General features: G+C 44.5%; 1 protein-coding gene across 3 annotated transcripts; it reads left to right on the top strand.

The window, feature by feature from the left end:
- Positions 1-88462: 88462 nt before the first annotated feature.
- Positions 88463-262835, top strand: ADGRF5 (adhesion G protein-coupled receptor F5). 3 transcript variants are annotated; one of them, XM_044289293.1, is made up of 21 exons: positions 88463-88555; positions 206367-206492; positions 213303-213375; positions 225929-226078; positions 228167-228331; positions 228866-228969; positions 229897-229955; positions 230815-230954; positions 232623-232826; positions 233499-233696; positions 234325-234480; positions 234889-235089; positions 237600-237830; positions 241072-241218; positions 243146-243327; positions 245307-245483; positions 252456-253814; positions 255009-255050; positions 255968-256027; positions 258055-258121; positions 259541-262835. In XM_044289293.1, exons 2-21 carry the CDS (start codon positions 206388-206390, stop codon positions 259612-259614), a joined length of 3894 nt encoding a protein of 1297 aa, XP_044145228.1. In that variant the 5' UTR covers positions 88463-88555; positions 206367-206387; the 3' UTR covers positions 259615-262835. The 3 variants fall into 3 exon arrangements, with proteins under 3 accessions (XP_044145228.1, XP_044145226.1, XP_044145227.1); XM_044289291.1 differs by having other exon boundaries at positions 234883-235089; XM_044289292.1 differs by lacking the exon at positions 88463-88555 and adding an exon at positions 194726-194889 and having other exon boundaries at positions 234883-235089.
- Positions 262836-288358: the final 25523 nt, after the last annotated feature.

Genomic DNA, 288358 nt, shown 5'->3' with positions numbered 1-288358 from the left:
AGACCAAGCTCCGTCTTGAAAGTCAAACAGGGAATGTTTTATTGAGGGCTACCCGCCCATTTTTATGCAGGTCCCCATCTGGTGGACACGCCCCTAGGGGCCCAGAATGGAGACTGTGACACAGGACAGACATGCAGCACTACAGAGACAATACATCCCCACAATGCATTATGGTTTTCTCCTCTCTGCCCTGGCGACACCCGAGGAATAATCCAATTATCTCCCAAGACAGAGGGAAATCACCAATACACATGTGGGGACAACAGAACAGACATCACCATTTAAACATACAATGTCACAACCCTTTTCAATACACAGACATTTAGCGTCCCACAATGGCACGAATTAGACCAGGAGTTCAAGTTGGTTCAAGTCCTTTGTGAACAATGAGGCCATTGGGTGGCCATCCGTTCAGTAGTTCCAATCGGTATGTGGGGAAACACACGAACAGGGGCATATGGACAGGAAATCGAGCGAAATTAAGGCAAACAGACGAACCAGCAATATAGGTCTATACAGATGGATCTGTCACACGGCTCCCCCCTTGTGGGACACTCCGGCAGACCCGGCTTGACCCTTTAGCGGGTCAACTTGGGGATGACCGGACTAGGAGGTAGCAAGAACGTCGGTTTGCCGGGACAATCCATCTGCATTTCCATTCTGCTTACCGGGTCGGTAGCTGATGGTGAAGTTATACGGTTGTAAAGCCAAACTCCACCGCAGCAGTCTCCCATTGTCTCCTGAGACCCGGTTAAGCCAGACAAGGGGATTGTGGTCCGTCACAAGGGAAAATTCCTGTCCATACAAATAAGGGCTTAACTTTTTCAATGCCCAGACCAGGGCCAAGCATTCCTTCTCCACTGCCGCATAACTCACTTCTCGGGGTAACAGCTTTCTACTGAGATATGCGACAGGGTGCTCTCCTCCATCTTCCCCGACCTGGCTCAGCACAGCCCCCAGTCCATACATGGAAGCATCTGTATGGACGAGAAAACGTTTGTTAGGGACTGGGGCAGCCAGGACAGGGGCATTTACAAGAGCCTGTTTGAGTGCTTGAAACGCAGCTTCACAAGCCGGAGACCACAGGACCTGTATGTACTGGATCCGCCTCATGTAGTATACCCCAAAATTCCTCCTGCTCAAGACAGTGAGCGGAGGGCTGGGGTGGCTGCTGATTTCCGCCGGCTGGTTTTCTCCACGACTGCGCTGGGTTGGTTTTGTTCAATGGGCACTCCGGTCTCTTGTGCCCCAGCTGTTTGCACCCATAGCACCGGATAGGCTGAGAGTAATCCCGGGCGTTGAACCGAGCTGGCTGAACATAATTGTTCGCTGGTGGTATTGTGGGGGTGCGTTGCGCTGTGGGGTGATACACAGTAGTGGTTGGAGGTGCTGCCGGTTTGTACTCCACTCGGGTAGGGACCTTGGCTGCTCTCTGGTCTAGCCTTCGTGCATCTGTGTATTCATCGGCCAGACGAGCAGCTTCAGGTAAGGTAGCGGGTTTGCGGTCCCTAACCCACTCTCTGACTCCTGCAGGTAACCGATCAAAGCAGTGCTCCAACAAAAATACTTGCAGTACCTCTTCCCCAGTTACCGCTTGGCACCCTGCCATCCAGTGGGCTGCGGTGCGGTGTACCCTGCATGCCCACTCTACATAAGAATCGCCAGCCTGCTTGTTAGTGTCCCGGAATCGCCGCCGATACGCCTCAGGGGTGACAGCGTATCTGGCCAAAAGGGCATCTTTTACTGCCCGGTAACTTGTAAGTTCCTCCTCTGGGATGGCCCGAAAAGCCTCACTGGCCCGGCCGGATAATTTCCCAGAGAGGATAGTGACCCATTCCTCTGCGGGTACCTGGTGTAAGGCACACTGCCTTTCAAAATCGGCCAGGAACCCGTCAATCTCTCCCTCCGCTTCCACAAAATGTCTAAATGCAGCAAAAGGTACCTTTCTCCTTCCATTGTTATTATGGGGTACCTCTGCTGCTGCAGCTCCTCTTCCCTGTAGCGCCTGTTGTGCTGCTACTGCTGCTTGCACCTGGACCACAATATCTGCTGCAGGGTTGGGGCCAAGGTGTGCCAGCCTTATCTGGACTGCCCGGTTAAATTGTACCTCCTCGGGTGTTAAATCCAGTATGCCAAGCACATTAGCTCTCTCCGTTCCCTGTGCTGCATCCATCTCCAATAATATAGAAATAATCTCTCTCTTCTTGAGATTACTCGCTGATCGTCCTCTGCGTTCCAATATATCTTTAAGGGTAGCACGCCTTAATTCCTCATACTGCATTTCCACCCTGGGATTTGTAGCTGGCCTTCTGGGCGGTAGGATTCATCCCGTTGCTTGCCACCAATTGTTACGACACTCACCGCCAGGTAGATGACGCCGCTGGTTAGTAAATAAGCCCCTTTCTCCAGGAATGCAGTTTTTAATCCAGCCGATCATCAAACCCCCGAATGGAGCATACGAACGTGGCAACTCCCGATCAGCAATTCAGTCGAACTCCTTCCACAGCTAGCAATATACGAAAGCGCTGTCCCAATAATAAATCCCTCCATAAACGAGACCAAGCTCCGTCTTGAAAGTCAAACAGGGAATGTTTTATTGAGGGCTACCCGCCCATTTTTATGCAGGTCCCCATCTGGTGGACACGCCCCTAGGGGCCCAGAATGGGGACTGTAACACAGGACAGACATGCAGCACTACAGAGACAATACATCCCCACAATGCATTATGGTTTTCTCCTCTCTGCCCTGGCGACACCCGAGAAATAATCCAATTATCTCCCAAGACAGAGGGAAATCACCAATACACATGTGGGGACAACAGAACAGACATCACCATTTAAACATACAATGTCACAACCCTTTTCAATACACAGACATTTAGCGTCCCACAATGGCACGATTTAGACCAGGAGTTCAAGTTGGTTCAAGTCCTTTGTGAACAATGAGGCCATTGGGTGGCCATCCGTTCAGTAATTCCAATCGGTATGTGGGGAAACACACGAACAGGGGCATATGGACAGGAAATCGAGCGAAATTAAGGCAAACAGACGAACCAGCAATATAGGTCTATACAGATGGATCTGTCACACCCTCCAGGTCTGGGGTATTGCAAGGAGCCCTTAATATCTAAGCATCTTACGGTTAAACCTTTTGAGGGGTGCCATAAAAGATTTCACGGAGGGTGATGCGGGGTCCCAGAGCTTTTTGCTTATGTGGACATACAATATGTGAAAGGAGCTTGCAGGCAAGACCATATATTGTTTTCATACATGGCCGATGCTACCACTGGCTTTCCTTTAAGAGTAATGGATGGTCTGGTTTTATCTATGGCCTACAGGAGGTTGCGGTACATTGTCAATTACCGTGACTTTACACTTGCAGTCTCACCGGGGCTCAGCTGTATAGACATTGTTGTCCTGCAGCCAGGCAATGGACTGACAATAGTCCCTGTTTTATCTCACGGTAACACTCAGCGGTCACACCCATGGCTGCCTGCTGCTTTCACAGTACAATAAAGATGTCCTCCATACAATGTTATGACTGAGGGCAGAAATCTACAACTACACAGCCATTTCCAGTAAGCATTGGCCGCGATCTGACGTAGAAATAACAGTCTTATTTATTAAATATTTGTGTAAGATATCACCACCATTATCATTAATATTTATATGAAGGAGTCAGGAGCTCTGCATTTTATGGCCAAATCATAAAACTGTGCTACTAGATTATGAGGAAGAACAATGTTAATAACGTCAATAAAAAATTATCAGGTGGCTGCTTTTATAATCTGCAGGCACCATATGTTCTAGGAGGAGTCACTTGTAGAGACGTGTACTTGTGGATCGTAGACTAAATAACTGCTGCTTCTAAAACCAGCAGAATAATGTAATGTATTAAAATTGGCATGGACTCGCGGGACAGGGACGTAATATTACCACTTTACAAAGCTTTGGTGCAGCCTCATTTGGAATATGTAGTTCTGTTATGAACACCTGTTCACAGAAAGGGTGCCCTGGAGCTAGAAAATGTACAAAGAAGAGCGACTAACCTGTTTTTAAAAATTACATTTATCTAGAGACATCTAAGGTGGGATATGATTAACCTGTATCTGCATAAAAATGGCTTCTAAGAGGGTTGAAATTATGTGCTTCCTCTATGTTGGCTGTGGGCTACTATCTGACCCTATTATGGTGGTCACTGCACCTAAGGTGAATGACCTGTTATGTAATAGCATACACCAGTAATGTACGTGTCATGTTGCATATGTGCATGCCATTATAGGTACATGCACTTAAGTGCACCGTGCAACTTGCATCCATGCTGATATATCATGTTTCCCTCAGGGCCCACCCTGGACTTTTGGGATCTCCTGTCTGGTGGTGGCTGGAGAGCCCTTGATGTTTGGTAGATGAGTAGTAGGTTGCAAAACAGGAGGGCAACAGTCAGAGGCCAGCGGATGGATGGTGGAGGAAATAACCAGGCCCGTTTGGTTAGAATCAATAAAGTCTCTCTTTACTCAGTAGATGATGGGAGTGGTAGTACAAATACAAATGTAGTGTCCCACTAGGTAAATGTGGGCACTACACAAGGGTCAATTGGGCCACGTTGTTCTCCACCTCCTGTGGAACAGTGGCAGTGTATTTAACAGTCCATTTTAATGTATTTCCATATGCTTTTATGTGTATTCTTCCCTGTGACTTGTGTAGCAGGCCTATTGGGGTGTAGTTCATCATCCTAGACACTAGAGGGAGCTAGGGAACCCCTAGTATATATATTTAGGCCCAGACAGGGAGGGGTCAGTCTGTGTAGTCAGGAGTCTGTGGAGAGACAGAAGTGAGAGGGCACCAGCCAGAGACAAGCTGAGGGCCTCCTCCTGACATGCACCTGGACAGTCCAGGCTTCTAGTTGCCACCAGGAGGCTAGGGGAAGGAGTCTAGCCTGCCTGAAGTTCTTGAGCCTGAATTAGCTCAGAAGATTCACCCCAGGAGAAGGGTTTGCCTCCTGGGAGAAACCAGAGTTCCCACAGAGCAAAGAGCAGAGCAGAAGAGTATTCCAGTTAGACAAGTAAGCTGAAGGGCAGAAGGATCATTAACCTAAAGCAAGGGATATATACCTGAGGAAGTTTGTTACCAAGGATAAAGCCAGCATTAGGGCATACGGGCCTTGGGATTGAGACAGCCAGGAGTTCTGAGGAATAGTGCACAGGATTTCTAAGGAAGAGTGCAGCCTGGTCTGTGAGTGTTGTTCTTACCCTCTGAGTATCTTGAAAAGAACATTGCACCTGCCATTATTGTGTAAGCCTGCTTATAACTGCTGCTGCCAAGTGGAACTGAACTTAAACTGTACAAAGTTACCTGTTTCAGTAAAGAAAGTTTGGTTTACCACAACATTGTGTTCCTCACTTATTACTACTATAAATCGGTGTGCCACCGTTACAGGCACTGGTGTCACGAATCTTGAAGGGACCTTGCCCTAGGCACATTAAACTGCAACATCCAGGGCACCTCATCCACCATCAGGCCTGGTCCCTAAATACAGAGAGTGCCCCAGAGGACCCCTGTGTCAGCCTCTCCATCACTGCTGTACGCCTGCCTAGGGTCTCCCTACAAACTGTGAGTAACCCTAGTTTGCCCATTAACCGTGACCTCACATCGCAATACCCCGCAGGTCTGCGTACCGCACAAGCAGCAGTCACAGTTCTCAGGTATTGCACAGAGTAGACTTTTTCCAAAGGCTGTATATAGAAGGAGGCAATGATGGTGGTAGTCCTCCCTGAGTCTCTCTCTATAGATAGAGTTATGCAATTCCGTTCTCTTTAGCACTTTCTGCAATTCCCAGTCTGCAAGGGGCAATCCTTAGATCCTTCAGGCAAGTTCATCTCAAAAGCGTGGTGGGCACCAGAATCAATTAACCCTTTTTACATGCAGTGAAGTCTATTTCCATAAGCATGCATTTACCTTACTCTCTCGATCCAAGTATGGTCTTTAAATGGTTCTTAACCTTCTGTTTATATTCAATACTTCCTTGTGTCTGAGAGTAATCCTTAGCAAAGTCGCTTTCTGGAAGATGTCCACTATCAGGAATAGTGTTTTCCTGGATAAGGCTTATTTAGCAGAGCCTACCCAGGTAGTTATTGTCTCTTGTCTGTTCAACAGCAGACTCTCTACTAACTAACAAAGGGGTGGGGCTAGCTAATCTCCCAGCAACCTAGCTAAGACTGACAGTACTATCACCCTCCTATATATCACTTTTTGGGAATCTTAGTGCTCAAATATAATTTCAGTAAACATTTTAAAGGTGGTAAACTGGGTCACTGCACAAACACCAGAATATTTACTCACGGTATGCACTTAATGTAATCATTCTTGCACCTTCTTATATAACGTAATTCCTAAATGTCAAAAATGTTTTTCAAGATTGTCACTGTTTTCAAGATCTCTGCTTGCTCCCTTTCAATAGGACCCTTTATTGTTTGTTTGCAGTGTACTGTATATAAATCAGGTGCCCTGTTCATTACCACTCTGATAACTGTACTGTAACGAGCCATGCCCCTCAGTGCCCATCACATGACCAGGGCAGATTATTAGCAACTGTCAGAAATGAAGGTTTCTATTGAATGACAGCAAGCAGAGATCTTGAAAACTGTGATAAATTGGTATATCTATATAAAATGATATGGTCTTTTATTATACAATAATAATCTTTACTTGCTGAAACTGTAATACCCTTTAAGGGGAAAAAACAGCACGAGCAAAGAGCATAAGGTAAAGAGTCCAGGACACTTGGATTTCTAAGGTGTCTTGCTGCTCTGAGGTTGGATGTCTCACATGGCAGGTACAGCATGTTCTTTTCTGCAGCACCCGTAACGAAGGGTGGAGCGCACATTTCTTATCCAGCAGGTAATGTCCCTTTGAGGGCAATAAACCTTTGTGAGTGCGGAGACCCCCCTTAATTGCAGAAACACATGCACATCAATTGTGTAAGGACAGATGTTATCTGGTGACCCTGCCGGAGCACTGCACTGACCGCTGGCTGCTATGTGAGGTGTATCCCTGCCAGTAATGGCTCCTGGCCACAAATAATATTTATCTTCCTGCCTAAACTCCTGCAGCCACAACAGATATCGCATCCTACTGTAGGTCAATGGAGTCTTATCTACGGAGTGATTGAGCGACATTAGACTGCAGTGATTCTCAGAGTTGGATGTATTTGAACTTTTTACATTTTTGTATATTCTTAGAAGGTCCAGATATCAGTGCTGAGCTATTTCTTCATATAGCTTTATAGGGGTACAGATACGGAGCTGCAAATTCCCTGCATAACTAATAATATTCTGTCTGCCTGCAGCCACCACTAGGGGGAGCTCACTGCATACTGGTGTAGTATTGAGTATAATGCATATAAGGGTCAGAATGCATTTAATCCCTTCAGACCTTGCGATTTTTCATTTTTGCGTTTTCGTTTTTTACTTCCTGCCTTCCAGGAGCTTTTTTTATACGGGACAAGTTGTACTTTCTAGTGGCATAATTTGATATTGCATATGATGCAGTAGGAAGCTAAGAAAAAAATAATCCAAATGGGTTGGAATTGTAAAAAGAAAATGCAATTCCACCACCGTTTTATGGGTTTCGTTTTTATGACGTTCCCTATGCAGTAAATCTGACTTCAGGTCAGTAAGATTTTAATACTTAAAAAAGTTAAAAACTGATTTTTTCTTTGCATCGCCGTACTCTAACCTCCATAACTTTTTTATAGCTACATCTACGGAGCTGAGTAAGGATACTTTCACATCTGTGTTTCTAATTCCGTTACCTTGATCCGGTAGAAGGTCAGAAAAATAAAATAGAACGCATCAGGTTTCATCTGAATTGATTTTCAGTTAGGCTGAAATTGTGTAGGGATGCATCAGGTTGCATCCGTTCTAGCAGAAATCCGTATTCTGACCGGACAATAAATCGCAACTTGCCAGTAGTTTTGTGTCCGTCTGAAAATTCCGGATTCCAAACGGAAATGATGGATCCAACAATAGTTCGAATGAATGTCTATAGATGCCAGATCCGTTTTTAATGCACCCGGTATTGCTGGATTTGGTATTTTTAATTTTTATTAATGCACATGTACGGGGTCCATTTTCTTGTAGGCTTCAGCCTCTAGTGACAGGATGATGATCACACGTACAATAAATATACCGCTCCCCATCCGGCCATTTTGTTGTTTCAAAGGTGGAAGAAACACCTACCGTAGCTGTGACTCCCCAAAGGTAAAACATGATATTAATATTCATGCTATTATGAAAAACCTCTCTTTGTTTACATGTATATCTATCTGTCTATATCTATCTATCTATCTATCTATCGATCTATCTATCTATCCGGATAGATAGGGAGATCACTTTTTTATTTTATTTTTTATACTCGTTTTATTGAAGAATAACAAGTAAGACAAGTTACATCAAGACAGTGCAGGGGTAAATCCCACTCAGGGGATACATTTGACATCATGATAAATCACGAGAGTTTTACATCAGACCTGTAGAAGAATCCATTCACAGATAAATATGAGGAAATATCAGAGGTAATGAGGCATAAGCCAGAGTCCGGGTTCACGCAGCAGGCATATGGATAACATCAGCCACAGAATACATGCATGCATTGTGTACTGTTAAAGGAGATGAATACCACTCCCCCCACACCTTGTGAAACTTTTGTGGGCATTTTCTGTGAATAAATACAATTTTCTTCATACTCACAGCGTGATTAACAAGTGATTTCCATTGACCCAGTGTGGGTGTTCGGTCAGAGCAATGGCTTTTCTAGCAAAGAATAGAGTCTCACTCAAGAATACCCTGTGATGATGCCCCCAGGTTTCTTAATTTAATATTCCCAAAACACAGACTTTAGGGCAGAACGGTACTGCAGTGGGTGTAAGCCGGGTGGGCTCCCCAGAATACAGCGAAGTCACAGACAAGGAAAGCGACACTGACACCAGCTTACTATGCAAGAACAGAAACAGAAACGAGTGATAACATAAGAACAATACAAACATGCATAGAAAATGCTATATCCCCGGACCCACAGTCAACGTCCCTGCCCACTGGACAAGCCTAGCCGATGGCGGACACAGCAGAGCCTGCAAGTCGTGCTGTGCCGCTACAGAGGACACCCCTAGCCGATGGCAAACGCAGCAGAGCCTGCAAGTCAATAACTGCGCTGCAGTCCAGTACAGTACAGTACAGCCTAGCAAAACGATCTACTCCTAACTAACTAATGCTAGGCCTAGGCTAGTCTCTGTATCTTCAGGCGCCACACAATATAACAATCAGTAACCAGGTGTACTGACCTGCGTCCGTTCTGTGCCCGAGGATGCAGCCTACCAGGGATGGCCACCAACCTCTTAGCAACCGTGCGGCCTTGCTTGATGATGAGGCCTTCTGTCCACACACTGAGCTGGTCTTCCTGGGACAACCTCTCTTTCAGAAGAGCTGGATTCAGTCAGGGTATAACAGCTACTCTCCTTCTGAGTGTCTATTAACTGCCAGACATCTGCAAGCCAGGATGGAATCGGATTCAGTCTCTCACAGCACAATCCTTCCACCACCATGCCAGATCAACAACTTCCTGGTTCACTCACAGGCAGCAGCATGAGTCATCATCTGTTTTACATATTCAAATCTCAGAGTGTGCTGGCTGTAGCTGCAAAACAGTGGCCTCTAGTGCCCAGAATGCCAAATGACAGTTTAAATACAGACATTATGCAGAAATAGCTGTTTCACAATCTCACATGCCACCCCACTAGAAGTTGTCACCCTCGGCAACGCTCCCCATACAAACTCATCATGAGCATAGCGCTGGGGAGGCACACCAGCATTGGGCCTCGCTGAACTTATCAGATTGGGGGTTTCAGAAATACTGGGGACATCAGGCCTATTTGACAAGAGAGGAGCTGTTGATTGCTCAGCATTGCATCTGGGTGGCAAACCTGCCACGGCCGGAACCTCTGTAGACACTTGAGCAGGGACGGCCCACCATTCCTCCTCTTCCTTGTCTGAGGGACTTTCCTCCATACCCTGAGCATGAGGAGGCACCCCCTCTACGTACACCGGCTCATCAAAATTGCAACGTCTCAACATATTACGGTGTAAGTTCCGTGAGGGTCCCCCTGTCCCTACTGGCTCTACCTCATAGACCAGAATAGCAGGGTCTACCCTTCTCTTCACCGTGTATGGAACTGCCTCCCACCATCCATCCAACTTTCCTGACGGCCGTTTGGCTTTGACCATCACCCGATCACCAGGGACATATCCATCTTTCTGCACTGGTCTTGGGTTAGGGTGTACTACCTGTCCCAGGCGCTCCCCCACAACCTTGTGTACCGCTCTCAGCCGGCGGCGGTGCTCCTGCACCCTTGCGGTGGTGCTTCTTGGTGGGGGCTCCATCGGGTTACGCATGTGGAGATCTTCAATCTCCCGTCCGGTTCGTCCAAACATGAGCATATGTGGAGAGTATCCGGTGATACTGTGTACTCTATTATTATAGGCCCACATCAACTCAGGTAGGTATGCGGGCCACTGGGCTTTTTGACTGTCTTCCAGAGTCCGCAGCATCTGAAGCAAGGTGCGATTGAAGAGTTTGCACGCCCCGTTTCCTTGTGGGTGATATGGAGTGGTTTGGGAGCATTCAATCCCATACAGTTGGTACAGTTCATTCATTAGAGTACCCTGAAAGCATGCTCCTTGGTCAGAATGTATCCTCCGTGGACACCCGAACACCTGTATAAAGTGTTTACAGACAGCTTCGGCGGCCGACTCTGCGGTTTGGTCTCTGGTGGGCACAGCCACCGCATACTTAGTAAAGTGATCTGTCATAACTAGACAGTACGAGTGTCCCGAGGTAGAATATCCGATCTGTACATAATCGATCATCAGAAGTTCTAGGGGCGCTGAGGTACGGATGGTCTGCACAGAAGCCCGCTGTTCAGTACTCTTGCTCAACCCACAGGATCCACACTTAAGACATGCCGCGGCAAACATGTCGGCCAGATCTGGACAGTACGTTGGAGCCACTTGAGCGTTTTGTCGCTCCCGAAATGAGCTCCCTTTTCATGAGCTTCTCTGGCGGCCTCCGGTCCCAACGACATGGGAATGACAATCTGTTGCCGGTACTGCAGCTCTGACTGTAAGTATATGATCCGGTACAGGAGGCCCTGGGTAATTGTCAGCTTGTCCCACTGCCTTAACAACTTCTGACCCTCTGGGGTCAGGAGGGCTCGTTCTTCTGGCCGAGGCCAGATATTGCTCCGAACTCATTCTTAAACCTTCCACATATCCCGGAAGCTATCCTGGACTCTCTCCCAATCAGTCAACGTTTTCCCCAGCACCAGCGTCATTCCAGATGCCACCCCACTTTAATGTGCCACATCCGGGAACAGAGGTAAGCGACCAAGTTCAGGAGTTTCAGTATCCTCTAACTCCTCATCGGCTCTCTGAGTCGACTGTCCTACTGGAACTCGAGAGAGTGCATTGGCGTTGCCGTTCTCCCTACCGAACCGGAACTTGATGCGGTATTGGTACTTAGAGAGACGGGCCAACCATCTTTGCTCGAGTGCGCCGAGCTTGGCATTCTCCAGGTGTGCCAACGGGTTGTTGTCTGTCATCACGGTCACTTCTGCACCATTTAGATATTCTGCAAACCTTTCGGTCATGGCCCACACCAGTGCCAGTAGTTCCATTTTAAAGGAGCTATAGTTATCAGGGTTGAGTTCTGACTCTCTTAGGGACCGGCTCCCATAGGTGATGACTTTCCCCCATCCATCCTGGACTTGGGACAAGACGGCCCCCAGACCATGTAGGTTTCCATTAGTATACAGCAGGAATGGGGTATCAAACCGTGCGTAAGCCAGGATTGGGGCAATGGTCAGCGCCTCTTTCACCGCTTCAAAGGCCTCTTGTTGCTGGGGCCCCCAAATGATGGGACGTTTCTTTGGGCCCCCAGTTGTGCCTCTTAGCAACTCGTTTAACGGGCCCACCAGATGAGCGAATTTGGGTATAAACCTCCTGTAGTAGCAGGCCAGTCCCACGAACGTCCGTACCTCCCATAGCGTACTTGGCCGGGGCCACTTCTGAACGGCCTCCACCTTGCTGAGGGCCAGATTTCCCCCTCCTGGGTAACCACATGTCCTAAGTACTCTATCTGCTGTTGGAACAGCTGGCATTTCTTTGGCTTGATCTTGAGCCCATGGTCTCGTAGCCGTCCCAAGACTTGTCGCAGCTTCTGGAGGTGATCTTCAAAGGAGGCCCCAAACACTACTATGTCATCCAGGTATATCAATACTGATTCGAAGTTGAGCTCCCCCAGACAGTGTTCCATCAATCGCTGGAATGTACGCGAAGCATTGGAGAGGCCGAAGGGCATCCGGTTGAACTCGTAGAGTCCCATAGGTAGAATGAAGGACGTCTTGGCTTTGTCCTTCTTGGCCACCGGCACCTGCCAGTACCCACTAGCCAAGTCAAGAGTTGAGAAGAACTTAGCTTGGCTTTGGGCTTATAATGACTCTTCAAAAACACAGAAATATAGTGGCAAATCTGGAGGAGCTGCTCAACCCCTAACACTGTAGCGTGTTTTTCATTGGGGGAGCAGCCCCACCGCATGTGGACCGCAGCAAACGACTATCCCCAGCAAAAAAAATTTGCATACGGTGGAGGATGTCGGCGCGGTCCACATGCACCACAAGGGCATCCTACACAAAACGGAGCATTGTGCGGATGAAAATATAATCATATAAATCACAGAAGAAATGCACCAAACGGATTTTTTGCTGGGGATAGTCGTTTGCTGCGGTCCACATGCGGTGGGGCTGCTCCCCCAATGAAAAACACGCTACAGTGTTAGGGGTTGAGCAGCTCCTCCAGATTTGCCACTATATTTCTGTGTTTTTGTCTTGTTTTATATGTAGTGTATGTGCCTTTACCTGGCATTCAAACACTCTCCTTTGCACCTGGTAAACTCCATCACATGGTCTGATATGGGTGTGGCTCACAGTCTGGCTTTGTTCACATTGCACTAGTTGTCCTGCTAGGCGGTTGTGTGGAAGCTTGGCTGTGAGCTGGATTACATCACCTTCAGACCTTGTTCACACCATAGGTAGCTTAGTGGTAGGACCCCTTGCCATGCTGAGAACCGTGACGTGGTGCATGATGGGCTCCGATATCTTCCTGACAGGAATATATTGGCAAAAGTCTCAGCTTTTAATATCTGCATTTATGACTAGCCAGTATAGTCAGTGGCATATCCGTTTGGTGCATTTCTTCTGTGATTTATATAATTATATTTTCATCCGCACAATGCTCCGTTTTGTGTAGGATGCCCTTGTGGTGCATGTGGACCGCGCCAACATCCTCCACCGTATGCAAAAATTTTTTTGCTGGGTATAGTCGTTTGCTGTGGTCCACATGCGGTGGGGCTGCTCCCCCAATGAAAAACACGCTACAGTGTTAGGGGTTGAGCAGCTCCTCCAGATTTGCCACTATATTTCTGTGTTTTTGTCTTGTTTTATATGTAGTGTATGTGCCTTTACCTGGCATTCAAACACTCTCCTTTGCACCTGGTAAACTCCATCACATGGTCTGATATGGGTGTGGCTCACAGTCTGGCTTTGTTCACATTGCACTAGTTGTCCTGCTAGGCGGTTGTGTGGAAGCTTGGCTGTGAGCTGGATTACATCACCTTCAGACCTTGTTCACACCATAGGTAGCTTAGTGGTAGGACCCCTTGCCATGCTGAGAACCGTGACGTGGTGCATGATGGGCTCCGATATCTTCCTGACAGGAATATATTGGCAAACGTCTCAGCTTTTAATATCTGCATTTATGACTAGCCAGTATAGTCAGTGGCATATCCGTTTGGTGCATTTCTTCTGTGATTTATAATGACTCTTCAATCCGTGGAAGGGGGTAGGCATCCCGGACAGTCTGAGCATTCAGCTTCCGATAATCCACGCAGAACCGGAGACTCCCATTTTTCTTCCGCACCAAGACTACCGGAGCAGCCCACGGACTTTGACTTTCCTGGATCACCCGGTTCTCCAACATGCTGGCCACCATATCTTTCACCTCCTGATACATCTTAGGTGGGATCTGCCGGTAGCGTTCCCTGATCGGCGCAGCATCACCGGTTGGGATTTCATGTTCGATGGCAGTAGCACACCCAAAGTCCTCATCATGTCTTGAGAAGGCCTCCTGAAATTCCCAGATGGTGTCTTCCAGCAGCTTTTGTTCCCCCGGGGTCAGGGTTCTGCAGTCCATCCCCATACGGGCCATGATCACTCGATCGTTCCACTCCGCTGTCGGGGTTTCCCTTGAATGGACCTCCACAGCATAGGTCCAGGATGATCTCCTATCCGGATGCAGCGTAAAGCTCCGTCGTCGAGCGATACCCCCTACGGACACATAAACTTTGGCCAGCAGGGTGTTTGCAGGGACGGTTAACTCGCAGTCCTCAACATTACAGCAGCATATAGGCACACATCCGTCTTTCACAACGGCAAGGGCCTGGGCTACCAGTGGGCGAATCTGCGTTTCTTCTTGATAAGCGGGCTCGTCCAGACCCCACTGGCAGCATCACTATTCGCTCCTGTCGAGGTGGGATCTTCAACGGAGTCCTCCGTAGCACCCTCACGTCTCCAATGGCCCGTCTGGACAGGTTACTCTTTTGAAGGCTACAGCTCCTCACCAGTCCCTCAGAGTTCTTTATTCTAATGACCGGGGGGGACAAACTATTACTGCGTACAATGTGAGCAAGCAGTTTACCCGCCTGATTACCCGACTCAAAGGATTGCTGTTTTAAAAAGAATAATTTATGCTCCCTCTTTTCCTTGAGATGCATCATGTAGAGCCTACCCTTAAGCATCCAATCCTGCCTATTCACCTCAGAGGGACTAGACCTGAATGAGTTATCTGCCTCCTTGCAATTAGCATGTAGCTCCAACTCTTTGCGTGCAGAGTCTCTTTTGATATAGGAGATGGATGACTTGAGACACCCTCTCAAGTAAGCTTTCAATGTCTCCCAGAGTAGCAATTCATCCGTCATCCCATCCTGCACCTCCAGAAAGAGCTGAAGCTGATCAGGAATTCTATCATTCGTGGTCATAAGGGACAACTAGAATGGATGAACGCGCGTCTTGACACTCTGTTTGACACTATCCTGAAGTCTAATTAGAGCAAAAACCGGTGCATGATCCGAGGGCCCTTGTGATCCATAACTAATATCTTTGAGATCTGTGTATACTGCGGCGCTGCCCAGAAGATAGTCAATACATTAGACCAAAGAAGGTTCAGCTAAAACATTCAAGGTCTGGGCTCCTGATGTTTTGTCCCTGGCCCCAAATGTACTGCCTGCCAGATAGATCCATCTGTATTGCCCCCCTCAGGATGGTAATACAATTGAATCTAATGCAGGGCAAGACCCGAAGGACCTGTGATGACATCACAATCATATGATCAGTGCTAAAGGCAGTGGTTGAGAAGCACCTGCGATGATGTCACCATCATGTGACCAGTGCAGGAGAAAAAGTCCTGGCGAAGAAGCTGTGGTGGGGTCTGCTACATGAGGAGAGGTAAGTGAAGGACTTCTTAGTCCTTGATTGGTAGTACCAGATGAGCCACTTCTAAGACACATTTAATAGGCTCTTTGCTATGCAAACCAACTGCACTCAAAAAGCCCACTATGCCTGTAATTTCTGGAAATCTTTTTCGAAAAAGAGATAATTTTGTTACAATGACAACACAGTAGCCCACAGATATGGCAAATTACCAATACAATGACCACAAATGAGGGACATCCGGTCAGATTTATTTCAGGCTGCGGACAGCAGACCCCACAGCTTGAAGACTTTATTTTTCTTGCATAGCTAATTTAAGCGAGGAAATCTACTAATTATATATTCTTCTGGGAAAACAATTGCTGCGGCTTGGACATGGTAAGAATAGATGTATGAGAAACTTACTAGTGGTATTATCTGTCCTCATGTCCTTTTGGTCATGGAAGTATATAGAGATGATGTCGATTTCAGTGGAGATGAAAGTAAATGGCTCTAAGACAATTGCACAAATATAGATCATTGTAAGGGATGTCAAATGATCTTTATAGTAAAGAATACAAGAAAAAGTCCATCGATGGTCCCAGCCTACACAGAAAGAGAAAAATGGAACAGTTACCCATTACAACAGAGTGCAGCAATCTTCTTGGTTTGTATGGACAAAGTACCCTCTCATCCCGGTGCCATTTTTGATTGAAGGAATTTGATAGGTAATCAATGTCTGATTGGTGGGGTGTCCAAGTCTGGCACCCCCCCATTGATCAGCTGTTTGAAGAGGTCACAGTGCTTTGGTGAGGGTTACACTGTGCTCCCAAGCATAGTGCCATACAATGTTTAGTGGCTGTGCTTAGTATTGCAGCCCCGGCCCATTGACTTGAATGGGATTGAGCTACGCATACGCCATGTGACAAAATGAAAGTGACGTCACTGACCTAGGCAGACCGCTGATCTGCAGGCAGTTGCACCCCCACGATCAGATGTTTATTATCTATCCTGTGGATAAGTCATCAAATTCTACTCCCGTAAAACCCCTTTATTCTACACTAAGTCATACATTGGAGTTAAATTTTGTCACAAATATGGAATATATGATATTTGAGGACCATAGAGACAACTAAGCAGATACTATAGGGCTCATAGACCAATAGGGCCCAGTCTTGGTTGGACCTATTCCCTTTTCAATTGGGTGGTGAGAACCTATGTAGAATTGCCACATTGTTAGCTAATATCAGTGGTGCAGTATTGGCCCGAGAGTTTTGGAAAGCCCCAGGAGGGGTAATTCTTTCCAGTGTGGCAAAGCTCTGCACCATAGAGTGGGTCCAGTTTGACGTTTTTATGGTACTGATAACACCTGCAAAATGAAAATATCAAATTTATAAAAGATAAGCACTAATTTTTGAGCGAGGTATTGCTGTATATGTATCCATGTAACCACCCTTTTCTTCCTCTCTTGGTAGTAGTTCGGTTGGTCCTGCCTTCTGCCAGGAGGTAACGTTCCAGAAAAAAAAATAGAAAGGAGCGGATGCACACTGCAGAGCTCCTGCTTCTGTGAAGGATTCCCCATAGAGAACAACAAGACACGCCCTTAAAGGGAACCTGTCACCGGGATTTTGGGTATAGAGCTGAGGACATGGGTTGCTAGATGGCTGCTAGCACATCCGCAATATCCAGTCCCCATAGCTCTGTGTGCTTTTATTGTGTAAAAAAATCGATTTGATACATATGCAAATTAACCTGAGATGAGTCCTGTCCCTGACTCCTCTCACATACAGGACTCATCTCAGGTTAATTTGCATATGTATCAAATATATTTTTTTCCATATTAAAAGCACACAGAGCTATGGGGACTGGGTATTGCGGATGTGCTAGTGGCCATCTAGCAACCCATGTCCTCAGCTCTATATACAAATTCCCGGTGACAGGTTCCCTTTAAGTAAATCCTTGAGAAGTCAGACAGCAGATTGAATAGCTAACACCTGCATCAAAGACACTGGTGGAAGGTGAGGGACTTCAGCTAAGACACACATCACCCAAACTACCACTAGACCAGTTACAGCTAAAGTCTGGACCTGACAGTGGACACCTACACCCACAAGGGTGAAATTGCAGCCATCCAACCTACCTCCATATTCTTTACTGGAACCAAAAATTGCGCTGGGAATCCGCTTCAATTGAATGGGCCTGCAGTTATACTTAAAAACCTTCATACTTACCTGCTGGAGCTTCTGACGATGCAGTTCACCTTCCTGCAAGGGAATTAGCAACCTTTAGAATGTCTGGTGTTTTTATGCGAGGGCCATCGTTGTGATGTCAAGGAATGCTGTGATGTCATGGAATGCTATGATGTCATGTGCCTATCTGCTGTCTTTTAAATTTTGGAAAACCCCTTTAATTGCCTCCTAGGCTCATTATATATCTATCTATCTGCAATGGGTGCCTCCCCCTAGGGCCCTTTATATATAAACACGTCCCAGGTGTAGGAAATGCTGAGTGGTATAGTGTGGCCTAAAATGTCCCTTTTATGTGTGTCACAGTGCTCCTACCTGTATACTGCTGAACCCCAGGCTTTGGCTCTGAAGCAATAAATAGGGGGAATAATTGAGGGATTGGAAGAAAAATTAAGTCCAGACCTTGAGATGAAGTTGAACAGCAGCTTTACTTGAATAAACGTTCTCAAACACGGTTTACAGACGTTTTCTTGGTCCCAGCAGGCTTTAGCATTAAAACTGGCAGGCAAACTCGACACTGCTACATCTGTTTCTCTCTGGCTCTGCTGTACTGACTTTGCTTCTTCTTGTACGCTGCACTTCTTCTCTCTGTAGTCTGACTCTTAAGTTATGCCAGGGAACTATGGGGCTTTAAGCTGTGGCCTCCATGGCCAGCAGAGCTTAGGGTGCTCTGGCTGGTGTGGGCACGTCCAGCAGAGACGTGCCCTGCACACCTTCCCCAAGCAGGGGGTAAGCTAGAACTGACTAGAAACTGGGACCCACCCTTCCTGCAGGAAGTAGGACTCGCCCACTTCTCAACAGAGGGGGTTAGAATAGAATTAAAAGCTCCATTCTACCTAACTGTATCTCTGCCATGTTTGCTGCCACCTGCTGGTGAGCCAGGCACATTACATTAAATAAACAGTTGCATACAATATTAGGAATGCACAGTGTGGTGAACCTGAAATAGATGCATAAGTTGACATGAGGTTAGACCATAAAAGATAGTAGCTTGGTGTGGAAGTGGTAACACCACAATTCATTAGCAAGACACCCACCTATAATGCTTCACTTACAGTTCTGATCTTCTCATATGGTGAGCTAATTGGCAACCTCAGGCTCTTGGGCCTGGCTGCAACCACAATCATTGGATCCCCTGGATGCAGGAGGAAAGCGTGGTAATTTACCTACTGGCAGGCACAACTAAACTACCACACCTTACCTGTTATTACCCTAAAAAAGAGAACCACTGTATGGGTGTGCGGTTGGGGCTAGCCTGCGGTGCAGCTTACAAACTTACAAAGCTCTACAGAATTCCCCCTCCCATAACTGGTTTTGTAGCATGTGCTTGAGTATTCCTCCTAAGCAAAATCTAGCCTGGCATGAGTTTCTGGGAAGTTTATCAGCTCTCCAGTGTGAAATGTCCCTTTAACCACTTCACATCCGCCCATAGGATATAAACATCGTGCAGCTGCTAAGCGGGTTGCCCTCTGTCAGTGACAGCAGGGAACCACAAGGAGAAGGCAGGGGCAGTTCCCAGGTGTCCCTGCCTTGTAGATCGCTGTATACACAGCACTCTCCTAGCACTGTGTATACAGAGCTATGCACTTCCTGTCCCGGCCCGGTGGTCATGTGACCGCCGGGGCTGGGAAAGTGCAGGAGCTGTCGGGTCTTTCACAGACCTCGATCAGCCCTGCACTGAGGCTGTACAGCGTTGTACAGGGGGGGCTGTATTTCCCCTGTAACTGGGGCTACTATGTCAGCCCCAGTTACAGGAGAAATCAATAGCGGGGAAAAAAAATGAAGTGAAATGTCCCCCAGAGGTTTTTTATGACCTTATGGGGGACACAAAGTGTTAAAAAAAAAAAAGGTTTCACAAACACAAAGTGTTAAAAAAAAAAAAGGTTTCACAAAAATAAAATAGACATATTTGGTATTGCCTGTCCGATAAACACCATAAAAAAATAAAAATAAAAAGTGTAGAAAAAATAATTTTGTCACAAAAAGTGCAACATCAAGTGATCAAAAAGCCGTATGTCTCACAAAATTGTACAAATAAAACCGTCACCTCATCCCACAAAAAATGAGCCACTACATAAGATAATCGCTTTTAAAAAAAAAAACTATAGCTCTCAGAACATGGAGACATTAAAACATAATTTTTTGTTTCAAAAATGCTATTATTGTTTTAAAGTGAAATAAAAAAAAGTATACATATTAGGTATTGCCGCGTTTGTAACAACCCGCTCTATAAAAATATCACATGACCTAACCCCTCAGATGAACACCGTAAAAAAAAAAACTGTGCCAAAAAAAGCTATTTTTTGTCATCTTACATCACAAAAATTGCAACACCAAGCGATCAAAAAGGCGTAGGCCCCCTAAAATAGTACCATTCAAACCGTCACCTCATCCCGCAAAAAATAGCTAAGACAATCGGTCAAAATATAAAAAAAACTATGACTCTCAGACAATGGAGACACTAAAATACAGTATGTTTTTTTTTTTTGCTTCAGAACTGTGTTAAAGTGCAAAAAAATAAAATAAATTATATACATATTAGGTATTTCTGCATCTTTAAAAACCAGCTCTATAAAAATATCACATGATTTAACCCCTCAGGTGAACACCGTAAAAAAATAAAAATAAAAACAGTGCCAAAAAAGCCATCACATAACATCACATAAAGTGCAACACCAAGCAATGAAAAAGGCATATGCCTCCCAAAATATTACTGTCACCACCAGACATCTGAGAAACTCTGACAGATGCCTTTCAGAACCTCCTCCTTGAGCTTCCTTTGTTTTGCTTTCGGTTCCTCATCTCGTTAGCCTCTCTCAGCTGTCATGTAGTTGTACTGATTGCATCCCTTTAAATTCCTCCCCATAGTGCATCAGTGTGCGGTTTATATTTCTTCCTGGAGTGTGTGTGCATGCTGATCCTACTTCCCAGTCTTCTACAAGATAAGTGTTGTGCATTCATTTGTGTTTTTCTGTTTGCTGGAACCCAGGTGACCCTGACTCCCTCCGTATCTAGTGTAGGGAGCCGGTGGTCGTGTCCCCTCACTATTATAGGGTGTTCAGGTGTTATACAGTCGAGGTACGAGGAAATGCGATCATCTACCATTGGGATTTTCGCATAGGCTGAGCAGTTAGGGAGAGTGCCAGGTCTGATGTAGGGGTCTCCCTTTTTGTTCCTTAGTTTTGGATCCAGTGAGTCGTATATTCATTTTGTGTTGTCTTGTTTCCTGTACACCTTCCGTGACATTATAAACCGCCAAAACCATCTCAAGCATGGATCCGGTTTCACTTTTGACTGAACGCTTCCAGGGTCTTTCATTGGAGGTAGCTGATCTCCGTAAGACTCTTTCTCAGTTTCAAGTGACCGGTTCAGCTTGCGCTCATGGAGTTTGTTCTGAGCCTAAGGTCTCGCTCCCGGATACGTTCTCCGGGGGTAGTGAGAATTTTGTGCGTTTTAGAGAGGCTTGCAAACTCCATTTTCGCCTTCTTCCCCATTCCTCTGGTGATGAGGAACGGAGGGTGGGGATCATTATATCGCTGCTCAGGGGTAACGCTCAGTCATGGGCCTTTTCGCTGCCGGTGGGGGCACGGCCCCTCAGTTCAGTGGATGAATTCTTTTTAGCCCTGGGTCAGATATATGATGATCCGGATCGTATTGCTTTGGCTGAGTCTAGACTACGTCTGTTATGCCAGGGTAAACAATCCGCAGAGATATACTGCTCAGAATTTCGGAGACGGGCAGCTGATACTGGTTGGAATGATGCTGCACTCCGAAGTCAATTTTGCCATGGTCTTTCAGAGGGATTGAAAAATGCATTTGCCTTTCATGAGAGGCCTACTTCCTTGGACTCTGCTATGTCTCGTATTGACAGGCGTCTTAGAGAGAGAGGAGAGATCACTCCTTCCTGTCATACTCAATCCCAGGACAGTGCAGCGGTCTCTTTCTGTGCGCAGGGGTCTCAGTCGCTGTCAACCCCTTCTGAGCAGGAGCCCATGCAGCCGGGGTTGATTGCCTCTGACAATAGAAGATTCAGCCCGCATGGGAAGGTTTGTTTTTGTTGTGGAGGTATAAATCATTTGGCAAATGTTTGTCCTTTAAAAATGTTCCATCTGTTACCATTGGCAGGGTTGAGGCGGAAATTGAAGGTTTTCCGTTTGCTTGTAGTTCACGTTTTGTCCTGCCTGCCAGGGTGGCGCTAGAGAGCAAGAACATTTTTTGTGAGATTTTTGTAGATAGTGGAGCAGCTGTCAATCTCATTGATAATCAATTTGCGATAACTCATGGTTTCCAGGTGTGCACTTTGGGAAAGGATATTCCTGTTTTTGCTATTGATTCCGCTCCACTTTCTCAGAAATCATTAAAGGGCATAGTTCACAATATCCGTTTAATTGTGAGTGATGCTCATGTTGAGGATGTGTCATGTTTCGTCCTTAGCGGATTGCCTACTCCTCTAGTGTTGGGGCTACCCTGGCTCACTAAACATAACCCCACCATTGATTGGCAAGCGAGGCAAATAAATGGTTGGAGTGACTTTTGCAGAGAGAATTGCCTCACGACATCTGTTTCTGAGGTTTCTACTAAGACTGTACCATCCTTTCTCTCTGAATTTTCGGATGTCTTCTCTGAGAGTGGAGTTCAGGATTTGCCCCCGCACAGGGAGTACGATTGCCCTATTAATCTCATCCCAGGCGCCAAGCTGCCTAAATCTCGTTTATACAATCTCTCCCAACCTGAAAGGGTCGCTATGCGTGCTTATATCTCTGAGAGTCTGAGAAAAGGACACATACGACCCTCGAAGTCACCTGTTGCCACTGTTTTTTTCTTTGTTAAGAAAAAAGATAGTTCTTTAAGACCTTGTCTGGATTTCAGGGAGCTGAACAGTATCACAATTCGTGACCCTTATCCGCTTCCTCTGATCCCGGACCTGTTTAACCAGATTGTTGGGGCTAAAGTTTTTTCCAAATTAGATCTAAGAGGGGCATACAACCTGGTCAGGGTCAGAGAAGGAGACGAATGGAAGAGGGCCTTCAATACCCCTGAGGGCCATTTTGAGAATTTAGTTATGCCTTTTGGTTTGATGAATGCTCCAGCAGTTTTTCAGCATTTTGTGAACAGCATTTTTTATCATTTAATGGGGAAATTTGAATTAGTGTATTTGGATGACATTTGATTTTTTCTCCTGATTTCAAAACTCATAAGGAACACTTACGTCAGGTCTTGCTCATCCGGCGGGAGAATAAATTGTACGCGAAACTGGAAAAATGTGTGTTTGCGGTTCCAGAAATTCAATTTCTGGGGTTTCTTCTCTCCGCTTCTGGTTTTCGCATGGACCCCGAGAAGGTCCGCGCTGTGCTTGAGTGGGAGCTTCCTGAGAATCAGAAGGCGCTGATGCGTTTTTTGGGCTTTGCCAATTATTACAGGAAGTTTATTTTGAATTATTCCTCTGTTGTTAAACCACTCACTGATATGACCAGAAAGGGGGTAGATTTTTCTTCCTGGTCGGTAGAGGCGCTTAAGGCCTTTTCTAATATCAAGGAGAGTTTTGCTTCCGCTCCCATCTTGGTACAGCCTGATATTTCTCTACCCTTCATAGTTGAGGTTGATGCTTCTGAGGTGGGTGTGGGTGCGGTATTGTCTCAGGGTTCCTCTCCTGCCAAATGGCGACCGTGTGCCTTTTTCTCGAAGAAACTCTCCTCTGCAGAGAGAAATTACGATGTGGGAGATAGGGAGTTGTTGGCCATCAAGTTGGCTTTTGAGGAATGGCGCCATTGGTTAGAGGGAGCCAGACACCCTATTACCGTGTTTACTGACCATAAAAATCTAGCCTACTTGGAGTCAGCCAAGCGTCTGAACCCGAGACAGGCCAGATGGTCTTTGTTCTTTTCAAGGTTTAATTTTGTTGTCACGTTCCGCCCTGGGGTTAAGAATGTGAAGGCAGATGCCCTGTCACGTTGTTTTCCGGGAGGTGGGAATTTTGAAGACCCGGGTCCCATTTTGGCTGAAGGTGTGGTGGTCTCTGCTCTTTATCCTGAATTGGAGGCAGAGGTGCAGGTAGCCCAGTCAGAGGCTCCTGATCTTTGTCCTCCTGGGAGGTTGTTTGTGCCTCTCGCTTTAAGACACAAGATTTTTAAGGAACACCACGATACGGTCCTTGCTGGGCACCCGGGGGCAAGAGCCACAGTGGATCTCATCGCTCGGAGATTCTGGTGGCCTGCGCTTTGTAAGTCGGTTGAGGGTTTTGTGGCAGCCTGCGAGACTTGCACTCGTGCCAAAGTCCCTCATTCACAGCCATCAGGTCCTCTCCTTCCCTTACCCATTCCTTCCCGTCCTTGGACACATCTGTCCATGGACTTCATAACGGACCTGCCTCGTTCCTCGGGGAAGACTGTGATTCTGGTGGTGGTGGACTGTTTTAGCAAAATGGTGCATTTCATCCCTTTTCCTGGCTTGCCCAATGCTAAGACGCTGGCGCAGGCATTTATTGATCACATTGTCAAATTGCATGGTATTCCTTCAGACATAGTCTCTGATAGGGGCACGCAGTTTGTTTCCAGATTCTGGAAGGCTTTCTGTTCTCGCTTGGGGGTTCGGTTGTCATTCTCTTCTGCTTTCCACCCGCAGTCGAATGGCCAGACAGAGCGCGTCAATCAGAATCTGGAGACATATCTGCGCTGTTTTGTGGCGGAGAATCAGGAGGATTGGTGTTCTTTTTTGTCCCTTGCTGAGTTTGTTTTAAATAACCGTCGTCAGGAGTCCTCTGATAAGTCACCATTTTTTGGTGCATATGGGTTTCATCCGCAGTTTGGGACATTCTCGGGAGAGGGGTCTTCTGGTTTACCTGATGAAGACAGATTCTCCTCGTCTTTGTCATCTATTTGGCAAAAGATTCAGGATAATCTAAAGAGCATGAGTGAGAGATATAAGCGTGTGGCGGATAAGAGACGTGTGCCTGGTCCGGACCTGAATGTTGGTGATCTGGTGTGGTTGTCTACTAAGAATATCAAATTGAAGGTTCCCTCCTGGAAGTTGGGTCCTAAGTTTATTGGGCCTTACAAAATCTTGTCTGTCATCAATCCTGTTGCCTACCGTCTTGATCTTCCTCAGACTTGGAAGATCCATAATGTTTTTCATAAGTCCTTATTAAAACCTTATGTCCAACCCATTGTACCCTCGTCTTTGCCTCTTCCTCCGATTATGGTTGATGGTAATCTTGAATTTCAGGTCTCTAGGATTGTGGATTCTCGTGTTGTCCGCGGTTCTCTCCAGTACCTCGTTCATTGGGAGGGTTATGGTCCTGAGGAGAGGATGTGGGTCCCAGTGACGGACATTAAGGCCACTCGTCTCATCAGGGCTTTCCATAGGTCTCATCCTGAGAAGGTGGGCTCTGAGTGTCAGGAGTCCACTCGTAGAAGGAGGGGTACTGTCACCACCAGACATCTGAGAAGCTCTGACAGATGTCTTTCAGAACCTCCTCCTTGAGCTTCCTTTGTTTTGCTTTCAGTTCCTCATCTCGTTAGCCTCTCTCAGCTGTCATGTAGTTTTACTGATTGTATCCCTTTAAGTTCCTCCCCATAGTGCATCAGTGTGCGGTTTATATTTCTTCCTGGAGTGTGTGTGCATGCTGATCCTACTTCCCAGTCTTCTACAAGATAAGTGTTGTGCATTCATTTGTGTTTTTCTGTTTGCTGGAACCCAGGTGACCCTGACTCCCTCCGTATCTAGTGTAGGGAGCCGGTGGTCGTGTCCCCTCACTATTATAGGGTGTTCAGGTGTTATACAGTCGAGGTACGAGGATATGCGATCATCTGCCATTGGGATTTTCACATAGGCTGAGCAGTCAGGGAGAGTGCCAGGTCTGATGCAGGGGTCTCCCTTTTTGTTCCTTAGTTTTGGATCCAGTGAGTCGTATATTCATTTTGTGTTGTCTTGTTTCCTGTACACCTTCCGTGACAATTACCAATCAAACAGTCACCTCATCCAGCAAAAAATTAGACCCTAATTAAGACAATTGGTCAAAAAATAAAAAAGCTCTCTGACTATGGAGACACTAAAACATCATTTTGTTTATTTCAAAAATGCTATTATTGTGTAAAACTTAAATAAATAAGAAAAAGTATACATATTAGGTATTTCCATGTCTGTAACAACCTGCTTTATAAAAATGTCACATGATCCAACCCCTCAGGTGAACGCTGTAAAAATAAATAAATAAAAACTGTGCTAAAACAACCAATTTGTAATAATGAATTATCAAAAAATCATATATACACCCAAAAATGATACCAATAAACACGTCAACTCTTCCTGCAAAAACGAGCCCCTGCACAAGACGATTGGCAGAAAAATAAAAAAAATATGGCGTTCAGAAAATGGAGGCACAAAAAAATATATTTTTTTCAAAAATGCTTTATTATGTAAAACTGAAACAAACAAATAAACAAAGAAAAGAGACATATTTGATAACATTGCGTCTGTAACAACCTGCTCTATAAAAATAGCACATGATCTACCCTGTCAGATGAATGTTGTAAAAAATAAAGAGTGCCAAAACAGCCATTTTTTTGTTACCTTGCCTCACAAAAAACATTATATAGAGCAATTAAAAATCATATGTACCCCAAAATAGTACCAATAAAACTGGCACCTTATCCCCTTGTTTCCAAAATGGGGTAATTTCTTGGGAGTTTCTACTGTAAGGGTGCATCAGGGGGGCTTCAAATGGAACATGGCATCTAAAAACCCATCCAGCAAAATCTGCCCTTACATCAGTTTACGACCACATGTGGGGTGTTTATGTAAACTGCAGAATAAGGATAATACATTTTCAGTTATGTTTGGCTGTTAACCCTCGATGTGTTAAATAATTTTTTTTATTAAAATGGAAAATCTGCTAAAAAAGTGAAATTTAGAAATGTCATCTTTCCTTTCATTCTTGTGGAACACCTAAAGGGTTAACAAAGTTTGTAAAATCAGTTTTGAATACCTTGAGGGGTGTAGTTTCTAAAATAGGGCCATTTACGGGTGTTTTCTATTATGTAAACCCCACAAAGTGACTTCAGACCTGAACTGGTCCTTAAAAAGTGGGTTTTGGAAATTTTCTTAAAAATTTTAAGATTTGCTTCTAAACTTCTAAGCCTTCTAACGTCCCCAAAAAAGAAAATGTCATTTACAAAACAACACAACATGAAGTAGACATATGGGAAATGTAAAGTAATAACTATTTTAGGAGGAATCACTGTCTGTTTTAAAAGCAGAGAAATCAAAATTTAGAAAATTGCAAATTTTTCAAATTTTTTTGTACATTTTGTATTATATTTATAAATAAAAATAAAATATTTTGACTCAAATTTACCAGTGTCATGAAGTACAATATGTGACGAGAAAACAATCTCAGAATGGCTTGGAAAAGTAAAAGCGTTTCTAAAGTTAATACCACATAAAGTGACATATGTCAGATTAGCAAAATTAGGCATTGGTCAGGAATGGGGCAAATGGCCCGGATGTGAAGTGGTTAAATTATGGAGTCCTTGCAATGAATTATAGCAACACTTGTGGCCTGACACAAACAGAGACCCTATCTAACTAACTACAGGCCTGGTCTCAGTCTCTAGGCGCCAACGTTGTAATGAGGTGCGTGCACAATCTTTCCGACCCGGGTTTGCTCTGCCTCCACTGGTGACTCTGAACAGAACAAATGCCTCTCCAACAAGCATGCGGTCCTGCAGTGTATGTAGCTTTGCTCCTCAGCTCTCATCAGCGTTCCTAGAAGCAATCCTAGGACGATCAGCTTCACTTAGCTGCAGCTCTGGTCGCTGAGGGATGCTCTCACACCTGGATGCCATTGGATCGTCTGCTGACACAGTTCCTCAGTCTTAGCTCCCTCTAAAATGGCTGCTTCCTTTCTCTTCCTCTCCAGGCTCTGTGTAACTCCACCTCTCATGAATATGGAAATATATGCAGTATGTAGCTGTGCTTAGAAAACAGCGGCATCTTGTGGCCAAACAGCAGAATGTCAGTCTAGATCATTTAATTTAATCTACACAAAAAGTGTTCAGACAAGCAGAGCTGTTACCCCATCTGACAAATGCACAATAAGATCTTTTACTGGGATGGTGCTAAACTCAACATGCATTTCTATGAAGCCTTCATATTCGGGAGGACCTGTATAATTTCAAATGCATTGCTGAATTTATGTCCCAGTCCCAGACTTGGCCATCTTTTTGGTATTATGGAATGCTCTGATCACATATAATAAACCACAGTTGTCTAAGAATAATTTGCTCAAAATATATGTAACTATCTCTGAGGAGCCAGTGTAGAAGATAGGAGTAGTAGTGGACCTGATAAAGTGTTGTGTCACAGTGTACTCCATGACCTTACAGCAGTGTCTGTAGATGCTGATGTAACAGTTCACACTGCTGTCTGGAATCTCAAAGCTCTGGGGTAATACACATATCATCTTTATTTTTTCTACTTCAGCATTGTGAGAAAGTTGGGGCTGACTCTAGTGGTTTGGTCCATCCCGGAACCTGGTTGCGACTTACAATATTCACAATGTACAAAGTGGTCAATAAAACAATTGTTAAGAGTAAAATGATGAAAAAAGGACAAAAATAAACGCTGAATCCTGAAGCTACAACGTATCATATGCTCACTAGACACCAAGCTAAACAATGACAAAGATAAAGATGGCTACAGTACGGATATATAAAAAGAGTGCAGCAGGAGACAACCCAGATATACAAAGATATAGGGACTGGGAGCATCCTGAGGGTACAGTCCAATAAATTTGACTGGAGTCCACCACAATTTTAAAGTTCATAGTACATAAGTATATTGGCACAAACTTGCTCCAATATGGGTAGTGATCCAGAAGTGAATACTATCATGTCGGTAAGTAGTGCTATGACTCATTAAACAGTAACTAACCTTGTAATTACGTTTTTGGTAAAATGTCCTAAATGCCCTAATAATACTTTTTGTAATATACTTTATTAATGCATTTTGAATTATTAATAGTGTTTTTCCTCCCTAAAGCGCACCCTTTCCTGCGCGCTTTAAATCCACTTTTCTTTACACCGCTGACTTGTAGACACGTGTATCCAGGTGTCCAGAGGCATGTCACAATCTAATTTTATATGACTACCAAACATATATAAGTACATAAGAATATAAGTACAGAATATACATTCAATGAGAAGAGGAATGGCTAGTAGCTGCTCAGAGATTAGTAATCTGGATTAAAATGCCCCCTGTAGTGCCAGTACACATAATGCGCACTTGCCCATATATATAATGCCCCCTGTAGTGCTCCAGCCTGTAGTATAATCCACCCCCCACCCTCCGTAGTGCCCCCCTCCCTTGTAGTGGCTCGCCTGTATTATAATACACCACCTGTAGTGCTTCATGTATTATAATTCTCCCTGTCAGGGACGTATATAGAATTCATTGGGCCCCATAACAAGAATCTGAATTGGGTCAAGATGCCCTGCCCCTACCACTACCCACCCTAGCCCCTTCTACTAGCTACCCTGGCTACACTGAAACAGAATACCGGAATCTGATCGCAAGTGTGCACCTAGCCTTACCTGATGAACAGTGCCCGCTACCTTTTATATAGTCTGCAATCCTTCCCCCATGCACTTAGCCAGCTGCTGCTTATTCTATAGTATGCCATACCCCCCCCCCCCCACCATGAACTGTGCCTGCTGCTGCTTCACCTCACTCCCCCTAATGCTGACTTACTTTTTGTGCTGCTGAGTGCAGTCAGGGTCTGGGGTAGATCTTCACAGCACTGGACTAGTGGCACTGCTGGATCAATTCAGGTCTTTACTGGGCAGTCAGGTCACAGTATGATGCGTGCTGGTAGAGGTACAGGGCCGGGGCAAGGTATTTTGGGGCACCGGGCAGATTAGGCAAATGTCCACTTTATAGAAATAACTAGCAGAAGGACCCGGCTTCGCACGGGTATATTTAATCTATTTCATTTAATGTTTGTGTGTTGTTAAAAGATATTGACAGTATCCACAATAACAGTGACATCTACAGTACCCCGTGCAGTAAGCCGGATTGGACTAATACACACTGGCGCAATAATAAGTGCTGACTGGGTCAGGTGTAGGTATAGTTAATAGTTTTTGTTGCAATTGCAGTGTGCGCAGGCTATAGTCTCAGGGCCCTTTAAGTTGTTGCAACTCATGTACCTACTCTCCTAGTCTCCTACCTTGGTACGGCTGGACTCCTGGATCCTGGCTCACTTGCAATAAATTGAGTGTTGCTAGTAGGAGTAATTGAGGAATGAAAGAGATCCAGACTTGAGATATAATTCAACTCGTCTTTACTGAATGCAGCATAAATCCATACGAGTTACAGCAATAGTCTTGGGCCCCAGCAGGTATTGGCAATATGTGGCAGGGATCAATATCTCTTCTGCTTCTTATCATATGCCTGGAGAATATGGCAGGTATCTATCTTCTGCTCTGTCTATCTTCTGCTTGGTGTGGGCCTGACTAGCTGAGGAGGAATTTGGCCTCTCCTGGTCTCTGGATATGTACTCACAGCTATGTTCACAGGGAATGCTCTTCCTGGAGGACTGGAGGTGGCTGCTTGCTTGTCAACCAACTGAGGCTGATGGCTCAGGCTGGCAATGTTCTCTGGTCTCAACCGAGACAGGATCCTAGTTTGGGATCCCTAGAACTCGGAGCTCCTACTAACACAACCTTCCACAAGCTGGGGTGGCGGGTACCCTAACTAGAACTTCCTTCTCCTCCCCATGAGACAGGACATGGGACCGGCCCACTTCTGCTCACAGAGGGCGAGCTAAACTGGAATGTACTATTCCAGTTTAGAAACACTAAACTATCTCAGATCCTGCTGAACATTGCTGCCACCTGCTGGTGTACATAGAAAACTACAGCAAATATATAAAACAGGCCTAGAAAATGCACATTTGTGAGGAATATTACATAAAATCACATTAGATGACAATGCATATGTTACCAACAAATAGTAGCGGGGAAAAAGAGTTTAGTAACATAACTCTGGGATGTCACACCCCGCCCCTTCAACAGTGACCTCCACAGCGGCCTGCCCCTTAACAGTAACATCCACAGCGCCATCCCCTTTAACAGTGACCTCCAAAGCAGCCACCCCTTTATTAGTGACCTTCACAGTACCCCGTCTTGTTAACAGTGATTTCCACAATAACCCGCCCCCTTAACAGTGATCTGTACAGAGCCATGTTCCCTTAAAATGTGACCTCCACAACACCCCGCCCCTTAACAGTGACCTCTACAGCACCCGCCCCTTAACACTGACCTCCATAGCGGACCGCCCCCCCATAACTGTGACCGCCACAGTTCCATGTCCCCTTAACAGAGACCTCCATTACACCCGCTCCCCTTCACAGCATCCTGCCCCCTTATCAGTGACCTCCACAGCAGCCCGCCCCTTAACAGTGACCTCCACAGCAGCCCGCCCCTTAACAGTGACCTCCACAGAAGCCCGCCCCTTGAACAGTGACCTCCACAGCGGCCGCCTCTTTATTAGTGACCTCCACAGTACCCCATTTCCTTAGCAGTGATTTCCACAACACCCTGTCCCCTTAACAGTGGCCTCTACAGAAATCTGCCTCTTAATACTGACCTCCATAGCAGACCATCCGCTTAACTGTGACCTCCACAGCAGCCTGCCCCTAGGGTTGCCAGAGGTCCGGTTTTAGGAAGGACAGTCCAGCTTTCAGACTCCCTGTCCTCCATCCGGCGCAGGACCTGGATGGACACAGGGACAGTGGCGACTCTAGGAACAATATATAGGGGGGGCACAAAGATACCACAGTCAAAAATGGGGGGGCAAAAACAAAATAAGTATATAGAAATAAGATTACAAAATACGAGAGAGTTGCGGTCTGCAGGGATACAGTTATAATAAAGCAATTTACTTACAGAAGAAGCTATTCAGTCGTCTGCTGTGCCGTCCTCTGCTTGCTTCCACGGATTCTTTCCCCTTCTTTCTGTCTCTCGTCAGTGCACAGGCGCACTGTTATGGTGGATCTGTGGAAGACACACTGTTATGGGGGATCTGTGGATGACACATTATGCCTCTCATTAGCCCTCATTATGCCTCTCATCACTCCCATATCAGCCCTTATGCCTCATTAGCCCCCATTATAAGCCCTTATGCCTCATTAGCCCCCATTATTCTTCTTATTAGCCCCATTAGCCCCCATTATGCCTCATTAGCCCACATTATGCCTCATTAGCCCACATTATGCCTCTAATTAGCCCCCATTATGCCTCTTATTAGCCCCCATATGCCTCCAATTAGCTCCATATGCCTCCAATTAGCCCCCATATGCCTTCAATTAGCCCCCATATGCCTCCTATTAGCCCCCATATGCCTCCTATTAGCCCCCAATTAGCCCCCATATGCCTCCAATTAACCCCATATGCCTCCAATTAGCCCCATAGACCCCATATGCCTCCAATTAGCCCCCATATGCCTCCAATTAGCCCCCATATGCCTCCTATTAGCCCCCAATTAGCCCCTATATGCCTCCAATTAGCCCCTATATGCCTCCAATTAGCCCCCATATGCCTCCTATTAGCCCCCATATGCCTCCAATTAACCCCATATGCCTCCAATTAGCCCCCATATGCCTCCAATTAGCCCCCAATTAGCCCCCATATGCCTCCTATTAGCCCCCAATTAGCCCCCATATGCCTCAAATTAACCCCATATGCCTCCAATTAGCCCCATAGACCCCATATGCCTCCAATTAGCCCCCATATGCCTCCAATTAGCCCCCATATGCCTCCAATTAGCCCCATATGCCTCCAATTAGCCCCCAATTAGCCCCCATATGCCTCCAATTAGCCCCATAGACCCCATATGCCTCCAATTAGCCCCCATATGCCTCCAATTAGCCCCCATATGCCTCCAATTAGCCCCCATATGCCTCCTATTAGCCCCATATGCCTCCTATTAGCCCCATATGCCTCCAATTAGCCCCATATGCCTCCTATTAGCCCCCAAATATGCCTCCAATTAGCCCCATATGCCTCCTATTAGCCCCCAAATATGCCTCCAATTAGCCCCCAAATATGCCTCCAAATGCCCCCATATGCCTCCAATTAGCCCCCAAATATGCCTCCAATTAGCACCCAAATATGCCTCCAATTAGCCCCATATGCCTCCAAATGCCCCCATATGCCTCCTATTAGCCCCATATGCCTCCTATTAGCCCCCATAATGCCCCCAGCAGCCACATTTTTTATAAAATAAAATAAAAAAACACTTACCTCTCCTGCTCCTGGACGGACGCCGCCTGCCATTTTCTCCCTCCTCAGTCGACTGTGCTCTAAACTGGCGCGCACAGCGTGAGGTCACAGAGCGACCTCACGCTGTGCGCAGCCCTGCACAGCCGACAGCCGAGGACCAGGAAGTGGTGAGTACAGAGCGTTCACCACTTCCTGGTCCTTCTGTACTAATGAGCGCTTCCATAATGGAAGCGCTCATTAGTATTCACTCGGGGGAATCAGCGGGGGGCACCTGGGGAGGCAAGGAGCAACATAGGGGGGGCAATTGCCCCCCCTCGCCCCCCTCTAGCGACGCCACTACACAGGGATGTTCTTTTGACCATCTCACTCTCAGGCAGCAGCACTGTGCTGTATGAGCATGAGCTGCAGGGAGAAAGTCACCCTCCCCCCCACCCTTGCAGCTGACAGAAGTTGATTTTTACCTTAATTTGTTCATTAACTGTCGGCTGCGGAGTGGGAGGGGCGTGGCTTAGCGGGACCTGTGGTCGGGGTTTTTAAGTCCGTATTTCGAGGGTGGCCTGAATGGCCACTCTACCTGCTCCTGAACTGAGACCTCCACAGCACTCCGCTCCCTTAACAGTGTCATCCACAGCGCCCTGCCCCTTTAAAGCTGACCTGCAGCAGTGAAGAAAAATGGCTGGGTTGTTATGGAAACCTAGTGTAAAACTGTGTGTATGTGGAGACTAAGGGCCTGCGAGCTTCTATTGGCTGATAAGGGACATGTGACCAGGCTTCTATTGGCTAATGTATTTTTTGGGGAATATCTTACACAAGGATGTTCTTTTGAACAGCTCACTCTCAGACAGCAGCACAGTGTTGTCTGAGTGTGAGCTGCAGGGAGAAAGTCACCCTCCCTCCCACCCCTGCAGCTGACAGAAGATGATTTTTACCTTCATTTTTTCAATCCCTGTTAGCTGCGTAGTGGGAGGCGGCATGGCCTAACCAGATCGGGCGCGTGGTTTAGCGGGGCCTGGGGTGGAGTTTTTAAGTCCATCTTTTGAGGGTGGCCTGAATAGCCACCCTACCTGCCCCCTGAACTGTGATCTCCATAGCACTCCACTCCCTTAACAGTGTCATCCATAGCGCCCTGCCCCTTTAAAGCTGACCCGCAACAGTGAAGAAAAATGGCTAGGTTGTTATGGAAACCTGGAGTAAAACTGTGTGTATGTGGAGACTAAGGGCCTGAGAGCTTCTATTGGCTGATAAGGGCCATGTGACCGTGTGTATGGCAGTTGGGATATGAAGAGAAAGGCTTGTATTGGCTAATGCAGGAAATTTTTGGGGAATATCTCAGGAACGGTACGTCCTCGAGAGCTGTGATCCCCACAAGATTTCTTTCCAGGTAGCAAGGGATGTGTATACCAAGTTTCGTTGAAATCCATGGTTATGTTTTTGAGTGATCGCGGAACATACATACACACATACATATATACACACATACATACATACAGTATATACGTCCTTCTTGATATATATATATATATACATATATATATATATAGATTATAAGATACCCTACTTGCTAATTTAATAGATTTTGAAAACATTTTTACAAGATATAGAATAATATAGTATTCAATCCAGTCACAACTGCTGAAGAACCTCCTAACACACACTTCAGCTGCTGCAGAACATCATAATATACATCTCAGCTGCTGCAGAACCTCCTAACACACCTCAGCTGCTGCAGAACCTCATAATTTAAAAGAAAAATCACAGGAAAAAATGTACTAACACAATAGATGCAAACATTATATATGGACTAAGCCCTCATTCTGATATAATAAAATCTGAGACTCTCAGGCAATACTGTATATTTTGACCAAAACACATCTATGCCCACCTACCAGCGCCAAGGTGGTCTCAGTCAGGCAGGACCTACTCTAAACCTTTCTATGCCGTTGTGCATCTACATTCAGGAGAGCAGACCCTGCACATATAGTGTGCTGCATACCTCAGCTGCTGCAGAATCTTATAATACACACTTCACCTGCTCCAGAATCTCATAATGCACACCTCAGCTGCTGCAGAACCTCCAAATACACATATTAGCTGCGGCAGATCCTCATAATACACACCTCAGCTGCTGAAGAACCTCACAACACACACCTCAGCTGCTGCAGAACCTCATAATTCACACCTCAGCTGCTGAAGAACCTCATAATACACACCTCAGCTGCTGAAGAACCTCACAACACACACCTCACCTGCTTCAGAACATGATAATCTGATGCTCCAGAACACATTCCATCTCTTAATCTCACCTTGTCCCCAACCTCACCACAGTGTTTATACCTACCCTAACCCATCTCTTCAACCTATCACTAGCCAGTGATATCTTTCCCTCCTATTTTAAAGATGCTAACATCACACCATCCTCAAAAAGCCTTCCCTTGTCCTATCTTCTTTGTCTAGCTATCCCCCCATATCACTACCATATGCTTCAAAGCTACTTGAACAACATGTCCATCTTGAACTGTCCTCCCACCTTTCTTCCTGCTCCCTCTTTCACCGGTGACAATGTGGTCTCTGACCCCACCACTTGACTGAGACTGCCCTTACCAAAGTCATCAATGACATGCTAACTGCCAAATCCAAACAACATTACTCTGTCCTCCTCCTTCTTGACCTATTTTCTGCCTTTGTCACAGATGACCTTCTGTTACAAACTCTCTTGGCGTCACAGACCTGGCCCTCTCCTGGATCACCTCAAACCTCAGACTGGAAATTTAGGGGGTCATTTTCTATAAGAAATTCACCTATGTGCGACTTTTCCCCACTCACACCAGGTCTAAAAAAGGGGTTGTGGCATGGGCGGGGAAGGAGACAGGCTGGCGGGCCCATCTCATTTATCATTTTCCCCTGTTTTAGGTGTAGAAAATGCTCTAAATTTAAGTCAGCAGGAAGCTGTCTTACATTTAGACCAGCAGCGGATACACCAAAATTATGTAGAGGCTGTCACCAAGGGTTATTAAGACCGGCGTCTAAAATGCTGAGCTTAATAAATGAACCCCTTAGTATCTCCCACTCGCAAACCACCTCCTTATCTCTTCCCTTCTGTGTTGTTGTCCCTCAAAGCTCTGTCCTAGGACCCCTGCTCTTCTCTTTGGCCTGGGAAAACTCATAGTGCCATGGCTTTCAGTATCACTTCTTATGCTGACAACACGCAAATGTACCTCTCTGGTCCAGATGTCACCTCCGTACTATCCAGAATCCTACAATGCTTATATTCTACACCCATCTTCTTGTCCTCTCATTTTCTAAGATTTCACATGGATAAAACTGAATTTATTATCTTTCCCCCATCTCATTCAGCCCTCCCTCCCAACCCACCTATCTATCACTGTCAATGGCTACACACTCTTCCCAGTCAACCAAGTCCGCTGCCTTTGGGTAACCTTTGTATCTGCTATGTCCTTCAAACCGCTCATCCAAGCCCTTTCAATCTCCTGCTGAATCCAGCTCACAAATATGTCTCAGAACCACATATTCCTCAACCCAGAGTCTGCAAAAATGCTTTTATGTGACCTCATTACCTCCCGCCTAGACTACTGTAACATCCTCGGCTGTGGCCTCCCATCTACAACCAACACACTCCTCCAATCTATCTTCAACTCTGCCAGCTGGCTAATCCAGTGTGAGGACAGAGTTGGAAATTATTAGGGCAGTCAGTGTGGGGAATATTACTGGGGCAGTCAGCGCGGAGGACATTACTGGGGGGCAGGCAGCATAGGGAATTGTACTGTGACAGTGTGGGGAACATTGCTGAGGACAGTGTGAGGACAGTATGGGGGACATGATTAGGGGCAGTCAGTGTGGCAGTCAGTGTGCCTGCAGCATTTTGGTATTCGTCTGATAAAGCTGAGCCAAACGGATCCGTCTTGACACACAATGTAAGTCAATGGGGACCGATCCGTTTTCACTGACACAATCTGGTATAATAGAAAACAGATCCGTCCTCCATTGACTTTCAATGGTGTTCAAGACGGATCCGTCTTGGCTATGTTAAAGATAATACAAACAGATCCATTCTGAACGGATGCAGACGGTTGTATTATCTGAACGGATCCGTCATGGCACAAAACGCAAGTGTGAAAGTAGCCTTAGACTTCAGCCAAGGGGTAAATCGCTGAACGGGGCTCTTAAGCTATATTGTTTATGTGGTGGCCTTTCTTGCTTGAGAGATATGACAGAGAGAACTCTGAACCTCATTCTTAAAAATGCTCTGAATCAACTTTTTTAGGACAGAGTAAAGTAGTAGCACCCAAGAGTTCATCATGTTCACCTGGCGAATCTAAATTTCCTTTGTATATCATGGAATTGCTGTATAAAGAAAGGTTTGGAGGGTGTCGCGAGATTTTTGGAAAAAGTACAATATTTGATATAGATAATTGAGCAAACTCTGTTACAGAGAACATTTCTACCATCAGGTGGAAACGTCATTTCATGCTTGGCAATGTTCTCCATTTTCAGTAGCACATGTCTAGCCTGGACAGTACACAGGAGTCTGGCCACACCTATCCTTTTTCTTTGCTAAGCTGAATTCATGACACATCGTAACTTCTAGTGGTCTGGCAGGGGACACTCTCATACAGCCTACTTTCCCAGGCAATTCCTGCAGCACCCTCTGAATTTGGCACAGGGTTCTCAGCAAGGCTTCCTATGGGGGTTTCAGGCTCAGGATATGCTACTACAAACTCACAGTCCATTCATCAGTCCAAATCACTGGAACATAAATCCATTGCACCTTCCACCACTACTAATCCTTTCTCGCTCAACCTTTGATCCTATACAGAAATGTCCATCACTTCTACAGTGGGGATCTGGATACAGTTAGCTGACGTGAGGCACATCCAAGTTGTTCTTCCTTCACATAGCAAGGATTGAAAATGGGTTTCAAAGACAGACTTGGGCCCTTCTGTCTACTAGAAAGAATAGGTCTACTCCATTACACTTGGCCACATCCACCATTCTCCCAACAAGTCCTTTTCTTCTAACAAGAGACATATTCATACATTCACTTGTGTTTTGCCCCTCAACTGCAGGCCATTCTGGTTACCAGTGGTCGGGGTCTTCTATTAGTGGATGCGGGACTGCATGGGCAGTTCCAGCAAGAAGGCCCTCATGACCACACTCCATGCACCTTCTTCTACTTGGCCAGTCTCTCCCTTCAGTCTGCCATCCAGTAGCTTGATGTCTTGACAATGTTGCAAGAAGACCAAAAAATGTATGCGCACCCCCTTACTCACCAGCATTGTATTTAAGTCCTGCCCACAGCCGGAACACCCAAACCAACCCAGGGACACCCAATTATAGGTAGGAGTTACATAAGCACTGACAATATTCGCATAGGACAGCACAAATTTTCTAGCACTGTCTCTCAAAATTAGGGACAGCCCCCGCAAATGCAGGACTGTTGGCAACTATGCACCCTTTTTATCAAGCCAATGGACTTTAAAAGAAGCAGTGAACCCCAGTAATAGATGAATGGTTCCTGCTCTGTTACTTATGTCTTCACTATGAGTCTAAGAGCAGGTCTTATCTCCATTTCCTGCGGAGTTGACTACAATATGCTGTTCCCTGTTATCAGCTCACTAGTCAGTTCCCTTTAGGCATAAGAGATACTGACTAGTGAGATGACCGTCAGGAAATCCGGGATAGTGTCTTCCCCATGATCATTAATTCTTATGTCTCTCAAACAACCTCCAGAAACATTTATATCCATGATTGTTAAGGGTACCGTCAGCTCTTGAGATTCAATTTCTCACCATCATCAAGATCTCTTATGCTGAATATTGCCACGTAAGAGCTATAAATCTATCAGAGAAGAGATCTGCACTCTGTTTAGCTCCTACAAGTTTCTCCAGACCATTCCTCTTTAACCTATGTGTCTCCAAGTACTGCAAACACTACAACTCTTAGCTCTTAGGACATGCTGGGAGTTGTAGGTTGAGGAGACACAGATTAGACACCACTATCTAAAGGCCTCATTACATGAGTAGATAATTTAGTAAACCAAGTGAAGAACAAGTTCATATTTGAGTCGTTAACATTCAACCGGCCCTTTAGATGCAGAGGGTATTGTTTAAAAATTTGTGAGTGTGATCGTGGAAAAGATCGTTTGTCAGGCAAACACCCATTCTGTGGAATGTTCTGTGCTATCTTTTGAGTTCTTATGCACACGACCAAAATTTTTGTCTGCATCAGATCTTCACTTTTTGCAGATCACATGTCCGTATTCATATGTCCGTTCCCCAGCTCTGCAAAAACATACAACAAGTCCTATTCTTATCTGTATTGTGGAAAAGACACGTCTACAATAGTGCGGGACCTGCAGAACAGGGAAGTGCAGGGCTCACATGCTGGATCCGTGTTTTGCAGTCCACAGTCGTGTGCATGAAGCCTTACGTAATTCTGGACAGCGAATGATGATTTTGGTGTCTACATCACTAAACGACAGATCATAGCAATCATCGATTGTCGCTCCATCGTTCAGTGCTTTTACACTACTCAATAATTGATCGCTTTCGCTCAATTCTATGATTTTTTAAACGATTATCTACTCTTATAAAGGGGCCTTTAGACTGATTCACTGGAACAGAGGAATGTAGTCTCTGTATACAAGTACAGTATTCTTCTATTCCCTGGAAGCAAACAGAGATATATTAAAAAGGTGAGAAAATGAAATGCTAATATTTATGCTTTTTAAGAAATCTTATCCCTCAATTAATACTTATCGGCAGATTTTTGTTCAGTTAGACCCTGAGGAGCCGGTGCAGAGGATGCAATGGTTAGCGGCCCTGATGAGATGTTGTATCACAGTGTACTCCCTCAGGCCGTTGCTTTCTGGTCATTTGAAGAAGCAGGGAAGAAGTAAACCTATAACAGTTTATTTTACTAAGTACAACTTATAACTTCAGGTACATTCAATAGCAGCTGATTCTAAGTGCAATTTTCTGGTACCAGCAAGGAATATTGAGGCAGGTTGGATGGCTGTAAGTGTAGATGTCAACTGTCAGATCCAGACATTAGCTTTAACTGGTGTAGTGTTTATTCTGGGTGATGGGTGTCTCAGCCATAGTCCCTCACCTCACAGCAGTTTCTTTGATGCAAGGATAGATTTTAGCTGTTGGTCCTTCTAGAGAATCCTTCTTAGGAGCAGGAGCTCAGATGTGTGCCTCCACTATTTTCTAAGGCTGTTTTCGAACTCCTCCTCCTGGCAGGAAACAGGACGAGCCACCTCCTACCATGGGGAGGAACAGGGTGGTTAGCCCGTTTCTTTTCCAACCATTGCCATCCACATCCCTAACTGATAGTTACAACCAAACATAAAAAAAATAGTACAATACTTATTTCAGTGGCTCTACCATCCCAAATTCACAGACACTCACTTTAAAAGTAACAATAAGGAAAAACAATTGGTTTGAAGGGCACTCAAATATCTGGCGTCGCAAGGAAACATCTGATATATGGATGCCTAAAGTTATTACTCAATACATATATACGGCAAAATCAGTGTACACTTCAAATTATTTAAAAGAAGAAAAATCGCAAAAAAAATATGTAAAGAATATAAAAATCGCAAACAAAAGATAAAAAAGTAAAAGCAAAAAACAAAAATATATCAACAATATCAATAAATTGGCAATAAAATAAAAGAAGAATAATAGAAGAAGACGAAGAATTCATACGCACATTGATATGGCGTCAGAATTTGTATAGCATTTTTAAAAACAATGATTTACATAGAAAAAAACATATAAAGAAATGAGACACAAAAAGAAAAAAAAATGAGAAAAAAGAAATTAGAAAAAGAAAATAAGGATATATGCAGTCATAGACAAAAAGAAAATAAGGATATATGCAGTCATAGACATATAACATACAGTTCATAAATGATGTTGAAATATGAAATAATATGTATTTTAAGAAATATCTAATATGTTATTCATATTCTTATTTGGGTGATTCTGCACACTATAGAGTATTACACATTCTAATATACATGTGGTGGACCTTTTGGTATACATAAACTAACTATAACGGAAAAAACGCATCAATAACGCACTAAAAACGCATGTGAGATATTTTGATGTACCTGTTGTGAATAAATGTATCTGCTATGGTCTTTAGAAACACGCTATCTTAATTTACCTTTAAAAGGATTTAGAAAGATGCTTGCTGCCTACCACTGAAGAAGGAGCACAAGGCTCCGAAACGCGTTTTGTGTGAAAAGAACAGGCAGCACGCATGAGAGCGGTTGCAAACAATCTAAAAACGATTGAACTTTACATAATTCCTTATAGCAAGCGGAGCTCTCCGAATCCACCACTGATCAGCTGGTATTTCAACGGCCGAATAGACCAGCAGCTCCCTAGCACGTGGGGCGCCACATGTGATGCCGAAAGAACCAAGTCAATATAGCTCAGCGGCCGCAGTGATGCGTCTCCATCTCGGATGCAGAGTCACTTGGCCTTATAGGAAGACTAGCTGAAGTACCCGGAATCGCTCGGGTGTATTTAAAGGGAACCTGTCATCTCTACGATGCTACCCTCCCTGAGCGTTTCTAAATGTTCATTGCGTTACCCTAAATATATAAATTACACTTTTAATTTCATTCGCAGACGAATTCAATAAGTATTATGCATTTTTGTACTTCCTGCCTTTTATGCAAATTAACATAAAAGAGTCATATCTTAATTGTGTGACCAGAGAAGAGACATATTTTCAAGCTCTGACTCATCTCAGGTTAATTTGCATATGTATCAAATCGATTTTTTTACACAATAAAAGCACACAGAGCTATGGGGACTAAGTATTGCGGATGTGCTAGCGGCCATCTAGCAACCCATGTCCTCAGCTCTATACCCAAAATCCCGGTGACAGGTTCCCTTTAATCTATTTAATTTAATGTTTGTGTGTGTCGTTAAAAGATATCAACAGTATCCACTATAAGGCTACTTTCACACTAGCGTTCGGGCGGATCCGTTCTGAACGGATCCGCTCATATTAATGCAGACGGAGGCTCCGTTCAGTACGGATCCGTCTGCATTAATAACTTTAAAAAAATTCGCAAGTGCGCAAGTGCGAAAGTAGCCTGCGCGGATCCGTTCAGACTTTCAATGTAAAGTCAATGGGGGACGGATCCGCTTGAAGATTGAGCCACATTGTGGCATCTTCAAACGGATCCGTCCCCATTGACTTACATTGTAAGTCTGGACGGATCCGCACGCCTCCGCACGGCCAGGCGGACACCCGAACGCTGCAAGCAGCGTTCAGCTGTCCGCCTGTCCGTGCGGAGGCGAGCGGAGCGGAGGCTGAACGCCGCCAGACTGATGCAGTCTGAGCGGATCAGCCTCCATTCAGACTGCATCAGGGCTGGACAGCTGCGTTCGGGTCCGCTCGTGAGCTCCTTCAAACGGAGCTCACGAACGGAAACCCGAACGCTAGTGTGAAAGTAGCCTTACAGTGACATCTACAGTACCCGGCCTCAAAACAGTGACCTCCACAGCCCCCCACCCCTTAACACTGACCCCCCTCCCACAGTGCCCCGTCCCTTAAAATTGGACCTCCACAGCGGCCCACCCCTTAACTTTGACCTTTACAGAAGCCTTCCCCTTTAACAGTGACTTTCACAGCATACCACCCCCTTGACAGTGACCTCCACAGGGGCCCGGCTCTTAACAGTGTCCTTTACTGGATCGGGGGCGTGTCCTTTTGACCAGCTCACTATAAGACAGCAGCACTGTACTGTCTGAGTGTGAGCTGCAAGGAGAAAGTCACCCTCCCTCCCACCTCTGCAGCTGACAAAAGTAGATTTTTACCTTCATTTTTTCAATCCCTGTCGGCAGAGGAGTGGAGGGGGTGTGGCCTAACCAGATCGAGGCGTGGTTTAGCGGGACCTAGAAGTTGATTTTTAACTTCATTTTTTTAATCTCGGTCGGCTGAGGAGTGGGAGGGGTCATGCCCTAACTGAATCAGGGGTGTGTCCTTTTGAACAACTCACTATAAGACAGCAGCACTGTGCTGTATGAGCGTGACCTGCAGGGAGAAAGTCACCCTCCCTCCCACCCCTGCAGATGACAGAAGTTGATTTTTACCTTCATTTTTTCAATCCCCGTCGGCTCAGGAGTGGGAGGGCCATGGCCCAACTGGATCAGAGGCATAGTTTAGCGGGACCTGGGGGCAGGGTTTTAAGTCTTTTGAGGGTGGACACATTGTGGCAGGGGGCGTGTCTTTGCTCCTTCCTGCAAGAGTGACGCCCCTCTGGGCACCTTACTGGCTCATTTGCATACCAAATAAACTGGATTTTCAGAGGATAAAAACATCTATTGCTGGAACAAAGACACGTCTTGAAAAAAGGTACTAAGTGCTATTAGGCCATGGCTTTACTTCAATAGCAATTATCCTGGTGACAGATTTCTTTTAAAGCTCTCCTACAGCAGTGAAGATAAATGGCTGGGTTGTTATGGAAACTTGGAGTAAAACTGTGTATGTGGAGACTGCAGAACCTGTGAGCTTCTATTGGCTGATAATGGTCATGTGACCAAGCTTCTATTGACTAATTAATTTTTTGAAAATATCTGAGGAACGTCCTAGAGAGCTAAGACCTGGTCTCAAACCTTCCCGGACACCTGATGTACCTGTGTGCCAAATTTCGTGATTGTGAATGCAACGGTGCGGATTCCTTTAGCGGACATACTCACATACACTCAGCTTTATATATTAGATTGGTAATGTAACAGCGCATTTATGTTACACTAACCATTATTGACAATCAGAGATTGTAACATTTAACGCTTAACATTGAAAGACTAACCATAACAGTAATCTGTGTTCATACAAAAGGACATCAATTACTTTTGATACAGCATTGAAACACAGACGGTGGTTTAATTGAGAAACACACAAGGGGAACTGTGCAAAACATACTGGATATATTAACATATCAGCCGGCCAATTATATGCAATAATACTAGTGTTGATCGAGCATCAAAATGCTCGGGCCGAACACTTCGGGATGCTCGGGGGCTCTACCGAGCACCCAAGCACAATAAAAGTCAATGGGAGAACCTGAGCATTAAACCAGGCAGCCCCTGCTCTGAAGAAGTGAGTGTCACCGCCAGTTCTGTGAGAAGGTCTGACAGACGTTTTTCTCTACCTCTTGTATGACGTTCTTTGTTTTGGTTTCACTTTGTCATCTCCTTTCCTTCTGCCAGGTGTCACTTATTTAGACTAATCGTCTTCCTTTATATTCCCTCCCATACTGCCTCACTTTGCGGTTTATACTAGTTCCTGGATGAAGTGTTCACTGCTGGAGGCTGCTGCTGCTTTTTGCTCAGATAATTATTTTCTTTTATTGTTTTTCCTTGCTGGCTTGATTCTAGGTGACCCTGACTCCGTCCGTATTAAGTGCAGGGAGCCGGTGCTCGTGTCCCCTCACTATTATAGGGTTTTCAGGTGTCACACAGTCTTAGGTACGTGGGCATGCAATCGTCTACCATTGAGACCTTTGCATGTGCATAGCAGTCAGGGAGAGCTCTTAAGGTTTTAAAGGGCTCACCTATATCCTCCTTAGTTTGGGATCAAGCCAGTTAATCGTTTATTTATAAGTTCTAGCTATCTTCAACTTCGCCCGTGACAGTGAGGGGGGTCTGGTTAATAGGAAAATGTCAGAAATTGATGGAAACACCACCAAAATTGTTTGGGAACAGCATGGGGAGGATGTCTGGATGCATCTTAGACTCCCAGGTCGCTGCTGGGAACAATGTTGTCTAAGTAGTACGCCACTTTTACAGACTGACAATAATACGCCCAAAACTGAAGAATAAAATTGATTTTAGCGAAAAAATTGTTAGGAAACATTCTTTCCTGGATATTTTCTTGTATATAAAGTGCAAGTGCTGCCAAAACTTACAAGCAAGAGGCACTCCGATACAACCTGTATATCACATGAAGGAGGACCACATTCACATTGTGGTATAATTGTTCATGTACTGGGACTCCTATACTAATAAAGCCTATGCACTAAGGGCTGCCAAAAATTACAAGGAACCGGCACTACAATACACCCTTTGTTACACATAAAGGAGGGCATCATACACAGCCTTGAAAAATTATGATTGATGGCCTGCTGGTGACCCTCAAAAACATTTGGAGCAAGGGCCTGCTGATCTGACTATCTAAAATATTAGGAGCGAGGGCCTACTGCCGCTTTAGTGACTCTAGATAACCTGGGGCCGATCACACATCCTCGTGACGATGACAATCCGTTCGGATGTCTGGCCTATCAACTTTTGATGTTATTGTCAGCGCAAACAATGGTGACTATGGGTAACAGGGAATCAGCGTTCGATTCCGAAGAGGTAGCCTGAGAAACAGCTACGGCTACCATATCTAAGAAAGGCAGCATGCACGCAAATTACCTATTAGGTATAATTAGGTGAGGACCTGCAGGTGATCTGACCCTGTAAAAGATTTTAGGTGTGGGCCTGAAGGTGAGCTAACCCTGTAAAAGATTTTAGGTGCGGACCTGCTGGTGAGCTGACCCTGTAAAAATTTTTATGCAAGGGCCTGCTGGTGAGCTGAACCTGTAAAAAATTATATGCGAGGGCCTGCTGGTGAGCTGACCCTGTAGAAGATTTTAGGTGCGGACCTGCTGGTGAGCTGACCCTCTAAAAGGATGTAGGTGAGAGCCTGCAGGTGAGCTGACCCTCTAAAATATTATATGTGAGGGCCTTCAGGTGAGCTGACCCTGTAAAAGATTTTAGGTGCGGGCCTGCTGGTGAGCTGACCCTCTAAAATGTTGTAGGTGAGGGCCTGCAGGAGAGCTGACCCTCTAAAGAGCTGACCCTCTAAAAAATTATATGTGAGGGCCTGCTGGTGAGCTGACCCTGTAAAACATTATATGCGAGGGCCTGCTGGTGAGCTGACCCTCTAAAAAATTATATGTGAGGGCCTGCTGGTGAGCTGACCCTGTAAAACATTATATGCGAGGGCCTGCTGGTGAGCTGACCCTGTAAAACATTATATGTGAGGGCCTGCTGGTGAGCTGACCCTCTAAAAAATTATATGCTAGAGTCTGCTGGTAAGCTGACCCTCTAAAAAATGATATGTGATTGGGCAGACTAGATGGGCCAAATGGTTCTTATCTGCCGACACATTCTATGTTTTCTTGCTAGTGAGCTTACCCTCTAAAATGTTGTAGGTGAGGGCCTGCAGGTGAGCTGACCCTCTAAAACATTATATGCGAGGGCCTTCAGGTGAGCTGACCATGTAAAAGATTTGAGGTACGGGCCTGCTGGTAAGCTGACCCTGTAAAAGATTTTAGGTGCGGGCCTGCTGGTGAGCTGACCCTGTAGAAGATTTTAGGTGCGGGCCTGCTGGTTAGCTGACGCTGTAAAAGATTTTAGGTGTGGGCCTGCTGGTGAGCTTACCCTCTAAAACATTATATGCGAGGGACTTCAGGTGAGCTGACCCTGTAATAGATTGTAGGTGAAGTCCTGCTGGTGAGCTGACCCTGTAGAACATTATATGCGAGAGACTGCTGGTGAGCTGACCCTCTAAAACATGATATGCGAGGGACTTCAGGTGAGCTGACCCTGTAATAGATTGTAGGTGAAGTCCTGCTGGTGAGCTGACCCTGTAAAACATTATATGCGAGGGCATGCTGGTGAGCTGACCCTCTAAAAAATTATATGTGAGGGCCTGCTAGTGAGCTGACCCTTTAAAAAAATTATATGCGAGGGCCTGCAGCTTAGCTGACCCTGTAAAACATTATATGCGAAGGGCATATATGCGAGGGCATTATATGCGACCAATAAGCATGTGTTGGTATGATGGAAGAGGAGAAGGAGGATGAGAAAAGGAAGATTCAACCATATACCCTTTTTGTGGTGGAAGGGGTGCATGGGAATACAGTGTATTCAGTACTTTATAAACAGCACATTTAAAGTGCCTTTATGTTCAGCAGCTTTTCTATGGTGGAGCCGAGAAGTCAGGGTCAATCCAGGCCTTGTTCATTTATAGGAGTCAACCTGTCAGCATTTTCAGTTGACCAGCGGATACGCTTATCTGTTATAATGCCACCAGCAGCACTAAATACCCACTCAGACAAAACGCTGGCGGCAGGGCAGGGCAGGCCAGCACCTTCAAGGCGTAGAGTGCAAGTTCATGCCACGTGTCCAGCTTGTCGTCAGCAGGAGGTTCACTCTTAATCTCCTCATCCTCTTCCTCCTCTTTTGCCCACCCACGCAGAACAGATGGAATTTGTGCAGCATACGGGTAGGCTACCCGACACTGCTAGATTTGAGTGTGTAGTTCCCTTTAAGCCAGTCAGGCCGGTTACCGGCAATCCTTATAACAGCCAGCAGAGGGAGCCCCCAGTTCAGTATAAATAGGCTAGGGCCTAGCTCAGAAGGGTAGAAGTTTCCAGACTGAGTACAGAGAGGGTTCCCCTCCTGAGTCCTTATGCATAGAAGTCAGAAGGGCATAGCTAAACAGCCTGAAGACAAAGAATACCACAGAGGCCGATCAGATAAAGCAAGAGGTACTCAAGACAACAGAGGAGGTACTGTATAAAGACAGCTTCAAGGGTACGCCAGCTATAGGGCATTAGACCTTGGAGAGAAAGTCACATGTAGCAGGACCAGTCAGGAATAGTGTGCAAACCGCCTGTACTGCATCTCCTGTAATCAACACTCTGTATAATGCCTTGCTAAGACCGGCCATTCTGTACTCCCAAGAACCAGCTGTATCCACTGATATTCAGTAAAAGTTCCAGTTTCTGTTGGCTATCCTATGCTTGCTTCATTCTTCTACAATACCATACACGGCGTGTCACCGTTTAATTGACACTGGCGTCACGAACTGTTAAATACCTGCCTGTTCCAGTATTTGCCCCAATTGAAGACGACAGTGGATCCCAGGTTAGTGGTCAATCTGCACTACAAAGCCCAGCATACACTACTGACCCCCTGGGACACTGCATCGCTCTTTTTGGCGTCACGAACAGGATCCGCATACTTCTACAGTGCAGAGAAGTGTGAACTGTGTGCTTTAACTATTCCACCACCGTATTACAAAGACTGTACCCTTTATTTCCAAGCCGGTGGATTGAAATTGTGCCTGGGAGGAATCAGAGACGCTGTACTGTGTTGCGCTACCCCCAGAGAGAAAATCGTACTTGTGGACTGTGATTTATTGGACTTTGCAACACCCTGCTTGCTGTCAGGGAATCGTGATCAAGATGGCCACCGGCCGCCTGGAGTAAAGTTTCCCGCGCTGCTGAGGACCTCCGTGGGCGGATCCCTTCAAAGACACAGAGAATCCCGCCCTCTTCATCATCGCACCGCCGCGGCCCTGCTTTTCCTGCGTCAGCAACGTCACCGCGTACACAGGACGTCCGGAGTCTCACGAGATTTGGCCTGCGCGAACCCGGCGATACCGGTAAGAACTTGTATCCGGAGGGAAGGGGATTGTTCCGGCCCCTTTAGTCACCAGCAGCCACCTCGTAATAAGTTAACATGTCAGATCCGGGAGTTGCCGAGCGGCCGGACCCGGGAGAGCTTGCGGCTCCTAATCATCCTATAGCCCCCAGCATGATGCCCTTTACCATGCCTTACTATTTTGGGGCCCCATGGTTTCCCCGCTATAACGGAGAGGCCCATACCCTAAGGGACTTTAAGGAAAAGTTGCTGGCCTTATTCAAACTATACCCCATAAATGCCGATCAGCAAATGGAAATCTTGCTAGCGCAACTGGAGGGGGCTGCCCGCAGAGAGGTATTATCCTGGCCTGCTGCGGAACGGAGTACTCTAGAGCAGATATTCACCCGCCTCAGGGCCACTTTTGAAACGAGGACTGCCTCAGAGATAAAGATGCACTTCTTTGGCAAGAAACAGAGGCCCGGTGAGTCCCTCCGTGACTATGCCCTATCACTTCAGGAGGCTTTGGGGGCTGTAATTCAGATAGATCCCAAGGAAGCTGATAACCAGGATCAGACCCTGAGGGAACAATTTATTACTGGAGTGGCTAGTGAGCAAATAAGGACCCAATTAAAGATGCTGTCCGCCCAACACCCTAACAGTACCTTTCTGGACTTTAAAGAACTGGCTATAAAAATTCTGGGGTCAGCAGTATCTACAGAGTTGAACACCCCACCTGAGTTATCAGCCTGCAAGTCAAAACCGTTTATCATTAACCGAGCTGAGGCCGGGCAAGCTGTTCAGGCTACAGCTACCGATACTATCGCCATGCTGACAGAGCAAGTAAATCACCTCACAAAAAGCCTAGAGAGAGTGTGCAGAAAAATGGAGGAATGGGAAAAACCTATGATGTCAGAAGAGGAGTTCCTGTCACCCTCTAAGCCGTTCCCACCTCCATATCAAGAGACTCACCCCAGGGATCCTGGGAGGCGCAATAGGGGTCGCAAGCGGCCCGTGTGTGCATACTGCAAAAAGATGGGACACACAGAATCCACTTGCTGGCAGTTAAACGGGCAACCCCTGAGGCTGAGGACCACCCCTCGGGAGGTAGAACACTAGGTCCAAAAGATCCAAATTGGATGCCACGGTATGTAGGATCCCATCCTAAAATCAATGTGGAGATTAACGGGGTCCCCTTTGAAGCCCTATTAGATACTGGGTCTCAGGTCACTACTATTCAGCTGCCCGCCTTTGAAAGATTCTGGGACACCAACCAATTGACCCAGCCGCCTGAATCCTGGGTAGAGATTGTCGCCAGCAATGGCAAACCGGTAAAGATCCATGGATACTGGGAACCCACCCTGCAGGTGGGAGAAGTAACCTTGCCTCAACAGGGGGTGATAGTAGTACAGGCTGGCGACAGAGGAGGACATCCTGTCATTCTAGGCACCAATGTCTTCAAAAACTGTTATGCAGAAATACTTGCCGTATTACACCAGACTCTGCCCACCGCTTCCTCTGCATCCAAGAGGGTGATTCAAAAGACTATCACTGTGTTAAGTGCCCAGCAGAGGTTTGCTAACGGGAAAGGAGAAATTTGTACTGCCAGGATTCGTGATAATAAGCCTGTGACTTTGCCTCCTAATTCCCAAACTCTCTTATGGTGTCGTGCTGTCCTGGGAGTCCAAGGCCAAGATTATCCAGCCCTGGTGGAACCAATCCAGATGGAGAACTACCCTTACGTGAGAGCTGCCAAGTGCCTGGTGAACGTCTCCCAAGGTAAAGTACCTGTCCGTCTGATTAACCTGAGTGATCATCCTGTTGCGCTTACTAAGCATGACCCTGTTGCCCAGCTTTCTCAGGTGTTCTTCCAAGACATCATCCGTCTTCCAGTGACAGAAAAGCCGCCAGCTGTAGTCAGCGGATGTCCGCCGGTGCCCCAGTCACAAGTGCCCTGGTGGGAAGAGCTCCATGTCGGGGACGAGACTACCCCCCAACGTCAACAAGAGGGGATACTACAGCTTGTCAAAGAGCACCACCAGGCCTTCAGTAAACATGCTACTGATTATGGAGAGGTTAGTGCCATACAACACACCATACCTACTGGCTCTCATCCTCCTATCAAGGAGAGATACAGACCCTTACCGCCTACTTCCTATCAGACTGTAAAGGAAATGATCCAAGAGATGAAAGACTCTAATGTAATCCGGGACAGTCGTAGCCCGTGGGCGGCACCCCTGGTCCTTGTAAAGAAGAAGGATGGTGGTATCCGTTTCTGCGTGGACTATAGAAAAATTAATCAAATAACCCACAAAGACGCGTACCCACTGCCCCGCATTGAGGAGTCACTAACTGCTCTGGGCTCCGCTGCCTATTTCTCCACGTTGGACTTGACCAGTGGCTACTGGCAAGTACCCATGGCCCCGGCAGATAGGGAAAAGACGGCTTTCACCACTCCCATGGGCCTGTTCGAATTCAATTGTATGCCGTTCGGGTTATGTAATGCCCCAGGAACTTTCCAGAGACTAATGGAACGGTGCTTGGGTCACAAAAACTTTGAAACAGTGCTGCTGTATCTAGATGACGTCATTGTGTACTCAAAAACATATGAAGACCATCTGAAACACTTAGCAGAGGTATTTGAAATCCTTATCAAATATGGCCTGAAGGTAAAGCCATCCAAGTGCCACTTGCTCAAACCTGCGGTAAAATACCTGGGGCATGTGGTAAGCGGAGAGGGCATACAACCTGACCCTGATAAGTTAGCGGCTGTCCGTAACTGGCCGGTCCCCACTACCGTCAAAGAGGTGAGGGGTTTCCTTGGTTTTGCCGGCTACTATAGACGTTTTATCCCCCATTTTGCTCAAATAGCCGATCCTATCCAGGAACTCTTGAGGGGGCAGCCCAAGAAAAGTCCTAGAACTCCAGTGCCCATTGAGTGGAATGAAGAAAGAGAGATAGCGTTCCAGTTGTTAAAAAAAAAACTGACTGAGCCTCCCGTGTTAGGTTATCCAGACTACAGCAAGCCCTTCCATCTGTATACTGATGCTAGCAAGCGAGGCCTGGGGGCTGTGTTAGCCCAGATCCAAGAGGGAAAAGAAAGAGTGATAGCTTATGCAAGCCGCTCCTTGAAAGGAGCTGAGAAAAATGACCAGAATTATAGTTCCTTCAAACTAGAGTTCCTGGCATTAGTGTGGGCAGTGACGGAAAAATTCAAAGATTATCTAGCCGCTACCCCCTTCATTGCATTCACTGATAATAACCCTCTGGCACATCTAAATACAGCTAAATTGGGGGCTTTGGAGCAAAGATGGGCCTCTCGCCTCGCCAACTATGATTTCTCTGTAAAATATCGTGCTGGACGTACTAATGACAATGCTGATGCTTTATCCAGGCTTCCCACAGAGACAGCTCCTGATGATGTGCGAGATGCTTGGGAAGAGGTAGAAATGCCGGCCTTCTACCATAAATTTGCTCAACAGGATCAGGCTCGGGCTACCAGTAACAGAGCTGCAGTTCCTTCACCCTCCAGTAGGCCTGAACTCAAAGAAGAAAGGTGGGTGAAACTTTAGTCTGAAAGTAGAGTGCTGGGTGAATTGTTGGACTTCATCACCAGTGGCAGAACCCCTGAGAGGATTCGGCGTAAGAGTACAGATCCTGAGCTCATCAAACTGTGGAGACAGCGCCATCAGCTCTTCATACAAAAGGGCCTGTTGCTGCGGAGAAGCCTAGACCCAGTGTCCAACGAGAGGGTGCATCAGATTCTCATACCCCGACGAGATGCAGGTATGGTGTTGGAGATGTACCACAATCAATCCGGTCACTTTGGGGTCCAAAAGACTGAGGCAAATATCCGCCAGCGGTTTTACTGGGTGGGCATGCGAGAAGACATGGAGAAGTGGTGTCGAGAGTGTGTAGCCTGTACCTTGAAACGAGGTGAACACCATGATCAGAGGGCACCACTGAGACCCATTGTAAGTACTCGTCCTCTTGAACTTGTCGCCATCGACCATGTGAAGCTGGAACCTAGTCGCTCAGGGTATGTGTACGCTATGACTATTATTGACCATTTCACTAAGTTTGTTGTAGCGGTGCCTGTGAGAGACCAGACGGCCAAGACTACAGCCGAACTGTTCTGGAAACACTTCCTCCTGCCCTACGGTTGTCCAGAAAAGATCCTCACCGATCAAGGTCCTGCTTTTGAGTCCCATCTGTTCCATGAACTGTGCCGCCTGCACAACTGTAAGAAGATCCGGACGACGGCCTACCATCCGCAAGGTAATGGATTGTGTGAAAAAATGAATCAGACCTTGATAGAGATGCTGAGGACCGTGCCTCCTGAAACCAGGGGAGATTGGCCTAATCTGTTGCCACAGCTCATGTTCACATACAATCATACCATACACTGTTCCACCGGGTATACCCCCTTCTATTTGATGTTTGGGCGCCAAGGGTTATTGCCTGCTGACCACTCCTTGGACGTACTCGTACCTGATTGCATCAACCCATTACCTAATACCGACTGGGTTGCTGAACACCAAAGGCGATTGAATACGGCCCAAGCTATTGTTCAGGAACGTATGGACTATGCTAGAGACCGGCAGCAGAGAGACTATGACCAAGCAGCCCATGCAGAACCCTTGACAATAGGGGCTGTGGTATGGTTAAAAAATAACCGCCGCACCAGTAAACTGGACAGTAAATGGGAACAAAGTCCCTATGTTGTCACTGCAATCCCAAATGTTGGAACTCACACTTATGAGATCACCCGGGAAGGCAGGGGATCCCAAATTGTACACCGAAACCGGTTAAAGCTCTGCCTGACACCAGAACCCAGTGCCGAGAGTTCTATCTCTGAACCCCCTGTGTCAGAGTCATCAATACGGCCCGAGGATCCTATGCAGGCTGTCCGGGATCTAAGGTATGACGCTGATCCCATGCATTGGCTTCTGACACCATGGTTGAACTTGTTGGTGCCCGCTCCGGCACCTACTGTACCTTCACTTCCAGAAGAGCCGGTTCAAGATGCCCCGGGTCCAGCTCCCCCTCTAGTGGATCCTGTTGTTCCTGTTGTTCCAGTTGTTCCTGACCAAGGTCTCACGGATGGAGATCCTCCTGTTGCTCCTCTCTCTTCTACCTCGTTGCTAAGGGAAGAGGAGACCCCTGTGTTGAGAAGGTCCACCCGGATAACCAGGGGACGTCCGCCAGTCCATTTAGGAGACTTTGACTATGCTGGTGGTGTCTCCCCCCGAACAGTTGTTAATAGAAATAGCCTGCTTGACGTTTGTACGCAAGAATGGACTCCTCCACGTGAGCCCTTGCCTGTTCTATACCCACGGGGAAACCCTGTGTAGTTCCTTATTATACTTCAGTCAAGGAAAAAATAGACTAACCTGGTTCACCTTAAGTCCGCTGTGCCAGGTCAGCGGCCGTGTCTAAGAAGAAAGAAGACGCCCCTTTTTCTTGCGTCATTTATTGCAAATGTTATATTTTTGTGTGAAATAGTTGTTTATTATATTTATAATGCAATGTTTAAATTATGCAGCAGCTTATGTTGGTTCAGGCATGTGTGTGAGTACGAGGCCTTACTCACGTTAAAGTCTGGGGGTGTGCAGCATACGGGTAGGCTACCCGACACTGCTAGATTTGAGTGTGTAGTTCCCTTTAAGCCAGTCAGGCCGGTTACCGGCAATCCTTATAACAGCCAGCAGAGGGAGCCCCCAGTTCAGTATAAATAGGCTAGGGCCTAGCTCAGAAGGGTAGAAGTTTCCAGACTGAGTACAGAGAGGGTTCCCCTCCTGAGTCCTTATGCATAGAAGTCAGAAGGGCATAGCTAAACAGCCTGAAGACAAAGAATACCACAGAGGCCGATCAGATAAAGCAAGAGGTACTCAAGACAACAGAGGAGGTACTGTATAAAGACAGCTTCAAGGGTACGCCAGCTATAGGGCATTAGACCTTGGAGAGAAAGTCACATGTAGCAGGACCAGTCAGGAATAGTGTGCAAACCGCCTGTACTGCATCTCCTGTAATCAACACTCTGTATAATGCCTTGCTAAGACCGGCCATTCTGTACTCCCAAGAACCAGCTGTATCCACTGATATTCAGTAAAAGTTCCAGTTTTTGTTGGCTATCCTATGCTTGCTTCATTCTTCTACAATACCATACACGGCGTGTCACCGTTTAATTGACACTGGCGTCACGAACTGTTAAATACCTGTCCTGTTCCAGTATTTGCCCCAATTGAAGACGACAGTGGATCCCAGGTTAGTGGTCAATCTGCACTACAAAGCCCAGCATACACTACTGACCCCCTGGGACACTGCATTAAACTTCGATGGGTACTACCCTCTGTAGCGGAGGCAACCGTCTTCTGCTCCTCCTCCTCCTCTTCATCGCCCAATTCGCGCAAGGAAGACTAACTGAGGGTGGACTGGCTATCACCCTGTGTAATGTCCTCCCTCTATTTCCACCTCTTCCACATGCAAAGCGTTGTCCTTAATTGTGAGCAGCGAGCGTTTGAGTAGACACAGAAGTGGGATGGTTACGCTGATAATAGCGTTATCGACGCTCACCATCTGTGTTGATTCCTCAAAGTTTCTTAAAACTTCACAGAGGTCCGACATCCATGCCCACTCCGTGCTTTTGAATAGCGGAAGCTGACTGGAAAGGCACAAGACCATGTTGCAGCTGGTATTCCACTACTGCCCTCTGCTACTCACAAAGCCTGGCCAACATGTGGAATGTGGAGTTCCAACAGGTGGTGGCGGAAACCCTGATCGACGTAGGGCACGCAATCCTTGGCGTCGGTAGCGCCTGTACCATCCCAGGGTACGACTCGCTCCCGGCCTCCACAACAGTCACCCAAGTGTGCCGTAAGGTAAAAGTAGCGTCTCTGGCCGAATGTACTTATCCATGTGTCCGTGGTTAAGTGGACCTTCCTAGTAACTGCGTTGGTCAGGGCACGTGTGATGTTACAGGACACATGTTGGTGTAAGACGGGCATGGCACACCTTGAAAAATAGTGGCGGTTGGGGACTGCGTAACGCGGGACGGCCGCCGACATTAGGCTGTGGAAGGCCTCAGTATCCGCAAGCCTAAATGGCATCATTTCCAGGGCCAGTAATTTGGAAAGCTGTGCATTTAGTGCTATGGCCTGTGGGTGGGTGGCTGGGTATTTGCGCTTGCGTTCAAAGGTCTGGGGTAAGGACACGGAAGTGGATGTGGTCACTGATGGTGCTTGCGAAGGTCCAGGTGCAGGGCAGGAGGCATCTGGGCATGCGCCTTTGTAGTGTCCCACTATGTAACTGTGGGCACTACTCAAGGGTCAATTGGGTCACGTTGTTCCCCACCTCTTGTGGGACATGGTCATGGTATTTTGTATTGAATTTTTATGTATGTTGTCATATTATCCCCTGTGTACCAGGCCTGTTAGGGGTGTAGTCCCTCCTCCTAGGCAGTAGAGGGAGCTAGGGAACCCCCTAGTATATATAGTCAGGTCCAGTCCAGGAGAGGGCGTGTGGTTAGAAGCCAGTGTTGACTTTAGCTAGAGAGCAGCTGAAGATCAGCTTCTAACATGCAGCTAGATAGCCCAGGTATCTAGCTTGCATCCAGGGGAAGAAGTTGCCTCCTGAAGATACCTAGCACCTTGAAAAGTACAGAGCAGAGCCACTTTTATCCAGCCAAGTAGAAAGCTGAAGGGCAGAAGGATATTTACAGCAAGAGGATTTATACCAGAGGAAGGTTTCCCTACCCAAGGATAAAGCCAGCTATAGGGCATACGGGCCTTGGAGAAAGCCAGACAGGATCTGAAGAAAGTACAGCCTGATCTGTGAGTGTTATTCCCTCTGAGTATCTTGCAAGAACTTTGCCTGTCATTTATGTGAAGCCTGCCTGTTATCAAAGTCCCTGCATATGGAACTAACTGAAGCCTGTATATAGTAAAAAGGAGTTCTGGTTCACTACAACTGTGTGTACCTCAATTATTCCTACAATAAATCGGTGTGCCACCGTTACTGGCACTGGCGTCACGAACTATAAGGGATCTTGCCACCGGCATACTAAACCTACAACACCCAGGGCACCTCACCTACCACCAGGCCTGGTCCCTATACCCAGAGAGTGCCCCAGCGGATCTATGTGCCAGCCTCTCCATCACTGCTGCAGGGTATATTAACCCCTTAAGAACACAGCCTTATTTCACCTTAAGGACCAGGCCATTTTTTGCAAATCTGACCAGTGTCACTTTAAGTGGTGATAACTTTAAAACACTTTGACTTATCCAGGCCATTCTGAGATTTTTTTTTCCGTCACATATTGTACTTCATGAGACTGGTAAAATGAAGTGAAAAAATTATTATTTTTTGCATAATAAACTAATTTACAAAAAATTTGAAAAAATGTGCAAATTTCAAAGTTTCAGTTTCTCTACTTCTGTAATACATAGTAATACCCCCAAAACTTGTGATGACTTTACATTCCCCATATGTCTACTTCATGTTTGAATTATTTTGGGAATGAAATTAAATTTTTGGGGGATGTTACAAGGCTTAGAAGTTTAGAAGCAAATCTTGAAATTTTTCAGAAATTTACAAAAACCCAATTTTTAGGGACCACTACAGCTCTGAAGTAGAAACCACCCAAAAATGACCCCATTCTATAAACTAAACCCCTCAAGGTATTCAAAACTGATTTGACAAACTTCGTTAACCCTTTAGGTGTTGCACAAGAGTTATTGGCAAATGGGGATAAAATTTGAGAATTTCATTTTTTTGCCTAATTTTCCATTTTAACCCATTTTTTCCACTAACAAAGCAAGGGTTAACTGCCAAACAAGACTGTATCTTTATTGCCCTGACTCTGCCGTTTACAGAAACACCCAATATGTGGCCGTAAACTACTGTACGGCCACACAGCGGGGCATAGAGTGAAAGGTGCGTCGTTTGGTTTTTGGAAGCCAGATTTTGCTGGACTGTTTTTTTGACACCATGTCCCATTTGAAGCCCCCTGATGCACCCCTAGAGTAGAAACTCCATAAAAGTGACCTATCTAAGAAACTACACCCCTCAAGGTATTCAAAACTGATTTTAAAAACGTCGTTAACCCTTCAGGTGTTGCACAAGATTTAATGTAAAATAGAGATACAATTTAAAAATTTCACTTTTTTGGCAGATTTTCCATTTTAATATTTTTTTTCCAGTTACAAAGCAAGGGTTAACAGCCAAACAAAACTCATTATTTATGGCCCTGATTCTGTAGTTTACAGAAACACCCCATATGTGATCGTAAAAAGCTGTACGGGCACACGGCAGGGCACAGAAGGAAAGGAATGCCATATGGTTTTTGGAAGGCAGATTTTGCTGGACTGGTTTTTTTGAAACCATGTTCCATTTTAAGCCCCCCTGATGCACCCCTAGAGTAGAAACTCCAGAAAAGTGACCCCATTTTAGAAACTACGGGATAGGGTGGCAGTTTTGTTGGTACTAGTTTAGGGTACATATGATTTTTGGTTGCTCTATATTACACTTTTTGTGGTTGCAAGGTAACAAGAAATAGCTTTTTTGGCACCGTTTTTTTTTTTTGTTATTTACAACATTCATCTGACAGGTTAGATCATGTGGTAATTTCATAGAGCAGGTTGTTACGGACACGGCGATACCTAATATGTATACAATTTTTTTAATTTATGTAAGTTTTACCCAATGATTTCATTTTTAAAACAAAAAAAAAGTTTTAGTGTCCCAATAGTCTAAGAGCCATAGTTTTTTCAGTTTTTGGGCGATTATCTTAAGTAGGGTCTCATTTTTTTGCAGGATGAGATAATGGTTTGATTGGCACTATTTTGGGGTGCATATGACTTTTTGATCGCTTGCTATTACACTTTTTGTGACGTAAGATGACAAAAAATGGCTTTTTTTACACCGTTTTTATTTTTATTTTATTACGGTGGTCATCTGAGGGGTTAGGTCATATGATATTTTTATAGAGCCGGTCGATACGGACACGGCGATACCTAAAATGCATACTTTTTTAAATTTATGTAAGTTTTACACAATGATTTCATTTTTGAAACAAAAAAAATGATGTTTTAGTGTTTCCATAGTATAAGAGCCATAGTTTTTTCAGTTTTTGGGCGATTATCTTAAGTAGGGTCTCATTTTTTGCGGGATGAGATGACGGTTTGATTGTTCCAATTTTGGCATACATGCGACTTTTTTGATCACTTTTATTACCTTTTTGGGGGAAGTAAGGTGGGCAAAATTTCAATTTCATCATAGTTTTTTATTTTTTATTTTTATGGCGTTCACCGTTTGGGTAAAGTAACATGACCGTTTTATAGATCAGGTTGTTACGGACGCGGCAATACCAAACATGTGTAGGGAATTTTATTTTTTTTTCATTTTTAATCAGTGATAAATGTGTGTTTTGATTTTTTTTTTACTTTGTTTTTCACTTTTTTTCACTTTTTTTTTACCCAGACCCACTTGGTTCTTGAAGATCCAGTGGGTCTGATGTCTGTATAATACAGTACTGTACTCTATATAGGGTACTGCACTGTATTTTACTTACACTGAACAGATCTATGCCTTCAGCACAGATCTGTTCAGCACCATGGACAGCAGGACGCCTGAGAAGGCGTCCTGTTGCCATGGGAACCTTCCCCGTCTGCCACAACTTCGCAGACGGGGAAGGGTGAGGACGGGGCTTCGGGGGGCTGTCTGGGGGCTCTCTCCCTCTCCCATCGGGGGGCTGCAAAGGCACAGCAGCCCCCCGATCGGAGAGGGAGGGAGCCCCCTGAGCTGTTAACCTTTTCCATACTGCGGTCCGTACGGACCGCTGTATGGAAAGGGTTAAACGGCTGACATCGCATCACCGATGTCAGCCGTTTATACCAGGGTGTCAGCAATGTGCTGACACCCTGGTATAACCACTGTACACCAACGATAATTCAAGGCGGGCGGGGGATCGCGATCCCGCCTGCCGCACCGCCCGCCTCCCGCACCGCCCGCACCGCTCATTCAGAGGTGCAGGGGGGTTGATAAATCTATATTTTCACCACACTAAAGTTTCTGATCGCCGCGGTCAGGGACCGCGGGGATCAGAAACGGCAGAAATCGCAACAAACCGCAGGTTTGAATTGACCTGCGGTTTGTTGCGATCGCGGACATGGGGGGGTCACGGGACCCCCCTGCGCATTTAGCCGAGGTGCCTGCTCAATGATTTGAGCAGGCACCTTGTTCCGATCACAGCCGGCCGGGCGGCAGTGATTGGAACAACACATGACGTACCGGTACGTCATGTGTCCTTAAGGGGTTAAAAACCGTGAGTACCAATAGCAACCCTCGGTCTGTTAACTGTCCCCTGTGACCTCACAATCGCTCACCCTGCAGGACTGGCGTATCGCACCTTCGACAGGGGATTGGCCAGCACATGACATAGGGAAAGAGGAGGCAGTGGTGTGACCCGCAGACACAGATTGCGGACCCAGGCGTTCGTCTCACTTATTACGGTGCTTGGATGCCATGTGGCGGATCATGCTGGTGGTGGTGAGGTTGCTAGTGTTCACACCCTGGCTCATTTTCGTATGGCACAGGTTGCAAACTACTATTCTTTTGTCATCCGCTCTTTCCTTAAAAAAGCGCCATACTGCGGAACATCTACCCCTTGGCAAGGGGGATTTACGCAAGGGGGTGCTCCGTAGAATAGTTGAGGGCCTGTTTGGTGTGGCCTGCCTTCTCCCTTTTGCCATCCCAATGCCTCTTCCAGCCTGTTGCGGTGCTACAGATCCCTCCCCCTCTGTACTGCTGTCCTCGCTCGGCTTTCCACCTTCCCAAGTTGGGTCAGTGACCTCATTGTCCACCACCTCCTCTTCCACTTCCTCACTCTGATTATCCTCCTGATTTGTTCATCTAACCACAACCTCAGTGATTGACAAATGTGTCTCATCCTCTTCATCAACCTCTTGAGCAGCATTGGCAACTGTGTCTCATCATCATCCACCTCATTAAACACTAATTGCCGTTCCCCACCGTCATGTTCTTGTGACTGTGGATGCTCAAGAGGTTGGAAATCAGGACACAATATCTTATGTCCCTCTTAAAGCGTGCTTGGCGAGGGGGCCAAATCAAGTAATGGCGATGAAAAGAGGTCCCCTGAATATCCGAGTGTGGGATTACTTGTTTGGCCAGACTGTACATGGTGGGAGGAAGGAGGATAGGGTGAGGATTGTGTACTGTTGACTAGACTCCTGGCTACTGAGACTGGACTTGGTGGAAGACAGGGTGGTGCTTAACCGACTTGAAGCATTATCTGATGCACCACCTGGTCACACTGGTCTGACTTTAAGAGTGGTGTCCTGCACCACCCTGCAAACTGGGACATGAAGCTAGGTATCGTGGATGAGTGTGTTTCTTGTGCTCTGACAGCAGGAACAGTTCAATGAGCCCAGGGCCACGGCCTCTGCGTGCACCATGAGCATCACGGCCACTTTCCTGTCCCTTACTGCTCGCCTTTTTCATTTTAAATGTGATACAGTTGCAAGAAAAAGTATGTGAACCCTTTGGAATGATATGGATTTCTGCACAAATTGGTCATAAAATGTGATCTGATCTTCATCAAGTCACAACAAAAGACAATCACAGTCTGCTTAAAGGGAACCTGTCATGTGGATATTTGATTATAATCTAATTATATACAATCATTAACTACTTAAAAGTACCTTAGATGTATTCACTTACTGGTGTGACAGATGGTTCCCTCATAATATACACACAAAAATGCCACATGCTGCATGCTAATGAGCTGATTTGAGTCCAGCATGATGTAATTGAGTCCAGCGTATATTTAATTCAGAGCTATAGCCACTCCCCTGCCCACCTGCTGCTGATCCATATGGAAAAAAACTGTCACTCAACAGCAGGTGGGCGGGGAGAGTAAGGAGCTCATAAATATTCATGACTTATCATTATCAGCTGGAGCTTTTCAATACAAGATGTTGGCAGATTGACTGGGTCAATTAAAGAAAGTGACCAAGCATTTTGCTAAGAGAGTCACTTATTTATGTTGCCCTTAGTTAGGACACCATAAAACTGGTGACAGGTTCCCTTTAAACTAATAGCACACAAAGAATTAAATGTTACCATGTTTTTATTGAACTCACCATGTAAATATTCACAGTGCAGGTGGAAAAAGTACTTGAACTAATTGGAGTGAGTGTCAACCAACTGGAGTCCAGTCAATAAGATGAGATTGGAGGTGTTGGTTACAGCTGTCCTGCCCTATAAAAAACACACACCAGTTCTGGGTTTGCTTTTCACAAGAAGCTTTGCCTGATTTGAATGATGCCTCGCACAAAAGAGCTCTCAAAAGACCTACGATTAAAAATTGTTGACTTGCATAAAGCTGGAAAGGGTTATAAAAGTATCTCCAAAAGCCTTGCTGTTCCTCAGTCCACGGTAAGACAAATTGTCGAGAAATGGAGTGGCCGTCCTGTAAAGATGACTGCAAGAGCACAGCGCAGACTGATCAATGAGGTGAAGAAGAATCCTAGAGTGTCAGCTAAAGACTTACAAAAGTCTCTGGCATATGCTAACATCCCTGTTAGAGAATCTACGATACATAAAACACTAAACAAGGATGGATTTCATGGGAGGATACCACAGAGGAAGCCACTGCTGTCCCAAAAAAACATTGCTGCACGTTTACAGTTTGCACAAGAGCACCTGGATGTTCCACAGCAGTATTGGCAAAATATTCTGTGGACAGATGAAACCAAAGTTGAGTTGTTTGGAAGAAACACACAACACTATGTGTGGAGAAAAAGAGGCACAGCACACCAACATCAAAACCTCATCCCAACTGTGAAGTATGGTGGTGGGGGCATCATGGTTTGGGGCTGCTTTGCTGCGTCAGGGCCTGGACGGATTGCTATCATCTAAGTAAAAATGAATTCCCAAGTTTATCAAGACATTTTGCAGGAGAACTTTAAGGCCATCTGTCCACCAGCAGAAGCGCAACAGAAGATAGGTGTTGCAACAGGACAACGACCCAAGGCATAAAAGTAAATCAACAACAGAATGGCTTAAACAGAAGAAAATACGCCTTCTGGAATGGCCCAGTCAGAGTCCTGACCTCAACCCAATTGAGATGCTGTGGCATGACCTCAAGAAAGCGATTCACACCAGACATCCCAAGAATATTGCTGAACTGAAACAGTTCTGTAAAGAGGAATGGTGAAGAATTACTCCTGACCGTTGTGCACGTGTGATCTGCAACTACAGGAAACGTTTGGTTGAAGTTATTGCTGCCAAAGGAGGTTCAACCAGTTATTAAATCCAAGGGTTCACATACTTTTTCCACCTCCACTGTGAATGTTTACATGGTGTGTTCAATAAAACATGGTAACATTTAATTCTTTGTGTGTTATTAGGTTAAGCAGATTGTGATTGTCTATTGTTGTGACTTAGATGAAGATCAGATCACATTTTATGACCAATTTGTGCAGAAATCCATATCATTACAAAGGGTTCACATACTTTTTCTTGCAACTTGTATATGCTTGAAAGTATCTCACACGTACAATAGAGTAGGATTTGGAAGTGTATGCGCAAATTTTTTACAAAGGTATTTGTTATTAGGAAACGTTATACAGGACAGGGGCCACAGGTAATGTCACTTTTTGCAGTGTCTACGGAAAAAGGTACACTGGATGTCACTGATATTTTAGGGATGCACACACTTTAAACAGGAGATGTGGCGCGGATAATTTAACTGTTCGCAGCGGACACCGTCTACAGAAAAAGAACACTGGATGCCACTGATATATTAGGGATGCGCACACTTTAAAAAGGAAATGTAGCGTGGATAATTTAACTGCCCGCAGTGGACACCGTCTACGGAAAAAGTGCACTGGATGTCACTGATATTTTAGAGATGTGCACACTTTAAACAGGAAATGTGGCGCATGACCAGAAGGGGCACTATGCGCATGCGCAATGGGGAGTATTGGTCCCGGAGTATAACAGTCCACGCAAGCGCAGTTGGGTTGCAGAATCGCAATGATTATACAAGTGCCTAGACATGCGCACTAAGAGCAAATATTCTGAATCTGTATAAACAGTGAACGCAAGCGCAATAGTGTAACCAATGCACATTGGATAAGAGACCAGTGGGAGGCACCAAAAGATAAGAGCCTCCTATGAGATGGATACAGATAGGCTGAACAGGCAATTCAGCAACAAAACAGTTACACATTAGCTGATGGAATCGTGACGCTGGCAGGGAGGTTTTATAAGCCCGGTTCCGCCCCCTTCACAGCTCACTGCCCAAACCCCTGAAGACGCCAAGTGCTTGGTGAAACATGTCGGGAGGCAGAGTGTGAGATTTACATTTTAGACAGCCAGTGTACTGCAAAAGCAATAGTTTTGTAACATCCTGAAGTATGTCACTAAACTTCTGTCACCCTGCTTCATAATATGTTAAGTGTATATTATTTTCATCTTGTGTAGTCTTACTCTGCATTTTCCATTAGATGTATTTTCTATGCCTGTTTTATATTATTGCTGTAATTTTCCATGTACACCAGCAGGTGGCAACAATGTGTAAGCAGCCCATGGTTAGTTAGTATATCTAGGCTGGAATAGTCCATTTCCGTCTGGGCTCCCCTGTGTGAGCAGAAGTGGGATGTTCCTATGTCCTGTCTCATGAGGAGGAGAAGGAAGTGCAGTCAGTGTACCAGCCACCCCCTGCTGGGGTAGGTTGTGTTAGTAGGAGCTCCCAGAACCAGGGATCCCAACCCTGGATCCCACCTCGGCTGAGGCAAGGATCCATCTTCCCAGCTTGAGCTATCAGCCTCAGCTGGTCTCAAGAGAAGCAGCCACCTCCAGCCTCCAGGAAGAAGCATACCCTGTGAGCCAAGCTGTGAGTACTTATCCCAAGTCCAGGAGAAGCCAAATTCCTCCTCAGCTAGTCAGGCCCATTATAAGCAGACTACAGACATAGCAGAAGACAGATACCTGCCAGATCTACTAGGCATATGACAAGATGCAGAATAGATAAATTCCTGCCACATATTGCCAATACCTGCTGGGATCCAAGACTAAAGCTGTAACTTGTATGGATTTAAAGCTGCCATTCAGTAAAGACAAGTTGGATCATATTACCTGTTTGGATCTCATTTACTGCTAAGTTCCTCAATTACTCCTATTAACAACACTCATTTTATTGTAAGTGAGCCAGGATCCAGGCGTCCAGCCGTACCAAAGTAGGAGACACCGTTGACACTACCATATCTGCTATACAGAGACATTATTCCCCTCTGGCATTCCTCACCTGGTACGTGAGTTATAACATCTTAAAGGGCCCTGCTACAGTACCTGCGCAAGCTGCAATTGGCATCACAAACTATTACATATAAATACTGACCCACTGCATAGCTGACCCACTTTATTGGTGTCCTGCTCATTGCATTAAGTGGCGTCACGAACAGGATCGGATTGGATTGTGTGCCACCCCTGTGAACAGGATCGGATTGAATTGTGTGTCCATCCCTAACAACTGAACCGGATCTAATTGTGTGCAAAAACGGACTTAAATCGCATGTTTCACAGTATCATAATAAGGGCTGAATATTGTGCAAAGAAAATTGTTGAAAATGGGCTTTCTTACTTTTATTGCTGGACCAGAAAAAGCCGCATTGTACACATCGGCACTACGAGGGTTAATCGGCCATGTTTCCCCCATGGCGCAGCAGCTCATCCAGGATTTCCAAGATGGCGAAGATTTCGAATACACACCCCCTCAGGAGCGCGAAAATGAATTATACGCCCCCCAGAAGCGGGAAAATACAGTAACTCCCCCTCAAAGGCGCGAATATAGCAAATACGCTCCTTTAGGAGCGGGAAAAATAGAGACTGCCCACTGTGAACCTCCTACTGTGGACCGAGGAGATAAAGACTCCTCCCTCTGGGTTACGCCCCGAGAACTTGTCGTCTACCGGATGAGAGAAGTCACCCAGATGGCGTCCATCAAGCCAAAATGGAATCAAATGGTGATCGGAGGCGAGCCTGTATATGAGGAGCACGCCCCGGGGATCCAAGTCTCCCAGATTGCAAAGAAGACTGGGCCCTCTGTATTTTCTACCATGCCGGAGGCTGTGGATTCCTCCCTAAGCAAGAAAGCCTCACCACCTACCTTGGACAGTATCCCGGAGGTCACAGAAAAGGCTGCCTACGAAGTCCCGGTTCCTACTTCAAAGAGCCCGGACCTGATCGAGTTCCCGGAGGCTGTGGATCCCTCCGCCTCGTCCAGTGCCCCCGCGGAAGAAGACGTGCCTGTCGGAATGGAGATCGACGTTGAGCCAGCACCCGCGGAGGACGTCGCTGACGTCGCTACCACAGCCAACAACCAGTCTGCGGCGCAGATGAAAATGGCGCCCCCAGATCGTGACCAGGAGACACCGGAACCGGACGCCCGGCCGCGACAACAGGTAGGAGCTGCCGCGCTCCCTGAGGCCCAGGCCCGGTCTGTGTCCCTCCGCCACGTCCAGAAACCCCAGCACCTGCCATCAGCCTTAGGCCAGCAAAGCCACAGCCACCTACTGGTGCGGCGGAGGCGGCTGGTGATTCCACTCCACCGCCCAGCTATGAGAAGTTGCAGAGCCTTAACCCTGCTTTCACCCAGACTGTCTGGGAATATAAATCAGCGGTCGAGGAGTGGGTGAAGCAGGTGATTGACGACCCCCAGCCAGGGGATCCTAAGTTAACTAGAAGAACCGGGACCATACTGTGGTTCTCTGTGGAACGGCGTGTAGGGTTCCTGCAGGACAACTACTCGGGCACCGAGGTGTTTGTGGGCCGACGGTCTGTGAAGAGACACTATCTGCCTCAGGCCCGGCATAATTTGTATAGTGGGGACCAGGTCGAGTACACCCCCATGCGGTCCATGCAAGGACTCTTTGCCGCCGGAGTCACATTATTAGACAAACCACTCTCCCCTGCCGTCACCCCAGAGACCTGGCAGGAGGATCCAGGCTCTGCGGGCAGGACCAGATGCCTTCAGGAAGCTCCAGATGGCCGTCTACAGTTTAAAGAAACGGTCCAACCAGCACCTGCTCCTTTAATTCCAGACCTGTCACCGCCACCAACCCTGAGAGTGGGACAGATTAATAATAGCGTGCTAACCTTCAACCCTAAGGTCCAGCCATGCTTCATGCCACTGTACATGCTTCCCTGGAAGAAGTCTAAACCATCCCCTCCAGCTCTCCCTGAGCCCCTGCAGCCAGAAGTTCTGCCATCTTCTACAAACCGGATTCCAAAAAAGTTGGGACACTATACAAATCGTGAATAAAAACTGAATGCAATGATGTGGAGGTGCCAACTTCTAATATTTTATTCAGAATAGAACATAAATCACGGAACAAAAGTTTAAACTGAGAAAATGTACCATTTTAAGGGAAAAATATGTTGAATCAGAATTTCATGGTGTCAACAAATCCCCAAAAAGTTGGGACAAGGCCATTTTCACCACTGTGTGGCATCTCCCCTTCTTCTTACAACACTCAACAGATTTCTGGGGACCGAGGAGACCAGTTTCTCAAGTTTAGAAATAGGAATGCTCTCCCATTCTTGTCTAATACAGGCCTCTAACTGTTCAATCGTCTTGGGCCTTCTTTGTTGCACCTTCCTCTTTAGATTGCGCCAAATGTTCTCTATAGGTGAAAGATCTGGACTGCAGACTGGCCATTTCAGTACCCGGATCCTTCTCCTACGCAGCCATCATGTTGTGATTGATGCAGAATGTGGTCTGGCATTATCTTGTTGAAAAATGCAGGGTCTTCCCTGAAAGAGATGACGTCTGGATGGGAGCAGATGTTGTTCTAGAACCTGAATATATTTTTCTGCATTGATGGTGCCTTTCCAGACATGCAAGCTGCCCATGCCACACGCACTCATGCAACCCCATACCATCAGAGATGCAGGCTTCTGAACTGAGCGTTGATAACAACTTGGGTTGTCCTTGTTCTCTTTGGTCCGGATGACATGGCGTCCCACATTTCCAAAAAGAACTTTGAATCGTGACTCGTCTGACCACAGAACAGTCTTCCATTTTGCCACACTCCATTTTAAATGATCCCTGGCCCAGTGAAAACGCCTGAGCTTGTGGATCTTGCTTAGAAATGGCTTCTTCTTTGCACTGTAGAGTTTCAGCTGGCAACGGCGGATGGCACGGTGGATTGTGTACACGGACAATGGTTTCTGGAAGTATTCCTGAGCCCATTCTTTGATTTCCTTTACAGTAGCATTCCTGTTTGTGGTGCAGTGTCGTTTAAGGGCCCGGAGATCACGGGCATCTAGTATGGTTTTACCGCCTTGACCCTTACGCACAGAGATTGTTCCAGATTCTCTGAATCTTCGGATGATGTTATGCTCAGTTGATGATGATAGATGCAAAGTCTTTGCAATTTTTCGCTGGGTAACACCTTTCTGATATTGCTCCACTATCTGTCTGCGCAACATTGTGGGAATTGGTGATCCTCTACCCATCTTGGCTTCTGAGAGACACTGCCACTCTGAGAAGCTCTTTTTATACCCAATCATGTTGCCAATTGACCTAATTAGTGTTAATTGGTCTTCCAGCTCTTCGTTATGCTCAAATTTACTTTTTCCAGCCTCTTATTGCTACTTGTCCCAACTTTTTTGGGATTTGTTGACACCGTGAAAATTTGAATCAACTGATTTTTCCTTTAAAATGATACATTTACTCGGATTAAACGTTTGATCTGTCATCTACGTTCTATTACAAATAAAATATTGACATTTGCCATCTCCACATCATTGCATTCAGTTTTTATTCACAATTTGTTTAGTGTCCCAACTTTTTTGGAATCCGGTTTGTACACCGGCTGTGGATTCCGGGCTACAGCGTGTTACAGCAGCATTTACCAGGCTGTCAGCACAGCCAATCCCTACAGCCACTGGTAGAGGGCAGTGGCGCACCACTACTAATGCCACCCTAAGCTACCAACAGAGGCTGGAACATCCTCTTATGCATTTTAGCAGCTCCAGCAGTGATGAGGAGCTGGACACCTACCTGTAAGGTGTCCCCCATAAAGAAAATAAAAAATCTTCAGTGACATTTTGGGAGCCACTCCATGGACTGCTATCTGACGGGTGAGGACCTGTTGGCAGAGTTGTGTGTTTTAACCGTTTTTGTTCCAGGTTGCCTGTTTTAGTCCTCATCCAGATGGTCATGCTCAGTTAGGACTCCCCCCATCAGCACATAACCCCCCTCATGTCTAAGTTAACCGTTTTATCCCCTTTCTCAGGTTACTTGATAGCTTTTGTGGCTCTTATGACATTTTAACTCTTTGGATTACAATTTAATCCTTTGCCCTGTGGATTGCAAGGAACGTTTTATCAGTTTCTAGAGGATTCTACAACTTTCAGCACTTTCAGGAAACAGGACTCAAGTTATTGTTGAGCCTCACCTGACATTGACACTTGCGCTATTTTATATAAAATGTTTTATTGCAACGTAAAAGTTTGCACCCAAAGTAAGTACTCAAACGTGATACCTGAGCTCTTTGTGATTTTCATGCTATGTAATAATTTTGCACTATCGTACCAGTTTACTATGTACTACAGTTTGGTAACGTTCAAGACAACATGCCCATTGTGTGTATTCTCTCTCTAGGTGCCGCAATGTGATTTTATGCACTGATTGTCATGATTGCACTTAACCATTGCACTTAACAAAAATTGTAGCAACTTACTTAAAGTGTGCCTTTTTGCAGCTCTTGTTCTCTCCCCCCTTATACGGATTGTCTACATAGGGACGTTGAAAACTAATGGCCTACACCCGGTGTTATATACCCATAGGTACCCAGGGTAGGACCAAGTGGTAATTCCAGACAGATCCAGTTACTTCACAGGTACCCCTGCTGCTTCGGGAATCATTAGAAGCCCTAGGCTGCTCCTTCCCGCTTGTTAAATGTTTTGGATTGTTACCATCCGGAGGTGTCTCATTTCCAGGAACGCACAGGATTAAAGACCCTTCTCCTGTGACATTGCCAGAAGACACGGAGACGATAAATACCTCCCCATCTGAGCCTTTTGCCTAAGGTATGGTACCTATAACCTTAGAGCCACAATTTAGCTACCCCATAGTCACCATAGTGATCGTGCTATAAGCCAAATTTCTCAGACTTTGGTGCAGGTAAGGGAATACAGGATAAAGCCACCCTTCCATTTGCCAGTATTTCATTACACAATGGTGGGATTACGAAGTAAAGACACCCCCATGCTTTCTTTGATGTCTATAGAGCTCAGGACATACAAAGTCAGTTAGTGATGTTTGCTTTGTGCAGTATTAGGTTACCTGGTTATACCAAGAGAAGGAAACTGTGTGTTGGACACCTTACTCTAGCGGGCAGGAACCTCGAGGAAACTGTTATATGTTTTGTCTATGTATGTCATTTTATGTATATTCATGCAGCACTTTGAATTTTATTGGGTACCCAGAGCTGATTCCTCCACCCTCTTAGCATACGCCGAGGACGGCTTTACTTAAAGTAAGCGGGTATGTAACATCCTGAAGTATGTTACTAAACTTCTGTCACCCTGCTTCATAATATGTTAAGTGTATATTATTATCATCTTGTGTAGTCTTACAAATAACGTGTGTCAATCTAGAGACAATCACTGGTCCTAGTGACCAATTGTAAATAATCTGATATTTTAGGGATGCACACACTTTAAAAAGGAAATGTGGCGCGGATAATGTAACTGTCCGCAGCGGACACTGTCTACTGAAAAAGTTCACTGGATGTCACTGATATTTTAGGGATGCGCACACTTTACACAGGAGATGTGGTGCAAATAATTTAACTGTCCGCAGCGGCCTATTACACAGTATTTAGGGCAGGATGCGCTAAAAATATATATTGCTGCTGTCACACACAATAGTCCTTAAAATAGAAGATCTGGGGTAGTGCATTTGCCGGACCGTACTGGAATTACAAAAGAGCCCTGCCACACAAACCTCAACAGCCCATAAAATAGTGGTGTGCAGTGCAAGCGATGGTGAATTTTGCTTTACTTGTCCATGCCCCTATGTAAACCATCAGTACAAAAAAGAAATAAAAATGCCTAATCACATGGTCAGGGACATAAATTACCCTCCCTAATAGCAACATGTCCCATTTTGAAGCTCAAAATACCTCCCCTGCAGAGTTTTACACCAGTGTGCATTCCAAAATACCTCTCCAGCTTTGCAATACAGGTCCTTCTCAAAAAATAAGCATATTGTGATAAAGTTCATTATTTTCTGTAATGTTCTGATAAACATTAGACTTTCATATATTTTAGATTCATTACACACAACTGAAGTAGTTCAAGCCTTTTATTGTTTTAATATTGATGATTTTGGCATACAGCTCATGAAAACCCAAAATTCCTATCTAAAAAAATTAGCATATTTCATCCGACCAATAAAAGAAAAGTGTTTTTAATACAAAAAAAGTCAACCTTCAAATAATTATGTTCAGTTATGCACTCAATACTTGGTCGGGAATCCTTTTGCAGAAATGACTGCTTCAATGCGGCGTGGCATGGAGGCAATCAGCCTGTGGCACTGCTGAGGTGTTATGGAGGCCCAGGATGCTTCGATAGCGGTCTTAAGCTCATCCAGAGTGTTGGGTCTTGCGTCTCTCAACTTTCTCTTCCCAATATCCCACAGATTCTCTATGGGGTTCAGGTCAGGAGAGTTGGCAGGCCAATTGAGCACAGTAATACCATGGTCAGTAAACCATTTACCAGTGGTTTTGGCACTGTGAGCAGATGCCAGGTCGTGCTGAAAAATGAAATCTTCATCTCCATAAAGCTTTTCAGCAGATGGAAGCATGAAGTGCTCCAAAATCTCCTGATAGCTAGCTGCATTGACCCTGCCCTTGATAAAACACAGTGGACCAACACCAGCAGCTGACATGGCACCCCAGACCATCACTGACTGTGGGTACTTGACACTGGACTTCAGGCATTTTGGCATTTCCCTCTCCCCAGTCTTCCTCCAGACTCTGGCACCTTGATTTCCGAATGACATGCAAAATTTGCTTTCATCCGAAAAAAGTACTTTGGACCACTGAGCAACAGTCCAGTGCTGCTTCTCTGTAGCCCAGGTCAGGCGCTTCTGCCGCTGTTTCTGGTTCAAAAGTGGCTTGACCTGGGGAATGCGGCACCTGTAGCCCATTTCCTGCACACGCCTGTACACGGTGGCTCTGGATGTTTCTACTCCAGACTCAGTCCACTGCTTCCGCAGGTCCCCCAAGGTCTGGAATCGGTCCTTCTCCACAATCTTCCTCAGGGTCCGGTCACCTCTTCTCGTTGTGCAGCGTTTTCTGCCACACTTTTTCCTTCCCACAGACTTCCCACTGAGGTGCCTTGATACAGCACTCTGGGAACAGCCTATTTGTTCAGAAATTTCTTTCTGTGTCTTACCCTCTTGCTTGAGGGTGTCAATGATGGCCTTCTGGACAGCAGTCAGGTCGGCAGTCTTACCCATGATTGCGGTTTTGAGTAATGAACCAGGCTGGGAGTTTTTAAAAGCCTCAGGAATCTTTTGCAGGTGTTTAGAGTTAATTAGTTGATTCAGATGATTAGGTTAATAGCTCGTTTAGAGAACCTTTTCATGATATGCTAATTTTTTTAGATAGGAATTTTGGGTTTTCATGAGCTGTATGCCAAAATCATCAATATTAAAACAATAAAAGGCTTGAACTACTTCAGTTGTGTGTAATGAATCTAAAATATATGAAAGTCTAATGTTTATCAGTACATTACAGAAAATAATGAACTTTATCACAATATGCTAATTTTTTGAGAAGGACCTGTATAAATACAACATTGCAGCAAAAAAGACCTCAGCAGCAGCATCCTCCGATATTACCATGCAGCAGATAATACCTCCCCAACAGCGCCAAATAAATACCACAGTGCAGCACAAAAGTCTACCCCAGCAGTACCAAATATCACAGTGCAGCTCAAAATATCTCCCCCATGGTGCCAAATAAATACCCCCATGAAGTACAAAATACCCAGCATTATTGTCTCCTGACAACCCCTACCACACTGGCCGCAGTATTATTCCCTGACCACACATCTCCCAATGCAAATAGTATTGTCCCTAGACCAACCCCTCCGCCGCTTGCTGTAATATTGTCACGTGCCCACCCATCCCCCACTGACAGCAGCATTGTCCTCTGACAAACCTTTCTGCACTGGCAGCAGTATTGGTCTATGACAAACCATATCCCACTGGCAGCAGTATTGTCCCCTGACAACCCCTCACTCACTGCCAGTAGAATTGTCTCCATTTAAATGCCTCGCCTCTCTTGGGGACTTGCAGGACATAAGCATTAAGACTGGAGTTGGTGGAAGAAAGCTTCTTCTACAGCCAGTGCTATATACTATATACTATCAGGGGGTGAAGGGTCTTTGATAATGTCATCACAGGATTTTCACCGTCCTAACCTCAGAATCAAACTTTTGTTACAATTTCTTTACTGTTAGAAGATTTAGGACTTGTGATGAATGATGTCACCACAGGTCCTTGAGCTTTCCAAGCCTCTGAACTGCACTGATGATACAGAGCTTGCATCATCAGTGCAGTTACTGTTTAAAAGCATTATCTCTGAAAATTGATATTTATGGTCTATCTTTAGGATAGCTTATTAATATCTGTGGGGTCCAATTTTTGGCCCTCACGCTAATCAGCTGTTCGAAGAGGCTGTGGAGTGATGTCATGTACATCGGTCAAGTGAATAGGGCTGAGCTGTGGTACTAAGCACAGCCACTATAATGTATGGCTCTCTGCTTGGTAAGCTGTGAAGAGATTACACCTGATTGGCAGGGAAACTTGGACTCGGACCCACACTGATCTGATATTGATGACTTACAGTATCCTGAGGGCAGGCCATCAATATCAAATTCCTGGATAACCCCTTTATTCTTATCAGGTGGCTCATTGACAGATTGACCCAACAGGAATCTGCCCAGTAGAGGTCCATAAGAAACCACAATTTTTCAACCCATAGCTATATACTGTCTACCAATATGGAACTATACAGATGGGGCACAAGGAGCATGTGCTCTAGACCACCACCACCTAGTCTTCTTGTTCAGACCTATTCTTCTGATCTGTCCCACCTGGAAACTTCTAGTCATTATTCCTATTTGTACTATACTGATCACAAATGAGACCCACACTCTGGTCCACTAATGGCTGTCTAGTTATCCTATACAACCTAAAAGAGGAGAAGAGGTGTCTAAGGAGAGTTCTACATGAGTCACAGGCTTGGCAGTCTTCACAGCCCCCATTGTCTTCAGTGGAAAGGGTCATACTCAAGTGCAACTACTTCTACTATGTGGGGTTGCTAGAAGAGGGTCTTGTCCTCCACCAAAATTTTGCCTAGGGGCTTTCACCAACCATAATTTGGCCCTAAATAAGAAACAAATCCATACTGTAGACCACACAGAAAGACAAAGTAAGGCTTATTTCACACGAGTGATACGGAAGGAATCAGGGTCTGTTCAGGGTAAGGCCTCATGCACACGACCGTTGTTGTGTTCCGTTCCGCAAAATGGGGTTCCGTTGTTCCGTGATCCGTTTTTGTTTCCGTGTGTCTTCCTTTATTTTTGGAGGATCACCAGACATGAAGGAAAGTAAAAAAAAGTCTAAGTCAAGTTCGCCATGCAAATGATAGGAGAAAAAAACAGACGCGGATGCGCGTACGCGGATGACAATATTGTGTGCCTCCGCGTTTTTTCACGGACCCATTGACTTGAATGGGTCCCCAACCTTTTTTCTGGGAAAAAAATAGGACAGGTTATATTTTTTTGACGGACTGGAACCACGGATCACGGACGCGGATGACAAACAGTGCATTAGCCGACTTTTCAACTGACCCATTGAAAGTCAATGGGTCCGCAGAAAATCACGAAAAACGGAACAACGGACACGGAATGAAACAACGGTCGTGTGCATGAGGCCTAAAACTGATGCTTTTGCACTGCTGGGACCTCCACTGATCATGAGCCTCCCTGAAAAGAATGGGGCGGCCAGCCGCACATGAGTGCGGCCACTCCATTCATTTCTATGGGGTTCCAGAGATAGCCAAGTTCAGCACAGAGTACGGCTATCTCCATAGAAATTAATGGAGCGGACGAACGCATGTGCAACCGCTCACTCCGTTCTTTTCAGGGAGGCTGGAATGGGTACGGGGCTGCAATGGGTACGGGTTCCCTTTCTTGTGAGCAGTGGGGGTCCCGGCAGTAGGTTTGTAGCTTGTAACAACCAGAATACCTCTTTAATCAGTTTTGCCTGCAAATGCACTTCATGTTTTTCAGTTTATGAGGCGTTTTTCATGTGCACAAAGAAAAACTGAAGAATAACGCTCAATATCTCCTAGCAATTATCAGTGAAAAAATGTATTGCACCCGGATGCCCTCCATTTTTCACGCAGGTCCTATTCATTTCTACAGAGTCATGGCTGCGTGAAAAACGGAAAATACAGAACATATTACAATTTTTCCTGAACGCAGAGATGATCAGTGATAAAAAGCATGTGAATATTTTTGCAGGGTTAATCAAGTTTTATTCAGGATTAGTGAGGACTGGGAACTATAGGATATGAGCACAGGAAGATAGTCCTGTACCCGAGCCAATGTCACCCAGCATTCACCAGGAAGGCAGAAGAACAAGACACTTCGAACTCCCTAATGTCAGCGACCTATGCTTCCTACAGGAACAATTCCTCGCTGTCCCATCCCGCCCGTATACACCCGCACTATGGGAAAACAAGCTGAAGGAGCAAACATCAGAGGAGCACAGCGAAGGTTAGGGGAAGGGGGGGTGACATGGCGGGTAAAGTATGTGTGGGAAAGATGGATTTTGGTTTTAAGGCACTTTTATGAAAAGCATATGGCTCCAGATTAAATGTAGCCCCTGAGAGTCAAACAAGTTCGTCAAAATATAGCTGAGAAGATCAGGTGCAAAGCATCGTGGGAATATTTATAAGATAAGAACAGTAAAAAAATCACTTATCATATTTGTTATTATAGGATCATAAAATTTAAAGGCACACTCCAGGCAAACCCATGGCGGACCCGTCCTCCTACAATTAGTATGATATATACTGTATATTTCTGAGTTTGCTCTCCCTGCTCACTGGAGGTCTCCTGGCATAAAGCAAGGTAATATGTCATGGCCTAGAGAGGTAACAGTTGTAGCAGACACAGTATATACAGTTACATCTCAAGAAATTATAATATCTGTAAGCTGTGTACCAGGGTGGGCTCCCCAGGATACTGAGAAGTCACTAACGAGGAAAACAACTCCACCACCAGCTTTTGCTAAAACAGAATTTTACTTAAACGTGGTAATGAACACAACCGTAAATGCTGGGAACACACAATAAATTTACATACACCTAGCCTGAAGACTGAGACCCTTGTGCTGCACAGCACGGTGCCCTTCGATAGATGGGCAGGCATTACTAAACCGCCACACCTAAGCTGTTATTACCCTAAAAAACAAGAACAACTGTATGGCTGTGTGGTGCGAGCTAGCCTGCGGTGCAGCACAGCAGCTTACAATCTTACAAAGCTCTACAGAATTCCCCTTCACATAACTGGTCTTGTAGCATGTGCCTGAGTATTCCTTCTGAGCAAAATGCCAGCTTCAGTTTGTGGAAATTTTATCAGCTCTTCAGTGTGAAATGTCATTAGTTAGACCCTAACTAACTAATTATAGGCCTGGTCTCAGTCTCTAGGTGCCAACACTGTGATGAGGTGCGTGCACGATCTTACCGACTCAGGTCTGCTCTGCCTCCGCTGGTGACTCAGAACTGAACAAATGCCTCTCCAACAAGCATGTGGTGCTGCAGTGTTTGTAGCTTTGCTCCTCAGCTCTCATCAGCGTTCCTGGAAGCAATCCTTGTTCCTCTGGACAGGATAAGGGTCTTGGACACATTCATCTTCACTTTGCTGCCGCTCTGGTCACTGAGGTACTGTAGGCTCTCACACCTGTATGCTGTCGGGTCCTCTGCTGACACAGTTCCTCAGTCTCAGCTCCCTCTAAGATGGCTGCTCTCTTTCTCTTCCTCTCCAGGCTCTGTGTAACCCCACCTCTCATGAATATGGACATATATGCAGTCTGTAGCTGTGTTTAGGAAACAGCGACATCTTGTGGCCAAACAGCAGAATTTCAGTCCAGAACATTTAATTTACTCTACACAGTGTTCAGACAAGGAGATCTGTTTCCCCATCTCTCATAAGTTAGTACAGTCCATAGGAAAAGTGCTAGTATGATCTTCTCATAGCAAAGTCATACCTAAGTTTTTCTCCACCAGTGCTGAAATTCAGATTTCGTTCCAAGCCTTCTCAACATTTTCCCTGGGTGGCAAACTTGCCACGGCCGGAGTCTTTGTGGGTACCGGGGCAGGGACAACCCACCATTCCTCCTCCTCTAAGGGGATTTCCTCTGTACTCTTAGCAGGAGGAGGCATCTCCTCCACTCACACGGGCTCATCAAAATTACACCGCCTCAACATGTTACGGTGCAAGTTTTGTGAGGGCCCCCCAGTCCCTATTGGCTCTACCTCATAGACCAGGATGGCAGGGTCTACCATTCTCTTCACTGTGTATGGGACCGCCACCCATCCAACTTCCCAGACGGCCGTTTGGCTTTGACCATGACTCGATCACCCAGGGCATACCTATCCCTCTGCACTGGCCTTGGGTTAGGGTGTACCACTTTTCCCAGGCGCTCCCTCACAACCTTGTGGATCGCTCTCAGCCAGCGGCGGTGCTCTTGCACCCATGCAGTGGAACTTCTCGGTGATGGCTCCATTGGATGCCGGCATGTGGAGGTCCTCAATCTCCCGTCTGGCTCTCTCAAACATGAGCATATGTGGGGAGTATCCGGTGGTACTGTGTACCCTGTTGTTATAGGCCCACATCAGTTCAGGTAGGTACTCGGGCCACCAAGCCTTTTGGCTGTCCTCCAGAGACTGCAGCATCTTGAGCAAGGTGCAGTTGAACCGCTCGCACGCCCGGTTGATCCGGGGTGGTGCGAGAACATTTGATACCATACAGCTGGTACAACTCATTCATTAGAGTACCCTGAAAACATGACCCCATGTATCCTCTGTGGACACCTGAACACCTGTATAAAGTGTTTGCAGACCGCTTCAGCGACTGACTCTTCCGTCTGGTCTCTGGTGGGTACAGCCACCACATACTTTGTGAAATTATCTATTATGACTAGACAGTATGAGTGTCCCGATGAAGAGTACCCAATCTGTACATAATCGATCATAAGAAGCTCTAGGGGCACTGAGGTCTGGATGGCCTGGACAGAAGCTCGATGTTCAGTACTCTTACTCAGCCCGCAGGGTCGACACTTAAGACATGCCTCGGTCACTATATCTGCTAGATCTGGACAGTATACCAGCCGTTGCAGCCACTTGAACGTTTTGTCGCTCCCAAAATGGGCACCCCTCTCATGGGCTTCCCGGGCGGCCTATGACATGGGGATGACAATCTGCTGCCGGTACTGCAGCTCTGACTGTAAGTATATGGTCCGACACAGGAGGCCCTGGGTAACAGTCAGCTTATCCCACTGCCTCAACAACTTTTGGCCCTTTGGAGTCAGACGTGCCTGCTCTTCTGGCAGAGGCCAGATCTTGGTCCGGACCCATTCTTTCACTTTCCACAGGTCTAGGCAGCCATACCTACACCATGGCCCACACCAGTGCCAGTAGTTCCAATTTAAAGGAGAAAACTAAAAAAGCCTGCAGAACTCCAATATGATCAGAAAATAATATAGTACATAACATAGTAACATAGTACATAAGGCCGAAAAAAGACATTTGTCCATCCAGTTCGGCCTGTCATCCTGCAAGTTGATCCAGAGGAAGGCAAAAAAAAAACTGTGAGGTAGAAGCCAGATTTCCTCACTTTAGGGGAATAAAAATTCCTTCCTGACTCCAATCAGGCAATCAGAATAAATCCCTGGATCAACGATATCTCTCTAGTAGCAGCGACGTTTCAACCGCTTGTTGCGGTCTTTCTCAAGCTATGAGGAGCTATAGTTGTCAGGGTTGCGCTCTGTCTCCCTCAGAGACCAGCTCTCATAGGCAATGACTCTCTCATGTCCATCCTTGACTTGGGATAACACGGCTCCCAGACAATTTAGACTTCCATCAGTGTACAGCAGGAATGGGGTGCCGGACCGTGCATAAGCCAGAATCTGGGCACTGATCAGCTCCTCCTTCACTGCTTCAAAGGTCTCTTGTTGCTGGGGACCCCACTCAATGGGATGATTCTTTGGGCCCCCACAGTGCCCCTTGATAACTCGTTTAACGAGCCCACCAAATTAGCAAATTTGGGTATAAACCTCCTATAGTAGCCGGGCCAGTCCCATGAATGCTTGCACCTCTTGTAGTGCTTTCACTTCTGGACGCCTCCACCTTGCTGGGGCTGGCTTTATCCCCTCCTGGGTGACCAAATGTTTCACTGTACTTTTTGTATGGCCTATTTTTATATTTGTATAGGTTAATCATGTCCCCCCTTAGACGTCTCTTCTCAAGACTAAATAAATTCAATTCTTTTAATCTTTCTTCATAACTAAGACCCTCCATGCCCCTTATCAGTTTAGTCGCTCTCCTCTGTACTCTTTCCACCTCCATGGCATCCTTTCTATGGACTGGTGCCCAGAACTGAACTGCTTATTCCAGATGAGGCCGCACCAACACTTTGTAAAGTGGTAGTATTACATCCCTACTTAACTTAGGCTCATCAAACACCAGGGCAGGGAAATGTGTAACCAAAAATGCTATCTGCAAGTTAAGACCAGATAGTAACATGTTTTTATTTTCTGATTGCAGATTTATTTATTCTTTATCCTGAACATGATTATCTTGCCTCAGATGTTCTTAACAGCATTTAAACAGCATTAAATAAATTCCTCTATGGCAGCCACATGGTCCATAGACACAGTGGACAGGAGGGGACCCCAATAAATTCTATGGGAGAGTTTCTTTCTAGGCATATTCTGTGGCCTGTACAGAGGTCATTGTACAAGGAAAGAATAGATAAGCTTTGACAATCACCAATTGTGAAGGGTGGATCCTATAACTATCTCCTTATCATTATAGGCAGGTTTTGAATAATATGTAACTGCAGTAAAGTGATCTGTACAGACCAAGAAGTGGCGCCAATTATTTGGCCAGTATGAAAGCTGCAGGTTTTTATTGTTTTCGTTTAAATATAGATGTTGACATGAAAAATTATAAATAACATAATCAAAAATTCTTTAAAAGTATGTTAAACATAAAAACGTGATTTAAACATTAGGTGATTTTCTGATGACAAATTCTCTTTAAGACCGTCGTCTTAAACGCTGGTCTTAATAAATGACCCCAAATATATTTACTGTTACCCCATTTATTTTCTCGCACAGGCACAATATCAACTGTGTACCTATATGATCCCTTTCTACAAGAAAAACTCAGAATCTTAAAGGGGTTATCCGAGACCATAAAATGCCCCCCATATACCTGGGCCCCTCACACTAAATCTACTTAGCTGGCTCCCCGTGCCGATCCTGGTCCCCGCACCGCCGCTGCTGCTTCTCCCTGTGCATGGATGAAAACATCCGGTGTAGGGGGGGGGGGGAGAGCCAATGGCAGACGGGGACGGGAATGAGCCTCCCTAGAGTCACCCACGATGCAATATAACCCCTTTAAGTCCTCTCTTTTCTATGATGGCTCCAAATCCAAGTTATCAATATTGCTCAGTTTAATTTGGAAATGCCCTAAGGTTTTCCGTTCTTGTATTTAAAGGGGATGTACAGGATTAAAAAAGCAAAAAACAAACAGTCCCTTCTCTGTCCATGAGTTGTGCATGGTATTGCATTGAAGTGAATGGGGCTGAGCTGTAATACCGCAAACAACATGTGGACAGGTGCTGTGCATTTTTTAAAAGTCCTGGACATGCCCTTTAAAATAATGATGAACGAGTCCTGGAGAGAATGGAAACCTCTGATAGTACTAGGAAACAGGATACTATTGATTTAAGGAATGTACAAGTCCTTATAGCAGGTAACCATTAACTTGCCTTAATAGATCTATAAAATGTAACAACTATTTGACTAACATAGATTCCTGCACGTGCCCAAAAAATGATATGTAAACGGCAGCAAATACAATTTCATGAACTATGAAATTCCATTTCTTTTGAATGGAAAATTGTACTACCATGCCCGACCACACGGTGTGCTGTTGGTGATAACTGCAAGTACAACGATCTCCATTCTTGCCTCTCTGAGGAGACCAGAGCATTGTCACCCAGGAAGCTGGGTGCAACACAGAGTGAGTCGTTCCTTCTTAAGGCTAGATCTACACGACGACATTTGTCGTGCGACAGATAGGGCACAACTACACTGCAACATTTGTCATGCAACATTTTGTTGCACCAATGTCGCGCGACAATTTTTATAATGGCAGCCTAAGGTGTTGCACTGCAACATGCGGCATGCTGCAACATGACAGTCGCAGAAAAATCCATCTCGAATGTTGCATGTTGCAGTGCAACACCATAGACTGCCATTATAAAAATTGTCGCGCGACATTGGTGCAACAACATTTTGCACGACAAATGTTGCAGTGTAGACCTAGCCTAAAGGTAGTGTTATATTTGCCTTTTGTCACTTAAAGCAGTTTTCCTGCATTTAGATATTGATGGTCTATCCTCAGAATAGGGCGTCAATATCAGATCAGTGGAAGTCTGACACCCGAAAAACCTGCTACTCAGCTTTTCTGTGCAGCTATTATTTCTGGATACAATACAGCAGGGCACCATTCACTGTGGTCATACTGCAGGTCATAGTTGAGTTGCAGCACCTCGGCGGCCACTGCATAGTGGATGGAACTTTCTGCTTCTGACTCCTTTCACTGTATAGTTTCTGGCGTCGGTGGCTGCCAAAAGCAGCTGATCACATGGGGTGCTGGTTGTCATGCTCACACCAATCTGATATTGATAACCTATCGTTAGGATACGCCATCAATATCTAAGTTCTTTGTTTGTTCTCTGATGTTTCTCGCCTGACACTCCAACGTCCATCCATTCGATTAATAAGAAAATGTGACTCATTGGAGAAGACAACCCTTTACCAATCAGCCGAGGTCCAATTGCTATACTGCCGTGAAAATTGAAGCCTTTTCTGCCATTGCAACTTTCTTAGCCTAGTGCTTTTGGACTTTGGACAATTGTTGACATTTGCCCCTATTGCTACTATGCCAAACCATCAACTCACTACTTTAGTGCACTTATACGAGTTAATTTGCATAATGATGTATGCCATTGTTTACACTCATACTGTTTTATATTGTTGAACTGCATTTTATATGTTTATGGAGTTTATATGTTCTCCCTGTGTTTGCATGGGTTTCCTCCAGTTACTCTGGTTTCCTCCCATACTCCAAAGACATACAGATAGGGAACTTAGATTGTGAGCTCCACAGAGGACAGTGAGTGAGAACAATTAGGCTTGAGCGAATTGAGTGTCAGATCATAGATCAGTTAAAAAACGTTATTTGTAATGCTGTTTCTGTATAGCATTAAAATGTATGGGCTTCGTGTAGCAAAACATCGTCTCGGCTGAAGTTGCGCAAGACTTCGGTATTCCTATCTGCATATTTTGAAACATTTAGAAATAGGATTCCTAATTGGGCTTTGGTACCGAGGTACCAGCCAGTGCCAAAGCCGACTTTGGATTCCTATTAAATAAATAAAAAATTTAACAGATCAACTTTGGCTCTATGATCTGAAGCTCGATGCGCTCAAGCCTAATGACAATGTCTGTAAAGTGCTGCGGAATATGTCAGCGCTATATAAGTGAGTAAAATAAATAGTATAACCCACCTAGGACAATCACCCAAAAATCAAAAAAAAATATGGCTCTCAGAATATGGAGACACTAAAACATGATTTAGTTTTTTTTCAAAAATGCTGTTATTGTGTAAAACTTAAATAAATAAAAAAAGTATACATATTAGGTATCGCCGTGTCCGTAAGAACCTGCTGTATAAAAATATCACATGACCTAACCCCTCAGGTGTGTAAAAAGTGTGTAAAAAAAGCCATTTTTTGTCACCTTACATCATAAAAAGTATAATACCAAAGTCATATGCACCCCAAAATAGTACCAATCAAACCGTCATCTCATACCGAAAAAAAAAGCCCCTACATAAGACAGTCGCCCCCAAAAAATAAAAATCTGAATCGAATAACCTGCCCCCTTAACATCAGTGACTCCGGTGATGTGTTTTCCAAGTCTGATGCCGAGTTCCTTCCCGCTCATAGACCGTATGATTGTGTTATCGAACTTATTCCAGGATCCAAGTACCCTAAGGGTTGTATTTATAAATTAATATATCTGGCCCTGAACTGAGGTCTATGAGGGACTATCTGAAGGAAAGTTTACAAAAAGGTCATATTAGACCTTGTATTGATTATGGAGAGTTAAACAAAACTCAACCTCAGGGGAGCATATAATCTCATTCGTATCAAGGGAGGGGGATGAGTGGAAAACTGCTTTTAATACCCCTGAGGGGCATTATGAATATCTAGTGATGCCGTTTGGTTTAAGCAATGCCCCAGCGATTTTTCCAAATTTTGACAATTATATTTTCAGTAAATTTTTGTAAAATTCTTGATTGTTTATTCAGACGATATTTTGATTTTTTCACCCAATTGGGATTCTCATGTTAGCCACACTAGACAGGTACTAGAGGTTCTTTGAGAAAACCAACTATTTGCTAAAGGTAAAAAAAAGTATATTTGGGGTACAGAAAATTTTGTTTTTGGGGTATGTTCTCACTCCCCAATCCTTTAAGATGGATCCAGAGAAGGTGCAGGTGATTCTGGAATGGATGAGGCCCTCCTCTCTAAAAGCGTTATAACGTTTGTTTGTTTTTTTTCCAATTACTTTTTTTAAATGTTCGGTTGTCATTAGGCCTCTCACTGACCTAACTAGAAAGGGAGCAAATTTAGTGAATTGGTCTCCTGAAGCCACTAAGGCTTTTGAAACACTCAAGAGATGTTTTGTTAACGCTCCTATTTTGGTCCAACCTGACCAAGAGAAGCCTTTTGTGGTCAAGGTCGACATGGAAATGCTTCAATCAGCATCTGCCTCTAATGCAACCAGATGCTGATTGAGACTCCTCATGTTGATTAAGGTGCTTTTTCCCCAAGGAGAGATAGTACCCCAAATCCTGTTCATCTGCAATGTTATTGCTTTTTATCTACACTGCACTGTGGAAAGTGTTAATACTGCACTGTGGAAAGTCAGCTAATACTAAGAGACTTTAAGACTTTATATCAATGCACTGAGAAGTTAGAAATCTTCCACAGTTACTACCAATTCGGAGGGAAAAAAACAGACACACTGACCTTTTGACTGTCTGGGTTAGCTCTGTTTTTTACATCTGAAGACTTGTTTATGTCTAGAAAAATTGCTTACTTATTTCTATAGACTTGTATTGAAACTCTATACAAAACTATGACAGACTGGAATTGCAACATTGTATCTCTTTAGGCTGTGCTTCTTCACTCCTCCCCTCCCATTAGAAGGTTCTAGTTCAGTTTGAAACTGTATATCAGGAGAGCAGTTAGAGCCCCTAGTTGTCTGCAGATATGGATCATTTATAGTAGAAGAGACTCTATCAGACTGCACAAGTGACTAGAAGAAGATGCTGAGACAAGAATACTCTGTCACAGACCCTGTGTCAGCAGCTCTTTGAACAGACAGCCAGTAGGACAACTAAGCAACAGACCCTGGGCCACCAGCCCTTAGGCCAGGGTACCAGAGGCAGCCAACTCAGGCCTTTCCTTAACACAGAACCTTAAGTTGCTAGGGAGGAGACTGGGAAAGCCAGCTCAGTGTGCAGTGTCCTGAAACACACTGCTTAATACTGTGATTGTGTTTCATATAAATTGTACTTGTATATAAGTTCCAATAAAGTTGCATAGGGAGGGGGAGGTTCTAACAAGCCTCCCAGGGCTGACTCCGCCCTACACACAGTACAGAGGAGAAGGAGGTCAGTGTGTGTGTGATGTCTGAGGACAAAGATACACCTCAGCAGCCATCTTGGAGAGTTACAAAAACTCCAAAGTTAGTTCCATGTACCAACCCATAGAAGGGAAAGATTACAGAAGAACCAGGCAACTCATAGAGGGAGTGAGAATATTGGCAAAGGAAGGTAATTGTCGTTTATCAGGCTCCAGTCACCTTTCATTAGGTGGAAAGATTCTAAGCTACAAGCTGCCCACCATAACCAAGGACAGAAAGGCCATCTGTCAGAATATAGTATTCCTAGAGCTGATGACCATTGAGGGCTGTCAGGGGTTAATCTGTAAAAAAAATTATAATAATAATCACCTTATCCACTTGCCTATGAAGAGTCCGACACGGCCATCTTGATTGAAGATCCAGTGTGAAATCTTGCACGGTGTATGATGACGTCATCATGCCGGCCGGAGTGGTGAAGTCATACAACACCACACACGAGATTTGGTGCGGGATCTTCAAATAAGATGACCAGGGCGGACATCGAATGCGCGAATGGATGAAGTGAATATGATTTTTTTTTAACCCCCATTTCAGGGAAAATTGATTCGTTACCGTGAAGCACGAAGAAATTCGGCTTTGAGGCAAATCGAAATTTCGCTGGAAAACGCTTAACACTAAACCTCACAAAAGTAAGTATATTGCAACTTTTTTCTACAGGCTTGGCTGTTTTGTGTAAGTTATGTGGGCTTTTAGGGTCCAGTGGGCCCCAGAGAACCCCTTGAAGTCTAAAATAGGTAGCGTCCTTAAGGGATCAATGGAACCTGTCAACAAGATCATGATGCCCTAATCTTCAGCTGCATGGACAGGTCTCACAATCCTAGTGTGCTGTGGTTTACTCTAAAGTCATTGTTAAATCAGGATAGGTCCCCAGTATCTGATCGGTGGGTGTCCGACACCCAGCACACCTACTGTTTGAAGAGTCTGTGGCGTCATCCATTGTATAGTGGCTGTGCTTGGTTTTGACACTCAGCCCTATTCACTAGACCATGTGACCGATGAATGTGATGTCAGTGGTCCCAGGAGTTGTACTTACTCCGCTCCTCGGTACCCGAGATCGCTCCCGATGCCTGCATGGCCGCTGCTGCATCTCCTAGTCGTGCGGATAAAAACATCCGGTGACAGGGGGAGCAGCCAATAGCAGGCTGCGACAGGGACAAGCCTTCCTAGCATCCCGGGTGATGCTAGAGAGGCTCGTTCCCCCCGTGGCCTGCTATTGGCTGTCCTATTAAGAAATTAGGCACATCTTTGAGCTGCCGTGCGCCAGAAACTCAAATCTACGCCATCTAGGGGCTGGTGTAGACTTGAGCTTGACTTACTCCACTTTCTGGTGCAAGTTGATAGCCTCCGTCCCTCCTACTAAGCAGTTGTTAGAAAAGTGTTGACTAGTTAAAAATGTTGCAAAATATGGCACAAATTTGGAGTGTACCATAATTTGCGACTTCACAATGACACAATAGTGGTGTAAAGACATTGATAAATGCCCCTCTATATGTCAATATTCTATGTAAGTTTTTATTTTATAAAAAAAAATAATGGATGGTTTTGAAGTCACTCCATGTATTCTCCTTCCTGTCTTGGCTCTTTAACTTCCTCTCTGTTTAGACTTTTAGCACAACAGTCAGTCTTGCTAAACTCTCTCAGTCAGACCATCACAGCGGCCAGAGACAGTTCCCTTGTAGTGACTTAGAGCAATGCACATTAATCAATTTAATCCTCTTCTGTGGGTATCATTATCTAGGCCAAAAGTGCACAAGCTGCGACCCTGGGGCCACATGCGGTCCTCAATACCATTCTGTGCGGCCCTCAATCATCTGCTAATAGACATGAATGTCTATGTCTTGTGGCTGCTCACATGCATTTTTCATGTTTTCTCACATTAGATGGGAGTCCTGGAAGTGTAACCAGACATTTATGGCACATACTGTATGTTTGATATGCCATAAATACAATATTTCAATTAGTAATACCCTTTTTCGGCCCTTGGTATTGGTTCAGTCTTACAATGTGGCCCTCTACAAGAAATCATTGTGCACCCCTGATCCCGGCCTATCAAGAAAACCATGGAGTTGTCACACTTTTATCCCAACTCCACACTGATTATTACTGAAGGGATTTGTCCCTTGAAAAATATTCTACAGTTTTCAAACCATCATCTGGATCTGAGTACTTTTGTAATTACATGTAATTAAAAATTTTGTATAGCCTTTTAGTTATTCAATAAAATGTATCTGTATAGTGCAACCTGCTGTTTGTTCTTTTTCTTATTTCTTTGTCCTAATCCCGGAGATGCTCAGTTTTATCCTTCAACTGCCTCCTGAGCTGTGATAAGGAGAGCTGAGACACGCCCCCTGAGCTGTTATAGGGAGAGCTGAGACACACCCCCTGAGCTGTGATAGGGAGAGCTGAGACACACCCCCTGAGCTGTGATAGGGAGAGCTGAGACACACCCCCTGAGCTGTGATAGGGAGAGCATGGACCCGCCCCCTTATCTGCAGCATAAAAGACACACCCCTTGAGCTGTCAGCTTGATATATATCTTGCTGAGCAATGAATGGGGAGATCTCTGGATCCATGTGAGGTACACGGCTGGTTATAGCTTTGTTAGAGATTTTTACATTAGTCTTGGGATAACCCCTTTAAGAAGATTACACTTCAGATAATATCTTCCCCTCACAGCAGCTGTAAACTGACAATAGATTACCAATCTATATGGGAGTTTTACCTCTCTGTGATGTCTGCTACAGGAGGATAATATTTTGTATTTACCGTATTTTTCACTTTATAAGAAGCAGGGGAAAAATGGCAGTGCGTCTTATAAAGCGAATACTAGTGAGCGCTTCAATTAAGGAAGCACTCACTAGTATGCATTAAGTGCCGGGAAAGGGTAGTGAAGCGCTGTGACCACTTCCTGTACTCACCCTCCCTGGTCTTCCTTCCTGGGGCCGCGGGCGCTCTGTCGTGAGCACGTACAGCGTCAGGATGTAGTGCACGCACTATGACCCAATGCTGCACGCAGTCAGATGACTGTGCAGGGCCGGCCAGAGAAGACAGGGTAGCACGACTTTTAAAGAGACCGCCGGACCCAGAGCGGAACCGCGACGCCGGAGAGGTAAGAGAAGTGTTATTATTTTAAGGTCTGATCTGAGGTCTGATGAGGGTCTGAAATGGAGGGCTGATATGAGGTCTGATATGACGGTCTAATGTAATGTCCTGATATGGGGGTCTAATGTAATGTCCTGATATGGGGTCTGATGTAATGTCTTGGGGGTCAGATCTGAGGACTTGATATGGGGGTCTTATCTGAGTATCTGATATGGGGGTCTGATCTGAAGGTCTGATATGGGGGTCTAATCTGAGGATCTGATATCAGGTCTGATAAAAAAATATTTGTTTCTTATTTTCCTCCTTTAAAACCTGGAGCGCGTCTTATCAACAGGTGCGTCTTATACAGCGAAAAATATGGTAATTTTTAATAGTATAGTACTGCCAAAATGAAGATAAAAACAGACAAAAAAATTTAAAACATTTGTTTTCAAGAATAATGAGTTTATAAAAAGATTTCTGCCCCTTTAAGGAATGTCAGCATATGGAAGTATGTTTTCATGGATATAGTCTGTGGTATGGACGTGCAGTAGGACCTGTGCAGGGAGCCGGCTGGTCTATGAGCCTTTATCAGCGTCCCCCTGACTGGAGGTGTGGTCTTCTCCTGGATATTAAGGATACAACAGACCCTGCAGAAATCTGCCAGAGATTATCAGGACACACAGCAAAAGTGGAGCCGGGATTAGGAGAGGAGACACACAAAAGGTAGGAATTGCGTTAAAGTGCATTTAAAGCTGCAGACACGGCGCAGGTCCAGCCCTGGCTGCAGGATTTGGGCTTCTATCTGCTAAAATTTACGTTAAAAAAAAAAACTTATAGAATGGGGAGTTTGCTCTTCTGCGTTTCATCTTCCTGTTATTATGCTTTGGTTTTTGTCTATGAAGTTCATATTCAGCCTGTAGTCTAGGGACATGTGGAGCGTTGCGTTACAAGTGTTTGCGGGGTGAATGCTAAAAACATCTCAAGCGCTAATTGTAAAGAAATGGCGCATAAACATTCCAGCGGCAAAAAGTTAGTCACCTCCGAAAATGATTATTATATTTTTTTTGCTTACTTTGAGATATATTGTGCAATTTTCTGTAAATTCATGCTGAAACCTAAGATCTGGTTGCCTCGTGTTACCTGCTGCTGAGGAACTACAAGTCTCAGCATACCAACCTCCCATTTTATGAGGAATCTTCTTAAAAAATGAATTGTGTACGTGGTCTTGTGCATGATGTGGTATATGCCTGTTGTAAAGAAAAGATGCTCTGCCATTGTCTATGGTCGAAGGACTACAGGTCTCAGCACAGCTGGTCAAGTAGGCTTCAAGCTTACTGGTCAGACAATGGAAAGTTTCGCTGGCGCTGCTGGTTTTGAGAAGACGCAGGTTTCTTGGCTCTGCAGCACATTTCCTTAGTTTTTCTGGTCACACAATATAATTTATGAACCCACTTAAAGGATTTTTCCACAGTGCTTTATAATATTTTTAAAAGGGTACACAGACTCAGCAGTCCTAAGAATGGATCGGTTTCTCATGATGGGAAGGGATAGCTTCCATTCTATTATATAAACTAGATCTCCTCCAGAAGGAAAACACCGTCTCTCTAGCGCCACCTATAGGAAGACAGCTAATTTGCATATGTTTTCCCATGGAGCATTGCCTGTAAGACTCATCTCCTCAATGAGGAAAAGCACCAGGTTCTTCTACAGTTCTGGGCAGTAGAAGCGCCATCGGAAGGCTGCTGACTACCCTCCACCATATCAATGTCTTCTGCCTGCCCGATTTCCCCAAATTTGGCGGAAGACCCGTGCATCCTGAACATTTCACTGGCAGCCCTGATCCGTGGGAAATGGAACTAAACTCACGCCATCCCGGGAATCAATGGAGGTCGCAAGGGACAGCACTAAACAACTTATTACCTAGCCTACCTGATTGTCGTGCCCAGTGCAGGGCCTGAGGGGGCGGAGCATGACACAAAAATTCTCCTTTGAATCCCTGTGTCATGCTCCGCCCCCTCAGGTCCAGCACTTGGAACCACAATGGGTTAGAATACTTAAAGGGGATATTCAACCCCTATAATGACCCCTCTAATGCCCGAGTCCCTCATATAGGTTATACTTAACCCACTCCCCGTCACCCTCGTTGCCTGGCTCCCTCCAATCAAACCCCCCCACCCGCGAGCTACGAGGAGATGCAGTGGCGGCCATGCAGGCATCAGAAGCGATACGGGGCCAGGAAACAGGGTAAGTATAACCTATATGAGGGGCCCGGGCATTACTAGTAGGAGTCTTTTGTTGCCAACCCTTCTTGAGGCCTCTCGATTATTGTTGGTGCGTATTGACCCCTTTAATATGGCTAGTATCGGTCCTGGTTCGGTGAATTTGGTTTTATGCGTAGGATTCGGTTGGTTTAAGTAGCACAGGGTCCCGTTGCAATATTAAGGAACTCCTAAAATTACATCAGCACCGATGTCCTAATGCAATGTCCCCGTATGCTATAGGAGGCATCTAGTAGTTAAAGGGGTGTCCCATGAAAAATATTCTCCATTTTGAAACCAGCACCTGGATCTGAATACTTTTGTAATTGTATGTAATAAAAAATTTAGCATAGCCACTGAGTTATTCACTGAAATCGGTCTGTATAGCGCCACCTGCTGTTTGGTGTTTTTCTAAACTGTCTGTCCCACTCACGAAGGCTAACATACATGCTCAGTTCCATCCTTACACCTGCCACCAGCTGCAGCAGAAAGGACACATCCCCTGAGCTAGCAGAGCAATAGCAGCAATGAATGGGGAGATCTCTGGATCCGTGTGAGGTACAGGGCTGGAAAGAGATGGTCATGTACTATATGATGTCTGATTTGAATTTTTTACATTACTGATGGGACAACCCCTTTAAGGTAGCCGCCATAGGGACTAAATACTAAAAACTCAGCACTTCAGGATCGTCAGCGGACATAACATGTACAGAGAGAAGATAAGGGCATTCCTGAAACCTCTGTGCTGCTGTGAATGATCCCTACAAGCACTGGTTTTATAGAGCAAGACTTCTCTTCCCGGGTAGGGGGTGTAAAGGATGCATGCCTGAGGACAGGAGTGCACGATTATGTGTTCCTATGTCTCCTATCCTCCTAGAGTCCAGGAAGCTGAGATATAAGGAGCTGTTTGCAGGGAGTCCAGGAAGCTGAGATATGAGGAGCTGTTTGCAGGGTTATCACACTGTAAGCTACTGTAGCTGCCCCGTCAGCTTGTGACATGGAGGGGACACTTTCCACCAACTACATGATTATCTCCATGTATGACCTCCAGGCAGATGAAAACCTGAACCAGTCCTTGGATCAAACAGCCTGCATACAGCAGCCTAGATCTTAGCTTTCCAGAACCCTGTGAATATAAATTAGTGGGCAGTGAGGTTGAAATTTCAATGATGAGTGATTGGAAGATGTGTCTGGCCCGGGAAACCCAATAGTATGGGACAAGGTAACAGAACCACCATGTGAAATATCTGGACCCCCTACAGTCCCATTGGTTTTCCTTCCTCCAGGTCTAACATCCTTCACCTTATATCTCAAAGGGTACTTTGGTGGGCCCCTTGGACAGAGTGATTTGGGGCCACTATATCATGATAAACAGGATTGCGGTGCATCAAGGAATCCTTCCTTCAAGCACAGATATTACAATGTCTGCCCCCTATGGTGGATCGACGGGTCATAATGTCATCTTAAAGGGGGTTGTGTCACGAAACATATTCTACAGTTTTCAAACCAGCGCCTGGATCTGAATACTTTTATAATTGCATGTCATAAAAAATGTAGCCAAATTTATTCAATAAAATGTACGTGTATAGCGCCACCTGCTGTTTGTTAGTTTCCGTATATTTTTGTCCGCGTCACGGAGCTGGTCGAATGTGTTCAGTTTAAATCTTCAACTGCCACCAGACATATGTTCTGTGAGAAGCTGTGGCAGTTACAGGGAGAGAGCTGCAGCAGAAAGGACACGCTCCCCTGAGCTGCCTGGCTGAAGAGAATCTAGCAGTAACAATTGGAGAGGTGAATGTGGAGATCTCTGGACCAATATGATTATAGCTTTGGTTTTTTTTACATCAATCGTGGCGTAACCCTTTACTGTATCCTTTAATGGGTAGTATATATTTGGTGGCTCCTTGGGGGCTGGGAAAGAAAGAGTTCTGTGCAGTGATTGGTGGATGACAGGTGAATATAGATTTGTTTGGGTCCCTGAGATCAGCATTCGCTCTCCTCCTTACTTAAAAGGGTTGTCTGATCTCAAACAATAGGGGCATATCGCTAGGATATACCCCCATTGTCTTATAGGTGTGGGTCCCACACCTATATCGATAACGGAGCCCCAAAAGTGGTGGAGGCAGCCGCCCTCCGTTCATTTTCTATGGGGCCGCTGAAAATAGCGGAGCACTGGCTCGGCTATTGCCGTCGGGCCCATAGAAGTGAATGAAAGCAGTGGCCTCGCAAGCGCGGTGCGCGCCCATTCACTTCTATGGGGAGAGAGATTGGTGGTGGCCGGACCGGAGTCCTCCAGCCACCACTTTGCAGGGCTCCGTTCCCAATATAGGTGCGGGTCCCAGTGGCGGGAACCCTCGCCTATAAGACAATGGGGGCATATCCTAGCGACATGCCCCCATTGTCTATGATGAGACAACCCCTTTAAGCTGTACTGCCCTGATCCACATGGTTTTGTTTGGCATCTTTTGGACATGCCCCCGACCATAGAAATCACATTGAAATTAGCGGACGAAAATGTACAATTTTTCATGATTTTTAATTGTGATCTCGGACGTTATAATATATATATATATGTGATGTCTAATGGATTTTACATTTTATACAGAATTTTTGGGCTCGGGCCATAGCGCAGTACCGCCACCACATTATCCCGCACCCCATACTCCGCAGGTTTGGCTCCCACTGTTAACAGTCTTGATATCTAATGTTAGAAACGTGCTGGAAAGCCTTCCCATGTGTGCAGGAAATGGAAGTGACTAGCTGGACACCCTGCTGTTCAGGAAGACAGGATATTATGTGCTGAAATCCTCTGTGACCCCTGTGCTCGTTGTGTCTGTTCTCTCCGTTTCATCATCCTGCAGGACAATATCCATCATCATGGTGGACTCTGCTACGGTCTAGCCTTCACCCGCTTCATAGACTAGATACCAAAAATGTATGATTTCACACACTGCTGTGCCAATATGCTCTGCTCGTGTGGGTTAGGTTGCTCATCAGTAATTAGCTCTAATAATGGTGCCATATGATGCCAAAATAGCACCGTAGCATGCACAAATAGCAGAACCATGCAGGACCGAATAACGGCGTCATACAGTGATCATATGACAACAACAGAACTAGTCGGTACATATCATAGAGACATCCCATGCAGCTGGGCGAAAAGACGGACCGGCCCAAACCTCAGCAAATGCAGAAGAAAAGTGACCAGAAAATGATACCGCTTTACTGTTCTATCAGAAGGAGAAAGCAATTATTGGGCAATGCACAGGGGGCCCAAAATGTTTCTATTAAGCTTCCTCTGTTCCTATTTAAAAATGCATAAATAACACCGCCATACTGTGTCTTGTGCTGTACAGTGCCTAAAGAATACCACAACAGAGTACAAAAGTAACAGTGCCATACAGTGCCCAAATAATACCCTTTCACAGTGCACACATAACAGCATGCAGCATATAATTAACAGTAACATTTAGTGCTCACATAATACCGACACTCACACAATATCATAATAGTGAGATACAAAGAATGAATATTACCCTAGTGCAGTGCCCAAATAATAATAATATTTATACCGCCAAACAGTGCCCAAATAATGCCCTATATAGTGCCCAAATAATACCACTATACAACCAGCCCATATAATACAACCTGAGTGCCATACAATGCCCTAATAATACCGCCAGACAGCACGCAAATAATGCCTTACATACAGTAGTGCCCAAATAATACCACTATACAACCAGCCCATATAATACAACCTGAGTGCCATACAATGCCCTAATAATACCGCCAGACAGCACGCAAATAATGCCTTACATACAGTAGTGCCCAAATAATACCACTATACAACCAGCCCATATAATACAACCTGAGTGCTATACAACTGCCCTAATAATACTGCCAGACAGTACCCAAATAATTATACCTTACACAGTGCACAAATAATGCCACTACAGATTGAGGAGATGAAGGTTTTTGGCTGTAAACATGTTGGTAACAATCTGCATCTGTCTGATAACTGCACTTAGTCGGGCCGACTTTCCCAGGGCCACATTTTCGTTGTACTGGCCTGGGGCCCATCACTGCTGTCTGTGATATGTCAGAAGATTATTAAAAGTAAAGCTTCACATTAAACTGATAAATGTGCTGCTAAGTGGCAGTTCTTTATCTGTAGCCTCTGCACATTCCTTTGGGATGTTCTAATCCCCAGTCCTTCCACTAATGCGTCTCTAGTAATCTCACTTCTGGAGGATTTACACCGCCGCGCCGCCAAACACCTTGTAACTTCACCATTTCCTATCTGGATAAATGACATTGTCGTTTTGCTATGACAGGTGAAAAGCGATCCGAGAACAAAGCTCTCTAGAAGAGCACAGACCACACTGTCTGTCTAGTCAGTCATCTGTCTCATATCTATCTATCTGTTATATATTTATTATCCATCTATCTATCTATCTATCTATCTATTATCTATCTATCTATCTATCTCATATCTATTATCTATCTATCTATCTATCTATCTATCTATCTATCTATCTCATATCTATCTATCTATCTATCTATCTATCTATCTCATATCTATCCATCTGATATCTATCTATCTATCTATCTATCTATCTATCTATCTATCTCCTATCTATCTATCTATCATCTATTATCTATCTATCTCATATCTATCTATCTGTTATATATTTATTATCTATCTATCATCTATCTATTATCTATCTATTATCTATCTATCTCCTATCTATCTATCTATCTATCTATCTATCTATTATCTATCTATCTTATATCTGTTATCTATCTATCTATCTATCTACCTATCTATCTCCTATCTATCTGTTATATATTTATTATCCATCTATCATCTATCTATCTATCTCATATCTATTATCTATCTATCTATCTATCTATCTATCTATCTATCTACCTACCTACCTACCTCCTATCTATCTATCTATCTATCTATCTATCTATCTATCTATTATCTATCTATCTATCTATCTCCTATCTATCTATCTATCTATCTATCTATCTATCTATTATCTATCTATCTTATATCTGTTATCTATCTATCTATCTATCTACCTATCTATCTCCTATCTATCTGTTATATATTTATTATCCATCTATCATCTATCTATCTATCTCATATCTATTATCTATCTATCTATCTATCTATCTATCTACCTACCTACCTACCTCCTATCTATCTATCTATCTATCTATCTATCTATCTACCTACCTACCTACCTCCTATCTATCTATCTATCTATCTATCTATTATCTATCTATCTATTATCTATCTATCTATCATCTATCTATCTCTCTATCTCATATCTATATCTATCTGTTATATATTTATTATCCATCTATCATCTATCTATTATCTATCTATCTATCTCATATCTATATCTAATATCTATCTGTTATATAATTATCTATCTTCTATCTATTTATTATCTATCTGCTATCTATTCGTTTCTCTATCTATTTGTTTATCTATCTATCTATCTCATATCTATCTATTATCTATCTATCTATCTATCTCATATCTATCTATCTATCTATTATCTATCTATCTATCTATCTCATATCTATCTATCTATCTATTATCTATCTATCTATTATCTATCTATCTCCTATCTATCTATCTATCTATCTATCTATTATCTATCTATCTATCTATCTCATATCTATCTATCTATCTATCTATCTCATATCTATCTATCTATCTATCTATCTATCTATCTATCTATCCATTATCTATCTATATACAGTATCTATCTCTCTATTATCTATCTATTTACTGTATCTCATATCTCTCTATCTATCTCTCTCTCATATCTATCTATCTATCTATCTCTCTCTCATATCTATCTATCTATCTATCTATCTATCTATCTCTATTACACTATTCCGCGCTTGCTGTAGTTTGGGAGGTGCCCCCCTCTATATGGAACACCAGTAACTATACCATAGAGATGGTCTATGCGTCTGTTATGGGACTACTGGAGGAGGGGGCTTAGCTCAGGTGGGACCCATCTTCTTTTTCCAAAGCATGTTGAGGCAGAGATAGGTGTACATAACATATAAAGATAAAAAGATCAATAGATATGAGATAGATAGATAGGTAGGTAGGTAGGTAGGTAGGTAGTTAGATAGATAGTCCAAAAGTCCAAAGGTTGTGAGCAGCACAGCACAGGTTATGAGAGCGATTCAATCCCCAAAATACAAAACCAAACATGACCACGGCACTTCCAAATGTAAGAAAAAGAAGTGTTTATTCACCAAGCAGCCACGCTTCAGTCCTCCTCCTGGGACCTTCCTCAGGCAGTGATCTATCGCCAAGGTGCTCAGTGCATATACATAGAGTTAACAATATAATTCATTATTTAACATAATTCTGTGTAAATATATTAAAATAACCATGATTATAAAAAAATAAAAATAAAAATTCCACAGCGTACATAATTGTATAGTCACAGGCGTAATCGTCATCATAATTATACCGGTGAAGTATTTGTAATGTCCCATTATTTCATATAGAAGTCTAATTAGTCCTCACATGAAATCATGCATAATCCATCGTGCACAGGCGCCGAATAAAAACAGGTTATTAAAAGAAACGAACGTGTAAACACTTAACCAGCGCGGATCCCCGTTCAACGGGTGATTCTAGTGTGATCCTCAGTAAACTGCGCATGTTCGGGTATCGTGGAACACATTTTCTTTCTGCGAGAGATCAAAAGAGAAAAAGTAAGATACAAAAAATACATTTCCAAGATGATAAACCTCAAAGATAAATGCAAGTGCATATCCATGGCTTAAAATCAACATTTAATCCCCGTGGTCTAAGTGTATCGAGTTCCTTAATCCATTCAAAGCTAGGGCCCCATTTCCACCCCGGCGAGAGATAGGGATATGATCAGTGAGCATACATCTGATATCATTTTCACTGTGTCCAAGATCCACAAAGTGTTTCGAAACCGGCAAGTGCGAATGGTGTATCTGTGTTGGTCAAAGCAGGTTTTAAAATCCAACATGGTTTCACATGGTACGTCACATGATCTTTTACCATGGTGATTCACCATGGTAAAAGACCATGTGATGACCGGAGTGACGTCATCAAAGGTCCTTTACCTGTATTTAATGCTCACCACAGGTCCTATTCAACAAAGGAGACACAAGGAGATGCCGGGCTTCGCGATCAAGTGGACTAAGGTGAGTTAAATTATTATTATTTTTTTTTAACCCCTCCAGCGCTATTTTACTGTGCATTCTGTATTCAGAATGCTATTATTTTCCCTTATAACCATGTTATAAGGGAAAATAATACAATCTACAGAACACCGATCCCAGACCCGAACTTCTGTGAAGAAGTTCGGGTTTGGGTACCAAACATGCGCGATTTTTCTCACGCGAGTGCAAAACGCATTACAATGTTTTGCACTCGCACGGAAAAATCGTGCATTTTCCCGCAACGCACCCGTCTCTTATCCGGGCCAAAAATATGACGCCCGTGTGAAAGGGCCTTTAGGATAGGCCTGTGCTTATTAATATTCCTCACCTTATAACTAAGTATAAAAATGGGATGTTACCCCTGTTTAAATTGCATTAATTGCAAATATATGACTACGGGTAACATCTTCGTACATCCTGTGACAAAGAAGGAATACAAAATCAATTTCTATCTGACTTCTGACACTACACGTGTGATTTATGTGTTATAGGTGCCCGTGCCAACTACTATATGTGGGTGACACCACGTTGGATTTTAAAACCCACTTAGATACACCATTCGCACTTGCCAGTTTCTAAACATTTTGTGAATCTTGGACACAGTGAAAATGATATCAGATGTATGCTCACTGATCATATCCCTATCTCTCGCCGGCGTGGAAATGGGGCCCTAGCTTTGAAAAAAACGGGAGATTGAATGGATTAAGGAACTCGATACCATTAGATCACGGGGATTAAATGTTGATTTTAAGCCATGGATATGCACTTGACTATGCTCCTTTGCTATGCATTCATCTTTGAGGGTTATCATCTTGGAAATGTATTTTGGTGCTCTATGTATTTTTCATATCTTACTTTTTCTCTTTTGAATTCTTGCAGAAAAAAAATGACAAGTGAACACTAAAAGATATAAAACCAGCATTGATCCTATAACAACATTATGAGATACTTTTTGTGTTACTGTAGGTAACTATAGTATCTTTTTTGACAAGGTCCGTTACAGATAGGAATGGTTTATATAGGCATTTTTGCCCCATTAGGAGATCGTAGGTATAGGGGACTAGCAAGTAATATATGGAAATACATTTGGGGACTAGGTGACATGGTTGTGGGCCGATGATCCATCTGTGGGCCCTCGGACACACTATGTCAATTTGTTGGGGTTACTGGGTTTTTGGATTGATTCCATCTTCCTTGAACTTGGATTCTTTCCAGTTATTACTCCAGTGCCTCCCCTTATAATGTATATACTTTTTTCAAAAGGGTGATTGGGAAGTGTGGCGGGCACAGTGACATTCTATGTCTGGGTTCCAGATAATGAATGACTAGTGCTGCCCCCGATACACCGTGGCCGCATCGGGCGATGAGACTGGGTGTTAAGGATTCCATAATTCACCTATGTTCTACAAATAGGTCTTGCTACCCGACAACCCGATGATCTCTATATTTCTGAGTTTCTATGATTACAATAATCGGACTTTGCCAAATATGATATTATTTAATTAGACATGCCGTTACTACGGTACAGCTTGCGGCTTGGGATGCGTGTCACGAACTAGCCGATCATGTGATCGGGGCCTGAGAAGTCACGTGTGCGTTCCAAGATAGGAACGGAAGTTTTAGATAGATAGATAGAAACAGTAAACAGGCAGTACTCCAAATTTTTTTTTTTTTTGGAGTGCTGCCTGTGTACTGTTTATGTACATTGGTCAATAGTCCGGTCCCTTTGGGCTTGCATCCATTTTTCCCCTTTTTTCCCCCTTTTTGTAATGCTGCCGGATTTTCTCTTTAGATAGATAGACAGACAGACAGACAGATAGATGATAGAGAGACAAGATAGATAGATAATAGAAAATATAGACAAACAGACAAATAGATAAATAGATAGATATGAGATAGATAGATAGATAGATAGATAGATAGATAGATAGATAGATAGATAGGAGATAGATAGATAGATAGATAATAGATAGATAGATATGAGATAGATAGATAGATAGATAATAGATAGATAGATAGATAGATAGATAGATAGATAGATATGAGATAGATAGATAGATAGATAGATAATAGATAGATAGATAGATAGATAGATAATAGATAGATAGAGAGATATGAGGAAGATAGATAGATAATAGATAGGCATTGGATAGATATCAGATAGATATGAGATAGATTATAGATAATAGATAGATACAGTAGATAGATGTGAGATAGATAGATAGATAATAGATAGATAGATGGATAGATATGAGATAGATAGATGTGAGATGGATGGGTAATAGATAGATAGATAGATAGATATGAGATAGATGGTAGATAGATAGATAGATAGATAGATAGATAGATAGATAGATAGATAGATAGATATGCGGTATGTAGCGTCCTGATGTTCTGCCCTTGCCCTGTCTCCGGCTCTCGGCCTGTTCTCATACATGGTTAGTATGTCTGGTATCTGGGCTGCTCCACTGTGACCTTTGTTCTCTTCTTATTGTGGAATCTCAGACATTATACTTTATGACATTGTACATTCCAAAGCAAATATGTAAACATTTGCAACCACTATGTGTCTAGCATGGTCACAAGATTCTTGGGTGATGGCTACGAGTCATTTCTCATGCTCAAGTCTCCTTATCAGTTGTGAGGGACCTTTATGTGGTCTATAACATAGCATTTTATTAGAAAGAGTCTACCATATTAGGTTTCTGGTCGCCGACAGTTTTTTTTTTTTTTAGTGGTGATCTGGAGTTTTCAGTAAGATCCATTTGGGGTGTGTATGACATTTTATTAAATTTCTGGGAAAAGGAGAAGCGACCAAAAAAAAAAAAAAAAAAAAATCGAATTGGCCATTTTGATTTTGTTTTTCGTTACGCTGTTCGCCCTATGAGATAAATGTTTTTATATTTTAATAGTTCTGGCATTTGGGGATGCAGCAATGCCTTTGATGTTTATTTTATATTATAATATTTATTTTTACTTTTTTCTTTTCACACTTAAAAGCTCCCCTGGCACATGCATCCAATGCACTGAGAGAAATTTGCTATGTTCCTATAGAGCCCTGCCACAGTCCATAGAAACATAGCTGTGGCACCCTCCGATCCTTCTAGAGGGACCGGGCCTGCCAAAGAGAATGAACAACTTCCCCGATCACCACTAGGAGGAGCCGTTCCCAGGTGTGCAGCGCCCCTGGGTATTCCACTCTCAGATGCTATGACCTGTTGATTGCAAAACATAGAATCCCGGTGGCTATGGCACTCACTACACTCACAAGCAAGCGCCATTTTTAAATCCTACATTTGGTGGTGGTCCTGTCTGGTGGGGTTGATTCTGCTGATCAAAATTATTGTTATCTTGTAAGAATTGGGTGCGGTGTTCCCCAGAAAAAAAAATATATAAAAGACTTTTATTCTTTATGCAAATGAGGGCTTCAGTGCACTTAAGGGCATGGCCAACTCCTCAGTGCACCTCAGCTCCTCAGGTTTCCACCGCTGGCCGCATCCCTTGGTGCACTGAAGTCCTCAGTAGGGATGAGCGAACTCGAACTGTATAGTTCGGGTTCGTACCGAATTTTGGGGTGTCCGTGACACGGACCCGAACCCGGACATTTTCGTAAAAGTCCGGGTTCGGGTTCGGTGTTCGTCGCTTTCTTGGCGCTTTTGTGACGCTTTCTTGGCGCTTTTTGAAAGGCTGCAAAGCAGCCAATCAACAAGCGTCATACTACTTGCCCCAAGAGGCCATCACAGCCATGCCTACTATTGGCATGGCTGTGATTGGCCAGAGCACCATGTGACCCAGCCTCTATTTAAGCTGGAGTCACATAGCGCCGCCCGTCACTCTGCTCTGATTAGCGTAGGGAGAGGTTGCGGCTGCGACAGTAGGGCGAGATTAGGCAGATTAACTCCTCCAAAGGACTTGATTATTGATCGATCTGCAGCTGTGGATCATTGAGCTGCTGATACTCAATTGCTCACTGTTTTTAGGCTGCCCAGACCGTTTGTCAGTCACTTTTTTCTGGGGTGATCGGCGGCCATTTTGTGTCTTGTGGTGCGCCAGCACAAGCTGCGACCAAGTGCATTTAACCCTCAATGGTGTGGTTGTTTTTTGGCTAAAGCCTACATCAGGGTGAAGCTGTCACACCAAGTGCATTTAACCAGCAATAGTCTGTTTATTTTTTGGCCATATACTACATCAGGGGCAAGCTGCGCCTGTCACCAAGTGCATTTAACCCTCAATGGTGTGGTTGTTTTTTGGCTAAATCCTACATCAGGGTGAAGCTGTCACACCAAGTGCATTTAACCAGCAATATTCTGTTTATTTTTTGGCCATATACTACATCAGGGGCAAGCTGCGCCTATCACCAAGTGCATTTAACCCTCAATGGTGTGGTTGGTCAAGCTGTGACACCAAGTGCATTTAACCAGCAATAGTCTGTTCATTTTTTGGCCATATACTAAATCAGGGGCAAGCTACGCCCGTCACCAAGTGCATTTAACCAGCAATAGTGTGGTTATTTTTTGGCCATATCCCAGTCTAATTCTGTCACTAAATCCATACCGGTCACCCAGCGCCTAAATACTAGGCCTCAAATTTATATCCCGCTGAATTTGAATACAATACATTGGGCCAAATAATATTTTTGTTGCTGTGGTGAACCATAACAATGAGGAAAACATCTAGTAAGGGACGCGGACGTGGACATGGTCGTGGTGGTGTTAGTGGACCCTCTGGTGCTGGGAGAGGACGTGGCCGTTCTGCCACAGCCACACGTCCTAGTGTACCAACTACCTCAGGTCCCAGTAGCCGCCAGAATTTACAGCGATATATGGTGGGGCCCAATGCCGTTCTAAGGATGGTAAGGCCTGAGCAGGTACAGGCATTAGTCAATTGGGTGGCCGACAGTGGATCCAGCACGTTCACATTATCTCCCACCCAGTCTTCTGCAGAAAGCGCACAGATGGCGCCTGAAAACCAACCCCATCAGTCTGTCACATCACCCCCATGCATACCAGGGAAACTGTCTCAGCCTCAAGTTATGCAGCAGTCTCTTATGCTGTTTGAAGACTCCGCTGGCAGGGTTTCCCAAGGGCATCCACCTAGCCCTTCCCCAGCGGTGAAAGACATAGAATGCACTGACGCACAACCACTTATGTTTCCTGATGATGAGGACATGGGAATACCACCTCAGCATGTCTCTGATGATGACGAAACACAGGTGCCAACTGCTGCGTCTTTCTGCAGTGTGCAGACTGAACAGGAGGTCAGGGATCAAAACTGGGTGGAAGACGATGCAGGGGACGATGAGGTCCTAGACCCCACATGGAATGAAGGTCGTGCCACTGACTTTCACAGTTCGGAGGAAGAGGCAGTGGTGAGACCGAGCCAACAGCGTAGCAAAAGAGGGAGCAGTGGGCAAAAGCAGAACACCCGCCGCCAAGAGACTCCGCCTGCTACTGACCGCCGCCATCTGGGACCGAGCACCCCAAAGGCAGCTTCAAGGAGTTCCCTGGCATGGCACTTCTTCAAACAATGTGCTGACGACAAGACCCGAGTGGTTTGCACGCTGTGCCATCAGAGCCTGAAGCGAGGCATTAACGTTCTGAACCTGAGCACAACCTGCATGACCAGGCACCTGCATGCAAAGCATGAACTGCAGTGGAGTAAACACCTTAAAAACAAGGAAGTCGCTCAGGCTCCCCCTGCTACCTCTTCTGCTGCTGCCGCCTCGGCCTCTTCCTCTGCCTCTGGAGGAACGTTGGCACCTGCCGCCAAGCAAACAGGGGATGTACCACCAACACCACCACCACCTCTGTCACCAAGCGTCTCAACCATGTCACACGGCAGCGTTCAGCTCTCCATCTCACAAACATTTGAGAGAAAGCGTAAATTCCCACCTAGCCACCCTCGATCCCTGGCCCTGAATGCCAGCATTTCTAAACTACTGGCCTATGAAATGCTGTCATTTAGGCTGGTGGACAGACAGCTTCAAACAGCTCATGTTGCTTGCTGTCCCACAGTATGTTGTTCCCAGCCGCCACTACTTCTCCAAGAGAGCCGTGCCTTCCCTGCACAACCAAGTATCCGATAAAATCAAGTGTGCACTGCGCAACGCCATCTGTGGCAAGGTCCACCTAACCACAGATACGTGGACCAGTAAGCACGGCCAGGGACGTTATATCTCCCTAACTGCACACTGGGTAAATGTAGTGGCATCTGGGCCCCAGGCGGATAGCTGTTTAGCGCACGTCCTTCCGCCGCCAAGGATCGCAGGGCAACATTCTTTGCCTCCTGTTGCCACCTCCACCTTCTCGGCTTCCTCCTCCTCTTCTTCCACCTGCTCATCCAGTCAGCCACACACCTTCACCACCAACTTCAGCACAGCCCGGGGTAAACGTCAGCAGGCCATTCTGAAACGCATATGTTTGGGGGACAGGCCCCACACCGCACAGGAGTTGTGGCGGGGTATAGAACAACAGACCGACGAGTGGTTGCTGCCGGTGAGCCTCAAGCCCGGCCTGGTGGTGTGTGATAATGGGCGAAATCTCGTTGCAGCTCTGGGACTAGCCAATTTGACGCACATCCCTTGCTTGGCGCATGTGCTGAATTTGGTGGTGCAGAAGTTCATTCACAACTACCCCGACATGTCAGAGCTGCTGCATAAAGTGCGGGCCGTCTGTTCGCGCTTCCGGCGTTCACATCCTGCTGCTGCTCGCCTGTCTGCGCTACAGCGTAACTTCGGCCTTCCTGCTCACCGCCTCATATGCGACGTGCCCACCAGGTGGAACTCCACCTTGCACATGCTGGACAGACTGTGCGAGCAGCAGCAGGCCATAGTGGAGTTTCAGCTGCAGCACGCACGGGTCAGTCGCACTACAGAACAGCACCACTTCACCACCAATGACTGGGCCTCCATGCAAGACCTGTGTGCCCTGTTGCGCTGTTTTGAGTACTCCACCAACATGGCCAGTGGCGATGACGCCGTTATCAGCGTTACAATACCACTTCTATGTCTCCTTGAGAAAACACTTAGGGCGATGATGGAAGAGGAGGTGGCCCAGGAGGAGGAGGAGGAGGAAGAGGGGTCATTTTTAGCACTTTCAGGCCAGTCTCTTCGAAGTGACTCAAAGGGAGGTTTTTTGCAACAGCAGAGGCCAGGTACAAATGTGGCCAGCCAGGGCCCACTACTGGAGGACGAGGAGGACGAGGATGAGGTGGAGGAGGATGAGGATGAAGCATGGTCACAGCAGGGTGGCACCCAACGCAGCTCGGGTCCATCACTGGTGCGTGGCTGGGGGGAAAGGCAGGACAATGACGATACGCCTCCCACAGAGGACAGCTTGTCCTTACCCCTGGGCAGCCTGGCACACATGAGCGACTACATGCTGCAGTGCCTGCGCAACGACAGCAGAGTTGCCCACATTTTAACGTGTGCGGACTACTGGGTTGCCACCCTGCTGGATCCACGCTACAAAGACAATGTACCCACCTTACTTCCTGCACTGGAGCGTGATAGGAAGATGCGCGAGTACAAGCGCACGTTGGTAGACGCGCTACTGAGAGCATTCCCAAATGTCACAGGGGAACAAGTGGAAGCCCAAGGCCAAGGCAGAGGAGGAGCAAGAGGTCGCCAAGGCAGCTGTGTCACGGCCAGCTCCTCTGAGGGCAGGGTTAGCATGGCAGAGATGTGGAAAACTTTTGTCAACACGCCACAGCTAACTGCACCACCACCTGATACGCAACGTGTTAGCAGGAGGCAACATTTCACTAACATGGTGGAACAGTACATGTGCACACCCCTCCACGTACTGACTGATGGTTCGGCCCCATTCAACTTCTGGGTCTCTAAATTGTCCACGTGGCCAGAGCTAGCCTTTTATGCCTTGGAGGTGCTGGCCTGCCCGGCGGCCAGCGTTTTGTCTGAACGTGTATTCAGCACGGCAGGGGGCGTCATTACAGACAAACGCAGCCGCCTGTCTACAGCCAATGTGGACAAGCTGACGTTCATAAAAATGAACCAGGCATGGATCCCACAGGACCTGTCCGTCCCTTGTCCAGATTAGACATTAACTACCTCCCCTTAACCATATATTATTGGACTCCAGGGCACTTCCTCATTCAATCCTATTTTTATTTTCATTTTACCATTATATTGCAAGGCTACCCAAAGTTGAATGAACCTCTCCTCTGTCTGGGTGCCGGGGCCTAAATATATGCCAATGGACTGTTCCAATGTTGGGTGACGTGAAGCCTGATTCTCTGCTATGACATGCAGACTGATTCTCTGCTGACATGAAGCCAGATCCTCTGTTACGGGACCTCTCTCCTCTGCCTGTGTGCTGGGCCTAAATTTATGAAAATGGACTGTTGCAGTGGTGGGTGACGTGAAGCCTGACTCTCTGCTATGATATGAAGACTGATTCTCTGCTGACATGAAGCCAGATTGTCTGTTACGGGACCTCTCTCCTCTGCCTGGGTGCTGGGCCTAAATTTATGAAAATGGACTCTTACAGTGGTGGCTGACGTGAAGCCTGATTCTCTGCTATGACATGAAGACTGATTCTCTGCTGACATGAAGCCAGATTGTCTGTTAAGGGACCTCCCTCCTCTGCCTGTGTGCTGGGCCTAAATATCTGACAATGGACTGTTGCATTGGTGGCTGACGTGAAGCCTGATTCTCTGCTATGACATGCAGACTAATTCTCTGCTGACATGAAGCCAGATTGTCTGTTACGGGACCTCTCTCCTCTGCCTGGGTGCTGGGCCTAAATATATGCCAATGGACTGTTGCAGTGGTGGCTGACGTGAAGCCTCATTCTCTGCTATGACATGCAGACTGATTCTCTGCTGACATGAAGCCAGATCCTCTGTTACGGGACCTCTCTCCTCTGCCTGTGTGCTAGGCCTAAATATATGCCAATGGACTGTTGCAGTGGTGGGTGACGTGAAGCCTCATTCTCTGCTATGAGATGCAGACTGATTCTCTGCTGACATGAAGCCAGATCCTCTGTTACGGGACCTCTCTCCTCTGCCTGGGTGCCGGGGCCTAAATATCTGAGAATGGACTGTTCCAGTGGTGGGTGACGGGAAGCCAGATTCTCTGCTATGGGACCTCTCTCCAATTGATTTTGGTTAATTTTTATTTATTACATTTTTATTTTTATTAATTTCCCTATCCACATTTGTTTGCAGGGGATTTACCTACATGTTGCTGCCTTTTGCAGCCCTCTAGCCCTTTCCTGGGCTGTTTTACAGCCGTTTTAGTGCCGAAAAGTTCGGGTCCCCATTGACTTCAATGGGGTTCGGGTTCGGGATGAAGTTCGAATCGGGTTCGGATCCCGAACCCGAACATTTCCGGGAAGTTCGGCCGAACTTCTCGAACCCGAACATCCAGGTGTTCGCTCAACTCTAGTCCTCAGTTTTGTTAAGAATACCAGTTTTTGTTTTTTGTTGTTGTTTTTTTTTTTTACCGATTTTCACAAGACAGCTATCATTTTAATCTGCGGGACCAACCCCATCCAATAGTATAATCTTGTTGAATGGGGTTGATCCTGCTGCCATGTTTTCTTTAAGAGAAACGTAAACCTCTTCAGATAGAGAAAGTAATTAAGGAACAATACAGTAATTTGTGTTTACATAAAACAAAGTTTTGTCTGTCTGACATTTTCCGAATGACTGGGGGGAATTTCGCATGAAACCTGAAGCCATGCTGGTGTGGGAGCGTCACCAGCCCTTATCTCGTATGTGCAGTTATGGGGACACAATTCTCGGTTGCTGCCTTCTGTAATGTCAATGGTTTCACAGGGAGATATTGCTAGTTACGTAAAGATCGTCTACCCCTTATTGTCTACACTTCCGTTTTTAGATGAATGCTCTATTTTTAACCCCCGCATTTTCTCCTCTATTCTCCGCTGCTTGTATTGTCCGGATTAAGTGTTACTTTCTCATAAAGAAACGGCCAGAAAGAGACCCGACAAGGTCAGAAACGGACCACAGGCAATATTTAGCAGCATTTGCACAGGATTAGTAAAACATAGCTGCTTTTTTTTGGAAACAGCGCCTCACCTGTCCACAGCTTGTGTATGGTATTGCAGCTCAGCTACATTCAACTCAAAGAGTTTTCCAGTAATATAGATTTTTAAGCAAGTGCCTGCAGCCTGACCCTTGAAATAGAAGATTCATATATAACTGTGCCATACTACTTTGGTCCTCCACGCTGCCTCCGCTGTCTCCAAATTCCCGCACTGGCCGATCATGAGCATGGTCACATGTAGCACTCCAGCCAATGACTGGCGATCACTGTGTTTAAAGGGATTTTCCAGGACCTATCCAGCAGGGGGTGCCAGTCACATGTGGCTCTGAGCCACTGGTTGGGGACCACTGATATAGACATATAGACATTGACATATTTAATAAGTAAAAATAGACAATGTAATAAATAAATTGAGTCAGCTCTACAATGGTATTGGAAAGTTTGTGAACCCTTCAGACTTTTTATATGGATTTACATGTTTATTAATCGCAGTGAATAAATAACAGATATCATGTCATTGGCTTGTGCCAGACAATGGTTGGTAAAGGATAATTAGTAGCATAGTAACATAGTAACATAGTATATAAGGCTGAAAAAAGCCCTCTGTCCATCCACTTCAGCCTGTTATCCTGCAAGTTGATCCAGAGTAAGGGGAAAAACCCCTGTGAGGTAGAAGCCAATTTTCCTCACTTTAGGGGAAAGAAATTCCTTCCCGACTCCAATCAGGCATCAGAATAAATCCCTGGATCCACGACCCCTCTCTAGTAGCTATAGCCAGTAATATTATTAAGCTCCAGAAATACATCCAGGCTCCTCTTGAATTCTTTTAATGAACTCACCATCATCACCTCCTCAGGCAGAGAGTTCCATAGTCTCACTGCCCTTACCGTAAAGAATCCTCTTCTATGTTTGTGTACAAACCTTCTTTCCTCCAGACGCAGAGGATGTCCCCTCGTCACAGTCACAGTCCTGGGGATAAATAGATGATGGGAGAGATCTCTGTACTGACCCCTGATATATTTATACATAGTTATTAGATCTCCTCTCAGTCGTCTTTTTTCTAAACTGAATAACCCTAATTTTGATGATCTTTCTGGGTCCTGTAGTTGCCCCATTCCAGTTATTAGTATAGTTGCCCTCCTCGGGACCCTCTCCAGCTCTGCTATGTCTGCTTTGTTCACTGGAGCCCAGAACTGTACACAGTACTCCATGTGTGGTCTGACTAATGATTTGTAAAGTGGCAGGACTATGTTCTTATCACGGGCATAATTATAGTATTATTACTATAGTTTTAAAAACGTTATTGTATCTTGGAAGAAGTGTGCCTTCTGAGTGTTAGTTTTCTACTTTTGCAGCTCAAGGACCATTATAAATGATATAGACACAGATAGTGCTGCCTCCCTGTAATTGATATAGCATAGATAATGCTTTCACTTTCTTTCCCTTTAGATGATGTAGACATATCTAGTCTCTCGATGTAAATGATGTAAGCACAGATACTACTGTCCTCTTGTCTCTCCCTGTGAATGATGTAGATAGCAGTAGTATCTTGTGCAGAAACTGAGTCCTGTTTCCTCCTCCTACTCATAGAGAAAGCCTGTGATTCCTGCTTCTCCATCCCACTGAGACAGAAAGCCTGTGAGTTCTGCTTCCCTCTCCCACATGTAGCAAAAGCATGTGAGTCCTGCTTAGCCTGCCCACTCGTAGAGAAAGCATGTGAGTCCTGCTTAGCCTGCCCACTCGTAGAGAAAGCATGTGAGTCCTGCTTAGCCTGCCCACTCATAGAGAAAGCATGTGAGTCCTGCTTAGCCTGCCCACTCATAGAGAAAGCATGTGAGTCCTGCTTAGCCTGCCCACTCATAGAGAAAGCATGTGAGTCCTGCATAGCCTGCCCACTCATAGAGAAAGCATGTGAGTCCTGCTTAGCCTGCCCACTCATAGAGAAAGCATGTGAGTCCTGCTTAGCCTGCCCACTCGTAGAGAAAGCATGTGAGTCCTGCTTAGCCTGCCCACTCGTAGAGAAAGCATGTGAGTCCTGCTTAGCCTGCCCACTCATAGAGAAAGCATGTGAGTCCTGCTTAGCCTGCCCACTCATAGAGAAAGCATGTGAGTCCTGCTTAGCCTGCCCACTCATAGAGAAAGCATGTGAGTCCTGCTTAGCCTGCCCACTCATAGAGAAAGCATGTGAGTCCTGCATAGCCTGCCCACTCATAGAGAAAGCATGTGAGTCCTGCTTAGCCTGCCCACTCATAGAGAAAGCATGTGAGTCCTGCTTAGCCTGCCCACTCATAGAGAAAGCATGTGAGTCCTGCTTAGCCTGCCCACTCATAGAGAAAGCATGTGAGTCCTGCATAGCCTGCCCACTCATAGAGAAAGCATGTGAGTCCTGCTTAGCCTGCCCACTTGTAGAGAAAGCATGTGAGTCCTGCTTAGCTTGCCCACTCGTAGAGAAAGCATTTGAGTCCTGCTTAGCCTGCCCACTCATAGAGAAAGCATGTGAGTCCTGCATAGCCTGCCCACTCATAGAGAAAGCATGTGAGTCCTGCTTAGCCTGCCCACTCATAGAGAAAGCATGTGAGTCCTGCTTAGCCTGCCCACTCATAGAGAAAGCATGTGAGTCCTGCTTAGCCTGCCCACTCATAGAGAAAGCATGTGAGTCCTGCTTAGCCTGCCCACTCATAGAGAAAGCATGTGAGTCCTGCATAGCCTGCCCACTCATAGAGAAAGCATGTGAGTCCTGCTTAGCCTGCCCACTTGTAGAGAAAGCATGTGAGTCCTGCTTAGCTTGCCCACTCGTAGAGAAAGCATGTGAGTCCTGCTTAGCCTGCCCACTTGTAGAGAAAGCATGTGAGTCCTGCTTCCCCCCCCCCCCACTTGTAAAGAAAGTCTTTGACTTCTTGTTCTCCCTCTAACTCATTGAGAAAGCCTGTGAGCCCTGCTTAGCCTACCCACTCAGAGAAAGCCTGTGAGTCCTGCTCCCCCCCCCCACTCATAGAGAAAGCCTGTGAGTCCTGTTTCCCCATTTCACAGATAGAGAAAGCCTGCGAGTCCTGCTTCCCCTACCACTCATATAGAGAGCCTGTGAGTCGTGGTTTTCCCTCCCACTCATAGAGAAGCATGTGAGTCCTTCATCCCTCCCACTCATAGAGAAAGCCTGTGAGTCCTGCTTCCCCCTACCACTCATACTGTATAGAAATCCTGTGAGTCCTGTTTTCAATCCCATTCATAGAGAAGCATGTGAGTCCTGCTTCCCTCTCCTACTCATAAAGAATGCCTGTGAGTAGGGTTGAGCGAATCCGAACTGCAAAGTTCGGGTTTGTACAGAACTTTGCGAGTTTGGGTACCCGGACCCGAACCTGAACCTGGACTTTTTCACTGAAGTTCGGGTTCGGTGTTCGGGTGATTTAATTATTTTTCATTATAACATGGTTATAATAGAAAATAATAGCATTCGTAAGACAGAATGCTAAATATAATGGCCAGGTTAAAAATAATTTTTAAAAAACTCACCTCAGCTACTTGATCGTGCAGCCGGTATCCTCTTCTTTCTGCAGGACCTGCAAAAGGACCTGCGATGACGCCACATGGTGAGCGCGGTGACGTCATCGCAGGTCCTGCTGAATGAAGATAGAAGAGGATACCGGCTGCGCGATCAAGTGGATGAGGTGAGTTTTTTATTATTTTTAACCCCTCAATGTCCAATTTTATTTAGCATTCTGTCTTAAGAATGCTATTATTTTCCATTATAACCATGTTATAACGGAAAATAATAAAGTGAAGTTCAGGTCCCTATTGACTTTAACGGGGTCCGGGTTCGGGGTCAAGTTCGGGTCCCGAACTCAAACTTTGACCTAAAGTTCAGCCGAACCCAGCGAACCCGAACTTCCACGGGTTCGCTCATCCCTACCTGTGAGTCCTGCTTCCCTCTCCTTACTCATATAGAAAGCCTGTGAGTCCTGGTTTTCCCTCTCGTTCATAGAGAAGCATGTGAGTCCTGCTTCCCACTACCACTCATATAGAAATCCTGTGAGTCCTGGTTTTTCCTCACATTCATACAGAAGCCTGTGAGTCCTGCTTCCTTCTACTCATAGAGAAAGCCTGTTAGTCCTGCTTCCCACTACCACTCATATAGAAATCCTGTGAGTCCTGGTTTTCCCTCCCATTTATACAGAGGCCTGTGAGTCCTGCGAGTCCTGCTTCCCCCTACCACTCATATATAAATCCTGTGAGTCCTGGTTTTCCCTCCCATTTATACAGAGGCCTGTGAGTCCTGCTTCCCCCTACCACTCATATAGAAAGCCTGTGAGTCCTGGTTTTCCCTCCCATTCATACAGAAGCATGTGAGCCCTGCTTCCCTCTTCTACTCACAGAGAAAGCCTGTGAGTCCTGCTTCCCTCTCCTACTCATAGAGAAAGCCTGTGAGTCCTGGTTTTCCCTCTCATTCATACAGAAGCATGTGAGTCCTGCTTCCCCCTACCACTCATATAGAAATCCTGTGAGTCCTGGTTTTTCCTCACATTCATACAGAAGCCTGTGAGTCCTGCTTCCATCTTCTATTCATAGAGAAAGCCTGTGAGTCCTGCTTCCCTCTTCTACTCATAGAGAAAGCCTGTGAGTCCTGCTTCCCACTACCACTCATATAGAAATCCTGTGAGTCCTGTTTTTTTCTCACATTCATACAGAAGCCTGTGAGTCCTGCTTCCCTCTTCTACTCATAGAGAAAGCCTGTGAGTCCTGCTTCCCCCTACCACTCATATAGAAAGCCTGTGAGTCCTGGTTTTCCCTCCCATTCATACAGAAGCATGTGAGCCCTGCTTCCCTCTTCTACTCACAGAGAAAGCCTGTGAGTCCTGCTTCCCTCTCCTACTCATAGAGAAAGCCTGTGAGTCCTGGTTTTCCCTCCCATTCATACAGAAGCATGTGAGTCCTGCTTCCCCCTACCACTCATATAGAAATCCTGTGAGTCCTGTTTTTTCCTCACATTCATACAGAAGTCTGTGAGTCCTGCTTCCCCCTACCACTCATATAGAAATCCTGTGAGTCCTGGTTTTTCCTCACATTCATACAGAAGTCTGTGAGTCCTGCTTCCATCTTCTATTCATAGAGAAAGCCTGTGAGTCCTGTTTTTTCGTCACATTCATACAGAAGCCTATGAGTCCTGCTTCCCTCTTCTACTCATAGAGAAAGCCTGTGAGTCCTGCTTCCCTCCTCTACTCATAGAGAAAGCCTGTGAGTCCGGCATCCCTACTTGGATAGATATGGGGAATGCTTTTAGCATTGTCTACATTCCTGAAGCCTCTATGAGGGTAAAGGGAATGTGCTGGGCTCATTGTGTCATTGTTGTCATAGCCATCCATTATTGTCAGAACTGAAATAAACATTATTATGTGGAGAACAATCACAAGTGTTATGAGCAGTGGGTCTACAATCATACAATAAGTTGTTACCTTTGGCTTCAAAAACATAAGAAATTTCAAAGGGAAAAGTTATCTCGGAAATCCTCTATTGTGCTAAATAAACACAAGTCATAAAACTGAGATTTCATCGTCCTAACTCTCTAACCTATGATAAAAAAAAACACAAGTAAATATAGTAAGTAATAAAGCTGCTCTAAAAACATTGAGTTCAGACCGGGTTAATTAAGACCCGGTCATTGCTTACTTATCATCTGATATGTTAGGCTTGTTCTGGGTTATATCCGCATTGTTTACTGTCCTTCTTATAACGGGTAAAAATTTGCATTAACAAGTATTGCATTATTTAATGGCCATCTTTCATACCATTGCCCTGTTCTATACCTGCACCAGTGGCATACCTTCTATCGAAGCAGACCGGGGACTGCTACCGGGCCCATGGGGAGGAGGCCTTTTGCTGAACTTCCTCTCTTTCTGACATGAAAGCACTACACTTTCATGCAGCCGCCAGTGCACAGAGATTATTACAGTTACTGTATACATTTCTATGCACTGAGCTCCCCCTAGTGGTGGCTACAAGCCACCAGCTTTGTAATATATTATTTTAAGGGCAGTATGGTGGAGATTCATTAATATATGTATGACCGTTGTCTGGTGTAAATACATTGAAAAATATGCTGTTCAGGATGAGAGCCATATATTTGAAGCACCAGTTCCATTTTTTCTAACATAGAAGTCAGATAAAATGTGTGAGACCAAGGACGACTTCTTTTTATTACAATTTTTGAATTACAATTTCATAATTACATGATGTAAATTTATCAGAAATCTGGTGTCTTCTGTGTTGCCTTGAAGTGTTTGATGCACACGTACTAGGAAACTGGGTGAGGCAGGGGTGTCCACACTAAATTTTGGCATGGGGCCTTTGAGATTTGTGTACACCCCTGCCCTTGTATATGCCCCTGCCCTATTTTATCACAGTATTTATGCTTTGTATACTTGCATCTGTGAATTGTTTACTAGAGATCTTATAATGGGTTGTACTTTTTATGTTTGGGCTTCACATTACTTAATAGGAATATTGTCTGTATTGTTTAGTACGGTATCTTTTATATCAGTTAAGCTTTAGATGCTTGTGGCTTTGTACAGATATGTCCACCGTCAGGCCTCTTTCACATGTCAGTGATTCACATACATGTACTGCCAGTGCTCTCCACAGACCGTTCACCTATCCATTGACTTTAATGTGTGTATTCACACACAGTGGTTTTCCATGGACCGTGGTCACACCACGGGACCATGCCCAATTTTGTCTTTATTACCGATTCGGCATGGCCGTTATAGGCTAGGGTCTGTGGTTTTCACGGATGGTTGCTAATTTTCATATAGCAGTGTCCAAGAAACACGGAAAACACACGGACTGAAAATCACAGAACCGAGTATCTAACATGGATGGATCATGGACAGTGTTAAATACGGATTGTGCCATCATGTACATACCATGTGCAAGTAGCCTTAGCTTAGCTAAAAAATTAACAACTCAAATTTTTCATAAAATTAACTCAATACAATATTGTGAAATGCTAGCAAAACCCTTGACAGACTGCAATGCACATCACAACCACTGGGTGGCCACACAGAGATACCTATAGGATAGACATCTTGTGACTTGGCATCGTAAAATCATAGTTTATAAATATGGAGCTCTTTCTGAACACCACATTTCTCCGTGTATTCACACCAGCCAACTGACATAAATCTCCTCCATACAGCTCTAAATCCTCAGCTTCCCTTGGCACACTATATTACAAAACTGTCTGTCAGGAGCCACCACTAGAGGGAGCTCAGTGCATCGGAATTTATACAATTACCATGGAAATAAAAAGGAAACTGTAAAACCGCTTTGCACTGAGGTGCCCCTAGTGGTGACAATGGGAAAATGACAAGGATCCATGTTGGGAAGCAAGAGAAAGAGTTTTGCGCCAAGCCCCCTCTCGCCCCAGGTCTCATAGCAGCAGCATGGTCGGCCTCCATTGTGACCCCCTCTAGTAGTGGTTAACTCTGAGATTTACCAAACTGTCTAAAAGAAAAGCTGCTTTTGTTGACCATAGCAACCAATTACAGCCCGGCTTTCATTTTTCAACAGCAGAATATGAAATGAAAGCTGTGATGTAATTGGTTGCTATGGGCAACAAAGACTGGTTTCCTTTTAGTCAGTTTCATAAGCCTTCTCCATAGGCTTTATTTATCAAAACTGTCAAACACAAAGGGGGAGGATTTATCATTCCCCCTACGCCAGTTTTCTGACTTCCAAAAGTTGTGGATCTACCTTTTACGAATTTTTAACTGTCATTACATAAATCTAGGCACAAACTGTCCTTGTTGCCCACAGCAACCAATCAGAGCTCAGCTGTCATTTTAGAAACTGCTCTGGTAAAATGAAAACTGTGCTGTGATTGGTTGCTGTGGGCAACAAAGACAGCTCTTTTTTTTTCACACATCAGTTCTGCGTTGCGTGAAAAATGCAGAATGTTCTATATTCTGTGTTTGTCATGCAGCCCTGGCCCCATAGAAGTGAATGGGGCTTCAGTGAAAAATGCATTGCATCCGGAAGCAAGTGCGGGTGCGATGCGTTTTTCACTGATGGTTGCTACGAGATGTTGTTTGTAAACCTTCAGTTTTTTATCACATGTGTGAGCATCAAAAGGCATTTCACCCGCGTGCAAAAAAAATAACAACTGAACGCAATCGCAGATAAAAACTGATTGAACTTGCTTGCAAAATGGTGCGAGTTTCCCTGAACGCATCCGGAGCCAATCTGTCACGCTCGTGTGAAAGAGGCCTTATAGCCCAGAAATGAGCTGAGCTCCTTCACCTGGCTGAGAGCTCTATAGGAAACCTGTTCTGGACAGGAAGGAGCCTTACTACCAACCTGCATCCTCATTCCATTAAAATCCAGGCCCGACAACACCATTTAACAAAGTCCTCAGCAAACTATGTTTTGCTAAGGCAACCCATCTTTCCTGGATTTCTGATATCTCACCCAGCTTTCCTAGTTGAGATATCCACCTCCTGTAGCCTAGTACATGGTATATGAAAGAAACCTAGGCGAAATATAACGAGTCTCTACTACTTTTCCAGGCCCTGTCTCACATCCTCTCCCCCTTTGTTTGAACCTGTGGGGCCGAACAATTTTACTCACCAAACGGTGTGTTCTGGATAGGGCCTCACCATTCCCTTGCAGTTTGCCTGACCTGTGCTCAACCAAAAATTTTAAGTTTTGTAAAGTCAGAAACCACCTTGTGACTCTCACAATTCTCTCCCTGGCCTGACTCATCCATGTAAGGGGGGAGTGATCTGTCACCAACCTGATCTGTCGACCCAACAAGTAATATCTTAGGGTCTCTAGAGCCCATTTAAGGCTACTTTCACACTCGCGTTTTGGGCGGATCCGTCATGGATCTGCAAAAACTGATCCGTTACAAAATTACAACCGCATTCATCCGTCATTATCCGGCGATTCATCTCGTCCTGCCTGGCCTGTGCCTGGTGATGTCGTTTGTCAGACTGTGCAAAGGCTTGCTGCTGCTGCAAAATCAGCTGTTGCTGTTGAAGAATGGCTTGTCCAAATTGTTTGCCAAAGTCCTCCATTACACCAGCCGTGAGGTGAACTGGCAGCACTGTGCAACAAACTTGTTAGGTGTCTGTCTCTTTAAGACTGCATTTTGGATCCATATGCACGCATCCTCCACCATATGTGGGGGGGTCAGCTCGATAGTAGTAGGCACAGCAGTCAGAGACAGTGACACAATGGCACAGTTCACACAGGGATTTGGCTGTTTTCTTTATTCTCATCCACAAGCAAAATATAAGGCCTTTACATTCAGGCAAGACACAAAATAAATTCCTGCTCGGCTGAGCACTAACTAAACATAAAATCTTTCTATACAGGCGGCCTACTACCAGCCACACGACACAAATCAAAATAAACTCCCAGTGTCCTTTTTGTTGTTTGAGCAGATTTCAGCAGCAATGGTGAAAGCCAGTCAGTTCGACCAGTCCCCCACACAGACATGCTCATAGTGCAAACCTTTATAGCCCAGAAATGAGCTGAGCTCCATCACCTGGCCGAGAGCTCTATAAGAAACCTGGACAGGAAGGGAATGAGGAGCCCCACTACCAACCTGCATCCTCATTCCATTAAAATTCAGGCCCAACAGCACCATTTACCAAAGTCCTCAGCAAACTATGTTTTGCTAAGGCAACCCATCTTTCCTGGATTTCTGATATCTCACCCAGCTTTCCTAGTTTAGATACCCACCTCCTGTACCTAGTACATGATATATGAAAGAAACCTCGGTGAAATATAACGATTCTCTACTATTGATACTGATTGGTGCACAAAGTATTGTTGTGAACTAAGTTGTGACATCACAGCACTATGTCTGTAGCATGTATGTAAGGACAGCAGAGCCTATCAGCTACACTATTTCAGGATATAACCTACACTGACTATCTCCCACTAACTATCTGTATTATATATAGGAGCTAACTAACTACAGTATCTAATGTAATGACACAGCAAAGCACAGAGAACAGCAATGGCACTGCTCTCTCTCTCTCTCAGAACTGAAAAAAACTGCAGAACATGGCTGCTGGGGAGGTTCTTATATAGTAAGTGCAGTGGCCGGGAACGGGTTGTTTAATGTTCTGTATTTGTCGTGACGCCAATTGCAACGTGCGCAGGGTACTATAACAGGGCCCTCCCAAGATGTTATCACTCGCGCCCTAGGTTAGGAATGCCAGAGTAGTGTGATTGCTTATAATGTCTCTGCATGGAGATGTTAATGGTGTCAATGGTGTCTACTACCTGGGTACGGATGGACTCCTGGCTCACTTACAATAAATTGAGTGTAGTGATAGTAGGAGTAATAGAGGGATTTTGCAGCAGAAATTGATGTCCAGACCTTTAGATGAAGTTCAAACTCGTCTTTACTGAAGATAACTCTCATCCAAGCAATGTACAGCTTTGGTCTTAGGTCCCAGCAGGCTTTGGCAATGGTTGGCAGGAATGAATCTTCTGCTCTATAAACCTGGAGCTTGCAGGAAAGAATGTCTGCTTAGTAGCTCTAAAACTGTGGCAGGAATTTGGCTTCTGCATTTTATATCTTCTGCTTTATGAGGACAGACTAGCTGAGGAGGAATATGGCTTCCCCAGGGTCTCTGGACTTTACTCACAGTTATATTCTCAGGTAAAGCTTTATTCCTGGAACTGGAGATTGTCTGCTGTTTCTGTCATCCAGCTGAGGCTGCAGGGCTCAGGCTGGGGATTTGATCAATGTCTCAGCTAAGACAAGATCCCTATATCAGGGAGCTCATAACACACACACCCTACCCCCAGCAGGGGGTGGGCTACACTGCTCTCTAACTTCCTTCTCCACCCAAGTGCAGGATGTGGGAAAAGTCCATACCTCCACAGAGGGGGCGCTAAGCTGGAATGAACCATTCCAGCTTAGAAATACTAAACTGTAGCTAACTCCTTACCAATGCATTGCTGCCACCTGCTGGTGAACATGGAAATTACAATAATAATTTACATTTAACATGGTTTATGCACATTTGTGAATGACATAATGTAAAATCATATCAGATGACAAGGTAAAGGCTCTTAACAGATAGTAGCGGGGTAGAAGAGTGTCGTAACACAACTCTGGGGTGTTACATAAAGGGTAGGCAACTTTCCTATTGGTTGCTAGGGATGTTGCTAAGCTGATACAAAGTAGAAAATTCAGTGGTTGGCAGCACTACTCATCCCACTCATTTGGGTACTGACCAGGAAATGGCTTACAAGCCAAATGGTGCGCGCAGATAGGGATCCTGGCTGGGGGTCCCAACTCATCCAAACAATTCAATAATCCGCAGCACTCGCCGGTAAATGATGAAAATAGTGGTGATTTATTCACTCAAGCAGCCAGTATACAGCGACGTTTCGACCTCAGTTGGTCTTTATCAAGCAGTCTTGATAAAGACCAACTGAGGTCGAAACGTCGCTGTATACTGGCTACTTGAGTGAATAAATCACCACTATTTTCATCATTTACCGGCGAGTGCTGCGGATTATTGAATTGTTAAGCTGATACAAAGATATTGCATCCTTCTCATTGGACCACAAGCAAGAAGCAGTGAGGGATCATGGGTTCAGATGAAAAAAATCTAGAATATTTGCGAATACGAATATATAGCACTATATTCTAAATCTTCAAAAATTCTCGAAGTGGCGATATTTGCGATTAAAATTTGCAATTCGAATATTCGCGCCCAACACTAGTTATGCAGGGAGCCCCTGAGGTGACAGTGCAGAGGATAGGAGGGGTAGTGACCCTGATGAGATATTGTGTCAAAATGTACTCCCTCACACCATTGCTCCCTGGGGAACGATGCAGTGGAAATGTAGTTTGAATAATCAGGCCAGAAGTAAAAATATAACACTGTCTTTTTACTCAGTGCAAAATATAATTTACGGTACATTCAGTAGCATTACGTACAAAGTGCAGATTCTGCCCTCAGCTGAGAAGATATGGTTTCTGATTGGATGGCTACTTAATGGCACTTTAAGGATCCATTTAAGGATCCATAGTGTGATACTGGCTTGATGTTAGTCTGGCCTAGTGGTGGTTTGGGTGATGGGTGTCTGAGCTGTAGTCCCTCACCTGCAGCAGCATCCGTCATGCTGTAATGTCGCTGATCACTCTGCTGTCTTTGCTCAGTGATGCTTTCTGGAAGATGTGTTCTGAATTCTGAAGATCTATCTGGAGTGTTGGTCTTACAGGAGAATTGTATTTGGTTCAGAGGAGTAGGAGCTCTGACATGTGATTCCTCTCCCTCCACTCTCTCTACTGAAATCACCTTCCCGGCAGGAAGTAGAACCAGTTCACTCCTACCAAGAGGGGTTAACTCTGTTTCTGCCAACCATATCTTCAATATAGTAAAATAGATAAAAACAATACATAACTATTTACAATAAACATTTGCAAATTCCCCCAGTCTGGTTTACTGCAGTTGTCACTTCAATGGGAGCAGCCCTTAACCAACTACAACCACCTAACAGTGACCAAAGCTATGTAGCTCCAGTGCAGACCTCTGGTGACAGAGCTACTGCAGAAGAGCGAATCAGCAGGGTGCCATGTGTCAGCTACTGAGGGTATCATTAAGAGTAAAATCTTAAAACACCCCTTTACAGGCAGGGGTGCATCTTGCCTTTCTGCTGCCTGAGGCGAAAGCTAAAACGGCGCCCCCCCTCTAATGCCAATTTCTTAACCTAACCCCTTTGCCACAATGTTTGTTGCCCATGGCCCTTCCGCTGAACCCCTCTTGCCCCTACCTGGTGCTGCCTGAGGCGATCGCCTCACCTGGCCTCATTGGTGGTGCACCCCTGTTTACAGGTGTTTTCCCATTAAGAACATTCATTACCTATCCACAGAATAGACTGCAGGGACTCCACCAATCACGAGAACAAGGGACTCCGATTCCTCCTGTGTGAATGGAGTGAAAGTGCATGTGTGACCACCGCTCAGTTCGCTGCAAAGGGACACAGTCCCATAAAAGTGAATGGAGCAGTGGCCACAAATGCCCAGTCCATTCTGTTTTCATTGGGAACTACAGGACCTCTGTATTCATGATCGCTGGGCAGTCACACTCCCAGTGGCTAGTGGGGAAACACTTTAATGGGAATGCACCTTTAATAGTGATACTCTGGTTGTTTCCATTCACCACTAGGGGGAGCTCCAAGCAAAATAATTTATTATGCTCCCTTAAAGGGGTATTCTGGCTTGAAAATATTGATGACCTGTCCTCAGAATAGATCATGAATATCAGATTGTGTCCCATAGCAAAACTAACTATGCCCCACCAGTTTCCGAGTATGCATGTGCGTCAAACACTCTGAAGCTTCACCCACTTTACCCAAGTTCTGTGTCAAAGTGCTATAGATGCTCATTCTAAACACCATATTTCTTAATGTATTTACATCAGACAACTGACATACACTGATACACTTCCTTCATATACAGTTATATAAAACAGTATGTCTGCAGCCACCACTAGGGGGAGCTCAGTGTGTTGAAAGTTGTACAGTTACTATTGATATCAATGGAAGCTATAAGGTTCTTTGCACTGAGCTCAACTTAGGGTACTTTCACACTAGCGTTATTCTTTTCCGGCGCTGAGTTCCGTCCTAGGGGCTCTATACCGGAAAAAAACTGATCAGTTTTATCCCCATGCATTCTGAATGGAGAGTAATCCGTTCAGGATGCATCAGGATGTCTTCAGTTCAGTCTTTTTGACTGTTCAGGACGTAGATCATACTACAGCATGCTACGGTTTTATCTCCAGCCCCAAAAACTGAACGCTTGCTGGAATGCCGGATTTTTTCCATAGGAATGTAATAGTGCCGGATCCGGCATTCAAAATACCGGAATGCCGGACCCGTCCTTCTGGTCTGCGCATGCGCAGACAGAAAAAAAATGTGAAAAAAAATAAATGCTGGATCCGTTTTTCCGGATGACACCGGAAAGACGGATTTGGCATTTCAATGCATTTGTAAGAAGGATCAGGATCCTGATCAGTCTTACAAATGCCATCAGTTGGCATACGTTTTTCCGGCGACGGAACTGCTTGCCGGATCACTCTGCCGCAAGTGTGAAAGTAGCCTTAGTGGAAACTAAAGAAATATCACATGCCTTGGAATTATGCTGAGAGCAGAACAAAGAGTTTGGTGCCAGACACCCCCTTCGGGCCCCATGTCAGTCGTAATGTCTGCCACCATGGTAGGTATGCCACTGGTTCGGGCAATTATCTGCCCGAGTGACGGTCCTTAAACGAAGCACACTACCGGGCAAAAGGTTCCTTGTCCAGTGCAATTTTCTACATTGTATTTGGGTGGTGAAGCACCACGGCCCCAAAGCAAAATCTGTAACCAACCCACCCACCAGGTGCCAATTATATGAAAGAGGGCCCAGGCAAAAGGTGCCATTGCTATCTCTGCACCCCCATAGTCTGCCAGGAAATGGGTAATGTACTGTATATATCACAAGCCACTGAATACAGTAATACAACCTAGGACCTGCAGGACGTAGCAGAATACATGAGATATGAATCGCTATATCTCTGTTCAGGTGTCCTACAGCATCCCGCTTGATAAAAACATGTATTTTAGGAATTTCTCATGTTTTGTTTAGTGAAAAGCTGAGACATAACAGTTTCCAAGTGGGTGCAATTCATTTCCTGTCATATTTACACCCATAAAGTTGTCTTCCTAGAACACTCTGTGCTGAGAGCAGGTCATGAACTGATAGCAAAGTCATTGCTTAGCTGCAATCAAATGCCCTTCTCTGGGTCTTCCTGCTAAGATACAAGCTGGCCAGACATATTAAATAAAAGTGGATTGAACTCGACGAGTTAGGTAGGAGTGGATGACCATCAAATGGGTACAGGGGCCTCCCAGACTCTCCCACAGAAGTAGATGTTGAGGAAGATAGGGACTGGGAAGTTAAACTTTAACTTGCTCAATCCTTTTGAAGATATTATCAGCCATGGCTAAAGGAATCTAGAAGCTGCTTCCCCCCTCCCCATTTGTATGTACAGGGCTGGATCAGGGTGGATGGAAGCCGATGGCATACCTAGAAAAGACAGAGCCCCATAGTAAATACCAAGCTGGTCCATCCATTAGTGTCAACTTTTGACTCCTAGTGTTTGTTTCCTCTTCCACACCCTTTCCGTGACTTTTGGGCCAATTCTTAAGCTCCTTGTTTTTTTAACAATGCAGCTCGTCTGGGTTAAAAAGAATAGTCCCATAGCAGCTGTTTTGTCTGCCGCTATGATATGTATGCTTCTTCCCACCTTCAGGACCTACAGTACGTCCTACTTGACTCCCTGTAGCAGGAATATATAGGAGAGGTGGTCCCACATGATATGAATGGCCTTCTTCACGGGGAGTCTTATGGAAGGTACGGAGACAACCAAGTGAGCAGCTGTCTTAGACTTCAAATATGAGAAACACACATATCTCTTCATTTCTTCTCAGCTGAATATGACTACTGAAGAGCCATCCGGAACCCTGACATTATTCATATAAATAGTCATTGCTAGGGAATTAGCTAGAAAATATTGGACAGAGTGTAAGAAATCTGTGGGTCATGGAGGCACCTTTGGTTTTTAAGGGTATAAACCCTCCCTACAGTCCTTGCATGCGTACTATATGTGTAGTGTCCTGGAGCAGGTGTACTTTGGACTATGGATGTTTGTGGACATTTGCTCCTATTGCTACTATGCAAAACCATCACCTCATTATTTTAGTGCACTTTGACAGTCGACACCTCGACAGTGTCCAAGGGACCCAGCGTAGCATGGAAACAACTACAAACCTGGACACTGCATATGGACAATAACTTGTGCAGTTTCTGCTGCCAACTCTTCATTATTTTGGGGTTTTCCTTTGGTCATGTTCACTTGTGAAAGAAAATTGGTCTTAAATTGGTAAACTTGCCCAAATTATGGTTTATTGTCTATTACATACTGATTCATTATTACTGCAGGGCCATAGACTCTCTAACATCTGCACTTTACCATGTTCAGTAGAAGGTTCCATAGAGAACTCTCAGTGTGCAACATGAATGCTACACAACCGCTGCTTGGGAATTTCCTCTTTATTAAAACAATCCAGTATTTCCGGTCATTGTAAGGAATAAAATTCATCTTGACAAAAGTTCCTGTTCCAGCGCATTTCTATGAAGGACCTGGCTGCACATCAATGGGTTGCAAGGTATCTAATGCAAAGCTTCCCTGATCTTGGCCTATTTTCAACCAGCAGACTATTAAGCAGCCATTGTGCTGCAAGGTTACATTCTCTGACTTGAGAAGAATGGAGTGAACGGTAATGATTGGTTGATTCCTTGAAGGTCCATATAGCTTTCGTATTAGACAAGGACAAGCTACAGTATGTGGTGACAGCAGTCATGGAACAAACAGTTTCAGCTATGTTGCATCACTACAACCATGAGTTAATTGTTTTGTGCAGTTTTTTCATGAACTTGAAGTTGTGATGCTGTGATATGTGACTTTCATTGTCTTATCATTAGGGGATGAGAAGCTGCATTATCGTGCAAGCCTTATGAGAAGCTGAATATCATATAATAATCCTAATTTTAATGTAGAGTCCTGGGGGGTTAACATCTAAGTCATGTTAACTCAGTAAAGGAACCTCCACCCTTATCGGTCAACTTGCAGTTGTAATTGGTATCTGTTCTGACTCAAGGTGCCTGCAAGAAATTTTAATTCCCTTTAGGGCATTACTGGAGTAACTCGTACATGCCAAATACTGAATCCAACAATTCTTTTTAATCAAAGATGATGTCTAATTCGAGGGGTTCAACCTCTGAACTGGCCTATAAGGGTACCAAAGGTTCCTCCTGCAGACCCAGGCTCTGAAACAATAATGGGTCCCAAAGGTCCAACAGAAGACAACCCCATATGGAGGTGACTTTGGAGGCAATCCTGTATTCCTATGGGAAATATGGTACATCATTATATCTGGTGCGCCCAAGGAGCTCCAGTTCAACTGGTGCATCACTATGTCTGGTGGGCCCAAGGAGCTCTAGACCAACACTACCTGGAATTTCCACTTATACCAGGAAAGATGGGATTGTAAACCGTTAGTTTGTATTTGACACAAGTGCTTCTGACCCTACCATAGCCTTATGTAAGAGAATGAGATGGTGCCGCGGTTCCTACACATTACCAGGTTCACTAGTTGAAATGCTGAAGTGAAGCTGATGGAGCTGCGGCACCCAACTAAGTGATGTGATAGTTTAATTCCAAATACCATGAGGGGTATCAGCCACCATGCTATATTTTGCATGTTACTTTGATGAACCGTTCTCAAGGTAAATGTGAAATAAAGGGTTGTTCCATCTTACCATTGTTGGATAGCGAGATGGTAGTTGTGGAAGCAGTGTAGCTTGTTCTGCTATGCTGTTTGCGTAGCTCCCATTACTATAGTGGGAATTATGGAAGCACCAGCCTCGACGGCTGTTTCTGTAGGACCGGCCACCTGGGGCCTGCACTTAGTCCCATCTCACCATGGAAATTGTGAGATGAGACAAGCCACGGGACACCCTAAATTCTAGCAATTGGTGCAACATAACAGAGTGGCATACATGACAGAGGGAGGGCATCACAGCAAACATTAAAATGCCCACCCCTTTATAGTGCTGGATTTTGGCACCTAGATCTGGTGATTTTTCCCTCCTACATACTGTTTCCATAACCTTTGGTCCAAATTGTTGCCTTTGCCAACAGTGCTGTCCCTCTGGAGAGTCTTGCACAGGTTCTCACCACTCAATATCAAAGGGGATGGGAGCAACCAGGACTGGACTTCTTATATCCAATGGTCCCATACAAACTGCATTTATGTTATGTATGCTCTTGCATCCAATGTTTTACCTTAAAATACCCTCCAAAATACTAAACATTTAGGTAACTTTCACACTGGCGTTTTGGTTTCCGTTTGTGAGATCCGTTTCAGGGCTCTCACAAGTTTTGCCCTAATGCATTCTGAATGGGTAAGAATCCGCTCAGAATGCATCAGTTTGCCTCTGTTCCGCCTCCATTCTGCTCTGAGGACGGACACCAAAACGCTGCTTGCAGCCTTACGATGCAGAGGCAAACAGATCCGTCCTGACACACAATGTAAGTCAATAGGGGCGGATAAGTTTTTTATTGACACAATGCAAAACGGATCTGCTCCCATTGACTTTCAATGATGTTTAAGACGGATCCGTTTTGGCAATGTAAAAGATAATACAAACTGATCCGTTCTGAACGGATGCATGCGGTTGTATTATCGGTGCGGATCCATCTGTGCAGATCCATGACGGATCCGCACCAAACGCTCCATCAGCTTCTTTCCCAATTTTGCATATAGAAATAAGAAAATGAAAATAATGTTCAAACAATTAAATTATCAAAGTATTTATCCTGTGCGGTACACGCCTTATTCAATTGGCCGAATCATTGTTTTTCAGTAACTTTGCTACTAACTCATACATAACCCAAAATGGAACCAATAAAAATTATAGCTCACCCTGCAAAAAAATGTAAATAAAAAAACAAGACCTCGCACAGCTCTGTAGATAGAAAATATAAACAAAGAAAATATAAAACGTTATGGGTGTTATAATATGGTGATGAAGGTTCATATTTTTTCAATGTTTTTTTATTTTAAACTAGTAAAACATAACAGAAACTATATAGATTTGGTATCGTCGTAATCGTACTAACTCGCAGAATAAGGTTGACATCTAAATTTTAGACCATAGGGAACGTAGTTAAAACTAGGCAATAACAAGTGCTCGATGGCACTAAATCAGGTGCTCGGCGGCACCAAATCAGAAACCATATGTCCTACCACAATCCGGGGGGTTCCAGTGCACATCCATGAATCCCGGAGGGAAAGCAAAAACCATCTATCCATGGGCTAGATGATGATGTGGTATTGAAGGAGAGGTTGGGCAAAGAACTATTCCTGATATTGCCCTACAGGGGGTGCTATTCTGGCCCTGATAGCCTAACCACAGACCACCCGCCCTGATAAGAGCGACCCCGTCCGGAACCTTACCCTATATAAAAATGGCCTTAGTAAGCCCCTAGCCCCTAGGCCCCTGACTTCCAGGTGATCACTATATAGATCGATGTGTTTTTGATTATAAAAGTATATTATAAGTATATCACACCCCTCTGTGTATCACACCTATCGATAGCATACCAATACTAGTGCTTAAAAGGACTTTTGTGGCCCTATTAGCTAGCGTTTGGTGTCCCTAACAGCCTGTCCCTGGTCCACACAGCAACCTCTCCCTACACTGGCAAAACACTGAATGTAAAATGGCGGCCAGATCCGGTTTATTTATAAGGTAGGGGGTGTGTCCATGTGCTGAAATGTCTCAATTGGCTGTCCTGTACCACCTGATGGATGTGTCATGGGTCAAAGTTCTTCACAATGTAAAAGAATATGGCGGGCGCAAATTTCTCTATATGTTCGCATGTTTGGCGAATCGCGAACATGCAAAGTTCGCCGCTCATATTTGCAGCCAAGAAATAATTACTAGAAGTGCACAAATAGTCCCACAATATGGACAGTTACATACCAAATGCATTATTCGAATTTGCAATCTCACTGTCCATATTGTGGGACTATTTGTGGACTTCTAGTAATTATTTCTTGGCTGCAAATATGAGCGGCGAACTTTGCATGTTCGCGATTCGCCGGACATGCGAACATATAGAGAAATTTGCGCCCGCCATATTCTTTTACATTGTGAAGAACTTTTTGGTCCACCTTCGGTCCCAAAAACAGTTCTTCGAAATCCCTACTTCTCAGAAGGCTACCTTGGCAATAAGCTCTTCACATGGTGCTCTTTTTCTGGACCCCCATCAGTTCAAAAACCTGGTAGTAAATGTTTAATTTCCCTGCACCACCACCATGTGAAGCATTACACAGTGCCTATTCACATCAGTGATGCAGGACAGGACAGGTCCTCCAGAAAAAGAGGCAGCCTTTGTAATTCTTAATTCTGGCCAGGAGATAAGGATTCTGAACAGAGGACCCCCCTCTATTAACCTTAAATTCCCTAGTAGGGTGTATGGAAGCTGGTTTTCTAATCCAGATAATCTCTTTAATTCATTGTATGCTGTAGAAGGGAACTCAAAGCTACCCTCGGAGAATGAATGGTTCAGAAAGTGGTCACATTCTTGAGAAGTCAGTCATTGAGTCAACGGCTGGACACATTCTAAATGTTTTTATCAAAGCAGAGCAAATTACTATTATACTATCCGACTCAAGTTCCATGGGTCCACCAGAGGAAATTATTCTGAGGGCCCACCCTCTGTGTATATAGGACCTTATGGGTCCTGTTTTATTAAGGGTCCATTATTGTCAGAGCTTGGGCCCACTGGAGGAACCTCTGGTACTCTGGTGGACCAGTTCAACCCTGCTATCCTCTGAGGACAATATATAAATAGGAAGATCTTTAGAAATCTATGCAAGAGTAGTTCATTTGTGAAGGATCCTTAGATCCTTGTTACAGTGATTGCTGAATCACCCTTTAGGCACAAGAGGCCTGGGCCGATGGGTGGTTTTGTGGGGGTGTCCAGATGCATGGTCTAAATAAATATAGGTTCCTTATTTCACCTTATTGGGATAGTACACTGACCAGGTAAGAAAATGAACAAAAGAGGGGGGATCCCTTCTTTTGACCAACCTCTTCGAGCAACTTCAGAGCTGCTTCCAAGAGTGACCCCTGCTCTGACAAACCTGTGCCGCCAAGTGTTACACGGCCACCCATTCATTTTAATAAACACCAAATACCATAATACCACATTTCACCTGCAGTGGTGTGAGACACCATCAGTAAGAAGACTATCTATGCAAATGGACATTAAAGCTGTGGTCACCAGTGCTTCTTCCATGCAATAGAGACCACTATTTATACAGAACTGGAAGTGACATCCAGTCAGTGTATTAACCAGGAAGACAGAAACTGAAGATCAGCAGAAGGACCAGATACCGATGGTCCCATACCATGACATTCCTATAAGCAAAGCTGTTTTCTGAATGGCCCACTACCATGTAATTGATATCCACTTAAGTTTCCTAACCTTCTAGCATCTGCTGCAGTATGAATTGGTAAGAAGCTCTCACCTCTCTTAGATATTTTTATGACTTGAGTCACCATCTGTAGCAGTGTTTAATTGGGTCAACACTGTATACAGACAGTTATGGGTTATCACAGGGAAGATAGGGAAGAATTCTAGTAATGTATTTCATAAACATGTCATAAATTGCTCTAATGTGTACTTAATATGTATGCTCCAGAAAGGAACATTAGACGCTGAAAAGAAAAAAAGAATTATGTATATTTAATGTGCATATTCCGGGTGGTCAAGGATAGTTAAAATGTGAATATATATAGTATTAGTAATATGCTTGGTGTTCAAGGGTAATAAAGGGAATACTCCAAAGACATGCTGATAGGGAACTTAGACTGTCAGCTCCAGTGTGGACAGCAAGTAATGGTCATGCCCGTAAAGTGATGCAGAATTAATAGTAACATTAAAGGGGTTGTCCGGGTTCAGAGCTGAACCCGGACATACTTCCATTTTCACCCCGGCAGCCCCCCTGACTTGAGCATCGGAGCAGTTCATGCTCCGATGCTCTCCTTTGCCCTGCACTAAATCGTTCAGGGCAAAGGCATTTTTTGGAGATCCGGTGATGTACCAGGGCTCTCCATGGGGCTGCCAGGAAGCCCGGTGATGTCACCAGTAAAATGGCTAGGGCAGCGCTAAAGCCCGCCCATATGAGCCGGTGATGTCACCAAACAGACTGCTGGATGGAAGTTTCCGCCCGGCAGTGTGCTATTGAAAACAAAAGAGCCCTTGCCCTGCGCGATTTAGAGCAGGGCAAGGGAGCGCGTCAGAGCATGAGATGCTCCGATGCTAGGCTCAGGGGGGCTGTCTGGGTGAAAATAAGGGTATGTCCGGGTTCAGCTCTGAACCCGGACAACCCTTTTAACAGTAACATTCTTGGTGGTCCAGTGTAAAAGGGGTCGTCTAGCAGGATACACTTTTTATATCATAGACAAAATCTGTTAAAAAAAATACTTATTACCTCACCGATTCCTTGATTCTGCCATTCTGATGCTTACATGGTCCATTTCCTGGTTCCAGCTTGATGCTCAAGAAGTGCCTGGAGACAACTCCTTCAATAGTAACATTTCTGGTGGTCTAGTGCAGTGAAGTGGTTAATGGTAATACCCCTGGTGGTCTAGTGCAGTGAAATGGTTATTACATACACTCTGGTTGTCTAGTATAGTAAAATGGTTACTGGTGACCCTGGTAGTCTAGTTTGGGAAAGGAGTTAACTACTAACATGACTATTTGGGCCAATTCACTAGTATCCTTACACAGACTACCTACCATATGGCAATCACCCAATCTTGCATAGTGACCAACACTGCAGTTGGTAAATGTGGGACATGTATACCGGCCCATGGACACACCCCAAAACCAACTAGGACCACCCACTCATGACCATATCTCACAGGCCTCATCCCTTTAGCTCAGCTCAGTCCAAATTTTCTAGGAGTGTCTCTAAAAATTAAGGAAAAGTTCCTGTAAATTCAGTACTGTTGGCAACTATGATCTTTGTGGGTCTGTCTAATCTGTCCTCCCCCAACCTCACCCCACCTGATCTGATAATATGACCAAGGGAAGTCAGCATCAAATGAATACTTAAGATGAATATCTGCTCATGTAATATATGGACATGCCTCTTAGAAGAGGATTCCAAGCAGAAGAGGATTCCAAGCAGAAGAGGATTCCAAGCAGAACCCCCCATGGTCATTTTATAACAAGTAATGACCGAACCTCAGCCACCTAAAGGTGGTATCTTTAAAACTTGAGTATATAAATGGGTTTAATAACAAAGGTTGACGTTGGGTGAACTTCCAATATGGCATCAGGAGGGAGAAGCCCAAAGGTGACTGGGGTTGGCAAACAATATGCTGTGACAAGTAATTGTCTTCTCTTTCCGATTAGGTTTGGTTAAAGCTAACTTTCAGTTTTTATAATCATGTTTATTAGGTCCAAACTCCTGTGCTTATTTATTCCATAATATATCATAATAGGGGTTGGAGACCCAATGTTTCTGATACAGAAATCCAAATCGTAAGGGGACATTGATCAAGGCCCATGCACCATAGTTGTGGATCCAAAAGGTCAAAACCGGGGCATTGCCCTTTTCCACCACACTCACATTTGTTCTGAATAGTGAGTAGGGCATGGGTGGGATGAGATGGTGTCTACACTACTTACAGAAAGTAGACGTAGAGTTCACATTCTAGTGCATCGACCTATAGAGCGGTGTGACCCACTTTATAATTCTGGGGCACCTCTTACCACCACCAACTAGATCGAGACTGATGTTAGGGATACCAGTCTTGATAAATCTCCTCTATAGAGTAAAATGCTGAAATTCTGCCTGTCCGTTGCCACCACTAGAGGGAGCCTAGCATTGACAGTACCACAATATACAGTTAGTTCCTCAGCTCCCCCTAGTGACGGGTGCTCTGACTGCTATGAAGATATATCATGAAATCTACATGGAATTGAAAACTCATTTGCATAAAAAGAAACAGATTACACCTGATGATGTAATAAGATGTTATTGTTTGTAAAGTTTGATTTCCATTTACGGTCTAGATTGAGAAGTGTGATCATACACTGGTGCCTTAATAAAATGGTGACTCACGCTACCCACCACCCCCCTCCTCCAGAATGTTATAGTTCATATAAACTTCCAGTAATTGATATTATATCTGTCAAGCCTTGAATCTATCTTCCTTTCATCATTACACACCTACTGGGACTAAATCAGGCGCTGTCCCTGGTAAATCACACACTCCGGTTTATAAGGTTTATCTTAGTGAGTGATGTGTGACGCGTCCGTAAATCCTCTTGTTGAATCTTTCATCAAGATATTTACACCAGATAATATCGTATACCCAAAATTATCTATTAATCCCTTAACACCACTCGCCTTTTCAGTATTTGTGGCCTAGCAATTTATTTATTTTTGCAGTTTAAGAGCCATAACGTTTTCATTTTTGCACCGATATCGCTGTGTGAGGGCTTTAATGCAGAACAAGTTTTAATTTTCACTAGTACAAAATAATGTATTGATTACTAGTGTTGATCGAGCACCAAAGTGCTTGGGTGCTCGAGCCGAACACATCGGGATGCTCAGGTGCTCTACAGAGCACCCAGGCACAATGGAAGTCAATGGGAGAACCCGAGCATTAAACCAGGCACCCCCTGCTCTGAAGAGGGGAGGGTGTCTGGTTCATAGGAAAAGGTCAGAAATTGATGGAAACACCACTGAAATGGTTCGGGAACAGCATGGGGAGGATGTCTGGATGCATCTTGGACTCCCAGGTCACTGCTGGGAACGATGTTGTCCGAGTAGTACGCCACTTTTACAGACTGACAATAATATGCACAAAACCGAAGATAATATTGATTTTAGAGGAAAAATTGTTAGGAAACATTCTTTCCTGTATATTTACTTGTATATAAAGTGCAAGTGCTGCCAAAAATTACAAGGAAAAAGCACTCCGATACAACCTGTATATAACATAAAGGAGGGCCTCATTCACATTGTGGTACAATTAATTGTTCAGGTAATGGGACTCCTGCACTCATAAAGCCTATGAACTAAGGGAAAGGGCTGCCAAAAATTACAAGGAACCGGCACTCCAATACACCCTTTATTACACATAAAGTAGGGCATCATACACACCTTTGAAAAATTATGATTGATGGCCTGCTGGTGACCCTCAAAAACATTAGACACAAGGGCCTGCTGCTGATCTGACCATCTAAAACATTAGGGGCGAGGGTCTGCTGCTGAGTTGACCCTCTAAAACATTAGGGGCGAGGGGCTGCTGCTGATCTGACCATCTAAAACATTAGGGGTGAGGGTCTGCTGCTGATCTGACCCTCTAAAACATTAGGGGGGAGGGCCTGCTGCTGATCTGACCATCTAAAACATTAGGGGCGAGGGTCTGCTGCTGATCTGACCATCTAAAACATTAGGGGCGAGGGTCTGCTGCTGATCTGACCATCTAAAACATTACAGGTGAGGATCTGCTGCTGATCTGACCATCTAAAACAGGGGTGAGGATCTGCTGCTGATCTGACCCTCTAAAAAATTAGGGGCGAGGGCCTGCTGCTGATCTGACCATCTAAAACAATAAGCATGTTGATATGATGGAGGAGGAGGACGAGAAAAGGAAGATTGAACCATATACCCTTTTTTGTGGTGAAAGGGGTGCATGGGAATACATTGTATTCAATACACAATAAAAGCCACATTTAGAGTGCCTTTATGTTCAGCGGCTTTCCTCTGGTGGAGTAGAGAACTCGGGGGCAATCCAGGCCTTGTTCATTTTGATAAGAGTCAACCTGTCAGCATTTTCAGTTGACAGGCGGATGCGCTTATCAGTTATTATGCCTCCAGCAGCACTAAATACCCGCTCTGACAAAACGCTAGCGGCGGGGCAGTCCAGCACCTCCAAGGCTTAGAGTGCCAGTTCATGCCACATGTCCAGCTTAGACACCCAGTAGTTTTAAGGCACTGATGGATCATTGAGGACTCTGAGGATGCTGACACGGTCTGCTACGTACTCCTTCACCATCTTCCAAAACATTTCCCTCCTTGTGACACTAGGCCACGCATCAGGGTGAAGGTGCTGGCGGGGTGTCATGAAATGTCCCAGGCCTTGGAGAGTGTTGCCCTGCCTCTGTTGGAACTGCTGTGTGGTCCCCTCGTCTCCCCTCCTTGGTTGCCCAAGGAACTACCTACTCTGCCACCAGCGTAGTCAGCTGAACATTTTTGGAGCAATTTTTCCACAGGGACCTTCTGGTATTGCACCAATTTCCTCGTCCTCTCCACCACAGGAATGAGACTTTTGAAGTTCTCGCGGGGGTCAAGAAGGGTGAACAACCAGTAATCGGTGTTGGCCAAAATGAGTATAATGCGAGGATCACGGGAAAGGCAGCTTAACATAAAGTCAGCCATGTGTGCCAGAGTCCCAACAGACAAGACTTCGCTGTCCTCATCAGGAGGATGACTCTCAATCTCCTCATCCTCTTCCTCCTCTTCGGCCCATCCACGCTGAACAGATGGAATAACCCTGCTATGGGTACTATCCTCTGTAGCAGAGGCAACCGTCTCCTGCTCCTCCTCATCATCATCCAATTCGCGCTGAGAAGACGCACTGAGGGTGGTCTGGCTATCACCCTGTGTACTGTCTTCCCCCATTTCCACCTCTTCCACATGCAAAGTGTCGGCCTTCATTGTGAGCAGCGAGCGTTTCAGTAAACACAGAAGTGGGATGGTTACGCTGATAATGGCGTTATCGCCGCTCACCATCTGTGTTAATTCCTCAAAGTTGTGTAAGACCTCACAGAGGTCAGACATCCATGCCCACTCGTCGCTTGTGAAGAGTGGAAGCTGACTGGAAAGGCGACCATGTTGCAGCTGGTATTCCACTACTGCCCTCTGCTGCTCACAAAGCCTGGCCAACATGTGGAACGTGGAGTTGCAGCGCGTGCTCGCGTCGCACAACAGTCAGTGAGCTGGCAAATGCAAGCGCTGCTGCAGCGTTGCCAGACCGGCGGAAGCTGTAGATGACTTTTGAAAATGGGCACACACGTGGCGCACCTTCATCAGGCAAATTGGCGTAGGTTTTGAATAACCGCTGAACCACTAAGTTGAACATGTGGGCTAGGCATGGTATGTGTGTGAGCTTGCCGAGCTCCAAAGTCGCCACCAAGTTATCAGACACAACCATGCCACAGCTCAGTCTGGTCCCTTATACCCTGCCACAGGAGATGTAGCGCAGGTAATGTCACTGTCAGCAGCGGCCAAATAATTGCGCTGAATGTCACAGATATTTAGGATGCGCAAATGTAACACAACAGATGTAGCAGAGGTTGTGTCACTGTCAGCAGCGGCCAAACAATGGCACGCAATTTAGCGCAGGTTGCGCTAATAATATATATTGCAGCCAGATAAAACAATAGTCCTTAAAAGGACTTTTGGGTCTCTAACACCTTTCAACAGTAAACCCTGCCTAAAAAATAAAAACAATTCCTGTCCCTACACTATGGCTACGGCATTACAGCCAGTGGCAGTACTTACCTGCATGTTTATTGGCTGACAAACGTGGGGGAGGAGACTCGCACATCGCACATGCTCGAGTCAAAATGGTGTTCGGCTGAGCATGCTTGCCTAACACTATTGATTACCTTTAATTAATCTGGGGGAGTGGTGGGGGGGGGGGGGGGGGGGGATAAAGCTTATTTCTTGTTCACTGTTTACCTTGCAGAAAAAAATAAGAAGCTAACTTTATTCTTTGGGTTTGTACCAATACAACAATATAAAATTATGTTTTTTTAGGTTTTTTTTTACATTTAGTATTTTGCATAACAATAATAACTTCCCTACTTGAAACCCAACCCGAGTTCGGGAAATGTTTTTTATAGTAGAAATCAATTTATGAAGTTATTATGCGAAGTCTCGCAAGACTTCGCGAAGTAATAACTTCGGCTCATCAAAGCCAATACATTCTAATACTGTACGGAGCGCTTGCTCCGTACAGTATTGAAACTAAGTGTTATGTGCATCAACTTCGGATGTTTCATCCGAAGTCGATTTGCTCATCCCTAATAATAACCTTTTTGTTTTGAAGAAAAAATAATTTTTATTTTGTATTTTTTTGTCAATGTAGTGTTTTTCGGGGGCAGCTGCAGTTTTAATTAGTAGTATTTTCATTTTTATATTCTTTTGAGGGGGAGGTGCAAAAAAATATCTGCTCCTCCATTGTTTTCTGTGTTATTTGTTTATTTTGTTGCAGTTATTTTTTTTTTGCTGATTACCAGGTAAAGCACATGTGACAGTTACAATGGTGCAAGATTTTTTCATAGTGCAAAAAATGTGTTTTTAGTTTTTTTTATACAAGTTTAGTAAACTTTTCTCATTTTTATTGTGTTCTTAGGTAACTTGCAAGAGCGTTTTTTTTGTTGTTAGTAACAAACTCAGCTTCGGTATAGCAGCACATGCCGCATTGTTCTTCTGACGAGCCGTTGTAAAAATGTGGATCAGGGGATCTGTCATCACCTTTGACTATGCTAAAATGCTAAAAGCACTAGGTAGGTGGCGGGATAAGCAGAACAAACATACCTTCTATGGAGCTTTTCATCAGGAATAGTGAAAATATGAAGCTTTAGTCTGCCAAATTGTACTGTTAAGAAAAGCTCTCCCCATCCCATACCTTACAGTGTGAACAGTTTAAAATTGTTAGATCTTCTGATCATCTTCCTTTAAGAGGTTGACGGATTTATGGCATTCAATCCAATGTTTGACAAATAGGAATAGTTTTATAGTAGTTACTGTATATTCCTGTACACAGAAGCAGTATTATAGTAGTGATATTCTTGTACTACATAGGAGCAGTATTATAGTAGTTGTATTCTTGTACACAGGAGGCAGTATTATAGTAGTTATATTCCTGTACATAGGAGCAGTATTATAATAGTTATATTCTTGTACATAGGAGCAGTATTATAGTAGTTATATTCTTGTACATAGGAGGCAGTATTGTAGTAGTTATATTCTTGTACATAGGAGCAGTATTATAGTAGTTATATTCTTGTACATAGGAGGCAGTATTATAGTAGTTATATTCTTGTACACAGGAGGCAGTATAATAGTAGTTATATTCTTGTACATAGGAGGCAGTATTATAGCAGTTATATTCTTGTACATAGGAGCAGTATTATAGTAGTTATATTCATGTACATAGGAGGCAGTATTATAGTAGTTATATTCTTGTACATAGGAACAGTATTATAGTAGTTTTATTCTTGTACATAGGAGCAGTATTATAGTAGTTATATTCTTGTACATAGGAGCAGTATTATAGTAGTTATATTCTTGTACATAGGAGCAGTATTATAGTAGTTATATTCTTGTACATAGGAGGCAGTATTATAGTAGTTATATTCTTGTACATAGGAGCACTATTATAGTAGTTATATTCTTAATCAATTTTCTTTTTATTGAGGAAAACGCATGAAGTCATATGACAAGGTCCATAGCTTATAGTAGTTATATTCTTGTACATAGGAGCAGTATTACAGTAGTTATATTCTTGTACATAGGAGCAGTATTATAGTAGTTATATTTCGGTACATAGGAGCAGTATTATAGTAGTTATATTCTTGTACATAGGAGCAGTATTATAGTAGTTATATTCTTGTACATAGGAGCAGTATTATAGTAGTTATATTCTTGTACATAGGAGCAGTATTATAGTAGTTGTATTCTTGTACATAGTAGGCAGTATTATAGTAGTTATATTATTTTACATAGGAGCAGTATTATAGTAGTTATATTCTTGTACATAGGAGCAGTATTATAGTAGTTATATTCCTGTACATAGGATGCAGTAGTTACAGTTGCAGTAAATTCTTGTGTATAGGAGCAGTATTATAGTAGTTATATTCTTGGACATTGAAGGCAGTATTATAGCAGTTATATTCTTGCATATAGGAGGCTGTATTATAGTAGTTATATTCTTGTATAAAGGAGGCAGTATTATAGTAGTTATATTCCTTGTACATATGAGCAGTATTATAGTATTTATATTCTTGTACATAGGAGCAGTATTATAGTAGTTATATTCTTGTACATAGGAGGCGGTATTATAGTAGTGATATTCTTATACATAGGAGCAGTATTATAGTAGTTATATTCTTGTAGTTATAAATTTTGTAACTCTTTTATTAGTACAGCATCACTAAATACCCGCTCTGAAAAAGCGCTGGCGGCAGGTCAGGCCAACATCTCCAATGCATAGAGCGCCAGTTCGTGCCACGTGTCCAGCTTGGACACCCAGTAGCTGTAAGGCACTAAGGGATCATTGAGGACGCTGACACGGTCTGCTACCTACTTCTACACTATCTTCCAAAATGTTTCCCTCCTTGTGACACTAGGCCACGCATCAGGGTGAGGGTGCTGGCGGGGTGTCATGAAACTGTCCCAGGCCTTGGAGAGTGTTGCCCTGCCTCTGTTGGAAATACTGTGTGTTCCCCTCGTCTCCCCTCCTCGGTTGCCCAAGGAACTACGTACTCTGCCGCCAGCGTTGTTAGCTGGAAAGTTTTGGAGCAATTTTTCCACAAGGACCGTTTGGTATTGCACCATTTTGCTTGTCCTCTCCGCCACAGGAATGAGAGATGAGAAGTTCTCTTTGTAGTGGGAGTCAAGAAGGGTGAACAACCAGTAATCGGTGTTGTCCAAAATTCGTAAAACGCGTGGGTCACGGGAAAGGCAGCCTAACATAAAGTAAAGTCAGCCATGTGTGCCAGAGTCCGAACAGGCAAGACTTCTCTGTTGTCATCAGGAGGATGACTCTCAATCTCCTCATCCTTTTCCTCCTCTTCTGCCCATCCACGCTGAACAGATGGAATAAACCTGCTATGGGTACTACCCTCTGTAGCGGAGGCAACCGTCTCCTGCTCCTCATCTTCCTCATCATTATTCAATTTGTGCTGAGAAGACGAACTGAGGGTGGTCTGGCTATCACCCTGTGTAATGTCTTCCCCCATTTCCACCTCTTCCACATGCAAAGCGTCGGCCTTAATTGTGAGCAGCGAGCGTTTGAGTAGACACAGAAGTGGGATGGTTACGCTGATAATAGCGGCATCGTCGCTCACCATCTGTGTTGATTCCTCAAAGTTTCTTAAAACTTCACAGAGGTCAGACATCTATGCCTACTCCTCCCTTGTGAAGAGTGGAAGCTGACTGGAAAGACGACGACCATGTTGCAGCTGGTATTCCATTACTGTCCTCTGCTGCTCACAATGCCTGGCCAACATGTGGAACGTCGAGCTCCAGCGCGTGCTCATGTTGCACAACAGTCGGTGAGCTGGCAATTGTAATTGCTGCTAAAGCATTGCCAGATCGGCGGAAGCTGTCGATGATTTGCAGAAATGGGCACACACACTGCGCACCGTCACCAGTAGCTAAGGAAAATTGGGGTAGGTTTTAAGAAACCTCTGAACCACTAAGTTGAAGACGTGGGCTAGGGATGGAATGTGTGTGAGCTTGACGAGCTCCAAAGCTGCTACCAAGTTACGGCCATTATCAGACACAACCATGCCTGGTTCTAGGTTAAGTGGTGAGAGCGACAGCTCAGTTTGGTCTCTCATCCCCTACCACAGCTCTGCGGCAGTGTGCTGTTTGTCACCTAAGCAGATCAGCTTAATCCCGGCTTGTTGCCGCTTCCCCACTGCAGTGCTACACTGCTTCCAGCTACCGACTGATGGCTGACTGGTGCTGCAAGAGGATAATTCTGAGGTGGAAGTGGAGGATGAGGCGGAGGAGAAGAAATGGGGGTTGGAGCCACTAACGTAGGTGGTGGCGAAAAACCCTGATGGAATTAGGGCCCGTAATCCTCGGCGTTGGTAGCACCTGTGCCATCCCAGGGTACGACTCACTCCCAGCCTCCACAATGTTCACCCATTGTGCCGCCAGGGAAATGTAGCATCCCTGGCCGAAAGCACTTGTCCATGTGTCAGTGGCTAAGTGGACCTTCCCAGTAACTGCGTTGGTTAGGTCAGGGGTGATGCTGGTACATCAGGTCAGGGCACATGCTGGTGTAAGGCGTGGTGGTTGGGGACTGAATAACGAGGGACGGTGGCCGACATCAAGCCTCAGTGTCCACAAGCCTAAATGGCAACATTTCCAGGGCCAGTAATTTGGAAACGTGACCATTAAGTGCTATGGCCTGTGGGTCGGTGGCTGGATATTTGCGCTTGCGTTCAAATACCTGGGGTAAAGCCATTTGTACACTACGCTGGGATGTGGTTGCTGATGGTGCTTGCAAAGGTCCAGGTGCAGGGCGGGAGGCATCCGGGCCTGCGCCTTCAACAAGGGATTGGCCAGCACGTAACACAGGGGAAGAGGAGGCAGTGGTGTGACCCTCAGACACAAATTGTGGACCCAGGCGTTCGGCCCACCTATTACGGTGCTTTGATGCCATGTGGCGGATCATGCTTGCGGTGGTGAGGTTGCTAGGGTTCACGCCCCTGCTCATTTTTGCATGGCACAGGTTGTGATTCTTTTGTTGTCCGCACTTTCCTCAAAAAAGCACCAGAGTGCGGAACACCTACCCCTTGGCAAGGGAGATTGCCGCAAGGAAGTGCTCCAGTGAACAGTTGCGGGCCTGTTTGGTGTGGCCCGCCTTCTCCCTTTTGCCACCCCATTGCCTCTTTCAGCCTGATGCGGTGCTGCAGATCCCTCCCCCTCTGTACTTCTGTCCTCTCTCGGCTTTTCACCTTTCCAGGTTGGGTCAGTGACTTCATTGTCCACCACCTCCTCTTCCACTTCCTCACTCTACTCATCCTCCTGACTTGTTGACCTAACAAGAACCTCACTTATTGACAACTGTGTCTCATCCTCATCATCAACCTCTTGAGACATTAATTGCCGTTAAGTCTGACTTTTTGGCAACTGTGTCTTATCATCATCATCCACCTCTTGAAACACGAATTGCCGTTTCCTACCATCATCTTCTTGTGACTGTGGATGCTCAAGAGTTTGGGAATCAGGGCACAAGATCTCATGTCCCTCTTCAAGCGGGCTGGTCGAGAGGCCCAAATGAAGGAATGCGCTGAAAAGAGCTCCTCCGAATATCCGAGTGTGGGATTACTTGTTTGCCAAGACTCTCCATGGTGGGAGGAAGGAGGATTCAGGGTGAGGATTGTGTTGACCAGACTCTTGGCTACTGAGACAGGACTTGGTGGAAGACAGGGTGGTGCTTAACCGACTGGATGCATTATCTGCTGCAATTCAACCGACCACCTGGTCGCACTGGTCTGACTTCGAGAACGTTGTCCTGCACCGCCCTGCAAACTGGGACATGAAGCTAGGTATCGTGGATGATTTGTGCTCTGGCAGCAGGCACAGTTTCAACGCACCCAGGGTCACTGCCTCTGCGTGCACCATCAGCATCACGGCCACTTCCCTGTCCCTTACTGCTCGCCGTTTTCATATTAAATGTTATATATGCTTGAAAGTATGTCAGTAGCATAGGATTTGTGTATGCGCAAAAATTTTTAAAAAGGTATTTGGGATGTGGAAATGTCACACAGGAGATGTAGCACAGATAATGTCACTGTCCGCAGCGGACACCGTCTACGGAAAAAAGTACACTGGATGTCACAGATATTTTTAGGATGCACACACGTTACACAGGAGAAATACCGCAGATAATGTCGCTGATGTCAGCAGCGGCTAATATAAAATTACAGGGAATGTTTAAGGTATTTGGGATGCGCATACGTTACACAGGAGATGTAGCGCAGATAATGTCGCTGTCTGCAGTGGCCAAACTATTGCACGCCATTTAGCACAGGATGCACTAAAAATAGATACCCTGTTTCCCAAAAAATAAGACATACCCATACAATAAGCCGTAACAGGGTTGCCGCTTTTATGCTCAATTTAAGACATACCCCGAAAATAAGCCATAGTAATGGGCGTGGCTATGTACCGGTGCAGAGCGGTAAAGAAGATGCGGGCAGCCCTTCTCATCTGCCGCATCGTGACAGCCGCTGTAGGTGTTGTCTCACCTACTGTACCCTATTGTGACAGCTGCTGTAGGTGCTGTCTCATCTGCCCCACATCTGTAGGTGACGGGAGAGTTGCGGGCAGCCCCATCAATACGGTTGGCTCCCCCCGTCAGGTCCCGTTCGTTCTGTGCCCAGCAAGCTGAGGGAGAAACTGAAAGTAAAAGTCTCCTTAGCATCAGCATCAGTGTGCAGATTGGACCCAGTTCTCACTGGATCCCTGATAACTAAGCCATAAGACATCCCCTGAAAATAAGTCATAGTGTGTTTTTTGAGGAAAAATAAATATGAGACAGTGTCTTCGGGGAAACATGGTATTGCTGCCACACACAATAGTCCTTAAAAGGACTTTTGGGTCTGTAAAGTTCTAGCAATTTAGCACAGGTTGCGCTAAAAATATATATTGCTGCTGTCACATACAACAGTAGTCCTTAAAAGGACTTTTGGGTCTCTGACAAGTTTTTCAACTGAAAAAAATAAAATGTCACTCCCTACACTATCTTTCCTTTTTTCAGCACAGCTCTCCCTGACTAACACTAAGCCGAACACATGTCATCGGGTGCTATATAGCACCCGATGACGCGTTCCGGTCAGCCAGTCACTGTAATGCCAGTACCCAACATGGCTACGGCATTACAGTGAAGGGCAGTACTTACCTGCATGTGTATTGGCTTCGTAGCAGCCAACAAACGTGCGGGGAAGAGACTCGAGCATTGCGCTCGAACATATGCGGTATTCGGCCGAATACCGCCATGTGCCGAGCATGCTCGATTAACACTAGTGCTCACCATATCACGGATGTGGACCTATTCACTTGAATGGGTCCACAATCCAGAAGGTGTGGTGCGGAACGGAGGCACGGAACCCTATGGAAGAACTATGGAGGGCTACCGTGGGGTTTCTTTCCGTTCCTCTGCACCACAAAAAAATAGAACATGTTTTTTTTTTTTTGCGGTGCGGACGGATCACGGTCCCTTTCAAGTTGAATAGGTCTGTTTCCATCTGCGGCAACCGCATGGATGGTGCCTGTGCATTGGGGACAGCAAATTGCAGTCTCCAATGCACGGAATGGCCGGTTTGTGTGCAAAAGGTCTGCCTGACGGCTGTGGAGCCGGAGTTATGGATGTAGCACCCAGCTCCTCACTATAGCATAAGGACCCTGGGCTACAGTGGGCAGTAGACCAGGGACCAGCGCTCCTTGCTGTGCTGTCTGTGCTCTTCTCAGGTGCGGCCACCAGCTCTCTTCCACTTCTGTCTGGGCAGCTCAGCTGGAGGCCCCATTTAGGGATGGGGGCCCTGGGCAATTGCCCTTTTTGCCCCTCCCCCCCCTAACGCCGGCCCTGCACATAAGATTAGATGTTATTTATCTGTGTTTTCCACATACTTAGGCTACATTCACACGACCATATAAATGGATCCGCATCTGTTCTGCAATTTGGCGCTAAGGGTGCCGACCCATTCATTTCAATGTGCTGTCCACATCTGTTGTTCCGTTCCAAAATATGGAGCATGTCCTATTCTTGTCTGCACACGGCCGTTACCTGTGTTTTGCGGATCTGCAATTTGTGGACCGCAAAGCATTTACGATCGTGTGAATGCCCCCTTTAGGTTGGCACATTTGTAACACCCCAGAGTTGTGTTACGAAACTCTTTTACCCCGCTACAACCTGTTAAGTGTATTTACCTTGCCATCTAATGTAATTTTATATAATATTCTCACAAATGTGCATTCAAATTCTTGTTACATATATATTGCCATAATTTCCATGTTCACCAGCAGGTGGCAGCAATGTGTTCAGCACAGACTTATCCAGTTTAGTGTTTCTGAACTGGAATAGTAGATTCCAGTTCAGCACCCCCTTCTGTGAGCAGAAATGGGCTGCGCCCATATCCTGCCTCATGGGGAGAGAAGAAAGTTAAAGTTAGTGTGCCAGCCACCCCGGCTAAAGGAAGGCTGTGCGTGTTGAAGCTCCCAGATATAGGGATCCAAAGCCAGGATCTTGTCTCGGCTGAGACAATGGATCTTCATCCCCAGCCTGAGCCTTGCAGCCTCAGCTGGAAGAAAGCAAGCAGACCACTCCAGTTCTAGGAAGAACCATACACTGATACAATAGCTGTGAGTACCGTCCAGAGACCCCAGGAGAAGCCATATTCCTCCTCAGCTAGTCAGTCCCCAAGACAGCATAAGATAGTAAGCGCAGAAGATATATTCCTGCCACATTACAGAGCTACTAAGCAGACGTCCTTTTCCTGCAAAAGCTCCAGGCACATGATAGAGCAGAAGATAATTTCCTGCCACACATTGCCAATACCTGCTGGGACCAAAGACTATTGCTGTACCTTGCTTGGATAAAAACTACTATCAGTAAAGACAAGTTTGAACTTTACCCAAGGTTTGGATCTCAATTACTGCTGCAAATCCCTTAATTACTCCTACTAACACAACACTCATTTTATTGCAAGTGAGCCAGGATCCAGGAGTCCAGCCGTACCCAGGTAGGAGACACCGTTGACACTATTGCCATTACCACACAGAGACATTACACCACTCTGGCATTCCTAACCTGATACGTGAGTTACAACACCTTAAAGGGCCCTGTGTTAGTACCCTGCGCACACTGCAATTGGCGTCACAAACAAAACTATAAACTTCACCTACACCTGGCCTAGCCATTGCATATTATTGGCGTCAGAGTGCATACCCTAATCCGACTCTATTGCACATTCGTACTGTACCACCGCAGAGCAATACATTTGTGTGCCATTTCCCAAAGAAGAGTGGCCATATAATGGTCCCAGAGATCTTCCTCCATCAATCCAAGGAGACATATTTCAGGAACACATGCAATTGAGCTGGTGTAGATTTAGACCGGCGGTGATGCGCCGAAGTTATGTAGAGACCGGCGCCTCTCCATAACGTCAGCGGATCCACTGCCGGCACCTGTCCATAACGTCAGCGGATCCACTGATGACACCTCTCCGTAACGTCAGCGGATCCACTGCCTGTCTAAAATGCTGGTCTTAATAAATGACCCCCTATGCTTATATGGAGGGTATGGCATGGTTTTATGTCGGCAATGTTGCTAGTAAGATATTGGACCCTAGTTGGTATTATCGGTACACCATGGCTGCCATTATATAAGGTTACATATAGTCCATTACTGATGGTAGTAGGAGAGAGTGAATGGATCAGGATGGGCTATTCAGGTTTGTGAACCATTTCAGTGCCCGAGAGCAGCTCTTGGAGACCTTGGCTGATGATTTTGTTTTCATCCGATGCAATGTAAAAAGTCTCCAGTTTGCACACAGGAACCTGAGGCTGAATTTTTGCAGAACCTATGGTCAGGTGCTCACTTCTATTTACCTACAGTAATATGATTCTGCAGGGTCAAAACCTATCCATGCGTGACCCATGTCAAAGAGTTGATAGAGGAAGAATGACGGAAGTATCACCCGATTTCTGGTTTCTGTCAGTATGTCCTGGACCTGTACTGCCTTATAAACATACTGTACCTGATATAAAGATTACTGTTCAGAGAGGAGATTAAATAGATAAAAGCGCAAAAATCTGTGTCAGCTATACTTGCCAACTCTCCAAGAACGTCCTGGAGGCTTTCAAAACAAGGAGAGAGCTCCTGACTGCTGAAGGATTTGGCAAAGCTCCAGGGCACAACATGATGTGCTCTATTCTCCTGGAAATCTGCCCTCCTCGTACTATAACTGTATGCAGCATTTGGATCATTAGATGACACCCTGGCACCCAAAAGAGGGCAAATTCAACCTAAAAGGGGATGGGGGCAGAAAAAAAAGTATCTCAATGGAAAAAAAAAAATGTTACGCTGCCCTCCAGGCACTGCAGCTTCCTTATTCCTGGATGCCAACCTTCAGAAGTTGGTTAAGTATGGTGCAAAACGGAACCACAAAAAGAGAGAGAGAGGTATAGGATAGACCACCAATATTAGATTGGTGGGGATCGACTCTTATAACCCCCACCGTTCATGACTCTTGCATGAGCCCTGCAGCCTCTTTGATGTTTAAATTGACTTGCAGGCTGGTTGGTACTCAGAAAGCCATATGTTTCATATTGTAGACTTCTCCCATTCAATAATAGTATGGCCCCTTCAAAATACCAGATTGTCAGAGTGTGGAGAGTCTTGGCCCCACTGATCTAATATTATGTGCCTCAAATTTACAAAGCTGGAGAATCTCTTGGAACCCCCCACCCCTCCCTTTCCTTCCTAATATTGTGTTTCTTATGGAGGAGAACCATTCCACCCATACGAGAGGGGGATGTGACCATTCTGAATTGGGAGCACTCTCCATGGAACTTATAGAAACCTCTGACTTTATGTTGTCTCCTGGTATGATATGGCTTTCTTAGTGCTACATGTCTAGTATTACTTGTACTCCTGCCCAGATTAGTGATCTCCATTCTGTGGTTGTCTAGCTGTTGCATAACTACAACTTCCAGCACGCACTGACAGAAGAAGATGTCCCAGACTTTCAGGACATGCATGTTCTTGGGCTACCATAGCTCGTGAGGGTGGCTGGATATAGGAATGAGCAGGTGTATGTTAAATAGTTATGATTTCTGTGAACTTCCTTGACCTGCAGATTACATCTTGATTTGCAGCTGGTCAGGATTCGTTCTACATATCTCCAGTTTGTGGGTTAATCTTGTCTATTGTTGTTTTATGTGTCTTCCATTGAAAATCACGTTAATTTTAACGTACTTTATTTAGGCAGTAAAAAGATACACATTGAGTTAGTACGTAAACGCTACTGTGAATCACCAGTTAATTCGATTCCATTGAAAATCAGGTAAAAAAAAAAAACAATTACATGCTCTGATGCATCTGTATTTATTTCACGTTTTTCCATTGCTAGTGCAGTACTCCAGAGCAGGGGTATCTGCAAAAGGTTTGTTATTAAATGCTATGCAAGGTATGGTTGGCATGACCAGATTTAACCATCTTTACGAGGTTAGGTGTGGGCTGGCCCCATCCCTAACCTTAAAGGGGTTGTCCGGGTTCAGAGCTGAACCCGGACATACCCATAATGTCAACCCGGCAGCCCGCCTGACTTCAGCATCGGAGCAGTTCATGCTCCGATGCTCTCCCTTGTCCTGCGCTAGATCGCGCAGGGCAAGGGCTCTTTTTTTTTACAATCACACACTGCTGGGCGGAAGCTTCCGACCGGCAGTGTGTTCGGTAACGCCATTTGACTGGCTAGGGCAGTGCTAAAGCCCGCCCATCAGTGCCGGTGACATCACCAGGCTTCCTGGCAGCCCTATGGAGAGCCCAGTACATCACCGGATCTCCCAAAAATGCCTTTGCCCTGCGCGATTTAGCGCAGGGCAAAGGAGAGCATCGGAGCATGAACTGCTCCGATGGTCAAGTCAGGAGGGCTGTCTGGGTGAAAATGGAGGTATGCCCGGGTTCAGCTCTGAACCCCGACAACCCCTTTAAGTCAGTATAGAGTTTGCAGAGGAAGCAAGAGCTTGTACTTTGACTCATTCCTCAGCCTCATACTACAAAGATTCACCAGTCTCTGCAAGATCAACAGAAGGAGAGAGAATGGCCAAGCATAGGAGTCAGCAAGATAACTTGCTACTACAGCCATTCAGACATTGCTGCAGTGAAGGACACTGTTAAGACACCCTTTATATTTGAACACATCCTGGCCAGACATGCCTTCCCTATATACCGCAGTGGACACTACAGCCATAATTGCCAGATTACAGTTAGCAGCCAGAGATTCGAGTGAGACAGACTTTAGCAAGATAGTGAACAAAGAGTGCCATAAGTCTCAGCTTTGGCAGCCTCCATACCTCGCTATCTGGGAAAAGGATTAGCATTCTGTACAGACAGAACTGTGCTTCATTGTTGGATGTACAACAAATCTCATTTTGCACTTAAGTAACTAGACATTTGCTCTGTTACATCTGTCCTGGTTTTCCGATTCCGGCACCCCACGCCGGCCATTACCCTCTACACTCCCTGCCTTTCACCCATACAAGCAACGAACATCATGTACACCCCAGCTACCATCAAGCAGGAGCCCCAGAACCAGCATGTGCCCAGAGTAAGAAAGCGTGCTCCCTCGTTACACTTCACTGGCCGTAGGGAGCAACGGTGAGAGGAAAGCCACTGTGATTGACTGTAACAGCCATTGCTACTACCACTCCCATCCTCTTCTCTTTCTGCTGCAATGCTATGGAAATCTACAGATAGCACATTGTAAAATTGTGGTACAATGGCTTAAACTCAGCTCTGCTACATCTGTATTAATGCCAATAATACAGACCTGATAACATTTATAACCTGGAGATTGTAACGTGGATGACACTGTAAGAGGAGACAAAATGTCCCAGATTTACTAATGTATCTGAGCCTAAAATTTGTCTAAAAAGTGGCGCAACTTTGCACAAATAATGTTTCTTCTAAAAAAATGTTGTTTGTTTGCTCGAAAAAAGAGGCACTTCATGGGAAAGGGGCAGTTTCTTTGTGCCAAAAGTGCACCATAATTCTGTCTCCAACTAAGCCAACCAATAGTTGAAATTGAGTTGGACTAAAGTATCTATCACACTATGGAACACATTTATCATCCAGCCTAAGCCCCTGTGATAAATCCGATGCAGGTCTAGATGGCCGGTCTTAACTTACACCATCTATAAGATTAGTAAATCTGGGTCACTGAGTTCACATTGCTAGAGGATTGATTAGAGGGATTGTCACTGGATTGACATTAGTAGCATATTACCAGTAAAGTCCACCAATGTCCGGCCTATGGGTGTACAACAGCCGTGACCTCGGCCAATTGCTGGAAGGAATGGCAGTGATGCTAGGATGCTTTTCCTGGATGGTTGCATGTTAGGTTATTAATTGTGATAGGCTGCTCATGAGGCCTAAGAAGAAAGATGACCAGAGAAATCAGGACACAGTTCTCAAAACTCATCTCCATTGGAAAATATCTCAGAAATTCCCTGCCTAGACTAGCAGCATGGACAGACTAAACTGTGGAGATGCACTCCAGGCTGACTGCTGCTGCCCTCACTAGCTCTCTCCTATCCTATATAGGATTTTACATATATATATATATATATATATATATATATAGATACAAATTTTCACAATCTAAGTTCCCTATCAGTATGTCTTTGGACTGTGGGAGAAAACCAGAGTACCCAGAGGAAACCCACACAAACACGGGGAGAACATACAAACTCCATGCAGATGTTGTCCTTGGTCAGATTTGAACCTAGGACCCCAGCGCTGCAAGGCACCAGTGCTAACCACAGACAGTTATACTGTATAATATATATACTGTATACTATAACTGTCCTCATATTGTATAGAACAGATTCTCCCTGCCTTCTCAATAGTAAGCGGTGACTGTCCACTCTCATTCATCTCCCATTAGCTGGTTATATAGCTCTAGGCATACAGCACTCACCACCAACAATGTAGAGATCGCTGCCAGGCAATCGTTATCGCTGCCTCCACACATTACAAAATGACAATTACACGTATAGATAGAAAATGCAAAGTTATAAATATATAAATATATAAATTACATATTTTACCAGTGTCGGACTGGCCCACAAGAGTACGAGAGGATTCTCCAGTTGGCCTAGGCTCTGATACCAGAGCTGCCTCTGGAGTCAATCCCTTGCCAATACCATTGCAGTCTGTTTCTTTGAATCAAAACCTATTAGAAATTATTGATGATATAGGGGTTGGGCCCTCATAACAATTTCTTTTGGTCAGACCCAAGGAACCTCAGTTTGACACTGCATTTTATTTTAGGCACTACTATATAGAGATGGCCTTGCCGTTCGCGTTTCATGGCGAATTTGCGCGTTCGCGAGTCACCGAACATGCGAACATATGTCCGCCGCCACCATATTCTTTTGCATTGCGCCAAACTTTGACCCATGACACATCCATCAGGTTGGACAGGCCAGCCAATTGAGACGTTTCAGCACATGGACACACTCCCACCCTATAACAGAACCCGATTTGGCCTCCATTTTACATTCAGTGTTTTGCCAGTGTAGGGAGAGGTTCTTTTGTGGAACAGGTACAGGCTGTTAGGGACACCAAACACTAGCTAATAGGGCCACAAAAGTCCTTTTAAGGACTGGTATTGTCACGATAGGTAGGTAAGCGGGGAAATAACCAAACACAGAAAAACAAACGACTAGGCCCAAAACCTAGAGAGAAAAGGGTCACCTCCTATACTCTTATGGTGGATATGCACATGCCCTCGTGCCTAAACCTAAACATCCTGGGAAAACCCTAAGCAGCAGGGAAAAGGGAAGAGGCAACCCGCCTCTTTAAACCAGGAGGAAGCAAGCGTCTCCCTAGAGGCCTAGATAAAACACACAAAGGGAAATAACGGAGAGGACTTATCTTGAGCATAGCTGGAGCAGACAATCCACCACACATCAAGAGCTCCCAGGAAAGAACCCGCACAGGCCACTGGGGGAAGGAGGGATAAATAGCCTCACTAACAATGAAATCCAGTACACCTGAGGGAAGGTGAATCCAGCTAAAACTCAAATCAAAACAAACAGAGAAGTCAGACATGTGCAGCCAGTCTGACAGACCTCCGCACATTCACAGGGCAAGGCGTGACAGTACCCCACCTTCTACGGGTGACCTCCGGACACCCCGGACCAACTTTATCCGGGTGTGCCCTGTGAAAGGCCCTCACCAGGTGGATAGCACTGACATCAGTAGCCAGAACCCATGTTCTTTCCTGAGGACCATATTCCTTCCAGTGCACCAGGTACTGGAGGGAACCCCGAAGAACACGTGAGTTGAGAATCTTAGAGATCTCAAACTCCAAATTGCCATCCACCAGGATCGGGGGAGGTGACAATAAAGATGGTTTCACAGGTTCTACATATTTCTTTAATAAAGACCTGTGATACACATTATGGATCTTCCAGGTCTGCGGAAGATCCAGACGAAACACGACCGGGTTGACAATTTCAGAGATTTTGTAAAGGCCAGAAAATCTTGGACCCAATTTCCAAGATGGTACCTTCAGCTTAATGTTTTTAGTGGACAACCACACCGAATCACCCACACACAGGTCCGGACCAGTCATACGTCTCCTGTCAGCCACCCGTTTATATATTTCACCCATCTTTTCCAAATTAACTTGGATCTTCCGCCAGATAGATGACAAGGTGGAAGAGAATCTCTCCTCTTCTGGCATCCCAGGAGATCGAGTCCCAGAAAAAGTACCAAACTGTGGGTGAAAACCATATGCGCCAAAAAATGGCGACTTATCAGTGGACTCCTGTCTATGGTTATTCAAGGCGATTCGGCTAGAGACAAGAACGAGGACCAGTCATCCTGGTTCTCTGCAACAAAACACCTCAAATAGGTCTCCAGGTTTTAGTTAGTGTGCTCTGTCTGACCATTCGATTGGGGATGAAAAGCAGGAGAAAAAGACAGTTGAATTCCCAGACGAGAGCAGAACGCTCTCCAAAACCTGGAAACAAATTGCGTCCCCCTATCAGACTTAATATTAATTATTATTAATTAATATTGATTAAGGGGTTTGCTATACCTGCTTCCACCAAATACTGATTGGGGCCTGCGATATACCTGCTTCCACAAAATACTGACTAAGGGGTTCGATATTCCTGTTTCAAACAAATATTGATTGAGGCATGCGATATACCTGTTTCCACAAAATACTGATTAAGGGGTTCGATATACCTGTTTCCACCAAATATTGAATGAGGCCTGCGATATACCTGCTTCCACAAATACTGCTCTTCTCTAGGGACTTAGGCACAGGGTCATTTTAAAAGTGACAGGCATAGGAAGAGGCAGGCCGTTCCGCAGGGGTGGTAGGGGTCGGGCAGGTGCACCAGGCCAGAGCCTAAGTGGGAAGTTGGAGAAGGCGCGTGCGATTACGTCAAAAGACGCACCAGAGTTCATTGAGTGGCTTATTCAGCCTTCCGCTTCTGCACCCTCCTCATCCTCTGTATCTGCACCCTCCTCACTCTCTGCTGTGTGCACCCCCAAAGACACCACCATAGCCCCTCAAGTCAGAGGAATTATTTTCCCATCCATTCCCAGACCTTACCGCAGCCATTCTTAACATTGGATGAGTAAGAGGAGGTAGTAACGGCTGCCACCCAGCGGTCTGACAACAGTACCCAGATCAGACCAAGGAGGGAGGTCCCCGCTGTTGCTGCCTACTCCGAGATCTCAAATGTTAGTGGTGGTGAAGGTGACGATGATGACGTGTTGATGGACGTCACGAGGGTGCCCACAAGAGAGGAAGAGGAGGGGAGTTCAGAGGGAAAGGCGGAGCAGCAGAGAAGGAGGAGAAGCAAGCAGAGCTTGAAAGGCACAAGAGGCATAAAGCAGACTGAAAATGTATCTGGACGAGCCATCTACCATGCACGGTCACATCTGGTGCTCCCAGGACGCCGGCACATGGTTCCGCAGTGTGGGCTTTTTTTAACGTGTCAGCTGCTGACAATAGTGTTGCCATCTGCAGCCTGTGCTGTCAACGCATAAGTCACAGTAAGCCCAACACTCACCTAGGGATGACCGCCTTAAGAAGGCACCTGGCCTCCCATCACCGAGCCCAGTGGGAGCAACGCCGTCAGAACCCACAAAGTCACACTCCCGGTGCTCCACGTCCTGCCTCTTCTCCTTCTACTCTCTCCTCCCATTTGTCCTCTACTCCACCTTCCCCCATGCCGTCAACGCGTTCATCTGGCAGAAGGCAGGCTTCTGTGGCCCAAATGTTCGAGCGTAAAAAGTTGATGATGCCTGATAACCCTCTTGCCCAACGGCTGACAGCTGGCTTGTCGGAACTGCTAGCCCACCAACTACTGCCATATAAACTGGTGGACTCAGAGGCCTTTAGAAAATTTGTGTCACAACCAGACAGCTGAGAAGCTCTGACAGAAGCCTTTCAGAACCTCCTCCTTGAGTTTTCTTTGTTTTGAATTTCAGTTCCTCATCTCGTTAGCCTCTCTCAGCTGCCATGTAGTTAGACTGATTGCATCCCTTTAAATTCCTCCCCATAATGCATTAGTGTGCGGCTTATACAACTTCCTGGAGTGTGTGTGCATGCTGATCCTATCTTCCAGCTTTCTACAAGATAAGTGCTGTACATTTATTTGTGATTTTCTGTTTGCAGTATCCCAGGTGACCCTGACTCCCTCCGTGTCTAGTGTAGGGAGCCGGTGGTCGTGTTCCCTCACTATTGTGGGGTGTTCAGGTGGTATATAGTCGAGGTACGTGGATATGCGATCATCCACCATTGGGATTTTCGCATAGGCTGAGCAGACAGGGAGAGAGCCAGGTCTGATGCAGGGGTCTCCCTTTTGTTCCTTAGTTTTGGATCCAGTAAGTCATATATTAATTTTGCATGGTCTTGTTTCCTGTACACCTTCCGTGACAATTTGTGGCCATTGGCACACCGCATTGGAAGGTCCCCGGAAGGAAATATTTCTCCCAGAGGGGCATCCCAAAGCTATATGGCCACGTTCAGCGGGTTTCCACCCAAAGCGAAACAGGTGCGGGTACCAATCCTACCACGCCTGCAAGAAGAGGGTGGTTTGAAGATGTGTTGGTCACTTTGGATATGAGATAATTCTTGCAGCCAACCCATCGACAGCTGGCCTCTGACTACATCGACCGATGTAGAACCTCTGAGAAGCGAGGAACCCCTGGACTACTGAGTGTGCAGGCTTGAACTGTGGCCAGAGCTGGCACAATTTGGCATGGAACTCTTGGCTTTCCCCTCTTTGAGTGTCCTGTCCGAAAGGACGTTCAGCGCATCAGGGGGGATCGTGACTGATAAGTGCACTCGCCTAGCTCATGACTGTGTGTACTACCTCACATTTCTAAAAATGTATGAGGTATGGATCTCTGAGGAATTCAACACCTGTGACGACCACGTGTAATTGAATTTCCTCATGCCATCCCACACATATCCGCCACCACCCAGAACAAAGAATGGTCCTTGTCTTATGTATATACAGCGACATAAAAGGCCTTTTCTGTCAGGTGAATGCCTAATTTTTGGGGCCTCTACTCCAGTGGCCTACAGTAACATTTCTATCTGTCAGATGAATGCCAAATTTTTGGGGCCTGTACTGGCCTACAGTAACATTTTCATCCAGTGACCGCCTAATGTACATCCAGCCACATAATTGCTTGTTCTTTTCTGTCAGGTGAATGCCTAATTTTGGGGGCCTGTACTCTCGTGGCCTTAAATAAAATGTATCTAGGCTCCAGCAGGGAACATTTTTAAGAGTTTCCCTTTAGGACGCCAAAAATGGCTCCTGATTAAAATACATATTTTTTGTGGGAATTTTTGCCAATGATCCTTCTCTGGTATGTCACTGTCCATGTTGTTGGACTATTTGTGCACTTCTAGTAAGTATTTGGTTGCTGCAAATATGACCTGAAGGTTTTTAGGTTCGCCTGCCATTAAAGTCAATGGGGCCCGCTGCGAACGCACGGTTCGCGAACATTTGATTGCGAACCGTCCCGGACGATGTTTGTCCATCACTACTACTATACTCCACAGAGCTTTACAGACATTAGAATCAAGATGTTCCCAGTTGGGGCTCACAATCTAACTTCCCTATCACTATGTCTTTGGAGTGAGGGAGGAAACCGGAGTACCCGGAGGAAACCCACACAAACAGGGGGAGAACATACAGACTCCATGCAGATGTTGTCTTTGGTCGGATTCATACCCAGGACCCAAAGGCAACTGTGCTAGCCACTGAGCCACCGTGTATTACTAAATCTTTGTCCATCAAACTCTATATCAGTCTGCTCAGCTTCTCCTGCATCTAGAACATGCTGCCTGCAAATTGCACTGCATTTTGTGGTGACAGATCCTCTTTAGATAAAACAGGTCACCAACCCACACCTGATTGTCATCCCCTTGACTCTAATTTCACCTTCAAATCATCTGCTAATCCTGAAGGGTTACATACTTTTGCCACCCTCAGACATGTGATGTTGGATCAATTTCCCCAATAAATAAATGACCAAACTTTTTGGCTCATTTGTTGTTGATTTGGTTATCTTTATCTACATTTAGGACTTGTGTGAACATCTGATGTAGTTTTAGGTCAAATTAATGAAGAAATATAGACAATTCTGGTTTCTTACATTTTCAAGCACCACTGTACAGTTTTATGCAATAAGCACTTGTCTGCCGAGATCTTCAGGATGGAGGAATCAGAGCATTTTGATCAGGTAGTCTAGGGATCCAAATTTCAGGATTACCATGTCTTCAACATCAGGGTTTCCCTATAGGAAAAATACCTTCCCACCAGTAATAATGTGGAACTGGACTGATGCCATCATTCCGGGACGTTACCATTTCCCCTTGGGAATAACAGCAGCAAACAACCTTATCATCATCGCCAAATAATTTCAGATGTTTCCCTGTGCCTTGTTAGGCAATAGATAAGCCAGGACCCTGCTTGGCGTCCCTCTATATGATTTACAGCTATGTAGAAAGCAGCGTCTCTCATCCTGCCAAATGTAGGCAGTATGTCTACAGATGGGTCCATCTCTTATCTTAGCTATAATTTTGTTAAAGCCTCCAATATCATGACATAGCAAAACCCAGTGGCGTGCGTACCAAGGCGGCAGACCACACAACTGCTATTAGTCCTGGGGGTTCCTAACATAAATCCACCAAATTCATGCAGACAACACTAGTAGGAGCTTGGTGCTAAGGATTTTCACTGGAGATGGGGCATGCAAGGTTTTGCTTTGGAATACTGTGAGCTGTATGTACAGTTGTGGCCAAAAGTTTGGAGAATGACACAAATATTAGTTTTCACAAAGTTTGCTGCTAAACTGCTTTTAGATCTTTGTTTCAGTTGTTTCTGTGATGTAGTGAAATATAATTACACGCACTTCATACTTTTCAAAGGCATTTATCGACAATTACATGACATTTATGCAAAGAGTCAGTATTTGCAGTGTTGGCCCTTCTTTTTCAGGACCTCTGCAATTTGACTGGGCATGCTCTCAATTAACTTCTGGGCCAATCCCTGACTGATAGCAACCCATTCTTTCATAATCACTTCTTGGAGTTTGTCAGAATTAGTGGGCTTTTGTTTGTCCACTCGCCTCTTGAGGATTGACCACAAGTTCTCAATGGGATTAAGATCTGGGGAGTTTCCAGGCCATGGACCCAAAATGTAAACGAGCCACTTCGTTATCACTTTTGCCTTATGGCACGGTGCTCCATCATGCTGGAAAATGCATTGTTCTTCACCAAACTGTTGTTGGATTGTTGGAAGAAGTTGCTGTTAGAGGGTGTTTTGGTACCATTCTTTATTCATGGCTGTGTTTTTGGGCAAAATTGTGAGTGAGCCCACTCCCTTGGATGAGAAGCAACCCCACACATGAATGGTCTCAGGATGCTTTACTGTTGGCATGACACAGGACTGATGGTAGCGCTCACCTTTTCTTCTCCAGACAAGCCTTTTTCCTGATGCCCCAAACAATCAGAAAGAGGCTTCATCGGAGAATATGACTTTGCCCCAGTCCTCAGCAGTCCATTCACCATATTTTCTGCAGAAGATCAATCTGTCCCTGATGTTTTTTTTTTTTTAGAGAAGTGGCTTCTTTGCTGCCCTTCTTGACACCAGGTCATCTTCCAAAAGTCTTCGCCTCACTGTGCGTGCAGATGCGCTCACACCTGCCTGCTGCCATTCCTGAGCAAGCTCTGCACTGGTGGCACTCCGATCCCGCAGCTGAATCCTCTGAAGCCTTCTTAACAAGCCTTCTTAGACGCCCTGAAGCCTTCTTAACAAGAATTGAACCTCTTTCCTTGAAGTTCTTGATGATCTTATAAATTCTTGATTGAGGTGCAATCTTAGTAGCCACAATATCCTTGCCTGTGAAGCCATTTTTATGCAACGCAATGATGGCTGCACGAGTTTATTTGCAGGTCACCATGGTTAACAATGGAAGAACAATGATTTCAAGCATCACCCTCCTTTTAACAGGTCAAGTCTGCCATTTTAACCCAATCAGCCTGACATAATGATCTCCAGCCTTGTGCTCGTCAACATTCTCACCTGAGTTAACAAGACGATTACTGAAATGATCTCAGCAGGTCCTTTAATGACAGCAATGAAATGCAGTGGAAAGTTTTTTTGGGGATTAAAGTATAACTGTCATATATATATTTTTTGGAGTATTGCATTGTGGTGATTAATATCTTCTTGGTGGCCCTATTTCAACTGTGCTTAAAATCAGGTTGCTAGGCATGGTCCGTCTATGTGTTGAAGGATGGAGGACGCAGAAGCATGCAGCGTGCAAGGTCAGATTACTGACAGCCAGGGACTGTAAGTAAATGATTAAAGCCAGGTCCTCCCCAGCAGCTGATAACAGTGCCTGGGCTGTGTGCACTTCTCCCTGTCCCTGCGCTTGGCAGACGCTCCCTCACTCAGCAGAGCTGGGACAATGCAGAGTCGAAGCAGACCAGGGAAGGGAGATCTGCCATCTGCTCAGTGTATAAATGAAAGCAACATGTGGTAAGAGGACCCCTTTGTGCTGCAGGAGATTAACCCTTTAGGGGGAGGGCTGTGGTTACTGACACTTTTGGGGGGCTATTGTTACTGGCTAGTGAGGGCAGCCGGGATTAGCCTCAGGGTGAGGGCAGTGGCGGCCATCTTAGCTGAATAGTGAAATTGCAGTTTTATGCAGACTGGTTGCTAAGGGCTGAATCTTATTAAATATGGGGTAAGTCAGTCTAATAGTAACTGATTCTGGAATATCATGTTATTAGTAACTACATATATGAAAATTTAAATTAGGGTCTAAGTGTGACAGTTATCCTTTAAGTTAATTTTCATGGCAAAGAAGGACTATGCAATTCATCTGATCACTCTTCATAACATTCTGGAGTATATGCAAATTACTATTATAAAAACTTAAGCAGCAACTTTTCCAATTTCCAATATTTATGTTATTCTCAAAACTTTTGGCCACAACTGTACATCCCCGGCCAAACCCTCACAGGCTGCAATACAGAACACAACCACAGGGTGGCCACACATAGACATATATAGAATAGACATCTTGTGACACAATATCCGGAATGCATGTTGTTTTCCAAAGCTGGTCATCTCCTGACACACATATCAAGACATGTATTGGAGAAGAAAGTTGTGATGGCACACTCACATTTGGTTTAATGGACTGAATTTATTATTTTTAGTTGGATAATCGATTTACGTAATTATATATAATTGATTATATATGTAAAAATATTAAAAATAGCATAAAATGGAATTGTAAAAAAAGTAAATAAAATATGTTGTGTTCAAGTGTTGAAATAGTCTATTCAGTAGATCCTGGAATATAAGGTCATAAAAATGCAGTCGGTTGAAACGTTTTTCGCGGAGTGTTGATAATCTCCAGTACATATACGGTGATGATATAAATAGAAGACAGTCCAGTATAGGTCCAATCACGTGAAAAGCGTGCAAAAATATATATATACGTGAAAAAATTGTATTCAAGACAAAAAGTATAAATTGGTGCGTGTTCGCTCAATTATATTGTGCACAATAAAAATAAAAAAATCAGTATTGATTATATTGTTGAATTTGCAAATATTGTGGGTAATGGTTAAAATAATGTCAAACAAATAGCTTACCAATAATATATATAGATATATTCTATTATATGGTTTGCCCGATATAGCTCTTTCATATATCCGTCCTGCTTAGTAAAATCAATATATTCATATGTGGAGGAATAGTTGATAGTTTGAAAAGATTATTGCTCTCCCATCAAAGAGCAGACATTCTAGTACCGGGAAATCCGACAAATAGAAGATTAATCACTGCAGTTTTCCAATCAGCAAATGTTTGACATTATTTTAACCATTACCCACAATATTTGCAAATTCAACAATATAATCAATACTGATTTTTTTTATTTTTATTGTGCACAATATAATTGAGCGAACACGCACCAATTTATACTTTTTGTCTTGAATACAATTTTTTCACGTATATATATATTTTTGCACGTTTTTCACGTGATAGGACCTATACTGGACTGTCTTCTATTTATATCATCACCGTATATGTACTGGAGATTATCAACACTCCGCGAAAAACGTTTCAACCGACTGCATTTTTATGACCTTATATTCCAGGATCTACTGAATAGACTATTTCAACACTTGAACACAACATATTTTATTTACTTTTTTTACAATTCCATTTTATGCTATTTTTAATATTTTTACATATATAATCAATTATATATAATTACGTAAATCGATTATCCAACTAAAAATAATAAATTCAGTCCATTAAACCAAATGTGAGTGTGCCATCACAACTTTCTTCTCCAATACAACACTTTCTCACGGTTTCTAGGTGTACCGGTGATAGAGCCTCAGTAACACTTCTATTTACATATCAAGACATGTCCATGCAAGAGGGAAGGTAAGGAGGGCTACACTGGTATTCCATGAAAATGCCATTCATCTGAATGGTTGCCATGCAGTTGTACATGACTGAAGGATCATTTACCGCAGTAAGACAGCTATACCTACATGGATTATCTAATTATTGTGGCAGCTCCCACACTAAAGATGTTTTCCTTGATGAACTTCCCTATCCATGTGAAATAAAGAGACTGGTGGAGGACTAAGAAAGTGTTGGAATCGTAGTGAAATCTGTCACCGTCGACCTCCCCATCAAACTGTTTGCAAAGGCACATAGCTGTGGTTCACCTGATTAATATGCCATTTTAATTTGGCTGATCCAAGGCTCCGTTCCCAAGTTATGATACTTTTTCTTAATTAGCAAATTAGGCCTTTGGTGCAATGAGGGTGTCACCGTTGCTCTTGTTGCACACAAGCTCCACTCCTTTCTGTGGCCAGCCCTCCCCTTCCCCACTGCTTTACTGCTGCCTGGCCCTGTCAATCAAAGCAGTCAGGGAGGGGCTGACCATAGAAAGCAGTGCAGCTTAGGTGCAACAAGAGCAAAGGTGACACCCTCATTGCACCAAATAACTAATTTGCATATTTAGAAAAAGTTTAATAACTCGGGAATGGGGCCTTGGATCAACAAAACTAAAACAGAGTTTTAATCAGGTAAATCACAGCTACAGACGTGGACAAAATTGTTGGTACCCTTTGGTCAATGAAAGAAAAAGTCACAATGGTCACAGAAATAACTTTAATCTGACAAAAGTAATAATAAATTAAAATTCTATAAATGTTAACCAATGAAAGTCAGACATTGTTTTTCAACCATGCTTCAACAGAATTATGTAAAAAAATAAACTCATGAAACAGGCATGGACAAAAATGATGGTACCCCTAACTTAATATTTTGTTGCGCAACCTTTTGAGGCAATCACTGCAATCAAACGCTTCCTGTAACTGTCAATGAGACATCTGCACCTCTCAGCAGGTATTTTGGCCCACTCCTCATGAGCAAACTGCTCCAGTTGTGTCCGGTTTGAAGGGTGCCTTTTCCAGACTGCATGTTTCAGCTCCTTCCAAAGATGCTCAATAGGATTGAGGTCAGGGCTCATAGAAGGCCACTTTAGAATAGTCCAATTTTTTCCTCTTAGCCATTCTTGGGTGTTTTTAGCGGTGTGTTTTGGGTCATTGTCCTGTTGCAAGACCCATGACCTGCGACTGAGACCAAGCTTTCTGACACTGGCTAGTACATTTCTCTCTAGAATTCCTTGATAGTCTTGAGATTTCATTGTACCCTGCACAGATTCAAGACACCCTGTGCCAGACGCAGCAAAGCAGCCCCAGAACATAACAGAGCCTCCTCCATGTTTCACAGTAGGGACAGTGTTCTTTTCTTGATATGCTTCATTTTTTCGTCTGTGAACATACAGCTGATGTGCCTTGGCAAAAACTTCGATTTTTGTCTCATCTGTCCACAGGACATTCTCCCAGAAGCTTTGTGGCTTGTCAACATGTAGTTTGGCATATTCCAGTCTTGCTTTTTTATGATTCGTTTTCAACAATGGTGTCCTCCTTGGTCGTCTCCCATGTAGTCCACTTTGGCTCAAACAACGACGGATGGTGCGATCTGACACTGATGTTCCTTGAGCATGAAGTTCACCTTGAATCTCTTTAGAAGTCTTTCTAGGCTCTTTTGTTACCATTCGGATTATCCGTCTCTTAGATTTGTCATCAATTTTCCTCCTGCGGCCACGTCCAGGGAGGTTGGCTACAGTCCCATGGATCTTAAACTTATGAATAATATGTGCAACTGTACTCACAGGAACATCTAGTTGCTTGGAGATGGTCTTATAGCCTTTACCTTTAACATGCTTGTCTATAATTTTCTTTCTGATCTCTTGAGACAGCTCTTTCCTTTGCTTCCTCTGGTCCATGTCGAGTGTGGTACACACCATATCACCAAACAACACAGTGATTACCTGGAGCCATATATATAGGCCCAATGGCTGATTACAAGGTTGTAGACACCTGTGATGCTAATTAGTGGACACACCTTGAATTAACATGTCCCTTTGGTCACATTATGTTCTGTGTTTTCTAGGGGTACCATCATTTTTGTCCATGCCTGTTTCATGAGTTTATTTTTTTACATAATTCTGTTGAAGCATGGTTGAAAAACAATGTCTGACTTTCATTGGTTAACATTTATAGAATTTTAATTTATTATTACTTTTGTCAGATTAAAGTTATTTCTGTGACCATTGTGACTTTTTCTTTCATTGACCAAAGGGTACCAACAATTTTGTCCACGTCTGTATGTGTCTAGGCAAACAGTTTAATACAGAGATGACAAATGCCCTTTAAGTGAACAACCCCTTTAAAATGATGCCTAGAGAGGGGATTTGGGATTATGTCTAGAAAGGGGGTATTCCAAAAATTGAGCTCTGTAAAAAAAAAAAAAAAAAAAAAAAAAAAAAAAAAGGATTTTGCATCCACTTGGTAAAAAAAAAAGATGTCTAAAGGCAAACATACACAGTAAGGCCAAATATGCTTCATGTGTAAGAGGTCCATAGTGGTGCACAGTGGTAAACACATAGGTCCATATCACTAAGACGTCGACAACGTGAGTTTACTTTGTAGTTTTTAATCTTTGGCGCTGGGATACATTACATGCGCTGAGTTATTGCACTGGCACCAGTTAGGACGAGGTCTGGGGCCGTTTTCCTTGCCAGCACCTGATTTTATAGCAATTAGTCACATTTCACTATCTTAATTTCGAAGTTTAATGTTTTTCTTCATCTGCCCCGTGAGTCATCCTCCCCCTCTCCCCGGCAGAAGATCATTTTTTACCTTGTTTTATACCAAAGCGCGCAACGTGGAGATTAATGTTGTAGAGATAAAAGAATTAAAAGTCTACGGAGAAAAAAACAAGGGGCAGGTGAATTTGGATAGTAGTCTGGGGAGTGGACTGTTCTGTGTCCCAACACCGTGGGAAATGACGCACACCCGAAGAGAGCATCTGGGCAACTTCTTCTAGAAGATAAAAATCTAAAAGGAAATGTCCAGGATTTTAATATTGATGGCTTATCCTTGGTCAATCGGTGGAGGTCTGACACGCCACACCTCTGTCAATCGGCATTTTTAGCGCCACACATTCACAGCACTACACAGCGCCATCCATTGTGTGGTGGACGGACTTAGTAACTGCAGCACTGTGGCTGCCAGCCCCATCCACTACACAATGTTCAGAGGACCGGACCGCAGGGCAACACATGAGGGGTTGCGGTGGGCCGATGGGGTAGTAGTTTATCTACTCACGGTTAGCAGAGCCTCCCTGGGCCGGCGTGCAGCGATGGGGAAGACATTACTAAATCCTCCGGGGCATTCTCTATTGCAGGGAACACCAGCCAGATGGTGGTTGAGGTGCTCTTGATGGTGTAGATGCTTTGGAGTGCCTTGGTGGCAGGGTCCCTGGTGTTCGTGACGCCAGCACTGTAAGGTGCAAATGTTGAGGGTTGTAGAAAGGATGAGGAGTCAGTTGCAGTGGAAACAGTTGAACATTCACTTAAAGGGAACCTGTCACCTGGATTTGGGGTATAGAGCTGAGCACATGGGCTGCTAGATCGCCGCTAGCACATCCACAATATCCATTCCCCGTAGCTCTCTGTGCTTTTATTGTGTCAAAAACCAAGCCACGCCCACTGTGAAGGAGCCCAGCACCGCCCCGCATCCTCCGAATCTCCTCCTTGCTCCCTGACGTCACAAAGCTAGAGTGCCGTAATCTCGCGATGCGCAAGCTAGCGCATGCGCAGTGCCGGCATAATGTTCCTTCCCTGTGCTGGCATCAGCCTCAGGGAACGAGCTGCGCATGCGCTAGCTGGCATGCGCGAGATCACGGCGCTTCAACTATGTGACATCAGGGGAGCAAGTAGGACATTCGGAGGATGGGGGCGGTACTGGGTTCCTTAACAGTGGGCGTGGCTGGGTTCCTGACACATTGGTAACAGCCCCCTGGGCTCCTTACTAGCCTCAGTTGCATATATATAACATAGTTTTTTGACTGAATAAAAGCACTGAGAGCTATGGGAAATGTATATTGTGGACATGCTGTGGCAGGCGCAGCACTATGAACTGCCTTTAGAAGAATTTTGGTACCTCTGACTTTTAGTCTAACCAGACTGTCTATTATTCTGTAGTTCCTCCAGCGCCATTCTATGGAAACAGTATGTTTAAAGAGCACACCAAATGCTTGAAATAACTTCCTTTATTAACTTCCAATTTTATTCATATAACACTGCCGCCTCCGCAGCAGATAGTCCATGTACAAAACACGTGTTGAAAATATATCACAAAATGGTGATATGATTAAGATGGTGGTTCAACTGTTCAATCTTGTCATTCAACATAAATGGTGGATATATTTCTCTCTTGAATATCTTTACTCTCACTTTAAGTTATTTAAGCACTTTATGATCTCTCTGAGAGGTATATCTGAGGTATAACTAATAGTTGTACTTGCAGTATGCAGTTAGCAGTGATTATTTGCAGATTGGTTAAGTATGATCTGGTATGGTTGTATGCAACTTGGATTGCAATATGGAATCTAAATGTTTGCAATTATATGCTTGCAATTTGTATGTTTGCAATTAGTGGAACTATTTTGGCCTCTTGTTCTCATAAAACTCAGCTCTCAGTGGAGTGAATGTCTCTTCGGCTCCTGTCTCTGGTGAATAATGATTCTAGCAGCAGGAGCTGGGGAAATTCACAGACAGACTGTATGTGAGGCTGGCTGTGATTGGTGAAAACTCTTGCTGTGTGAGAAGCTGGCTGTGATTGGTCTAGACTTGCGCTTGTCTTGTCTTTAGAGACTTGCTCTGCTTTTGTCTTTAACACATAAACATAGGAACTGTATTAAGGTTATTAGGAGGTTTAGCTGTATACACATATAAGCTATACTAGCAACCTAGGACAGGTCTTAGCTGGCCAACTACACTCCCAACAAAATTACCTATAATTCTATGTTCTTAGTGGTAGGAATTGAACATGAATTTGAGGAATTTTCCTTTTTTGTCAAGTTTTGAGTCTCCTATTTGTAACAACACTCTTCTTACTAGTTTGTCTTTATCCTTTTGAATGTCTAGAACTTTGGCCAATTCCCATAGACTTCTAGGTAAATCTTCTTCTTTCACTAACACTACTGTATGTCACTAACTTGGACATTTCTTATGGGTTTTTGCCATTTACATCTTAGCATAATATTGGCTAAGTACTCTTTCCTCCATCTATTCCAAAAACTGTTCTGATAGATATTGAACTCTTCGCCATCTCCTTCTGGCATATAAATCCTCTTTGGTGAACTTGCCAGGCGGTGGCTGTATGTAATCCGACTTAAGCTGAAGTAGATGGTTGGGGGTTAAAGGGTCCAAACTTGTTGGATCGTTGATGTTATCAACTGTAAGTGGACGACTGTTAACAATAGACATAGGGCCCTAAGTGAAGCATCATCTATTCTTCTGGCGTTCCTTTTCAACACTGAATTTAACACATTTCTCACAGTTCTGATTTGTCTTTCCCAAACTCCTCCTGTATGGCTTGCATGTGAGGCATTCATGTGAAAATCACACTGTTTCTCTAACAAATACTCAGTTACTTTCTATTTATCAATCTCTTTTAGAGCTTTCTTCAATTCATTCTTTGCTCCGACAAAATTAGATCCTTGGTCAGATCTAAGCTGTCTGACAGTACCTCTAATGGCTATGAAACATTTCAAGGCGTTGATGAATGTGTCAGTTGATATATCTTCTAACATTTCCAGATGAATTGCTCTCAAACTCAGACATGTAAATATTAGTCCATATCTCTTGTACTCCTTGCGGTTCTGTTTGGTGATGAATGGGACAAAACAATCCATTCCGCTATAAAGAAATAGTGTTGATGGGTTTACACGATCTGCCGGTAAATCTCCTATTTTTTGTTCTTCTGTAGGTCTACGTGCCTTTCTGCAACCTACACATTTACTTATATACTTTGCTATAACTTTGCTTCCTTTCACAATCCAGTAACAACCTTCTCTCAAATAGCTTTGGGTAAAGCTTCTTCCTTGATGCAAGGATATGTTGTGATAGTGATCAATAATCAATTCTGTGAAGGTAGAGTTTTTGGGTAGAATTGCTGGATGCTTCACTCTGGTAGGTAACGATGCATTTTCCAGTCTCCCTTCCACCTTCAGTATACTATCCTGCAGAACAAGATTAGGCTTGTACAATGTGTGGTTCTTTGGAAGCCTTTTAGGTTCTTGACTAAGTCTCTTCAACTCTTCACTGTAGAATCTCTGTTGAATGAGTCTAATGACTGTTTCTTAAGCTTTCAGTCTTTCTTCTACATTCAATGATTCCTTCTTTCTGATTCCCTGTGCCAAACGTTGAATTTTAAACATCTGGCTAGTCTTTCAAGTATGTAATCTTGACACTTGGCAGCAGTGCTCACTGTTTGTATAACTTTTACTTCTGGATCACCCATAGACAATTGTGTTTAACCTTTACTGGGCGTGATTTCCTTTTCCCAAAGGAACTCTGGACCGGAGATCCAGTTAGAATTTTTCAATTCTGTTACATTCAGGCCTCTTCAAGCATGATCTGCTGGTTTATGCTTTGTGCCAATGTGATGCCAATGTTCCGGATTTGTTATTTCCCGAATTTTCTCAACTCTGTTGGCGACAAAGATATGGAATCTTCGAGCTTCGTTGTTTATGTATCCTAGGACAATTTGTGAGTCTGTCCAAAAATATTCTTCATCTATTTTCAATTCCAATTCTTCTCTCAGAAACTTGCTTACTGATGCTGAAACTACGGCTGCTGTCAGTTCAAGTCTTGGTATTGTCTGAATACTGGTAGGTGCAACTCTGGCCTTCCCCATAACCAGGGAACAATGTATCTTTTCTTCTCCTATTACTCTGATGTAGGAGCACTGACCATAACCATAACTACTGGCATCTAAAAAGTGATGAAGTTCTATTTTCTTGTACATTCTGAAATCATGAGGTACAAAACATTTGGGTATTCGAACTTCTCTCAAGTTTTGCAAGTCTCTTATCCAACTCTCCCACCTTGGCCTCAAATTTCCAGGTATGGGCTCATCCCATCCCAACTTATGTCTGCATAATTCTTGCAGTATTTATTTTGCTCTGAGGATTACTGGGGCCAAGAATCCCAATGGATCAAATATAGAAGCTACTGCGGAAAGAATGGTTTGTCTTGTTGCAACTTTCTCTTCAATAGATACTTCAAAGAAGAACTTGCCGTTCTCTACATTCCATCCCAATCCAAGTACGTTCTGAACTGAAAGATGATTATAATTGAGATCTACATTCTTCATTGTTGCTGCACGTTCAGAGTCACTGATGGATTTCAGTACCTCTCTGTTGTTTGAGATGAATTTGTGAAGGCGCAGGTTTCTTCTTACGATTACCTCTTGGCTTTCTTTCACTAGTTTGATTGCAGATGTAGACTCTAGACTTATGAGACCATCATCTACATAAAAGTTTTTCTTCTGAAAATTTGCTGCTGATGTGCAATCCTTTTCATTCTGATTAGCTAGGTACTTCATACCATAATTGGCACAACCTGGAGATAATGATGCTCCAAACAAGTGTACTTTCATTCTGTATTCTGCTGGCTCTGTATCTGTATCTCTATCTTCCCACCATAGAAACCTCAGGAAGTCTTTATCTTCATTTTTCACATGAAACTGGTGGAACATCTTTTCAACATCACACATAACCGCTACAGAATACTTTCTGAATCTACAGAGTACTTTAGGCAGAATGTTTTTAAGATCTGGTCATTTTAGTAGATGATCATTCAATGCAACACCATTATACTTTGCTGAGCAATCAAATACTACTCCTACTCCTTCTTTAGGTTTGTTATTAACTTTCTCTGCATGTCCTTCTTCGAGGATGCCTTCCATGAATTTCAAATAATCCTGCTTGAATTTGGGATCTCTTCCCATCTTTATCTTCAAACATTTCAATCTTGCTAAGGCAAGATTTCTGTTATTTGGCAGAAGAGGTCGTTTTCTAAAAGGTAAGGGCATTTCAAGATGACCTTGTTGATTCTGCTAAATACTTTCTTCTAGAGTGTGTACAAACTTTTCCTTCTTGAGATACATTCTTTTCTTTATAACTTATGTCTGCAAAGTTGGATTCAAAGAGCTTGATTACTTTCGTTGGACTTACAGTTGGTAACTCTTGGACAGATATTCGATGACACAATCCTGTCACCCGTCTTGAGTTTGCGATCTGCTGTTTTCCTCCAACAAAACCCCATCCTAGATCAGTTTGAACAGCGTAGGGTTCACCCTTACCTCCTGTGATTACCTTTCGTGGTACCAAGGCTTCGGGACAATCGTAACCTATCAACAGTCCAACATCAAACTCCTTCAGCGGGGACATTTCATGAGATATGACAGATAAGTGCTCCCATTCATTCGCTGTTTCATAGGTAGGTATGCGATCTCAATCTAGAGGTATATCGTCTTTTGTATAAGCTAAAGGTAGATCTAATCTGCAGTTTGAATGAAGTCCTCTAACTCTCAGTCCTTTGACCCTTTGACTGTTCACTAATGTGTCTCTCCCCATCATTGTGGTGAGTTTGAGCTTCACTGGTTCTGTAGCCACTTGTAATTTCTTGAAGATTTCTTGATCAATGAAGGTGACATCACTCTAGGCATCCAGTAGCGCATAGGCGTATATCTTCTTGTTCCTCCTTTTACGATTTGAAATGCAAATTGGTACAACCATTGATGTGCCATTGATTTCTCCTTCCCTCACTCTGCAAGATACTTTCTTTCCTTCCTCAGTATCTTTAGGTATTGAGGATTTATCTTTCTTTGAACGTTCTTCATGTAGTGGTGTAGGATGGTGTCCATTGCAAACACTGCATGTGGCCTTTTTCTTACACTCCTTAGTAACATGACCTTTTCTTAGGCATCCGAAACACAGTTCGTTATCCAGCGCAAATTTTTTCATTTCTTCTGGGGACTTTGCCTTCAATTGTTGGCACTTATGTATGGAGTGTTTATCTCCACAGAACATACACTTGAAGGTAGTCTGAAGATTTGTTGGTTCTGTCTCTCTACTGATCCCAGTAGTGACTTTGAACTTGCTTTCGTAGGTATCTGGACCTTTAGCTGCTGTGTTGGTTGCAAAGCTAGTTGCTCTTGCACGTCTTATCTCTCTTGCAGGCCTTTCTTCTAAGGATTTTAAGACATAAGATGATGTTACTGGATTACATGCTATCAGTGCTTCCTTATTGCCGAACTCAGTGAACTTTTTAAAACTTGGGAAGTTCTTACCTAGATCTAACTGTTTAGTCACATAGTGATTCCATCTAGAAGCCACTTCTTCAGGTAGCTTAGTTAGCATCCTGTGGTTTTCTAGATAGTCGTTCAGTACTTCCAGTCCTTGAACATGTGGGATGGCATTGCTGCATGCTTGAAGGAAGTCACCATACTTTTGGAGTCTGAAGTGTTCTTTAGGAAATATTTTAGGACAGTTATTCAGTTTCTCTCTAAAGGCTCTTTGTACTAAGAAAGGATGACCATATCTTGCATTCAATTTTTCCCAAGCTTGTTTGTCGGCTTCTTCATCTTTTCTATAGAAGTTACCTTCAAGAACTTCCTTGGCTTCTCCACTAACATATCTCTGAAGGTAAAATAACTTATCAACTGGACTGAAGCAATGATGCTCAATGATCATTTCAAAACTTGCCTTCCACTCTATGAACTTCAGTACGTCTCCTGATAATACAGTGGGTTCCGGGGAATGGGAAGTCTAGCTAGGACTGTTCTCTGTGGTCTTGCTGGGACAATGTTTGTAACACTCTACTGAGGATTGCCATGGCATCTAGGAATAGAATCATCCGGTTCTATTTTCTCACTGTACTCTGAGTCTGGCTTCTATGATCTTAACTTCTTTCTGCCTTTCAAGACTTTTCATCTGTTGGTGCTGTGCCTTGATTTCAGCTTCCATCTGATGGCGTTGTGCATCCTTTTCAGCTTCCTTTTCAGCCATCAGTTGGCGCTGCGCCTCGATGGCAGCTTCCATTTCAATTTCTGCTCTCTTGAAAGCAAGTTGTTCAGCTAATTCCTTTCTTTTGGCTGAAGTATTTGAGGACTCATATACTGATATATGGGTGGCACTTCTGCTAGCGAAGGAAGTCACACTTGAGATTGTGGTACCACCTAAGGACCTAGCATAGTCTCTCATAAAAAGCTCATTTATTCTACTTCTTGCTTTAACTTCATCATAGTTTTCTGCAGATAATAGTTCTCTCATGAGCTTTACCAAATCTTTAGTGACCGCAGTACATGTGTCCATGTTTCTTACAATATCCTGGGAAGGTGTTGTAAATGACCGCAGGTTGACATATGCTGCCATAAGCTCTGATTTAGATTCTTCTACCATCTCTACCATATCACTCAAGTTCCCTTTTATACTTTCTTGCTTTAGCTTTTTACGAATGTCTTTAATGTATAATTTCCATTTATCATACATTCTGGTGAACTTTTTTCCTTTCAGTGCTGCTTCTTGCTCCAAATTTTCCAGCATCTTTGGGGTCAGTTTTCAGGTACGTGATGAACATCTTAGTTCATCTGTTTGGGCTATATTTGTTTGAGGCAACACTAATGCTGCATCAGACTCTTCTACCTCAGACAGGTTCTTCCCCCCTACTCTATCTATCTTTGTATCCTCTAACAGTGGCATGGTAATACTAGGTTCAGACATTTTACTTTAAATGCAATACTGACAATCAATATGAATATTAAGAGTCCTTTCACTTTATATGCAATACTGACAAATGCAGAAATAAATGACTGTCACTTTAAATACAACAGCAATAAATGACTTTCACTTTAAATGCTTTAGAGTCTGTATACTACAAACTGTTCTTTGTTTTTATCTAAAGTCTCTTATTTCTGAACACAAAAAATGTCTCTTTATGAGCCTTTATGCAATGATAAGTAATAAAAGGAAAGCTCTGACCTTATTCTGAAGAGCAGGTTGCTGGCACAAATGTCTGTCCTAAAGGAGACTTGTCTTTTCTTGATGTGATGCGATGCTCTGTGCTGACTTGCGATGCTCTGTGCAGACTTGCGATGCCTGGCAGCCCCCGATCAGGGGGCTGAGATCCGCACAATTAACCCCTCAGGTGCGGCACCTGAGGGGTTAATTGTGCTGATCACAGCCCCCTGTAAGAGATCGGGTGCTGCCAGGCAGCAGGGGGCAGTTATGTACACAGTTCTTAGTATATTCTAACGAAGCCTCCCCATCACTATGGGAATGCCTCTGTGTTAGAATATACTGTCGGATCTGAGTTTTTCACGATCTAACTCAAATCCGATGGTATATTCTAACATAGAGGTGTTCCCATGGTGATGGGGATGCTTCAAGTTAAAATATACCATCGGATTGGAGAAAACTCAGATCCGATGGTAAATAATCGGCACACACGCACGGACAACAGCCCTTAGCACGGGTGATGCGCCGTGTTTTTATTGACCGGCGGCGCGGTGCCTGCTGTGTGTGTGGAGTGTGTGCTGATTGGTTTGTGCGCCACGCATGCGCACTTCACTAATCGGCACACGCGCACGGACAACAGCCCTGAGCACGTACACAGGGCTTTTATTAGTATAGATTCCTCTAGCGCCATTCTATGGAAACAGTAGGTTTAAAGAGCACACCAAATGCTTGAAATAACTTCTTTATTAACTTCAACTTTTCTTCATATATAACACTGCCGCCTCCGCAGCAGATAGTCCATGTACATAACACGTGTTGAAAAGATATCACAAAATGGCGGTAAGCATAAGATGGTGGTTCAACTGTTCAATCTTGTCATTCAACATAAATAGTGGATATATTTCTCTCTTAAGTATCTGTACTCTCACTTTAAGTTATTTAGGCACTTTATGATCTCCCTGAGAGGAATATCTGAGGTCTAACTAATAGTTCTACTTGCAGTATGCAGTTAACAGTGACTATTTGCAGATTGGTTGAGTATGATCTGGTATGGTTGTATGCAATTTGGATTGCAATATGGAATCTGAATGCTTGCAATTGTATGCTTGCAATTTGTAGTTTGCAATTTGTATGGTTGCAATTGGTGGAACTATTTTGGCCTCTTGTTCCCATAAAACTCAGCTCTCAGTGGAGTGAATGTCTCTTCAGCTCCTGTCTCTGGTGAATAATGATTCTAGCAGCAGGAGCTGGGGGAATTCCCAGAAAGGCTGTGTGTAGGGCTGGCTGTGATTGGTGAAAACTCTTGCTGTGTGAGAAGCTGGCTGTGATTGGTCTAGACTTCTGCCCAGCAACAACAGATTAACACTATACTTTCTGCTGTTTCTTTTGTGTCACTGAGCTTACCTTTCATTACAAAATAAATCTTAAAGGCATATTATCTTTTTCTGCTTCCGTGAACACGAAATATATAACAGTTATATGACATCCAAAACATGATGTCACAGTAAATAACTCTGCTTTTGTTTTTAACACATAAAATAGGAACTGTATTAAGGTTATTAGCAGGATTAGCTGTATACACATATAAGCTATACTAGCAACCTAGGACAGGTCTTAGCTGGCTAACTACACGTGCTAGTGGCGATCTAGCAGCGCATGTCCTCAGCTCTATAGGCTCAAACTAGCTGACAGAATCCGTTTAAAGTCTCAGAAAACCCCTTTAAAGTTAACAATCAAAATCACACGGTACATGATAATCTCTTTCTAACAAAGCTAGAACCAGCCCTGTGCCTCACATGGATCCAGAGATCTTCCCATTTATTGCTAGATTCTTTTTAAAGGGGTTATCCGGGTTCAGAGCTGAACCTGGACATACCCAGAATTTCACCCTGGCAGCCCCCCTGACAAGAGCATGGGAGCAGTTTATGCTCTGATGCTGTCTTTTGCCTGCGCTGAATCACACAGGGAAAAGGCATTTTCTAGAGTTATGGTGACTAACCTGTAAAACGGCTAGGGCAGCACTAAAGCCCGCCCATCAGAACTGGTGATGTCACCGAACACACTGCTGGGCGGAAGCCTCCGCCCGGCAGTGTCTTGTAGTAAATAAAAGAGCCCTTGCCCTGCGCGATCCTGCGCAGGGCAAGGGAGAGCATCAGAGTATGAACTGCTCCGATGCTCAGGTCAGGGGGGGCTGTCTGGGTGAAATTCTGGGTATGTCCGGGTTCACCTCTGAACCCGGATAACCCCTTTAAGCTGCCAGCTCAGGGGTGTGTCCTTTCTCCGGGGCATGACCTTTCTCAGGCAGTGTGTCATTTCTGCTGCAACTGTCTTCCTATGAAAGCTCAGGGGATGTGTCCTTTCTGCTACAGCTCTCTATCGCAGCTCAGGGGATGTCTTTTCTGTTGCAGGTCTCTCCCTTTCATAGCTCAGGGGATGTGCCCTTTCTACTGCAGTTCTCTCCCTATCACAGCTCAGGGGATGTGCCCTTTCTACTGCAGTTCTCTCCCTATCACAGCTAAGGGGTTGTGTCCTTTCTGCTGCAGCTCTCTCCCTGCAACTTTCACAGCTTCTCACAGTAGTTACAGCTGGTGGCAGTTGAAGGATGGAAGTGAGCATGTGCGACCACATATGCATGTTACTAATCTGGACAGAGAAATAAGGAAAATAAAAAGCATGTGGCGCTATACATAAAAATTTTTATTGAATAAGTTAGTAACTGTACTAACCTTTTCATTCCAGAGGTATTCAGATCCAGGTGCTGGTTTGAAAAATGTAGAATATTTTTAATACTGGATGGCCATATTGTGATCCCTGGTTTGGATATTGGGGAGGATGAAGGTTAAATTACAATACATTCAGTAGCCTATCATTATTAAAGGGGTTATCCAAGGTCTATGCCCAGGCCCCTCGCAAAGGTTGTACTTACCTCGCTCCCCGGCACCCGCGATGCTACTGATGCTGCCACGGCCGATCCTGCATCTCCCTGTCGCGCAGATAAAAACATCTGGTGTCCTGGGGGGGGGGGGGAGGTGGAGCAGCCAATAGCGGGCTGCGACAGGAGCAAGCCTCCCTAGCGTTACCCGCTACGCTAGGGCGGCGGGTACCCCTCACAGCCTGCTATTGGCTGACACACCAAACGCGCCCCGATGCTGTCTGCGCAATAGGGAGATGCAGGAGCTGGGGAGCGGGGTAAGTATAACCTATATGAGGTGCCCGGGCATATGGGGGGGGGGCATTATAGACCTTGGATAACCCTTTTAATAATGATAAGCTACAGACTGTATTGTAATTTAACCTTTTTCCTCCCCAATATCCAAACCAGGGATCACAATTTGCCCTTCAGTAACCACTGTGGTATTTGCACAACTAAGAAACATTTTCTATTAGGTTTTTATTTATTAAGACTTCTGCAGCTTCCCTGTTTCACAGTTCATAGCAGGCTGCTGAATGTTGCTGTAGCTCAAACACGTATGAGGGCTTTTAGGATATGGCAAGGGATAATAGCCTTGTTCCCTGATATTGAATAATTTAGTAAAGTTAATAATCTAAAGCAGGGATGCTCAACCTGCGGCCCTCCAGCTGTTGTAAAACTACAACTCTCACCATGCCCTGCTGTAAGTTGATAGCTGTAGGCTGTCTGGAAATTATGGGAGTTGTAGTTCTGCAACATGCCTGATCTAAAGGGCTCACAGAAGGCTTGCTTAGATAAACGATTGGATCGAGATGGAGAGATCCAAAGACCTTCTATGATTCACGAATGCTGGCACAGTAAGTGGGGGACCTCAAGAGGGACAATTCCCCCAACAAAACGAAGGATCAAAGAGGCGAATATTGTAATAATGACCTCAGAAAACCAATACCATTAAAAGGAGGAACAGTGAGAACCAGATTGCAGAATGATATTGACATGCGGAGAATGAATCAGAGAAGTATTAATAGGAGTAGCACTTCACTGGAATGTATTAAACAAAGAGAATTAAATGGCATACATGATATATAATTGCACAATTATCCAATGTGTATAAAATAAGCTTTGCTGTCACAGCCATTGTTGACTAGGTCCCATACTTATATTGTAAATCATATAGTCCATGGGCATAGATTTATGCAAGGTTAAAGAAGTATACCTGTAGAGTGTTCTACTATAATAATCCATAGCCCAGGACTATAGGGAAATGATTATGTAAAGAAACGTAAAGGGCCCCCTTGCTATATATAGGATATCAACATATTCTTAGGTACATAACAGCACCAGGCTGATTCATAGAAAACCAGCAGAGGATATGTGCTCATTAAGGCCATTGGGACGTGTCGTTTTCAAACAAAACATCCATTGCGCTTCCTTTTTAAGAAGACTTCAGTCGAAGTCACCTCCTCTAGGAGATGGTCCAACAACCTCAATTCCCTGGAACATAATTGCACCTGGGTCCCCATTATGGAGATCAACCATTCTGACATCATTGAGGTGCTCCCCAATTCTCCTCCTAAACTCTCTCAGAGTCTTTCCCACATTTTGGACTCCACAGCTACAGGTGACCAAATACACCAAACCTGTGGTTCTACAACTGATAAATGTCCCAATGTCATACGTAAGACCAGTACATTTGAAAGGTGCTACCTTTTTTGATATCTCCACATGCAATGCAACCACTACATCGATATGTACCACGCATCGAGCTGGTTATCCAATCAGGAGTGTGAGAAATGGGTTCATGAAAACTATGGACCAAACAATCTTTTATATTCCTTCCTCGCCAATAGGTGATCGCCGGAGTGTTCCCCACCAGATGCCCAATATCAGGATCAGCTTGTAAAATTCCCCAGTTACGGGATAAACTCTCCCTAACATGAACTTGGGCCTCATCAAATTCTCCAGTGATCCGAATCTGATCCGGTTCTGATGGCATACCACTGGGAGTCAAAAGGGATTCCCTATCACATGCCAAGGCGTGCTGATATGCCTGATTGAGCACTGTGGGAGGATATCCACGGTATAAAAAACGCTGCCTAACATCTGTGGCAGCCAAACAGAAATCCTGCATGTTGGTACAATTACGATGAAGGTTCAAATACTGGCCTTTTGGAATACCCTGCTTTAGAAGCCACTGGGTGACAACTCTGCCATTCATGCAGGCTGTTAGTCGCTGTCTTTTTGCGGAAAAGCTGGGTACCAATAACGCCTTTCAGATCTTTATAGATTGTAAGGTCCAAAAACTTTATAGTCATTAGTGTTGAGGTGCCTGACGAATGAATCAAAACTATTCTTGTCCCCTTTCCACAGGATCAATACATCATCAATGTACCTCAACCAAAGCACAATTGATGACGCAAATTCAATCATTTGTCTCTAGACACCTCATTACGCTCCCAACCCCCCAAGTAAAGGTTTGCATATGTGGGGGCACAAGGGCTCCCCATCGCCACTCCCTTTACTTGGTGGTAGATTTTTTTTATTGAGCATGAAATTGTTGTTCTAAAAAAAACTTCATCAGTTGTAACACCAATTCATTATGGGGCCATAAATGCACCCCCTTTGTTGTAAAAAGGAGGACACCACTGCACATCCTTTTTTATGTGTAACTGAGTTGTACAAGGCCTCCACATCCAAACTGGCCAATCGGACATCCATTTCAACCTGAAGGCCGTCTACCATTTTGACAACTTCCATGGACTCTTGAACGTAGGATGGAAGCGAAGTGAAAAAAGGCCTCAAAATCTGATCCACATAAGTACTGATCGGATGTGTCAGACTCTCAGCGCCTGAGACTATGGGTCTCCTCTTCACCTTTGTGAATTTTAGGGAAGCCATAGAAACATGCAATTTTTGGATGGGGAGGTCACAAAAATTAAATTTCTGTTTTACTGATAAGTCTAGATTGCAGAGCCTGTGAGAGTATTGTACTAAGTTCCCTTCGATCTGAGATAGATGGGTTGGAAGGTAGAATGCTATAGCACATTTGGTCATTAAGGATGTTAAGACACATTTTGGTGTATTGATTGTGGTCCAAAATGACCACATTGCTACCTTTATCTGATGGCTTAATTACAATACACGGGTCAGTTTCCAAGGCTCCCAGTCCCTCCCTTTCACGTTGGGATAGATTATTAGACCCAAATTGTTGCCCATCCACAGTGCTAAGCTGTTCTACCACCATCCTGAGGGACATATCCGTTGGGGTATTATCACTGATGGGTGGGTTCTTTAAGGATTGAGGTCTCAGGCTTGTCAGGCTAATCCTTTACTCAACACTCTTAGCTCATCGGGAGTTAGAACTCTGCTGTAGAGATTGATAATTTGCATGTCATCACAAATGGTTTACACATTGTCACTGATGTAGGGGGATCTACTTTCTGTGTCTCAACAAGTGGTCGCTTACTGGAAGACCACTGCCTAAAAAATTTCCCCTAGGGGTGGGTTCCTCTACCTCTCCTCCTTCCTCTACCCTAGGTCTTCGACGGGGGAGAAAGGTAACAGAGGGGTGAGCAGTAGTGTGACCAGTGGATTCTGTCTCAGTCTCCTCTTCAGATGACAATGGTTCAGTATCAAGTTCCAGCACTTTATTCGGTTTGGTATCATAGTCAAAGATCCGCCCCTCTCTAAAGTCAGAGGTATCCCTCACATATTGGAAATGTTTCCTCTCCTTTAGTTGGGCAATAAATCTTTCAATGGTTTGTTGCAATATTGATTCTTTCCTAGAAAGTCTCGGTTACTAGAAAATTTCTGACCCGTCTCAATTTTTTCCCAAAGGGTGGTAGTGTTCTTTTCAAAGACTCTCCTCTCCTCTTCTAGGAGCAGAGTCATCAAACAGAGAGAGTAGTCAATCGACTCCCTCTCCCACTTAGACAAAAACTCGGGAGACCTAATGTGAGACACTGACATAAGCGGAATCCTTAATCCCCTGAATTAATAATCTACTAAACTTCCCCTCTAAAAGATAAAAGAACTAAAAGTAGTATCATCCAAAGCAGACAGATAACTCTCTGTGGTTCAACTTTCCTTTAATGAGTCATCGCCTTGTGTGATTAACATTATACTTATTATCATACATAAAAAATTCATTCTTTCGAGCTCAACGTATTCAAGCAGTGCAGCCAGGACCTGAGGTTTCAGGACGTACACAATAAAATGAAGCTTCACCTTGCATGAAGATTGGCTATAGGGAAATACCATATGTAGAATTATTTATATATTTTCTTTTTACATTTTTAATTATTTTTCATTTATCTTAAGTATCAACAAAATATACTGTTAATAGCCGGTAGACTATCAACAGTTGACTATCATGCAGTCATAGATCTAGTAAAGTGTATTCCAATGATATAAGAGTACCCCCTGTCCGCATTGTAAACCATGTAAAAACTACTTTATATTCATCTGTCAATCACATTTCTTTATGCCCAAGGGGCGTTTTTTCTCCTACCTTTGTGCCCAGCCGCGCCCCCAACTGTCGATTCCTACCACCGCCCAGCTCATTATTATTCACTGCGCTGGGCGGCTCTTACATTCCCCGATCCTGTCAGTTCCCGCACATGCCCGATAGAGACTTATGGGCATCGGCCTCAATCGGACATCTGCGCATGCGCCGGCACCCTCCCAAGCCTGTAATTGAATGCGCCTGCGTCCAATCTCTCCTCCAAGGCACTCGTATCCAGCGCTTCAGAGCGCTGATGTCATCAGAAATTCAGATAGCTAATGCGCCTGCGCCGGCCAAGAAACTCTTCTCTCCGCTGACAGGATCGGGAAATGTAAGAGCCGCCCAGCGCAGTGAATAATAATGAGCTGGGCGGCGGTAGGAATCGACAGTTGAGGCGCGGCTGGGCGCAAAGGTAGGAGAAAAAACGCCCCTTGGGCATAAAGAAATGTGATTGACAGATGAATATAAAGTTGTTTTTACATGGTTTACAATGCGGACAGGGGGTACTCTTATATCATTGGAATACACTTTAATAGATCTATGACTGCATAGGAATAACAAAATATGCTTATAGGGCCTGTCAGTGTCCCTTTAAGCTTGTGTGTAATCTTGATAGGTTCTGGGCTAATTTCACCAGGTTTAGGGACACAGAAGGTTGGAGTAAGATAATTTTTATTCCAATTGCCAAAACTGACACTTTCACAGTCAACATCATATTGCAAATGCTTTGGAGAAGTCCAGATATACAACATCCATCGATTCACCGCTGTCAAGTCTAGAACTTACCTCCTCATAGAAACTGATTAAATTAGTTTGATATTACCAATCCCTCATGAAGCCATGCTGATATGGTGCTTATTTTCATTGAGGTACTCCAAGATAGCATCTCTTAGAAATCCTCCAAACAGTTTATCCCCGACAGATGTTAAACTTACTGGCCTATAGTTTCCGGGCTCAGTTTTTTTTACCCCTTTTTGAATATTGGCAGCACATTTGCTATGCGCCAATCCTGTGGAATACTCCCTGTCAATATAAAGTCTTTAAATATCAGAAATAAGGGTCTGGCTATGACATTACTTAATTATCTTAGGATACGGGGGTGTATGCCATCTGGTCCTGGCGATTTGTCTATTTTAATATTTTTAAGATGCTGCTGTACTTCTTCCTGGGTCAGACAGGTCACTTTTAATGAGTTATTTTTCTCAGTGAAATTTATTTCTTTATATAGCTTTACTTTCTCCTCATCGCTCTCTGCAACTCCCCCCTCATTACTCTGTAAAGGGCCGACACCTTCACATTTATACTTTTTACCATTTATATCATTGAAGAACATTTTACGGTTAGTTTTACTCTCTTTGGCAATTAATCTCTTGGTCTCTAGTTTGGCTTCTTTTATTTGTCTTTTTCATATTCAATTTTTTTTCTTATAGTTTTTCAGTGCTTCATAGTTACATAGTTAATACAGTTGAAAAAAGACATACAGTACAGACCAAAAGTTTGGACACACCTTCTCATTCAAAGAGTTTTCTTTATTTTCATGACTATGAAAATTGTAGATTCACACGGAAGGCATCAAAACTATGAATTAACACATGTGGAATTATATACATAACAAAAAAGTGTGAAACAACTGAAAATATGTCATATTCTAGGTTCTTCAAAGTAGCCACCTTTTGCTTTGATTACTGCTTTGCACACTCTTGGCATTCTCTTGATGAGCTTCAAGAGGTAGTCACCTGAAATGGTCTTCCAACAGTCTTGAAGGAGTTTCCAGAGATGCTTAGCACTTGTTGGCCCTTTTGCCTTCACTCTGCGGTCCAGCTCACCCCAAACCATCTCGATTGGGTTCAGGTCCGGTGACTGTGGAGGCCAGGTCTTCTGGCGCAGCACCCCATCACTCTCCTTTATGGTAAAATAGCCCTTACACAGCCTGGATGTGTGTTTGGGGTCATTGTCCTGTTGAAAAATAAATGATGGTCCAACTAAATGCAAACCAGATGGATCAGCATGCCGCTGCAAGATGCTGTGGTAGCCATGCTGGTTCAGTATGCCTTCAATTTTGAAAAAATCCCCAACTGTGTCACCAGCAAAGCACCCCCACACCATCTTCCATCAAGTTCAACCAAGGGATAGGTGGGGATGTGAATAGAAAGAGGGGATGTCTATAGAAAGAGGTTACGGACATCTTAAGCTCCATGCCGATGGGGAAAAGCCCCGGTCCCGATGGCTTTCCGGTAGGATATTACAAAAATTTTTAAAAGTGCTGGCTCCCCACTTGGCTGCCTGGTGCAATGAGCTCGTGAATGGTTCCTCGTTACACAAACAGTCCCTTGAAGCCACAGTCACAATTCTCCCTAAGCCCGGTAAAGACCCCAAGTTATGTGGCAGCTACAGGCCAGTTTCGCTCTTAAATGTGGATCTTAAGGTCTGGGTGAAACTGCTGGCAACTAGGATCCTTCTCCCGAAACTCATAAACCCTGAGCAGGCAGGATTTGTCCCGGGCAGGGAGGGTAGTCATAACTCCTGCAGAATCCTATCTACTATACAGCTGGCGGTGAAAAGGCACCTCCCCCTGGTTCTGTTGGGCATAGATGCGGAGAAGGCCTTCGACCGGGTGAATTGGACCTATATGACGAAAACCCTGCAAAAATGTGGCTTCCCTGTACAATTCCAGAAAGCAATTATATCACTGTATGGTGACCCTAGCGCCCGAATCAGAGTTAACAGTACCTTATCACCCCCCCTTCCCTATTAGAAATGGGACGAGGCAGGGATGCCCCCTATCGCCCGCCCTCTATATCTTAGTCATGGAAACATTGCTCCAGGCCATAAGAGATCATCCAAACATCAAGGGAATTAAGCCAGAGAATAGCCCCACAGAAAGCCTTAATGCAGCCTATGCAGACGATCTGTTTGTCATGGTCTCCAACCCGGTCGAGGGCTTCCCGCATCTATTATCCCTGTTTGAACAAGTGTCAAACTTCAAAGTAAACTATTCAAAATCAGAAGCTATGAATGTGACAACACCGACTGCACAAATCCAGTTATTAAATTCAAAAACCCCTTTTATATGGCAGGCATCCTACCTATCCTACCTGGGTATCAAGATCCCCTCAAACTTAGATAAGCTATTCCAGCTAAACTATGCTACACTACTAAAGGACACCCAACAACAACTACACACATTACGAATACCACATATCTCATGGATGGGACGTAAAAATGTGCTAAAAGCTTTTATTATGCCCAGAATACTGTATGTCATGCAGATGCTGCCCGTCTTTCTTCCCTCCTCCTTCTGCACACAAATTAGAAGGCTTTTCAGCATATTTCTATGGGGGGGAGGGGAGCGAGACTGGCACATCGCACGCTGATACTGAGGAAAAATCAAAAGGGCATGGCTCTACCTGACACGCAGCTATACTACAGGGCCATACACCTGAAGAGGTGGCTACAGATCCACGCCCCCTGGTCTACCACCTTGGGTAGGGAACTCGAGATCTCCCAACTTGACATGAAGCAGAGAGCAGGACTGTGGGGCCTGAACTCATCATCTTTACACTCGCATGTGTTGCTTAAGGGCACAGCGTCTGTTATCCGACAACTAAACCAAGATCAGGGTCTACTACATGCCCCGTCCCCACTGATGCCAGCGGAGCTTGCACCATTCATAGTCAGACCCACAGCAGATCACCTATCACAAGCATGGCACAGACTGCACGGGTACACCATCACAGAATTCCTGGATGGAGCATTGGGTGCTCTCCCTGACCAACACCCGCTAAACCACATTCTATCCTCTAGGAACTTCATAGACACAATAGAATTTAACTCTGTTAGTAAACCAATATTAAGTAAAGGACAATACACATCAGACACTACGTGGTTCGAGAAATTGTTGCAACTAGAGTCCCCCCCAAGTAAATTAATTTCAAAGCTGTACCTAGCACTGAATGTCCAGACCCCTATAGGGACCCCGCAATATTTGAAAACTTGGGCTACTGAGTTAGACTTAGAATTTTCAGAGACGGATATCCTACGCATACATGCGCACTCTCATGGCTTCTCGAGATGTGTGAAGGTGCAAGAGCACTCATACAAGGTGCTCACACAGTGGTACCAGACCCCCAAACAATTGTTCTTGAAAGGGCTAAGCGACTCAGATCAGTGCTGGAGGTGCAAGGAAGCAACAGGGACACAGACCCACATATTCTGGTCCTGCCCAAAGCTGCGCCCATATTGGGACGGGGTGTCAGCCATAAAAAAAAAGGTGCTGAATACTTTGATCCAACTGTCACCAGTGCTGGTGCTTCTCTGGCTCCCCACACCGGCCTTGTTCCCATCTAAAAGAAACTTAGCAACGCATCTGATACAGGCAGCGAGGCTACTCATACCACAGAAGTGGCTCCGTGAGAACCCGCCGACAGTCCCACATTGGGTAACAAAAGTGGATCAGATATGTAGATTGGAGGAGCTGGCCGGTTGGGAAGCCAGACAGCATGAGCTGTATTTAAAGGTCTGGAAACCATGGCTAATATTCAGAAGCTTACATGAGGATACTGCTGGCCACACAGGTGTCAGAGGGGCAGATTAACCTCTCATCCTCTTAGATAATTGTCCTAGAACCATTAGTACTTAGTATCACCTTTTGGAGCGTTGCATACAATGCCACATTCTATAATCTAGCACTTGACACATGCGTGTACAGGAGGGCCTTCTCTTTGAGGCCTATCCCCCCCCCCCCATACCCAGGTTGTAGAATTGCGGTTGTTCTCTACTCCCCTATCCCAGACTGGGTCTTGATTTCCTCCTTACCTATATATATTGAATGTATTTAACCCTACCTATCTAGTAAAAGAGAGAATACCACTTTCTTAGCAATATCTGACTTATACGTATATGCAATAAAGATTTTTTGTCTTCTTTGCACGAGCTGATCTCGCTGTTAAGCACCTTATTTGTATTAGATGGATTGTACAGGAGAAGTATCTGTATGTACACAGGACGTGCGATACTAACTATATGCTTGATTGTATGCCTTGTTATGCCCATATGTAATTCCTGTACGGTTACGCTTTTCATATGGGCTTGTCATACTTTTGATGTGCAATGAGAGTAAGGAGTTGGATCCTGTGCCTGTCTGTCATTTTTGTTTAATAAAAAGAAATTTGACAAAGAATATAACTACTATAATACTGCTCCTATGTACAAGAATATAACTACTATAATACTGCTCCTATGTACAAGAATATAACTACTATAATACTGCCTCCTATGTACTAGAATATAACTACTATAATACTGCCCCTATGTACAAGAATATAACTACTATAATACTGCTCCTATGTACAAGAATATAACTACTATAATACTGCTCCTATGTACAAGAATATAACTACTATAATACTGCCTCCTATGTACTAGAATATAACTACTATAATACTGCCCCTATGTACAAGAATATAACTACTATAATACTGCTCCTATGTACAAGAATATAACTACTATAATACTGCCTCCTATGTACTAGAATATAACTACTATAATACTGCCTCCTATGTACAAGAATATAACTACTATAATACTGCCTCCTATGTACAAGAATATAACTACTATAATACTGCTCCTATGGACAAGAATATAACTACTGTAATACTGCTCCTATGTACAAGAATATAACTACTATAATACTTCCTTCTATGTACAAGAATATAACTACTATAATACTGCCTCCTGTGTACAAGAATATAACTACTATAATACTTCCTTCTATGTACAAGAATATAACTACTATAATACTGCCTCCTATGTACAAGAATATAACAACTAAAATACTGCTCCTATGTACAAGAATATAACTACTATAATACTGCTCCTATGTACAAGAATATAACTACTATACTACAGCATTTTTTTTTTATTCTACATTTTTCTAGCGAAATAGGCGCTTGAATTTCAGTTGCCAATTGTGCCTTAGAATCCATACTCCCATTCTGTGCACCGCTGTGTAAGGGTATGGGTATTCCTCTGGGGCCACACTGTGCACTATACTTGCTGAAATATCGCTGCTCCTGCCTGTACCAGTGCTGCTCTCCTAAAGCCTGGCATGGATGGGCTATGTCAGGCTATAGCAGAGCGGGCACAGGCAGGAGAAGTGTTGCACACATAGCACATTGCCCCTCCTGCCTGTCCCTGCTCTGCTAAAGCCGCCATATCACTTTTATGTCAGACTTTAGGAGGGAAGCGCTGGCACAAGCAGAAGCAGCGATGCTCCGGCCTGTACAGCGCTCAGTGCCGCCCAAAGTGAATCCGTGCTCCAGTACAGCAGTATATGGATGTACAGACTGCAAAGCGCGATGGGCATCTGAACTTTAGGTGTCTATTTCACAATGAAAATAAATAAATATGAAAATGAAATGAAAATAAAAGGACATTGCAAAAATAATGTGCTGCACATTTAGAATAGGTTTAAATAAATTTACTTTTACCGTTTCGGTACACTTTAAGGTCAGCTGATCAGTCACCGATGTTATAATCGGTTGTCACCAGCATTACGTGTTCCTTTGTGTTTCTGTATCTCCTGGATTTGAGGACTTCCCAGAATTTAGTTCTTGTTTCCAAGAACATCCGGTTTCAGGAAACAATGTGTTCCCTCGTGGGATACCTTTTCATATTTACTGCCTGTAAGAAGAAGTACGAGACTTCAGCTATTGTCGGGTGGGGCATCACAATGGTGCTGGACACAAAGCCTATTGTTATATCAGTATGACTGTGAATTGCAGGTTATCAGGACCATATCCCACCATGGACACTGACCATCTCAAGTTACGGACAGTCACAGTGCAATGACGCCGTCAAACAGCTCCTAATACCTCAGCTTCCCCCACCTCTACTGGTGCATCACGAAAGAATTGAGGATATTTGCAATCAGCTACAAGTTTTTAGTTTCTGGGTGGAGTTAAAGATGATGCAGAAGAAGACTCTAATATACGTCAGAAATGTGAAGAAAAACATTCTTCTGTGTCAAACGGAGTCATCAGGTTGCTGTGCTGTGAAGTTCTCATGACAACTCTTCCTGCTCTTTTTAGGTCAGGTGCATGCTACAGTGATCGTATGTGGTTGGTATAGACCAGGGGTCCCTAACCTGCTAGACCAGTAGACCAGACTTACGTCAGGACTAACAGGCAACGCATATAATGGGAGAAATGGAAATGATTAATACCGTGCAGTGGGCAAAGAACGGTGCTACATAGTGTTCCCAACTAATAAAAGGGGTGTGGAATAGAATAGAGGTAGGTGCCCAAAGAACAGTGCTATATAGTGCTCCAAAGTAATAAAAGAGGGATGTGGAATAGGAGAGGTAGGTGCCAAGAAAACAGTGCTATGTAGTGCTCCAAAGTAATAAAAGTGGGATGTGGAATAGGAGAGAGGTAGGGGCCCAAAGAACAGTGCTATATAGTGCTGCCAACTAATAAAAGATGGTTGTGGAATAGGAGAGGTAGGTGCCAAGAAAACAGTGCTATGTAGTGCTCCAAAGTAATAAAAGTGGGATGTGGAATAGAAGAGAGGTAGGTGCCCAAAGAACAGTGCTATATAGTGGCCTCAACTAATAAAAGAGGGATGTGGAACAGAGGAGAGGTAGGTGCCCAAAGAACAGTGCTATATAGTGCTCCCAACTAATAAAAGGGGAGTGTGGAATAGGAGAGAGGTAGGGGCCCAAAGAACAGTGCTATATAGTGCTGCCAACTAATAAAAGATGGATGTGGAACAGAGGAGAGGTAGGTGCCCAAAGAACAGTGCTACATAGTGCTCCCAACTAATAAAAGAGGACTGTGGAATAGAAGTGAGGTAGGTGGATAAACAATTAGTGCTCTCAGAACAGTATGTTTCTTGTCACAGGTCCGACTGGTTGGGGGTGGTATTTAAAAAAAAACGAAGTGACCTGGAGGAGAGGATGGGAGGAGTGATAGTGGCTTTGATGGTGGTAGAAGAACTCACATTTCACAGTGGCAGCCTACCAGAGGCATTCAGTGATAAAGGGGCACCCTTTCTTTCCTCGGTGCACTCCCTGGACTCTTTGGGGGCTCCTGCCTGTTGTTAGGTGGCGTGCCTTTGATGGTTCATGTTTGGCAAGGTGCAAGGCAGGAGGGTAGAATCAGATCCCGGGGGTTGAATGGCTGAGTCAATAACCAGGACCGGATGATGGGTGATGCAAAACAAGCAAAGATCAGACACAATTCTGAGGTATTTCACAGACTTTGCTTCTCCTAATAGCTATGTATAGCCAGCAATGATGGTAGTAGTAGTCCCTGAATGTCTCTCTCAACATTTTACAGTTTACAATCTTCCCAAATTGACCACATACATGCAAAACTCTGACAATTAGTACTGGAGATCCGAAAGCAGGGTGCAGAGCTTTAAATGAACAGTCAATCCATTATATAGTGTGAAGGGTGCTCTCAGCACATACCCCCTTTCCACAAGAAGTAAAGTCCAAAGCCATAAACAAGCTTTATCTTTGCAAACACACACAGTCCCATCGTGATCCGAGACAGTCTATGGATATCCTTCCTGCTTTCTCTCAGGGTTACTCCTCCCAGGAGTTTGGTACTTGCCCTTAGCATACAAGAATAGAGAACCTTTGGAGCAGGCCTTACACTGCACATGCCCATGCAGCTCTTCATCCCTTAGCTGCTCAGGCCAGACTCCCTGTATAATGCAATTTAGACTACACTAGCATCTTCCTCAAAGGGGGAAGATCCCCACTGAGTAGGGAACAATAACTAAGCTGTGCTACCTATATACAGCCAGGTCCATAAATATTGGGACATCTATACAATTCTAACATGTTTGGCTCTATACACCACCACAATATATTCAAAATGAAACGAACAAGATGTGCTTTACCTGCAGACTGTCAGCTTTAATTTGAGGGTATTTACATCCAAATCAGGTGAACGGTGTAGGAATTACAACAGTTTGCATATGTGTCTCCCACTTGTTAAGGGACCAAAAGTAATGGGACAGAATAATAATCATAAATCAAACTTTCACTTTTTAATACTTGGTTGCAAATCCTTTGAAGTCAATTACAGCCTGAAGTCTGGAACGCATAGACATCACTAGATGCTGGGTTTCATCCCTGGTGATGCTCTGCCAGGCCTCTACTGCAACTGTCTTCAGTTCCTGCTTGTTCTTGGGGCATTTTCCCTTCAGTTTTGTCTTCAGCAAGTGAAATGAATGCTCAATCGGATTCAGGTCCGGTGATTGACTTGGCCATTGCATAACATTCCACTTCTTTCCCTTAAAAAAATCTTTGGTTGCTTTTGCAGTATGCTTTGGGTCATTGTCCATCTGCACTGTGAAGCGCCGTCCAATGAGTTCTGAAGCATTTGGCTGAATATGAGCAGATAATATTGCCCGAAACACTTCAGAATTCATCCTGCTGCTTTTGTCAGCAGTCACATCATCAATAAATACAAGAGAACCAGTTCCATTGGCAGCCATACATGCCCACGCCATGACACTACCACCACCATGCTTCACTGATGAGGTGGTATGCTTAGGATCATGAGCAGTTCCTTTCCTTCTCCATACTCTTCTCTTCCCATCACTCTTCGGTCATCCACCACAGTTGTTTTCCCTGGTCTTCCGGGTCTTTTGGTGTTGCTGAGCTCACCGTGCGTTCCTTCTTTTTAAGAATGTTCCAAACAGTTGTTTTGGCCAGGCCTAATGTTTTTGCTATATCTCTGATGGGTTTGTTGTGTTTTTTCAGCCTAATGATGGCTTGCTTCACTGATAGTGACAGCTCTTTGGATCTCATCTTGAGAGTTGACAGCAACAGATTCCAAATGCAGATAGCAGACTTGAAATGAACTCTGGCCCTTTTATCTGCTGATTGTAATTGGGATAATGAGGGAATAACACACACCTGGCCATGGAACAGCTGAGAAGCCAATTGTCCCATTACTTTTGGTCCCTTAACAAGTGGGAGGCACAGATGCAAACTGCTGTAATTCCTGCACCGTTCACCTGATTTGGATGTAAATCCCCTCAAATTAAAGCTGGCAGTCTGCAGGTAAAGCACATCTTGTTTGTTTCATTTGAAATCCATTGTGGTGGTGTATAGAGCCAACAATGTTAGAATTGTGTCAATGTCCCAATATTTATGCACCTGACTGTAGCTCTTGAGACCACATATGTAGTGAGCCAATATGTAGGTGCAGAGGATGGAAGTGGTAGTGGCCCTGATATGTGTAACGGTGTACTACCTAAGACCGTTACTTTCTGGGGATCAGTGCAGTGGAAAGGTGGTTTGAAGAGTCAGGCCCCAAGTAAAGGTATAAGTTTTTCCTTACCTAGTACAAAATATAACTTATAGCACATCCAGATGTAGTAGGTACAACATGCAGTCACCAAGAGATGACATGTGGTGGATGGCTAGGTGGCAATTAAATTGCACTTGCATGCACTTTTGCATATAGGTGTGCACAGTGGAATACAGGCTTGGTGTTTCACTGGCCTGGAAGAGGCCTATGGATGTCTGAGCTGTAGTCCCTCATCTGCAGCAGGGTCCATAAAGCTCTGGTTTTCCTCTGACCTTCACTCTTCCTGGAGTGAAGATCTGAGGAGAAATTATCACGGCCTCCATGGAGTAGAATCTCTGCATGTGCTTCATCTCCCCTCTGTCTGGACTCGAACTCCAGGAAGTAGAACCATCCCATTCCTATCAAGAAAAGAGGCCCTGTGTGGTTAACTCTGTTCCTGCCAACCATTGCCAACCTTATCTCATACTCTGGGATGCATGGCAGAACATAAAACATTGCGTTAACAATACATAACACAGGTGCAGATACCCCAGTTATAACACAATGCATTAGCTCTTAGCAGTAATCCACTGGGTCACAGCACAACACCTTTAAGGCCCTTTTACACAAGCAGATGATGGGCTGAATGAGTGTTCATATGCTCACGTTCTAACGATCGCGCTTCCCATTTCGGTTTTCAGCTGGTGGGAAAGTCCTATAAACAAGTGTAAATCGACTGATTATACTGCTGATGGGCACCCGTTCAGGGCTCGGCTCACGCAGAGGGACGATCAGTCAGTGATTACGAGTGACTGACGGAAAGGTATGAGCGAATTATAACCTGACATTGTGCTGTTCTTCTGCAGAGCAATTGGCCTTTATCCTTTAAATGTCACCGTAAAGTATTTCCTGATTTCTATGACATATTAATACAGTGATTTTATCTACTTAGACAGGTCGTTAAACCAGTCCCCATTGCTGATGGCCTCCATTAACTCCAGCTGTAGTCTGCTCTCCCTGCATTCAGAGGTATGGAGAGGGCCCAGCATGCATGTTAGTACCTGCATTCCCTGGATTTAATGGGGGCTGTTATGGCACAAAAAATGGTAAAAAGCAGAGTGGACCCAGCATGCAGGTGGAGCCTGCAGTCCCTGAATGTTATGGTGCTCGTTATGGCACATAACAGGTAGCATTTAGTGTTAGGTTCCCGTCTTACAGAGATCGCCTTGATGTGTGGCAGACGGGCCCAAATAATTTTGTACAAAATGTATTTGCCAAGAATCTCAAATGTACAAAATAAGCATAGCATTAGCACCAGAATATTTTCTTACTATGGTATTATTGTACTTTATTTGTGTTTGCAAAGTGCTGCTGCATTGTGTGTTTTTTCTTTATGTTTCTAGCCATGGCAGCGCGCACCTGCACATTGGGATGTGCTGACTGACCCCCCTTTTTCTTGAGGCCTAACATAGACATAATGCATATCCGAAGCTGCATTATCTATACTTAAGTAGACAGCTAGACAGATGGATGGATTAGATACGATAGATAGATAGAAGAGAGAGAGAGATAGACAGATAGAGAGATATGCGATGGATAGATAGATATATAGATAGATGGATAGAGAGATTCCCACTCTACTTTGCTGTCCAGAAGAGGGCGCTATCATTCAGATCCCATCTTCATTGCAGCAGTCCCAGCTCCTACCATCACAAAGCCTTGCTACACCAAGAAGCCCCAGAAAAACAAATCACCCTGCAACAAGTCACCCAAACCCAGCCTGCCCAAGCCACCAACCAATATAGCCTGACAAAGGGCGAAATCCAGAGGATGATACACAAGTACAAAGAGGAGTAGATTAGCGTCTGGAGGAACGACATAAGAACATCCCAGAAGCTGACAGTATACCAGAGCCTGCAGAGGGAGTACAAACTGGCCCCATATCTGGAGAAACTCTCCAATCCAAAAGACAGACAGATCCTGAGCCGGTACAGACTGAGCGCCCACAGCCTGCTCATTGAATCCGGGCGTCATCGACAGAGGTACATGCCCAGGGAGAGCAGACTGTGCCAGCAGTGCGACCAGGAGACCGTGGAGGCAGGGCCAGCGCCACCTGTAAGGCGACCTAGGCAGCCGCCTAGGGCGCAATTTAGCAGGGGGGCTCCAGCCCTGTGCTGTTTAAAAAAAAAGCGTTGGTTAAGCGGTGGCCGGGCCGGTCCTGCTGCAAGTTTTTTTTTTAAGTACGGCGGCCGGCCCTTCCCCGCACCGGGCGGCTGCCGCACTGCCCGGGCTGGCGCGTCTATGATTGTGCACTGCCCGGGCGCAGCCTGAAGAGAGGGACTAACAGGAGGGAAGCGCCTCTAATGTAGCGTGGCCGAGCTCTGTTCGGAGAGTGACAAGGGAGCAAGGGAGAGGGGAGAAGAGAGTGACGAGGGAGGAAGGGGGGGAGAAGAGAGTGACAAGGGAGCGAGGGAGAGGGGAGAAGAGAGTGACAAGGGAGCGAGGGAGGGGGGAGAAGAGAGTGACGAGGGAGGAAGGGGGGGAGAAGAGAGTGACAAGGGAGCGAGGGAGAGGGGAGAAGAGAGTGACAAGGGAGCGAGGGAGAGGGGAGAAGAGAGTGAAAAGGGAGCAAGGGAGGGGGGAAAAGAGAGTGACAAGGGAGCGAGGGAGGGGGGAGAAGAGAGTGACAAGGGAGCGAGGGAGGGGGGAGAAGAGAGTGACGAGGGAGGAAGGGGGGAGAAGAGAGTGACAAGGGAGCGAGGGAGGGGGGAGAAGAGAGTGACGAGGAAGGAAGGTGGGAGAAGAGAGTGACAAGGGAGCGAGGGAGGGGGGAGAAGAGAGTGACAAGGGAGGAAGGGGGGAGAAGAGAGTGACAAGGGAGCGAGGGAGGGGGGATAAGAGAGTGACGAGGAGGGGGGAGAAGAGAGTGACAAGGGAGGGAGGGGGGAGAAGACAGTGACGAGGGAGAAAGGGGGGAGAAGAGAGTGACAAGGGAGCGAGGGAGGGGGAGAAGAAAGTGACATGGGAGGGAAGGAGGGGGGAGAAGAGAGTGACAAGGGAGGGGGAGAAGAGAGTGACGAGGAGGGGGGGGAAGAGAGTGACAAGGGAGGGAGGGGGGGAGAAGAGAGTGACAAGGGAGGGAGGGGGGGAGAAGAGAGTGACAAGGGAGGGAGGGGGGAGAAGAAAGTGACGAGGGAGGAAGGGGAGAGAAGAGAGTGACAAGGGAGGGAGGGGGGAGAGAGAGTGACAAGGGAGGGAGGGAGGAGAAGAGAGTGACAAGGGAGGGAGGGGGGAGAAGAGAGTGACGAGGGAGGAAGGGGGGAGAAGAGAGTGACAAGGGAGGGAGGGGGGAGAAGAGAGTGACAAGGGAGGAAGGGGGGAGAAGAGAGTGACAAGGGAGGAAGGGGGGAGAAGAGAGTGACGAGGGAGGAAGGGGGGAGAAGAGAGTGACAAGGAAGGGAGGGGGGGAGAAGAGAGTGACAAGGGAGGAAGAGGGGAGAAGAGAGTGACGAGGGAGGAAGGGAGGAGAAGAGAGTGACAAGGGAAGGAGGGGGGTGAAGAGAGTGACAAGGGAGGGAGGGGGAGAAGAGAGTGACAAGGGAGCGAGGGAGGGGGGAGAAGAGAGTGACAAGGGAGGGGGGGAGAAGAGGGTGACAAGGGAGGGGGGGAGAAGAGGGTGACAAGGGAGGGAGGGGGGGAGAAGAGAGTGACAAGGGAGGAAGAGGGGAGAAGAGAGTGACAAGGGAGGGGGGAGAAGAGAGTGACGAGGAGGGGGGGGAAAAGAGAGTGACAAGGGAGCGAGGGAGGGGGGAGAAGAGAGTGACGAGGAGGGGGGGAGAAGAGAGTGACGAGGAGGGGGGGAGAAGAGAGTGACAAGGGAGCGAGGGAGGGGGGAGAAGAGAGTGACAAGGGAGGGGGGAGAAGAGAGTGACAAAGGATGGGGGCAGAAGAGAGTGACAAGGGAGGGAGGGGGAGAAGAGAGTGACAAGGGAGGGAGGGGGGAAAAGAGAGTGACAAGGGAGGGGGGAGAAGAGAGTGACAAAGGATGGGGGCAGAAGAGAGTGACAAGGGAGGGAGGGGGGAGAAGAGAGTGACAAGGGAGGGAGGGGGGAGAAGAGAGTGACAAGGGAGGGAGGGGGGAAAAGAGAGTGACAAGGGAGGGAGGGGAGGAGAAGAGAGTGACAAGGGAGGGAGCGGAGGAGAAGAGAGTGACAAGGAAGGGAGGGGGAGAAGAGAGTGACAAGGGAGGGAGGGGGGAAAAGAGAGTGACAAGGGAGGGAGGGGGGAGAAGAGAGTGACAAGAGAGGCAGGGGAGGAGAAGAGAGTGACGAGGGAGGGGAGGAGAAGAGAGTGACAAGGGAGGGAGGGGGAGAAGAGAGTGACAAGGGAATGAGGGGGGGAAGAGAGTGACAATGGAGGGGGGGAGAAGAGAGTGACAATGGAGGGGGGGAGAAGAGAGTGACAAGGGAGGGAGGGGGAGAAGAGAGTGACAAGGGAATGAGGGGGGGGAAGAGAGTGACAATGGAGGGGGGGAGAAGAGAGTGACAAGGGAGGGAGGGGGAGAAGAGAGTGACAAGGGAGGGAGGGGGGGGAAGAGAGTGACAAGGGAGGGGGGAGAAGAGAGTGACAAGGGAGGGGGGAGGAAGAAGAGAGTGACAAGGGAGTCCCGAGAGCCAGACTGCAGACAGAGACCAGATCATCTTATTGTCCTGGTGGTAAGTAGACAATGCAATATGTTTATTATGTAATTGTTTAGTTATTAATACTACATTGGAAACTAATTTACCTCACATTAAAAGGACACTATAGTGCCAGAACCAGTACAGTTAATGTAGTGGTACTGGTGTCTACACTGTGCAGTACTGGTGTAAAGGAGCACTATAGTGCCAGGAAAGCAAACTCATTTTCCTGGCACTATATAGTTGTTAGGAGTGGGGCACCCTCGTGTCCCCCTCCCACTGGGCTGAAGGGGTTAAAACCCCTTCAGCCACTTACCTTTCCCAATCGCCGGCACTGGGAACTTTCCCCCCCGATCCTCCTCTCAGCTGCGCATGCGCATGCATTCAAAACTATGTTTTCACAGTGAGAATCGCGGAAGCACCTCTAGCGGCTGTCAGGGAGACAGCTACAATAAGCTTGATTAACCCTAAGGGAAACATAGCAGTTCTTTTAATTTAAATGCTGAGAAAGGGGTGGAAGATATGTGATGTCATGATATGGGCAGATCATCTGATAAGGGAGGGGGGGCGGCAATTTTTATCTTGCCTAGGGCGGCAAAAATCCCTTTACTGGCCCTGCGTGGAGGATGAGGCTCATTTCCTGCTGCGGTGCCCCAAATACTCAGCAGTGAGGGAGACTGACTTCAGGAGACTGTCTGATCTCTGCCCAGACTTCATCTCCATGGAGGAGGAAGAAAGACTCTCCATACTGCTGGGGGGAGAGGAGAACACAGCGGCCACAGCAGCACAATATATTACTGCCTGCCATAGACTGAGAGGAGCCTGATATACCATGGACTCCTATACCCCCACCCTGTATATGTCCCCACCCCCAACCCTACCCAATTATTTACCACTTGCTTTGGCAATGCTAAAATGTATTTAGTCCTGCCAATAAAGCTGATTTGATTGTATAGAGAGATAGATAGATAGATAGATAGATAGATAGATAATAGATAGATAGATAGATAGATAGATAGATAGATAGATAGATAGGAGATAGATAGATAGATAGATAGATAGATAATAGATAGATAGATAGATATGAGATAGATAATAGATAGATAGATAGATAGATAGATAGATAGGAGATAGATAGATAGATAGATAATAGATAGATAGATAGATATGAGATAGATAATAGATAGATAGATAGATAGATATGAGATAGATAATAGATAGATAGATAATAGATAGGTAGATAGATAGATAGATAGATAGATAGATATTAGATAGATAGATAGATAGATAGATAGATAGATAGATAGATAGATAGATAGATAGATAGATAGATAGATAGATAGATAGATAGATAGATAGATAATAGATAGATAGATAGATAGATAGATAGATAGATAGATAGATAGATAGATAGATAGATAAAAAAGATAAAATTCCATGGCACATCCCAGGCTTATATCCAAAAATTATTTGGGATGTGCTGTGGAATTTTTTCTTTTGTTTGTTTTGGAAGTTGGATCGCTTCCACATCCGCTGGCACCCCTCTACGACATTCTGCTGTGCTGCACACACCTCTTGGTTTTGTATTAGATAGATAGATAGATAGATAGATAGATAGATAGATACAGGGGCGTAGTTATAAGGGGTGCGGAGGTAGCCTGAGCGGGGTCCAAAGACCCTTGTGGGGCCACATAAGATTCTGGTATAGAAAGTGCTTGCAGGTTACACTTCTGTCTGGAGTGAAGGAGTTAGGTCAAGAATTTCAATTTTTGTTTCAGGCAGCAGGAAGGCTATGTGCTCCCCTGCCCCTGGTTACAAAGCACTGAGGGAAGGGGGCCCAAGCTGAACTCTTACACCAGGGCCCATGACCCTTTAGCTACGCCCCTGGAGAGATAGATAGATAGATAGATAGATAGATAGATAATAGATAGGAGATAGATAGATAGATAGATAGATAGATAGATAGATAGATAGATAGATAATAGATAGATAGATAATAGATAGGAGATAGATAGATAGATAGATAGATAGATAGATAGATAGATAGATAATAGATAGATAGATAATAGATAGATAGATAATAGATAGATAGATAATAGATAGATAGATAGATAGATAGATAATAGATAGAAGATAGATAGATAATAGATAGATAATAGATAGATAGATAGATAGATAGATAGATAGATAATAGATAGATAGATAGATAGATAGATAGATAGATAGATAGGAGATAGATAGATAATAGATAGAAGATAGATAGATAGATAGATAGATAGATAGATAGATAGATAGATAGATAGATAGATAGATAGATGATATGAGATAGATAGGTAGATAGATAATGCATAGATAGATAGATAGATAGATAGATAGAGAGATAAACTGTAGATAGATAATAGATAGATATGAGATAGATAGGTAAATAATAAATAGATAATAGATAATATATAGATAATAGATAGAGAGATAAACTGTAGATAGATGATAGCTAGATGATAGATTCTCCAGTCTTGCTGGCTTCGCTTGTCCAGGTGATGTTTTGGTGAGAGGGGAATATTCGCCGCCTCCTCCTGTCGGACCTGAATGTCCAGGTGACCCTCTGCCTCCTTCACCTCTTGTTTGTTTGTAAGGAATGTAAAGGCCATGAGAACAAGTTCTTCCACCTTAAGAAGGAGAACCCTGTGGAGTCCTTCCTAGTCTGAACTCGTCATGAGGAAGTCCTGCCAGTACTATCTGCGGTGAGGCCGCTAGGTGCCCTGTTCACACACACACCTCGCTGCGCGGGGACTCTGCACCTCTCCGGATTTTCTCCAGACTCCTTATGGATTATTACTAGAAACATGCGCCTTCCTCCAGAGACACTGCGGCGAGGACCAGCAGAACCCATCATCTAAGCACCATCGGAGGTAAGTACGACCGCTGTACACTGTGTAGGAATGTAGCAGAGCTGGATACGTTGTGTCTTGTGATGACTTAATTACAGTCCTGAGGAGACTTTACTTTCAGCCCTATGTAAACGTTACTCATGCCTGTTGCAATGACAAACTCAGCTCTCCTACATCTGTGCTGCACATATATCTAAATCTTGGTTTCCCTGCTGTGGGTTTTCATTATGAATGGCGCTTTCTTAACGCGGTCTTGAAAACTTGTCGCATGACCTGCGGCACGACCTCCAAGTGAAAACAATAGTTAGGTGGTTTCAGCGCAGCCAAAACAGACGGAATCTGCGCTGAAACCACCTTGTTTTCAATGGGAGGCCAGTTTTCGAAAGCTGCAGCGGGCATCTGCTCGCGGTTTAGCTCCATTCAATCGCAGATCCATGTCTGAACATACCCTCAATACGCCAGATAGCAATACGTGGACTGCAGCATTTTGCTGTCCGGCTCAAACACTGGTCCTGCGCCACGACCCATTGATTTCTATGGAGCGCAGCGGTTACGCCAGGTGCACCGCATGCACTTCTTATCTACCTGCTGTTTGCCTCCGGCACAACCAAAACTGATCCGCTATAACTGGTATATGTGAAGAATCGCCTACATTTTTTAAAAAACTCCATAGATCTCATGTGCGATGATGTCCTGATGTGGCAGATGACAAGGTCATCTCTGCTATAATTCATTTAGATGTAGCAGAGCCGGATAGATCATTGAAGTTTTGAGATTCGTTGTCTGTATGCCGCCGTGATAGGTTAAAGCAATGGCATTGAAAACGCATGCGATTTGGGGATGCGTTGTGGGAAATGACAATAGATGTAGCAGAGCTGGATCGATCGTTCACATTTTTGGGGCTGATTGCCCGATATGAGTTAAAACGTGTGATTTTATGTTGTGTTGTGGCTCATGACAGTTAGGTCCATATATATTTGGACACTGACACAATGGCATCCATAATAGGTCTGATTTCATGATGTGTTGTAGCAAAAATGACAAGGTCAACTCTACGATAGATAGATGTTAGCGTGTAGCAGAGCTGGATTTGTCATTGAAACATTTGAGACCACATTGTTTGTACTCCTTGATAAATTAAAATAATTCCACTGACATGTCCGAATTCACTATGCATAGTGGCAATTAACATGGTCAGCTCTGCTATATTCATATAGATGTAGCAGTGCTGGATTGGTCCTTGAAGTTTTTCAGACAGCACAGTGATAACTTACCAAGAAAAAATAGTGCAATAGACAAGAGATGTGCTTTTACAAATTACATACTCAGCTCTGCTATACCCATATATTTAGCAGTGCCGTGTTATTAATTGGTCATGTCATTGTGCGTACTCCATTAAAATGATAACTAGTGTTGATCGCAAATATTCTAATCGAGAATTTTTATCGCGAATGTCGCCACTTTGAGAATTTGCGAATAGCTAGACTATAGTGCTATATCTTCGTAATCGCGAATATTCAAAATTTTTTTTCATCCGTACCCACGGTCCCTCACTGCATCTTGCTTGTGGGCCAATGAGAAGGCTGCAATATCTTTGACTTCAGCAGTAGTGTTGATTGCAAATTTTCGTATCGCAAATTTTTATCGCAAATTTTCCAATTGCTGATTTTCGCAATCAAGAAAAAAATGACTGGCGATCACGAAATCGTGATTATATGACAAATATTCGCCAAATGCGCCGAATACAGAAGTGAACGGCGCGGGATTTCGGCAGCGATGCGGCGGACCGTGGCATCAATCAAGAGGAGCGGGGCGGGCAGAACAGGGGACCTGGGTGGGATAAAGGGTGAGTAGACGGAGCCTCTAGGTGCTGATTTTACACCCACATAGCACCTAATGGGTCATTAGCATTGCGCAGAAGGAAAGGAATGCCATATGGTTTTTGGAGGGCAGATTTCAGTGGGATAATTTTAAGTTGCCATGTCACATTTGAAGCCCCCCTGATGCACCCCTAGAGTAGAAAGTGCATCAGGGGACTTCAAACAAAAAATAGCCATTTTGGCACAGTTTTTTTGTTTTGCTATTTACAATGTTCATCTGACAGGTTAGATCATGTGGTATTTTTATAGAGCAGGTTGTTACGGACGCGGCGATACCCAATATGTATACTTTTTTAATTTATTTATGTTTTACACAAAAACAGCATTTTTTTATTTAAAAAAATTATGTTTCAGTGTCTCTATATTCTGAGAGCCCTATTTTCTTATTTTTGGGTGATTGTCTAAGGTAGGTTCTCATTTTTTGCGGGATGAGATGACGATTTGATTGGTACTATTTTGGGGTGCGTATGATTTTTTGATCGCTTGGTATTACACTTTTTGTGATGTAAAGATGACCAAAAAAATTGCTTTTTTGACATTGTTTTTATTTTTTTATTTTTTACCGGGTTCATCCAAGGGGGTAGATCATGTGGTATATTTATAGAGCAGGTTGTTACGAACGCGGCGATACCTAATATGTCAACTTTTTAATTTTTTTTTTACATTTAACACAATAAAAGCATTTTTTTAACAAAAAAAATGATGTTTTGGTGTCTTCATAATCTGGGAGCCATATTTCTTTTTCTTTTTTGGGCGATTGTCTTAGGTAGGGGCTTAATTTTTGCAAGATGAGGTGACGGTTAGATTGGTACTATTTTGGGGGGCTGGATCTCACAGGCTCTCCCGGAAGGCAGCCACGATGCTTAAGGAAGACATCGGGCTGCCTTCCCTGCCATTGGTTCCCCGTCACAGCAGCGCGGGGACCCGATGGCTGCTTCCACCCTGCACGCACATTGCATGTGCTGCGGTCAGCGCTGACCGCGGTCGTGCAGGGGTTCATGCGTCACCGATGCCAGCGCATACAGCAGGGGTCCAGCTATCAGTGACTGCCGGACCCCTGCCGCAGATCGGGCGGGCACAGCTCCTGCACCCGCCCGATCAGCGCGCCGTATATGTATTTGCGCTGGGCATTAAGGGGTTAAGAAAGATTGACTCTAGAGTTCTATTCACACCTACGCATTAAGACACAAGGAGGCAGATCTGGCTGAGCGTAAAGGATTTACAGTCAGAGAAGAACATAGTAATGTCTGTGTTTATTGTTTTTGTTTTTTTACAGGGAGAGAACGGAGAGGCAGTACTATCTGTGCCCACATGGTATACAGGGAGAGAATGGGGAGGCAGTACTATCTGTGCCCACATGGTATACAGGGAGAGAACGGGGAGGCAGTACTATCTGTGCCCACATGGTATACAGGGAGAGAACGGGGAGGCAGTACTATCTGTGCCCACATGGTATACAGGGAGAGAACGGGGAGGCAGTACTATCTGTGCCCACATGGTATACAGGGAGAGAACGGGGAGGCAGTACTATCTGTGCCCACATGGTATACAGGGATAGAACGGGGAGGCAGTACTATCTGTGCCCACATGGTATACAGGGAGAGAACGGGGAGGCAGTACTATCTGTGCCCACATGGTATACAGGGATAGAACGGGGAGGCAGTACTATCTGTGCCCACATGGTATACAGGGAGAGAACGGGGAGGCAGTACTATCTGTGCCCACATGGTATACAGGGATAGAACGGGGAGGCAGTACTATCTGTGCCCATATGGTATACAGGGATAGAACGGGGAGGCAGTACTATCTGTGCCCATATGGTATACAGGGAGAGAACGGAGAGGCAGTACTATCTGTGCCCACATGGTATACAGGGAGAGAACGGGGAGGCAGTACTATCTGTGCCCACATGGTATACAGGGAGAGAACGGGGAGGCAGTACTATCTGTGCCCACATGGTATACAGGGAGAGAACGGGGAGGCAGTACTATCTGTGCCCACATGGTATACAGGGAGAGAACGGGGAGGCAGTACTATCTGTGCCCACATGGTATACAGGGATAGAACGGAGAGGCAGTACTATCTGTGCCCATATGGTATACAGGAAGAGAACGGAGAGGCAGTACTATCTGTGCCCACATGGTATACAGGGAGAGAACGGGGAGGCAGTACTATCTGTGCCCATATGGTATACAGGGAGAGAACGGAGAGGCAGTACTATCTGTGCCCACATGGTATACAGGGAGAGAACGGGGAGGCAGTACTATCTGTGCCCACATGGTATACAGGGAGAGAATGGGGAAGCAGTACTATCTGTGCCCACATGGTATACAGGGAGAGAATGGGGAAGCAGTACTATCTGTGCCCACATGGTATACAGGGAGAGACTGGGAAGGTAGTACTATCTGTGTCCTGTTATGAAATCCGTTTGCGCTTAGTTTGGTGGTAAAAGCAGAATTGCGTTATGGATTCCGTTACCTCGGACTATAACACAATTCTATGACGGAATCCCTTTAGAGGCATTCCGTTATTAATTCCATCATAATAGAAGTCTATGGGCTCCAAAAACAGATCCGTCCCATTTCCGTTAAGCAATTCTGCTTTTACCACCAAACGAAGCGTGAACGAATTTCAAAATATGAAACTTCCTCATCTCTAAACACCAACATGCACTTCTCAAATAATATCCATAACCTTATAACAGTGGCCGAGGTGTCCTGGTTGAACATGCGGGTTGCTCACCCCTAAGGTCAGCCATAAGGAAAGATTTGTGCCGTGATGTATAATATGACTCAGAGATGGTTGTTGTCTAGACTGTGCAGGTTTTCAGTCCACAACAAGTATGTTCCTATTCACTTGCAGCAAGCATAAGTACTGAAATGGTGAGGACCTAAAGCACACAGTATGTTATAAAGTTGCAGTTCTTTTGTTCCCTGTTTGGCTGGATCCTTCTATTGTTATAATAGCTTTTTTATTGTTACTATAGGGAGGAATATTTAATGTTTGATGTCAGGAATTAGAGGGGACAAGTGACAACACCCCGGCTCCATTTCAGCCTTGAGTCAGGGCCAGACCCACGGCCTCAGGCTCCATGTATTTCCTGACGCTCGCTCGGAGATCTTCTGTATGTGTGATTTTGGGTCGTTTTTTTGTGTACTGCAGCTTTTTGTTCCAATAAACAATGAAAACATCTTGGTTTCACGGTTTTAAGAGCGTGGACTCCTGGGGCGATCCATTCACAAATCATGTTTCTGTATAAGGTTTCAGCTACATGTAGTGTTTTTGTAACACAGGGTCGTCAAGGCAACTATTCAAATGTATTTAGATGTAGCAGAGCTTATTGTGTGATCTAACTGTTGCTTTCTGCATCAGGATTGCAGCGTAAGGCCAGATAGCAAACTTACATTTCTATACACATACGAGGGTGTTCAAAAAAATAGTGGCGAGTTTAAAAAAGCCAAAAAAACAACAACATTTCTCCAGTTTGTGTTAATCCTTTACCGAAGAAAAAGAAATATTTGGCGGTAAAAAAAAAAAAAGATTTTTGAGCGGAGACATAAGTACTGCATGCAGGACATTATAGTCTATGGGGTCTTTAAGCTCTGTTACGCCCAGTTAGGTGTCAGTTATCTGCTGAATCCGTCCTTTCCGTTCTTCTGCTCCTCAACGGAGCCGGAGAACGGAAAGGAGAAACGGTGATGTGTGAACGAGGCCTTATGCTGTTGTGTACACTTAAACTGTTTAATATCATTGAGCTGCATTTATATGTTTATTGTAATATATCCTGTTCATTTGCAGTCATTACACTATAGCAGCACTGCATGTGGAAAGGGTTAATGCACAGGCAGAGACTTTCTGACTTTCTACCTATGCAAAAAAAAATTATAGACACACTGACCTTCTGACTGTCTGGTTTAGCTCTGTTGTTTATTTCTGAAGACTTGTTTACGTCTGGGAAAACTGCTTATTTTTTCCAATAGAATTGCATTGAAGCTCTATACAAGTCTATGGAAGACTGAAATTGTAACAATGTTTCTGTTCAGGCTGAGCTTCTCCCCTCCACCCCTCTCACTAGAACATTCTACTTCAGCTATAAACTGCATACAAGCACCCCACAAAATTTCTATGGGATTGAGGTCAGGAAATCGGATTGACCACTCCATTCCCTCAATCCTGTTTGTCTGTAACCAAGATGTAACGCAACAACCCTTATTTCAAGGACATTTCTCATTTGGCCAAGGGCATCATGATCTCCTCAAGTATTTTGATATATTCACACTGATCCTTGATCTCTCGCATGCAATAAATAGGTCCAACATCATGGTATGAGACACCCCCATATCAGGATTTTTGCATCACCATGCTTTACTTTATTCACAGTGTACTTTGGATTAAATTGAGTGCTTGGAGGTCATCTGGCATACAATCTGCGGCCTCTAGACCCAAAAAGAACAATTGTGCTTTCATGAGTCCACAAAATGTTGCTCCATTTCTCTTTTAGCCAGTCCATGTGTTCCTTCGCAAATTTGAATCTATTCTGGACATGACTTTTATTTCATTTCAACCATGAGATTTTGCAGGGAGTTCTTGCTGGTAACTTGGCTTCACTTCATCGTCTTCTGACTGTAACAGTACTCACTGGTATCTTCTGATCTTCTCTGTTCTTTCTGGAGGTAATCATTAGCTGAGCCTTCGCCATTTTGGCTATTCTTCGATCCATTCGAGGAGTAGTTTCTTGCTTTCTTCCGCTTCTTTCAGGTTTTGGTTGCCACTTCAAAGCATGTACTGTAGCTGAGCGGCTAAAAGTATGTTCTTCATCAGTACAATGTCTGGGACAACCTATTTTCCCTAGTATTTCAGAAGAAAATGCAGTATAACCAACATGTGCAACATTCCTTAAAGGGAATCTGGCATCAACTTTCTGCTGATCTCACTGAGGGCAGCTTACATTAGTGACAGAAATGTTGATTTCAGCGCTGTGTCACTCATGAGCTAAAAGTAAGTAGTTGCCGAGAACCAGCATCATAATCATTGCAGCCCAGGCCATCTGCTGATGACTGGCAGTTCTCTCCTAGAGAGAAAGAGAGAAAACTAGACAGAAGCCGGTCAGCCATCAGCAGGTGGGCAGGAGAGCAGGAATTCATGAATAACCATGACTCTTCTCAGGTGGCCGGGACTCTTTTCCAGGCCCAGTCTGCAATGATTATGATATTAGTTCTTGGCAACCACTTACTTTTAACTTATAAATGACAGACCGCTGAAATCAACTCACCTGTCTCTACTTTATGCTGCCGTTAGTAAGGGCAGCATAAAGTTGATGACAGGTTCCCTTTAAATAAGGGCCAAAATTCACACCAGTTATTCCACAGAATGAATGACATCTCACGACAATATCCTAAAGTGTTATCTGTGGCTTTTACATAGGACTGCTAATAAACCTTCTAAAGTGTCTTAGGCAGAACTAAAGCCTAATATGGAGATGTTTAACAGAATTCTCTGCTCTTGTAAATCAGGTTTTTCTAATTTTTCAACCTCATGCTGCCTTTGATTAGTCACGGCATTTAATGTAGTGTAAAACCACGGGGTTCACTGGTTTGGCCGATATCAGTCAAGTTTCAAGGCTCTTTAATGGGTTGGACATTGACTTCAGCTGGATTTACACGGGCCAATTATCAGGAACAAACATTCCAACGAACCCTTGTTACTGATTATCTGCCTGCTTCCTTCCTGACAACCAACTGCTCCTTGTAGCATCAAAATGCGCCTGTACAGTAGTGATCTCCAACCTGTGGCTCTGCAGCTGTTGCAAAGCTACAACTCCCATCATGCTCTGAAAAGCTTTTTGGAACAGCTAGAAAGCCACAGGTTGGAGAACATTGACTTACAGTGTAGCTGGTACTAAAGAGACAGTGCTCTTCCTTCTAGAGGAGACCTTGCATATGTATCCCCGGGAGCCTTGCCTGCAGGACTCCTGGATCTCTACAAGGAGAGGTGGTGGGTGCACTGCGCATGCGCAGCCGCCCTCAATTCATTTTCTATGGGGCCGCTGAAAATAACCGAGCGCTTACTGGTGGCCGGACCGGAGTCCTCCATCTATAGCTTTGGCCCACTCCGTTTCCAATATAAGTGCAGGTCCCAGTGGTGGGACCCGCACCATTAAGACAATGGGGGGCCCTTACTACTACAGACCTAGCAGAGGGGGCAAAATGAGACAAGGGTCACCATGACCTTACTGTATTGTAAATATGGGTCAATATTGAGGAGACCACATGGTCGGCAGAATGCCGTAGGTCAATGTCACTGGATGACAGCAGAACACAACAGTATATGTCAGCACCATATTTCACTATACCTGTGCCCGGAAGGTCTGGGTGATGCTTGCTTGCAGTGAATGATCTGCTGGCAATTTTTCCTGAGAATATGTCAGCAAAAAACGGAAGCCGCCCGTGTGCCTTCAGCAATTTGCAGAACGGAACGGGTGGCCCATTGTAGAAATGACGGACAAGAATAGGACATGCTATATTTTTTTGCTGGGCTACGGAACGGTGCAACGGATGCGGGCAGCACACGGAGTGCTGTCCGCATCTTCTGCGGCCTCATTGAAGTGAATGAGTCCGCACCCGAGCCGCAAAAAATGCGGCTCGGATGCGGACCACAAAAACGGTCGTGTGCATGAGGCCTAAGACTGATGGATGTGGAGTCTGACGCATGGCAGCATGGAGCCACGCTCCTGCATTGTCCAAGCATTTAAAGGGGTTGGCCACCTTATTTATTTATATTTTTTTCCATCTGCTTAGTGATCTCCAGTCATGGAGACTTCAGGGTTTGGAAGCAAATGAGAAGAGTCTTTGGGTGCAACGCCACTGCCCTTGTTGCACCAAGGGGCTAAATTGTCATATTATTAAAAAGCTGATTTCTCCCCATTGCCGGCCAGTATTGAGATGGGACCAACAGCTGACAGATCCAAGTATGGTTTTATTGAGAGGTAGGTGGTGACAGATTCCCTTCAAGCATCTCCTACTGTTTTGAGTATACAGCTCCTATGCCAAGCTATGTGTCTCCATGGTTACAGACTACAATAGATCTTGTGGTCTACGGATGCTGTATACACAAAACAGTAGGAGATTTCCAGTCAAGACTGTTTGGTTCATTTTTGGTTGAAATGCCCAGATTTGCTCACAAGGGCCCATTGTGACTTCTGCCTGTGCCCCCCATAGCTACATCCCTGTCTATGGACATAGGGTATTGTGAGAGGTTGGGGTTCTTCATTTTATTAACCAAAATACAGGTATGATGCTCTGGAATATTGCAGGTATAAGGCGCTAGAAACATCACCCCTAGAAGTATATATCTCTGTAACGGCACCATCTGGCGGCACACGGCGTGCTGACTGCTCCATAGGAATTGAGACTGTACCAGGCAATGGGAACAGAAATGAAAAATAAATAAATAATTGATAGCTCTTGGAAGGTGGGGGGAAGGAAAAAACGAAAAATGCAATCCTTGTCCATAAAGGGTTAAGGAAAGTCTTTAAGTCTGGCCTTCACTTCTGATATTGTCTGCACTTACATGGAATGCTAATATATATGACCCCCCCAAGACAATCTGGACCAGTGAGGTCCTCATTCAGGCCAAACCAGAAGTTCTGCCTGCTGATGCCAGTAACAGGCATTAGCTCTTGCCAGCAGTGCAAACACTTGGAGACGTCTTAAAACACTTATACTGACAAAACCGCAGATCAAAGACACGTCTGAAGTCGGCCGCAAGTCACACTTCCATCGATGATCTTTTATTTGTCTGGATAGGACACTTGGAGCAATCTTCAGATGTGCAGTCCGCTCTACGCTGCTTTGATCTCATATTGTAGCCACCCGATCAACAGTGGGGGTAACAGGATCCCTGTTGTCAGAATACCCCTTTAATAATGAGGCCGCATCGGATATCTTCAGGGCACAGTCAAGGGTTATACACAGGATTAAAATGAATACACATTGCAACCATGAACTTTTTCCATCGCCTCATCCAGATTTCTGTGAAATCAAAACTCAGCCGTTGTGTAATGAGCTGTCGGGGGACGGACTCCCCATAGCGGTTGTATATACAGTTCTCTGCTATTAGTTTATAGGAGATTATCTACAGCACTACCATGTTTGGTGTCGGAATTTTCTACTCATAAGTTATATACCAGTCCTGGAGGACTGAGACCCCGTCGACTGTCAAAGGTATACACCTCCCAGTGGTCACTTTGTAGTGTTGTAGGTTTCGGTTGTTGGGTAGATGACTTATCGATTGTCTTATTGACTTTATTTTTTTCCTCCTCATATTATAATATGGATATGGCTTTTAGGATTTTCATTAGTGGTAGTATCTAGTGGCCATCAGGAGAGTAACGCAAAATCTTGGGGACACCTAGCAATGCTTTTATGGAGTTGTTCTCTTCTACAGTGACAAAACACACACCTATGAGCACTGCACAGGCACATACATAAAAAATAAAAAAAATACTGTCACATACGTACAGATATTAGTGCAAGTAAGTACATATATGTGTATACAAATGAATCAAATGCACATATATAAACAGTAGGGAACAGTGCAGCCTTAAACTCCACCTGTTCCTACCTGCTTAGACAATGGCGGCACCCAACTGGGTGATGGCACCTAACCTGGATAAGTGTATGGGATCTATTCTAGAGGGGGGAGAGAAGTCAGACTGAGTAAAAACAAGAAAGTCATGTCAGAGAGGAAGAGATATTGCAGTCGAATACACAATAGGGTCAAAACCAGGAGATAATGTTAGAGGCCAACTCAGCAGAAAGAGCCGAGGTCACAAACAGTCAGCAAGTCAGAGATCCGGAATTGCAGAGAGCCTACAAGCAACTTTGGCCAGCAGTTGCCTGTTTAAATACCCCACTTTCAGAAAGCACATAACGCCAGTGCCGGCACTATCTGGCCCAGCGTCCATGCTGCCTGATATTAATCTGCTCAGCTCCTCCTGCTCTATAACATGCTATATCCTGCAGGTTGCACTGTATTTTCATGGAATGTGGGATGCCTATACACAAAAAGCATAATTGGCTATACCTTTCTATAAAATACAACAAAAATATATATATATATATATATATATATATACCAACATATTCCAGCCCAAAAGAAGCTGAAAGGACACAATTTTGAGACCTTGTGGGTAAATGGAGGTCACAGGAATTTGGCCTCCACAACCGCTCAGACCACATCACCAAAGTAAGACTCTGATGGAGCTTCAGTCATCATGGAGTTTCTGCTCAAGGCAACGTCATCAACTGATGGCAGGTCTGTCAGTAAATTTTAACTCCAAGGCCCATGGGACTTTAAATATGCCTATATTTTCAGAAAGTCTTATGTGGAGCCTCCCTGATTGCTGTGATATGAATGGTTCCTACGTGAGGAATTACTCCACCCGATTGCTGGGACTTGTAGTTCTGAAGGGTTCCCAGAAAAATGGCAACTCTTCCTCCCCAATTCCAGCGTATTCAACCTCTCCACAAATTCAATACACTCATCTAGATCTCATAGATTAGACTGACAGGTGGAATATACAAGCCCAGGACTGAACTTTGCTCCTTTTATTTGCAGATTTAGAGCACCAGGAACAAGATGCATTTTCCGTGGATGTTTATTTTCCTATTGGTGACTTGTTGGATTACGCCAACTGAAGAGACAAAGGGATCATGGGGAATATCATCTCTTTTGTCCAGCTTGGTAAGTATCATGGCGGGAAGGAGCCAGGCAAAATCTGATCATCTAATATAGTTTACATGGTGTTCAACTATACCACAGATTTCCAATTCTTCTGCTCATTGATTCCACCTCCTGAATAATGTACTTTGAATTCTCCTACAGATAAGAGCATATTTAATATAAATGAACTGAAATCGAATTACTATAATACGATGCACAAAAATATTACTATAATACTGCCTCCTATGTACAAATATATAACTACAATAATACTCTTTCCTATGTACAAGAATATAACTACTATAATACTGCTCCTATGTACAAGAATATAACTACTATAATACTGCTCCCTATGTACAAGAATATAACTACTATAATACTGCCTCCTATGTACAAGAATATAACTACTATAATACTGCTCCTATGTACAAGAATATAACTACTATAATACTGCCTCCTATGTACAAGAATATAACTACTATAATACTGCTCCTATGTACAATAATATAACTACTATAATACTGCCTCCTATGCAGTGGCGTACCGCCCATAGAGGCAGACCACGCCACTGCTATGGGGCCCGCGGCACTGGGGGGCCCGTAGCGCAGATAAGGCCCCGCCCACTGATGACCTGCAGCCGGCTATGTTTAGCTGAATCGCCTCCCAGAGGCGCGGCTAAGTCCTCAACACCCGCCCCCCTCCTCAGCGCCGCGCTCTGAAACACCCGATCCTCCTCTCGTCGGCGTCCCAAATCCCGCGCAGGCGCAGTGCCGGCGATTGCCTGCGCTCTGATAATACGGCTGAGGGCAACAGCTTCAACATCGTCACTGGGCATGCGCCGAGCCCAGTGACGATGTTGAAGCTGTTGCCCTCAGCCGTATTATCAGAGCGCAGGCGCAGGCAATCGCCGGCACTGCGCCTGCGCGGGATTTGGGACGCCGACGAGAGGAGGATCGGGTGTTTGCAGAGCGCGGCGCTGAGGAGGGGGGCGGGTGTTGAGGACTTAGCCGCGCCTCTGGGAGGCGATTCAGCTAAATGATGGAGGCGTTAGTAGTTTTCATATTTAGGCGGGCACGGCACTAATCAGAGGGGCACCGTTCCTGGGCACCGTGGAGAAAGAAAAACGCCCCTCTGGGCTCCAGTCCTTACAGCGTCATTTGCATGTCCTAAGAATCGATTTTTAGAAGAAAGGACAAGACTGACATGGAAAAGAAGAACACAGATGGAAAAAAGGTACTTTATTAAACATGGATCCATGAGTACCCTTTTTCCATCTGTCTTGTTCTTTGGATTGTGAGCCTTGTCATTTCTTCAAAAAATCGATTCTTATGATATGTAAATGACGCTGTAAGGAGCCCAGAGGGGCGTTATTCTTTCTCCACGGTGCCCAGGAACGCCCCTCTGAAGTGCCGTGCCCGGCTAAATTTGAAAACTAATAACGCCTCCAAGTTCATCTAAATCGCCTCCCAAATCCGATCCTCCTCTCGCTGGCATCCCAAATCCCGCGCAGGCGCAGTGCCGGCGATTGCCTGCGCTATGATAAGATGACTGACGGCACTGCGCCTGCGCGGGATTTGGGATGCCGGCGAGAGGAGGATCGGGGTGTTTGCCGCAGAGCGCGGCACTGAGGAGGGGGGTGTTGAGCACTTAGCCGTGCCTCTGGGAGGCGATTTAGATGAACTTGGAGGCGTTATTAGTTTTCAAACTTAGCCGGGCACGGCACTTCAGAGGGTGTTCCTGGGCACCGTGGAGAAAGAATAACGCCCCTCTGGGCTCCTTACAGCTTCATTTACATATCATAAGAATCGATTTTTTGAAGACATGACAAGACTCACAATCAAAAGAACAAGACAGATGGAAAACAGGTACTCTGTTAAACATGGATTCATGAAAAAAAAATTGGGGGTAAATTGCTAGTGACAGATTCCCTTTAAGGCTACTTTCACACTTGCGTTCAGAGCGGATCCGTCTGGTGTCTGCACAGACGGATCCGCACCTATAATGCAAACGCTTAGATCCGTTCAGAACGGATCCGTTTGCATTAACATGAACAAAAAAAAAAAAAACATTTTTTTTTTTGTTCATGATAGTGCAAACGGATCCGTTTTGACTTTACATTGAAAGTCAATGGGGGACGGATCCGTTTGAAAATTGAGCCATACTGTGTCAACTTCAAACGGATCCGTCCCCATTGACTTACATTGTAAGTCTGGACGGATCCGTTTGCCTCCGCACGGCCAGGCGGACACCCGAACGCTGCAAGCAGCGTTCAAGTGTCCGCCTGCTGAGCGGAGGACAGACGGAGCCATACTGATGCATTCTGAGCGGATCCGCATCCACTCAGAATGAATTAGGGCTGGACGGATCCGTTCGGTGCCGCTTGTGAGAGCCTTCAAACGGAACTCACAAGCGGAGACCCGAACGCAAGTGTGAAAGTAGCCTAACATGGCACCCCAAATAAGGAGACCTGCAGGCTGCAGCAGATATCCCATGTGACAGGTCACCCCCAGGAAACCCCTAACAGTTTCTGTAGGTCATGTATAAATTTATTTAATGGGGGTGTGGCATGGGAGGAGCAAAGTCAGGAAGTGGGAGGGGCCATGGTGGGTAGTGGGCGGGGTTAAGGGGCCCAATTCAGATTTTTGCTATGGGGCCCAGTGATTCCTATGTACGCCTCTGCTCCTATGTACAATATAACTACTATAATACTGCCTCCTATGTACAAGAATATAACTACTATAATACTGCCTCCTATGTACAAGAATATAACTGCTATAATACTGCCTCCTATGTACAAGAATATAACTACTATAATACTGCCTCCTATGTACAAGAATATAACTGCTATAATACTGCCTCCTATGTACAAGAATATAACTACTATAATACTGCCTCCTATGTACAAGAATATAACTACTATAATACTGCTCCTATGTACAAGAATATAACTACTATAATACTGCCTCCTATGTGCAAGAATATAACTACTATAATACTGCTCCTATGTACAAGAATATAACTACTATAATACTGCCCCCTATGTACAAGAATATAGCTACTATAATACTGCCCCCTATGTACAAGAATATAACTACTATAATACTGCTCCTGTGTACAAGAATATAACTACTATAATACTGCTCCTATATACAAGAATATAACTACTATAATACTGCTCCTATGTACAAGAATATAACTACTATAATACTGCTCCTATGTGCAAGAATATAACTACTATAATACTGCCTCCCATGTACAAGAATATAACTACTATAATACTGCTCCTATGTACAAGAATATAACTACTATAATACTGCTCCTATATACAAGAATATAACTACTATAATACTGCTCCTATGTACAAGAATATAACTACTATAATACTGCTCCTATGTACAAGAATATATCTACTATAATACTGCTCCTATGTACAAGAATATAACTACTATAATACTGCTCCTATATACAAGAATATAACTACTATAATACTGCTCCTATGTACAAGAATATAACTACTATAATACTGCTCCTATGTACAAGAATATATCTACTATAATACTGCTCCTATGTACAAGAATATAACTACTATAATACTGCTCCTGTGTACAAGAATATAACTACTATAATACTGCTCCTATATACAAGAATATAACTACTATAATACTGCTCCTATGTACAAGAATATAACTACTATAATACTGCTCCTATGTACAAGAATATATCTACTATAATACTGCTCCTATATACAAGAATATAACTACTATAATACTGCTCCTATGTACAAGAATATAACTACTATAATACTGCCTCCTATGTACAAGAATATAACTACTATAATACTGCCTCCTGTGTACAAGAATATAACTACTATAATACTGCTCCTATATACAAGAATATAACTACTATAATACTGCTCCTATGTACAAGAATATAACTACTATAATACTGCTCCTATGTACAAGAATATAACTACTATAATACTGCCCCCTATGTACAAGAATATAACTACTATAATACTGCTCCTATGTACAGGAATATAACTACTATAATACTTCTTATGAAAGTCCCAGAAAACATCCACATTGTTTTCATTTATGTAGATTTTCCAGAACTCTTCGGTCTCACAAATCGCCTTTTGTTTTCTTCAAAGTAGCTAATTTAATTGAATTCAATAATCGATTTGGCTCTCTCACCGGAAAAGTAGCTGGAAGCTGGCATTTCTCTATATAAGGCGAAGAGCGCGGTGACGTGAAGAATCACTTTACCGTGGTGTTTGGTCTAGGTTTGAACAAGGATCTCATATATCCCCGAGACATCCTGTAATCACTTACATTGATGTGGAACACCAGATTTGATGTTCTTAACTCTTTGCCAACAGAATTTATGTTGGTTTGTTCTCAATGTTCTCAAAGAACATTTTGAAATTTTTGGGGGGAGATGGATGAGATCATGACACTCTGAAGAGTCTAGTGTCATAGAGCGTAGGTCTGAAGGCTACCTGAAGATACCTGCTCCTTCCAGCACCAACCCCACTACTGAATATTTATATTTTAAGACCCATTTGCAGTGGTACTGGTTGGAGTCCCACCATGTCACTGTACTGGAAACATTACTGAACTTATATACGCAGACATCTCACCAAACCAGTTTCTACACATTTCTTAGATAAGACGTTGACTGGCATGAGAAGCGTCACTCATGTCACTGCATTCCTGCTGACACATCGCCTAGACACACAGCGCAGCTTCAGTATAATCTTCTGATAGTAGAGGGCAATACACACTGTTATTTAACCCCTAAAGGCACAGCCAAGTTGTGTACTTAAAGGGGTTGTCCACCTTCCAAGTGTTTTTGAGTAACCTCCCACCAGCTGGGACCTTTCAAGGGAAGCATACATACCTGCTTCCCGACAATCAGATCCGGCTCCATGGGTCAGCCGTTATCTTTATTTGTTTTTATGGCACTTCCTACATGGACATTGGTGGCATATCACTAGGATATCCCACCATTATCTGACAGGTGCAGGTCCCACCTCTGGGACCCACACCTATCTCTAGAACGGGACCGCATATGCATGGCCTCCCTCCATTCATTTCTATGGGAGTGCCGAAAATAGCTGAGCGGTGGCCGCGCTTGCGCTGTGCACTTTCCGTTCATTTCTATGGAAATGTGCTGTTCAGCTATTTAGGCAGTCCCGTAGAATTGAATGGAGGGTGGTCCACTCTCCTTCATTTTGCAGGCTCTTTTGCAGGTCCCAGAAGTAGGATCCACACCGATCAGACATTGGTGGCATATCCTAGCGAAATGCCGCCACCAATATATGAGATGGGCCCATCCCTTTAACTTTATTCTGTGGGTCAGTCCGATTATGGGGATTACCACATTTATATGGTATTTGTCATGTTTTACTGCTTTAAAAAAAATAAAAACATTTTTTTACAAAAATAAATAAAATTAAAAAGATAGAAAAATAGAAAAAATGGAAATAAAACTGTTTCAATTGGCCTGAAAAAGGATTCATATTTTTCTCTTTTTTTTTCCCCAAAATTGTTTTATTATTTTTTTCTTTGTCTCCCTCACCAAAAATTAAATGTAATAAATAAATAAAATTAAATTCTCTCATCTGTACTCCTGGCTGAGCAGACATGTTTTTGCTGGGATGATCTGCAGTTTTTAGTGACATCATTTTGGGATTTAAATGATAAAAATCCGTGGTCTCAAAAGGCAGGAAATGCTCAACCCCAAATGCAGTTGCCTGCCGGATTCTTCTAAAGAAGCGGTGATACCAATTCTATTCATCATTTTTTTTTATATGTGAAACGGGCAAATTAATTTTTAATACTTTGAGTTGTTTTACATATTTTTTAAAACTTCAATTATTTTTCAATTTTTTTAGTCCCCTTAGGGGACTTGAACTTGTGAATTTTTGATCTCTTGTCCTATACATTGTAATATTCCTGCATTACGGTGCATAGCGATTCTGACAGTCCCCTAGATGTCGTGACAACTACTCGTCACCCCACAATTGCATTTTCTCCCTCTGTCTAACCTCTCAGATGCCTCTGTCATTGTCGATTATGGCATCTGAGGGGTTAAACTGTTGGGATCTGAGTTAGCTCTGATTCCAGCAGTGAGATCTGCTGGGTTGCTGTACAACACAGCTGGCACCTGCAACCAATGGCACCCATCCCCAGAGCCCACGCCACTGCCATGACATACCATTACAACACAGAGTGCAAAGAGTTTGTCTAGTTAAAAAAAAAACAAAAAAACATTGTCCTGTAACCTATCAGAGAATACTAAGAAGGGGGGGGTCGGTTTAGGATCCTCCAGACTGGAAAGGGTGCACAGTGACCACTAAGAGCGTCTCTCACTCTGGAGGACCTGTCCTGTCCTGTATCACACAGACAACCCATTGATTTGAATGGACACTGTGTAATGCTTTATTTCCCCTGTGGGGGGCGCTGCAGGGAAACTGAACACTTAGTGTTTCTCACAGTCAGATTACAGATTATTGCTGGAGGTTCCAGCAGCTAGACACTTTGTAATCTCCCTATTGTCAAGAAACCTTTCTATCAAGTTGGGATTGCCAAAGAGTAGACCGCTTAAATTGGGAGCATATACCATAGAGGTGTATAGAGTGTAGTTGCATCTCAGTCCTAAAGTGGACCAAAGACCCCTCTGCCACATTAAAGGAAAAACCATCCATCGAAATGTGTACATGTAGAGAGTGTACAATCTGGTTGGGGGGGGTAGATTTGGGATTTGAGTCGTTTATATAGAGGCTATACCTAATGTATATAATAAGTTACCGCTGTGTTTTTATTACAGATTCATGGGGACCGTGAAATTGAATCTGAAACAGTCATGGAAAGAAGTCTGTCGAGAAGGAAGCGTGCGACCGGTAATGTATCCTCGATATTGTGCTCCTCCCAGTAATTAAAGGGAGGCTGTCATCAGCTCTTTTAACCATGCTAAACTACTGACAGCACCAGGTAGAGGCTGGGTAGAGTAGAACAAGCATAGCTTTTGTGGAGCTTTTCTCATCAGGAGTAGTGTGATGATGAAGTTTTATTCTTCCAGATTCTGCTACTGCAAGTGCCCAAGAGACCAAGCTTCACTGCAAAGTGCTCTCTGCTCTAGAACTGTAGTGGTCTCCTGGTTGGATTATACAGCAGTCACTCAGAGCAGAGGTGAGGGTCTGTGAAGCATCTCAGTGCAGTGAGCACCTCACAGTGAAGCTCCTCCTCCTTGGCACTTGCAAGAAGAGAATCTGGTAGAATAAAACTTCATATTCTCACTACTCCTGATGAGAAAAGCTCCACAAAACCTTTATCATCCAACCAGGAGACCACTACAGTAGTTACTTAGAGCAGAGAGGAGGGACAGCTCAGTGTAGAGAGCACCTTACAGTGAAGCTCCACCTCCTGGGAACTTGCAGGAGCAGAATCTGACAGAATTAATGTTCATCTTCACACTACTCCTGATGAGAAATCCTCAACAAAATTTTTGTTTGTCCTGCTCTCCCCAGCCCCTACCTACTGCTGTCAGCAGTTGAGTATGGTCAGAACTGCTGACAGACTCCCTTTAAGTATATACAAGCTCTGGTACCTGTTAAGGTTGCAGTTGACATGGGGCTTCTAGCTCTCCCAAATTTATGTAACACAGCCAGTCTAATGGAGTACAGATATTTGCCATGCCCCCGGTACTCCACCTATCAGTACTCCATACATCTCTCTGGTAGTTTGCTGATCTGGAGTCCAGGACGATCATCCCACACAGTATAAGTGTATCCGCCATGTGTCCTCATTCACTGACTGCAAATTAATAACTTCAGTTAAACATAAATGACATTAGAAAGTTGTAGAACTTTCCGGATGTTTCATTAGGAGGATCCAGCGGGTGGACAGGGCACATGGCACAGCGGAGGCGCTGTCTTATTGGTATGGCACTGCACATGGCACTGAGGAGGCGCTCTCTTATTGGTATGGCACTGCACATGGCACAGCGGAGGCGCTGTCTTATTGGTATGGCATTGCATATGGCACTGAGGAGGCGCTCTCTTATTGGTATGGCACTGCACATGGCACAGCGGAGGCGCTGTCTTATTGGTATGGCATTGCATATGGCACTGAGGAGGCGCTGTCTTATTGGTATGGCACTGCACATGGCACAGCGGAGGCGCTGTCTTATTGGTATGGCATTGCATATGGCACAGCGGAGGCGCTGTCTTATTGGTATGGCACTGCACATGGCACAGCGGAGGCGCTGTCTTATTGGTATGGCATTGCATATGGCACTGAGGAGGCGCTCTCTTATTGGTATGGCACTGCACATGGCACAGCGGAGGCGCTGTCTTATTGGTATGGCACTGCACATGGCACAGCGGAGGCGCTGTCTTATTGGTATGGCATTGCATATGGCACTGAGGAGGCGCTGTCTTATTGGTATGGCACTGCACATGGCACAGCAGAGGCGCTGTCTTATTGGTATGGCATTACACAAATATATCCAAAGAAAAAGGAATGCGTGGTTCACAGCAAAGCAAATATTAGCTGAGAAGATGACATACTTAGCTGTACAAACACCGACAGTATAATGCGGTGGATTCAGCCTGCGGCTGTGGCATGACTGTGGTGCTTGGGAATTCAAGGGCCACAACTCTATTTTTTCGTACATATTACGCACATTAGTAGGGCGATCCCCACTGGCATTTGTGATATTCAGTTTAGAGAACAGGAAGTATTAGATGCTCAACCTGTTGCATTAAAAGGGCGTGTGCCTGATGGTGGAGTGAGCCCTCCATACTGAAGTAACTGAGTAATAGCAGCAAAATAATCTCTGGTGGAATGAGGATACTAGAAAGATTAACAGATAGATAATGATTTAGACAGATAGATAATAGATTGATTCTCATTTCCTTCCGTGTGCTCGCAGCCTTAGAGGAAGTTGCGTGTGCCCATCTGTTTTCCAGCCATACCACTAATACAATCGTGCCATTCATCATTTTGGAATTTCTCTATCACCACTGATACCTGGCGCTTTGTCTGCACAACACGCCTTCATCACCTGAGCAAACATATCATTTCCACATGTTGCTTTGTTGTGGCACCATCTTGACAATCTTGTTGGGGAAGCTCCACTAACCAAAAACACCCCAACATTAAACAGACAGTGAATTGTCAGAGAGGTCTTTGCGGTAACGGTGACGCAGTCACTGAGCACAGGATGTGTGAGAGCGACACGCACAGGAGGGCACTATCTCCAGGAGACCATCTGGCTATAGTGGGTACAGGAGCAGATGAGAAAGTCATATGTCCTTTTTCTAAGTTGCAAACTAGCATATCAAATGTGAACATTAGGCATAATATATTTCCCCCATAACAGCAGTCTGGATGTGTAGTCTGGACCACCCCCTATAACAGCAGTCTGGATGTGTAGTTTGGGGCCCCCCTATAAAAGCAGTCTGGATGTGTAACCTGGAGCGACCCTATAACAGCAGTAATGGATGTGTAGCCTGGAGCACTCTCTATATCAGCAATCTGCTTTTGTAGGCTGGAGCCCTCTCTAAAACAGCAGTCTGAATGTCTCGTCTCGAGGGCCCCCTATAAAAGTAGTCTGGATGTGTAGTCTGGAGCACCCCCAATAACAGCCGTCTGGATGTCTAGTCTGGAGCGCCCCCTATAACAGCAGTCTGGATGTCTAGTCTAGAGCGCCCCCTATAACAGCAGTCTGGATGTATAGTCTGTAGTGCCCCCTATAACAGCAGGCTGGTTGTGTAGTCTGTAGTGCCCCCTATAACAGCTGTCTGGTTGTGTAGTCTGGAGCGTCTCCTATAACAGCTGTCTGGATGTCTAGTCTTGAGTGCCCGCTATAACAGCAGTCTGGTTGTGTAGTCTGGAGCGCCCCCAATAACAGCAGTCTGGATGTGTAGTCTGGAGCGCCTCCTATAACAGCAGTCTGGATGTCTAGTCTGTAGTGCCCCCTATAACAGCAGTCTGGATGTGTAGTCTGGAGCTCCCCCTATAACAGCAGTCTGGATGTGTAGTCTGGAGCTCCCCCAATAACAGCAGTCTGGATGTGTAGTCTGGAGCTCCCCCAATAACAGCCGTCTGGATGTCTAGTCTGGAGCTCCCCAAATAACAGCAGTCTGGATGTGTAGTCTGGAGCTCCCCCAATAACAGCAGTCTGGATGTGTAGTCTGGAGCTCCCCCAATAACAGCCGTCTGGATGTCTAGTCTGGAGCTCCCCCAATAACAGCAGTCTGGATGTGTAGTCTGGAGCTCCCCCAATAACAGCAGTCTGGATGTGTAGTCTGGAGCTCCCCCAATAACAGCAGTCTGGATGTGTAGTCTGGAGCGCCCCCTATAACAGCAGTCTGGATGTGTAGTCTGGAGCTCCCCCAATAACAGCAGTCTGGATGTGTAGTCTGGAGCTCCCCCAATAACAGCCATCTGGATGTCTAGTCTGGATCGCCCCCTATAACAGCAGTCTGGATGTCTAGTCTGGAGCTCCCCTATAACAGCAGTCTGGATGTATAGTCTGGAGTGCCCCCTATAACAGCAGTCTGGTTGTGTAGTCAGGAGCGCCCCCTATAACAACTGTCTAGATGTGTAGTCTGGAGCTCCCCCTATAACAGCAGTCTGGATGTGTAGTCTGGAGCTCCCCCTATAACAGCAGTTTGGATGTATAGTCTGGAGCACCCCCTATAACAGCAGTCTGGATGTGTAGCCTGAAGCGCCCCATATAACAGCAGTCTGGATGTGTAGTCTGGAGCGCCCCCTATAACAGCAGTCTGGATGTGTAGCCTGAAGCGCCCCCTATAACAGCAGTCTGGATGTGTAGTCTGGAGCTCCCCCTTATAACAGCAGTCTGGATGTGTAGTCTGGAGCTCCCCCTATAACAGCAGTCTGGATGTGTAGCCTGAAGCGCCCCCTATAACAGCAGTCTGGATGCATAGTCTGGAGCGCCCCCTATAACAGCAGTCTGGATGTGTAGTCTGGAGCGCCCCCTATAACAGCAGTCTGGATGTGTAGTGTGGAGCGCCCCCTATAACAGCAGTCTGGATGTGTAGTTTGGGGTTTCCCTATAAAAGCAGTCTGGATGTGTAACCTGGAGCGCCCCCTATAACAGCAGTCTGGTTGTGTAGTCTGGAGCGCCCCCTATAAGAGCAGTCTGGATGTGTAGTCTGGAGAGCCCCCTATAACAGCAGTCTGGATGTGTAGTCTGGAGCGCCCCCTATAACAGCAGTCTGGATGTGTAGCCTGAAGTGCCCCCTATAACAGCAGTCTGGATGTGTAGTCTGGAGCTCCCCCTTATAACAGCAGTCTGGATGTGTAGTCTGGAGCTCCCCCTATAACAGCAGTCTGGATGTGTAGCCTGAAGCGCCCCCTATAACAGCAGTCTGGATGCATAGTCTGGAGCGCCCCCTATAACAGCAGTCTGGATGTGTAGTCTGGAGCGCCCGCTATAACAGCAGTCTGGATGTGTAGTCTGGAGCTCCCCCTATAACAGCAGTCTGGATGTGTAGCCTGAAGCGCCCCCTATAACAGCAGTCTGGATGCATAGTCTGGAGCGCCCCCTATATGAGCAGTCTGGATGTGTAGTCTGGAGCGCCCCCTATAACAGCAGTCTGGATGTGTAGTCTGGAGCGCCTCCTATAACAGCAGTCTGGATGTGTAGTGTGGAGCGCCCCCTATAACAGCAGTCTGGATGTGTAGTTTGGGGTTCCCCTATAAAAGCAGTCTGGATGTGTAACCTGGAGCGCCCCCTATAACAGCCGTCTGGATGTCTAGTCTGGAGCACCCCCTCTAACAGCAGTCTGGATGTCTAGTCTAGAGCGCCCCCTACAACAGCAGTCTGGATGTCTAGTCTGGAGCACCCCCTGTAACAGCAGTCTGGATGTCTAGTCTAAAGCGCCCCCTATAACAGCAGTCTGGATGTCTAGTCTAGAGCGCCCCCTATAACAGCAGTCTGGATGTCTAGTCTAGAGCGCCCCCTATAACAGCAGTCTAGATGTGTGGTCTGGAGAGCCCCCAATAACAGCAGTCTGGATGTGTAGTCTAGAGCGCCCCCTATAACAGCAGTCTAGATGTGTAGTCTGGAGCTCCCCCAATAACAGCAGTCTGGATGTGTAGTCTAGAGCGCCCCCTATAACAGCAGTCTAGATGTGTAGTCTGGAGTGCCCCCAATAACAGCAGTCTGGATGTGTAGTCTGGAGCGCAGTTTGGCATTTTGGGTAAGACTGCCCCCTGTTGAGGCAGGGAATAATGATTTTTAATGGGGACCATCTTGTAAAATAAACAGTTCCTTTTCTTGGCAACTCTAGAGTATGCCGGATAGGGTAGGGCGGCCAGATGCATGTACTGGTGGAAAGAAGGTGTCCTGGAGAGTGGAGACGAGGATCAGCAATTTTGACATTTTGTGGTTGACACCCTCCCCCCACCCACCCTCGCTGCCTGCACCTCTATGGACATTGACAAATGAGCAAAAATAGGGCTTAGAAATAGTCACCCAACTGACGGCTGCTGATATTTTTGCTTACGTCATTGGCGCACAAAGGAATCTCTTTTTCTGGAAACCATGTGGAAACCTGTATTCATCGATGGTATTGGTTAGATAAACCTCGGGGTCAGACTGTTACGCTGGCGGCGCGCTCACACAATGGCTGCACGGATTGTATATAAGCCTTGTTTTTATAGCAAATATCTCCTGACCTTCAGACAATTGAGGGGGGTGGAGTTCTTCTCTTTCTTCTCCTAATCAACTCAATTCTAACCTTCATCTGAAGGTTCAGGATTGACTGCTGTTAACGTCAGTCACAGTCAGAGGAGTGTAAGAAGCTGAGATATGAGGTGTTGTTTGGTGGGGTCTTCACAGGGCCTTACGCTTGGTACCTTCTGTTGGTGCCTTCATCAGGTGTGCAGTCAATCTACCTATACAAACACCCATCGCTTATAGTGCCTAAAGATAAGCGCCATATACTAAGCAACTCATCGGCCAGATAATACTTTCATACAGTTGCCTTAAAGGGTAAAATGTTACTGCACTGTATACGGGGAATGTGACTGCACTGTATACGGGGAATGTGACTGCACTGTATACGGGGAATGTGACTGCCCTGTATACGGGGAATGTGACTGCACTGTATATGGGGGAGGTGATTGCACTGTATATGGGGGAGGTGACCAGGGCCGGTGCAAGGATTTTTGCCGCCCTAGGCAAAGATCCATTTTGCCGCCCCCTCATGTCACTCACTCACTGACGGACACACACACACTGACAGACAGACACGCACTCAGACACTCACTGAATGACGTACACAGAAACTCATTGACAAACACACATACACTCACTGACAGACAGACATACACTCACTGACAGACAGACACTCACTGACAGACAGACATACACTCACTGACAGACAGACACTCACTGACAGACATACACCTACCCACTGAAACACACACACAGTAACTCACTGACAGACAGACATACACTCACTGACAGACAGACACACACTCCCTCACTGACAGACACACATACACTCACTGACAGACACACATACACTCACTGACAGACAGACACACACTCACTCACTGACAGACATACACCTACCCACTGAAACACACACAGTAACTCACTGGCAGACAAACACATACTCACTGACAAACAAACAGACACTTACTGACCGACAGACATCCACACTCACTGACATACACACACAGACACTCAATGACAGACACACATACAGGTCCTTCTAAAAAAATTAGCATATTGTGATAAAGTTCATTATTTTCTGTAATGTACTGATAAACATTAGACTTTCATATATTTTAGATTCATTACACACAACTGAAGTAGTTCAAGCCTTTTATTGTTTTAATATTGATGATTTTGGCATACAGCTCATGAAAACCCCAAATTCCTATCTCAAAAAATTAGCATATCATGAAAAGGTTCGCTAAACGAGTTATTAACCTAATCATCTGAATCAACTAATTAACTGTAAACACCTGCAAAAGATTCCTGAGGCTTTTAAAAACTCCCAGCCTGGTTCATTACTCAAAACCGCAATCATGGGTAAGACTGCCGACCTGACTGCTGTCCAGAAGGCCATCATTGACACCCTCAAGCAAGAGGGTAAGACACAGAAAGAAAGTTCTGAACGAATAGGCTGTTCCCAGAGTGCTGTATCAAGGCACCTCAGTGGGAAGTCTGTGGGAAGGAAAAAGTGTGGCAGAAAACGCTGCACAACGAGAAGAGGTGACCGGACCCTGAGGAAGATTGTGGAGAAGGACCGATTCCAGACCTTGGGGGACCTGCGGAAGCAGTGGACTGAGTCTGGAGTAGAAACATCCAGAGCCACCGTGTACAGGCGTGTGCAGGAAATGGGCTACAGGTGCCGCATTCCCCAGGTCAAGCCACTTTTGGACCAGAAACAGCGGCAGAAGCGCCTGACCTGGGCTACAGAGAAGCAGCACTGGACTGTTGCATGTCATTCGGAAATCAAGGTGCCAGAGTCTGGAGGAAGACTGGGGAGAGGGAAATGCCAAAATGCCTGAAGTCCAGTGTCAAGTACCCACAGTCAGTGATGGTCTGGGGTGCCATGTCAGCTGCTGGTGTTGGTCCACTGTGTTTTATCAAGGGCAGGGTCAATGCAGCTAGCTATCAGGAGATTTTGGAGCACTTCATGCTTCCATCTGCTGAAAAGCTTTGTGGAGATGAAGATGTCATTTTTCAGCACGACCTGGCACCTGCTCACAGTGCCAAAACCACTGGTAAATGGTTTACTGACCATGGTATTACTGTGCTCAATTGGCCTGCCAACTCTCCTGACCTGAACCCCATAGAGAATCTGTGGGATATTGGGAAGAGAAAGTTGAGAGACGCAAGACCCAACACTCTGGATGAGCTTAAGGCCGCTATCGAAGCATCCTGGGCCTCCATAACACCTCAGCAGTGCCACAGGCTGATTGCCTCCATGCCACGCCGCATTGAAGCAGTCATTTCTGCAAAAGGATTCCCGACCAAGTATTGAGTGCATAACTGAACATAATTATTTGAAGGTTGACTTTTTTTGTATTAAAAACACTTTTCTTTTATTGGTCGGATGAATATGCTAATTTTTTTAGATAGAAATTTGGGGTTTTCATGAGCTGTATGCCAAAATCCTCAATATTAAAACAATAAAAGGCTTGAACTACTTCAGTTGGTGTGTAATGAATCTAAAATATATGAAAGTCTAATGTTTATCAGTACATTACAGAAAATAATGAACTTTATCACCATATGCTAATTTTTTTAGAAGGACCTGTACATTTACTGACAGAAATACATACATACATACATACACTCACTAACTGACATAAATACACAGGCAGACACTCACTCAGTCAAACACTTAAACACTCACCTCCCTGGGGTCCAGTGTGGTGCAGCTCCTCAGTCCTCCAGCGCGCCGTTTAGTATGCCGGGGCCGGAATGACGTCATATTCCAGCATCACAGAGGGCGCACGAGGGAGGAGTGGGGAGCTGCTAGAACAGCCTCCCTTGCCACCCGCCTCCTCTCCTCCGGTAATTTACTGGCAGAGCAGGCACCTGCCATCAGGGTAAGCAGATGCCTGCTCTGCCATATTTAAGGAGGACCTCCACCTCCTGGTCCCCCTGTAACGGCGCTGGGGGCGGGCCTAGTTCGCCTATATGGTTGCACCGGCCTTGAAGGTGACTGCACTGTATATGAAGGAGGTGACTGCACAGTATATGGGGAGGTGACTGCACTGTATATGGAGGAGGTGACTGCACAGTATATGGAGGAGGTGATTACACTGTATATGGGGGAGGTGACTACACTGTATATGGAGGAGGTGACTGCACTGTATATGGAGGAGGTGATTACACTGTATATGGGGGAGGTGACTACTGTATATGGAGGAGGTGACTGCACTGTTTATGGGGAGGTGACTGCCCTGTATATGGAGGAGGTGACTGCACTGTATATGGGGGAGGTGACTGCAAAGTATATGGGGAGGTGACTGCAAAGTATATGGGTAGGTGACTGCACTGTATATGGGGGAGGTGAGTGCACAGTATATGGGGAGGTGACTGCAGTGTATTTGGGGGAGGTCACTGCACTGTATATGGGGAGGTGACTGCACAGTATATGGGGAGGTGACTGCACTGTATATGGAGGAGGTGACTGCACTGTATATGGGGGAGGTGACTGCACTGTATATGGGGAGGTGACGGCACAGTATATGGGGGAGGTGACTTCACTATATATGGAGGAGGTGACTGCACTGTATATTGGGAGGTGACTGCACTGTATATGGAGGAGGTGACTGCAAAGTATATGGGGAGGTGACTGCACAGTATATGGGGAGGTGACTGCACTGTATATGGAGGAGGTGACTGCACTGTATATGGGGGAGGTGACTGCACTGTATATGGGGAGGTGACTGCACTGTATATGGGGAGGTGACTGCACAGTATATGGGGAGATGACTGCACTGTATATGGAGGTGACTGCACTGTATATGGGGAGGTGACTGCACAGTATATGGGGGAGATGACTGCACAGTATATGGAGGTGACTGCACAGTATATGGAGGTGACTGCACTGTATATGGGGAGGTGACTGCACAGTATATGGGGGAGGTGACTGCACTGTATATGGAGGAGGTGACTGCACTGTATATGGGGGAGGTGACTTCACTGTATATGGGGAGGTGACTGCACAGTATATGGTGGAGGTGACTGCACAGTATATGGGAAGGTGAGTGCACAGTATATGGGAAGGTGAGTGCACAGTATATGGGGAGGTGAGTGCACAGTATATGGGGAGGTGACTGCACTGTATATGGGGGAGGTGACTGCACTGTATATGGGGGAGGTGTCTGCACAGTATATGGAGGTGACTGCACTGTATATGGGGAGGTGACTGCACAGTATATGGGGGAGGTGACTGCACTGTATATGGAGGAGGTGACTGCACTATATATGGGGGAGGTGACTTCACTGTATATGGGGAGGTGACTGCACAGTATATGGTGGAGGTGACTGCACAGTATATGGGGAGGTGAGTGCACAGTATATGGGGAGGTGAGTGCACAGTATATGGGGAGGTGAGTGCACAGTATATGGGGAGGTGAGTGCACAGTATATGGGGGAGGTGACTGCACAGTATATGGGGAGGTGACTGCACAGTATATGGGGGAGGTGTCTGCACAGTATATGGGGAGGTGAGTGCACAGTATATGGGGAGGTGACTGCACTGTATATGGGGGAGGTGTCTGCACAGTATATGGGGAGGTGACTGCACTGTATATGGGGGAGGTGTCTGCACAGTATATGGGGAGGTGAGTGCACAGTATATGGGGAGGTGAGTACACAGTATATGGGGGAGGTGACTGCACAGTATATGGGGAGGTGACTGCACTGTATATGGGGGAGGTGACTTCACTGTATATGGGGAGGTGTCTGCACAGTATATGGGGAGGTGAGTGCACAGTATATGGGGAGGTGACTGCACAGTATATGGGGGAGGTGAGTGCACAGTATATGGGGAGGTGACTGCACTGTATTTGGGGGAGGTGACTGCACAGTATATGGGGGAGGTGAGTGCACAGTATATGGGGAGGTGACTGCACTGTATTTGGGGGAGGTGACTGCACTGTATATGGGGGAAATATGGTTGGAGTCAGGGTCACATATGGCTGACTTTGCATATAGAATGCATGTATCTTGCACTGTATTCAGAGTCTTTGAGGTCATCACTGTATATGGGGGGGTCACCATCCTTACTGGTAGGGCAGGACACAACAACTTACCTCAGGCTTGTGCCGTTCACGGTCTGGAAAAGCTGGGTGACAACCCCAAGGTGATCTATACCTGCCGGCACTGCTTGTTGTCACTCCAGCAGGTGATATCCAGGACTTCCGGAAGCTCGATGGTTACTGCATGGTGGCCGTGGTAGTGGTCATCACCAAACCTTCTTAAAAATAGCTGTATCTAATCCAAATAACCGCTGACACTGTGACGAGTCCTCTGCTGCGATGTAGTTTATAATCTGATGATGAGTGATTGTATATAAAGTGTTGCTAACAACAGTGACCCCCCCGGCACCAGAGGAGGGCATAGCACTTAATAACCCATACACCGCCCCCCGCACACACACACTTTTACTCATCACCTCAAAGAGATTTCATTTTCCAAACATTCTGAAGAATTTCGTACAGCCGGTCGACTGTGCCAGTCCTAGAACAGGAGCAGGCGGCAGGTGAATATGCAGTGCCAGGCAGTGAGGGACCATCAGGTCCCCAGCTGTGAGGGACTATGAGGTCCCGGCTGTGAGGGACTATGAGGTCCCCAGCTGTGAGGGACCATGAGGTGCCGGCTGTGAGGGACCATGAGGTCCCCAGCTGTGAGGGACTATGAGGTCCCCGGCTGTGAGGGACCATGAGGTCCCCAGCTGTGAGGGACTATGAGGTCCCCAGCTGTGAGAAACTATGAGGTCCCCGGCTGTGAGGGACTATGAGGTCCCCGGCTGTGAGGGACTATGAGGTCCCCGGCTGTGAGGGACAATGAGGACCCCGGCTGTGAGGGACCATCAGGTACATCATTTCTGATTGCTGAAGGATGGAGTATAAAAAATGTAAACAAGAAAAAATTATAAATAAATAAAATGAAAGAATTAAAAAAAAACGCACAAAAAAATAACCATACCCCCCCCAAAAAAAAAATAACATTCTCCGCCCAAATTGCTGTTGTAATGTGTCAACCAGATGTCCGAAATTCGGTATGTAAACGACAGATAATGACGAACTCAAATAAAAAAATCAATTTGGGGCCTCATTCACTCGATCGTATCTTGGGTCCTTGTCGGGGACCTGCTACTATCTAAAGAATGGTCACACTGCGCAAGCGCCGCCACCCGTCCTTGACCATGATGGGAGTTCTGAAAATAGCCGAGCGCAGTCCCATAGTGGTGAGCGGGGAGATGGCCGCGCACGTGCAACGCGCTCTCCATTCACCGCTATGGGACTTCGGAGAATTAGCTGAGGTACTCTCAAGTGGCAGGTGGCTACCTCTGCACCCTCTATAGCTACTCCATAGGCAACTTTTCACTTTAAGTCATGTCAAGTTCCGTCACGCAGAGCTGATTTTGTCATGTGCACAGATTGGATAATGCAGGCTTCACCGGCTGCCCTATGCAAATCCGCAGATTACTCATCGCGTTCTCACCAGGATCGGTGCCAAAGAGGGGGAAAGAAGGTCCAACAAAGTCTGAGACAGTAGACAGCACCACCTGCTGGTGACTATGTGTAATTGCACCTAGCAGTTACCAGTCTGGGTACTTTACCAGTACTGAATGCCATTGATCTGGACTGGCAGTAATATGTTATCATTTACGGTGTGCGATATAAACTGTTAATCCCGCCCTCTTCTATATCACGCAGGCGTCACGGAGTATACGGTGGACATCGAGATCAGCTTTCCTGACCCGTCATTCGCCAACCAGATAAAACAGTTCATCGCCAACAACCTGACCTTTCCGATCCCGATTGGCATCAATGATACGGAAATCACTAGCATCAACGTCGCACAAGGTAAAAGCCGTCCGTTATAATGTGCGGGGCCTAGAGCTATTATAAGGAGACACGTCTATGGACACATCACCTGTATCTAACTTAGGGCTCGTATTTTTTTTCCGCTTCAGCTCCGTTTTTTGGAGGCCCGTGTGCGAAACCTATTCACTTTAATGGGGCCGCAAAAAAACGGAAATGAACCATATGCATTCCGTGTGCCGTATGTCCTCATGACCATTCCACAAAAAAGTAGTCCAAAGATAGGACTGTTCAATTAGGGGCCGGCCCTTTCGTTCCGCAAAATGTGCAACACACACGGACGGTATCCTGTGTTTTGAGAATTCGCTATTAACAGTTGTGTGCATGCGGCCTTATGGTTCCTGTTGTCACATTCAGTTCCTGTTCATTATATGCAGTATCTTGTTTGTACATGGAAACAATCAACAAGTTGCTGTTGACAGATCCAGTCTTCTCTCTGCCTATATTTAATACTTTGAGTACTGCAGAGGATCATCACCACATTAGTACCCGCTACCGGCCTGGTCATTGTGATATGATTACCCAGTCTTAAAGGGGTATTACAGAAAATTAAGCTCATGCATAGCATAAAGCGTTTTACGTTCTACGATATACTTTCGGTATCATGTCATTATGATTTTCAAGATCTCTGCTTGCAGTCATTTAGTAGGCATCTTCACTGCGAAATATCTTCCCTGCTCTTGTGACGGCACGCAGGTGTACGGCGCGTTTCAGCACAGTTATCGGAGCCCTGGCAGAACCAGGGACCTGGGTGCCAGGTGACCAGGACTTTTTTTTATATCTGCTGGAAGTAGACAGCAAGCAGAGATCTTGAAAATAATGAAGAAATTATACCAAAAGTATATTGGAGAAGACAGCAAGTGGAGATCTTGAAAACAATGAGGAACTGATAGAGAAAGTACAAGGGAGTAGGCAGCAAGCAGAGATCTTGAATACAGTTAAGAACTGATACTGAAAGTATATTAGACAGCAAGCAGAGATCTTGAAAACAATGAATAATTGATACCGAAAGCCTATTGGAGTAGCCAGCAAGCAGAGATCTTGCAAACAGTGAAGAATTGATACCGAAAGTATATTGGAGTAGACAGCATGCAGAGATCTTGCAAACAGTAAAGAAGTGAATATCTCTGCTTGCAGTTACTCAGTAGGAACCTTCATTGCTGGGCTTGTTACAGTAAAGTTCTCATAGCCCTGGCACCTGAGCATCCGTCACTTGACTAGGACTATTTTACTGGAAGTAGACAGCAAGCAGAGATCTTGAAAATGATAAAGAATATATACTGAAAGTATATTGGAGTAGGCAGCAAGCAAAGATCTTGAAAACAATGAAGAATTGATGCCAAAAGTATACTGGAGTAGACAGCAAGCAGAGATCTAAAAAAAATGGAAGTATTGATACCAAAAGTATCTTGGAGAATTGTATAACTCCTTATCATCTGGAACTGTAACCCCTTCAGTCAGGTATTTACTATTATTATTAGAGTGCATCCTCATTAAAATAGTCATAGAGAATGAAAGCCATAATAAGACCAATAAATAGGATATAGCCTGCATGCTGACAGTTTCCAGGTGGAAACAGATTTTCCAGAGTGAAAGAAAAAAGTGGAAACATCGTAACAGTCGCATGGAAGCGTGTATATTGTATGCGCCCACATGGACATTATGTACTAATCCGTATGCTGTACACTGAAAGAGTCCCATGCACCTGCAATGCCTATGAAAAACTATAGCAACAGTGCCACCTACAGGTCACATCCTGGTATGGCATGCCACCAATTCTTTTTATTGCCTATAAGCGCCTCAGTTATAGTTAATGGAGTTTCCGCTTTGTACAATCTTTTCTCCTATTGGACATTAATACCCCCATCATGATGTACCGTAGAGGTGACGCCCAGAGCTTCCATGCTGGATAGGCACATTCCCTTCCTTTACAAGTTATTTGGACCTCGTCAGGCCCCCTCCACTCTGGAGGATCCTCTGTAGTACTGACTGCCCCTTAGGACCCCGCACAGTCTGATTTTTACCAGATTGCACTATCCGGTGACCTTGGTTGCACTTGTTCTTTTCTAGCCTGTAACCAGACCGGCAGCAGCGTGCAGTGTTCCTGTGAGAGCGGCTACACGTGGCCCAGCACCGTGTGCGTACCTTACAATACGTGTCCAGGATCCAATGCAAGCCGATGCGACTGCATCACAGGCTCAAGTATTCCAACTGAGTACTGTCGTCCCGAAACAGGTGAGTAGCAGTAGTAGTCGGCATCAGCCATGGACGCCTGCGCAGTCCGCATTCCAGTCTATGTCTTCCTTAATAATCAATAGTTTTTATACCTAAAATTAAGCACCTTTGCAAATTGCCCTGATTAAAACTCAACCGCTTTGTGTGCACAGCTCCTAGGCATCTCCTATGCGTCTCCATGGTAACAGACTACAAACAAAACCTTGCGTAGTCTGATCCTGCAGTCATACTCCCTGACATCTGGCGGTTACTTCTTACAGCAAAAAACATTTAGTAGGTCAAAAAGTGGTGGGTGACGTGTGGATGAGAGAATGACTACGCAGCGTTCTTCTGTAGTCTGTTACCATGGAAACATATAGGGACTGCACAGGAGCTGTAGACACAACGGGAGGGACTTAATAGGCTAAACGCGTCAGAGGTGTCTAGAAAATGAGAAGGTGGGGCTTAGAAAAGGGGGCGGGGCTTTAAATACACCAAAATTTGCATTATCGATTCTAATTATAAAGGAGATACTATTTGTTCTTTTTCTTACAGTGTCTATAAAGCTGTTATTAAGAATTTTAGGGGATTACCCTGCAGAACTTGGGGACCAAACATCAGCCACGTACCTAAACTATAAAACAGACCTGGAGGCGGAGGTACGAGTACGAGGCGCCGTCACTTCTTATCAGTATGATATCTAAGCCACGAAACTCACACTTCCTGTAGAGGGGGCGGGGCATGACACAGGCTCTGCCCCCCTCGGGCTCTCTTTAATACATAACACAATGTATAGGTTTTGCCCAGAGTCTTCGTTTAAAGGGTTTGTATACTTTTGCAGGCAATTTATTTATTTTCCTTAAAAGAGTTATCCACTATTAGAAAAAAACAAGAAAAAACATGGCTGCTTTCTTTCACAGCGCCACATCTGTCCACAGGTTGTAGGTGGTATTGCAGCCCAGCCCCATTCAGTTCAAAGGAGCTGAGCTGTAATACCAGATACGACCCATGGGCAGGGGTGGCACCGTTTATGCTGCAGCTCTCCCCCTATCACAGCTCAGGGAGCGTGTCCTTTCTGCTGCAGCTCTTTCCCTGTCACAGCTCAGGGGGAGTGTCCTTTCTGCTGCAGCTCTCTCCCTATCACAGCTCAGGGGGCATGTCCTTTCTGCTGCAGCTCTCTCCCTATCACAGCTCAGGGGGCATGTCCTTTCTGCTGCAGCTCTCTCCCTATCACAGCTCAGAGGACGTGTCCTTTCTGCTGCAGCTCTTTCCCTATCACAGCTCAGGAGGCAGTTGAAGGATGAAACTGAGCATGTGCGGCCATTCCTTTGAGTCGGACAAAGAAATAAGTAAGAACAAACAGCAGGTGGCGCTATACAGAGACATCTTATCGAATAACGCAGTGGCTATGCCACATTTTTAATTACATGCAATTACAAAAGTGTTCAGATCCAGGTGCTGGTGTGAAAACTGTAGAATATTTTTTTATTTTTTTGCAACAACGGTTTTAAAGTAAATATATGATCGAAAATATACAGAAAGTAAAATTTCTGATCGACAAGTGAATTTTTTTTAATTTTTTTTAGTTTGTAAAAGCGTATAAGCCCCTGACTGGATTCATTTCAGCAAACGTTACTGGCTTCAGGTAAGGAGGAGAATTTTGATTTTTTTAAATTGGTTCATGCTTCGTTTGGTGTTAAAAGGTGAATTGCGTTATGGATTCCGTTCCCACAGACCCTAAATTAAATGAAACACTATCTTTAGCCTCATATGTATTTCTTAGTCCGCAAAACGCGGATCCGCAAAAATACTGATGACCTCGATTTTGCATCCGTTTCTTTTGCGGACCCATTGGACCACATTTGGCAGCCATGTGTAGGACATCTTCCATCTTTTTGTGTAACTGACATACGGATGCGGCGAGCATGCGGATGATCCATGCGCTTCCTGCATCCGTATGTCCGTTCCGCAAAAGACAGAACACGTCCTTTTCTTGGTCTTGAAATGTGGTCCGCTGACCTATTGAAGTCAAAGGGTCTGCAAAAAAAAAAGATGGGTGCGACATTTGTTTTCTACATCCATATGTCCGTTCGACAAAAAATACGTACGGTCGTGTGCATGAGGCCTTGCATGCATGAAAAATAGAGTCTACAAAAATAAGAAAAATCATGGTCAAATAAAAAATCTGCAACAAAGTCTTCTCCATCTGTCTATAGCTACCAGACAATTGCAGAAAGAGATCAGAGATTATACATTTTATCTATATATATATATATATATATATATATATATAAAAAAATTGACAGCGCTACTCTCGTCTACAGGCATTGTCTGGTACTGCAGCTCAACCTCATTCGATGCAATACCAGTCACGGCCTGCTAACAAGAGTGGCACTGTTGATGAGAAAAAAAACACCTTTCTATAGACTGGTAGAGTCAGTGTATTAGGTTGGGATTATATTATTGTTATTTTTCACAGTCTGACTGTTTGTCCTTAATTTTAGGTCTGGGAGTATAGTCGTGGATTACACCGTTGTCACCGAGCCAGTGTCTCCTTCTGCCTTGACAACCGCCAACCAGAATCTAGTGGATAACTTGAAAGCAGCAAATTACAGCGTGGACTCAATAAAACCTGTAATAAATGGTGAGCCGCGTTCATTTTAGATTTTCTTTCGAGTGTTTTTATTTATTTTATTTTTTTGCCCAAAATTAGTAACGAAAATGGGTCTTTTCCTCTTTGTTGGACCGCCTTTAGCTTTGATTACGGCGCGCATTCACTGTGGCATTGTTTCGATAAGCTTCTGCAATGTCACAAGATTTTTTTCCTTCCATCCAGTGTTGCATAAATTTTTCACCAAGATCTTGCACTGATGATGGTAGAGTCTGACTGCTGGGCAAAGCCTTCTCCAGCACATCCCAAAGATTCTCAATGGGGTGAAGGTCTGGACTCTGTGGTGGCCAATCCATGTGTGACAATGATGTCTGATGCTCCCTGAACCACTCTTTCACAATTTGAGCCCGATGAATCCTGGCATTGTCATCTTGGAATATGCTCGTGCCATCAGGGAAGAAAATATCCATTGATGGAATAACCTGGTCATTCAGTATGTTCAGGTAGTCGCTGACCTCATTCTTGGAGCACATACTGTTGCTGAACTTAGACCTGACCAACTGCAGCAACCCCAGATCGTAGCACTGCCCCCACAGGCTTGTACAGTAGGCACTAGGCATGATGGGTGCATCACTTCATCTGCCTCTCTTCTTACCCTGATGCTCCCATCACTCTGGAACAGGGTAAATCTGGACTCATCAGACCACATGACCTTCTTCCATTGCTCCAGAGCCCAATCTTTATGCTCCCTAGCAAATTGAAGCCTTTTTTTCTGGTTTGCCTCACTGATTAGTGGTTTTCTTACGGCTACACAGCTGTTCAGTCCCAATCCCTTGAGTTCCCTTCACATTGTGCGTGTGGAAATGCTCTTACTTTCACTATTATACATAGCCCTGAGTTCTACTGTTGTTTTTCTTCGATTTGATTTTACCAAACGTTTAAGTGATCGTCGATCACGATCATTCAGGATTTTTTCCCACCACATTCTTCCTCGAATACGATGGGTCCCCACTATCCTTCCAGTTTTTAATTAGGCGTTGGACAGTTATTAACCCAATTTTTGTAGTTTCTGCGATCTCCTTAGATGTTTTCTCTGCTTGATGCATGCCAATGATTTGACCCTTCTCAAACAGAATAACATCTTTTCCACGACCACGAGATGTGTCTTTCGACATGGTTGTTTAAGAAATGAGAAGCAACTCATTGCACGAGTTGGGGTTAAATAACTTGTTGCCAGCTGAAAGATAATCGCCCGTGCAGTAATTATCCAATAGGAGGCTCATACCTGTTTGCTTAGTTAAATCCAGGTGACGACTTTTTTTTTGGGGACAGGCAGTGTATATGTACATAGTGACTCTGCCAGCCAGAATAGTGAGTGCAGCTCTGGAGTATAATACAGTATATAACTGAGGATCAGCACAGGATAAGTAATGTATGTACACAGTGACTACGACACCAGCAGTACAGTGAGTGCAGCTCTGGAGTATAATACAGGATGAAACTCAGGATCAGTACAGAATAAGTAATGTAATGTATGTACACAGTGACTGCTCCAGCAGAATAGTGAGTGCAGCTCTGGAGTATAATACAGGATCTAATTCAGGATCAGTTCAGGATGTTTAATTTGATGTGAATTGTCAGACATATGCTTTAACTTAACATTTCTCAGAATCCTGAAAATTTATTTTTGTATTCCTACAGACCAAAGTTTCATCACTGTTAGTCCAAGCAATATTTTCAACAAAGACAGGGTGGAGCTGAACTGCACTGTGAACATCTCCTCGTATACGAGCGTTGCCTGGTATTTCAATGGCACACTACAGAATACTTCAAATTCGAAAACAACCGGATCGGGCCCCGTACAGTCCATCTTCACCATCAGTCGTGCGTCAGTAAACAATAGGGGTACGAATTCTGCCTCTGTGAGGCCTCTTTATTATTCGGTGGCTAGTCATCATCCACCTCAAAACCTTGAAGTCATTTCCACAAGTGAAGTCTTGGAGCCTTGGGAGTACGACTGTAAAGACATTGGGGCTGATCCTGAGCCCCCCTTTCCCCCCAGGGACCAATTCACATTTATGTGGCGCCTAACTGCTGAGAGTTGACAGTAGGCACCTAGACCGGAGGACAGAAAACAATCTATTGACTTTTATGGATCTCCATAACCTGTGCAGTCACCACTATGCTGTGAGAGGGAGGAGGGTGAAGGAGCTGCACTATCCCCAACATCTGGTGTCAAAGATGTCACCCTGTGTTTGTTAGTTCCAGCTTTATAACATAGGTTTTACCTTTCATTGTAATCCTGACCTCTTTAGATAAAGAGATGACTGCTGATTTTGTACAGAGCAGTACATTTCCCTGAAATACATGGACATGCTGCATGTCGTAGAGTTAGAGACACTTTTTGCAGAAGATGGGGACTGGGGGTCCATACAGGGCATAAGGATATCATTGAGAGGATTCATTCTGTAAAGTGTATCAAAAGGTCTATTGACCCAAGTGTATTATCTTTTTTGAAGGTTTTTTATGCTTTTGCATCTGGACTTTACATTTGTATCTTTTCTTTCGTGCTTGTAGGCACGTACCTCTGCACAGTAGACAACGACTTGACCTCTTACCAGATGGAGAAGACAATAGTGGTTCTGCCCTTGACCATGACCATCTTAGAATCCAATGTTAGCTGCAACAAGGTGGATTTTCCTATAATTAAGTGCTGCACGGAAGGCTTGAGCATGGACTTTGACTTGACATGCAACACTAAGCCCGAGATAAAAGGTGGGTGGTGATTTTCTGCTAACTTGGCCCTTTATGAGATCATCAAAAATGCTCTAGATCTCAGATATGATCCCATGAACCCAAAGGGCTCCTCATATCTAACTTTAGAAACTATGGGAAGGAGCCACCATACTCGTTGAGATCATAATGGTGTGTGAAGGGAGAAATTGAGCCCCATCTTGAATTTCACTCTGAAGCCCAATCTCCCATGTGTCCCGGCTGCCATCCATTGTAATTTATGAAGGTCCAGACCTTTGAGATAGAGATGACTGTTGTTTCAATTGATGGCTTCTCAGTCTGGTCATGGTGGCAACAAAGGTCGGACTGAGCCACCAGAGTACCAGATAATCTTTGGGTAGACCCAAGCTCTGAAAGTAATGGACCCCTAATAAAACTGGGCCCTTACGGTCCTATATACATAGAGGGTGGGCCCTCACAATAATTTTCTCTTGTGGGCTCAAGGGACTTTGGTCAGAAGCTGGTGTTAACCAGTCTCTACCAGTCTCTTAACCAGTCACAAGGCTAGTATGCATTGGTATTTTTAGGCTGAGGATCCCCTACACTTTCAGTAATATCCTTGTCTTCGTTGCATGTTATTATAAAAACAGCTTTTTTGTTTTTTTAACAGGGGTTGTAAGAAACGACACTCCATGTAAAACGTACATCGTCTCTGCAGATGAAAAGACTTGCGCCACGTTCAGTAGTGGCAGCTATGACTGCACGTGTTCCACAATAAACGGCGCAAATGAAACACGCAACGTCAAGGTGTTTTATCAGGCCTCATGTGAGTAGAAGACTCATTAACATCCAAGAGAGAGAGTAGTGAGCATGCTCCGTGTCCTGTGGGGGGATGGGGGGCAGGAGGGAGGTGCAGCTGAGCTGTGCTCATCATCTATTGCCAGTGGTACATCCTGCCTCCAGCTTTATTTTAAATGCGGGTGTTACAATTCCTTGGAAAAAAAAGAGCCGATCAGAGGTGGTGCCTCAAGCTGGATCCCCGCCAATCAGATATCCATGGCCTGTCCAGGGGATTGGCTATCAATATTAAAATCTTCAAACGCCCTTTTTATGCCATTTTTCTCGAGCAGTATAAGAAATTAACACTTTGCTTAGATTTTTTGCCATGACGCTGGCACGTGGTCTGTAGGTAATATTATTCACAACGTCTGCTTTTCTTTCCCATTAGATGCAGTGACTGTGAATTCAAATTTGAACGCTATTTCGGAGGGAGGAGATCTGATCGTGAAGTGTAACTGTAACGCCACCTCAGTGAACAGTATCAGCTGGTTCTTTCAAAATAACAAAATTCCTTCCCAATACAGTACCAGTAACCCAACCTCGTGCAACTCTACACTGACTGTACCAAGTACTGAGCTGACAGTGGCCTGGAGCGGTGAGTGTCCACATGTGTGCAGACCGTGTTCACATCGCACCGTAGAACGTGTGGACAGATATCTGAAGGGCTTTCGATCATCTACTGTCGAAACAGGGGCAAATGCAGGATTGTTGTGAATGCAGATTCCAAGTAAAAATGCTCTCCTTCACCATCTGGCCTTCTTACACACATTCTCACACATTGTTGCTAACAGTCCTGAATTTGCAGGGACTGTCCCTGGTTTTCCTAGGCTGAAAACAGGCAGGGTTAGTGATAATGAAGTTGAGCACTCCCAGGGGAAGGGTTTTGGATGCCCCAATGTTACCAATCTAAACGTTGGGAAGTATGCTCACCTAGGATGGTTATGTACTTCTGTAATATTCCTGAGGTGGTTGATCACTGTTATCCCTGGTGGTCTAGAGTAATAAAGGGGTTTCCCAAGACTTTTATACTGATGACCTAACCTTCGATAGGTAATTAGTATCTGATCGGTGGGGGATGGACTACTGCTTATCACTAGTTTGAGAAAGCATCAGCACTCGCTGTAGCACCGTGGTCTTCTCGCAGCTTAGCCTAGGCTATGTGACATCACGTTCATCAGTCACGTGGCCCAGGAGCAGCTCAGCACCTTTTCAAGTGAATGGGGCTGAGCGGGATTCCAAGCACAGACGATGTGCTTGGTAAGCACGGAGAAGGTCGTGGCGCTACTGCGAGTGGCGGTGTCTTCTCAAACATCTGAATGGCGGGGGTCCCGGGTGTCAGAGCCCCACTGATCAGATACTGAGATATGACCTATCCAAGAGATGCTGGACGTGGTTGGCTGTGTGAAGTTGTGCCCGTATGTTCAGAAACATCTTCTGCTCCACCACACCTTCCAGATTCTGGACCTGAATATCAGTTTGCTCTTTGGGTTTGGGCACTGTCTGGGGATTACTGTTACAAACCCTTCATTTGATCCCACAGATAAAAGTCACACAGAGTTAAGTCTGGTGACCATGGAGGACGCAACACTTTGCTCATCATACGCTTTTCTGTGAATGGCACATGAATTTGGCACAGGGATTTGCAACCTATGGAAACCTGTGGCATGTCTCCCCACCTTGTTGAAAGACACAAAACTTATGCGTGTGATCAGTAACCAGTGAAAACGTGATCACACCAGGTCCTGTCAATCAAACTGCAGAGTACGTGGCAGTTGCAGAGAGAGCAGAGCCTCTAGGTGTAAAGGCGACGCCCCCGTTGCTCCTAGAGGCTCATTTGCATATCTTAAAACATCATTTTTCTCAGCAATGTGGACACATATGAACATGGGACCAACACAGATGCCTTCAGCTGCCAAGCACACATGTAACAGGTCAGCCAGTGTCATAGGGACAAACCTGCTGACAGATGCCCTTTAAGGCCTCATGCACACTACCGTATTTCATGTCTGTGTCCGATCAACATTTTTTTGGGGATCAAACATGGACTCATTTGTTTTTTATGGGTTTGCAATAAACTGACAGCACATGGATGTCAAACAGGTTGCCGTTCTGCAAAATATTGAACATACCGTATTGTTTCGGAAGAAAAGATCAGCACTGACTTGTGGATTGCAGTGTATCTTCGTTTATTGCCACATTATAGAAAGCATGTGACACGTTTCAGCTCTAGTCTTAGCCTTCCTCAGTTTGGAGAAGGCTTAGACTAGAGCCAAAACGTGTGGTCGTTCCGCCAAATATTGAACATACCGTATTGTTTCGGAAGAAAAGATCAGCACTGACTTGTGGATTGCAGTGTATCTTTATTTATTGGCCACATTATAGAAAGCATGTGACGCGTTTCAGCTCTAGTCTTAGCCTTCCTCAGTTTGGAGAAGGCTTAGACTAGAGCCAAAACGAGTCACCTGCTTTCTATAATGTGGCAATAAACGAAGATATACTGCAATCCACAAGTCAGTGCTGATCTTTTCTTCCGAAACAATACGGTATGTTCAATATTTGGCGGAACGACCACGCGTTTCAGCTCTAGTCTTAGCCTTCCTCAGTTTGGAGAAGGCTTAGACTAGAACCGAAACTTGCCACATGCTTTCTATAATGTGACAATAAATGAAGATACACTGCAATCCACAAGTCAGTGCTGATCTTTTCTTCCTATTTGATTGCGGGAAGCTTCCCCAAGACGCGTCCAACAAAATAACCGGAGTGCCGACTTATCTACATACATACTACATACCGTATTCTTGTCCGTTCATGGACAAGAATAGCCAGTTCTAGTGATGGAAGTGAGAAACATGCGGAGTGCACACAGTCAGTATCCATATTTTGCGAATCTGTGGTTTAAGGACCGCAGGGCGTATACGGTCATGTGCATGAGGCCCAACTCAATGTTGCCTCCTGGACTGCTGGGAGGTGGGGCGGTTTCCAGGTTTTAGAAACCCAGTATAACCCCAACTACCTATGTCCCGGTTACTTGGTCCAGGACTAGTCTTGTTGGATCTTCTAGACCTGACCCATAACGTGACTGGTTTGTGATTCTTTATCTTGCAGGCACTTACCTCTGCTCAGTGGACACAGGCACCAATGGGATTGTCTCAGGAAGCAAGCAAATCACTGTTCATAAACTGGTCAAACCAGAGCAGATCAATAGAAGCCCTGTGTCGTCCAATTTCCAGTGTAAAGGAAATATAAGTTTTTCATGCTGCTTAAGTGACACAACAGGATACAAAAAAGCAGAATTGCAAATCGTTACAAAACCGGGAACCATACTGTCCTCGCAAGGTAATGGTCCAATTTCTGAATCTGTGGAAATCAGCGGAGGCTAAGCAAGTCATATTGATGAGATGGCTTCCACTACCACCCCCATTATCCCCACTAACATGTATGTTCAGCTCAACCGGTGCATGAACAATACATTTGTCACTAATGGTACATAGAGTTAGGGCAAGTGTCTAGGGCTCCTGGTGGATGGGGCTCCAGAACTAAACCGGTTCCTCAATATGTTGACACTATCATAGTGACTACTTGCAGACCCCACTAGGGAGAGATCACTGCAGCTTTCTAAAACCCCTATTAAATTCAAAAAGGGTTTTCTGGGAGTTCAATATTGATGGTCTGTTTTCAGGATGGGTCAGCAGGGAATAACTACTGGTATTCCCTCTCAACTGTCTGAAAAGGGCACTGCACTCCGGTGAGCGCTGCTGCGTGCTCACAGCATACCAAGGACAGCGCCATACTTTGTATAGTGGCAGGGCTTGGAATTGCACTTGAATGGGACTAAATAGCAAATAGGTCATATGACCAATAAGCTTTACATTACAAGCCTCGAAAAAATCTATGGTGCTATGGAAGCCTCTTCAAACAGCCGACTGGCAGGGATGCTGGGTGTCGGACCCCCGACCAATCAGATACTAATAACTTATCCTGAGAACAGACCGTTAATATCAAACTGCCAAGAAAACACCTTTAAAACTAGCTGTACAAATCTATATGCAGTTAGCTCCCCCTAGTGGTAATTTTAGAAAGTGAGAATTACATAATTTATTCATTTCACTTTAAAGTGACATTAATCAGATGAATTGTGGCCCTAAAAAATGAAATCGTGGGCATTCATTTTAATGGAGGCATAGAACAGTGGGGTGGTGCCCATTCTGTGTTTTCTTTGGGGCCTTTTGATTTCTGCCCAGTCCATTCAGCTCTACCATGCAAACAATGGCAGGTTTTGTCCATAGCATCCAGTCAATGCCCTGTCTTTATTTTGGGATGGGATTGTAGTATATGGAGCAAGTGTACTTTGGATTAGGGACAGTCGCCTTTATTGCTATTATGCAAACCTATCAACTCCCTACTTTATTGCACTTTGAAGGGTTAACTTGCACTGTGATTTATGCCGTGGTTTACACCTATACTGTTTTAAGTTGTTGAACTCCATTCTATATGTTTATTTCAATATATCCTGTTCAGTTGCAGTGTTATTATACAGTATTTGCACTGTGGAAAGGGTTAATGCACAGCCAGCTAATATTAAGAGACTTTGGGACTTTTCCCTTATGCACTGAGAAGTTAGAAATCTTCCACAGTTACTATAAGAGATTATGCAGAGCTAATTTTGGATGGAAAACAGACAAAGTTTCGACTCTGATTAAAGTGGTTATCCAATACTATAACAGACCTCCCAGAGTGGCCAACCAGAAGTGGTGATCATACTTACCTGGTCTTCGCCAATGGATTTGGTCTCTATGACTCCACGGTAGCCCTTTACCTGTGAGGCGAGCAGGTCACTGCTGCAGCCAGTGATTGGCTGCAGTGGTCACATGACCCCACCACCATGATTTTGGGGCAGCAGGGAAATGAAGGGCCAGTTGAGGAGCAATGGAGACGGAACCCAGTGATGGGAACTAGGTAAGTATGATCACCACAATGGGTGGACCACTCTGGGAGGTCTGTTATAGTGTTAGATAACCTCTTTATTCTCTGTGTTGTTTACCTCTGAAAACTGCTTAGGCTTCGTTCACATCAGCGTTCAGCCTTTCCATTCTCCTACTCCATTATAGGGGCAGGAAAAACGGAAAGAACGGATTCGGCACATAACTGAGCCAAACGGAGCCTACGGACCCCATAGACCCCCATAGACTATAATACGGTCCGTTAGGTTTCGGCCCAGAGGAAGATTTTTGAGCAGAGATAAAAATCCTGCATGCACTACTTTTGTCTCTGCTCCAAAATCATCTTCTGAGCGTAAACCTAACGGACCCCATTATAGTCTATGGGGGTCTATGGGGTCCGTAGGCTCCATTCGGCTCAGTTATGTGCCGAATCCGTCCTTTCCGTTTTTTCTGCCCCTTTAACGGAGTAGGAGAATGGAAAGGCTGAATGCTGATGTGAATAAAGCCTTAGCCCTCTCCATTGACTTTAATTGAGGCTCAATACAAGTCTAGGGCAGACTGAAATTGCAACATTGTTTCTGTTAAAGCTGTGCTTCTCCACTTCACCCGCTCCCCCCACTAGAAGGTTCTATATCACTTAGGGTGGGTTCACATCACGTTTTATGCCCCCATTTGACATATACGTAACAACAACAAAAAAGAATACAAAAACGCAGCACACCATGTTCTTGTATCCTGCACAGTCCGGTAAAAAAAAAATTATGCTTTTTTACAATAGAACTCTATAGTGAACGGATGCCACTGTATGGCATCAGTCTGAGGCATCCGTTTAACGTATACGTTTTTTGTATATGTTAAAAATATAAACATCATGGGCATCACCGCAACCGAAAACTCCCGTACTATTAAACTATAAAAATATTTTTTCAATACGGCCAATGACGTAACGGAAAAAAGGGTCAAAATGGCCAATTTGCCATTTTTTCATTGCTTCTCTTACCCAAAAAAGTTATAAAATGTGATCAAAAGTCACAAACACTCCAAAATGGTATCAATAAAAACGACAGATTACACACAGCTCAGTAGATATAACTATACAAAAGTTAAGGGGGTCAGAATACGGTGATGTAAATGTAAAAAATTTTTACACTATTACATTTTAGACATAAAAACCTATACATATGTGGTATCGTTGTAATCGTACTGACCCAGAAAATTAAGGGCACAGGTCAGTTTTGCCACAAACGGAACGCCGTGGGAACAAAACCCGTTAAACGGTGGAGGAATTGCGTTTTTTTCCAATTCCACCCCATTTGGTATTTTTTTCCCGCATCCCACTACATTGGATGCCATATTAAATGGTGGCATTAGAAAGTACAACAAAAAAATAAGCTATGTGAACTGAAAAAGAAAAAGGTATGGCTCAAGAAAGATGGGGAACAAAAATGAAAACACATAAAAAAAAAAAAAAATCCGGAATCCTAAGGGTTAATTGTATTCTGTGTCAGCAAGGTCAGTTGTGTCATTCATAAGCAGAAAAAAATTCTGATCACATAATGTATGGAATCTTATGGATGAGACCAGATGTGTTCCTTGTATGTGGTAAGGCCTAACCAATGTCGTCTTCTTCTCCACAGATATGCCTAGCACAAACCAGTGCTTTAGGACGACGTACACGCCTTCGAAGGATACTGAGTGTGTGAATTTCACAGCTCAGTGCGTCATTACTAATGAGATCGGTGACACTGTGACCAGCCTTCCTATGGGCCTGACATTAGTGAAAAGTAAGCCCTTTGTTTTATTCAGGAGAGGGCCCAGAAAGCACAGGGCCGCTGTCAGACAGCGCTATGCGGGCCCTGTGCTTGGGGGGGGGGGGGGGGGGCTTGTGGTAGCACGCTTAAAGGGGTCGTCCCATCTGGAACTCACCTCTAAGACCCACCCCAATCTTTAACAGGGCCTTCAAGTAACGGAAGAACAAGCCGGGCACGCACGGTCACCCTCTATTCACCCCTATGGGACATGCTTGGGTGGCCTTCTTTCAAATCACTGCTATCTGATTTCCAAGAATAGCCGAGTGCGCTCCTTTAGGCATTTTCGGAAGTCCCATAGAGGTGCATTCTAGAGATAAGAGCGGGTCCCAGAGGTGAGAATGGCACCTATCTGACATTCATGGCCTATCCTATCAATATGCCATAAATATCCTAAATTGGACAACCCCTTTAAAACCTCTGACCTGTGGGCCAATCCCTCAGAGACATGCAATACTCAGCCTATATTCTTTTTCAGTGGCCCCCTCTTACTTACAGGGCCCCTGGACAATAGAATAGGCTGAACATAGGGTTCAGGTGCCCAGGCGCCCTATGCTGCCCTAGCATTGGGTAGAGGAGGGGGCACTGAGCCCGGTAAGTGTCTGTTCACACCTCAGTCAGGTTAAAACAACAGAGCGCCAGGTCCATTATATAATGGGCACCAATGGCTCCCGGCGGACCAACTAACTAACAGTGAGGTCTGTCTGGTTCTACGGCGGCCCTTTACTTCCTGTCAAATATGAATGAGAAGTGTGAACACAACCTTACATAAAAATACCTACTCGGAGGCTGATTTTTAGGGAACAATCCTTGTATCGTTTGTCCACTATGGTGGCCAAGCTTAAAGGCTCACTCCACCAGCTTCACTCCACCTGAACAACTCTATGAGGCCTCCTGCACAGGACCGTATTTTTCGCCAGTGTGCTATCCAAATTTTTTGCAAATAGCACACTGACTCCATTTCTATGGAGCTGTGCACAAATCTGTATTTTTTTGTGGATCCACGTGGCCATTCTGCAAATTATAGAACACATCTTATTCTTGTCCATATTGTGGGGCAAGGATAGTCCTTTCTAGAGAAGGGAGTGAGAAAAATACAGAATGCCCACGGAAGATATCCGTTTTTAGCAAATCTGCTGTTTGGGGATCAAAATACGGACAAGGCCGTGGTGTCCATGAAGTCTAAGCTTGTATACAGGGAAAGCTGCCAGTGGTGTAGCTATAGGGGGTGCAGAGGTAGCAGTCTCTACCGGGCCCAGGAGCCTGAGGGGGCCCAAAGACCCTTGTGTCACATAAGAAGACACCGGTATTATAGAAAGTGTATGCAGGTCAAGTTACACCTCTGGCTGGAGGGAAAGGGTTAGGTCAAGAATTTGGCATGGGGGAGTGCCGTTTAAATATTTGCCTTAGGCAGCAAAAAGGCTATGTGCTCCCCTGCCCCTGGCCACAAAGCACTGAGGGAAGGGGGGCCCAAGCTGAACTCTTGTACCAGGGCCCAAGAGCCTTTAGCGATGCCCTTGAAAGCTGCCAATCATTGATCGTGACAAATTGGCTCCAGTCCTATGGATAGGGCCACCATAGGGCGCCCTGCATTCTTATTCTTGTTCTAAAATTTGGTGACAACCATGTTGGACACTGTTTTAAGTTTCTCAGGAGTAGTCACCCAGTAGTCACCCCTTTCTGAGTGTCCCTTTAAAATAGAATTGTGGGCCATCAGTGGATGACAGCAGAATTCATGTATGGCCTTCAAACTTTTGTTAACTTGTCCACCAGTTTACCCATTCCCGGTAAGTTGTGATATTGTATATACAGTTAACAAGATGGCGGTGCCTAACTAAACAGTACACAATATGAACGGTTAATAGTAGATACCAATACAAGCTACTTTCAACTTCCTCTACAGATGCAGTTTGCACCACACCTTACATCGGAGAAACAGATTCTGTTATTGAGGTTTCCTGTCGGGACGAGGATCCAAAGTTAACGGGAACAAAAACACTCATCTGCGATGAATCTGGGGATTGGAAAATTAATTCCTTGGACTGTGTGTCTGCAGCTCTTGACGACATTAAAAATCAACTGGACGTAAGTCACCCAGCATTCTTACTACTTATAGTCCGCCAGTTGTGAAGCCTTCAGGATGTGTGGTGACAGACGGCAGTCCCGTAAGATCCTTCCTTAAAGGGGTTGTGCAGCTGGTACATATTGATGACCTATCCAACTCCCAGCGCCCCCGCTGATCAGCTGTATGAAGAGGAGGAACCTCTTGTGCAAGTGCTGCTTCCTGTACAAGATTACACTGCGCATCATCTCAGTGCTGCAGAGCAATTACATGTGCTCATTCCATTCACTTTAATAGGACCAGCATTCGTAATTGCACTGTGATACCTCGTCCCACTGGGCCACAGCTGGGGAATCCATTGCCCCTTAGGAGGTTTCTACGAAATATGTCCCTCTTATAGAGCAAGAAAATGTGACGCCAGCTGCGGTTAAGCAGAGGAAGCACAAGGCTCCCTTTTGTAGATGGTAATGTCGGTTCCCAGGGTAGGGTTGCCAGAGTGGTGCAAGTCAAGGTAAGCACGCCACCCTAACCGTCCCCAGTTTTGTTAGATTGACAGCCTGCAGTGTGGCTGAGATCGCATGAGTATCGTGCATGCGCGGTGCGATCCTTGGTAAGGCGCGATCCTGTCTCCGGCTGCCGCTGTTAGCCGGGTTTCAGTGGCGCACTGCGCATGCGCGAGACTTGTGCCATCCCGGCCGCGCTGCAGGCTGTCAATCTAACAAAAGAGGGGACGGTTAGGGGGCGTGCTTACCTAGACTCGAAGCAAGGAAGCCTCATTTTCATACGACTTGCGGGGGAATAAAAGTTGTTTTACAACGATCATGCGCCTCAGACATCTTACACAAGAACATCATTAGAAGCCGGATGTTAACAGATTTAAGGTACTGCTGGCGGTTTATGATCCATTTTGGTGCTGACAGGTTCCCTTTAAAGGGGTTGTCCACCATTTTTTAAGCGATGGTGTGTCCTTAGGCTAGGCCATCTGTAGCTGATCGTCGGGTGTCCCACACTCCCCCTTCCGATCAACTGTTCCACAAAAGCTCCAGCACCAGAAGAAGACAGGTCTGTCCACTATGTAGTCACCGCAGTGTTGCTCTCATTGGTTTGAGAGCCCCGAAGATCAGCTAAGTAATGGCCTATCTTGAGAATAGGCCACCACTTAAACAAAAAAGTCCAGCAGACAAAGATATAATTACCCACCTTGCGCTGTCATCAGCTTTGCTTTTTCCAAAAACTGCTGATAGCTCTACGTACATAGGTTCTGGAGTTTAGTTTTAATGCATGTAAATCGATGATCGTAGTGCACTGGTGAAAGAGAAGATAACGTTTTAATACCTTGTGAGCCTCAAGTGTCTGCTGGGTATTCTCGAAACACTGAAGAGTCCTGAATGTTTAGCTGAAAACCCATCCTGACTCCAATGCCGTTGATTGACACGTTGAGGTTTCTGTTGGGTTGGCCATATATTTGGTAGAGCCCAATGTACAAGTAATGATGCCATACAGTGCCTAGTTATAAGTGCTAGAAAAAGTGCCATATGTAAGGTAACCAAATAGGTTCCCTAAAAAACAATACTACGCAGTTTTCCTCCACTACCATGTGCTGCAAAAATAATATACGGTTCTTTGCCAAAGTGGTAGTGCCATACAATGCCAAGGTATAGGTGTAGCAGTTACCAGTCACAGTCATCACGCTTTAACTAGATGTGATAACTCACCAAGTATGTGTGTTACTCTGCTACATCTTACCTATCAAATAATGCCAACGTTATCCATACAAACAGCAACCTACTAACAGTGCTAAAAAGTGTCTAAATAATAGTGCTGTGCAATAAATATTAAGATTTGCAAGGGGTGCATCCATTTACACAAGGACCACTGTAAAGGTCACGGGCCTCTAAAGCCGGCCGGCATTTTCTCTGCAGTTGTAATCTTGGCAAGCAGATTTATTAAGATAATTTTTATATTTCTTTTATATTTACATCCTGCTGTTTAATCTCTCCAGATCTTGACAAGTCCTGGATCTGAAGAAAAAATTCCTGCTGTCCTTGCAAATCTAAGTTCCACAGTAACTAACCAAAGAGATAACATATCGACATCGACTAATAATATACAACTTGTGGTCAGTTTATTACAAAGGGTGAATGAAGGTGTTAAGAAGGTGGAGCCGACTGTGATGAAGGTAAGACTTATCATTGTTGGTACTGGTCTGCTCATACACAACCTGAAGCCATGAAGGAAGTATTTAAATGGAGTCTATCACCTACTTTGAGCACTTTAGACCACTGATATCGTGTTATGGTAAAGTTGCTCAACATAGAAGCTGAAAAAATAAATAAAAACACTTATAAAGATATGCAAATTAGGCCCTGCAAGTGCCTGGGGGCGGCGTTATGGCCGCAAATGCCCAGGCCCCTCTCTGATGTGCTCACATAACCGTTCCCCTTGCAGTGTCCTGGCCCGCCCTGCTCTCCTACCTTGTGCTCCTGCTCTGGCTTGGAGATCTGGCACTGCCAGGCCCGCGCATGCACACTGCTCTCTATTGACAGAGGCACCGATCTTAACAGTGCACGGTGCGTCCTCCCACTGATCCATGTATATGGATAACCGAGTAAATGCACCCAAGGGCGGAGATGTATCATATATATTGCTGAAATTAACCCCTTGGTAAATGACATTGTTTTACAAAGTCTCTCGAAAGGAGCAAGAAGACTAACCTCTCCTGTCCTAGATAAAGTGGTTAGAAAATGCTTAAGAATAATGTACCCTGGTCGGGAAGGTTAAATGTAGAGCGTAACATATCAAACTGCAAAATAGTCAAGGTTTTATAGTCAACTATATCCACAAAATGGAATAATCCCTTGTCATACCATGGTCTGGAGAAGTCATATGTCAAACTATCTGAAAGCAGTACAGAAATATACTTAATGATAACCTGGACCTCAGACTGGGACTGAAGGTTCACCTTCCAACAAGACAATGAACCTACACATACAGCCAAGACAATTTAGGCTGAGGGACAACTCTGTGAATGTCCTTGAGTGGCCCAGCTATAGCCTTGACTTGAACCGAATCAGACTTCTCTGGAGAGACCTGAAAAGTGGCTGCCCACCAATGGTCCCCATCCAACCTGACAGAGCTTGAAAGGATCTGCCGAGAAGAATGGCAGAACATCCTCAAATCCAGGTGTGCAAGAAGACTGGAGGCTGTAATCAAAGCCAAAGGGGCTTTAACTAAGTCCTGAGTAAAGGGTCTGAATACTTATTTCAATGCAATGTTTTAGTTTTACATAAACTTTCAAACAAATCAGCAAAGATTTTGTACATTCTGTTTTCACTGAGTCATTATGAGGGATAGAGTGCAGACTGATTTTAGCACAAGTCCTGCAACATAACAAAATGTGAAAAAAGTCAAAGGGTCTGAAAACATGTCAAATGCATTGAACTTTGGATAGGCCATCAATGTTTTCTCAGTGGTAGTCTAACCTTCGGGGCAATGAACACAATGAAGGGGCTGCAGTACTCTTGTGATATGTGAGTTTCAGAGGTCACTAGGACCGAAGCGTGACTTAAATCACCTCTCTGACTGTCTTTTTGTTTTTATTTCATAAAACATATACCTTTATTTATTACATTTAAAAATAGTATAACTCTAAAGCAAAATGATTAAAATTCCTCAGGATTGGAGAGGTGGGACTATAGTTTTGTCTGTGTATCACTTTTCTACACATTGAATTCTGGAGGGCACCTGATGGTATCTCAGGACTTACTCTCTTTCCTATTACTAGCTATTCTATATCTCTATAACAACTGTATATTTAGTTGTATATAATTCCCCACAGTGGAGGCTCTACCTCTCCAATTCTGAACTAAAATTGCACCTGCATCCCTACATGTTTCGCCGTACTGCCGGCGTCTTCAGGGGATAGCATGCAGGTTATGGTTGGAGGGGGCGGTCCCTAGATTATATGTCCTCGGCTCCTGTGGGCGGGCTTTTGCTGTCCAACCATCACTGGGATCTCTGTATGTGGCGTTTCTTACAGCCAATCCCTATTCAGTTCCGGCGCTCAGCACCTACGTCACCCGTCCTTTGCCAGTGATGCCTCGTCGATATCGGGCACTCCATGATGACGTCTCTCTTTTTCTGTCGTCACAGATCCCTTCTGTGCCTGCGCCGGGACTTAGACGTTTTTCTCCAATGCTTCATCCGATATTGTGGATTGTTGCGCCTTACTATTGCGCCTGCGTCAGTACTTGGAAGGGTTTCTGGAGCCTTTCTGGTATGAATCTTTAACCTTCATTATTGGAGGAGGTAAATAGTGCATAGACGAGCCATAGTTATGTACTAAAATTTCTATTTATCTACAATCGAATCCCACATTGTCTCGTTCTATTATGTGTATAACTATTTACTCTCTAATGAAAAGAGATGACGTGATAATAAAACCCTCTGATAAAGGGGGCAATATTGTCTTATTGAATCAAGAATACTATATTGAAATGGTGAAAAGACTTCTTAAAGATGAAAAAACTTATAAAAAAATTAGAATCTAACCCTACGGACAAATATAGAAAAGAGCTTGAAACCATCTTGAAAAGGGCAAAAGAGGACAATTTAATTGCTAAAGAAGAATGTAAGGTGTTATATAATCCCCACCCCACAATGGCAACTTTTTATGCCCTGCCCAAGGTGCACAAGAAGAGAGACCCCTTACCAGGTAGACCGATGAATGAGAACCTATGTGAAGGCATCAGCTCCTATGTAGATGTAGCGATCAGGCCCTTTGTTGCCAGTCTCCCGTCCTATGTAAAAGATACATTAGACATGGTGAGGAAACTCAAAGATGTCGAAATAGGCCCCAACACCCTCTTAGCGAGCCTTGATGTCGAGGCTCTGTACACTAGTATAGATCACGAACTGGGAATAGAAGCAGTTAAAAAATATCTATATACAAAGGGAACACAATTTCATCCACATAACGAGTTTGTAATAAACTTGTTACGATTTCTTCTCACGCACAATTACTTTACGTTTGATGGCACTTTTTATTTACAGACACATAGGACTGCAATGGGCACGGTGTTTGTGCACCAAGTTTTGCTCATTTATTTTTAGGGTGGTGGGAAGATCAGCACGTCTTTGTTGAGAGTAATACACAGTACACTGATTTAATATTATTTTGGGGAAGGTTTATCAATGACATCCTTATTTTCTGGGACGGGACGAGAGTAGAATTTAATCAATTTACAGAGAAATTAAATAACAACAGCCTGGGCCTAAAATTCACTACAGAAATTCAAGAACAAAGTATTGCCTTCTTAGATTTGAGAATTATCATGGATGGCAAAGTTACCATCCCCAGCCATTAAAGAAAGGAATCCCCATAGGACAATATCTAAGGGCAAGATGCAATTGTACTGACATAGAGGCCTTCAACAGAGAGTGTCAAACTCTATATTCCAGATTCCGGATGAGGGGCTACCCGAAAAAAGTATTGCACCAAGCCTACAACAGGGCCAAGAACATAGATAGAGAAGACCTCCTTGTTGACAAACAAAGAGAGACTGAGAAAATAATCAGGTGTATGGGAACGTTTGATGTCCAAAATAAACAAGTATATAACATTTTGAAAAAACATTGGCATGTTCTGAAAGCAGATAGGGATCTGGGACCAATACTCCCAAGAAACCCTAGTATTACATATAGGCGTGGAACAAACCTAAAGGAGATGATGGTAAGGAATCATTTCCAAAAAAATACCAGGAAAAAAGAAACATGGCTAAAAACTAAAGGATCGTATCCATGCGGAGCACGCATGTTCTGCAAATATATGACCCCTAAAAAAAGAGTTCATTAATCCAGTGGATGGCAAAATGTATAAAATCAGGGAATATATGAATTGCAGGAGCATGGGCCTAATATATGCAATACAATGCGAATGCAACATGCTGTATATTGGAAAAATGATCCAGGAACTCAGGAGGAGGATATCAAAGCACCTTAGCGCCTTAAATACAGATGAAGATACACCCCTATCCAGACATCTGCAAAGATTTCACAGGGGCCAAACGACAGGCCTCAAAATTTGGGGGATACAGAAACTCTAGACAAGGAAGCATTGACAAAAAACTACAGCAAGAAGAGACCAGGTGGATCCACCGTCTTAGATCTCTAGCACCTAATGGTTTGAACGAAGGATTTACGTTTGCTCCTTTTCTATAACTTGGAGAATAAAGGCATGGAAAAAGATTAAATATAAACCAACAATATAAAACAAGAATACTAAAAGAAAGTGATAATACCCTAAGAGTGATTTTAGGAGGGAACCCTTAAAAGAATAAAAGACTTACCAATCAGTGTGGGCACAAAGGAAAAACTCGCCTGGAAAGGAAAAATAATATAATAAAATAGATATAAACAAACAAAATAGAAAAATAAATAAAATAAATATACTTTCTTCAAAAAGACAAAGAATAATAGTAGGAAAATTGAGAAATAAAAAGTATCCAAGTACAGAGAGGATCCCTTAAAGATGAAAATCAAATGGACACAGCCATAATAACATATAAAGGGAAGCCATTAGTCAATCATTAAAGGAGAGAAAAGAACAAAAATAAAAATTAAAAAATAGAAAGAAAAAAGTGGCAACCCAATAAAAAGCTGTTAATGTGGAGGATGTATAAGAAGAGAGATGAGTCAGTAAAAAAAAAATATATATAAAAAATAATAAAACCCCCTTTTTCTAAAAAAAAAAGATCAAAAAAGATAAAATAAAGAAACTAGAAGGATAGAAAAACATATATAGTGAGAAGGAATTCTGGAGCAGTGGAAGATGAGGAGGAATGATGTGTCAAGAAGGAACCATAAATAATCACAATTCCAACCCATAAAAATATAAAAAATAAAAAATAAAAAAAAATAAAAATAACAAAAAATATTGTCTTGCAGCAGCGCAGTTATTATGTTCCACGGCAAAGTTTACAACTTTAAGTTTGAAACTGGCTTCATATTTCTTTCTTCTTGCTGGTAGAGCCATGATGGGGTCTTGACTGTTAGCCATTTGTATACTGTACTGTATGTACTGGCGCTATACTGTATGAACCGATGCAGATACTGGTGCTGTACTGTATGTACAGGTACAGATACTGGTGTTGTACTGTATTCACCACCACATGTATCTGCTCCCCAGATAGACTCTGTTTTTTCACCACAGATAAGATGCACACCAAACTTCATTAGAGATCCGCCAACATTAGAATTGGCTGAAGTGCAGATGCTCCTGCTCCCCCCCTGCCTTCCCTCAGAATCGCCAATCCAACCCAGTATACAACAACCAGCCAATCACAGCAAGCGATGTACCGGTATTTTCTGTGCACACTGCATACAAAGCCTGCTTGGATTGGGTGGGTCAGCTCTCCCTGCCTGCCCAGCCCTCCCCGTCTTCAAGACGATCTGAGCGGTAGTACGCAATGTGATACTGCCGGCATGAGAAAACCACTGAGAGCAGGAAGAGGGGGCTGCTTCAAGAGCGGCTGGCCGGGATGCAGCACACGGTGGCTCAGCTAGAGGGCGCCTGTCCCTGAAGCTGGAGAAGGACAGCTTCTCCAGTCTTGCTAGGAAGTAAGTTTCAGCACGCTGTATACCGGCATATGAGACGACACCCGCCGTATAAGACGACCCCCGACTTTTGAGAAGATTTTCATGTGTTAAAAAGTAGTCTTATACGCAGGAATATACAGTAACTATGGCTCGTCTATACACTATTTAGCTCCAAACCCTCCTCCAATAATGAAGGTTAAAGATTCATACCAGAAAGGCTCCAGAAACCCTTCCAAGTACTGACACAGGCGCAATAGTAAGGCGCAACGATCCACAATATCGGATGAAGCATCGGAGAAAAACTTCTAAGTCCCGGCGCAGGCGCAGAAGAGATCTGTGACGACAGCAAAAGAGAGACGTCATCATGGAGTGCCCGATATCGACAAGGCGTCACTGGCAAAGGACGGGTGACGTAGGTGCTGAGCGCTGGAACTGAATAGGGATTGGCTGTAAGAAACGTCACTGGCAAAGGACGGGTGACGCAGGTGCTGAGCGTCGGAACTGAATAGGGATTGGCTGTAAGAAACGCCACATACAGAGATCCCAGTGATGGTTGGACAGCAAAAGCCCGCCCACAGGAGCCGAGGACATATAATCTAGGGACCGCCCCCTCCAACCATAACCTGCATGCTATCCCCTGAAGACGCCGGCAGTACGGCGAAACATGTAGGGATGCAGGCGCAATTTTAGTTCAGAATTGGAGAGGTAGAGCCTCCACTGTGGGGAATTATATACAACTAAATATACAGTGATATAGAATAGCTAGTAATAGGAAAGAGGGTAAGTCCTGAGATACCATCAGGTGCCCTCCAGAATTCAATGTGTACCGAGAAAAGTGATACACAGACAAAACTATAGTTCCACCTCTCCAATCCTGAGGAATTTTCATCATTTTGATTTAGAGTTATACTATTTTTAAAAGTAATAAATAAAGGTATATGTTTTATGAAATAAAAACAAAGACAGTCAGAGAGGTGATTTAAGTCACGCTTCGGTCCTAGTGACCCCTGAAACTCCCATATCATAATTAAATAGCGTGACCACCTCCTGTAGGACCTATAAGTTTGTCGTGTGCAGTACTCTTGTGTGCACCGTCTTCCGTTCAGTGTTCATCCATAGGTATGGCTGTGTCTGATACAATAGCTCAGTCCTATTTCAGTGGGAGAGGTTCTCAAAGTTGGATTCCAACCAAACATTGATGTCCTACTACATGTGGCTGATATAGATTAGATGGGGCTCTGTAATCAAAAAATAGTCTCCGTTATAGTGCCTGATTTTGATCTCCACACCCTTATCATGACCCTTTGGTCAGTTCCCCACCGTCTTGTTTTGTAAGACTCTGGAGAGTCGTACAGTGTCCATCATAGGTTCTCACCCACCAGTATCAAAGTAGATGGGACAAACCAGGTGTGGACCCACTCTCTCCAAGGTCCCCACAGCATGGTCTGCCAATATGTATGTACAACCTATGGAAGTCCTTGCTTTCATCTAATTATGCACTGATATAATGGTCCTTACTGGTGAATTAACATTCCTATGCCTTTGTTCCTTTCAGGATTTTCTTCAGACCGTCGACATCATTGTGGGAAATACGGCAACCTGGAATCAGTTTTCAGATAGTAACAGGATTACAGAGAGCTCCAATATTCTCCTGTCTGTAGAGCAATTTGCAGGAAAGCTTTCGATCGACGGATCAATAAATCTTACAAATAACAGCAATATTCAGTTATTCGGCAACATTATAAGTAATTTGTCGAAAAATTACTTCGCAGATTTCAACTCTGGCCTCACAGACAACTTAACGGGAAATGTTCAGATTAATAGAACAACCCTAGACAGTCTCCCACAAAATGCCACCATCATAAGCGTTGCGTATGCCACATTGAAAGACATTTTAAAAATAAATGGTAGTAACTCCTCTACGCAGGGGGAAATCAATGGACTCGTCATGACTACGACGGTGACAGCAAACTTCACCAGCTTCAAGATTGGGATGGATTTCAAAAAGAGTAACGAGACATTGAATAACGCAACATGTGTTTTCTGGAATTTTGCCATCCACGACTGGGACAGTAGCGGCTGCCATCCTGAGAACAATAGTAGCACCATGGTGACATGCGTCTGTGATCACCTGACTTCATTTTCCATTCTTATGTCCTACATTGCACCAGAGGAAGAAAAAATATTGACGTATATTTCCTATTTTGGGTTGGGCATCTCCATCTTAAGTCTGGTCATCTGCATCATACTCGAGGCTACGGTCTGGAAATCTGTAACCAAGAATAAGACTTCCTATATGCGTCACATATGCATCATGAACATTTCTGTGACGCTCCTGATGGCCGACATCTGGTTTATCATTGGTGGCGTCATGTTTGAAAGTAAAAACGTAGATGTTTGTGTGGCAGCCACTTTTTTCACACACGTCTTTTACCTGTGCACTTTTTTCTGGATGCTAACTATGGGGCTGATCCTTTTCTATCGTCTTATGTGTGTGTTCCATGACTTAAGCAAGAAGGTCATGATGGGTATCTCATTCTTCTTGGGTTACGGATGTCCTATCATTATTTCGGTTATAACAGTAGCGGTCACCCAGCCCAGCAAAAAATACACCTCAGACAAAGCATGCTGGCTCAACGTGAAAGACAGCAATGCATTTCTTGCTTTTATTATACCAGCACTCACCATTTTACTTGTGAATTTCATTACACTGTTTGTGGTGATCATAAAAGTCCTCAGACCTTCTGTAGGTGACAGGCCGAAAAAAGAGGAGAAGAGCAGTTTAAATCATATCACAAAATGTATATTGATCCTAACTCCACTTCTCGGACTCACTTGGGGCTTTGGAATAGGAACACTGTTCACCAACACCGTGGCGATCCATGGCATCTTCTCAGCGCTAAATGCCCTCCAGGTAAGAAGAAAGTTTCTACTCAAATCTTTCCCTCAATGTCTCTTGAAAAGTAGGGTCTATCACAAAAGTGGACAAAACTTTTCATCAGGGGCATAGCGAATGGCTCATTGGCCTTGGTGCAAAACTTCACCTACAGTATAGCTGTTTTTTTATGACTGTTAATGGTTCATTTCAGTTTTCATTGCTGTCTTGAACAGTGCAGTGGTTAATCTAAGGTTCCCTTGTGGTCTAAGACAATGAAGGGGCTAATGTTAGTATACCTGGTACTCTGGGGCAGTGAAGGGATTAATGTTAGAATCCCTGGTGGTCTAGGGCAGTGAAGGGGTAATGTAAGGATCCCTAGTGGTCTTAAGCAGTGAAAGGGTCATGTTAATATGCTTGGTGAAGAACAGTTGAAGGGTTAATCTTGCATACGGTACATTGAGTACAGTGGTTACTTAACTCCTCAGGCTTTAACTTTTATCTTTCCTCCTTGTGCTGATCATATAAATGAGAACAGGGAGGGGGTAGAGAGAACAGAGATGTTGTAACTGTAAGGCTGCGTATTTCTCTCTATGATTGGGCAGAGCAATTGAGAAGTAACTGTCCAATCAGCATTATTGTCGTAATGGGTGGTCTATGGACTCCTCTGGCTTAGGGGTCCTAGGAGGAGCTTACTCCTGTGCTCATTGTCATCCCCACTTTGGGCTGTGAATAGGTAGATGAATGGACTGGGAGGTGATGTTTCTGGAATCCGTGTAAAAGCCTGAACGTATACTCCTTAGGTTATGTTCACACATCCGATTTAAAATTCAGCCTTTACTTCCGCATCAGAAATCCGAGGATGTACCCTCAGATTTCCACCACGGATTTGCTGATGTGTGTGCAGATTGGCAGAAAGATTACCCCCATGTTCGTTCAGTCGTGCTAATCCTTATCAGATGGAAATTTTCCAGTGCATGAGAGCAAGGTTACAGGAACCCTGTTCACGTGCATGAGTTGAGGAGGATTTGGAGGATCATACATTACATGGATGGTCTATTAATATGAATGGGTGTTGTCTAATGATCCATATTGGAGACCAGCTAAACAAAATGGGAATGTCCTAACTGGACTGGACCTTATGAATGCAAATTACAACTCTTAAATAATAGATAACGTCATGGTATGTGACATCACAGATCTCTATCATCTGCTTTTCTTTTTGTCTTTTAGGGATTATTTATCCTGCTGTTTGGATGTTTAATGGACAAAAAGGTAACCCGGAAAGATCTCTACAATAATCCTTACAAAGCCTAGCTGAGTCATTTTTAGCATATGTTCCTCTCTAAAAGTAGCTTTACATCATTTATCTAGGACAGAACCCTAAATGTCCATGTGGCATCATATAGGATCTTCTAATGTGAGCACTGCAGTAACAGTTGTCCACAGGGTCAGAGTGACCCATCAGAGAATTCAGTCATCAACCCAGACTCAAACCACAATGGTCCAGCAGAAGACAACCCTATTTGATGGAGACTATGAAGCTATCACTTGCAGCTAGGCTCAATTTCTTCTGGGTTAATTCACACATAATCTTTAATTAATACAATATCTGTATAGGACATGTCCTAAGAATCATTGCTTCTGGTGGACCATCGTCTAAATTTGGTTGTCCATACTAAAGTGGTGCAGAACCAGTTTAGGCACCCAATAAGATTCTAGACTAAGGATGAGAACACCAGCATTTATTCTTCCAAAATACAACTTTAGATTTTTTTTATTTATTGCTAGATGCCCCCAGTAGGCGGTGTACTACATGCATTTATACTGTATATGGCTCGGACTATGACTGACATAAATATTAGTCATCTACTGCTCAGCCCTCTAGTAGAAGCAACAGATGTCACCACTTCATTGATTTCAATTGGGCAACGAACATATCACAAAAATATATGCAAAAACACCACATAATACTACAAGGAAGAGCCTTCACCTGAATGCGCTGAACTGCAGCACCAGGCACAGCTACGCATGTGTGGACATTGCTGTGAGTGAAGTAGTTGAGGTCCCTTCATCCTGCTGATCAGTAGGGGGCTGGGGGGTTTGGACCCCTACCAATCAAACATTTATCAATCTGATGTACTAACAAAACAATCTAATACCAAACTTTTCTTGTTTGTGAAAAAATGTAGGTACGAGACGCATTGTTTAGCAGATTCTCAGTCTCCAGATGGTCTTCACAGCAGACAAAGGTATGGAAACTCATTCTAATTCTGGTACTGTTATACTGTTGTCCTATCCTCAACAGTATCTGGGTTTGACGTCCCGCACCTCCACCAATCAGCTGTTATGTAGTAGCTCTGGTGCCAAAACTGCACATCTCCGTCCATTACGGAAGTGAATGCTGCAGTAACCCTCTTTGTCCATGCACACAGTGGACACTGCTGTGTAGGTCTGCCCTGAACAGTTGATCGGCATGAGTGCAGGGTGTCAAACCCCCACAGATCAGATACCTGTATTAATGGTCCATCCTGAGGATAGTAGTGCAAAACCCTTTTAAAGGTTATGGACACCTTTGCATCATATTTTTTATTTGATGAAATATTTTTGTAGTTAGCTCTAACTTACAATTTCTCAACCGTTCTGTCTGTCTGCAGCCTGCACATGTTCACATACATTGCAGGCTGCTCAGTCCTGTTCTGAGTGAAATCCATCAGACAAGCTTTCTAATAGTTCACGCTGTATCCCCCCTCATTATGGTCCCCTGAACAATCTTTTAAGCGAACATTATGTTGACAGATTAGATTAGGCTACTGAGAGCTTGCGTGATGGATTTTACTCTGAACAGGACCGAGCAGCCTGCAACTTATGTGAACACATGCAGGCTGCAGAAGACAAGTAGTTGAGAATTTTTCCTGAAAACTAAATACCAAAATAATTGTTATCACATAATGGAACAACAGGTGTCCATAACTTTCAAACAGGTCGTCCCATCAGGCTTTAACCCAGAACAGGTGATAGTCAGGGGATGAAGAAGTTGGATGTGCAGTGATCAGCTGCTTGTCAAGCCAGCTTCTTTCTAAAACAGTGGTTGTTCAGATGATAGCCCCTTTAATGTGAACCTGGATGATGGATGACCATGCTGCTCTATTTGATTGCAGCATTTTAAAGAAAGGAGCAGATGAGCACATTGTGGGGAATAAGTCAGTATTATCTAGAATTTAAATCCCTTCTCCTAGTGTCCGATGGGTGATGCCGCTCTGTAATTGACAGCTATCTCTGTACATCTATTCACAAGGGGAAGGTTGTCAATCATATGAGAAGCTCTGTCATGTCACCTACATGAGGGTAGAATAGGATAGAGGGGGAGTCACTGAGCTTGTGAACGTATAGTTTTCTATGATTTGATTAGGTATTTTTTTGCAAAAAACTTTTTAACTGCTACCAGGACTCTTATAGAAAGCATGTGAGTCCTGCTTCCTCTGTTCACTCATATGGAGAGCTTGTAAGATTTGGTAGGAAGTAGGACTCACAGGCTTTCTATAGGAGTGAAGAGGGGGAAGCTGGATTCAAATGCTTCATCTCTGTGTGGACAGAGAAGACAGGACTCACAGGCTTTCTCTATGACTGGTTGTGGGAAGCAGGACTCACATGCTTCCTAGGTTAGTGTTTGGGTGAAGCAGGACTCACATGCTTCCTAGGTTAGTGTTTGGGTGAAGCAGGACTCACATGCTTCCTAGGTTAGTGTTTGGGTGAGGCAGGACTCACAGGCTTTCTTGGTTAGTGTTTAGGGGAAGCAGGACTCACAGGCTTTCTCTATGAGTGGGAGGAGGAAGTGGGACTCACATGTTTTCTCTATGAGTAGGTGGGTTAAGCAGGACTCACATGCTTTCTTTATAAGTGGGAGGAGGAAGTGGGGCTCACCTGCTTTCTTTATAAGTAGGTGGGTGAAGCAGGACTCACAGGCTTCCTTGGTTAGTGTTTGGGGAAGCAGGACTCATAGGCTTTCTCTATGAGTGAGAGGGGGAAATTAACTTAACTATCTTCTCTCCTGTCTTCAGGACTCTGCACACAGGTCCTGATGACGATCCATTGACAATTTGATGTCAATCCACTTATCTTCTTTTCACTAAAATACTAGAATACTAAAAGGGTAATGATAAGGTTAATAGAATTCAGAATGCTCAGTGAGCGCCGTCCCTTTTGAGGTTTTTATTATACTGAAGCATCTGCAACGATGTCTGGTTTTAATCTTTTTCATTATTTGCTCTTATTACAGACATCCAATCTCAGTACTTCAGATCCTGTGTTTTCAAAAGGATTTATCAATTTATTCGCTAGAAAAGGTGAGTGTTAATAAACAGCAGACATTTATAAAGATACCTTTCTACCATATTGTGTATACATTTTCTATACAGAACATAGGGGGTTCCACCGCCACTTCTAAATGTAAGACAGCTTCCTTGCGGTCTTACATTTAGACCATTTTCTATGCCTAAAACAGCCGTAGAAAATGATGAATGCCATGCTCGCTTTTTTAGACCTGGCGTGAGCAGAGAAAAGTTGCAGATTCTGCAGCCATAAAGTTGTCTATTCACTGCATCCCGATTTCTAACAGTGATATCTTCCCATGTACTGAAGAGAATGCTGGTATTGTTTGAAGGCTTGGAAAGCCAGCTTTCAAACAATACAAAGCCCATATCTCTAGCTGGTACCAAACCAGAGATATGAGCAGTTGAATCAGCTGCCCCCCCCCCCCTCCTCCCCTTCAGTCTGGAGGATGAGAGGGAGCAGTTGCAGAGCTGACAGGCTGCAGGAGGAAAGGAAAAGCATTGTAGTGACCCACATAATAAAATTAATGCAGTGAATAAATTTAACAAAATAATGTAAAAATTGCTGATTTTTTATCTTTCCCCCTAAAGTTAGAAAGTTACCAAATAAAGTTATTTACTACACTATATATACCCCAAAATGGTTCCTAAAATACCTCCAACTTAATTAAAAAGTTATAACTGCCAGAATACAAAGGGGGAAATATTATTGGTCTGTTTTTGCTGGATCCAGCAGGGTTCAGCATCCGTTATGAATGGATCCGGTTGTATTAGACAGATCCGTCATGAACTTAAATGAAAGACAATGGGGGACAGATCCATTTTGTATTGTGTCAGATTGTTTCAGAGAAAACGGATCCGCCCCCATTGACTTGCATTGTGGGTCATGGCGGATCCATCTTGCTTCGCATCCCATGATGGAAAGAAAACCGCAGCATGCTGCGGTTTGCTCTCCGGTATGGGAACGCAACGAAACGGAACGTAATGCAGTTTGGAGCATTCCGTTCTGTTCAGTTTTGTCCCCATTGACAATGAATGAAGCGTTTTTTTTTTTCCAGTATTGAGACCCTATGACGGATCTCAATACCGGAAAATAGAAACGCTAATGTGAAAGTAGCCTAAAATTAATTATGTCACTAAGGGGATAAAAATGCAATAGTGTCACCTGAGTTGTGCACCAACAAGGTTTACTGCAGACACATATTAAAAAATCTACATTTTTGAGAGGGTTTTTCCAATTTTAACGTGACTGTTCGGAGGCTAAAGCTCCTTGGCCCTAGCACAAAATCTACCAGTGTCTACCAGTGTGGGAGAGGTAACACTGGCCGCCTCAGGCACAAGGAACCCATTTTGATTGCTATTGTACCTGCAATAGATACTGTAGATAAAATATGGGTTTTTGATATCACTAATTCCATCTTCATCTTCTCGTAGGTGTGTACAACATTTCTTCAGCTCAAGCCAGCTCATCCAGCGAGATGTCAAACTCCTACTCCCTGCTCACCTGATTTCAGCGCACTGCAGAACGTGCTTGTGTTGCTGTTCCGCTATTGTCCTGTTTGTTCAGTCTACTGTATGCACTTTATACCGTATCAGCCTGTCACCCTTGGTGCATTGTATTCAGGACCACTCTGTCGGCCTGAGCATCTTTAATATGTTTTCCATGCAGCACTCCACACATTTACTGCAATGGAGAATTTGTGAGGCTACCTCACCTCGGCATTCACTTCTGCTTGTAGATGCCCAGCTTATTCCAGTGTGGAGAGAGACATTATATAGGCTTGGAAAGTTATATTATATATCACTGTTAACGTAGCCTGTCAGTTCACATGGACCCAGTGACATCATGTGGACATCTGCTTATAAATATGCAATGGACTGATCAGATCACTGTAAATGAGGGGGTTCGGTTCACAAGGACACAGTGACATCATTGGGAATACAGTTCTCGTTATTCACATGGATATAGTGACATCATTACAACGGTCTCCTATCAAAGCGTGGGACTCGGTGACATCACTGGGAAAACAACCCCACTATAATTCACAAGGGCATTGTGACATCACTCGGAACGCATAAAGCCATGGAGACTTTATTGGGAATGCCACCCCCATAATTGGCAAGCTGATAGTGACATCACTGAGGAGGCACAAGGACACTGTGACATCATTGCAACTCAAGAAGATAACATTGTTAGTGCATCAGATCAGACGTAAGAAATCACTGGGACTGCAAAGAGATACAACGGTATACAAAAGCATAGCCAAGAATTTATAGGGAATAGATGATATCATAGGGATACAGTATATCAATTCGTTTGGAACCAATGACATCACTGGAATACAGTTAATGAATTCCCAAGCAATAAATGACATCGCCGAGAGTTCAGCCAGCTATCACGCCAGGAGACTGTAAAGTGACTGGGAATATAGCCAGTTAATAAAGAAGACTCCAGTGACATCACTGGGAATGTAGCAAATAATGTAGTTGGAATCTATGATGTCACTTGTTAATTTCCATGGAACCAGTGACATCACTGGGAGTTTAGACAAAGATCACAGCGGGAGCCTGTTACATCATTATAAATATAGTGAACAGCTTTTTATGGAATTTCTGACATCACAAGAATGCGGCATGATAGGAAACCAGTGACATCACTGGTGGTTTCATCAGCGTCCCATGGTTGATCTTACAGCAAATTAATAGACAGAGTCCACCCAAATTTTAGACCACTCAATTTTACTGCTTGGTTTTGTATAACAAATAATGGGGTCATTGAAATCACTGAAGCATCTTCAGGAGGTGTCACCATATAAAGATAGTAAAGAAGTAATTAGAGGCCATTTCCACAAAAATGCAAATTTTTTATGGGTGGGGGAAGGTAGGTTTTAAGGGCAATGAGACAGGTGAACTTTAAATAAGGACATCTACATGATGGACCTAAATAGTCAAAAGGATGTTACCATATTGAAAAGTTATATCATATTGACCTGACCTCTGGGGGCCCCCATCCTGAGAAGGAAGGAGCCAGAGGCCTGGTGTCCCCTTTACAATTTTCATCTCAGGACCCTGCACAGCCATGTGGCCAGGAGCTCTAGAACGGGATGCAGCTCTAAACTAACCAATGCCATGACCTGTTCATTCTCAGAAATGGTGGAGGCCATGGAGGACAAAGCCGCACTGATCATAAAGTAAGAGCATATCCTAGTGATATACCATCACAGTACAAGATAGGAATGCCCCATTAAATGCAGAGAGTCACCTCGGGGGCCGGATTATAGAATGGAAAATGGGCTAAATGTCTTACTGTCGCCTTCATTTAGGGCATACGTCCTATTCCTACTTCATGGAGTCTACTAAATTTCTTTCCTGGAAAATAACCCTAAATTTTGATGAACACGATGGTTGCGCTATTACTTACCCTTATTTGGGTACTGTGAGGCCATATTATGTCAGTGCTGAATCATAATGTACAGATGCCTAGAGCCCTGCGTGAAGCTTGATATGTCCCTGGTCATCTCAGCCACCACTCCTAAGCTTGATATGGTCCTGGTCATCACCGCCACCTCGCCTAATGGTGAAGTGGGCATACAGCATTACGTGTTGAACTCTTTAGGAGCCACACATAAATGAACCCATTTAAAGGGCGCCCGTCCCGGGTCATGATCTAGCAGCTTTTACATACCTTGTAAAGTAGACCACCATATACCGTAGATCAATACGCCAGCTGTATTATAAGCCTTGTATAACACAGTACACTATATGTATGTATGCACTGTTTTTTATTGTCACGTTTTCTTTAACTTATTTATTTCATGTATATTGAATGCAACGCATATTGACATTGGGATGGTAATCTGCAACCAGCTGTTCATAACTACAACTCACAGCATGGCCAGGGGCAAATACAGGGTTTCATGGGGGCTTTCAAAGACATATTTGTACATGGAGTGGTTTAGGGTTATTCCTGTCATACTCCTGGCTGTCTGATGAAGGGCTGAATATTGATATACCGTACATTATCCGTATGTATATACGTTGAATGTTGGCGTCGAGCTCCTATATGGTCGCTATTGACTTCCCAGGGAGTCGCCCCAGCCACACAGTAATCTCTGCACTTTGAGCCCCTGTGAGAAAAGCGCTTTACAAATGTTTGTCATTGTCATTATATGGCAATATCTAATATCCCTGGGGGTCTAGAGGGACCTAGTGGGCAGTGCTTACTATTATATAATTACAGTAGTTATTTTATAGTTTAAGATGGTGCAGGGGTTGATGGTGGCAGTCTAGGGCAATGGCTATAACTTATTTTTATTTATCCTGTATAGGTCCAGAACTCTTTCAAAGTGAAAGTTTTGGCACTCTGGTTTTTCGCATACACCGTGCCAAATCCATTGCTTCCTTTTACACAGCCATGATAAAATTCTGTGTTCCTGCAGCTGCCACTAGAGGGAGCTCACCGCAAAGGGATTTATCATAAACTCCTATGCAGTGAGTTCCTCCTGGGTGGGGCATAAAGAACTGATCAGAGTAGAGTTGACAGAAACTGGAAATCCACCCTCAGAGGACATGCTGGAAGTTGTAGTTTCACAACAGCCGCAGATCCGCAGGGTGCAGACTGTCGATGAAGGATAACTGTTTATTCGCCTGTAAGTTCTAACCTTTGTTTTCTATAAAATCTACTAAATAAAAAATGTAATAAAAAAAAATGGTGGTCAGCAAAGAAGAGGCCAATTGTCATAGTTTATTGCTTTATCGACCCAGTTTATTATTATTTATTGATATAAAAATTTGTCTACACTGCGCAGCGAGTGCACAGTACTCCCCAGTCACTTCTATCGTAGGACGGGCAGGGAAAATTGCAACTGAATTATCACAGCAATCTAATCTGACAATTGCAGGTGTCCTAGTTTAGCACTGGCTTTAAAGGGCTTGCAGAAGAAACAGCGCCTCTCTTGTGCTTGACCATTTCCCTTATTCATAATCAGCAGCACAATAATGGGGTATTTCTGCCCCTGTTTAATAGTAGGACAGATGGAATTACTAATTAATTAATCTGTATTCCCTTAGTCCTAACAGCAGCACAAGTTTCCCTTCCTAAGTATTTTATTTCTTTATAACAACATTGTAGGAGTCGGTAGGTATCATTATATAGGTTCAGAGGTCTCTAATTATTTAGTAATTTGATTAAATAAAAAAAATTCCAAATGTCCTACTAGTATACAGGGGCAGAAATATTCCATTATTGTGCTGCTGACAGGAATAAGGGAAAACTGATTAACATCAGAAATCAACAAATCTAGTATCGTAGCTCAGTCCATTTCAGTTGAATACAATATCCATATCTTCAATACCAGATGTAGCCTATGGAGAAGAGCGCCCGTGTTTCTGGGGGTAAAAAGGACCCTTTTTGTAATGTCTAACAACTGCTTAGTGACTGATAAATATAATGGGCATTAGTAAAAACTGGGTCTATACACTGTAAAAACATACTGTTATTCTATACTACACAGATAACACAATCTATACACTGTCACATTAAAAAGGTTGTAGGGTTTAAGTGTCCTAGCAAAAAGCTGCAGGTGTCCCACAGCAAGTATTCAATTTACCCTGCAGTGCCACCACAGGTGAAAAAAAGTATTACACAGTTCTTATTGAAACTGATGGCTGTTCATGAAATACGAGAAATCCCGGGTCCTCCAGCACAAGAGAAGCCCTCTGTTACCACAATGACTCACAGATGAAAGTCCTCAATAAGGGACCACCTTGTTAGCTCAAAATACCCTGGTTCTAAACAAGACGCAACCACATTAACGTGTGCAGTGGATTGTATAATAAATATATTATCGGCAATTTGCATTATAAATGTTTTTTCATAAATAATAATCAATAAAAAATATATATTTCTGTTATGTTTGTGTAGACGGTGACATCATAATTCTGCGTGACACGTATTCTTCATTGTGGATATTTACTTCACCAGTGCCAGTGAAAATCCATTGACCGTGACTACATGGGGGCATCATACATATCTCACGTCATGCCAGTGTGAGATACATTCCCCAAGATACTGTATTTCAGTAACAGCACCACTCTTGTTAATGGCAGTGTCTGGTATTGCAACTCAGTTTAAAAGAAATGACAGAAACTTTTGAGAAGGATGGCAATGTTGCTGCTTAGCAATATATGAAGCAATATGCAGCGACCCGGAGGGGAGGAGATGATGAGAGGAGTGATAACGGCTATGATGGTGGAAGTAGTACTCACAACCCACTGTGGCAGTCCTCATCTGGGCCATGCAGTGAATGGAGGGCGCACCCTTTCTTCCCCCAGGGCACACCCTGGAGCTGGGCCTCCTGCCTGGTGTTGATTGGGATGTCCTTGGCGTTAGGTACAAACCGGATTCCAAACAAGTTGGGACACTATACAAATTGTGAATAAAAACTGAATGCAATGATGTGGAGGTGCCAACTTCTAATATTTTATTCAGAATAGAACATAAATCACAGAACAAAAGTTTAAACTGAGAAAATGTACCATTTTAAGGGAAAAATATGTTGAATCAGAATTTCATGGTGTCAACAAATCCCCAAAAAGTTGGGACAAGGCCATTTTCACCACTGTGTGGCATCTCCCCTTCTTCTTACAACACTCAACAGACGTCTGGGGACCGAGGAGACCAGTTTCTCAAGTTTAGAAATAGGAATACTCTCCCATTCTTGTCTAATACAGGCCTCTAACTGTTCAATCGTCTTGGGCCTTCTTTGTTGCACCTTCCTCTTTATGATGCGCCAAATGTTCTCTATAGGTGAAAGATCTGGACTGCAGACTGGCCATTTCAGTACCCGGATCCTTCTCCTACGCAGCCATGATGTTGTGATTGATGCAGAATGTGGTCTGGCATTATCTTGTTGGAAAATGCAGGGTCTTCCCTGAAAGAGATGACGTCTGGATGGGAGCATATGTTGTTCTAGAACCTGAATATATTTTTCTGCATTGATGGTGCCTTTCCAGACATGCAAGCTGCCCATGCCACACGCACTCATGCAACCCCATACCATCAGAGATGCAGGCTTCTGAACTGAGCGCTGATAACAACTTGGGTTATCCTTGTCCTCTTTGGTCCGGATGACATGGCGTCCCAGATTTCCAAAAAGAACTTGGAATCGTGACTCGTCTGACCACAGAACAGTCTTCCATTTTGCCACACTCCATTTTAAGTGATCCCTGGCCCAGTGAAAACGCCTGAGCTTGTGGATCTTGCTTAGAAATGGCTTCTTCTTTGCACTGTAGAGTTTCAGCTGGCAACGGCGGATGGCACGGTGGATTGTGTTCACTGACAATGGTTTCTGGAAGTATTCCTGAGCCCATTCTGTGATTTCCTTTACAGTAGCATTCCTGTTTGTGGTGCAGTGTCGTTTGAGGGCCCGGAGATCACGGGCATCCAGTATGGTTTTACGGCCTTGACCTTTACGCACAGAGATTGTTCCAGATTCTCTGAATCTTCGGATGATGTTATGCACAGTTAATGATGATAGATGCAAAGTCTTTGCAATTTTTCGCTGGGTGACACCTTTCTGATATTGCTCCACTATCTTTCTGCGCAACATTGTGGGAATTGGTGATCCTCTACCCATCTTGGCTTCTGAGAGACACTGCCACTCTGAGAAGCTCTTTTTATACCCAATCATGTTGCCAATTGACCTAATTAGTGTTAATTGGTCTTCCAGCTCTTCGTTATGCTCAAATTTACTTTTTCCAGCCTCTTATTGCTACTTGTCCCAACTTTTTGGGGATTTGTTGACACCGTGAAAATTTGAATCAACGTATTTTTCCTTCAAAATGATACATTTACTCGGATTAAACGTTTGATCTGTCATCTACGTTCTATTACAAATAAAATATTGACATTTGCCATCTCCACATCATTGCATTCAGTTTTTATTCACAATTTGTTTAGTGTCCCAACTTTTTTGGAATCCGGTTTGTAGATGGCACAAGGGCAGATGCAAGGGCCGGCGGAAAGATGGTGGAGTCAATGACCAGGCCCGTTTGGTTGCAATTATACCATATTTTCTCTTTACTGAGTAGGTGATGAGAGCTGCAGTACAAATAGCAGCAACTGGTAATGTCCTGAGTTATATCACAGAGCTTAATTTTTCCAGTTACTGTGTATGGGCAGCAGCAATGATGGTAGTAGTAGTTCCTGAGACTCACTCTAAACACTTTACAACTTTCCTTGATAAGCACAACTGCAATTCTGTTCTTATTAACTCTTTCTGCAGAATACAGTCGAAGGGATACAGATCTTAGATCCGGATAGCCAGTCTGTCTCAAAGTGTGGTGGATACCAGAGGCAATTAACCCTTTCCACATGCAGTAAAGTCTGTGGCCATAAATGATAAATTACCTTAAAGTCTAAATCCAGTGCACAGACTTGGTGGTTTTAGACCTTCTATGGTTGTCCCTTGGCCTATTTTGCAGGAGCTTACATATGTAGGTCTTGTCTCTTCTTCTGTTCAACTAAGACTATCTCACCAGTGGGTGGGCTAAGTCCATAACCCTGGTAACCTAATTAGCACAATAAGGTGAAAGGTCACAAACTGCTGGCCCAGATCTTTTGTATTTCTATCAAGGCTAGTTGCACACAAAGCTGATTCATAATATATTTGCTGGGTTGCGGACGGATCTCTGCTGGTCCCCATAATAGTTAATGGGGCCAGATGGGGATGTTCTAGCTTCCAGCAATGCCGTAATGCAGAGAGATCCAGCAGGCAGTTCTCTGCCATAACAGCCTGCCGGATCCTTGTCTTGTTCGGGTGTGGGAGGGAAACACCACACTGAACATAGGAGGTAAAGGGGTGAGGGAATAAGGCCTGGAAACTAGGGAAAGGAGATGGACACCTTCTAGTAAAACCCTAATCAAAGTCATGACTAACTACCAGTAGGAACAAACCCCAGAGCTAGGTGAGTTCATACACAGGAATACCTAATGTCCTAACTCACCCTATAGGACCCTGGTACTAATGTCAGGACTGAGACAACCTGTTCCTCCAAAAGAAAGGATGAACAGGAGTGTCCCTCAGGCCTTAATTCAAATGACAGGGAAATGCAACACACAAAATAACCCAAACAAAATACAAAAGGGAAGGGAAACACTTAACTTCAAGTGGCTATGGAAGCACCAGGAACTCAGCCGAGATCCACACACTAGCTATCTACAACTTCAACAGAAGCTATAAACCGCATAGCATAGTGGGAGAAACAACAATAAATAGAGAGGGTTAAATTACCCTAATAGTCACACCTGGGGATAGAAGGTGTGGCAAGCACCAGAAACAACACAAACGTCATTTCATCCAAATGGAAAACATGTCAGATCAAACCACGTGTTGCCAGTCTCACTCTCTTACCTGCCACCTGTCGTGGGAACGTCCGTGACAATCCTAAATGCTAGTGTGCAACTAACCTTAGGATTTCATACGTAATACATACCCTCAACATACCACATTATATTGATGCTGATAGCACATACTGAACACAAGCAGAAATGAGCTGCAGGGTAAATACTTCACATGATATGTAGAACCAGGAAATACACCATGTTATATTCTCAATGTCTGACATATCATCTGTACAGTACAAACCGACATGGAGTAACCTACTGGGAACACAAAAATATACAATGTGATGAAGTAACAAAGGATCAAGAAAAAGTGTGAGTACTACTTTATATGATAGATATATAAAATAATGATAGATAGATAGATAGATAGATAGATAGATATGAGAATGATAGATAATGGATCTAGATAGATTTTGTTGCAGAAAATTCAGCAACTCAAAATCAGTTCCATTCACATGAATAGGGCTTGCATAAATCCACGTGTTTGCTGCCTAATGAATGAAACTAATTTTCAGTTGCAGAATTTTCTGCCACAAAATCTGTCGCATGTGAACGCATCCTTAAAGGAGTTGTGGCACTTCAGCAAATGGTATTTATCATATAGAGAAAGTTGATACCAGGCACTTACTAATGTATTGTGATTATCTATAGTGCTTCCTTTGCTGGCTGGACTCATTTTTCCATCACAATATACACTTCTCATTTCCAGGGGTTACAACACCTTGTAGTCCAGCAGCGGTGGTCGTGCTTGTACACTATAGGAAAATACTCTGGCCTCTCTGGTGGCCAAGAATCTGGGAGTACGCATAGGTTGGTTCTTTTTCCTATTGTGTGCAAGCACAGCCACCACTACTGCAGAGTGGTCGTAACCCCTGGATATGAGCAGCGTACAGTGTGATGGAAAAATGAATCCAGCCAGAAAAGAGGTAATATGGACAATCACAATACATTAGTAAGCACCTTGTATGAACCCCTTCAGGACCCTGCCATTTTTCACCTTAAAGGGAACCTGTCACCAGGATTTTGTGTATAGAGCTGAGGACATGGGTTGCTAGATGGCCGCTAGCACATCCGCAATCCCCAGTCCCCATAGCTCTGTGTGCTTTTATTGTGTAAAAAAAACGATTTGATACATATACAAATTAACCTGAGATGAGTCCTGTCCCCGACTCATCTCACGTACAGGACTCATCTCAGGTTAATTTGCATATGTATCAAATCGTTTTTTTTACACAATAAAAGCACACAGAGCTATGGGGACTGGGTATTGTGCATGTGCTAGCGGCGATCTAGCAACCCATGTCCTCAGCTCTATACACAAAATCCCGGTGACAGGTTCCCTTTAAGGACCAGGCCGTTTTTGTAGATTTGACATGTGTCACTTTATGTGTGGAACACTTTTACTTATCCAAGCCATTCTAAGGCTGTTTTCTCGTGACACATTGTACTTCATGATAGTGGTAAATTTCAGTCAATATTTTTTATTTCTATTTAAAAAAAAAAAAATATTTAAAAAAAATTGGAAAAATTCGCAACTTTCCACATTTCTATTTCTCTGTGTTTAAAACAGTGATACCTCATATACAGGGGAAACTCAAAAAGTTAGAATATTGTGCAAAAGTCTATTTATTTCAGTAATGCAAATTAAAAGGAATTGCATTAATGCAGCTTAAAAATAGAATTTTGTGAAAAAGTTCAATATTCTAGGCTCAAATTATCACACTCTAGTCCGCTAATTAATCCATATCCCGTGAGCAAAGGGGACCTCAAAATTGTGACTTTGGGGTTTCATAAACTGTAAGCCGTAATCATCCAAATTATAACAAATAAAGGCTTGACATCTCTCACTTTGCATGTAATGAATCTCTCATATGTTAGTTTCACCTTTTAAGTTGCATTACTGAAATAAATGAACTTTGCACGATATTCTAATTTTTCGAGTTTCACCTGTGATAGTTATTACTTTACATTTCCCATATGTCTACTTTATGTTTGGATCATTTTGTGAATGCCATTTTATTTTTTGGGAACGTTAGAAGGCATAGAAGTTTAGAAGCAAATTTCCAAAACCCACAAGTTCAGGTCTAAAGTCATTTTGTGAGGCTTACATAATAGAAACCGCCAAAATTACCCCATTTTAGAAACTACATCCCTCAAGATATTTAAAACTGATTTTACAAACTTTGTTAATCCTTTAGGTGTTCCACAAGATTTAAAGGAAAATGTAGATGGAATTTCAGAATTTAACTTTTTTGGCAGATTTTCCATTTTAATAATTTTTTTCCAGTAACAAAGCAAGGGCTAACAGCCAAACACAACTCAATATTTATTACCCTTATTCTGTAGTTTACAGAAAGACCCCATATATGATCGTAAACTGCTGTACGGGCACACGGCAGGGCGCAGAAGGAAAGGAACACCATATGGTTTTTGGAGGGCAGTTTTTACTGGGATAATTTTAAGTTGCCATGTCACATTTGAAGACCCCCTGATGCACCCCTAGAGTATAAACTCCAAAAAAGTGACCCCATTTTGGAAAATACACCCCTCAAGGTATTAAAAACTGATTTTACAAACTTTGGTAACCCTTTAGGTGTTCCACAAGAATTAAAGGAAAATGTAGATGACATTTCAGAATTTCACATTTTTGGCAGATTTTCTATTTTAATCCATTTTTTCCAGTAACAAAGCAAGGGTTGACAGCCAAACAAAACTCAATATTTATTACCCTGATTCTGTAGTTTACAGAAACACCCCATATGTGGTCATAAACTGCTGTACGGGCACATGGCAGGGTGCAGAAGGAAAGGAACGCTATGTGGTTTTTTGGGGGCAGATTTTACTGGGATAATTATAAGTTGCCATGTCCCATTCTAAGCCCCCCTGATGCACCCCTAGAGTGGAAACTCCAAAAAAGTGATCCCATTTTGGAAACTATAGAATAAGGTGGAAGTTTTGTTGGTACTATTTTAAGGTACATGATTTTTGGTTGCTCTATATTACACTTTTTGTGAGGCAAGGTAACAAAAAATAGCTGTTTTAGCACTGTTTTTATTTATTTTTATTTACAACGTTCATTTGACAGATTAGTTCATGTGGTATTTTTATAGAGCAGGTTTTTACGGATACGACAATACCAAATGGTTGTTTCAGTTTTACATAACAAAGCATTTAAAAAAAATTATGATTCTTTAGTATCTTCACATTCTGAAAGCTATAGTTTTTTTTATTTTTTGGGCAAATGTAGGGGCTCATTTTTTTCAGGATGAGATGTCGGTTTGATTTGTACTATTTTAGGGTGCATATGACTTTTTGTTCGCTTAGTATTACACTTTTTGTGATGTAAGGTGACTAAAAAAATCGCTTTTTTTAACACAGTTTTAGTTTTTTACGGTGTCCACCTGAGGGGTTAGTTCATGTGATATTTTTATACAGCAGGTTTTTACAGACGCGGTAATACCTAATATGTATACTTTTTTATTTATTTAAGCTTTACTTAAGTTTTATTTGACTTTTTGATTGCTTGGTATAAAACTTTTTGTGATGGTAAGGTGACAAAAAATTGCTTTTTTGACACTGTTTTTTTTATTTTTTTACAGTTTTCATCTCAGGGATTAAGTCATGCGATATTTTTATAGACAGGTCGTTACAGATGTGGCAATACCTAATATGCATACTTTTTTAAGTTTTATACATTAATATCATTTATTAAACAAAAAAAATCATGTTCTAGTGTCTCCATAGTCTGAGAGCCATACATTTTTTATTTTTTGGGAGAATGTCTTAGGTAGAGTATCATTTTTGCGAGATGAGATAACGGTTTGATTGGCACTATTTTGGGGTGAATATGACTTTTTGATCGCTTGCTTTTACACTTTTTGTGATGTAAGGTGACCCAAAAATAGCTTTTTTGACACTTTTTTTTTTTTACGGTGTTAAGCCAATAGGTTAGGTCAGGTGATATTTTTATAGAGCAGGTCATTACAGATGTGGCAATACCTAATATGTATACTTTCTTTTATTTATTTTACATTTAACACAATAAAAGCATTTTTGAAACAAAAAACATCATGTTTTAGTGTCTCCATAGTCTGAGAGCCATATTTTTTTTTTTTTTTGGGTGATTGTCTTAGGTAGGGCCTCATATTTTTGCGGCATGAGGTGACAGTTAGATGGTACTATTTTGGGTGGCATACTTTTTGGTCGCTTGGTGTTGCACTTTTAGTGATGTAAGGTGACCCAAAAATGTTTTTTAGCACATTTTTTTTTTTTTAACTGTGTTCACCTGAGGGGTTAGGTCATGTGATATTTTTATAGAGATGGTCATTACAGACGCGGCAATACCAAATATGTCTGTTTTTATTTATTTATAGAGATGGTCGATACAGACGCGGCAATACCAAATATGTCTGTTTTTATTTTTTTATTTTTTATTTTTTACAATTTAATGTGTTTTATTTTAGGAATGGGGCGTTTTTTTTTATTTTTTACTTGTTGCTACTTACTGCCTATGGAATGCATCGGACTGCCTTCTCTGCTATCAGGTCCCCGTCACTGTAGCGCAGGGGCCCGATGGGGAAGCAAACTCCATGCATACTGCGGTCAGCTTTGACCGCGGCATACAAGGGGTTAATACGCTGGCATATGCAGCAGGGATCCGGCTGTCAGTGACTGCCGGACCCCTGCTGCTGATTGAGCGGGCGCAGCACCTGCACCCGCCCGATCAGCCCACCGTACATGTACAGCACTGGTCCTTAAGTCACGTCCACCAGCGCCGTACATTAATGGGTTAAAGGGGTTATCCAACCCCTACAATTACCACGCCCAATGCCCTGGCACCTCATATAGGTTATACTTACCTGCTCACCGCATGGCCACTGCTGCATCTCCCCGTAGCACGGATCAAAACATCCAGCAAGGGGGGGTCCAGCCAATTGCAGGCTGCGACGGGGATGAGTCTCCCTAGCGTCACACGCAATTCTATGGAGGATCGTCCCCGTTGCGGCCTGCTATTGGCTATCCCCCACTCTGCTGATGTTTTGATCCGTGCGAGGGGGAGATGCAGTGGCGGCCATGCAGGGAGCAGGAGCAATGCGGGTGCCGGAGAACGGGGTAAGTAAAACCTAAATAAGGTGCCAGGTTATTCGGGGTTTATTATAGGGGTTGGATAACCTCTTTAACTTTCTACATGACAAATGCCATTTGCTGAAATGAGACAAGTAGTAAGGCTGAAGCTCAGCCTGCGTTTGTGGGAGGGGCGAAGGAGGCCTATTTAGCGCGGCCCCACGCTCCCATCACGGACGCCGCGCTCTCACGTGACGTCTCTGCACTTCCGGGTTCAGTACCGACGCTGCCGCTTACCCACGCTGCTGCTCGTTCCTGCTCGTTCCTGCCTCCGGTCGGAAGTCCTCTACCCTCCCGAACCGCGCTCCCCTGGTAAGCTAAGCGGCGCCTCGAGCTGCTCCCTGTCCTGGGAGCCTCGGCGCCGCGCTCTTCAAATGTTTTCACATGTCCACATGCTGGCCCCACCTCCCGCACTGGGCTCCAGGCAACGCTGACGCTCAGGTCCCCAGCACGGCCAGACCCCCGGCACTGGAAACCCGACAGCTAGCATGCCTCAGTATCTGGCATATTCTGGGGCAAAGACAATAAACCGCTATTTTAAATCACAATCAGCGTCAACACAATGCCCTAAGGAATACAAGAATTAAACTCTGCTACCTGGCCTCAATAAAGCAGTGCATGAAGAGATACCCCAGCTTCCACCAACCACGTCAATTCTATAGGCAACAGCATGCCTTGGTAATGAGCTGGCTTTGGGTACCAGCAATGCCAAAAGGATTTATTGGAAATAAACATTTAAAGGCCATGCAGAGCATATATACATACGTATTATGCATTGTTAATAAAAGTCATATATATAATGGAGTTCACAGGACCCACCAAAGGAGCAGTAAAAAATAAAAAATAAAAAATCCTCTCTCCAGGTACACAGAGCATGTGCACATACGTTAAATTTTATCTTCACGCCATTGTCTGCCACGCAGCAGATCCACGTCAATTTGGTCTTTTCCTTAGGTTCCTTCACGCTATTGTCTGCCACACAGCAGTTTCATGTCAATTTTTTGTCTTTTCCTCAAATTCATTCACGCCATCGTCTGCCACGCAGCAGATTTATGTCAATCTTTTCCTTAGGTTCATCTACGCTATTGTCTGCCACGCAGCAGATTCATGTCAATTTTCCTTAGGTTCATCTACGCATTGTCTGCCACGCAGCAGATTCATGTCAATTTTGTCTGTTCCTTAGATTCATCCACGCTATTGTCTGCCACGCAGCAGATTCATGTCAATTTTCCTTAGGTTCATCTACGCATTGTCTGCCACGCAGCAGATTCATGTCAATTTTGTCTGTTCCTTAGATTCATCCACGCTATTGTCTGCCACGCAGCAGATTTATGTCAATTTTTCCTTAGGTTCATCTACGCTATTGTCTGCCACGCAGCAGATTCATGTCAATTTTCCTTAGGTTCTTCTACGCATTGTCTGCCACGCAGCAGATTCATGTCAATTTTGTCTTTTCCTTAGATTCATCCACGCTATTGTCTGCCACACAGCAGATTTATGTCAATTTTTCCTTAGGTTCCTTCATGCAATTGTCTGTCCACGCTATTGTCTGCCACGCAGCAGATTCATGTCAATTTTGTCTTTTCCTTAGATTCATCCACGATATTGTCTGCCACGCAGCAGATTCATGTCAATTTCTCCTTAGGTTCATCTACGCTATTGTCTGCCACGCAGCAGATTCATGTCAATTTTCCTTAGGTTCATCTACGCATTGTCTGCCACGCAGCAGATTCATGTCAATTTTGTCTTTTCCTTAGATTCATCCACGCTATTGTCTGCCACGCAGCAGATTCATGTCAATTTTCCTTAGGTTCATCTACGCATTGTCTGCCACGCAGCAGATTCATGTCAATTTTGTCTTTTCCTTAGATTCATCCACGCTATTGTCTGCCACGCAGCAGATTCATGTCAATTTTCCTTAGGTTCCTTCATGCAATTGTCTATCCACGCTATTGTCTGCCACGCAGCAGACTCATGTCAATTTCGTCTTTTCCTTAAGATTCATTCACGCTTGTCTGCCACGCAGCAGATTTACGTCAATTTAAATGTTTCTTTCACGTAATCATCTGCCACGCAGCAGTTGCCCTTTCCGTCTCGTTTTCTTTCCCTAACACGTATCAGGCTTCAGTTGTGGTCTGCCACGCAGCAGTCCACGTGAGTTTTCCGGACATGCATCAGGTTCATCCACCGCCCTGACACGCATCAGGGACAGGTTCTCACGTCTCATGCGCTACTCACTCGCCCCGTCCTAACCCAGGTGCTTCGATGCGCCTCACGAGCTTCGCCTCTAGCCACGCAGCTAGCTCACGGGTTCCGGCCGCCTGCAAGGCGTCAGGTCATTCAGGGGCACCTCACAGGTGTCAGGCACGGTCAAGCTTGATTCAGCTTTCGCTCCCTGATTCACGTCAGGTTCTACCTTCTTCTGCTCTCAAACCTCACCCCATGTTTCTAGGGTCACCCCGGAGGTCTGTTCGGTTCAAAGTTCGCTAGGCGAATTCCTCAAGGTACCAATCCCAGGTAACCTTTTTCATCCAGGTCGTTTTCGTTTACGATTGCATCATCCAAGTCCAGGTAGTCTAGGCCAGCTCATCAGCACGATGTCCCACGCATCGGATATCGCCGAGACTCGCTCCATTCCGGAATCGCCCGGCTCAGCCCATGGAAGCACTCTTTCATGCAGGCAATGGACCATCCCGAAACTCATGGCCGAATTAACCAGGAGAGACATCCGCTATCCTGCCTCAGCCCGCAAAGCTGAGTTGTACAGGCTACTGACGGCAGGGCCTATCTCAGCGGCTGAAGAGCAGGTGTCTCTGTCCACGGTCCAGACAGCGCTGGCCCAGCTTCATTCCGCTATCAACACTCTCACCAGTTCAGTGTCCGACATGCAGACCAGGTTGCTAGTGGTGGAAACCAGGCCATCAAGTTCAAGCACTCCCACCTCTCCGGCTCCAGGCCCGTCCGCCATTCATGCCCCAACCCCAAGCCAGGCCCCCAGCTCCTTCACCATTTCCCCATCACATTTCGTTCCCGATAATATCCGAAAGGACACTTTGGCAGGTGATGCCAGACGCCGATCCATCAGGGGTTCCTCCACCCGCCATCGAGACACTGATGATGGATTGAGCAAGCATGTCAGAACTGCCAAGTCACTCATCCATAACTCCCTATCCCTCAATACAGCCAGGAACTACAAGACCGGGTGGGAAACCTTCTCACAATTCTCCCTCAGACACCCACAAGGACATCTGGATCAAACAACTCATCTCATGGCATTCCTGGCTTATTGTCACACAGACCTTCACCTATCTTTCAGCACCATCAATTTGTACCTGGCAGGGGTACAACATTTCCTCACTTTAGATTTCCCAGGCAGCCAGTCCATATTTTCTTCCCAGGCCATCAAATCCACCCTTAGAGGGATCCAAAAGAGCAGCAACAAGCCGGAGTCCCGCAGGAAACCAGTCACTGGGACAATGTTCAGGGCTTTTTCCACCTCCCTAGACAACGATCCTTTCGGGCCATACAAAAGCATAGTGATCAAAGCTGCCATGTATCTCTGTTTCTACGGGTTCTTACGGCCCGGGGAATTCACTAGCTCTCCGGGACACGCAAGCCCCCACTTCAGACCAGCTGGTCTGGCAGCAGACTCATTGCACCCTTTCTCTCCCTTCCACCAAAACTTCCCAAGTAGGACCTCCAGTCAAAATTATCTACTTCCAGACCTTCAATGAATGGTGCCCGGTGGCCGTGTTCAAAAGCTTCTCGCCATCTCAAAAGTTTCCGCGCCAGGCAGCCCTCTCTTTCCCTTTAACTCCAAAGGTCTCACGACTTCACAGTTCATCCATCACATCAGAACTTTAGCTTCCGGGTTAGGGTTCGATGCCAAGGCCATCTCGGGACATTCGTTTCGCATAGGCGCGGCTTCCGCAGCATCAAGTCACGGGGTCCCAGCACACGTCATCCAGAAAATGGGCAGATGGCAATCCTCCTGCTTCACGCATTACATCCCTAATCCGCGGGCCGAGATCGCCAAAGCTTTCACCAGCTTAGCCCTACGAGTTCCACCTTCACATTTCCTACCCGTTGACTTTTGCCCCTCATTTAGCTCGCACCCGTCCATGGCTTCCCGCACACCCCAGCCATCTATAGTTGACAGTCATGTCATCCCTTTCCCCTCTGTCCTTCCTCACGGTCTCCCACCGTAGCCAGGACCACAAGTAGTAAGGCTGAAGCTCAGCCTGCGTTTGTGGGAGGGGCGAAGGAGGCCTATTTAGCGCGGCCCCACGCTCCCATCACGGACGCCGCGCTCTCACCCCTCCCTCCCGTCCCCTTCTTCTCCTCTCTCACCATCAGGCATGCCCCTCATTTAGCTCGCACCCGGCCATGGCTTCCCGCACACCCCAGCCATCTATAGTTGACAGTCATGTCATCCCTTTCCCCTCTGTCCTTCCTCACGGTCTCCCACCGTAGCCAGGACCACAACCCTTTTAAAGTTAGAGATATTGACCCTTCAAATTCAGGGAAGTTTTATTTAGTAGAAAATATTTATTTTCTAATTTCCTTTTACCTAAACCTGGGGGGCCTCATGCATCTTTTAGGGTAATTGAAACATCACCAAAGTGACAGATCGATTCGGACACTGTGCAAATTCTTTACCAGTATATAGGCTGGCAAAGTAGCAGATAATTGCGTATTTCATATGCTATCTTGCTAAAGTCCTTTTCACTAGAATCTCTGGCTGGTAACTGGAATTTGGCAATTGTGGCTGTAGTGTGCACTGCGGAATATAGGTCTTTGGAGGCATGTCTGTCCAGGACATGGTTAAGTGTGAAGGCACCAAAGATGGCACCAGAGATAGTGGGAGCAGCAGAGATGGTGGTGGGCACCAACTAAGTTGGCAGGAAAGCTATGTAACTTCATTACTTTTACTTTTGTAAGCCATTAAAAGGTCTCATACCTGCAAGACTCTTATTTTGTTTCTCTTAATGAGAGAGATAAACCATTTATATGGAACAGAAGCAACTGTGGCGTTACCCCTCCCTCCACTCACACTCCCACCCCCCATTACATTATACTGTATATCCAGTAGACAGGTCGCCTCCACCGCTGTGGAAGCACTTCATCAGATCTGTAGAGAGCACCTCTGTGTAAGTAATACTTTCTATTTCATACTGTTTCATGTCAGATTCACTGGTGGACAATATCAGGAAGAACCGCACTAGAGCACAGCCGTTTCTGCACTGTAGTGCGGGGGGCACCTGAATGCTGCACTGTTCCCCCCTCTCTGGTTATAAGGGCCTGTTCATATTTTAAGCCAGTTTGGTGCTTACTCCAGGAAAAGGTCCAGATGTATAGCTCCATGGAAGGCTGCCAACGGCCACCTATAGTCTGTGGGCATGAGCAATAAAAGTGCTTATAGCAGTATGAACTGTAAGTACATCCAAATAGCACAAAGACTAGTTATAGTACATAAGGAATCAAGAAATGTGCTGCAATTATTATCAGTGGAAACATTATCAAGAACACAACTTTATTGGAATTTTATATGATAGACCAACACAAAGTAACAAGTATGTGTGAAGTGAAAAGAAACGGATACATGGTTTTCAAAATTTGAGATAAATAAAAATCTGAAAAGTGTGTATTGCATTTGTATTCAATACTTTGTCAATACTTTGTAGGATCACCTTTCAAGGCAATTACAGCTGCGGGTCTTTTGGGGTATGTCTCCGCCAGCTTTACACATCTAGAGGCTGACATTTTTGCCCTCTCTTCTTTGTAAAATACATCGTAACAGGAGGTGTTAGCGGGAAGCTACCCATGTAACAGCGACACTACTTCGGCGCAACTTTACGACCACGAGGAAGTAGGAAAAAATCTCTTTTTATTTTTAAAGGGATGACAATGCATTTTGGAGCACCAGAGCTCTTTTTCTAAACAAATATACAGTCATGTGAAAAAATTAGGACACCCTTTGAAAGCATGTGGTTTTTTGTAACATTTTTAATAAAAGGTTATTTCATCTCCGTTTCAACAATACAGAGAGATTAAAGTAATCCAACTAAACAAAGAAAACTGAAGAAAAGTCTTTTCAAGATCTTCTGTAAATGTCATTCTACAAAAATGCCTATTCTAACTGAGGAAAAAGATAGGACACCCTCACATGTATTCCCTCTTAAATTGGCTCAGATCTCACACAGGTATATCACACCAGGTGCACATAATTAGTAGATCGTTACTCTGCATGTTGAATGAGGCTTGCCCTATTTAAACCTCAGACATTTAGTTTGGTGTGCTCCTGACTGTTGAAGTGAGAGTGAGCACCATGGTGAGAGCAAAAGAGCTGTCAGAGGACTTCAGAAAAAAGATTGTAGCAGCCTATGAGTCTGGGAAGGGATTTAAAAAGATCTCAAAAGATTTTGAAATCAGCCATTCCACTGTCCGGAAGATAGTCTACAAGTGGAGGGCTTTCAAAACAACTGCCAACATGCCCAGGACTGGTCGCCCCAGCAAGTTCACCCCAAGAGCAGACCGCAAGATGCTAAAAGAGGTCTCCAAAAACCCTAAAGTGTCATCTCGAGAACTACAGCAGGCTCTGGCTACTGTTGATGTAGAAGTACATGCCTCTACAATCAGAAAGAGACTGTACAAGTTTAACTTGCATGGGAGGTGTGCAAGGAGGAAACCTTTGCTTTCCAAGAGAAACATCGAGGCCACACTGACATTTGCCAGAGATAAAGTTGACAAAGACCAGGACTTCTGGAATAATGTTCTTTGGACAGATGAGTCCAAAATTGAATTATTTGGACACAACAGCAGAGGACATGTTTGGCGTAAACCAAACACAGCATTCCAAGAAAAGAACCTCATACCAACTGTGAAGCATGGAGGTGGAAGTGTCATGGTTTGGGGCTGCTTTGCTGCAGCAGGACCTGGTCAGCTCACCATCATAGAATCCACGATGAATTCTACTGTGTATCAGAAGGTGCTTGAAGAACATGTGAGACCATCAGTTAGAAAATTAAAGCTGAAGCGGAACTGGACCATGCAACATGACAATGACCCAAAACATACTAGTAAATCAACCAAAGATTGGCTGAAAAAGAAGAAATGGAGAGTCCTGGAATGGCCAAGTCAAAGTCCAGATTTGAATCCCATTGAGATGCTGTGGGGTGACTTGAAAAGGGCTGTACGTGCAAGAAACCCCTCAAACATCTCACAGCTGAAAAAGTTCTGCATTGAGGAGTGGGGTAAAATTTCCTCAGACCGATGTCGAAGACTGGTAGATGGCTACAAGAACCGTCTCACTGCAGTTATTTCAGCCAAAGGAGGTAACACTCGCTATTAGGGGCAAGGGTGTCCTATCTTTTTCCTCAGTTAGAATAGGCATTTTTGTAGAATGACATTTACAGAAGATCTTACAGAAGATCAGTTTTCTTTGTTTAGTCGGATTACTTTAATCTCTCTGTATTGTTGAAACGGAGATGAAATAACCTTTTATTAAAAATGTTACAAAAAACCACATGCTTTCAAAGGGTGTCCTAATTTTTTCACATGACTGTACACATACAGAATGTAATAAAATATGTAGCACACAATAAAATAGGAAAAAGAACTAAAAATGCTACTATAATTATAATATATAGTAACAGAAGGAAGTGTGGTTGTATTGTGGTTTGTTGTAACACTGTTTCTATGGCAGATGTATGAAATTCTAATGGGTATCAATATATTAGGGTGTGCTGCAACACTGTTTTTAAGAGGACCTAAAAAAGTGAGATAATGTTGGCTATGTGTTTTTTATCTATATAAATTATATGGCTTAGTATATAGCAGGCATCCTCAAACTGCGGCCCTCTAGCTGTTGCAAAACTACAACTCCCAGCATGCCCGATCATCCTACAGCAAGAGTGTCATTAGGTCAAAACATTCGGGGCTTGAGCCCCGGATGTTTTGACCAGTCCCCCGAATGTTATGCTGGCAGAGTGGCAGGGACCTCTCTGACTCTCCTGCGCTGCGCAGCGCTACTCTACACCGGCCCCGCCATCCTAATCCATATCCTGCACCGGCCCCGCCATCCTAATCACCCCCCCCCCCCCCATTATTGGTGGCAGCGGCAGTTCCGATCGGAGTCCCAGCAATGTAATGCTGGGGCTCCGATCGGTTACCATGGCAGCCAGGACGCTACTGAAGTCCTGTCTGCCATGGCCAGTTACTTACATGCGCTGTGGCCGCCCTGCGCTCCTTCTTCTTGTAACTCGTCACAGGTCTGTGCGGCGCATTGCTATAAGCAAGACCCATGAGTTACAAGAAGGAGCATCGGGCGGCCACAGTGCATGTAAGTATATTGCTGACTAACTGACCATGGTAGCCAGGACTTCAGTAGTGTCCTGGCTGCCATGGTAACCGATCAGAGCCCCAGCATTACACTACTGGGACTCCGATCGGAACTGCCGCTGCCACCAATGATGGGGGGGAGGGGGGCGCACCAATGATTTTAATATTGGGGAGGGTAGGGAGGGCACACTGCCCACCAATGATTTTAATACGGGGGAGGGTGCACTGCCCACCAATGATTTTAATACCGGGGAGGGGGGCGCACTGCCCACCAATGATTTTAATATTGGGGAGGGTAGGGAGGGCACACTGCCCACCAATGGTTTTAATACGGGGGAGGGGGGAGGGCGCACTGCCCACTAATGATTTTAATACCGGGGAGGGGGGGGGGGTCACTGCCCACCAATGATTTTAATACTTGGGAGGGGAAGGGGGAGTGCACACTGCCCACCAATGATTTTAATACCGGGGAGGGGAAGGGGGAGGGCACACTGCCCACCAATGATTTTAATACCGGGAAGGGGGGGCGCACTGCCCACCAATGATTTTAATACCGGGAAGGGGGGGCGCACTGCCCACCAATGATTTTAATACCGGGAAGGGGGGGCGCACTGCCCACCAATGATTTTAATACTTGGGAGGGGAAGGGAGAGGGCGCACTGCCCACCAAAGATTTTAATACAGGGGAGGGGAAGGGGGAGGGCGCACTGCCCACCAATGATTTTAATACAGGGGAGGGGGGGAGTGCGCACTGCCCACCAATGATTTTAATTCTGGGGAGGGGGAGGGCGCTCTGCCCACCAATGATTTTAATACCGGGGAGGGTGCACTGCCCACCAATGATTTTAATACCGAGGAGGGCGCACTGGGGGCTGATGGAGAGGGCACTTAGGGCTGGTGAGAGGCACTGGGGGCTGATAGAGAAGCAGTGACTGGTGGCTGACGGAGAGGCACTGGGGGCGGATGGAGAGGCACTGGGGGATGGTGAGAGGCACTGGGGGCTGGTGAGAGGCACTGGGAGCTGGTGAGAGGCACTGGAAGCTGATGGGTAGGCACTGGGGGCTAATGAAGAGGCACTGGAGGCTGCTGAGAGGCACTAGGAGCTGGTGAGAGTCACAGGGAGCTGGTGAGAGGCACCGGGGGCTGGTGAGAGGCACCGGGGGCTGGTGAGAGGCACCGGGGGCTGATGGAGAGGCTACTGGGGCTGCTATGAGGCTACTGGGGGCTGCTATGATGCTACTGGGGGCTGCTATAAGGCTACTGGGGGCTGCTATGAGGGTACTGGGTGCTGCTATGAGGCTACTGGGGGCTGCTATGAGGCATGGGGCTCTTATCTGAGGTCTGATTGGGGGTCATTCATATTGGGGTCTGAGCTGAGATGTGATCTGAGGTCTTATTTGGGTCTTATTTACATTGGGGATCTTATTGGGGCTGTTAGCTGAGGTCTGATTAACATTGGGGTCTGATTGGTGGTCTGACCTGAGGTGTAATGAAAAATAATTTTTTTCCGGAGCAGCTTGGAGAAAAAAGGCCTCACAGTCTCCCACACTCCTTCTGCCCGGCCAAGCCTGCCAGCACCCCTGAGGCCGAGCCAGCCAGCACCCCTGAGGCCAAGCCTGCCAGCACCCCTGAGGCCAAGCCTGTCAGCACCCCTGAGGCTAAGCCAGCCAGCACCCCTGAGGCTAAGCCAGCCAGCACCCCTGAGACCAAGCCTGCCAGCACACCTGAGGCCAAGCCAGCCAGCACCCCAGAGTCTTCAGAACTGTAAGTAAATTATATATAAGCGGAGCTTATAATATGAAAGAGACGAATTACGCCTGAAAAATATTTTTTTTATGGAGCAGCTTGGAGAAAAAGGGCCTCACAGTGTCCCACACTCCTTCTGCCCGGCCAAGCGAGCCAGCACCCTTAAGGCCAAGCCTGCCTGCACCCCTGAGGCCAAGCTAGCCAGCACCCCTGAGGCTGAGCCAGTCAGCACCCTTAATCCAAGCCTGCCAGCACCCCTGAGGCCGGGCCAGCCAGCACCCCTGAGGCCAAGCCTGCCAGCCCCCCTGAGGCCAAGTCTGTCAGCACCCCTGAGGCTAAGCCAGTCAGCACCCCTGAGGCCAAGCCTGCCAGCACCCCTGAGGCCAAGCCTGCCAGCACCCTTGAGGCCAAGCCAGCCCGCACCCCTGAGGCCAAGCCAGCCAGCACCCGAGTGAGCTTATAATATGAAAGAGACGAGTTACGCCTGAACAGACATATAGCGCAAATTCCAGTTTTTGTTTACGTTTTATGTTGCACTGAATTTTCTGCAAAATATATATTTTTTATTTTTTTTTGGGGGGGGGGGGGGGGGTCGGGGTGGCAGTGGATCTTGGGTGAGTTTCCACACTTTTTTTCCCAAGACTTGACCCCTGGATGAGCCCTGATCTGAAGTTAAGTTACTGCAAGATACAGATTACTGAGGGTATGATCTGTGGGTTGCCCAGACGGCTAGGCCCTTCACAGTAGTTATTAACCCCTTTCAGCAATTCTCCCCAGATGTTTTCAGACCCTAGCAACGTCCCTGGCCTACAGGTATCAGCCTACAGCAGGGCATTGTGGGAGTTGTAGTTTTACAACAGCTGGAGGGCTGCAGTTTGAGGATGCCTGATATATAGCATAGTGATATAGGTAGATGAGGCATAAAAGTCAATAAATCAATAGATGAAATACATAATGATAAATCAATAGATAAAATACATAATGATAAATCAATAGATAAAATACAGTAGATAAATAGATAAAAAATACAAATAAATGAATAATCAGATAAATAATTTAATGAATTAATAGATGATTATGAAGAGAAACACGTTAGTATAAAGGAACGAAGGGGACAATGAAGCTTAATGATACTGGCACAATTTGAATGGTGGGAACGGCATCAATGAAAAGTGCTGATAACCGTGAATAATGTCTTATGTGGGAACGTGTAGTTGCCGAAACGGGTTTCGTGGTGGGGGACTAAATGTGAGTTTACTCGGTATGCAACTGGCAGAGAATACAGTGAAGATGTAATGTGAACCGAAGGATGGGGAGAATGAACGGAGGGCGGGCGTGATGAGGAGCAGGGTGAATTACCTGTATTGCCAAGCCGGAGGATATGAGAGCGAGAACTCTGCACGCGCTACACGGCTAGGACAGCGTGCACTGGAAGCGTGCCAATATGTAGAATAGTATTGAAGGTGAATCACAGCTGGGGAAGTGGGACTAATATGGTATGAGAGTGGTGGAGAAGTGAGCGGGGGGGAAAATTATCTATGAACGGATGGCAACTGGAGTGATTGTGAGGATGGAAAGTGATGGTAATGTGTGGTGTCTATTGTGAAGAGCTGATATAAATAGAAGAATTGGCGAGGAAAATAAACTTACATACACATATATACTCATAAATAGGGATATGCATAAGTACATAGGTGCATGCAAAGCAAGAGAACAGTTGTTTATGAAAAATGCAAAAATAATGCCCAAAATAAAAAATAAATAGATATTATGGTGATGTTGATGAGGGAAGAATTTTTTTTAAAATAAAAAATGTTTTATATATTAATGAATAAATAAATAAATATAAAAAAAAGGATAATGAAAAAAAGGGGTGGTTGGAAACAGGGAGCGGACCAAGTACTGTGGTGGAAAAGGAGGATATAGCAAAGGAGTATGGTAGATGGTAAAGACAAGTGGCCTAGGGGTAGAGTAAAGCTAGACGCAATTACTTTTTAGAGATTTGGTCAGGCCGTGTGGTTCTAGTGTCTGCATCTTGAAGATCCAGAGCATCTCCTTCCCTCTGAGGCGTTGAAAACGGAGTATGTGATAGGTATTTGTTAGGTAGGTGTTATGGTAAATGGTGTTATGAAATTGTAAAAAGTGCCTGGAGACCCCATGTTTAGTGTAACCGTTAACAATGTTCCAACTCTGTTGTTAGGTCTTTCCCTCAGGCTTAGGGTCGCGCGGCCTATGTATTGGAGTCCGCAGGTACATATACAGTACATTCCAATAAATAAATAACATAAGATGTGGAGCAATTTAGGAAGGTTTTTATGTCAAAATGTTCACCTGTGACATTACTGATAAATTGAGACTTACGTGAGGAGATATTCAAACAACATTTGCACAGCCAGTGACCGCATCTACAGCTGCTGTGGAGATTGGAAAAAAATGTGGCTGAGAGGGTACTGTTTTCTTTTTTCCACTTAATTGACTAGGGGCTAAAAGATTCTTAAGTGTCTGAGCTTTTCTAAAAGTTAATTACAGCTTGGATTTGATATGTTTTATCAAAAAGGGGTCCGCCTCAAGGATCGGCCAATGTTTAGTGAGAATGTTGCATAGAACATTTTGATTTATATTGTAAGTGTTGATGAATGTAGACTTGAAATTCTCAGTTTTTGGGGGGATCTCCTGTTCTTTCTGTTTTGGTACTAGTCTTTCCTGTTGGGTCTATTCATTTGTTCTCTCGAATGCTACCTCGAGGATGTTGTTTGGATAGCCTTTGCTAAGGAATCTGCGTTTGAGGATCCAACTTTGGGCTATGAAATCTTTGTAATTGGTATAATTCCTCCGAATACGTTTGAACCGGCTAAAGCAGGGGTGCACAACCTGCGGCCCTCGATATCATTCTGTGCGGCCCTCAACCATCTGGTGACAGACATGTATGTCTATGTCTTGTGGCTGCTCACATGCATTTTTCATGTATTCTCCCATTAGATGGGAGTCCTGGATGTGTAACAAGACATTTATGGTTTACACTGTATGTACAATATGCAATAAATACAGTATATCAGTTGGTAATACCCCTTTAACTTTTATTTTCGGCCCTTGGGATTCCTTCAGTCTGACAATGTGGCCCCCAACCAGAAAAGGTTGTGAACCCCTGGGCTAAAGGATATATTGTTTCTTCTTTTTTTGAGGTGTGAGCTCATGTAATCCAAATAACTATTTCCATCCACCTTCTTGAAGAATGTTTTAGTTTCAATAGATTCTCCTTTGGAGAAAAGTATGAGGTCTAAGTCTAGGTATTCAATAGTGGTATTTGAATAGTTAGCTGTAAAAGAGACACTAAAAATGTTATTGTTAAGATATGTAGGGGGGTTGGCTGCCTCATCGGTGTTCCCATTCCATATGAGTAACAGATCATCTATGAACCGCCTATAGAAAACAATATTGTTCGACCAAGAGTGTTTACTGTGGATGTACTGTCCTTCAAAGCGCCCCAAAACTTGCCAAAACTTGGCGCATAACGCGTGCCCATTGCGGTGCCTTTTATCTGTCTGTATATTTTGTTCTCAAAAGTGAAGGTGTTATGATTTAGTATGAAATCTATTGCTTTTAATATAAATAGGCCTTGTGAGGTGGGCATAGTGTTATCATTTGAGAGGTAATATTGCACTGATTGTATTCCTGCATCGTTTGGGATGTTGGAATAGAGGGCCAAGACATCTAGTGTAACCCAAATGAGGCTCGGTGAGTCTTTCAAATAGGATGGTAACTTGATGACATATTCCTGTAGTAGGATATCTACATAATGAGATAGATTAAACATTAGTGAAGATATCCCGGAAATGATCAGTCTTCCCAGGGGGGTTATGGAGTGCTTTATGTATTTTAGGTAGATGATAAAATAGTGCCAGGTTTGGGTCATCAACAATGATATAATCTTTCTCTTTTTTTGTTAGGATGTGTTTCTCCTCGGCTTCTTTCAATAAGATTGATAGTTTTTTTGTTGTTTTTATTTCTGTTTTTTATCAAGGACAATGAATATGTTTTAATAATTAAATTGGTTGATTCGGTTGTAGGAGCCTCAGTTTTCATTTCCGATTTGCGGGCTTTAATCTCGAAGTGCCTATGGAGTGTGATTTTGCGGGTGAAGGTATTAAGATCAACAAATAGTTCGAACTAATTGAATTTGCCTCTGGGGCAGAAAGAGAAGCCTTTTTGTAAAAGACTAGTTTCTGCCTTACTGAGTTCATATATGGATAAAAAATTCTGACTAGTGTGAGCTGTCCTGTTCCTTTTTGGACTCACAGGATTGGTGTCTACTTTCTTGCTCGACATTGTTTCTTTGGGGTTTCTTTCTTGATTTTCCACCTATTCTTCCTCTACGGGGTTTATTCTTCGTTTGAGGCCCCTCTGTAGTACTGGTCTGAAGAAGTCTTATTGTGGTCCCTGATGGTTGCCTGAGGGCATGCGTGGCTTCCATGGTCAGGGCCCCGGGAAGGGGTAAAAATAATACGGATTGGGTGGTGTTAGTATCTGGGTTTTCACAAATGGTGGTGTTATGGATGGTGATGAGTGTGTCATCGGATAAAGTATTTAGAATTGTCGATATTGGAATTGGCGTCTTTTGGTGACCGGGCAGGATCATGGCAACCCCTTTAAGTGAGGATCGAACAGCACCGGCAGCACCGACATCTTGCCTATACCTGCGTACACTAGGGTTGTGCCTATGCTTGCACAACAATACAAGGTGAGCCCAATCATCTAAACCAACATTATTTATCTATACATATAACCCTATGAGCGCCTTTCCTCTTCTTCTTGCACTATTTTCCTTGTAAAATAGCACAAGCTCAGTCAGATTGGATGGAGAACGTCTGTGCCTGGATGGATTTAGGTCTGGACTTTGACTGGGCTATTCTAACACATGAATATGCTTTGATCTAAACCATTCCATTATAGCTCTGGCTGTATGCTTAGGGTCGTTGTCCTTCTGGAAGGAGGTGAACTTCTGCCCCAGTCTCAAGTCTTTTGCAGCCTCTACCAGGTTTTCCTTTTTTTCTGCTCCATCCATCTTCCTATAAACTCTGACCAGCTTCCCTGTCTCTGCTGTAACGTAAAAAAGGGGTATGAGTACTTTTTTAGGGCTAGATAGATAGATAGATAGATAGATAGATAGATAATGAGATAGATAAGCAGCACTCCCAGTGAATATACTAGGTGCAGCTACTCCACAGACCATGGGCTTTGATCCAGAGTATCAAAAAAAGGAAAAAGTGGCATTTATTCACCCATGCTCCTGCTCCTTCAGCTCATTTCAATGGAGCCTTTGTCAAGCTCGAAAACTTTGGAGTACTGCCGGATTTATGTTTATCTTACAACTTGGGGTCTGAGACATGTCACTTGGACCTGTGCCCGTTTTTTGTCTCTTTCTTTGCTGTTGTCTAGATAGATAGATAAAGACTTAGAAGCCAAGATAGACAGATCATAATTTCGACACAAAAGCTAACACATTATATTGTCATGTTTTCTTTCAGCTTCCAGTCCACTATGACAATGCTGTCATCACTTCTTTATTTATTCATAATTCATCTTTCATTTGAAACGCCATTGGAAGTAAAGGCTGAAGATCTGGGAGGCTTTTCCCA

Source organism: Bufo gargarizans, chromosome 4, assembly GCF_014858855.1.
Source record: "Bufo gargarizans isolate SCDJY-AF-19 chromosome 4, ASM1485885v1, whole genome shotgun sequence".
Lineage (NCBI taxonomy): Eukaryota > Metazoa > Chordata > Amphibia > Anura > Bufonidae > Bufo > Bufo gargarizans.
Note: the sequence above shows the minus strand (reverse complement) of the source record. Positions and strands in the feature narration are given on the sequence as shown.

Coding starts and splice junctions, on each gene's coding strand:
- ADGRF5 (XM_044289291.1), top strand. CDS start 206,388: ATGCATTTTCCGTGGATGTTTATTTTCCTATTGGTGACTTGTTGGATT. Junction 232,827..233,498: donor TGCGTCAGTAAACAATAGGG/GTACGAATTCTG, acceptor TCGTGCTTGTAG/GCACGTACCTCTGCACAGTA. Junction 237,831..241,071: donor AACCATACTGTCCTCGCAAG/GTAATGGTCCAA, acceptor TCTTCTCCACAG/ATATGCCTAGCACAAACCAG.